The 250155-nt window shown below is 32.0% G+C and overlaps 8 protein-coding genes across 14 annotated transcripts; 6 read left to right on the top strand and 2 right to left on the bottom strand.

Annotated features, from left to right (window-relative positions):
- Positions 1–8814: 8814 nt before the first annotated feature.
- LOC126835656 (peroxidase-like) lies at positions 8815–20344 on the top strand. Its single transcript, XM_050568386.1, has 14 exons — positions 8815–8888; positions 9173–9325; positions 16367–16508; positions 16584–16783; positions 16860–17033; positions 17114–17292; positions 17367–17565; positions 18327–18524; positions 18599–18746; positions 18812–18968; positions 19030–19200; positions 19478–19676; positions 19747–19852; positions 20144–20344. Exons 2-14 carry the CDS (start codon positions 9184–9186, stop codon positions 20208–20210), a joined length of 2082 nt encoding a protein of 693 aa, XP_050424343.1. The 5' UTR covers positions 8815–8888; positions 9173–9183; the 3' UTR covers positions 20211–20344.
- Positions 20345–23813: 3469 nt separating this feature from the next.
- LOC126835452 (ectonucleotide pyrophosphatase/phosphodiesterase family member 5-like) lies at positions 23814–32589 on the top strand. 4 transcript variants are annotated; one of them, XM_050568049.1, is made up of 7 exons: positions 23815–24583; positions 29169–29278; positions 29362–29535; positions 29786–29967; positions 30034–30231; positions 30711–30971; positions 32252–32530. In XM_050568049.1, exons 1-7 carry the CDS (start codon positions 24239–24241, stop codon positions 32293–32295), a joined length of 1314 nt encoding a protein of 437 aa, XP_050424006.1. In that variant the 5' UTR covers positions 23815–24238; the 3' UTR covers positions 32296–32530. The 4 variants fall into 4 exon arrangements, with proteins under 4 accessions (XP_050424008.1, XP_050424006.1, XP_050424007.1 ...); XM_050568050.1 differs by lacking the exon at positions 32252–32530 and adding an exon at positions 32567–32589 and having other exon boundaries at positions 23816–24583; XM_050568048.1 differs by lacking the exon at positions 32252–32530 and having other exon boundaries at positions 23817–24583; positions 30711–31426.
- A 1030-nt stretch (positions 32590–33619) lies between these two features.
- Positions 33620–40168, top strand: LOC126835880 (ectonucleotide pyrophosphatase/phosphodiesterase family member 5-like). Its single transcript, XM_050568735.1, has 8 exons — positions 33620–33887; positions 33940–34385; positions 35644–35753; positions 35837–36010; positions 38366–38547; positions 38614–38811; positions 39743–40003; positions 40050–40168. Exons 2-8 carry the CDS (start codon positions 34041–34043, stop codon positions 40166–40168), a joined length of 1389 nt encoding a protein of 462 aa, XP_050424692.1. The 5' UTR covers positions 33620–33887; positions 33940–34040.
- Positions 40169–44229: 4061 nt separating this feature from the next.
- Positions 44230–45702, bottom strand: LOC126835879 (E3 SUMO-protein ligase ZBED1-like; the record flags this gene model as incomplete). Its single annotated transcript, XM_050568734.1, is given in 1 exon segment — positions 44230–45702. A coding segment is annotated over 1 exon segment (1473 nt), but the record flags the coding sequence as incomplete, so codon positions are not given.
- Positions 45703–84405: 38703 nt separating this feature from the next.
- Positions 84406–126381, top strand: LOC126835142 (forkhead box protein O). 2 transcript variants are annotated; one of them, XM_050567438.1, is made up of 5 exons: positions 84406–85149; positions 120849–121147; positions 121551–121893; positions 121988–122152; positions 124474–126381. In XM_050567438.1, the coding sequence occupies exons 1-5, from the start codon at positions 84739–84741 to the stop codon at positions 124537–124539; spliced, it is 1284 nt and encodes a 427-aa protein (XP_050423395.1). In that variant the 5' UTR covers positions 84406–84738; the 3' UTR covers positions 124540–126381. The 2 variants fall into 2 exon arrangements, with proteins under 2 accessions (XP_050423395.1, XP_050423394.1); XM_050567437.1 differs by having other exon boundaries at positions 84408–85149; positions 121988–122306; positions 124474–126380.
- Positions 126382–130915: 4534 nt separating this feature from the next.
- Positions 130916–201293, top strand: LOC126835912 (uncharacterized). Of its 2 annotated transcripts, none has more exons than XM_050568787.1 (7): positions 130916–131425; positions 158229–158331; positions 192745–192822; positions 196968–197149; positions 199057–199255; positions 200602–200708; positions 200777–201293. In XM_050568787.1, exons 2-7 carry the CDS (start codon positions 158292–158294, stop codon positions 200900–200902), a joined length of 732 nt encoding a protein of 243 aa, XP_050424744.1. In that variant the 5' UTR covers positions 130916–131425; positions 158229–158291; the 3' UTR covers positions 200903–201293. The 2 variants fall into 2 exon arrangements, with proteins under 2 accessions (XP_050424744.1, XP_050424743.1); XM_050568786.1 differs by lacking the exon at positions 130916–131425 and adding an exon at positions 169298–169415 and having other exon boundaries at positions 158258–158331.
- LOC126835911 (uncharacterized) lies at positions 165880–175189 on the bottom strand. 2 transcript variants are annotated; one of them, XM_050568785.1, is made up of 4 exons: positions 175068–175189; positions 167448–167751; positions 167258–167393; positions 165880–166622 (listed from the first exon to the last, which is right to left on the bottom strand). In XM_050568785.1, the coding sequence occupies exons 2-4, from the start codon at positions 167708–167710 to the stop codon at positions 166236–166238; spliced, it is 786 nt and encodes a 261-aa protein (XP_050424742.1). In that variant the 5' UTR covers positions 167711–167751; positions 175068–175189; the 3' UTR covers positions 165880–166235. The 2 variants fall into 2 exon arrangements, with proteins under 2 accessions (XP_050424742.1, XP_050424741.1); XM_050568784.1 differs by having other exon boundaries at positions 167258–167751.
- Positions 201294–207085: 5792 nt separating the features above from the next.
- LOC126835635 (uncharacterized) lies at positions 207086–249853 on the top strand. The gene is made up of 8 exons (XM_050568339.1): positions 207086–207717; positions 236769–237007; positions 242308–242480; positions 242596–242784; positions 242920–243219; positions 243822–244896; positions 245090–245642; positions 248577–249853. The coding sequence occupies exons 1-8, from the start codon at positions 207429–207431 to the stop codon at positions 249449–249451; spliced, it is 3693 nt and encodes a 1230-aa protein (XP_050424296.1). The 5' UTR covers positions 207086–207428; the 3' UTR covers positions 249452–249853.
- The last annotated feature ends 302 nt before the right edge of the window (positions 249854–250155 follow it).

Below are 250155 nucleotides of genomic sequence, written 5' to 3'. Positions count from 1 at the left end.
GAAACCTGAATCTAATTCATTGACAACGAAGCTAGGCAAAGTTATTTTTTTAAGCTGGTTTATGTTCAGTAAATTTTACTTTTGATAAGCTTTCAGTAAAAAGTTAGTTGTACAATTTGTATTATAAAAAACCCCATTTTATTCAAAACATAATATCGCGTGGACCGAGAAATGTGATGGTGGGTTTTACTTTGTCATTAGTCTTATAAATTATTAAGAAAACTACAGATACTCTCTGTAAGCATTAAAAACGTTTTGAAAATGTATGTTTGTCTGTTTGTCCTTTATGCATTAGTACATCATTCATCCGATCACCATGAAACTTTGGAAAGTTGTTGAGGACACTCCCGCAAACCTAACTGGCATAGTCTTTTCGAAAATTCCACCCCTAAGGGTGGTCTCAAACACGAACTTTGTACTTTAAATATTAAATGTAAATAAATAAAATGTTTGTAACTATGGTAACCCAAAATAAACACTTGGTTTGTAACCATGGTAACTACGGTACTCGAGCAAATGGTAGGTGATGATTAAAGGAACAGGCCAATTCTTTGTACCACGATTCTGGGCAAGCTTTTAACTGTGGAACGGGATCTGGGACCGGGACTGGGACCCTTAAGTAATAGGATGACATAATAACCGAAAAAAGTGTCACAAAAACGCCGTCACCCTGTTATCTGATAAGAGATAGAAGATTAGAGATTAGAGATGGAGATGGGGGTGAAAATGGGGGAATGGGAATTATTTTACTCAGCCCTAGCAGACTAAATCTTGGGTAACGCCTAAAATTATTAGGAAAACTACAGATACTCTCTGTAAGCATTAAAAACGTTTTTTAGAGATATTTGTATTGTTTATATATATATATATATATATATATATATATATATATATATATATACAGGGTGATTCTTATATCATGAACCAGTCAATACCGAGTTTAATTAACAATTGAATTTTTTTTATAATGCTTTTATAAAACATGATCTCAATTTTTCACAATTTTTTTTGTTTTTACCCCCCTTCCAACTTAGTTTTTTTGATAGCAACTTTTGAAACTTAAATGGTAACGTATATATTTTCTTAACTTTTTAAATTGAGAATAATGCACTAAAATTTTGACTGGTTGATAACCAGTTTCGAACAACTATTTTTAAAGGTTATAAGAGTTTAGAAGTTAGGATGGGAGGGGAAGTGCGTTTGGGAAATGCGCGCAGATAAAAATAAAAATACACTTCAACTTTCCTCTTGCCCTAAACTTGAAACTTCAATACAATATTTTTACGAATAAGGATATCCTTAACTCTTAAGTATTACCTATACAATAACAAATAAATCCAACACGAGTAGGGAACGCAAACTTAGCGGAACACTATAAACTTCTTCTGTTATTTACGGCCACTGCGCCGTAATCGTATGTTGGGTTGACCCTTTCAGTCGATACTGGGTGAAAATATTGTATTATATTTGTGCCTACTTGGAGCTTTTGGACTATTTGGGCTAATATTTTGGTGTGTTTTATTATTACACTGTTGTTAGGTCTAGTATAGTAATGGCCCAGGAAAGCCAATAAAGAAAATTCACACACCGAAGAAATAGTGAGTGAATAAAAATTAAAGAAATGTAACCGATAGGCATAAAAGGATTTAGGCAGTTAACATTACTTGAGCGATAACTGGTAAAGCAAAAAAAAGATACCTACATTGATAACTATACCGCTATATACTTCTATTTATTAGTATTAGTATTAGTAAATATTCCAATCACATGTCGAAACCTAAGCCAGGAAATTAAATAATAATGAGTCTGCAACTTAGTTACAGTAACAAACATAGTAGTATATAAAAAGTGCGGTTTGCATTGTAAATGTCACCGTGATACACGATGTCAGTCTAAATTCTTTTTTTTGTGATACCTATTTATTAATTTTGAGCATTTAATTATACTATAGCTCGACAATTAATCATTAAGTTTAATTTACAGTGCAATTGTTCTAATTAAAGAAATTAGCATCAATTATAAAAGAAATTTGGAGAACAGTAGAAAGGTATTTCAAAGGATATTAATGTCAGGAGAAGAGTTATCGTAGTGTATGATCTAAAACACATTTTTTTTATGCTATAAAATTATCCAAGCACTATGTGTGTTTGATCAACGCCAAAATCATAGGCTAAAATAGTATTAGTTACATTATATTAGCTCAACATTAATCTAGAAACTCGGATAAAACGTTATAATACTAATTGATTGGTTTTGGACCACGTAAAATGTGTTTGTTTCAACTTAATTTGATTAAAACAGACGTATCAATAGTTTCCTGGTTCAATTTTGCACTCACACCGGTATCATCTCACTTTCTAAAATTAACTGGCAGTTACTATAACTCGAATTAACCGATCTGTTTAAATGTGTCGATGGCAAATGGTACACAAAGTACGGGTGTCATTTCTTTAAAAAAGTAGCTATGCATAACTATAATATACACCTAATAGCCTCCTCCACTCTTGTACAAATATTACAAAAACTAAAGATTTTAATTTTTACTTCCTATGTCACATATAATAAACACATGGAATAATAGATTTATAATACATTTTCAAAAGTTGTTTTCTGTAAAAATAAGAAAAAAATGCCACTAATTTTTATAGTGCTTATGCACCATCGACATATTCCTCATGCTAATATTATTAGCTTTAATTTGATGAATAACCCTGCAAAACTTTGTTGTTCAATTAGTAAAAAATAAAATTACTTTTATTTTGAATGAATTTGATTACATTAGATCTTCTTTTCTTTTTTACCTTCTTACACAATTGTTCATGATTTTCAATTGTCATGTTCTATGTCTTCAAGGCTCCACTTTTTTGTTGTGTTTTTTTTTTACTTACTGACTGTACTAATTTAATAGCCCTGTTCTGCTATCTTGAAGATTGTATTTATTGATGACGTTCAAAATGATAAAAATACTCGAACCATCTGATTTGATTCATAGAAAAAGGGACCTAGGCGTCATTTTTGTCAAAAAGGAATTAATAGCGCAATTTTAGTTTTGAGAGGTATTTCCAACGTTTTGTACAAGAATTGATCCTATGACGATACTCCTGAGCTAGTAAACGGCATTTTGTTATTTCGTTTCATGCGAAAAGGGGCCTTATTCCCGGACTAAAAACTTTTTTTGCAATTCCCGATGTTGTATCTCGTTTACTTTATCTTTGTTTTTTTTTTAATGCCGGCTTTGGCGTCGTTCTATTATGGATTAAAATTAAATTTTAAAATTTTAAAAATGTTCACTTTTATAATTGAAAATGAATGTAGTATTGCAATTATCAAATTATTATTGTAATGATACATAATATTAGTATGATAATAATGTATTAAAATATTTTGCCATGATTTTGAGCGTTTTCTTTATCTCATCTCTGTTCGTTTTTGCAGCAAAGAATCAACTATTATGCTATCCATTTTTTTATACTTTTATCTATAAAATCTAAAGCCAAAAGTAATTACGTTTTCATACACACATTTAAGGTAAAAACTAAAAACAAGTTTTTTAAAAAAAATTGTAAATTCATAAAAAGTTGGAAAGATTTGTAATTTTCTCAAAATGTAATTTTAATGATAAGGTACTTTGTACATTAATAAAACACCAATTCATTTTTTAATTATGATATACTAACAAATCATTATATATATAATATTTAATTATATTAAATGCACATTAAGTTTAGTCATTACACCAAGTTTTCTTGAGAACACAATACTATTTTATTTTTTTATTATGAAGTATTTAATTTCACAATAAACGATAGCGATTATAGCTTGGTATTATACTATACGTTTTCCTCAAGTGTGATATTGTTATTTACATTTGTTCAAGTAGTTCAGTAATACAATTGATGTATTGTGTAATATTATATTATATCCACTCCCCAAGATGAAACTCTTGTAAATCAAGAAGTGCAGCGACAAGGTGAAGCCTTTAGATTAAAAAATATATAATACTAAGTTCTACATATCCATACACTTTGATCGGTTAATACTTGTTTTCTATAGTTTATACACATATTGTATATAAGCGTCAATCTAAGAAGAATTCAAATACGACCTTCGTTCCAGAACACTGATGCAAGTACTAGTTACTTGTTTAGGTTTGCATGAATTAACACATTTTTGTTGATATTTTGAGTTGCCGTTATCAACTTAAATACCTTATACTGATGAAAATGATCGATGATAGTTGATACTACAGTCTGAATGCAATTAAAAAAACTATAGGATGTAGACAATATCAAATGTGTATAGGTCTAAGGCCATTAGACAGGCAATAATTGTGCGTATAATTGTTTTACTAACCAACTATGAAGTTAAACATTAATAATGGTTTTACAAAAAAAAATAGTAGCTTCTAACTTTTTCACGAATAACAATAGCTTCATCCGGTAATCAAATATTCCAACGGGATAGTTAAACTTGATCTTCTTATTGAACAAAGTAGATAAATGATAATAAAGTTAAGTTATTACCAACTATACTATAATATCTATTGAGTAAACCCTTGTGAGCTATGACACTACACTTGGTGTTCACACATGGATTAGAAATAGGAATCGATTCCGGACTTTTAAAAGTGAATATATTAATATTATATCAATACAAATATAAAGACATAAAATAAATTCCACTACTACTTTTTTTTAATATTAAAATGTGACTATTAGTTTTATTTTTTCATGTAGTGAAACAGCCAATCTGTTAATGTACCTACATTGTACCGAAAATTGACTTACGAAATATTTGTTTACCATATTTAAATTATTGAGTTATAGTTTAGCAGTAATTCACGTTTAGAAAAACAGTCGATAACATAGTTTTTAATCCCATTACACTATATTCAGAAATTAAGGCACTCTAATTACAAAAAAACACCTTTCCCCGTGAAATACCTATTGGTCAACGAACGAATTATGTCATGAGATTATTAGGACACCTTATATGTAAACTATTGTGAAAAATACATACTTAGGTGTATATAATTAGGTATATAATATTATGTATTATATAATTATTTTTAATTAAGCGTTTAAAAAATTATATAAAATTAGTGTATATTAATTATTTATTAGTTTACTATTTAATTGATATTTGTTTATTCGAATGATTTGTATTTTTGCTTCGATTCCAAGCGTGGTTTTAGTTTCATACTTTTTATATTTTTATGTCTTTACCCATAATAATTTTTAGTTACCTTACCGGTTTCATCATATATATATATATATAGTTAATGAATAATATATTTTACTCTAAAGTTACTTGTAAGAAGGAAAGTAAAAAATCAAAACATTTTCAGCAATCGCATCAAAGCTAAAAAGTTCAACATTTCCTCTCATCAATTAATTAACCCCTAATTCTTAAAACTTAGTGTTTATCGAAAAAAACTCTGAATAATAACCAACATTTTATTAATATTAAATTTTATAATTTATTTTCAATTGTACAGTTTTAAAATAAATGTTACCTACATTGGAGATTAAATTTATTTTTAAAAAATGACCGTCAAAAATTGAACAATAGTTCAAGTTTTTATTAATTTTTCGAGTTTTTTACTGCCTTAATATATTACTGGAGTTTTAAAATAGTGAGTTAAACATACTGATAAAGAATTAGGTAGGTTAAAAAGGTAGTTGGTAAATTTGTACCTTAATAGATTTTTCTTAATGTGACCCATCAAACTACTATGCATTTTTTAATTTTCTATTTGCTGTGTACTATAGGAATATGAATATTGATAATATTTTGTCAATCTGACCAAATTATTGCATCAGATGATCTCTCTAATTTAAGCAATACACTTTAATTAATTGATGATTATTTTCTTCAATTTCTTAAACAGAAAGCAATCAATTAAATGTATTGTTCACTTTATGTTTTCATTTTTAAGAACGTATACAACAGAATTAGAGGTGTAGTATATATTATATACTTGACAGTTAACTAAAATACCTAGAAAATACCTTTAGTAAAAATACCCAAGTAGCGAATGCATCAGAAAACATTCTCTCTAGGAGCGAGCGGCGAGGGCTTTACACGGGCTGCTTTAACTGTTTTCGAAAAATATCTAAGTATAATGAAGTAGCCAATTTAATCTCACTTATCAATATTTTATAAATGCAACTTCCACAGTATCACCTAAAGATACTAGACAAAATTAACAATCATTTCTTTATGAAAGATTAAAAGGGAAATCGTTATTCAACTATTTTACCGGTTTTTGTTTTTTTTTTAGCCAAGAAGATGTTTTGGTATATGGTAGACGATGAATCCGGTTTTAAATATTTAAATACAAACGATTTTAATCACTGTCAATCTTTTTCCTGGAGGGCTACCTAAATCTGAACAATAAAAACCAATTCGTTAATTAATTATATTAATTTAAAACTATCATTACAATTGCTCATTGTTATTTTAACCGTTAACTGTTGACAATCCACCTGTTGTTATTTGTGGACTGCATGTGGAAGATGCCGAATTAATTAATTATTTTTTTTAATATCGTATTATTGCGCAATCATGAAGAATCTTAGTTTGTTGTACTAAACGTTGTTGCAAAATGATTTTTGTCGTTCAATAAATCTAATCTGTACGTGACCAACACAAAAAATAATTTATCGAACAATAATATATTTTTTTATACGCACGTGTAGTTAATCTAAACAAAAGGCGTCGTTAATCTAAACTCACAAAAAACCACTTTAGGTTTCAACAATTAGGTACTTTTTAACAATGCATTAGGTGCTTATTGGTATTATAGATTGTTCCGTTTGTAAAAATTGTTTTATTACAAATGATTATCATATTACTAGATAACTGCATTGAAGTTATATACTATTAAATACTCAACACTATGGTATATACTATATGTACACCGAGTGATCCGTGTAATGTAAAGCACTCAATGTTTTAGAAATTAATTACAAAAATATTAGTAGTTTTTCAACTGTTTATGCTAATGTACAATTTTATATTCAAGCACATAATATTATATATACAGGATGATAATTTTATCGTGAATCAAATAATGTACTAACCATTTTGACTGGTTGATAACTTATTTTTAAAGTTTTAAGAATTTAAAAATTCGGATAGGAGTGGAAGTACGGTTGGGAAACCCGTGCAGATAAAAATAATACTTAACTCCACCTTTTCTCTTTTCCTAAACTTTAAACTTCAATAACTTCAAAAATAGTTACCCAAAGCTGGTTATCGGCCAGTCAAAATTTTTGTACATTATTCTCAATTTAAAAAGTTAATGAAATATATGCGTTATCATTTAAGTTCTAAAACTTGTTTTAAAAAAAAATAAGTTAGAAGGGGGTAAAAACAAAGAAAAATTGAAATCAAATTGAATAAAAACATTATGAAAATAAGAAATTAAATTTATTAATAAATTCAATGAGCTATTGAGTGGTTCACGATAAAATTATCACCCTGTTATATATAACATTTCAAATTTAATTTAAATGTGCGCTTAAAATAGGAACAAGATAGGAATAATGCACTAAATGTATAAAAGTGGCATAGGTATTAAATAATATAGGTACATTATTAATATTGATTAAACAAGTTTTTAGGGAAAAAATATGTTTAAGGATTTTTTTAATACATTAAGCTTTATAAATTATAGGTCTTATGTCAATACGAGCAGGTTGACGTTACTTTATACGTATATAGCGTCCGTAAATTTTGATAATAATACTATTTGAGTAGTCGGGTCATGCCAGACCGTGAACCGAAAGTAGAATAATGCATACTCTTCTTTAAAGTGATATTTCCAACTGTCGGACATAATATCATATACTCATCACAAGTGGTGGTTGGTAGGTTAACACGCACCATGTTATTATAGTACTTTTATTTTACAGTCGGATGGTTATAAAAATGTTGATTGCGTCACGTACGTTGTATTTTTTTACCATTAATTTTACACAGTCAAATATTACCATTGTAATAACGCCTACATATTATGTCTACGTTAGCTAATTGTTATGTTAAGAAATCTTCTTCGATTTCTCAAATGACAATCGTCAATCTGATGGTTTGAATTATAATAATTAATTATAAATCAGCGAAGTGTAAAACGATAGGTCGTCAAGTATTAATTTTATATTATGTAAACAAAACCCATGATGAAAAATGCAGAATATCTTGCTCAAATCGAAAAGTTGTATTTTATATCATCTCAGAGCCGTGCCGCTGTATTATACTATAGATTAGACTATTGCGTGTGACTTATTTCTAATTACCCACTTAGTACGTTTATATTATGTCGTTAAAACCGTTTTTAAATTAAATCATTGTGAAATTAAAACGCATTCATGTTCTGTAAATACTTGAGACCGGTTTAAATACATCAAATTAAAACGATCGTGCTATTTAGTTAAAGAAATAAAATCGTTTTAAACGTGACTTAGAGTTTCGAATATTTGCTGTCACTTATCAGTTTTTGGTCATTATGAGATCTCTTGGAACAAATGATTCAGTTATGTAGCAAACAAATTATATTTATATCAGTTTACAAATTGTTCACTAAACTGATTTAATGATGTATGGACCTAAAAATTGGGTAATTGAAGAAATTTAACAACTATTTAAATTCAAACTGTTTCAACGTCATTATATAAACGTACTTACTAAAACTACGTATTACGTTATTAATTGTACCCGTTTTTTTTTAGGTTCTGTATAGATAATTTTCTTGCAAACGCTTAAATATGCAATACATACCTATTAATACGCCATGACAATTCTTTAGTAGTAGTTATTTTATTGTCAGTCCTTCACTGCACTCCTGGAAACATTTTTGTTATTTTGACATGATAAAGCTACACAAAGTGAGTTTCCTCGGTTTATGATAGTTTTAAATCAAAGAACTTATTATTTATAAAAAGCCACTCATATTTTGATATTTTTATGTACGTTTTTCTTTATTACTGTATTTATCTCGATGGTGTTTTTTAAATTATGCTTACAAATATGTACATCAAACCGGTGAATTCATTGTACATATTTTAATTATGAATACAACTTTGTTGACTTGAGTGATTTTTTAAAAAAATAATATATATATTAGATCTTCAGTAGGATACTAACAGTAATTTGTGTACTTTCCTTCTAGCGTCACTTCCAATGAAAGGAATGAGAACAACTTCTATATACTATTGTATTGTAATATCACATAAAAAATACAACGATGCAGAAAATCAAACTATTGAATACAATATTAGTTATTTCAATTATAAACTTTCGAAATTGGACGTTAAAGACAAATGTAAGCATAAGATATAATAGAAAATGTTGAATGGCTCTGCAATATTTTTTTAAATACTATGGTCGTTTTAATCAAGTTTCATTACAATGCATTTAATAATATAATTTTTAAATAGCCTGCCTTAAAAATAATTGTCGTTGTAGTCATTTCAACAGCCATTAAATCAACTATTAAATTAATTAAAAATGGTGTTGCGTGGAATTTCATTAACTGTATGTTTATTACAAAAATATTTTATATAATAAAACATACTTTATGATTTTCTAGCAATAATAACTGGATTTTCCAGTGGTTTTCTTAGATTTCTTCGAAATAATTTAAATAGTAAAAATATTAATTAAAAACTACAAATGATCTAATCGGATATTTTAAAATCTCAATAATTATTTCAGACTAAATTTTGAATATTATTGATTTTGTAGCAGCAATTCCACTGTTTAAATAATTACATTATAATTAAATGGGGGTAGAATAATTATAGTGTATAGTATAATTTTAAAATACTAACAATTCACTATTTAAGTTAATTCTTATTATAATTTCTTGCAATTTTAAAACCTTACAACTATTAGATAATTGTTTTTTTTTTTTTCTTATGTCTACATAGTAAAACGTGTTAGCGGCAATCATTTTTTAATATAATATAATGCATTGTGCGTTTAATGCAAAGAAGAAAGTAATAATTACAATTAAATAAATTGCACATATCATAATAAAATAATAGCATACAGAAAAAAATGTTTTTTTTGGTCATTACTGTAGTATGATAGTATGATACAGAATTAGATACTAGTAGCCTGTAGGGAGTGAAAGTAATTAATTTTTAATTTATACATTTTTAAAGTTAACATATTGTTTTACTTTTTATTGTTCACATTATTCTTGGTTTATACGATTGTACTTAGTATATATTTGTCGAATGTTTCCCCTTTTCACAGCCGAATAACAATTAATTAACTGTACACAATACTTAAAAGTATAAAAATAAAAAACTTTAATTGATACAATGTGTGGTATTTAGTTATTATTGAAACATAGTTATGTTAGGTCATTCAGTGAAATTAGAGTGAACATTGATTCCGAAAAACAGTGGTCGTTTGTTTAAGCTATTTATCAAAATTCCGCAAGTGATAAATGGAGTTTAGTGAAAATCAATTTTTTGGAGAGAATGAAAAAATAAATAACATATAATATTTGTTTTTAAAACATTTTGGAATTATTTAAAATGTATGATATACTAATTTGCTTTGATAAATAACGTTTGTCAAGAAGATGTATTGTAAACCTAATTTTCGTACTTAAAACTCTGGTTACTGAAAATACATTTTACTCAGGCTATAAATTTAGAATAAAAACACCTATAATAAAAATGAAAAAAAATAACATCTGTAAAACACTTTTTTTCAAAAATATCCCCAAGAAAAAAAGGTATTACTGTTTTAAGAAGTGAAAACTAACTTTTTTTAACACCAAATATCAGACTAAATAATGATTACATTAAAAAAAATATATATATCTATATATCATCATCTTTTGATTTATTAATACGCATTTTTACTTAAAAATATTACCATAAACCATGTAAAACAAATTCTGAGAAGCTATGTTTAAGGTTAGAAAATTAATGAAAAACGTTGCCAAGGGCGCTGTGGAGATCTGATAATATAATTACATTTTTTATCAGTAGAACTAAGTATTGCCTATTATTATTAAAGAAACATATACATAATAAATACTTGAGGTTCAAAATTATATTTTATCATTGTGTCACAATATTATTACTTAAAAAACTGTAGTTTAATAAGGTTTTCATGGTTTTTTTGGAAAGAAGAAGTAAAATTTTTACTTTCACAATTCCTTTACTTCTCCTCCTTTCACGTGAAAACTAGAATTGATCAATATAAAAGTAGTAATGAAGTCGGTTTAGCAGTTATATTTATCCACTTTTCTTTTTTATTTAGACAATCAAACTACAACCTGTACTTATATAATATTTTGTACAATGAAACACATATTTATGTAAATAGGAGTTTAAATAGGTATCGGTAGTCATTTTACCCCCTCCCCTCATCAGTTTCAAAAATGTTATAAGATCAGTTAAAAACTTTTATAGCTTTTTAAGTTCGTACTAACGTTTGAGAATTAAATCTTTTGAGATATTTTTTTAGCTCCTAAGTGATTGAATGAATACAAATTAAAACTATAAACTAGTGGTCTGTTTCGAATTTATTTGAATGGCCCATTTAATATTGCAGTAAACATGAGATTAAGAAATACTGCATGAACGGTATATCGCTCCAAATACTGGAAATTTAGCTTTCAGTTAAAACTTGAATTAGTTACATACATTACTTTTTCTTCTTCAACAACAAGTTATAAAACGGTTTTTTATATATAATATAAATTAAAAACATTATATAAACTCATAACATGTCGTTAATAAATTTTATAAAGTAATAAATCGCATGTAAATTTAAGCATGAAAATGTTAAAATATTTTCTTAAGATTAATACAAATCTCCTTTCTATTAACGTTTTAATGATTATCCCTTAACCCGAGTCCTATAGTAGTATTACTTGTATAAAACACGAACTATAAATTTAACTAAATAAGTTTCTGGTATTTAATTAACTTACGCATAGGAAATAAACATCAAATATGATAACTCATTATGATATACCATGACATTTAATCATCAACTGCAAAAAAGTTATTAAAAATCAATTGTCTATTAATTTGTATTGATTTGTTTAGAACCTATACATTTTTATCAATTTATCTAGCACCCTCATTATTTATTCATATGGAAATAAATATAAATGTGTAAAATGTACGTTTAGTTGAAGAAGAATACTATTTTGGTATTTGTTAGATTAATTGTTTATACATTTCAAAGTGACTCTTAGATGAGATGACCTTCAAATAAATTCGATGCAACTTAATAACTCTACTTTCTACAATTGATTATAAATATTATAATAAGAAATTAATAATAATAAATATTTATAACCAATGCTACTAATGCTACTATCAAGATGTGACTTAACGTTTGTTAATGGCGTATATTAAATTAAATAACATAAATATATATTTTTTCTTTAGTCTATGTTATATAATTACATCTTAGTGTTTATTATGTTTTTATTTATTAAAAAAACAAATATGAAAAGTCTACACTTCACGTGGCCTAAATTTCGGGTTGATGTCTAACATGACAGCTTTTTTTATGTATTGTATTTAGCCAATGTTTATCACTTTAACGTAATTAGGATCCAAAGCAACAAATTGTTAAAAAACATGGGTAGACATAACGGCATATACTTTTTTTGTACTTTATCCTTCATCTATATATATTTATATATTATTCGTGTCCTTCGTTATTTGCGTCAATAACAGTATATGTTTATATTTTGTACCATATTTTGATGATATTTTTCTTTTTTTGTGCAAAACGCTATATAGTCTATAGATCAATAGAGTTTCGTACTTATTTCTTCGCCTACCAATGTACTTTTATAACTCTGTTGCGTCCTCATCTACCTCGATCGCTTTTCTCCATTTTAGTATATGCTTGCTATATAATTCTTTGTTTATACTTAAGTCAATAAAATATAACATGCAGAAAAAAAGGCACAAGACAAAAAACATCTTGACTTAAATGTTCATTAGTAAAACCCAAAAGTTAAATAAAATCAACCCCAAAGTACAAATATATATGTGAAACATTAAATGATAATATTTGAATTAAACATTCTAGTTAATTAATAAAAATTTTCAAATAAATAAATATTTTTAAAATAAACTATCTAACTTTAATCAATCATCTTTTTATCGTTTTCATTTCGCTGCATTGTTAAATTGATTAACCCTTCTTTCTAATTGCTCTCATTGCTATATTTTTTTCTAGCTTATCTTCCCATGCAATGTTTTTCTTTTGGAAACAACTTTTAAGGTTCATTTTTAATTTTAAGGTAATTCATTTGATAATTATAGTTTACTGTAAATAAGTGAATAAGTTACGAAAATTACATAATAAACACTATGAATCGGTTTCTAATAATTTTTGACTTTTAATCTAGACAAACTAAACAACTTATGGTTATATGTATGTAATAAAATAATATTAAAAACCCTTAACCATACAAATTATATACTCTCCGCGTATACGACGTATTTCGGCAACAATGTTGTCATCTTCAGCGCTAACGACAGACTGAGTCTCAGTTTATTTTTGGCTTTTAATTTTTTTTTTTGTAAGCTCAAGGCGGGCTAAATAAGAATAAAGGAGCTTGTTACCAATGTTAAGTATAACCTAGACAAGCGTCTAGTCTTTTTAAATTGTTGAAAGTCTAGGGTGATTCGTAGAAATTTACTTTATTAGTTTGTCAAAAAAAACCTAATTAATTAGGTTTCCACACTTTTGAACTTTTTCACAGTATAGTTTTAACTCAAAGTATACTATAGAATTCTAAGGCATTACAGATTTTGAAGTTATCAACAATTGCACTTGAGAAATCTTCTATTAATATAACACTAAAATTACGGTCAACTGCATTCACTTGCTCAAAGATAGGTCATAAAAATAAAGTTTTCAAGGTCTCAGATACTAACTGAATCGATAGAACTCTCTTAATCACGTGCTAAGGTTTGTTATACTTAGAATGGCGAAATAAAATAATTACACGCTTAGATAAGTTTAATAAACGCCAGCTAAAGAATCGATTCACATTGAAAGACAAACAACATTCATTGATAAAATAAACATTAACATTTTTGAATCACCAACAAAGTTTATAAAAAACAAAACATTTGCTCAAATATTTAATAAGAGTTGTTTTAAATATTGTGATTAGGCAACTAAATACACTTGCATGCTTAGGACCAATTTTTAAATTGCTTTATTAATTCAATTATTTCTTTAAACTAATAGTTTTATATTTGAATTGTTTAAATCATTTGCATAAAAATATTATAAATTTAACATTTATAACAGTACTCAATTCGTTTAAAATAGCCATTTAATATTACAAATATTCTAACGAAAAAAATAAATACATTTTTTCAACTTGAAAAAAAGATTCCAATGCTAAAATATGACTCTTTAAAATCCTTAATTCTTCTTTATTTCTCCGTGATAAAATTGGTTTTTTAGAAAGTTTTCGAGATTACTTTTATCAGTTTCTTAATGGGTTATAATTTGATAAAAAAATGTACCATGAAATATCAAGAGATGAAACCTATTATCTATTACCTAATGCCTAATACCTATTATCTATTTGAGTGGAACCACTAGTCGATATTTTAAAATTAGTTTTAAGAGTATATATAATAGAGCTGAATTTATAAGTAATTTATTAGAAAACACTTAAAACAATGGGACACCACAACGGTATAATGTTAAATCTAACAGTTATCTTGGCAGTATTTCTCGTTGTTGTACTAGGGCATATAAAGGATAATGCAAATCATGGTAATTATTATTTAATATTTGTATTATATGATCACTAATATCTTTAATTTATAACTAACAAGCGGCTGAATTTTACATAAAGTTAAATATATAAAAACAAATTATTTGCTCATATGCCCAATGTCAATTTTTAACTCAGGGCGCTGGAAAAATTGAGGCTAAACAGACCCCATACCGTCAGTCATCATGTCTTTTTTAGATGTACATACCCTTATTTATCTTAATAATACATTTTATTATATAATACAATAACCCAAATTTTTAAACAAAACATAAGTACCTAAAATTATACTACTTTATATTGTAAATATATTAGATTAGGCAAAAATAATTCTTAATGAACATAAATATTATAAAAAATCATACATAATAATAAAAATAGAAAGAATTTCAATGTGCTACAATTGTAATTTATGACCACTTTTAGCATTTTCTTTTACTATTCTTTTTGACCTGATGTTATTAGATAAGCTTTCTTCTATTTGTATTATAGCCCAGTTAGTAATTCGATCTTACACCATCGAATTACGCAACCAATTTTTTATACTGCGCGTATCAGAGAATAAGCGTTTGCAAGTCGCAGAGCATAATGGTATTGTAAGTGCTACTTTTGTAAGGTTAAACACATTTGGATAAACTTCATGATTCACTTATTGTTTAAGATACTTAAGTATATATTAGTATTTTAAACATTTATACACAACCTAATTTCTTATTTAAGTCTACATTTTTTTTGGGGGGGGGGGGGGTTCTACCTTTAGGAGAATAAGCCGGGTGAGGGGCTAAATTTATAGGTGTAGGAGCTTTTTGTACCTATAAATTGCAGTTATTTTTTACGACTTACTTATTTTAATTAATAGAATGCAATTTCTTTGTTATAATTTGTTTAGCCTTTACATAATAGAACGCATAGCTGAAAACTGACAAAATTACATCATTATCATTTTAAATACCTTTTAAAAACTTTATCCTTACATATATTTTTTCAAATTAACATCATTAAAATAGTGAATATTAAATGCCATCACACATGAATTATTTAAAGAAATAAATTAAAAAACAACTTTAAGGTTTTAAAATTTAACTAAAAAGTACCTAACGATTGACGACTTTAAAAAAAATTAAGTGATCTTTAATGGAAATGTCATGACAGCCGAATATGTGTTAATCGTGGATATTTGTAAAGGGTTAAGATGTAGGTAATCTATTTTGTCAAAAACATTAAATTTGTTAACTAGTTTTTTAATTATTTTGTATCAGCTTATAGGATATGATTTTTAACGTATAATATTTTATTATGAATGTATATTGCCTCTGGTTTTCGAAGAGTTTTAGGTATTTCGGCGGAGAATAATGACTTAAAAATATAGCTCACACGCTTCGCGAGAAGGTTTGAAATTGGTTTTTTTTTTGGTTTTCATGAAGAATAAATTTTCGTTTACATTACTAAAAACAACAAAGAATTGAGTTAAATAAATTTTAAAATAAAAAAAAGAGAAAAACGTTCATTTGAGGTCAATCTAACCCAGTTATTTACGATGAATTGAATTAAATCAAAATGAACTTGTAGCTGCAAGTGCGAGTATAAAGAAGGGTTGCCCATACATGCATCACAAAGAAGTCTACAATAGTCTAAAAAATGTACTATCGAGACCGAAAAAAATGAAGGGTGATGTAAATGAAGACAGTGATCCGAATCCATTGATTATACCGTAAACACATTAAAAAGAACATACCATATTTATGAAATTTCCAAGTGTACTCTATTCAATATTGTTGTTGTTTAGTGCGATTAACTCAACGAATGCTGTTGGATATTTGTCGGAAGAAGAAATAGACATTGCTGACCGATGTTTTTCAATACCCGAATGTAATTCTAGCGCTCATTATAGAACTTACGACGGTTCTTGTAATAATCTTCGATTCCCGACATGGGGACAATCTGGTTTGGCGAACATTCGTATAATCCAAGCCGATTACTCCGACGGTAACTAATTATTCTTTTCAAGCTTGAATTTGTTGAAAGTCTGCTACCTACACATTATAATGACAAATAAATTTAGGTGTAAGTCAACCAAGGAAAGCAAAATCAGGCAATGATATGCCGAATGCTAGAAAAATACGAACAAACATTTTTCAAAATCGGGAATGCTCAATTGTCGACCGTAACCTTTTTATGGTAGAATTAGGTCAAATCATTGCTCATGATACAACACTAGGATTGTTGAAAATTACAGGTATGATTTTATTAATAAATTGCATTTGTAACTTAAACCCAATTAATAATCTATTTTTCATTCGTGTACCATATGTATAGATGACGGAAAAGTTCCCCAATGCTGTACTTCAAATCACTCGATGCCGGAAAACTTACCAAAGGAGTGTATTTCGGTTGAGGTGCCAGACGATGATCCTGTTTTGGAAAGGAGATGCATTAATATCACAAGAAATATGGACACTCGTGATTTAGGTTGTGACATTGCGCCAGTGAGACAAGTAAGAGCACGCATACATGAGGACTAAACATTTACATTAAAACTTTATATAATTTAAAATGATTCCTATTGTAGGTAATTGGTGTTAATAGCTTTATTGATGGATCGGTGATTTACGGTTTGAACGAAGAGCAAGCATATTCATTGAGAGCACATAAAAACGGCAAACTCGCTACACAAGAGGGACCCGAAGGGACCGAATTCTTACCCAATGTCAGAAATCCAGAAGACGTGTGCTTTGAAGCCGACAATGACACCATTTGCTATACTTCTGGTAAATATACTAAATTAAAACAACTAAAAAATGAAAATCAACAAATCACATTTTCATAAATTCTTAAAGTATACTAAAAAATGACGTGTTACGTTTTATTTTAATATAAATATGTTATTGGGCTGGGGGTCATTCTGAAATTGGCGTGGACAAGTTTAGGATTTCGTGTCATCAATATAAAAGTAGATATAAAGATATAGATTTATTTATTTAAAAATAAATATGTGTACCATGGTACTATAAAACACACGTGTACATTTGCGCTTCATATAATGATCGTATAGCAAACTTTATATAAAGGTACCACAGAATAAATTAAATCACAATGGAAACATTGATAATTAAACATGGCAAATTTAGATCGCATTATCTATGACCTGCAGCCATTATCTAATGTAATCAATTTATTATATCTAATATATAAATATATATAATTCATTTATTTCGGACCCACTCAGAAAATGGCTGCCGTTTTTTGTTTACACAATAGCTTTCCATGCTGATATCATTTATTTGGTGTGGGTACCTGGTAGATCGACGACGACAGCGGAACGCGTTTTAACATGGATATTATGTTATTTAGTATCAATATTATAAGATATTTTCTCCGCTTCATGAAAAAACATTGAGTAAGGCATATGTACTACAAGGTCCCGCAAAAACTTATATATGTTTTTTCGCAGAGCTGAGAAAATAACTAGGTTTTTTTCTAATCAAAACATAACATTCTTGAAAGAACTAAAATGAGTGACATTTTTAAGGTGATCTTAGAGTAAACCAACACCCTGACCTAGCGGCTGAGCACATCATTTTGTTGCGTTTGCATAACGCTATTTGCGACGAATTGCTTAAGGTCAATCCCCATTGGGACGACGACAGGACATATCTAGAGGCCAGACGCTTGTTTGGAGCCATATACCAACATGTCATATACAATGAATATCTTCCTTCTCTTTTAGGTAGGCAGTGAAAAACACCTAATTTTACAATAAAAAACATATAAAAATTCTTACAAATCATTCATGCCTACTAGGAAAGGATTTCGTAGTGGCCAACAAACTCTTGCCGGCTAGTGAAGGATTCACCGATGGTTATGACGAATTTTTGAATCCGACGACCATAACGAGTTATCAAGCAGCCGCTTTCAGACTAGGACACACCCTTATACCAGGATACGCAGAGTAATATAGTTAACCTAATTTATTTCAATGGGGATTCACGACAGACATTTAAATTTCGTTTATAGACTTGTGAACAATTCATGGGACACAACGACGACTGTGAGTTTGAGCAGCTCCTACAACCAAGTACTACTGCTTCAAAAACCAGGAATTTATGAGAGTGTCATCAAAGGAATGCTCAAACAACCGGCTCAAGAAGCGGATAGGTTTTTCCAAAAAGAGGTGTTATTTAGCTATTGCAACCTCAAAAAGATGATAAATCATAAATACTTTTGTTAAGTAGATCACCGATGAATTATTCAAAGGCGCTTCTTCAGAAGGCGATGATTTGATAAGCATAGACATACAGCGTGGCAGGGACTACGGAGAACCGTCGTACAACAAATTTCGTCAACTGTGCGGGCTACCCGAGGCAAAAAATTTTAGTGACCTAACCGATACGATACCTCTAAAAGTAATTCGGTCCACTTTTAATACTACAAAAATAAATACCTTCAAATATCTTATGCATGGTTTATTAATATGTCATTGGATATGAAGAAAAATAAATTTAAAAGAAAATCTAGAAGGCCTAATTAAAGATCATCTAGATTGAACTTTACTATTATTCTAAACAAAATTTCAGAACTCACATTCATCATTTTCATTATAATTATAATAAAATCAGTAGAACTCGGCTAATTATTGTAACTGTCTAAACGTACGAAACTAAAAACACCTTTTTTTTTAAGTACGTGAATCTATTACAAGAACTGTACGAAGACGTGGAAGACATAGACTTTTATGTCGGTGGTCTACTGGAAAACAACAGACCCGGAGCCCTCATGGGTCCAACTTTTCAGTGCATAGTCGGAGAAATGTTTTACAGGTGGAAATTTGGAGATAGTTTCTACTACGAATTTAACAATCGACCAGGATCGCTTACTTCAGGTAAATCAAACAACAGTTACATATTGCAGTTTTTTTTAAATGTAAAATTGATTCTTCAACTGAACTACAGATCAACTAAGTCAGATCAGAAAATCCTCACTCGCTCTAGTTTTATGCGTCACGACTCAGGTAGACTCCGTACCACGTGTTACACTTAATAAATATGATGATGGCCAGTAAGTATTACAAGAATATTTATATTTTTGATTATAAATGTAAATTACATTAAAGCTCATACGTTAAATAATTGTATGTTAGTTGTTTAGTGTTTACAGGTATCAAATTTTCATTAACGTTTTTAAACTAGTTACCTTTTTATTAGTTTCGACGTGTTATCTGTGTAATTCACAAATAAAACGCCTTCCTCAAATCTAATACCTAACGTTTTTTTAATACTTACAATTACTGTTACAATATAAATATTAAGTATGTACCTGTACTGATAGTATTTAATTTTGCGATTATAGAAATCCGAGGGTGTCTTGTGATTCAATTCCATTGATTGATTTTTCTCCGTGGAAAGAATATCACTAATAATTATGTTATTAGTTATCACATCACTTATAGTCAGACATAGTCGTAGTGAAAAATATATGTAGCCCCTTTTAGATTGTTAATGTTTCTATAATATTACTCACTTGTCACTCTACAAATATAGCACATTTGAAATACACGTTTTAATAAACTATTATGCTGTACAAATAAGTTTTTCTAAAATTAATATAATATTCATTAATTTACTCTTGTAATATGTGTATGTTTAAGGTTTTTTATTGATGTTGTATACAAAGCAGTAAATGCGTTAGGTAATAAGCCTATTACTATAATATATTATATGCAATACATTAAACTTAAAACGGGAATGGATCATCTAAAAACAATTAATCAATATTTTTTTATTATTAAATGTATTATTTTGTGATCATCTGTGTTTTTATAATTGTAATTAGCCTAATTTTTAGTACGTGATCATAAAACAATTTAATGGTAACTATGAAATTAAGCAAATAAACATGTCTGAATGATTCGTATTTTCTACTGCTCCCAAACGTTGTGTTTGACTGTAAGGTGTTATCTGAAAATAACTTTTAAACTGCAATAAATTTTGCACTTATAAATTAATTTTAATGTTATCTGTTAAATTGGAGTTTAAAAGATTTGTTAAAAAATACATTGGCCCGTTGCAAAATGTTTACAGAGGAAGTCACTTGAATGATGGTAATTTAAGTAATTGAGAAAAATTATCAACATAATCTCTGGCTTAACAATATTTTGTCAAACAGGTTATTTATCAATAAGACATTGTTTCTACTGGGTACTTTGGGAGGTAAAATTATCTAGCAAAAAAATATTACTGCTACTACTACTCATAAGCTTTACAGGCCATAGTGACCCTTGGCTTCCAAAACAATTCCTCTCCACTTATCCTGATCTTTAGCATACCACTTCTCCAATTCTATATACCCGTCTGTTGTAGATCCTTCTTTACTTTATCTATCCATCTACTTCTTGGTCGTCCTTGTCTTCTGATTTTTTTCATTTATGCCAACATTACGCGTTTGGGTATTCTTTTCTCGACCATACTTTCAAAAAAAAAATATTACGAGTAATTTCCAATATTTGTACACAAATATCATGTGTGAAGGTCATCATAGTATATTACTCAATTATTGACAAAATTTCATTTTATATGACACATTTTTCCTTTGCTATCGATATTATACTGAGTAATATGAATATTAATTTTATAAAAATAATTTAATTTCAAAATAAACACTGTAAATAACACTGAATACTATAGGTCTTACAGTTATATAAATAACTATTTATAGTCTAATACCGACATCATATAACCCTCTTCGTCTTCTCTCTGCTTCTAATGCTCTACTAGAGTTACTCTACTCTTCTACTCACCGCTATCGCCAAATCAATTTACTTCTCTCGATTTTGTTCTATATCTCTCCAATTCTGTACTCCTATCCACACATTCACCTTTTTTTCAAAAGGGGCCTGGCAGTCTTTTCCCTTCTGGCTTACCATCCATCAATCCTAGAATTTCGGCATACTCACTTGGCGCATTATAATATAATGTTATATTACCTATGCCCTACCGTTGTATTATCTGGCTTTTTACGATATTATTGACTGTTGCCATATATTCGTTTTTCCGAACAGATAACGTTTTTACCATCCACTAAAATGGTCAAAATAAGAAACCAAATAGTGTTCTATGGAAAATATGGAATTTTACTTTTTTAATTTTTCATTCACAAAATGAACGCTTTGGACTAAACAATTTTTTTGTTTTTCAACACGATGAATAAAAAACCAGCACTTGAAAACCAATTACAATTTAAGAAAAAATTCTTTAAACTGAAATATGGCACTTCAAAATTACTGAATTGATATTTCACGATGTACACTTTTATCAAGATGCAGCCCATTTAAACTGATAAAACTAATACTTTGATAACTTTCTAAAACAGTGTTATCACAAAATATAAAACAAGTATATGTTGGATTTAAGAGTCTTTTGAGAATTTACTTATGGGAAATAGAATTGATGTACCGGGTGATTGGTTAACTATGGACCACTCAATATCTTTGAAGATATTAGACTTTTTTAATTTTTTTTTTTTTTGTACTATTATAGTTATTAGGTGGGACAAATTTAATGTATTTTTCAAAATTTTAACACCATCCCTTATGCGTTAAAACGATATCAACTTTAGATTTTTAAATGGTAACCCCCAATTTTTTTTGATGATCGTGTTTATTTTTTTAAAATTTAATTTTAGGCGTAAAAACTAGCTAAATCAGACAAGTACTATTAAAGTTATAGCTTAGTACTACAATATTATAATATTAGCTTATATGAGATGCTTTTATAAGTTTTACAGCTAAAGAAAAAAATCGTTTATCGCCGGATCTCACGTTTCACAAAATAAGATTGATTAACGATACGGTTGTAGATTAAAGTTAATAGTTGACGGTCGTCGGTCACAATGAAAACGAACCAATAATAAATCTATAATAATATTATATGGCTAATGTCTTCTTATCTGTTTTTTCTGTAGTGTTCCTAGCGGTGCGGTGTACCTGTACGTATTGAATATTAGGCATTAGCTGCTGTTAACAAACAATATTATGAGCCCTAGTAAATAGTTTTTTTTTCAATTTCAACCATAGGTTACCGTGGTCTTATCACGGTCTTATATAGAGTATATACCGTGGTTCTACCAAAACGATTCGTTTCTAGTGTAAATTAATATCAACATAGAACAAATTATTATAAAAATACGACTACTTGAAAACTAATCAAAAAGTTCATTATTCTAATTTTTTAATTATTATGGTTATTTAGCGTCTTGGTTTTTACTTTAAATATTTAGCGTCTTGGTCTTAATAAGTGTTACTTGTACTGGTGTCTTAACTAGTCAAATTATTAATTCTGTTAGTGAAAATATTTTTAAAAAAACTTTAATAAATAACATTCAATTTTTTGTTTTTTTAGTATAATATTGTATTACATACAGTTAATAGATAATATGTACAGAATATATACAGAAATAAACAAAAATCATTTTAGAAATGTATTTTCAAAAGAGGGCTATCAGCTAGGCAAGTTCCAAAATGATCCTAAGAAGTAGAGCCAAAAAGTGATACTCGATTTGGTATTTTCTCTCATATATATATTCGAATATATAACTATGTACACCTGCATATTACATATGTGACAAATGTGACCAATGAACCGATAGTGCGAGATCGACACGAAATTGCCAACGCGAATTTTGGAATGGCCCCAGACTTAAAACATATCTATGTTATTACAATTAAAAAAACATTTAAAGTTGGCAACGTGTATTAGTAAGTAGTAAAGATGTTGCGAAGATAGATACCATTTTTCAACATTAAACGTACGTACTACGTAGCATTGATGTTTATATCGATACCAAACATGTTATTATAATTATTACCGTATCGATTGTTCTGACTTACCGGCACATCACAATATATATATTAATGTGGGTCGCTATTCGAACGGTCACCGCTGCTCTACCTAGAAGCATCTATGTATATTATTCCGTTTCCATGATTCCCACCACACCGCTGTAACCGAACATTGCCGACAACCTCAGCCGGACCTTGGCTCTTACCGTTGCAACTAGTACCTTAACTACTACACGGAGTGTTACACGGCAATCTCGGTTCGTTTCTTAGCGCACACTTCCGCAACGTGTTCACTTGCCACGGTCACTAACAACGGCTACACAGCAGTATAATGTACCATAGTACATGCAATGTACTAATATACCTTCTCATCTGTCGGACCCTTTCGTAAGTAGGAAAATTACATTAGTTGATTAACCGCCTTATTATGCAGTAATTATAGCAGAAGTACAATGACTATCACTCGGTCACTCGTTCGTTTATTTACCGGCTCGGTTTTCGCACAAAACGCATCATATCGTGTGTAATCGATTTCGACATCGTTAATAACCTGATCCGACGATCGATACAATATTTCCATCCAACCGGTGGCCTAGTATAGTCTAAGTATGTTCGTAGCGACCGTCGTTCTGCTGCTGACCGTGGTGGCCACTACGACAAGTCTCTCCAAACACCCTTTGGTTCTGGTAGTGTCGTTCGACGGTTTTCGGCCGGACTACGTGAGTGACAAATGGACTCCGAACTTGGCAAAGCTCAAAGCGACCGGAGCTGTGCCTCCTTATATGCGCAACGTTTTCCCCACCAAGACGTTTGTCAACCACTTCAGCATGGCCACCGGTCTATACCCAGAGGTCCACGGCGTCCTCGACAATTACATGTACGACGAAGAGTACCAATTGATGCATAACACCTACAAGCAATTTCACTACAACGACCGTGTTATTCCAATCTGGGTAACAATGTCTTAAAATTATAACATTAAATACATAAGTGTTTTTTACAATGTTATGTAATATGCCATGTGAAGGGCACAGGGGAAAACGGTAGTAGTCACATTATGAAAATTTTAGAGTATTACATAAGAACAAAAAAAAAAAAACACATTAAATGCTATTCTCATAAAAAATGTATTTATTTAAACATTCTATGGATATAAATAAAAAAATTATTGGCATATATTGAAAAAAAAATTTCATAATTGGACTTGTAATTGTTCTTCTCCTGCGCCCTTCATATACTTTACGTAGAACACATCCGTGTATTTTAACAGTTATAAACTTAAAAATACGTTTATAGTTTAATGAGAATCATTCGTTGTGAAATTATGTTGGTGTCTTGTGTGTGTAGGATATATAAATGTATAGGAAAACCGGAGAAGGAACGGGTGGATATAAAAAATAAAGATATGAAAATGTGTACATTAAATAAAGAAATGGATAGAGATTTGCAGAGAGAGCGAATTTAGCTGGCTATCCCGACTTGTATTAGAAAAAGTGAAGAGTGATTTGTGGGTATTAAGTATATTTGGTACTAAATTGCCAATATAGATTCCGTAATATGCCAATAATTATATTATGTTACATTTGTTGTTTTGTTTTGGTGAATAATTAAAACTTTAGTAGAATTTAATCTAAAGTTTTAGTTTAGTTAATTTAGATTTACATTTTTAGCGTAGTAAAATGTAATATTATTGATATATAATACTTACATTTTATGATCTTTCAAACCTTACAAACATATTCCCAACGATTTAATAGAAACAATTAATTACGAAGGATGCATCTAAATAGATTAAAAAATACTCAACATTTATAAACTTTAAATATATTTTATTTTTTTAAATGTTTCATACAATAAACGTAGAGATTTTATTTTTAGCTTCTGAGTTCAAAAATACGATTAAAATTAAACAAAAAGTAAATTACTAATAAAAATCCTTAAATCATCTTCAATCGACACACTTAGTGGTGATAGAATCATTATACCTATTATGGTAGCAAATTCAGATTTATTATAATTAGAAGTAGTTCGTGTACTACGTAGCAGTTTATAGTACAATTCAACATCGATTTAACTCAGTATTCGTCTCTATTCAATACAAATATATTTCATGTGTAATATAGGAAAAAACAATTGCTTAATTCATATTTATGGTTTAACGTTAAAATCACCCCATTTAACTTGTATTTAAAGTAAAGGTCACATTTTACTTAATAGTGCTGGGAGGTCATTAATTATTCTTTAGTGTTGATTCTCATTTCAGAACAGAAATATACATACATAACTCAATTTATTTTGAAAACAAAAATATAGAATCGGCCTTTTTTCTTCATAAATATGATTTTAAGCTATAACAATTAAAAAATGTTAATCCATTTAGTAGTTATTTTGGTAAGTGGCTTCGTGTGTTACTCATTATTTGTATGAAACTATGTCCTTTTCGTTCATATTGAAAAGTCGTTTTATTTTAATCCAATTAATCCAACAGTACCTATTTACTTTATGATTATTGCTGATTATAACAGTGATGCATTTATCATGTCTACTGCACACGTGTAGTGATTACAAAATTTCAATCAAGTCTCAATGAACAATTTTTAAAATAAATATTTAATAATTTTATCGCTTTTGATCATTTTTTTTTTCAAAACTAGAATTCTGTTCATTCGCATTTTACATAACCCCCAACGCAGCACTTCAGATAACCTATACTAATCACAAAGCTAGAATTCAAAAGGTTACAATTACCAAAACAATTTTTTTTTTCTTTTTTATTATTTATATTACACAATCTATACAATTTTTATGAACAACAAGCGTAAATAATAAAGTAGACAAATATAATTTTGCTTGATTGCTACTTGCTTGATTGGAGAAAACACCCAGTGGTGGTACTCCGACGTGTATGGTTAGTTGCTCCATAAATACATTAGGATCTTAGGAAATCTCTCGGTCAGTTTCGCTTAAGTCTTCTTGTAGGATTTCCAGGGATATTGGGAGAGGATAGATTGGAAATTAGTGGGTTGGTATGATTGAGGAGGCTTCTGTTGAATCTTTTATAGTGTTGTTTTGCCACTTCATTCACCAGGGCCACATGTAAATCTTTATGTAGTGAATCGTTGGATATATATGGAGGGGACAGCGTTGGTGGTGAGCCTCAGGGCTTTTAATTGGAAAATTTATAATTTTTTTTTTGAAAACATTTTAATACAATAATATAGACTAATGTAAAAATATTATACAACTATATAACTTGATAACTCAATAAAACTATAATAAGTATTGCCATCTACATTTTTTAGTATTATAGCTTAGGGTGGAGCTGAGAAAGTATTGTTTTTACAATGATCTGTTATATTTTTTTGTGTCTGAACCCACGGATATCAATTAAACCGCTTAAACGATTTCTTCATGTAGCAATTTTATAGATCAGAAATCTGAAATCGTATTTGAAGGGTACTTTTTGGGAATAAAAATTAAAAAAGGTCACACCTTCGGTCCTTCCCCTTCAAAATAAAGAAAAACACACGAAACATTTTCATATTTTTGAAAAATTCTGTGCTCTATAACGTTTTTAAAAACAGTCGAATTAGTTTAAATTTGCATGGAATATTCTTTAAACATACTATCACTGCCGATAAACGTTGACAAACGGAAAATATATTTTATATAACTTTTTCTATATTTCTTAAGCCAAGTTTTAGGACTTAAGATCTGAAAGTTAGGCTGAAGGTGGATCTAATGTAGGGTTATAACATTTCAAATTTTCTTAAAATTTTGTAGTCAACATTTTTTTTTTTAATAAGGAGGAACCAAAATTGAGGTAAACATTTCACTATGACCGTTATACATTTCTAGGTAGCTATGTGTAAGAATATCAACGTTTAACAGGTATTTGAAAATATTTGCACTATATTATTAAATACGATGTATAACAACGGTAAAAAATTATTATAGACTGACAATCAAGTCTTTACCCTAGTCCCTAATCGTATACTCCCTAATAATCAGAATATAATTTAAAGTACATTACACCTAGCTTATACAATGCGTTTATTGATTTTTGTAATGATACCAACAATCTTTTTTTTTCATCTGCATGTGCATCTTAGAATAACCGGGAGGGAACTATCCAATGGATATTACTTCCTCCTGGCCTCCGATGCCGTTTATTAAAAAAATAATACAATTATTACTTATTTGGTAAACCTTAAATTTCATAGTAAAATTGTTGACCAAAACCTTTTATATAAGAGTTTTGTGTCCTCTAAATCTAAATATCTACTCTAAACGTATATGGCTCATTATTGAAAATATTATATTGCGTATACTTCTAATTTTGCTAGCCTTTGTTAGTCATTTTTAGAAAACCAATTATTTATGAGACACGAATTTATAACAACGGTTAAACTAATTCACCGCCTCCTTTCACAGTTTAGTAGTTATTTGTATTTATAGTTATATTTAGGTATTTATATTAAATACCTAAGCTTGAAAATATTCCGATAAAATTCAACATATGAAAAACCATTAAAAATCAATTATTCATAATTTCGTTTAAAATAACTGTTAATACAATCAGTATAATATTCAATGTATTATTCTACATTAACTTGATTAAAAATTTAAGACACGAAAAAAAATAAAGATAATTTCAAGTACACAATCAAATGTATTATCCTAGACATGTTTTTAATACTCAAAACATACTTTTAAAAGCGTTACAAGAAAAGTCCATTAAACTTGATTGTTTTGATAAGAAATTACAATGAAAAAACTTGAAAACGATGGGTATGAATATCAAATTGCTTTGAGTTATGCATTTACCTTAAGCTGCACTGTAAGGTTTATATCAATTATTTGTATATTGGTAAAAACAAAAAATTAATTACGTACCATTTATTTCAATAATGATATTGGTTTTTTAATCAATCAAAATGTGTTTACTTATAACTGATTATTGTTTTAATGTAAATAAATGTAAATGTTGTTTAGCCATTGGAAGTCATCACTATATGTAAATTTACAGCCAACAGTTATTATTGATATCAAAGGCAAGATTATTAAAACTAATGAAGTAGTACAAAACAAAAACACGAAAATGACCATTTCGTTAAAATTTTTAAAATTCTAAGCAATTACGTTGAATTGGGTCAACCAATGCTCATTAAACAATTAACTGACATCAAACCGTAGACGTTGCATTATATATTTTATAACACGTTTAATAACATTCAAATCGTATTTAACAAGTCACTTCTTGTACTGCACTATTTTTTGCAATCAACGCTAGTAGAAAGTCAGAAAATTATAAAACTTTCCGAGGCCTGTCTTTCAGAAGAAAATACTTTTTTTATCCAAAAAAAAAATGTACTGTAGAACGTTCTGTGTTTGATGTTTTATCCCTCGAGGCTTTAAGTTTGCCACCGTTAGACTAATTTTTTGACGACGATAATATTGGTCGAGTCGAATATAGAATATAAAACTATATTCGTCAAATTTAGAAATTAAATTTAACAGCATACATTTTGGTATTAGACGGAAAACGAATTCAACGGCGACGGACGACACAGCGGTGTAATGATGTGGATCGCTTCAGAATTCGCTTACCAGGGAAAAATGCCTACCCACATCGCCATGTACAACAGGTATTATTGTCTCTTAATATAATATGAATTGTAAAACAAATAACAAATTTGTTTGAAATAACAACACACGCCGTTACTGACAGCACAATGCCATGGACGTCCAGATTGGACCAAATACTTTCTTGGTTTAAAGACGATAAGAAACCCGCCAATTTGGTTTATGCGTACTTCGAACAACCCGATAAAGAGGGTCACATTTCCGGTATACATTCGCCCGAAATCAAAGAACAAATTGTTAGAGTAGACGCGACGGTGAAGTGAGTCAAATGCAATATACTTATTTTATTGCACTCAACAGCACAAACAATTTATTTTAGGTCTTCTCTCGTGTAAATTAAATATAATGCGGGCACAAGCGTTGTTGTTAAAGTCTTACGTGCTGATTTTGTGCGAAACGAAAAAGTAATAACGTTAACCGTTAAATGTGTGCGTCATATTTTAATGATACACAGTCAATGCATGTTCAACACTTCTTTGTACTTATAGCGTGGTTCACTATTGTTTTAGGTATTTAATTGATCTCATAAAAAAAGAAGGACTGGAAACGAAAATCAACCTAATAATTGTCAGCGACCACGGAATGGAATCAGTTGCTTACGACCACTTGATCTATTTGAATAAGTACGTAGACACAACGACTTTCACCAACATCTCGACTGGACCGAACATGTTCATTCACCCGAACCCTAGTAAATTACATCTTTTCAACAAACAAAATAAGAAAAAACCCACTTATGTCAAATTTTGTTGTTTAGATAAATTCCTGGAAGTTTACAAAAACCTGACTGAGATGGCTAATGCTACAGGACAGTTTCATGTTTACACAAAAGAAAATGTATTGACCAGGTGGCACATGAACAACTCGGCCAGACTTGAAGGACTAATTTACTTATTGGCCGAACCAAAATATGCTTTTTCGGATACATACATTGAAAATAACTTCAAAGGAAGAGGTTAGTATAGTCAAAATGGAATGTAATAAAATGAGACTAACCAATTTATAAATAATTATCTATATTGTAGATATCTTATATAGTTATGTGTTTCACATTTTAATTATCTACAAAAAATAGCTAAAACTTAGGACTAGATTATAAATAATTTCATTATAGTTTTTGTATGCGTGTGCGCGGTGTGACGCGTTTTAGTTTCCGTACAGTATCGTTCTCTCGTGAAACAAAGTATAATTGCTTTTTTCAGTTACAAATAAATAACTATTATTAATTACACATTTTTTACCAACTAATAGTGAGGGTATTAAGTATCTAAAATGTATTGGTCTCGTAAAACAGATAAGTTCACCATGCTACTAATTGTGAGATCATATTTTGAAGTTAATAAATGTTATATTTAATATTACTTCTACTCATTTTTTATTTTATTCAACTATCATGTCCTTTTAAGAATAAATGCAAATTTTGTTCATGTTTAGATATATCCAAAGCCGAAGTAGGAGTCCACGGATACGACAATCAAGAATCTTCGATGCATGCCTTTTTTATGGCCCAAGGACCAGCGTTTAAGAAAAATTTTACAGCGACCCCTTTCGATAACGTCGACTTGTTCCCGCTTGTCGCTCACATATTAAACATTAAACAGTTGAGCAATCACGTACCGACCAACGGTACAATTACTAATGTCCAACAGTTATTGTCAGGCAGCCAAGGTGTATCTATATTGTTTTACAATTCAGGTACACTAATTACCGCTGCTATGTTTATACATGGCGTCGTTCAAAGCTTTTAAAAAGGATACAATTTGAAAGCATTTGAAAACGCCACCAATGTCGTGGAGTTCTGTTATCCACGACTGTGAATGCAATACCTTCACACTCTCAACATAATTTAATATTATGTGCGAGCACCTATTTCCTGCACACTATTCATTGAAGTTACCACGTAATATTACTATAAATATAATGTACACGTTTTATATTTCAACGTAATTAATACCCACATTTATTGAATCTTAAAAGTTCTTGTTTTACCTACCATATGTTTGATCTTTTCACAATTAATTTACAATATCGTAACTTATTGTCACATAAGACCGTTCTTAAATGGTAACTTTTTTTTTCAGTTTAAAATATTATAATAAAGAATTTTGTTATTAAAATTAGTTTTTCCAACGTAAAAAAGTTATTTTTTGCTTTTAAAGCTTTGACATATTTAGATTATATTACATTAAATTATACATTATTGTTATTGTATAGCTTATATGAATAATATAGACGACTATAATAATAACGGATTTTTGTAGACATTTTCAGTTAAAAAGAAAACTCAAAACACTAGTATTTTAAAATATATTTTGAATATTAAAATTAATTTTCCACTTACTATTGTGTTAATACATTTTACTGTTTGACGTTTTAAGAGGACGCCAACTTCTGGTCTTGAGAGAACGTGATACCCTTATTTATTAAGGAGTTAGGTATAGGCAATTTTTTGTAAAATGTTAATTGAAACCTTTTACTGAAATGTGTAGTTATTAGTTTAGCAAATAGAACTTTTTTTTGGTAGTTAAATATTTGTTCGTACTATCACAGCCGGGGTTTTAAATACTTTTAGCTTTAATTCAAAGCAGTTATGTGATTGGTTTTACAATGATATAGGTATTTTTGACATCTAAACATAATTACACAGAATGTAATTTATTTAGTCCATGGTTGTTTTAAACCAAAAACTTCTAGAATAAAATCGAAATTTTAAAGGAATATTGTATCATTTTTTAAAATATGTCTTAAACAAAAGTTATTACCATTTTTATTTAAATGGACATTTTTTTTAACATCAAAGTAGATTACTTGAAATATCGAAAAACAAATATGACAGTGCTCCAAAATGTCATCATCTTTCGATTTTATAATTTATGTTTTTGCTTTAAAACCATCATGAACCGAGTGAAACGCATTCTGTTTTCTATGTTTGATGAAATAAATATTTGAAAATACTGTCAATGTTTCTGTTTCAGTCAGACAAAAAAATGTATTATTAAAAAAAAACCATAATTACTAAACCAATACCACTATACAGTTAAAGATTTAAATGAAGATTTAGTAAAATTTCTTATATTAAACTCCTTAATAAATACGGGAGCTGGGAGGATAACCACTTAATATGAAATAAGAAAGTCATCCAATATCACCATACTATTTTACTATAAAATTCAAGTCTTATAAAAATGTGATAATAAACAGGCACAATATAGTAAATTATCACCCAATACAATTATATTATTCTTAAAAGTGATGCTATCTAAATTTTTTGAATCAAAAATGTTTTACAGGAAAATGATATGTGGTTAATAAAGAAATCACTAAAACAACAGACTTAAGGAAACATTGACGGTTACTAATTACTATAAGTAAGAAATACAATTATGCAATTATATGTATTAAGTTTTTATACTAAAGATGACCTATGGCAAATAAATGACATAATAAAATAATATTGACATTTGAATAAAGATTTTATTTATTTGAACACTTATACATGTCATTATGAAAATAAATATTTTATAATTAGAAGTCATTCCATATGTAATAAAATCTAGTATCCTTTTCAGTGGTGTGGTAAAGAGATTTTTAAGAGGCTGTGGCCAATTAATGAACCAGTATAATGTTTTTTTAAGACAATTATTCAAATTTGGCGTCCTCTTAACGGAAAACAATCAAAGCCGAACACACATCACTTTTGCATGCAAATTGCATAATAAAATAGATTGAAGGTAGAATTATCGCCTGGTGACGTTACTTCATATTGTGTGAAAATGCGATCAAAAATGGAGTACCATTACCTATATTACTTTTTTATATTATCTTCGGTCGTCAAAAAGTCTCAATTTCACACAATATGAAGTAACGTCGCCAGCCAATAATTCTACCTTTAAAATTAGAGAAATATTTTATCAGTATTTGGAGCCGAATGACGGCCATCCAACGCCATGTCAAATATCAGGACCACCCTAATATATATATTATATGTACAATGTTCTTGAGCAATGACCGATAATGCCGTTAAACGAAATTGTCTACACGAATTTTGGTATAGACCTAAACCATATCTATGTTATTACAATTAAATGTAAAGTTGGTAACGTATACTAGGAAAAATGTCGCAAAGATAGATACCGATTTCAACAATAAACACACGTAGCATTGATAGATAATCGATACCAAACCAATGTTATTATAATTATTATCGTATCGATTGTTCTGACTTACCGGCACAGCAAAGTATATATATTATTATGTTGCGTTACTCGTACGGTCATCACTGCTCTACCTAGAAACATCTATGTATATTAGAGCGAAAACTGGCCAGTGACCGACGCGACTCTAGCGGCAGTTTCCCGTCAGTGGTTATCATAATGGTGGAAATAAATGGCAGGCGGGTGGCGGTCGGAAAACTGTTCAGTTTAAGAACCCATGCGTCACGGGCGGGATGTGGTGCGGGGGTGGCAGCGCTTACGGGCCAGTTTTCGTGTCGCCGACTATAATACCTTAATTAGGCACTGATCGTTAAGTGCGAACGCGTGAAATATAACACAACCTATCTTGATCGTTTCTAGAATAGCTGACTTATCGACTCATCTGCCGATCCCTTTCGTAAGTCGAAAAATTACATTTGTTACTTGTTTTTAATATGCAGTTATTATAGCGGCCGTTCGTTTATTTACCGGCTCGGTTTTTGTTAATAATCTGAAACCGACACAATTTATCCATCAAACCGGATAACAGGTGGCCTAGTATAGTCTAAGTATGTTCGTAGCGACCGTTATTTTTGTACTGACCGTAGTTGCCACTACGACAAGTCTCTCCAAACACCCTTTGGTTCTGTTAATGTCGTTCGACGGTTTACGGCCGGACTACGTGAGCGAAAATTTGACTCCGAACTTGGCAAAGTTTAGAGCGACCGGAGCTGTGCCACCTTATATGCGCAACGTTTTCCCCACCAAGACGTTCGTCAACCACTTCAGCATAGCCACCGGTCTATACCCAGAGGTCCACGGCGTCCTCGACAACCACATGTACGACGAAGAGTACCACTTGATGCATAACACCTACGAGCAATTTCACTACAACGACCGAGTTGTTCCGATCTGGGTAACAATGGCTTAAAATCATAACATTAGCTACATAGTATGTGTTTAAAAAAAAAATATTTAATATTTACATGTATTATACGTAGAGCCCATCTGCGTGTTTTTACAGTTCTGAACTCACATATACATTTATAGTTTTATGAAATTCGTTCGTCGTGAAATTATGTTGTTGGCTTATGTATGTAGGGTATACAAATCGCAGGCTTTGAAACTAAGGGTTCCATATCGACTTAACACAATTTTTAGAAGAGCATTTTTAAGGTTTGATTAAATTTATTTCATACTTTTACCGAATCGATTTTATGTAATCAAATCCAGAATGTCATAATGTACAATGAGCTATTCATTTTTGTCAATAAAACTATAACTAAAGTTATGAAAAATAAAAAACCAAGAAGTTTCTGTTGAGAAACAAAAAGGTTATCGGGGCCGAACTTTCTGTTAGTGACATTTTAAGATATACAATGTTTAGAACATTTTGATGTAATTCAAATAGTGTTTGTACAATAAATAGAATGTTTGGACTACAAACTTACAAGATAAATGTTTGATATGCGGAAGCCAACAAACCATAATCAAATATTTGCGTTTAATACAAAACTCATACGCCATGAGATACTGACCTAATTTTTATCAAAATTATTTATCGTTATGATACAGTAGCGTAACAAGAAAAGTACTTTAGACTTAATTATTTTTTTTTGAAGAAATTACAATGAAACTAATGAAGTAGTACAAAACAAAAACACGAAAATGACGATTTCGTTTTAATTTTTAAAGTTCTAAGTTCAGTTACGTTGAATTGGATCATTAACTGTAATAATTATTAGACCGATCAAATAGTAATTTAACAGGGTCAACCAATGCTCATTAAACAATTAACTGACATCAAACCGTAGACGTTGCATTATATATTTAACAACAATTCAACGTGTTAATACACGTTAAATGACATTCAAATCGTATTTAACAAGTCACTTCTTGTATTGCATTATTTTTTGCAATCAACGCGAGTAGAAAGTTAGAAAATTATAAAAATGTCCGAGTCTTGTCTTTCAAAAGAAAATACTTTTTTTATCCAAAAAAAAAATGTACTGTAGAACGTTCTGTGTTTGGTGTTTTATGCCTCGAGGCTTTAAGTTTGCCGCCGTTAGACTAATTTTTTGACGACGATAATATTGGTCGAGTCGAATATAGAATATAAAACTATACTCGTCAAATTTGGAAATTAAATTTAACAGCATACATTTTGGTATTAGACGGAAAACGAATTCAACGGCGACGGACGACACAGCGGTGTAATGATGTGGATCGCTTCGGAATTCGCTTACCAGGGAAAAATGCCTACCCACATCGCCATGTACAACAGGTATTATTGTCTCTCAATATAATATGAATTGTAAAACAAATGGCAAATTTGTTTGAAATAACAACACACGCCGTTGCTGACAGGACAATGTCATGGACGTCCAGATTAGACCAAATGCTTTCTTGGTTTAAAGACGATAAGAAACCCGCCAATTTGGTTTATGCGTACTTTGAACAACCCGATAAAGTGGGTCACATTTTCGGTATACATTCGCCCGAAATTAAAGAACAAACTGTTAGAGTAGACGCGACGGTCAAGTAAGTCAAATGCAGTATTACTTATACCCTACAGCGCGAACAATTAGTTATAAGTCCCGTGTAAATTAAACATGTTTCGGTGCACATGTATTGTTGTGAAAGTTTATAAAATTACTATTACTATTTCTACGATATAACTATTTTGTGAAACAAAAAAAGTAGGGCCGGATTTAGGAGAGGAGCACGGGGCCCCCACAAAGTTAAATTAATGAGAGACTTCCACACAAGTATGTTCATTATTTAGGATTATGTTTCGGTGCAAATTTTTAAAATTAATTTTTGGAATAATTTAATAATATTATCGACATTTTTTGTTCTGTGTTTATCAAGTCGAATGTGATTTCGGTATTCGGGTCCTACTGAAAGTTAGACAAGGTTAATGATGGAACCGTAATATTATAGTGCGATAAATTTAGTATACTCACATGAACTTTGTTCTCTGAAAAATTCGATACCGATTTGCTGTCCAAACGTGTTCGTCTAGTTTTTGTCTATTAATTAAATTGTCAGTATTATGCAAATCATAGTTAACTATAATATCGGAAAAACGTAAGTACACGTGCAGGAATAATAATTGAAGATTGTGGTAAAGCTGGTTTATTAGATAAAATAATTTGCTGATTTCCTAAATTTGAAGTACGTTATGATCGCAGTAGTAAAAAACTTATCTTGAGTAACCTCTAACGATTTTTCACTTAAATTGCATAATGTTGCGTCTAAAACATCAGGTTTATGAGTTTTATCTATATTATGTTAGAAAATAAAATGACACCATTTTTCAAACAAATTTAAATACTGATTATAACGCCCACTACCTAAATTCTGGCAAACGTTTTAATGCATCTCCAAAAATAGTTTACTCATTGTTAATAATTCAAATTCAGGTAATAAATTGCCCAAATGATTTAAATAAGTTTATTTTTGAGAACCTCCGATAATAAAATTAACAAATGAGTGTAAATACTGAAGGGTCTGAACTGTGTTCGACAAAAAATAAAGAAGTAGTTTTTATAAAAAAAAAATTGATAACGCAAGGAAAAATTGATTACAATAAGGACTACACCAAAAAATGGATCCACTGTTATAACGGATAAAAAAATTGTTTAATAAGCATAAAGCAAAAGTATTAAGTTTTGAACCAATAATTATCGGTACTGTTGACAAAAAAGAAATTTAAGAAAAATAAACCCAAAATAAAATATATTACCACATCGTCAAGTGTCGCCCTGCGAATTAGTTAAGAAGTGTGTCATTGACCGATGCGATGGGGTTGAAGTTGAATTGGAAGATTTTCTTGATTTAAATTTAATTGGCTCGCCGTGGATTACTTGCTCTGTGATATGACGTTGACTAACCGCTTGTCGAAGTTGGGTTAATTTGAATTTGATGTAAAGTTTAAAAATTGACCAAAATTTAACGAATTTAAATTTGAGATGCCGTTAATCTCAAAAAAAAATATTAGATGTGAAACAATGTTGAAGTTGACGTTGAAAAAGTAGAAGTAGTATACAAGGCAATTTGTATTTTTTACCGGTATTATTTAATAGTAGAACACCAACAAAAATAAAATACTTAACGTTAGGTATGTTCTTGAATAGTTTCCCTAAAATGTAACCAGGTAAAAACTTGATCCGCTGCCATCAATGGTTACCCAAGCTGTGGAAAAAACCGCTACATGTAGGTAAAAAATATAACAACGCTTAGTTAAAAGACTATAGCAACTGCGCTCAACAAACACTGTCCCCATTGCCTTACTCAAGTTCCGTATTTATGCGAGACTTACAATATAAATATAGTAATTTACAGTACAATAATAGATACATGCGCATTACACAAACATCCAACATCCAACCCAGCATCACATATTACACGATGTTATTCTACACACTACATCGTATAAAAATAATATAATATAAAATAATAGTATGAACTTTGGGTTTATTACAAGCACAGAATAGATAAAAGTAGAAGGGTTACTTTCAACGTAAACAAAAAAGTGACGACCATTTTGTTAAGACCTATTTAGTATTGTGTTATACCTATAGACAACTAAAAATAACAATGTATATATATATATATATATATATATATATACATTGTTATTTTTAGAAATATATATATATATAAGTATGTATTACTATAGTAGTATAGCTTTAAGAAGATGGCCACCGCGTGATAAGTATCTTCGTCGTGTTAATTTGTATCAGTGTCCGGAGACTGTTATAACCCTGAATCCGGCCCTGTGAAAGAGTAATACCATTAACCGTTAAATGTGTGCGTCATATTTTAATGATACACAGTCAATGCATGTTCAACACTTCTTTGTACTTATAGCGTGGTTCACTATTGTTTTAGGTATTTAATTGATCTCATAAAAAAAGAAGGACTGGAAACGAAAATCAACTTAATAATTGTCAGCGACCACGGAATGGAATCAGTTGCTTACGACCACTTGATCTATTTGAATAAGTACGTAGACACAACGACTTTCACCAACATCTCGACTGGACCGAACATGTTCATTCACCCGAACCCTAGTAAATTACATCTTTTCAACAAACAAAATAAGAAAAAACCCACTTATGTCAAATTTTGTTGTTTAGATAAATTCCTGGAAGTTTACAAAAACCTGACTGAGATGGCTAATGCTACAGGACAGTTTCATGTTTACACAAAAGAAAATGTATTGACCAGGTGGCACATGAACAACTCGGCCAGACTTGAAGGACTAATTTACTTATTGGCCGAACCAAAATATGCTTTTTCGGATACATACATTGAAAATAACTTTAAAGGAAGAGGTTAGTATAGTCAAAATGGAATGTAACAAAATGAGACTAACCCATTTATAAATATTATCATCTTTAAATATAATATAAATATAATCATCTATATATTAGATAAGTAATTTATGAAGTTTGGTGTTCCACATTTTAATTATCCATCATATATACAAAAAGTAGTTAACATTTAAGACTAGATTTTAAATAATTTCACAAGTGTAACGAGTATTACAATTCTATCCCTCGTCACAGTTTACCATCCGCCTGTCTATACATTATTGGGAGGGTACTTCTGTTGACGGCCGGAAAACTTCGCACAGTTATTGTTCTTTTTTATAGCACCGCTTATATCTATATTTTAAAATCAATGGTATTACGTCGTGGGTATTCTGTATTATAATCGTTATTATCAATTATCACATCATATTATGATAATGCCACTTACCACTGATATGACTATAATAGAATCTGGTAACTAGTTAAACGAATCACAAGTTGTATTTACTTAACAGCGGTCTTTTTTACCAAATTTTTTAGTTAGATCACAAAATTTAAGTAGTTTTAACTAAAAGTTTATATATGAATAATCTTCTTTCATGGGTACAATATTACAAAATCTCGTTGTCGCGGAAGCGACCATACTCTGACTCACGAGAGAAGCGTTCTCTCGTGAAACAAAGTATAATTGCTTTTTTCAGATACAAAATAAACGTTTAACAATGAAGCCATGATGAATATTAATTATACATTGCTTACAAACTAATAGTGTGGGTATTAAGTATCTAAAATGTATTGGTCTCGTAAGACAGATAAGTTCACCATGCTACTAATTGTGAGATCATATTTTGAAGTTAATAAATGTTATATTTAATATTACTTCTACTCATTTTTTATTTTATTCAACTATCATGTCCTTTTAAGAATAAATGCAAATTTTGTTCATGTTTAGATATATCCAAAGCCGAAGTAGGAGTCCACGGATACGACAATCAAGAATCTTCGATGCATGCCTTTTTTATGGCCCAAGGACCAGCGTTTAAGAAAAATTTTACAGCGACCCCTTTCGATAACGTCGACTTGTTCCCGCTTGTCGCTCACATATTAAACATAAAACAGTTGAGCAACCACGTACCGACCAACGGTACAATTACTAATGTCCAACCGTTATTGTCAGGCAGCCAGGATGTATCTATATTGCTTTACAATTTAGGTACACTAGTTACCGCTGCTATGTTTGTACATGGCGTCGTTCGAAGCTTTTAAAAAGGACACAATTTCAAAGCACTTGAAAACGGCACCAATATCCAATGCCATGGAGATCTTCTATTACCCACGACTGTTTATCAATACCTTCATATCTCAACATTTTGATTGAAACTTTTTTTTTTTTTTTCTTTATTAATAATACAAAACAATCTATACAATATATATGTACAATAAGTTTTTTTTTTTTTGTTTTTTTATCTATATTACAAGGCTTGTATATCGTGAGGAGGAAGCCACCCATTGGTAACACCTCTAGATTGAAACTTAAAAATTGTTGTTTTACCTACCATTATGTTTGACCATTTTACAATTAGTTTACAATACCGTAACTTTTTGTCACAAAAGAATGTTCTGATAATATTTTTTCAATAGTTAAATATCATAATAGAGTAATTTGTTATTTAATTTATTTATTTTTTAATGTAAAAAAGTATTTTTTTGCTTTTGTATAGCTTATATGAATATTATAGACGATTATTAGAATAATGGATGTTTTGTAGACATTTTCGGTTAAAAAGAAAACTCAAAACACTAATATTTAAAAATTTATTTTGAATATAAACATTTATTTTCCAATTACTGTTGTATAATACATTTTCCTGTTTGACCTTTTAAAAGGACGGTAACTTTCATACGATGACGTCATATCCCCTAATTATTAAGGAGTTAGGTATAGGCAATTTTTTTTATTATCTTAATTTAAAACTTAAACTGTAGTTAGTAATTAGAACTTTTTTTTGGTTTTTAATTATTAATTTTGTGTACTATCACAGTATCCTTTACACTTAGTTGAACAGAATACGTTTTATTCCATGGTTGTTTTAAAGCAAATACACATATTGTTAAATCGAAAGATAATAATCATATTTTGGAGATAGTGTCATAACCGATTTTAAAAAAGTAAAAAAATGTGACTGTAAATGATAAAAATTAAGCTAAATATTAGGTTTATAAAATAATGGATAAGTCATTGTCTCCAAAATGTTGATATCATTCGATTTTGTGATAGTTGTTTTTGCTCTAAATGAACTATTGACTTAGTAAAATGCATTCTGCTTAAGTATGTTTTAATGATGGAACATTGGGTTTATAACGGCCAATTTATACAACTCATTCGATGATGGTGTTATTGCAAAAACACCTATTATGAAACTAAAAGAGGATGACATTGTAGAGGGAAATTTTTTTTTTAAATGCCATAAACAAAATGTATCACTGTTATTTATTAAAATATATACGGGCATACACCCTTGATTACAGAAATTATAATAGACAATTAAACAGAATTATAAATAAGAATGAACATTTAGCCAATAATTACTCAATATAAACAACATTAAGTAAACATAACTATATTGCTTAATATTTACAATTTATGATTTGAAAATAGAGCTTGAAAAAGAAGGACCACTTTAGCGGAACCCATCATCCGCCTAGTTGGCTATTTAAGCATATAATTGGTGGTGGAATGAGGAACATAAAAAGGAGCAGAAAACCGGGAATAACGTTGAGAAACCTTAAAACATTAAAGGGAGATAAGGACGGAGAAATCTATTTTATTACTTAACAGACTATTTAAGAATGAAATACCCATTGAACGCCTACGCTCAGCCAGGGATGACAGGCTAAGAACGTCTACTACCAGGTCATAGTTGTGCGACTCACTTGGAATGTGTAGCAAATGGCTTGCAAACCGTAAAAACTTTCTCTGAACCCTTTCAAGCTGCATAGAATCAGCAGCAATATGAGGATCCCAAACAACCACACCATATTCCATAATCGGTCGAATAAGCGTATAAAAAAGTGACTTGTTAGACATTCCTAGCCGAAAATCATTGGCCAACCTCATTACAAACTTAAGGGTTTTAACAGCCTTTCAACTAACATTTTCAATATGTGGCCTAGAGTCAAGTTAGAAATCTACTATTAAGTTTAAAACCTTTATCTGAAGACGCAAGATAAGTGATTCTTCGAGGCGGTAGGTGAAAAGTATTAGAGAAAATATCTATTTTATACCTCATTAAGAAACTGGCCGTGGGTTAAGCAATAAAAATAAAAAATAGCGTGGCTCATGAAATTAGGAGTAAAGCAGTTAGACTAATCAAAAAGTAATTAAACACAAAATTATAAAAACAATGCCTTTTCTGCTCCGCATTGAAGCTAATATAACTTCTGTTTACTACTACATCATCGCAGAATACAAACAGAAACAAATTAAATATAAAACAGATTTGTTTGAAATATAAACATAAGAAAGAAGAGCTGGGCTTAAAAACCATTATAATACGTTTACATTTATAAAAAAATTACATAAATCTCAATCATACATCTTTAACACCATAACCAGAAAAAAATTATTTCTTATACTAATAATTATAATAATAATTCTGCGGTCAGAGAAAAAAACAGATAAGTCGAATTTCACAAAAATTTGGCTTATCTGCTAGAATTATTGTGGAATAAAACTGATAACATCTGACTTATTTATGAGCATTATAAGTCAGGTCATACTACTGAAACATAACATCGAATCCGACGTTAAGAAATTAGAACAACATTGAACCGTATTGATACCGTGTAATTATAGTAGAGGATTTAAAATTAAAATGATTGATTATATATATATAGTATATATTTTTTCATTATTTAAGAATATGAATATTTAAATTAATGGCATAATCAAATTAAATTTTGATAATAAACGAGATTTAATGGTAACTAATAAGTAATAACTTTCCTTGGCAACAAACAAAAATCATTATGTTAACATTAAAATCAAGAAAAATACTCAACCAATTCATCTATTTTTGAACTTTAAATATAGCGTACAATATTTTTTTAAAAACTGTCGAATTAGTTCCAAGTATGTATGTAATATTCTTTAAAAATAGTACTATCAATAGATACAGTACGTCGACAAACCAAAAAATATATAAAAACCTCTACCGAGAATTTTTTTTTAAATTTTTTTTTCGAGCGTGGTTTTGGGACTCTGAAAATTAGGCTAAATGTAGATTTAAAGTGTGGCTATAACAATTACACTATCTCAAAAATCTGTTGGTCAATTTTTTTTTTTGTTCAGTAGTTTCTACACTAGCATTTATTAAGGCGCATTGCATAGGCAATTTTTTAAACATATCTTAACATTAATAAACGTGATACTAGTGATGGGAAATATTCGAATATTTGAATATTCGAATATTCGAATAGTTTGGATTTGAATCTCAATAAGGATTCGAATCCTTCGAATATTCAAATAGTAATAATAATTAATTTACAAATAGTTTTTTTCTTAATAAATTTGTTTTATTGATGCCTATATATTTAAATATTATAATTTTATGATGATGTTTTTTGTTTTTCTGTTCAAGAAACACAATAAATATGAATTGATTTGTTCGATGACCATCTCTATTGATCCAAAATCATATTTAATTCGTACTCAGTATTGAGTAAAAAGTTCATATTATGTATAATAAACTTCTTTCCTGTCAAAACTGGGAAAACCCATAAACAAATACGCTAATTTTCCCTCTTTAAAATTCGACACGCATTACCTTTGTATAATACGAGTTATTTTTATGGAACATTTATTAGGCATTTCCTTATTCAAAAATATCCTTAAACGTATCTCCCTACCCACCAGGGTAAAAAAAAAATTGTATGTATAATACTTTTGCAGTACCCTCGCCAATTTACTTAAGTCACATATTAATTGAATGAAATTTAAAAACGCGATCAGATTGTATTGGATAGTTTATAAATTGTAATTCAAAATCCATCAAATACATACATATATTATATTTAATTTATTTAATATTCGATACAAAGTTCTCTAATTTTGTTTAATTTAGAACGACACTAATAATAATATGTTTAATTTAACATACATAATATAATTCATATCCTATAATGTATAGTAAATACAATTAGTGTAACGTTTGTGACAAACCTAGATATCAATCTAAAAAAAATAATACAAATAATTATGTGTACTTGTACTTTGTCCGAAAAATATACCTGTACCTAAGCCAACACAAATTAAACTTAATGATCGTGTGCTTAACTAAATAGTAATATTAATAACCGTTAAATAATATATAATAATAATATACAAGTCAATAACAATAAATCAATTCTGGAGTAAAATTATATTTCTAAATTTCTATTTTGGTATAAAAACACTAAAGCCGAAACATTAGCCGGGTCTAATCTGTTTCGTTTATTCGTTACAATACTGCCAGCAGCCGAAAACACTCTCTCCGAAGAAGCTGAGGATGCTGGTACAGCTAATATTTTTTTTGCCAATTTAGCAACTGTCGGGTAGTTATTTTCATATTCTTTCCACCAATTACAGGGATTTAAATTATAATGGATCTGAGGTTCAGACAAATACCGTGTGAATTCATCCACTGTTTCTTTTTTTTCAAATGATGACCCAAGTAAAGTATCTAAAGCCGTGTAAGTATTTGAATTGTTATCATTTTGATTTTGAGTATTGACCTCAGAGTACTGGACGTCTATTATAGACCGGACTTTATTTTTAATTATATTTTGTATAGAAACGCTTTCGAAGTTTAAATTTGTATAACGGGGATCTAATACACAAGCCATTTGTGCAATAGTTATTGAATAATTTGAGGTATAATCTGCGATACCGAATCTTACAGAGAGATCTTCTACCACTGCATTTTTAAAATGTGTGGCTAAGGCACTATCATTCTCGTTTACCACAAGATGCTTGGAAATTAGGCCATTTATTATTGGCCTTATCAATGATATTGTTACAGTTTTATCTGCACATAACACGGTTGTCGCTAAATGTAACGGTTTTAACAAATTGTATAGTTCATTACAATTATCCCAATCTTCTTCTATAAATTCTAGTTTTTGAGCTTGTTGCCATGTAAAGTATTTACGATCTGCCATTACTGATACGATTGCTGACCGAAGTTCTATAAGTCTTTCTAACATAAACATAGTCGAGTCCCATCTAGTGGGACAACTTTGTATCAAACTTAGTTTTTGTTTTCCTTGTTGCTCTAAAATATTTTCCAATTCGTATGTTCTTTTATAAGAATGCTTAAATGAACTAACAATAGCTGAGGCTCTTTTTACTATTGACGCGGATGTAGATATATCTAAACCTTTTTTTACGGATAATTGAATTGTATGAGCTGCACATGGATTACTCATTATGTGTCTTGAAGATAATAACTGGACTGCATTAGTTATATTAAGAGCATTGTCATGACTGACTCCTGAAACCTTATTTTCTAAACCCCAATCAGATATTAAAGTTTCAATTGATTCTGATAAATTTTCAGATGTATGACTTAGGGTAAGTTCAAAAGTTGAAATATTAAGGAGATGTAATTTCCATTTATCGTCTAAGTAATGGCCAGTGACAGTCATGTATGAATCTATACTTCCAGAGGTCCAGCAGTCTGTACTTTAGCCCACTGACTCGATTGACAACAGTTTAGCTTTAATTGAATCTAATTTCTCTGAATATAATGCTTGTATACGAGTTTGAATTGTTTTCCTACAGGATATCTTGTAATTCGGCTCAATGACATTAATTAATTTTTTTAAGCCCTCATGTTCAACAGTATTTATTGGCAATAAATCTACACATATCATATTACACATTGCCTGTGTAATTAGTTCACAACGGCTTTTCGATACGGGGCGTGTTATAGCAGATGCAGTGACATTAGATACGCGAGCTTTCTTATTTACATGATAATTAGACGTAGAAGTACTGGGATTACTAGGCGAAACTAAAATAGTAGACGATTCATTAGATGTAGTGACCTGTTCTTCAATTAATTCGCTATCGGAATCTAACAAATCGACACTGTCACATCGCCTGAAATGTATATTTTATATATTTGTTTAATGAGTACGGTTGATATGGACTAATCATACACTATTATGCTGTATGATAACATAGTTTTGTTGTAGAAAGGAATGAGTTTAAATGTCACTTTTTGTCAATATTGGTATAATTAATAACTAAACCTACTGGCGTGGTTCTGAATAGGTAAAACACAAAGTGGCAAAATATAGTGTGATTGGGTGCATTCATTATCAATCTATGGTTCCTAATACAGAAGCTAATATTTAAAAGTTTAGAATAAATTAAAAACCAATAATAACCGTCGTATTTTAAAACTATTATAATACTTTCTCGAAGTAGGAAAAGAGAAATATTACAACTTTACTTCTTACTACAAAAATTACAATTATTTACTTATAAGTTTTTATATCAAAACCAATTTTAAAACGCATACAAATTTAAAAGAAATATCCGTTTTTACTAAATTATATGGACAAGGTTGTGTGACCTATCCGTTTTTTATTAAGAAAACAAAAATTGTACCAACTTTCAAAATACAAATTGTATTAACTTGTTTTTAATTGCTTAAATTATGAATAAATAACATGTTATCCTATCAATCGAGATACGAGGAATTAAATTCCTCTTTTGTCAAATTATAATTTGCAATAATTATGTTGACACGGTAGTAAGGGGAGGTTGAAGAAAATATAGAAACGAATCAAAAAGTTAAGGTTTTTATTAACTTTGAAAACAATGTGGAAATATAACAAAAGTGAATGCGCGGAACGGCGGCGGATGACAATCGCGGATCAATGTTAAATTAATAACTGATTATCGGATTGTCTACAGTGGTCATCGCCGCCGTGTTTCGCTGTAAATGACCCCCCACGGACCTCTTCATACACCGACGGCCGGCTCGGGCCGATATAGTAGTTTATCGTTGCCACCTGCAGTGAGACGGTGAACAGTTGATAACACGACCGGGCGCACATTTAATCGCTAATAACGGAAACATGCACTTGCAGGCCGTGTCAAAAGAATCAATAAAGAACTAAAGTTCAAATTATATTCAATATGCACATTTGTTTGCTGTCCAAATTTTTTTGAAATTTTTTATAATTTATTCAGTTTTTAAAATCTAAATTGCGTTTTCACAATTTATATAATTATTAATTTTGTTTAACGTTTTTGTAGAGCCTACAGGCTATTAAAGGTATTTTATGACTGGTCCGATTGTGGGTTCATCACATTATTTTCTATTTAATTTATCATTTTTAATTATAAAAAAGCTTTTTTTTCTTTGAAAAATTAAAAAATTAAAAAATTATCCACCTAATGAAAGATAAATTAATTTTTACTGAGAGAGGTCACTATTGGAAAGAGTTGGGGTGAAAATTATAAACACAGTGTTACGTTTTACTATTTAATAATAACTAATAACATACTAATTAAAATCTAAAAGTATAAAATAAAACTCATTTTGGTTTTGCACTTTTTTTTACACATTTTCTATAGACCAAAATAATGTAAAAATATAAGAGGTCAAGGGGGGTTATTGTAAACAAACGGGGAAAATGTAAATCCTTTATTTTTTAATAAAGTTTTGAACAACTTTTAATGCGGATTTATAATCATGGGATGTTAGTTTACAACACAATTAAATAAAATACTTGTGGAAATAGGTACTACACAAAAAAAAACACTTTCATTTGCTGCATTCGCCTACAATGACCCTCCTTACCAAGTATGAAATTTAGAATACTTTTTCTCTTAATAGTGTTTAATAATAAATTGATACCTTTTATTGAATTCCACAGCATTAACACCATTTTGAGGTTTATGTTTCGCATTGTAATGCTTCCATAAGCAAGTTGTGGACCTCGAATATTTAAGTCTTTCGTCGCATAATAAGCACAAAGTGCTTAGATTTTCTGCATCGCGTTGAAAAACTTTCCAAACTTTACTTGGTGCCATAGCGAACGCCGAAGAGGTAAAGTTGGAAAAGAAAAAGTATTAAAATCTTAACTTGTCATTATATGGTTTGTTATGTCTGATACTAAACCGGTATTATTGTTGATTAAATAGTAATGTGTATTATACAAGGTGATCATTTTATCCTGTTTATGGTTTAAAATGAAATTTTTTTTACAGTGTTTTTATACATTGTGATCACAATTTTTCACAATTTTTTTATTTTTACACCCTTCTTAAAAGTTAGGGTGGGGGTAGATTAAAATAATACTACAAACCACTCCATTATTATCAATTTAAAATGTGAGTGCAATGTATACGGTACCATTTAAGTTTCAAAAGTTGTTATCAAAAAAATCAAGTTGGAAGGGGGTAAAAAAAAAAATGTATATTACATTCTATAAAATCACTATGAAAAAAATAATGTCTTATTAAACCCTATGAGATGTTCAGTGGCTCATGATAAAATAATTACCCTGTAGATAATGCACAATCTGTCTGTTATTATCTAAGACTATAATAAGAAAACTTGTCACTATCGCTGAGCTGCACTCTACAGTACCTACTATTTTTAGTAATAAAAGGTACGATTGCATTTGTTTGTATGTTTAACCTACATACATAACATAATAAAGTTATTATTATAATAAATCTAGTATGTCAATTTATATATTATTCTTCAATTAATTCAAAATCAATAAAAAAAACAACAAAAATGCAGCAATGCAATAAATACTAATTTTGAAATACAAATTAATTTTATCCCTTTAAAATTTTCGGTGCAATATACGTTATTTTTATCATAATGTGTACAACGGAAATAAAGATAATAACTCGTAGAGATCGGGTGTTAATTTAAATGTATACAATTTTTTAACGAGGAAGACTTTGTTAAAAGTGTATTTACCTAAAATCTTCAAGCAATAAATGTGTAGATTCTTTAATACAAACATTATTTTCACCCGGTCAGATCCAGATGGTTAAAAAAAGTAAAAATTGACAACTCAAGATAGCTTAACGAAAAATAAAATATTAGTTAATACCTAACTTGATTTAATGTTTCAAAAATAGTTTTAACTCAGCTCTACTGAATCCAAGTCAATCCAGTCAGTTACGTTTATTTTATTGGAATAGATCGGTCCAGGCTGAGTAGAATTGGACTGATAACATTTTGAAGCGCTACCTTAACACTCTTCTACATCGATCAAAGTAGAAGTTATACTCTAAATAGAAATGTATACAATTTTCAACTATTCGAATCTTTAAAAACTAGCTGTTCGAATCCGAATATTCGAATCCATATAACACTACGTGATACCCCTTATTTATTAAGAAGTTCAGTGTAGGCGATTTTTTGCAAAATATTAAATTGAAGCTTAAACAGTAATGTGTAATAATTAGTTAAAAAAATAGGACTATAATTATCATAATAACTATCCTAAGCTACCAAGTTGGTATATTTTTCGGACTATCTCAGTATCCATGACAGCGATTTTAAATATTTTTTTTATCAGATACGGTGACTGCGTCCAAGAGGGATTTTAGACCAAAAACACCTATATCAAAAGTTGACAAGATTTTTGAGACAATGGCGTATTCTATTTTTCGATAAATCTAATATTTATCATTTTAAGCGGAGTTGAGAGAAGGTATTAGTTTTATAATGATATTTGTTGTTTTGTGTCAGTTTTTTTCCTGTGGACCGATTTACTCGAGTTTGTTTTTCACGTACCTAATTTAGTGCAAATTCTTTATCAATTTACACCATTAAATATTCGATATGTTTTGCGAATATATTATCATTTACACTAATATTAGTAAATAATTTTTGATAATAAAATTCAAGTAATCATATGTAATGATAATACTAAATAGTATAAATAATTAATTACGGGTAATTAAACTCTGAGGTTGCGACGTGTGTTAATTAATATTATATGTATATTTATGAATATTTATTATAATATCTTATTAGCTTGAACATTGCGTTCAAGTACAAAGATCAAGTACGAAACAACAGTTAAACATTTATTTTACAAACATTTAATGTAGTTTATTATTTTAAATACATTACTTTTATTTTGAATAAGATAATTAATCATAATAAAAAACTGATATTATTACCATAATTATAATTTAATTATACTGATTAGATAATTATTATATTAGTTGTCTATCTATGATTTTATGTATTCAGATTTTTATAAAAATCTGAAATCTATTTTTTATAAGGTTGACTTTACGTTTTGGTGAGAACAATGTAATCTTTAAGGTTGTAAAGTTAAACAACAAAATGAAGTAACTTAATTATAAATATTATAGTAGCATAAAAAAAGTATAATTTTAAAGTTATTATACATTAAAATCGAATACAGTAAAAACCAGCGCAATACAAAAAAAAACAGTAAATCACTAAGCACAGTTTAAATGAGTATAGTAAGAATATCATAATGGGGTCCATTATTCACATTTTCGTATTGAAGCATTTTCTTTAATCTTATTTAATTACTACCACTAAACAACTAGCAAAAAATAACTGAATATTACACCTTAACTAATTCTATATTATTTAACATATGATAACAGATTGTTTTAAAATAAGGGTCACGGCTGTAATATTGTAGGCCGTATATAAATTAACATATTCAGTGGTTAGCAAATGCGCTAGACCATCTGGTTCAGAAGCATAAATACAATATGAAATCAATAAGATAACTGTCGGTAACTACCATAAGAATAGATTCCCTCGAAGTTGTAAGATAGCTAACAAAGTAAAAATCAACTACACAATAAAGGTCAGTCAGTAGTTGTAATTCACATTCAAGAAAACGCTTTGATGCGAATCTGTGAACAATGGACCCCATTTTAGTAATTTTTTACTGTTCTTGATTATACTGAATTTGAGATTTAAGAAAGTCGAATACTACCTTGGGTGGCTGTCAATTTATGCAAAATTCAATACATGCTTAAACACGGGTCATAATACAGAAAAAATGTCGATTATTGAAGAAATTGTTACTCTATATTCTTATTTCTAAAGAGGATCTTGAAATTTTGCGATGGATTTTAATTTGAATCTACTATGAAACAAAGGACTGTATCATTAGGTAAAGATATTTAGATATATAACTACGGTTGTCGAATCGCTTACATTTTTTATATAACTGTGCGTATTAGAAAGTATTTATACTACTAGATTGAAGTTCAATTTAACATATAAATGTAGATTATTTGTTGTAATTAAAAAAAAAAGCCAGTACAGTGAGGACGGAGAGGTCACAAGTCCACAGATTTTATTATAACTGAAAGTAATAAAATCACTTTTAAATAAACGCTTCAATGTGAATCTGTGGATAGTATGTTTAAACTAGTTATAGTTATGTGATATTTCAATCCGCGAAAGTTTCAACACATTTATAGTTATAGTGGTTTAGAAGATATCGTGGGACCGGCAATAATGTACTTAAAATTTAATATTTAGTCTTGTAGCAGGGTGGATACGATAAGGGTTGATCGTCTGTCTATAAAAATGTACTGTCATAGTTACCCATATATCGTAATAAACAATATAATGAAAATATTTTCAATACTTGTTAACTGTTGATTCACACACACATAGCAACCAAGAAATGGGTCCAGACACAAAAAATAAAAATAAAAAATAAAAACACATCATTGTAAAAACAACACCTTCTCAGCTCCGCACCGAAGCTAATAATCGGATAATAACCGTAAAAATAATTCAGTATTATAAGCAAATATCACTTACGTTGTAAAACTAATTACCTACTTCTAAGATTAGGTAAGGTTAAGTTACTGCCAATATTTCTTTCATCATCAAAGCTGATACATTTATCTCAAACGGTTTGTACATAGAATACCATTAGCCAACAGTTTTCGTAATTATTGTACATTTTAAGGCGCATACTACATAATTAAATGGGATAATTTAACACATTATTTGTTTTGTACATATTTTTTACTTTTTAAACATTTTTTGTATGCTCAATAGTATGTTTGCTATATTTTAATGTACTTTTTATAATTATTTTTAAATCGCTAATAAAATTACATGTATGTATAATTTAAATCGTCAATCGGCAACAGTAGCAATCCAATGATCGCATCAAAGCTTTTTTATAGTTTAATAGTATCATTTTGTTAAAACTGCTTTATGTATAGTACGGCTTTCATGCAAATTTGTGGATAGCTATTAGATTTTCTATACTGTGCTGATTTATACTGTAGGTACTGCTAAATATATTGAAAATTTCGCACTATCAACCTATTCGCATTGAAAAGTTCGACTTTTAGTAATAAAGAATGGTTTATATATTTATTTATTTATTATTATTAAACGGGCGAGCCCAATTACAATTTATATGTGGAACATAAAATATTTACATAGATAAAGGTGTTTGTGTAGGTACAATAAATTAAGTTATTAAATTACTAATATATAAATTAAAAGTAATAAAAGAATTACAAATAAACATGTCAATGTTGAAATTATTTACATGTTGCATAGATCTAACTAAAGGGGTGTTCTTACCATATGAGGTACGCTGGAATGGCACATAAAAAGTATTAGTTTGTCTATTCGTATGACAAGGAACTAAAAAAGAAATACTTGACAATAGATCCGGACAGTTTATATAACCATTTAAAAGTTTATAAATAAAACAAATGTCATGTTTTACCCTTCTGACCTGAAGAGTATCAATGCGATACTCAATATTCAAATTGATCCCATTATCCTAACTTTTGACAGTGCTTCGTTAATATTATGCTTCGTTCATACAGTACTAACGTTTAACTGTTTCTGGTACCTACATGGTGATCAAAATTTAACTTTACAGTATTTATTCTGTAGAAAAATTATGCTAACCTTAAAAATTAAGCCCAAGTAAAATCTTTCATATATTAAATTATCATATACAGATTTTAGTGTTCAATTAATATGTTTACTTAATTATCTAAAGTATCACTACATTTTGAAGACTAGCAATATATCAATTGTTATCACGCAGGTATTATCAGTTTTGCAATAGTCCTGTACGACGGACTGCCGTTTTTTCTATAAACGAAAAATATAATCGTAAATAAGTATTTTCCTACTATACACTCATTAAAGTTCAGTATCATTAATTTATAAGTCATAAATTATGCCATTATCTAATTAAAATAATCTTTATTACACAACGAACCGTTCACTCTTCTTCGAATATTAATAATAATCCGGAAGTGATCACTTTATGTACAAAACTCGTAAAACCTATAATGGCCTTAACGTATTATCACTTAACCATTGTAAAATATTCTTATTCATTAATACAATTTAAAATAAACGAGCCCGAAATAATCTGTAATAGTGAATCATTTTATTGTTCTAGGACTTATTTCATACTACTACATTATTAGCTTTTTAACAAATGAATAACTTATTTTTTGTTTCTTGTAACAAATTAGATAAAATAAAATACAATTAAATGAAAGATTTATTAACTAAGCCAAAAATGAAGTCAAGGAGACCTAACTATTTCAAATACCATTCGTTCAAAAATTCTATATTTTCATGAATGACATTTCATCAACACGACTGTATAAAAGGGCGTCGCACTGACGATTTTCAGTGGTGAAAACATGTTTACGCTAACTGAAAATAACTCGCTTAATTTTGGTTTTAGAGTAAAAGCACCCATTATAAAATAAAAAGAGAACAATATTCCAGAGGCAAGACGGTTCATTTTTTTAAAAGTTACAGTTATTTAAAAATGTTAAAATAGTCGTTATATCTAAACTATGTATTGAGCGTTATACTTGGAATAATGAAACACCCACCGTGTTACCCTCCGGAATATTGTTCTTTTTTAATTTTATAATAGGTGCTTTTACTCTAAAACTAAAATTAAGCGAGTTATTTTCAGTCTGCTTAAACATGTAGAGATGAAAAAAACATTTTTAAATCGCTTTCATGGATGCTGTGATAGTCCAAAAAAAACTAACTACCACAATAGAGTCCTAGTTATTGAACTAATAATTACACATCACAGTTTAACCTTTAAATTAAGATTTTGTAAAAAATTGCCTATATTATACTTCTTAAAAATGGGCGGTGCGACGCCCTCTTAAATAATATAGAACAATGCAGTGTACAAATAACGGAGAAAGTAAAATGGCGAACAAAAGTTCAAAACTTTTACTCTAATCTTCTACAGTGTAGCAATAAGTACGGTTAATCGTTAACAATAGAATAACTCATAAAACGTTTTTTAGCGATGCATTTTCAATCTTCCTAAATAAAAAATTATAAAAGTAACAGAAATTGTATTATAGGCATTGATTGTATTTGACGTATTAAATTTTACGCTTAAAAAATAATAAAGACACATTTCCTTTGTTCTATTTAAAAAGTATCGTGGTTATTGTTTTAATTATTTTTATTTTTATTTTGCATTAAATCGAGTATTGAACATTGATGCAATTTTCCTTAGTTTCATCATACATTAAAGGTTTTTGTAAGGAGAAAGTTAAATTTTGTTAAATTTTGTTGTAATTCAAAGTATTTTTGATGAAAAATTGTTGAGCTACAGATTGTAGGTTATATTTGACCAAACTCAGCGCAACGGTTAACACCTTAATGTTTTGTATGAAAAAGAAATAATTTTAAAAATAATATTGATAAACCAATAACTTTTCAGCTTTTGATCGAAGCTAAAATTAAATTAGGTTAGCAAACATATTATATTAGGTGCTATTACAGTCGTTTAAAAGTATTAGGTTAAAATTCTTTATAGGTATGCAAATTTAAAATTCATTTTTGGATTTCAAAGGAATGAAATCAGCTTTACAAATTTAATTTAAATATTAATTTATCCGAAACTAGAATAATACCAAAACATTTAAAGTATTGTCATAATCTCATTCAGAAAATAAATTACTCTACACGGTAAAATATATTTTTAGACAATTTATTTAATAGGGAAACCAATATCAAAAACGAATGACATAGATTCACATGGGTGTTTGGACATGCACAAGAAAAAAATCATGTCGTGACAAGGTAGTTCATTTCATAAAATCGCATGAAACCTAGTCCTCATTTTAAGCTTTTAAGTATCAAAGAGACTTTGAAAATAACCTCCATTTCGATATATTAAGAGCCTACCAATTTTAGTTTTCTACCATACGTTTTCCACCAAAAAAATTGTCATTGGTAGTTAAGCCACGAGACCTAATAGTTAATAACATAAAACACTATAACGGTTCATAGTTAAGTTAATACTTAGGTAGAACATACTTTACATACTTATGGTGAAATGCTTGCAGCTTAAATGCACAGTAACAATAAAACTCTCATTAAGTCGGCGGTGGCATACACTGGAAATCAAGCTGCCCTGCAGCGATGCGGGTTCAACGCCTTGGTAAATACAATTTTTCCCGAGTTGCCTGCCAAGTTATGCACACGTAAATCTCAATGTGAATGACCCGTTTCACTACGAGTGCTGTAGTTTATGCAAAAGGGATACAACACACATATATAGATTTTTATTACACATATCTTCCAACCAGAAAGTTTCATTCTCGATAAACACAATTGACAATACAGATTGCGTTGTTATTATTATAATATTACACAGTGTATTTGGTTTTCTCGACATTTGTAGACGAGTGACGACTAACCCATACTTAATAGATACTCATATATAAGGTTTTATTTTCCCCGGCATCTATCAGAAACTACAAAGTGAAACAATTACGCTCATAATGGCCGGCACGTGCGTGATATGTGGTTAACAAAACTCCAAAATTCAAAATGTAATATAGATGAAATAGAAGTTGGATGACCAACAGAGTACGTCATATAATAAAATAATAAATTTGTCATCGTGATTTAATTGGCTTTTTATTATGCTATTTTTCTTTTATTCTCATTTCTACGATTGTGTCTAGGTTCGCCCTCTCGACCAAAATGTATGCAAATTAATCGTATTACCCCGCTGCTGGACTAAATCCATGATTTCGAAAAAACAAAACGATTCATTTTTTACAGCAATATGAAAATTTCCTATTCAAAATTATACATAAGGAACTATGTTAATAACAAAATACACTCTGGAGCTTATATATTATCTGTTCAGTCTATTTGGATTAAACTTCTAGGTCATATGAATTCATGCTACTGACGTAACGAAATTAGTTTTATCTTCGATACGAGGTAAATATTTATCGAAACTGAAATTATCCACTAAATATTTTTATAACGGTTAATGTTCTAAAAATAATGGTTCTATTAAAGAAAAACAATAAATTATCAGCAGAAGGACTTACACTTCTGCTACTAATGTAGCCTGCACATCTGAATTTAAGGAACTACATAAAATTAATACATACATATTATTAAAGTTAGAAATTCTATACGTCTAAAGACCAACACTTATTCTTAATTTTGACAAGTAATTAGAGATTTTCGATAAAGTTATTAAATACTAAATCATAGGACATAGAACTTATTGCATAAACTTTTACAACTATACTCAAAAACGTTTTAACGCTAATCGATGTTGTTAAAATTTAGATAGTTTCATATTTAATATTTTTAGATGGATATATTTTTACGTTAAAGCTGTTTTATTCCTAAAACAAAATCATATCCTGAGATATACTTTCAAGCGAAAAAATGTAGCACCCTCTTTAAGAGAATACCAAATTACCTACCCATTTATTAAGGAGTTAGTTATAGTAGATCTTAATTTGAAGCTTCAACTATATAGTAGAATTATTATAACCGTAATGATTCTTTATTGGTTTTTTTTTGTCAGACTATCACAGTGATTTTTATAGAGAAAATTACAATTTATTTTTGTCTTACTACTTTGCGCGGGACAATCTTACAAGGACAATACTCACAGCAGATTCACTAAAATTATACAATACATAAAAGATCAGTTTATCATTGTCGTAGCCTTTCTTATACTTTTTATCAATATACACATTCATTTTTCATAAACAAATGAAAAATAATTTTAGAAACACTTACTTGAAATTTAAAAATCTTTACTAATGAATAATTTTGGATGGTGTTTAAGTTACCAACTAAATAAAATACCTAGGACATAGCTAAAGTTGTTCTATACATATTTAACAGTTTGGTAAGGCTACTATGATACGTCTCTGCAAGTATGTTTCACGCAATAACGTAGGTACAATTCACGGTATAATAAATATATTTGAACGTTAAATATTTAACACACAACATTAGAATTTTCAATCCTTAAAGCTTGATTAAAAGTCAAAGGTTATAAATTGTAATAAATAACGAAGATACTACATTAACACACTAATGTAGAGTTATCAAACAGTTGTAAATAATGCAATAATGTTTTTTATGCGTGTATCATTCCTAAGCACAAGAGTTTGTGTGACGTCAAATCATTTTGTTAAGAATTAATTACTGAAATAAATTTAACCCTTTTCATTCTTTAATAATTGAAAATATGAATAAATGGGCAATTAATAAATACCATACTAAATTGATTAATTACGATAAAAAACAACATAATTGCTACAATTAAATTAAATTCAAGAATTTATAATCGCTCGATTGCAGTTGGGTATTTTTTATATAAATACAATTATTGTTGGTCTTTCATAACGTTAACTTTAATTATTTTATTGCATCTATTTATAATATGTATGTAAATCACACAAGAGAATCCTGAAAAATAGTATATTTCTACCAACTGAATAATAATTATAGTTCTAATCAAATTGTCATCACCCAATAGTTTTATCAAAAAAAAAGTTCCAATTATCCGAAAGGTATGCAAATAATTATAATAATAAGGAGAACGATAATAAATAATAACGTCTAATGCTACATAAAAAATCACTTTTCCGAGAATTTCCATTATTTTCTTCTTGTAATTCAATTATCTAACAGAACGGTAAGTAACGAACATGGCTGACGATGATGTAACTCGATATCCCCAGAAAAGGATTTTGAAGTTCAGTAATTTACACCGATATCCTACGGCATTTGTATTGTACAACATCAGTAAATAAATATTTATGTCTCGTTCTTCAGGTTTCTAGATACAAGTAATCCGACACACGGCAAACTGTGTAAAACAAATCGATGAATGATATTCATTGCAATTTTTATGGAGCAATATTATAATTACCAATGAATGCTCCTCATACCTCGTACAATGCTAAAGTCTAAAGTATATTATATATTATTAGTAATTAGTTTAAGAGTAAATGTACATTTTAGTAAGATCTAAGAATCATTGGCTCTACTAAAAGGATTTTATTCTACAACAATTAACAAAAAATGCTAACATATATTTATACATGTTTATACAAATTTTATGTAAAATTGTAAGCAAATTCAATCTTAATTTTCATTATTTCAGTTCAATATTTATTTTGTACACGTAATTCATAAAAAAATATGCAGAACTAATATTGGTAGTTTACATAACATGTGCTTTTATGTCTGTTGTAAAGTATAAACTATACAAATAATTTGATTATTTTATTTGTATGGGATTTATATTTTTACTAACGTTGGCTTAAAATCAACATTCCCTTAACACTGTAAAAACTAAAAGTTTGCTCCACTGTTATAAACCAACTGCTTTATTATACATTTAATACTTTATCATTAACCCGGTTTGTTTTTGTTTAAGAACAATGCTTTTACATGTCATTGTTATCTAGTCAAAGTTCAACACGTGTTTTAACAAGCATAAATGGAACAATTTTTGTTTTGTTCTTACTTATCTCTTGATAGTTTGGAGCCCTAAGTGATTACAAATGGCTTAATCCGATCCTGCATAGACTTGAATAATTTGCATGATATGTACATTGTGTATATATTAGAAAGCACATTTAAATTTCGTATCGATAAGTACAGCAAGAAATTGATAACAATTTTAAAAAAAATAACTTTAATTAACTTCAAAGTTATAATAATTAAGTACTATATTAATGATCAATTATTTTGCTCTTAATAACAAAGTATTTGAACCTAATAAGATAAGATTTTAAAACACTAACATCGAGTTTCACAGTGGATTATTATTATCATTTACCATACTTTATTTTAATTATTTACTTTTAACTTACATTAAACACATGTTGTAAATTTTAAATAATTTCTTTGCATGCCTAAGTATTAAATTATTTATTATTTAATAAGTTTAACCACAGAATTTTATAATTTTTAATACTTATTTCATTATGTACAATTAAAACTCTTGAATTTGTACAACAAGTCGTATGTATTATATTTTATTTATATTTAATTATTCAGATTTATTTATATATTGTAATGTGTGTGTGTGATAATGATTATATGTATTTATAATTGTACTACTAAATTTAATTCATTTCTTTTCGCGTATATATATACTTTTAAGTATTTCTTTACAACCGTCAGGTTGATTTAAGCTACAATAGTCCTGACCGCGAGAAGGAAACAAAAAAAAACTCAAAATGTTATTGCACCTATACTCATTAAGCAGACAGAAATCTCCAATTTTTAATGGGTCCTTTGGGTATGAAGCCGCATGGTAAGATATTATTACGCGGTAAGTTTAATGCGTTTAGTATTTATCTATAGAAAGTGTACGATAACAGTAAAATATGTTACTTATATGACGGGAATTGGATAACTTATTAATTGGATTACTATACGGCGATAAGCGATTGTCATTATACTATAATAACTCAAGTGTCTGTTTACATTTTTGATAACAGTCAAATTAGGTGGGTGTGATGGCATATAACAATAATAATTATATCATTATTCCGTACATGAAAAAAACGCGTCCTCAAAATTTGGATTGCGACATAGTGACATACATAATACAAAACTAACGTTTTAAATATTCTAATATATTTTATTAAATTGATTAATTAAAAATATTCAATTAACGCTATCGTAGAAGAGTCGAGACAGTACAATTGAACGAAATTCTTATTAGTGAACTGTATTTCAATACTGATATAAAAAAACAAAACAAAATATTACTTTTTGTAATTATATTAAGAAATATCGCATATTGTGATTTTTGCTAGGGCAAGTGTTTCATCCCCAATGATATTCGCCCATGAGCTAGTTATGTGGCTGGGTGGTAATTATTGTACTTTGTGTTTAGACGATTCACTCGTTTCAATCGGGCACCTGTTGGCCGTCGCCGTAATGACGATTAACGTGTACAGTTGTACATAATTATTAACATTAATTTTTTAAAAATGTTATTATTATTAAACTATTATAATTTATTTATTATTTTCTGCTAGCAGCGATTAAGGCCGGTCCGCGTTTCCGGACACAAACGATAAATTACATAATGTTTATTAGGTAAAGCATACACCCGACGATCAGAGGTCACGCGCTTTTGAGTCGGTCGCGTACCATTCCCGACGCTAATTAACCACACACAGCAAATTATTATTTATTTATTTATTAATTATAAACAACAACACAACGCATTTTCCAAACCCAACGCGCTCTGTTATCAGTTATGCGTATAACAACATCTTCGTCCTTGCTCGGTTTATATTATATTTTTTTTTTTAGTAGAATAAGAATATTGTGAAAAATGTTGTGTACGCGTACACACCATTATAATAATACATATATTATAATGATTAATGATGAGTAAAATGATAAAATATCAAAACAATACTATGGAAAATTGATAACGCGTTCACGTACACACGCAATAATATAGTACACAAATGCTATTGTAGTATTCGTTATTTAGAACAGTAATAAAAAATGGTGTTCTCGTATGTTAACATTTTCGAAAAGTCCTAAAAACGAGCGTCAAACCTGGCCAGAGTAGCTGACATAGGTAAATAATATCAACTAGCTACTCGTTTGTTGTGCGAATCGCACTATTAATATTTCTGCCATGAACGATTTAGAAACAGCCTATACCTTAAACAACTGAACAAAACCATTGGCATGTACAATATGGCAATTGACCAACACTTTTAAATCCTAATAACTCCAATAATAATATTATTCCAAACTGCTGATCGCTCAGTGATTTTTTTTTTTGTAAACAATACTCGTTTTGTTACTTAATTAACTATACGTGAGGCTTTATTGTTTAATATAAATTGATTTATTAATGTACTCAAATCCGACTCGTTGTACAATTGTCAATTTTAAATATCAAAATGTTCTGTCAATACCATTTAATCATAGTTTGTAATTTAAACATTTTCAATTATTATTATTTCAAAGGTTTTATTTATACTAAAAATTATTGTCACGAACAATAATTATTTATAGGAAAATAAACTGATACATTAAATATTTGTTAATTTAAGTTATTTTTATAATATAATGGCATGCTTTAAGCTTTCAATTGGCCAAGGTTGCTACCTTACCATGTTAAACGGCGGTTTTCATAAATTTTAATTTTTAACAGTTTTTTTTTTACATTAACTATAATATCACGTCGTCATTGACACAGTCGCTGTCACCGTTGGTATTACCGTCTACACAGTAAAACATACAATATATTATTATACATGAATTTGCTCTGTGCGTAGGCATTATGAAATATTATAACATATTAGGCATAAATTATAATATTTAATGTAGCAAAATGTGTAATATATTCAGTAAGGTCAATAATATTATAAGGAAATGACAAGAAACGGCAATAAAAAAGGTAATAAAATTATAATATTAATTATCATTGTAGATAACCGCAGATTGTAGATTATCGTAAGACGATGGGGGATTTCATTATAATTATTATAGTTTAGGAAGAATTACAACTCGAGGGCATAGTTTAGGTGTTCTTGCGCACATAATTTTTTATCGTCATTGACCGATCAATTTGTGTGTCAAACGAGAAGGAAAGACTAAAAAGAAGGAACACAATATAAAGTTGTTATTTAAATACATTAATTATAAATGCTTTGTGTGTAATTTATTCCCGAACTTGTGTACGAACGCGTTATAACGACTAACAAGGCCACATTTCAATAGTGAACGGACAAAATATATGAGCGATACTTTAGTAGGCACTGAAATTTTCGTTGATACCCATTACCAGTAATTGTACAGATTTCTAATCTCTTTCTAGTAGTTTTCTGTATTGACACCGAAAAAAACCGATAAAAATTATACATTTAATAAGAGTTTTAAACTACGATAAAGAAAAACAAACCCGGTAATACTAGCTTTAAAAATACAAAGCCATCTTTAAATATGAAAATGAACCATTAAAAAAGAGATTGTAAGTTTTACTTGAAAAGGAAAATTAAAGGATTGTATCTAAAACCATAGCTACTCATAATAGTTATAAGCAAACTTACCACATGAAATAAAGTTTGTGGAAAAAACATTATTATTTTGTCACTAACAACACTTTACTTATAAAGATATATTATTATACACATGATAATATTTTCCCCTATTTTTGAGAATTATTATAACAATAAGAACAATTTAGTTTTAATTGAAACAAATTTAGTTAGCTATTAACTTGTTATTTAATTAATAATTCTTATTTTCAACATAATTAACACATGTTTTTCATTTTCCATAAGCTGTATGCCGTTAAAGCAAACCTATACTTTTTTTATATCAACACATTTTTTAAATTATTATCATAAACCAAAGCATCATTACAATAATAAATTGTTACTAGGTACGATAGATGCAATTGGTTAAGCATAAGCTACTTATTTTATTACCTAAAATGTATAGACACCAGTACTATAATAGTTACCGTTATTACAAATATTATACAATATCATTAAAATTCTCCTCTGGTGCTATGCATTATGGCTTCCAGCCTGTTTAGCGTAAGCACTAATTTTATAACTTTTAACATGTTAAAAACCATTCATTTCACATTAATAAATTATCAAAATGCTATAAAGGTATTATAAAGTTAAAATTTATACAATTAATTAAAATGAATTGGCCGCTTACGCCATGCCAAAGAAACATACCTGTATTCTTATTATTGAGTATACATGAAAAATTAAAAAATGCTGTAAACAACACTATTTTATAATAAAATATTATTCTGGAAATTTAGGCAATAATAATTTATGATTTTTTCTTGTTGAATTTTAATGTTTATAGCGAACAATGTGTCAATATTATACAAGTAGAACCGACCAATGACCTTTGATACCGAAGCTTAATTTTCAATTAAAAAGAAAAACTGTGTACATATTTTTGACCATACTTTGATTCAGTTTGCGGCTACGATTTTTAATATAAATATAAATTTTAATGGCGGATTATCAAAGCCCAAACGAAAAATTGGAAATTAAATCCTCACACACCTAATTTATATATTTTGATTTGTTTGTGTCATGCTAAAATATATGAGGGGTTAAAGCGCAAACCAAAAATTGAATATTAAAGTGGAACACATGTTTATATTGTAATAATAATTGTACGCGCTAGATGAGTTTTTTTGTGAGCACATATACGACTTAAAACTTTACCTAGTCCAAATCCGAATGTAGTACCTACCCGGAAATGAATTCAGCGGTAATATTAAAATATAATATGATACGTTTTGGAATGAGCCAATTATAAATATTATACCTAACTTAAATCGTAGTTAACATTTAGCAAATTCGTAGTAGGAAATAATACATTTATTACGCAAGCATTTCAAATATCCAAACAATTCATATTTACATAAAAAATGTGTCAAATCATTGTGTAAAGTATTATTTAAGTTTTTGAGCCAGAAAATAGACGATCACGATTATACTAATGTTTAAGCTTCGATGCGTAGCTGTGTAGATATTATTTTTACAATTATGTGTATGTAGTTTATTTTTTCGTGTGTCCGGGCCCAACATTTTAAACCGCTTAACAGATTTCTTTTATGTAGCAAGTCTATAGATTAGTAATCGTACATGAAAAGTACTTTTTGGGACTGAAAATGTAAAATGTAACGCTTCCCCTTAACAAAAAATAAAAAATCCGTTCCCGACATACCAAGTAATATTGACAAAGAACTAATATGCAATTTATAAATCATAATAAAATTACTGTGTACCATTTTTTGTACGTAAAATTGATCTAAGATGGAATACTAAAAGATAATTTACTCATTTTGTGGTATTATTTTTAACAGTATAAATTGTAAAATCATAAAGCTGCATACACGGTAAAAACAATTTATAGTTGTATGTATCAAAAAAAGAAATAATAATTAAATTTTTTAAGTGTGCTTCATCAACGTAAACAAAAACAAGTGTTCGACATTTTACACATTTTATTTCTTTTTTAAAATGTATGATTTTTTTTGGGTTTTTCTGAAGAGCAAATGTATGATTATAATGATTTCTTATAGTTTTATTTATTTATAAAAGGAATACTGTATCTGTACAATTGAGTTTTCGAGATATTTTTTCTGTTTTTCAAGCATCTTTTATTATCGGATACTTTTAACTTTTGCTTTAAACTCTTAAATGTTTAATGTACTGTGAAGTATTAAAAATTATTTATAAAAAGAAAGAGTTATAAATAATTTGAACGATTGTTTAATGTGGGTTTATTAGGTATGCCAATATTATTAGTCTTTGATAAGTTATTTAAATATTCCTTAACAAACCTGATTTGTGAGGCGGCCGAATGTACCCGTTACTGTTAAAAAAATTAAACAGTACGAAAATTCTGTATGTATGACGTATTTTTTAACGTGCGAAACAGAAACTCTAATTCCACTAGGTGAAAAAAAAAATTAGGTACCTGTTTCTACAATAATATCGCACGAATGCAAATTTTATTCTTGTTTAAAATATAACGGATATGAATTATGATTATACAACATTCAAACTCTCTAAAACCTTTGTGGACCGTAATAGTGAGTTTCTGTTTCAAACTACTGAATGTTTACGGATAAGATTAAAACCAAAATACTAAGCAAGATTCACGGCACTACCCCTAAATTTTTGCCAAGATATTTTTTTCTTTCAATTATTCAAAATTAAAAATAATCAAATATTGTGAATGAAATAAAATAAAACTAGTGATAAGCAAACTTTTCACATGAAACGAAGGAAAAATATATAGTTGGATCAACTAAAATTATGCTTAATATAGGGACAGAATAAATGTATAGTTTGAATAACTAAATTTATTTTATAAAATATATTTAGTTATTTCCAACTATACTTTCACTGTGGCCCTATATTGACCATAATTTTAGTTGAACCAACTATGTATTTTTCCCGTGTAGTTGATCTATATCAATAGTCCTAGTCCAATAGTCATTAGATAATCACCTGGCCCGGTAGGTCACATATTAGACCAACATCTTGTTACCTTATTAGAAACTAATTCTAGTCAGAATTAGTAGAAACGATTTTTAGTCTTAACGGGGTTATTACTATACATATTTACTTGTTCTTCAGTGAGCCGATTCGTATTTTCTTACATTAAGACGTATGCCCTCTTTGTAATGATCAAAATTAAAAGAGAACTTCTAGTTTGATAGAAAGTCGATTAACTACACAAAAAACCGAAGACATTACAAAAAAAAACCGGGCTCTTCTAACAAATTTTAACGTTTCGCTAGAACGATATACTTAGAATAATGGATTCGAGAAAAAACATATTGAATTTGTCAACTCTGATATCGAGTTTATCGTAATTTTTAACACATCCCACGTATAAATATTTGATTATTATTGGTAAATACTTTTATTGATTTTAATGAACCGGTTATTACATAATTATTTTTACAAGACCGAATAAAGTCCTATTTTTTCGTCTGATGCACTTAACCACGAGACGCATAATGGGAAATAAAACATCCATTATAAACGCTGTGGTGTGTGTATATCAATAATAGAATAACAAAAGCTGTGTAAATGCAGTGTCCAAAATTTAAAATTTAAAATGTTGAATAAAAAAAGTATTTTTTAAATATTTAATATTTTTGAAAACAATTAAAATTATTGTGGATTTTTTTTGGAGAATTTTAGTTAGTTATTTTACTAAGTTAGAAAATATTCAAATTTCATATTTTTTGATAAATTTTAGAGATTTATGAATTTTTTAATTTTAAATAGTACCTTAACTATTTTATTTACTTTTTAAAAAAAGATTAATTTACTAAAAAAGTTGAATGGTTGATAGCTCGATTTGAATAATCATTTTTGTATATACTAAATTAATATATTCCGGCGACGGATTGACGACCCGTCCCGGAAGCGAATTCGTCAAGAAACCATCTCACGATGGCAGCGTTGGGTCTTCATGACCCGTTAAGCTACATGATGATGATGATATTAACATATAGTATTAATGTTTGAAATTTGGAACTGAAGGAATGTGAAGTGTAGTATTTTTTCTTTAAAGAATCACCTTACATAATATATTCATCCTTTGATATACGACATAAGCAGTTCAGAGATATAGTTTGTATCTTCGTAAATTTATTCTGGTAAACCGAAATATTGTCCTTGTTGGTAAGAATACACATAAAAGGCCGAAAAGAAAGAACAATTAAAAACTGATAATTAAATTTAATGGAGTATACAGTATACTCAAAAACGGTGTTTTGATTAGGTCGAGGAGAAAAAACTAAAAGGCATTGCATTTGTTTTTATCATAGTCTCGACTTTGAATTTAATGTGCAACGCAACACGTTTACACACAAAACACCAACATCTACACCATGTTGAATTATTTTATATAAATACTATAATAAGGTACATGCGTATTTGTATGTTTGTATGTTATGTAAATCGTTCCTGCTTTGTTGATATTTTCCTGCGTACAGTCTTATCTTTGCTGTACGCACATACCGACCAAACATGAGTCACACTGTATTATTGTAAAATTCATCTTTATTATTTGCAAGAAATGCTGTAGTATGTGAAACTATGTTTATTTACTGACATGTAATTTTCTGGTCGCATGCTAGCCCAAGTATATTGGTAAACGTCAACCACGAAAAATAATAATATTATGATACTTATAACTTATTAGTAGTTTTAAGTATTCTGTGTATTTGGTTTCGAAAAAGCATTTGACTAAATAGTATTATTATAAATTGGGCTGTGAAGTACAACATTAACAGACAATACCCTGTAAAAACTTGTTAAGTATGATATTTCCGCCCAAGTATTTGTATTATTATGTAATGATACTTTAGCCTTCCAAAAATGATAAATTGTTCGACTAACTTTCAAATGATCCATGTTCTTGTACATTTCAATTGTAATGTAAAACGTAATTTAAATTAATCTTATTATAAATTGTTCATATTATGCACTTACGGTGTTATTTTTAAAATAATTTTGTATAATAATATTTACATAGGTACTAGGTCAATGAAACTAACGCTTTCGAATCGTTATAGTTTTTTTTTAATACTTTTTATCCCCATGACCCGTAAAGTACGTTATTAATACGGTTTTTGCCAGCACACGTGTGTAAAGAAGCTAAAAAATGTTTTAAAATGTGCGTGTGGTTTTATAGCTATGTGCACCGTAGCCAAAAACTCAGCATGTCCCAACTGTCTGCTAGAGAGTATGCTGTGTCTGCGGTCATGTGCTCGTCATGGAATTTATTGAAGAAAAAAAACGCAGACAGAATAATTATTGAAGCAATATTATTATAAGTATTTATTACTGAAATTGACATCATAATGACAATAAATTTTAATTTTTTGTTCAACCAAATATGATTATGTATTGGTTTTGAACTCTTGTCTATCATAATATTATCATCCAATGTTTGATTATTTTGACAGTGTGATATTGTAATCCATTATAAAAACGTATGCTTTAAGCGGTTAGCGTTACGTACACAAATTTTGACCTTTTCGGTGAACAAACATTTTTTTCTCGGTGTTTTTTGTCGACCAGAACGGTTAAGATAAGAATATAAACGATACCCGAGCACGTCGTAAACACACGGGGACCACGGATATGTCCCCTTGCGTCTTCGTTTTTGCGATAATATGTTTAGCGAAAATTATAGATGGGTCAAGGTATCGCCTACAACCGACGAACCCAATGATCGGTATTCTCTTATCGTTAAATACATTATAATATACAACAGCAAACGCGTATACACAGTATTTTAATTTTAAATATAATACTGTTAAAATGAAAAGACATTTAAACAATTGTGTTGTACAGCAATATAAACTACACTACTTGTAATTAGTGCACGACTAAAACCAACAGAAAAATAAAAACGCGAATTATTCCTATATTAAGTATGGGAATATACACAATTGACAACGCAGTAGGGTGGAGAAAAGAAATTTTTTTTTATTTTTGAGACACTCGTAAACTGATTATACACCATTAATTAGTACAAAATTAACGTCGTTATTGACTAATTCTCTTCAATTACAAAGTAACTTTAAATGGAGCTAAAAAAGGCCGAAATCTATTTGAAAAGATTAAACAAGGCTAACTAGAAGATGAATATGTTTTACACTATATGGGCTTAAATGTCTTTGTACTAATCTAATAATCATATCTACAAAAAAGCCTAAATGTAATTATCGTAAATATAATGTACTTATCTACGTCAACAATAACTGATTGATTATTCTGCGCTGTAATTTGGACTTAATATTCAGTTGAAAAGCTACAAGGTAAGAGGTACATCGTACATAGTTGTTTCCAAAATACACTGAAATTATTAGATAAGCACAATTAATTGATTAATATTATGTTAATATTTCATCCGTTTAGTGGTACAGTAATATGAAGTGTTAAATAGTGCAACAAGCATGGCAAATGTATCATACATACAGGGTGATTAGTTTAAGGTAAAACACTCCTTTAGTTACATACCTTACAATATAAGTATTAACATTCACACATTTTTTTTTATGAATCCTCCCTCCTTATCCCTGATAAGGAACCACTGATAACAATTTTCTTATCAATTTTTGACTAGGTAGGACCATTCTCGATTCTTGAGGATCACCAGTTATCTGTTCTGGTGTTCAAGAGTCCTGGAAAAAATAAAATAATAATAAAAGTTTAAATATTATCTATGGGATTATATAAGATACTGTTATTGGTGTGTTTTTAATCAGTGATAAGGGGGAAACGGTATCAGTAACACATTGAAACCCGAGAAACATTGCGATTGAATTCGGTCACAAAGGTCAAAGTCGAACAAGTTTAATTATAATACTGTTTCAATACTGACTCCAACTGACTGACTGAGTTATCATATTTCTTATCAACTAATATCAACTTATTTTTATAATAAATTCTACTATCAATAGAAATAAAAGATCAGTTAATTAATCTACACCAAAAACGTTTGTTTTGAAATACCACACCTGATCACATTCCTAACACTTCACCCAGAAACTACACTAATAATTGGTGTATACTTTTTTTTCAAAACGAAAAAACCTAATTTTTTAAAGCCTCCTTCCTTATCACTTATAAGGAACTACTGATAAAAATCCTCTTATAAATTACTGGTTAGGGAGGATCATCGAGGATGATCCTTACTCAACTTAGTCCTACTTGAGTGTCTTACGCTTAATACTGTATTTACATAAGATTTATATAAAAAAGTTACATCTGAAATGATTAGACACATATTTGTTCACACAATAGAACATATTGTCACAAGAAAAACAATGAAAACAAAAACAAAATCATCCATTTTAATTACCCCAAAAAATTAATCAATAACGTCGTTAATTTTGTACTTAGAATTTTGAATATAAAGAAATAGTTTTTAATGAAAACCGGATAAATGAAATCCTTAAATTTCGTTATGCGATCAGTATTTGTTTATTTAAAAAAATCCTAAAATATGTATAGAACATTATTATTGTACGGTGTTATCAATTTATCAGCGCCTCATTAAGAATTCGAAAATCGATATAATAGCGCCACCCTACAATAGAGAGTATACTCCGAGTAGAACCTCGGTTGGCCGTCTTTGGTTGGATAGTAGACATGTTTTTTTTCACAACTGGTTGACACGTTAACTTTCTCTAAAAAAAAAAAACAAAAATTGAATATATTAATAGCATAAAACACGGTTTGATTGGTCACGATAACCTTGTTCGAAACCGGGAAACCGTGAGTGACGGCCTAGCCCTATTTAACACAATCTATTTTATACCTATGATATAGTTACTTGGTATTGGGTTTGGAGTTTTGGGATTTTATATTATTGAGTAGCTACGGTGGTTAAAAAGTTTCAGAATTCGGTTGTTCACGGGTTAGAATTATAAGTGTACACAAAAAAATGTCTGAGTTGTTTTCAGAAAAAAAAAAAAAATTTTTTGAAAAAACAACTTTAAAATGTGGCTGTTTAGTTAGCCTAAATACAAACTAAAGTCTTGTGTAATGCCAGGCTCAAGGATCTATCAATGATTTAGTGATTAGATAAATAAAACAAATTCGTAATTTTAATAAATGAGTAAATTTAAATAAATCATAAATCTGCCCGCGAATGTAGGTAGGTAAACTACCTAAACCGTATAACCAATGGATAGCCACTAGAACTCTAGCCTTTTTTAAGTATAAAGAATGATTACAGGAAAGCGGAAGTCTAGAAAGATAAGAGAAAATATTATTATAGCCTCTCAAAATCCTGCAACTATATGTTTTACACATATTTAATTTAATTATTAATAAAAAATGTGCTCTATGAAAATAATCAGCCTTGTACACTTCAGAACGTAATAACATATTAAAATACATAAAAGTATATGCACTTTAAAGTAGTATTAACGTTTACATATTTAAAATATTTTTAAAACTACTAACTCGTGTAGTTATTTGTGTTTATTTAATTAATCGAATATGAAACTACAGCTGGTTACTATATTTGTAATTTTATTTTATACAAATTACACAAAGTAAATAATATTTATAATAATTTAAGTATAAGTACAAGATTTTTAGTAGTGTAAGAAGCTTAAGCATTTAATATGATCAAAAATAAATCACACAATATACAGTCTGTAAAATAGTCTTCCTGAAAATAAATTTCAGTGTGATATTAATAACGCAGTAGTTAGTATTATATTATATTATTTTCTCCTTTTTAGCTTAAATACAAAGCTGAAAAGATATTGGTTTTACAATGATATGTTTTTTTAACATTTTTATTATAAAACACAAACAAATTGAAGTAGATTTGGCAAATATATATGTACATATATAATTACTATAGGTGCAGAAAATATTGTGTCATAATTGATAGTCCGTATATTCATACGTTGCAAGAACAGCAAATAAATAAACTTAGGTTTCAGGTACCTTCTTAGTTTTCACATGGAACACAATAAAGCTACTTTGCATAAAGTTGTTTCTAGCATCAAATGTTTAAAATGCATCCCAAAACCCAGAAACTACCCGCCCCCGAATTGTAGTTCCTTCTTGTATGAGACGACATTAACCTATTAAAATTGACAATCATTTAGGTCGATAATAATTTTGTAGGTAATTGTACAAAGGCACTGCACCTTAAAAACATTCTAGTTTATAAATGTACACAAATATACGCTAGAAAAATATACTACAATAGTACACTTAACCTACAACGCTTTAATTGATCGATAATACACTAATATGAAAAACCTTTTATCGTTTCAATCACTTCAAAACGGAAGCATTCAAATGTATAATAATCGACCGAATTCACTGTAGATACCCGTATTCACTAGAACCTAACAAACTGTGTGTATTTGCTACCTGAATTCCGCTAAAGACTACTTAACATCTTTTTTTTTCTACTAAGAGACCATGATAGTAATTTAGTACAACGACAATAGTGTGCTCTGTATTTTACAGATAGTGCAATTTCTTTTATGAGTAGGATGCAAAATGTCTTTTTTTTCTTTCTTTGAATGGGTGTATAATTCACACGGTTTTACGAAAACGCAGACACACAGACAATAAATGACTCACGAATCACTGCGTTGGCGTGTCCATCTGCTAGGGCCTCGCGGTCCTTGCACACCCTTTTCCCGGATTTACTACCCTAAAACCATCTACATTTTACACAAGTACGACAAAACCAGGTGCAAGTACATTATGTTGAAAATGGCCGCACTCCGCAAATGCAAAGGCAACGTGCCGACCATCTGCAGTAGCCGCAATCCATTGGATGTATACTGTGTTGTAATAATAGTAATAGTAATAATAATAATATATTATGTCCGACAACCGCCGATCAGTAATTTATTAATTGGACCGTCGTCATTATCACTCGGCCGATAAGAACACTGATTGGTAATTATAAAATATTATGTGTTGGTAATTATCGCACACAAACATTTACATTCCCATTATTTTGCTCTCTCTCTTTCTCTCTCACTGAATCCATCTCACACTACTTACTAACAAGAACTCGGTCTAAAACACCATGCACAAGTCTCATTGGCTGTTACATAAAGAAATTATGCAAACGTAAGAGCACGTGATTCAGCCAGTAGGTAAATCAAATTTTTGTTCGGTTAGCATAGGCTTAGTTTGGGGAATTGTTTAGTTAAATACATCACAGTCCATGACTAAACTAGTCAACGTTTTGTATTATCATAGTATCTAGCTTGGATTAATATCCAAAGATTAATAAGAAATAAGCATATTTTTATAGTATTAAAAATTCATTTTTATTTTATATTACCTAATAAAATTTAATTATTTCAACACTGTTCACTGCACATTTATATTATGTAATCTAACAAATCATACAAAAAATTGGAAAATACAAAACATACCCTTTAAATAAAGTTTTTCTTTTTAAAAGCAACATTTTTTTAATTGCTAACTTCTTTTGTATCAAGCTGCCTAAAATAACTAGGAAAACATATATTCTGTAATGGAAAGGCCAAAACTGTTTTGTTTACACAAGTTAGATTCCTCATGTTTGAAAAACATATACAATAGAATCAGTGTTGTTAAAGTTTATCTTTTTATTTATAACAAAAAAATACACTACCTTTGTATGTTTAAAACTATAAAAGCCACTGTTTTTTTTTTATAAAAACACATATTTGAAAGGTCTGTTCTAAGCATGTCAATCCTTCACATAACTATTTTTTTATAAATAATAGAAAATCTGTCACCAACTTTTTCGTCCAACAAAAATTACTAAAACTAGTAGTATATTATAAACACGTAAGGGGTTTTACGAAAATGTTAAATTGATATTTTACTTATCATAGCGTTACATCGAATTAATTATTGATTTTTTTTCTGTTGGTCGGAAAAAATAAACACAGTTTTATAAAATATAATTTAGTTTAAAAAACAACATTGCTGGTTCAAAAAAAAGAGTAACGCATAAAAGGTGAAGGACAGACACTGTTTTACCTTGGTGAAATATTTTATAATTGTGTATACATGACATATGAGGCAAGGCGTTACTGTACATGATCGAATTTGACATAATGTATAATGCAAAAGCGCTCGGCATCAGTAAAATCCCTTTATTTAAACCGAACGTACATCGTATGCATGATAAGAGCATATTTTGGCGTGAGGACGTGTATAGCATAATATGTTTGTGATATATATTGACTAAATAATATATACAACGTTATGTGTACCATTCATATGTATAATATATATTTTTCGATTAATGTATACATTCAACACTCAAAGTAACAAAAAATATAATTATAAATATTGTAACCGACACTGTAACTTGCACTATACAGATAGTACATCGTTCACCTGCACTATACGGTGTGTTTAATACATCATAATGTTATTCATTCAACGTATAGCTATTTGACTGAGCCGAGGGAAATAACCATATTAAAATTCAAAGTAAATCCGGTTTGCAAGACATATGAACGTACAGTATTCAGTATTAGTGAGCTCCTAATACTTCACGTTCGCTGGTTTAAGGTTGATAATTAATGATAATTATAACGTACGGTCTAAAACGATTTCAAGTTTCAAAACCCTATCTTAAAGTCGTTTTTTTGTAACTTATTTTTAAACATATTACATTGCAACCTAGATATAATTTTACTAGTGCGTTTTTCGTTAAAACGCATATATTACATTCACGGTTCGATTACCAAGTTTGAATAATTACTACAAGGTTTGTCTAAGTATATGCACTTAAATAATGAGGGTATAGGATGATCTGCGTCTGCACATAAAAAAAACATAAAAACTGTGGCGTATACTTTTAAATGTGTAAAACTAATAATTTTACAAAAACTGATATTTCATCAACCAACACATACAGTGACACAATTTTGATTTAATAATAGAATAACGAAAATGGATTACCGTTTAGATTTCAGAAGAAACTCGATAACATTAATCCCTTAGGAGAACGCAACACCATTTATCAGTCACATCCTTTATTAAGGAGCAAAATAAAAACATATCTCAAGAGATGCATTTTCTGAGGGACTGAGAATTAGGAGCCTACCGTATAAAGTACAAAGTACAGCTATCTACAATTCAATGGTTAAACTGTATTAATTGAATTAATTAAACTGTACAAATTTGCCGATGTTTTAAAATTGAAGACTCTCGTATCGCTGGAGACTTCTCTTTTTCCCTTAATGTGGTCCCTAGATGTCAAAACTAATTATAACTGTTTTTTTCCAACTCGCAACTACTTGTAACCGGCATTTTTAAATGTATTTCTTTTTGATCATTAAAATATGTAAACGCTACATAATATTATGTACCTATACATACTGTATTTTCATAGCATATTTACAATAAAATAAAAATGAATGCATGTCTGTCTGTTTGTCTGTTTGTCTGACCTTTATGTAATAGTACACCATTCATCCGACCGCCATAAAACTTTGGGAAGTTGTTGAGTACACTCCCGCGAAGGTTTTTGGCATAGTACTTTTTGAAAATTCCACCCCTAATGGTGGCCTCAAACACGAATTTTGTACTTAAAATACGAAATATTTTTCCAAAATAAACATTTGATTTGTAACCATGGTAACCACGGTATTCGAGCGAATGGTAGGTGATGATTAAATGAACAGGCCAAATCTAAGTACCACGATGGGGACGCTTTACATGATTGGAAATGGGACCCTTGAGTAAGAGGGACCCATAATCAATATAATGTAATGTAAAAAAGCCGAGACGGGGTATGCTATAGCTTTACAATATACAGCCTAGAGTACTGGCTTTTTTTAATGTTATTTGTAATTATTTTACTCAGCCCTGGCAAACTAAATCCCGGGCAACGTCGGGACAGCTTGTTTATAATACAATTGAATATCAATTTACATAATTATAAAAAAATGCCTGCGTTTACTAAAATTACATGTAATATACTATTTGTTCGTTACTATTATTCGCTTACTTTCATATTCAATTACTTACCGCTTTTTTATACTTACTAGGTCCTAAAAATATAGATAATTTTGAAAATATTTATTCTTATAAAGAATTCTAATCAGAAAACCCCAGTTAAATTTAAATTTTATTCTTCTCATATTTTTTCTTCTCCATGCGACATTTTTCATAAATGTTAGATAATTTCACTGAAAGTGGTACATTTTTGTCCATTTAGTGTGTATTCAGGTCAACAAAATTTGTCAATCAAAATAACTAATATGCTTCAAAGTTCAATAACAAAAGTAAAAAAATAAATTAATAGGCATTTCTATCCTATTCTGAATTTTGATCTTCAAAGTGATAAGAAATATGATATTTTTTATTAATAAAGATCAGTTATTTCAATAGATATGAAATTTACCACTTTTCATAAAATTTCCCATTGCAGTAATAATACCCATTGGTAGACACTTATAAAATTCATTCCTATTCTTGTGAAAATAATTATGAAATTTACTGGACGAATTTTCGTATTGATTTCCAAACACTGTATCATACAAATTATAATAATTATGAATAAACAATGAATATAAAGTTAAATTATAGTTCAATAAAATAAAATTAAGATATTTACTTCATAAAATATACGTTGGTTTATAAACACCTAACACTAATATAAACAGAATTTTCGAAATAAGAAATTTAAATAGTAAATCATATAATTATAAAAGTTTTAAAATATGGTTTAACACGCAAAAATGTATGAGCTCACACAGTTTTTATTACTCAATGTTATTCGGTATCTAATAGCATTAGCATTAATAAAGAAAACGGCAAATTCGAAATTGAACTACTTACATGTTTAGTAATTATTGTACTGTTTGTCAATAATATTGATTTTATTTATTATTTTGATAATGGTCTTCCACTGAAAACAAATTTGCTTGCATCTAAAAAAAATCGGTTGTATAAGTGACAAACACTTTTATATAGTTGACCCTATGTCCATACCTAATATTATGTTAAGCTAATTAAATTAAACTTGACTAACTAAATTTTCAGTCGACAATAGTATTTATTAATTAATCTCAACTATACAATTTTGGTTGTCACTTTTTTTAAGCCTTAAGTGTTATATGTATTATATGTTACTATATTATATATTTTATTTATTAAAGTCTATCGACGAACAATGCTTTTGTTTAAATAGCTCTATGAGGGAGTAAAAACATTATCGTCAGTCGCGATTAGCATCTAGTTTATACTAACAGTAAAATAGTTAAAATAGTACATTATAATTTTTCTCAGCTGCAACCGTTTCAAAAAACTGATAAGTAAACTTTCAACTTATCAACAAATAGAAACAGGTTTTACCTAAACCAAAACTTTAAAAAAAAACTAAATTCAAATTACTAAAGATATGGGTTTGTTGTATAACAAATTTTAATATCAAATAATAAATATTTTAACTTTGTTTAGTTTACAAATAAATCTGTAGCACTAATCATGAGTTTTAGCTTTGGCCCTTTTTTTTATGTTGAGTGATAAAGGTCAACCGCCAAGTACTTAGTCAAATAATGGAAATTAGACCTAGATAATAATATTTTTCAACGTTAATAGTTAATTTAAGTTATTATACTTTCAAATTTCAACTATATCAAAATAAAAATACGTTTTAGTAGTCGACTCACAAAATATTTTAACATTGAAGTGATACTTTTAAGGAAAAAAAATTAGACTACGTGATATAAAATATTTAGTTTACCATCTCTCAAAATCAGCTCACTTAATAAGGAATTTCGCACTTTTCGTTACCCTTAAACCAAAAAGCATTTTAAAACCTTTATTCCAAATCAATTAATTAAGACCTATAGCCGAGTCTCTCAATTATCGTACGTTATTAAATATGTTAACAGAGACCGAAACAACACTATCCTTCGATTCATAAATTCTTTCAGCCTTGATAACTTGTAAAATACTAGAACGTTAATGCAGGTACAAATGAAGGATTCCGTTCGTCTGTAATAATTATTGTTGTCGCTTTTTATTCCAAATAGCGCCAAGAAAACGGCGTATCTCTAAGCGCGAGAGTCTGTGGTCAAAATATAATAATATTATGCGTTATCTTCGGATGAAGTTATTTATAAGAATAGGATATTATTATTACATAATATTGTACACACCGAAAACAGTACGGCCAGCTAATGGTCGCGACCACATAACAAGTGTTAAACATTTCAATTGTGTCGGCGTTAAAATATTTCTCGAGGTCAAACGTTTCCGAGTATCTTAGCCGTGAGCGCTTACAATTTGTAAAGAATAGCAAATAATAATCATATGCTTGTATGTTATACGTCAAGTGTCGACTGTCTTTTGGCTCGTTTTTGTCCGGTGCATAGTAGCAGTGCTATAACGTATAAAATATTACATATTTGTGTAATATCTGTTTTTTATTCGACGATTCAACCGATCGTGTTCGGGTAATGCATCTGACGATCACAGCAAAGCTGTTATATTTAACTCAGCAGATTTTTGTAGTAATAATATTATTATGTTGACCAGTCGTTGCCGATCGGGTTTGCAACAATAGCTGTAGCCGATTAACTGCACACGACGATGAACCTAACCCAACGACGTCACGAACCGAAACGCTCCTTCTCGTGTGCCTGTCGAATTCGCCTGCAGTAATTCTGGTCGCTATTTAAGTCCACGTCTGCTACAAACCGCACTCGGGTATAATCATTGGGATTATACCCATCGAACTTTGTCTTCTAATTTATGTATTAGAAATATTATTATCATTATTATTACACAGGCGGAACGGTCGAGTTGCTCTCGAGGTCTTCCACTAAGACTGTCCAACTTACACCGTACACGTTCACACACCCAATCCGTAGAAACCATCATCAAATTTGACATACCAAGAAAAAAAAAATAATACCAGTTTTAGAAGCAAGAAGAAAATAAAATGAATTCCACTTCAGAGAACAACTTTTACTCGGTGGTGCGCGAACGGCCGATGGCGAAAAAAAACTGCAAATAGGTACATGACATCCAAACGCATGCAGCACATATACTAGTACACCGTGAAATTGAATTATGCATAGTAATATTATAATCAATGGTAATACTATCTTCGAGATTGCAATGCGTTTCTTCGTAGCATCAACGAATCAAGATAGATTTGAATCTCGGTCGGACGCGGTCATAACCGGTCAAATGCAATTTACATTTTAGGGGGGGGGGAACTGATCAATAATCTCAATTTTTCTAAAATTAGACTTAAGACCTCTTACCGAAGATTAATTTTTATTTTCAATTCTCGATAAATTTAATGTTTCAAAAACAAATTACTTTATTCAAAAGTTTGATGACTAAATACAAAGCAATGTATAGAACCAAAACTATAATTCCTTATCTGTGTAATGTCTTTATGTTGTAGTTCATCTGCAGTTAGGGTTTTTATCTATATTATTTGCAAGCATATATGACTATATGTCATATAGTATATCTATACGCGGTTTTAGCATTTTTTTTTTTAAGAACCACGTACGACATTGGTACACATTTAAGAACAAAGTTAAGATTCTTACATCCGTATGTAAATAATAAATACATGCTGGTGTTATTCATACTACCTATATATACTATTCTCATTTTATAGCATTTTGCAGCTGTACCGTGAATAATACCTACAGCGCGCTATTGTACTATTTAAAATATTTGCAGCCCTTATTTTTTTTGTTCATGCATTCGTTGAAGAATCATTTTTCAAATATTTTAAAAATCGCGGCAAATGATTTGATTTGAACCATTTTCGAAAATAATCCGCTTGGTGCGTGACGATCACCGCCACTTTTCGTGTCATGAACTATAGTGTAAAATATAATACAGCGAACAAGTGCACACCGCAACAATTATTTTAAGCAGCGTTCGAATGCAACGCAAACCACATATGTCGGCACAAGAACACATGGTTTACTCTACAATTAGTTTCCACAGATAACAATTTACATACACTAATTTTTTTACCGTTTTTAAATATGTTAAGATTACATTGTCCATTCAAAATTAAAACATCGCGTTTTCATAATCACGTGCCTATTTAAAATAGTAGATTCAAAAAAAATAAAGGAGTAAATCCGATAAAAGCCATTTAATATACTTATTCATATCACATAATATGAGTTTTATTAGCTGAGGAAAATGTTGGTTATTATAAATATATACTCATAGTATAAATGTTTTTTTTTTAATGTGAATATTAAAAGTTTAATAAAAACATCGAACCTAAATACTTTGTTTTATAAATGCCTTAAAAATGAAAAAAAAAATTAAACCTCATCTATAGGAATGTAGATCAAGGTTGTTTTGTTTTAAATCAAACCTTTAAGTCATAATACTAAAATAACGATACAAGATCGTTATTTGTTCATACTTGCTGCGTTAGGCAAATAAAGACAACATACTATACAATGACGCCTTTGTAACAATACTTTTTGAAATTACTTAGAGATAGCCGATTTTTGTCTTATGATATACCTAAAATGGTACATCCCGGTTATGGGTCACAAATTTAATTTTAAACTTTTAAAATTGTATCACTAAATACCCTCAGTGGTCATAAAGCTATATTACTTTAGAATTGTACGTATAGTCCAAATTTTATAACATAATAATTATATTTACTTCAAAAAATGTAATTAGAAAAGTCAACATTTAGAATTGTCATTTATAATATTTCTTCTAATAAAGAATCCCCCGGAGACAATGGAATAGGTCGGTTTAAAGTTGAAAACGGGAAGAAGTAAGGAAAGGGAAAAACAATAGCACTAGATGTAGTACCAGTAGATGATTGTATAGAGTATATATTATATTCCAGCATGGAAAATATTAGAAAAGAGTAGAGAATGATTTCTTTAGTATACATGATCAAAGGCAAAGATAATTTGCAAGTGTATGGAAACTATCGCGAAAGAGAGTGTATTAGTTATTACATTTCAAAAACATTATTTGTGATAAAAAAATGTACACTTAATGCAATTGTTTACAGTGACGCCTAACATGAAAATAGTATACTCAAAATTTAAGTAATTTTTGCCTTAGTTGGCCAATTTGTTAGCATGCAAATTAAATCATACCGCTGCAATGAGCATATCATAGTGTATATTTAAGTCATATTATTGTTTGTGCGCCGAAGTCCTACAAAGCGGTAGCGCTCGACTCGGAAACTTATTAAATGAGACAACATTTTACCAGTTAAGTAGCGTTGCGAAACATTCCACTGTTCGCTACTAGAAAGAACACGCTTTACAATTAATATGCATCGACCATGAGCGGTTGAACATTAATGCATATAAATACACTACACATAAATATATAATGTGTATGTATGAATAAATAATGTATACCTATACGTTCAGTGAAACAGTATAATAATATTAGCTCGAATAAACTATTATCATCTCCTGGGTCTAATGTTTTGCAACTGCAGTACATATATATATATTGTTAACAATAAGAATATGATAATAAATTGTTATTAAATAGGCTCTCGTACACGACGTGGAAACTCGCAACTGGCCATACTAGGAGACGAGACACGTGTAACAACTGCATTGTGACGTTTTAAATATTGTTTTATCTTATCCGAATAGTTTGCAAAACTAGGTACGACAATAATTACACTACAAATTACATAGACCGTTATCTTGTTCAGATTTCTTCGGATTTACAGATTATAATCGGTGGCCTGTGCGTGGGACCGAAGAATCATATTCGGTTTTAACTTTGGCCGTACACACGCCACGTTTTTGCGTAGTTGATATCATTACCGGAGGAATGCTCATTAAAATTGCATAAATTCATACTAATGTAAATGATCACAAGTCGCATTAAAAACGCGGTTGACTTGATAGTAATAAATAACAATTAATTAATAGTATTTAAGAGAGTATCTATAGCCCCCATATTTATCAAGAACCCATTCAGTATCGTGATCCCAGAGCCTAACGCTTTACTTTTTTTTTTTATGTAGTTCAGAATTCACGTTAAATTCGACTGAATTATTATTATTCATTATTATCATAAATTATTTTTGATTTTTAGATAATAATTATTTTAAAAACAATAATTCGAATATTATATACCTATACTAACATATTTAATTTATAAAAATAGAATGTTTTTACCTAACAAGTAACCTAACATTGCACGTTGCAATGATGTTGGATTAAACAAGCAAGTAACGATAACGCAGCTTGCCGGTAGTAAGTAAGTGGTAAGTAATGGCCTAATGCTTTAGTTTAGGAAGCGTGTACGGAGGGACAAGCTACCGCCTACCATACAATTTTTCGTAACTCAATCCGAACCCCACTAAATAATACCAATTTTGCTCTAGGAAACGCTGAATTTTAAACTTAAAACCAGCATCCCTTCTCGTTTTTGTACTAATTCAAGCACTGGTGGTAAAGTGTATTAAAATAGGTTTAAAAGTGTCTGAATCAGAACACCTTAAATAGTAAAATAATATAAACTTAAATAATTACAATATTATAAAAGGTGGCACATTGAGAATTGAGATGTAAAACACGATTAATTTAATTCATTAAAAAATATCTATAAAATAATTATAATAACAAATTCTTTAGATACTTTAATTTTTTGTACTATTTAAAAAAATATATATATAATCGTCAAAATAACTGTATTATATAATATTTATATGTCCACAATTTCAAGGTTATATTCTTTAGAAGAGATGCATTTAAAACCTCGTTTTGTGGGAAACACCTAAATACATGAATTTTACATTTCTCAATATGCTTATTTTCCAGTATAATAACCGTGGCAGTATAACCAGTATTTCTTCTATAAAAAAGTTCTCGTGTATATTTAAATATCTTTTTCAATGTATAATTTCTTCGTTATTGTTTCGGGCTGCCGTGTGATGTAATAAAATCATTGTAAAGGTAAAAAAATAATTAAAGATATATCAATGATTTTGATATGGTATTAAATCTAACATATTTCGGCTTAATATATATATATATATATTGCAGACAAAAATGTGCGTGTAAATAATATATAAACGACAATAATTATAATATTATAAGACCAACAATAGCGTAATCTTATCCATTAGAATTTAGATACAATAATATCTCCCATGATAAAAATATAATCTTAAACGTTATGGATTTTTCAACAAAAATTACCTACCATTAGTATTTACATTTTTGTGGACGTTATACATTACAACAGCTGTTGGCTGCTCGTTGTTCCCAAATTAAATAGTATTATTTTGTATTTTTATGTTATTGTAATTTGAAATGTCTATGCAGTTTGACCACATTGTGTTATGTAAATCATCTTGTAATTAGTGTGTAAACCGATAACGTCACTAGTACCGTAGATTACACGAAGAAGCGTATACCTAATGAGAGTATCCAAATTAGTTATTATCTGGAAAATGTTATAAAATTCTAAGAACCTGTGGTATCAACCGTTTCCTATCACATGTCAAGGGGGGGAAATGTTATCAGAATTACATTAGTTACCAATTTGTTTGTATAATTTTATACTCTTCTGAAATTATTACTTTTGTAAAGTTTTATTTTGTTACGAGTCTCGTAATGGTAAAAAAAAAAATTATATTATACTGTTATTTATAATTAAAAAGTATAAAGGAACATTTCCGATTTGATTGTACATTTTGTTTCGGGCATTGGTAATGAAAACAAAAAAATTGTTCACACTTGTAAAACGAAAAAGTTTTTACGTTCTGGTTAGTAAAATTATGACAGGTACTTTTGTGATAATATATTAATAGATAATAAAAATAATGTAATCGGTATAATATAATTTGCATACAATAAAATGTGATAGCGGTACATACAAGTTGTTTGAAACGTTCACGGCATAATCATGAATATATTTTATACTTTGTACATTCATTCTACTTGTTTTAAGTCAATAGTCCGAAAACGATGTACTGTGGAGCATTGCCTTTGACATATTTTCTTCTCGTCCGTTTAATGTACCCTAGAAAGAGACTAAAATCTTAAACTGTGTTATATAATTTTAATCGAGGATTGCACATCCTCGATTTAAAATTAACGATTACATCTTTCCATAAGTTTGTGGTACGTTTTCAATTGGGACTCAAGTCTCAACCGGTCATAATATTAAACAAGTTTACCTTTTTGGTTTTTTAACTAAGACACACGACTTATAATCTGCACTTGGTGATTGCCCGTAAATGAAAATGGGGTTAAACGAAATGTTGTGTAATTGTCCAATCGAATAATGATCGGGGGGGGGGGAAGACCCAAGGGGTGCGCTGTGCTTTGTTTCGGCCGCATCCGTGTCTACAGTTATCAGCAGCGTTTCGTATGCGGGGAGCAAAAACATTGCACTGTACGTTTTAGTAGATAATTTTGTACACCGATGTATATTACAAATCCTAACCGCCCGATGTGGCAGATGCGGCGGTCGCGATGATCATAGCGTTGCGCCGGAGAGGGAATAACGCATGCCGATATGATTAACTATCTCCCCTCCCGGCTCCCTGAACGGCCGCAGTCGTTCAAGGCCTAATCGACTATTACGATGTACGATGTATAAAAATACTCGAATTACTCAAAACAGTTAAGTCACAGAACAGTCACGTGGGTTTGAGACGTTTTTCGGCCAAAACCGCATACAATCAAACTCACCCGGAACGACGCGCCATCCCTTTGGCTTGCCGCGCCGGCCGGTTTAAATTATTCTAAAACTACGCAAGCCAAACCGCTGTCGAAAAACCAGAAATGAGTAGCCCATCGCACTCGGCCACCGAGCGTAACGTTCCGGTCGGCGACGCCGGCTTCTACGAATATTGACATATTAATAATAATAACAATAACAATCCTATAATAATAATAACAACAACAATAACATCGCGGACACGACGTTACATTATCCTCGGTTACGCGTTCGACCGTCGGGAAGGTCATGGTTATTCGACGATACGGTATTTAACGGAACGCTGCGCCGGGTAATTTTGCGTCGCAAACCACGGCACACTGTCGGCCGCGGCTGGCACGGGCACTGCGTCGAGGTCGTCCTCCACATATATACGTACAATGCTGCGTAGTGTCGTCCTCATGACTTTTACCCCGCGCGCGCACGCCGTCACAGTGCCACCACCCCGTCGACACCCACCGCCGCCACCGTCGTCCACTCAGTCCCGACTGAGTCCGCCGCCAACGTCGGTTTAGTTCAGTTGCGGCGCAATTAGTGTGCACTCGTGACGCGCACCCGTTGAAAGTGTACGTTTGTAGTGTGTATGTATTATTATGTACGGCTTTCGTTCGTTATACCGGCTCGGTGATTCCACTGTAATATTATAATTATTGTAATTATCGATATTGACAAATTTCTTTTCCATTTCGGTTTTTCGCCTCTCGTCCCGCGTGAATTTTTTTTTTCCTCGCTGTTGTTATTAAATTGTTTGTTTTTTTTTTCTTTTAAACCACCCGATTGACTGTTACGCGCCGGCTTTTTTTCACACGTCCACCACGATGGATTACGGTTTGGAGCCGCTGCAGAGGGCTCGGTCTAACACGTGGCCGCTGCCCAGACCGGACGCCGAAGACGGCGTGGGAGCCCAGTTGCCGGAGGATAGCCCGCCGTCGCAGCTGTTGCCGCCAAATTCGTTGTCGCTGGACGTCGGCGGGCCGGCCGGCGCCGCCGCGCTACAGCCGCCACAACAACCGCACCAGTCGCTGGTAGCCGGACCGGCGGGCGCCGCTAAGAAAACGTCTAGTCGACGGAACGCGTGGGGCAACCAGTCGTACGCGGATCTCATCACACAAGCCATCAGCTCGGTGCCAGAGCAGCGACTCACCCTGTCGCAGATCTACGAGTGGATGGTGCAGAACGTGCCTTACTTCAAGGACAAAGGGGACAGCAACAGCTCGGCCGGATGGAAGGTGAGCTTTTTTGTATATTATTTTCTTTTATTATCACCGTCTTCGTAGATGGTACTGTGGCCAGCACACCACCACGTGTTTTAATGTTTGCGACCACTCAGTTTTGTCTTATGTCCTCCCCCCCCTTCCCTCGGAGCTCCTTATTTCTTGCATGACGTTTAATCTCGTTTACGGCAAACTAAAAACCGTCGTAATTGGCAAACCAACTCCATTGTGTAATAACAATAATTTGACGAACAACAAGCACCTTAAAATTATAATAACATGTTATGAGTCAGTCGTTGATATACGGCCTATGTACCAACTTGTGCGAATTGTGTATTAATGAATTCACGTCGGACCCCCTAGATGAAAATGGTAGCCTTCCTAGCCGAATCAATTTGTGTATACAGAATGTTTCATTCGACGAACAACACTGAAAACGTTTCTTCAACATCGGATTTTCGTCCTCGGGATGATTTTATCTGCGTTGCATTCCTTGCCGCTCTAATTTTTTTTTTGTCACATTCAAAATGTTTAAGGGTGTATGTCTGGCAAAACCAATTGTCTTTTTAAACTGAGATAGCGGTCGCTTGTTATGTTGTTGTATTATACTGATAAGGTTACCCAAAGATACTATGTTACAGTTTTTCGCCAACCACCGTTTGATAAACAATGATTGTGAAATATGTTCATAATTCCTCTTTTATTTTTTTCGTGTGTTAAATGGTGTTTTTTAAACGGTATAGGTATGCTCTTATCGAGTCCGAGAATGTTCTTTTGAATATGTTAACTGATTAATTACAAGTTTTGGACCATTAAACTCACGTGTTATAAGTTGCATTTCATTAAGTTCAAGCGGCAGCAGTCGTTCAGTTGTGTGATGCGCGCTGATAAAAATAATAACATATTCCAGTGTTCCCCTCTTAAACTTTAATATGCCGAGTTAACTGCTGGTTATCAACCGTCGGCCGTTATTATTTCCAGTAATTCGTTCTCGTTTTAATAGGCTTATACAATAATAATATATAGGTTATCGTTGTATCTTCCAAAGTCCTCTGGCACACAAATAGATATATTAAAACATTAGGAGCTGCGCTCGGCGACAAAGATTTTGTTAACGTCGTTTTTCAAAATCGGGGCGAGTTCCGTGGAAAGGAGCGGGGGGGGGGGGGGCAGCATAGAAATTTGAATAAAAACCGATTTTTGCCGGTCTATTGGGAGAGCTCGTTGGTTGGTGACCTCCACTATTACGCGTGTACCACGCGTAGAGGTCACGAATCGCTTTGATCAGATTCACGTTGTTTATTAAGCGCCGCACATATTATTATTATTATTATTATTATTATTGATGCTAATTTATGGCGACTACCGCGATCGGTCGATGTACATAACATAATATTATATATATTTGACGGTGCCCAAGAAATAAAAGGGGGGGGGCGAGGAGGAAGAGGTGAATATCGTCGTGGTGTATGGAAGGGGCGCACATGATATATTTTGTCGCCGCCTGCGCCGGTGTACAACAAAATAATATGATAATAACGTTACACTGTTGTTGCTTAAGTATGACAACGGTGGAAACTGAAAAACGCACGAGTCGGACAACGTGATAGTTTAGCGACGACGCCGCCGGCCAGCGTTGAATTCGATTGGGTATCGATTGCGATTGTGTTTGTATTATTTGCTACCGATGGCGGTAATGACGTTGTCGCGTCGCGAGCTTGTGTGTTATTATAACAATAATTATAATTAACATTGTATAGGTATATATAAAAAAAAAAAATAATAATAATAAAAAAAAACTTTGTGGAGTCGGTGGCGGCGGTGGGGAAACGCACCATATCTCCGGTACAAAGTGTACGGCTGATAAGAAGTCATTATAACGGTGCACGACGGTTATTGGGCGTTTTAATTAACCATCGTGGTAACTTTGCAAGAGTTATTAATAATAATTATTATTATTCCACGGAAATTATACTTGAAAAAAACCCGCGATAATCGTATCCGATAAGACGGCGCAAAGGGTGAACGGGTCATCTCTTCGAGAAGTATCGTCATCGCTAAAATCATTGACGGTCAGCGGCGTTAACCGTACCGTAGTCGGTCGCTCTCTTCTACCGTCGTAAATCCGCAATAATAATAACACTGAATACAACAATCAGAATAAACAATGATAACAAAACAGTGGGCAATATTCTCGTAGGACAATCGGTGTATTTGTATAATGCAGTATGAGTATTTTTTCATATGTACATATATAAACAGTGATAGTATTTGTCCTCCGAAAATAAGTGTCCGGGGCCTGGTAATAACCAAAAAAAAAACTTATAATAGCCGATATATAATTATGCATGTATCTTAATATTATGCAAAATAATCTTGAAGACCGACGCGAAACGCGGATCCCGACAAGAACATTGTGGTTCGTCGATTCCTCCTATTCGTTCGGCGAGCGACGCCGTCTCTATCATAATACCGTAAACATTGTGCGCACTCCTTCAAGTAGTGGTTTGTTTTATTTAAAAGGCTCAAAGTACGAGGAATCGGGGCTGGAGGAGTGACGAAGAAGAAGAATGCGGTGTTACGCCACCGTCTCCAATCGTGTATTGACATAAGCGCTAGCACTCTACTCGCCGATCAATTGTTATAAACGTTATAATCGATTCGATCGTTTCGACCTATTAAAAATTGATTATTATATATTGTGTAGCGAGCGATAAAGTTGATTTTGTTATTGAGCGACAACGAAAGACACTGGGCGGGGACGAGAGGAGTGAAAATTAATAATATTATAAAATATACTATATTCCACGGAAGTTCTAATGCGTTAATCGCAATGCGGTTTTATCACAGAATAAATGAAATCAGAATGGAAAGCCATTATGTAAACAAAAACCGGCAGCCATATTCTGCGTGGTCCGAAATAAATTAATTATACATATTTAATATATATATTAGATATAAATATAATAATTAAACAACCACTGAGAAAATGGCCGAAGGTCATAGAAAATGCGTCCTATTTTTTTCATGTTTTATTATGTTATTATCAATGTTTCCATTCTTATTTCATTTGTTTTGTGGTATTGTCTCGTTTTTAACGATAAACATAACATATTATGATACAGAATGACTTTCTGATTGTGAGAAATGCAGTGATAGGTAGCACTTGTCGCACGCGTTTGGTCAATCATATTGATATTTTGATCTGTCCAAGTGTCGAGTCGAATAATAATTGTATTTTTTGACAGACGGCCGTGTGTCTTTAAAAAACATATCTATATGCCATGGGCAACCCGCATTTCGCATACCTCCGCGGCCAATGGTATCAATGTTGCGTTGCCAAACACTGGGCAATCCATCGGTCGTTTTAACAATATCGGCTGTGTTTGAAAGCGCGCGATGACACCACGGCAGATGACCTTAAAACGTGATGTGATGCTCGACCGGCGGCCGAGGAGACAGATAGAGCGTATCGATTTTCTGTACAATTTATCATAACCTTACAAGGTTATTGCAATATACTATTATAATAATATTATAACACTGGTGGTAGGTACACATTTACGGTGGCGTAGAAGTATCATTTAGTCGTTTTGCCCGAAAATCTGACCTCACGACAAATAACTCTGCGGTTCGATTAAACTACACAAATGCAAGAAATAAGGGGGAGGGGGAACTTTCGGCCGGACCCTCGACTTAAAGACCGTTTTCGTCAACACAGTAGCACAATATTATATTTACTACGAGCAAAGACACTACACGGCGGTACAGAAGACACTAAGAAGACAGGTCAGTAAACGAGAAACGTTCGTCGACGACGTCGGGGAATCCGGTTTCTCATAAAAGAGAAACGTGGTGGTGTACGTTGGTAGGTCGCGAGTACCAGAGAACCGACGATGTAATAATCATTTATCGGTAGCGTGGACTGGCTACTACTCTGGTGCAGCTGTAGTCTATAAATAAAATTATAAATGCTCGCCATTTTCACCCGCCTCCTTGTGTCAACGGTTTTAGCGACTTAAACCCGACCCAAAGGTAAACGAGATATTACTACTAGCGTCAAACGTGTGTGTTGAACGCAGCTAATTACCGTCGTGTAATTAGACCGGGCGGCACGTAAAAATTCAATCTCCTCCGTTTAATGGTTTTTTTTTCTAAAAACATAATAATTTGTGATGTACACATTATATTGCGTTCAAGGTTACCGGCGTTATTGTGCGTTTTTAATGGACGGTCACGTACCTATTAAAACGTCGTCACCACCGTCCCTCGGCTGTCAGTCAAACATCTCGTGCGACGGCACTTTGGATCACACTTCGACGTGACAAACTTTCAACTATGTCAACATAATAACAATATTATTATTATTATATTAAAACGTTATTATTATTATTTAAGTGTTTTTAAAGCCGCGCGTTAATACCATTATCGCGGTGTACAAGTATATTTATGCTCGACCGTTATTTGCGCAACTCGATTAAGACATAATATATTGTTGAAATTATATTTGAATTAATACTATATTGTGCTGCTATACATACAATAGTATATTACAATATTGCTGTGAGATTAGCGACCGTGCTAATTGCGCAACACCATAATAAGCGATTGTTGAGCTATCTCTATGTATCTATATATTTTTGGCGTCGGGACAATTTTTTTTTGTTCACGCCTAAACACGTTTTCCTTAAAAATCTTACATTTTTTTTTTCAACTAAAGATAACCTATATTATTATTGTTATTTAAAACATTATTATCATCATCATTGTTAAACACAACCCGAATACATAAAGATTATTATAGACTATATAATGTTATTAATTAAAATTATATACACGAAAACAATCGTTGTACGCATTTAATTAATTATAATACATGCTCTAATCGACGTTGTAAATTGCTTCTCCGTGCGTCAGCTGTAATTCACCGCAAGTTCATCTCGGCCCCGGCTTAAACACTGTCCATCACCCAATTCCAATTTAGAATTTAAATTAAAAAAATTCATGTTTCAACATCGTAATATAACATGACGTATATAATATATTATTATTCATAAGGTGGTCTAAATTAATGTTCTCGAATTAAAGAGAGTTAATCGTTCGGATTGATAAGTTTTAAGGTTTCTTGATTTTGAGTGTTCACTGTAGTCAAATAACACCAACATAGCCCGCGTAACAAAAACAAAACATCAAACCAATGACCGGGTTGTTGTTATTACAATTTTTTTATTGACAAAAGTACTACCAAAATCTCAAATAGCAATCAAAGCATACGACTTGCGTTAGCAAGACATTTATTGGAATGCCCAATACTACCAATGAGAGGAGAGATCGTGGATTTTATAGGACAACAATTAAAGGACAATGCAATCAAAATTGCTGATTTCTGGGAGAAGAAGGGAATTTAAAACTCTACCACTGACCGACACGAGAAGAAGAAGCGACGCAAAGATAATTGAGGCCTGTCGTTGGATGTGGCAGCGCACGTGCACCTGCATCCGAGTTTATACATTTTATACATATATATGTCTATAGATAGAGGTTTACATGTGAGTACCATTTACTACTGCTACTACGATGACTACAATATTAACGGTATAGGTCGGAGCCGGAGAGGGGTCCGGTCGTTTCGCGGGCTTTTTCTCGCACTTATGTATAGACGCGCATAAACCGTGTTCCGGCCGTTACGATGGCGCCTAATGCAGTGTATACCCATAAAATAGACTGCATATTATGTAGTTCAATGTACAAGCCTTCAAGTTTATTATTTTCTTTGGGCTTTTATTTTTTTGGCAATTCGAAAAATATCAAATAGAAAAATGTATAATCATCAGTGCACGTGAAACCCTGTGGTGCGGTTACAGAATAGACGAAAACAGAAGGGTCACTTTCAATGTAAATAAAAAAGTGACGGCCATTTTGTGACTACCTATTTATAGTATTATATTATATTATATTTATACACAACAAATAATAATAATAATGTAATGTCTAGATATAACATTATAGCGGTGTAGTCTTAAGAAGATGGCCGCCGCGTTTTTATGTGATAATTATCTTCCCCGTGTTGATTTTTATCAGTGTCCGGGGCCTGGTGCGGTGTCCAGGGTTGGCTAAGTTGTTACTGCGTCCGTTCGCATCCGTGTACCGAAATTAGAAAAAAACATATGAATCCCTCAGATCTGCCGGTCATCTGTTATCGTTTATGTTGCAATGAGATAGTACATCCGGATCCGAATGACCGGATAGGTTTACCTCGAGTCGCGCCGTTGCATATATACGTCACCATTGACGTCAAACGTCGTTTTCGAGACTTCGAACTCTCCGGAGCGCCACCGTCGAGGACGCCTGGTCTCCGACGTCCACGTACCTATGTATATTTTTGTTTGAAAACAATTTATACGTATACATATGTACCGTTCGGATCTAGTAGGTCAAAAAAGTGCGTGTGTGTAAACAAGATGCCGCGGTTGACCGAACTCAATGTTATAATATTGGCAGCAGTCGAATCGTAAAATGTTTGATCGGATAATCGAGTGGAAAGAAGGCGGACAGACTTCAGATATTAAACCGTTGTGTACGGTTACCTCGACGGGGGTGTATGCGTCATTTGGGTTTTACCGTAGTAGTACTGGACCGGATTTGGAGACGATCACATGGATCGCAAGGGAAAATGTGTAACGGGATAGCGACATTTTACGCGAGTTGATGATGAAAGTGAGACGACCGGGGGGCCAAAGTGACTACCCAAGGAGGAAAGGGGGCAGGAAAAAACTACCGGTCTTGGCGCCATTCGCGAAGCAATCGATAAAGGATCGCCGTCGTCACTACCGCCTTGTTGCCGTCGCGTTGTCCCTTCCTCGCCGGTGGATAATAATAAATAATATTATGTAGGCCGCGCCGTTCTACCCACGCCGCCTGTAGAACCCCCCACAAATGATTTTATTGTACGTCATCGTCGTGTCCCTCTAATGATAATATTGTATAAAGTTATATATGTTTCGGAAGTCATTTTTCGTGTGTATCATAAGTAGAACGCACCGAAATTCAAATGGTACCCAATGGCTGGCCATTTTCATTTGGCAGTTTTCTCAACGTTACTATTTTTACAATCGCTGAACATTTTATTAAACCTTATTAAGGGGATTCGGAACCGGCCGTTTTTTCAGTCAAAACGCATCATTTTTTGTCCATCGCACAGGCCGAATCAGTAGTCCGATAAGTAATTTGAATTCGTCATGAAGTTAACTTGAGATCCCACGAGGCACTTTTTTCGATTTTGAATTTTAACCATTTATAAATTTAATTTTAAAATTTGAAATTTTATAAAATGTTCAAACGTTTCTTAATTATAGTAAGAAAAATATATCAAAAAAGTACCTCGCATAATCCCGAATAAACTTCATAACGAATTCAACTCTGTTTTCAGATTACTAATCGGATCACTGGTTTGACCTGTGCGATGGACAAAAAATATTCTAATATATTAACTAAAATGTCTTTTACTCATAGACAATATGATTTAAATTTAAAATAATACCATAAAGCTTACACAAATTAACCGGTAAATTAATTGACATGGTCGAAATTTATTAAAAACACTTTTCTTAAATATTGCCTTTACAAAACTCCTTAAAAATGGTCGGTATCGAAGCCCATCAAGTATTCACGCTATTAATCCCCCCACCATTTGACAGGTTCGCTAAGAACTTTAAACTCCGCTGAAAACGGCGATGACGTACAGATTTTTCAAAATAAACTTATTTACTATTTGTAATAGTATAGTTAATTTTATATGAAAGAATAATAATTAAAGCTAAAACAGTTATGCGTGTTTGTTAGTTTAGTCATGACGATCCTTAATTGGGAATTAATTATTTTATCAGACCATCACGTTGCGCTCTTGGCAACGTTTTTTCTAACTTACTCGTAATACGTTTCGCTCGATCTATGATGGTGTTCGAGTAAAAATATCTATTATTAAAATAAAAGATGATAAGAATTTTTGAATGGATGACCTCTCCTTGTATTACATTTCTTGTTAATTAATTAGCTTATTTACTTGATATTGGAAAAATAACATTTTTTACTATTTTAAATAATAGTAACTTTTTTTTCTAGAAAAAATGTTGAAAAAAACTTTAAGCCTTATGGAAAGTCAGTGAATCATGGATGTGTGCCTTTAGTCCTGCACAATACACACTAATCCATTTTCCATTATTGTCGAGTATGTATTGTGCTTTTCAACATGAGCAATACCGGTGATCCATATTATGTAAGACACTCGTTTTCTTGGAAAATAATTACAAATTTGTAGTTTTTCTTTTTAAAAACATTTCTTTTATGGTATTTTACAATATTGAAAATGCGCGTCTTACGTTAAACGGTTCGCGTGGTTTATCAGACCTTTACGCTTCTGTTGGAAACGTTTGCTTAGTTAATTTTTTTGCCTTTAAGGATAGTTGACTTGAGAGCAAAGTTACTGTCGGTGTTCTATTAATTTTAAACATCGCACGGAATAAGTAATTTGTTTTATAAATAGGGACTTTTAGTAAGTTTACATTTTTACATTGGTGTACAGCGTGATCGCTTTTTTTGAGTGGGTCTTCTTGGCGGAACAAGCGGTTAGATTGTTAATGTTATCTGACCTTAAATGGCCGAGAGAAGTAACTAGGAAGAAGACAATGTAAAATAATATATTTCATTATATATAATATATATATATTTTACCTACTACTACTACTACTACGACTACTACTACGACGTTTCGTGTGTAATAATAATGACGTTAAGCACGGACAAGGCCACGACAACCAACACAGTCAATTGTAGCGTACTTAAACGAGCGTGCGCATGTGTGTGTGTCATGTATATATATTCAAATTAAGGACGTCGGGAAGATCTCGAATACACCGTTGAAACGCCCATGTGTAATATTAGCGTCGTGCACTATGTTCTATTGCTATGTGTGTATACCTATGCGAACCAGGCTTTACAATAATAATGATTAAAGATATAAAAAAAACTTGAAATTGGTTTAACCTTCGTTTTGGGTTTTTACTTTTTTTTAAACTGTACCTATCAGACCCATACGCACTCTATTACTATTATGATTTTCGTTGTTTACGTGCTAAGTAAATTTTCATCGATATTCGTACAGTCCAAATTTATTATTGTATGTTTCTCCAGTAGGTTGTCGAATGTTAATTAAAAAAAATATATAAAACAGTGGAAGCAATGAGGTGTGTGAGCTGGAGAGGAGCGACGGAGATAGAAATGTTAGATTTTGTTTTCGCCAAGGACACCTTCTGGCATTTTGGAATAGATTTAGTGTTGATACATTCGTGGTCGATTTTATTATACTCACTACCGCTACGACTAATAAAATACATACGAATTATAACAACAATAATATTGCAATTTACAAACAAGTATGGTAATAAAATATTATCGTTTTACATATAATAATATTTAATTTATTTCTATTGAGAGGTTCACAGTTTATATTATTACATTGTGTTAAAAAAGGTTAATACTTTAATTCGACGGTATTTGAAAGTCCAAAACAAAATGCAATTATTATTATAATATTATATACTGCTGATTTCATCGTTAAAACGAATGTAACATTTAATATATGGTTCAGGGTTAACGGCAATTCAATAATTATGTCGATTGATAATATAATTATTGTTTTCTCGACGTTATCTCTATAATCTTAATATGCACAATAGTCAATAGTATATCTCTTACGGAGAACAAATGCCGGACACAGCGAATGGCAGGCGGTGGTTGGTATGACGTCAGCACTCATACAAGTTCAAAGGTTTCGAAATGCGTTCACCTTCGCCGTCAGCTATTGTCGAAGAAAGCAAATGGCTCCACCGACGGACCGACTCTTTTCTCGGACAGTATAAATTTTAATCTTTCGTACGAATTTACGAATTTACCTATTGGTCATTTTACGGCTTGTTCGAGAGCCTTAAACCAAAAACACTAGTAGATGGATTAACATAATATGATACACTCGTGGTATGGATTGTGATAGTGATTTATGATTATGATATGGTTTATGTGTCCCACAAACGACAGGGTTACAGCTCACAGCTATCTTAATCACGGAATAAATGTTATAATACAAACATTAAATTATTTATTCGACCAAAATACGAGGAAGTTTGGCAGCCGTGGATAGAATTTGTTAATTTTATAAAAATTTTACTATTCGATTAGGTTTTGTAAGTTAGCGAATATTAGTTGTTATACGTTTGTGAAAATAATTTTAAAAAAAACAATAATATTCTTCGTTTTGACTGAGTAACGCTACTGCAGCGGCCATCTTTGCGAGAACTTTGCACTTTTACGACTACATATGTAACCCTATGACCAATACTTATGTTAATATATTATGTACCATAGATTAAACTTAATTTATTTGTGTCTGGTGGATTTGTATGTAAAACGCATCACAAATGGTTCAAAACCAATTTAATATCATAATATACCTGATAAAAACTGCGCAAAAAACATGCTATAAATGTATTTATTTTTCAACGTGGTGTTTGGAGTTGAAAGTGTATTATTGGCCAAAGCAAAATTTATTTCTTTAAAAATTATAATTGGTTCGCTTTTTAGGGTTTCCGGAGCCGTTTATAAATATAATTGATATTTATTACAATCGGTTTGATATGTTACCCCCTATTGACGTTTTATTGTAGTTTTATTTCAGCGGTATAAATATTATTATTATTTTTTTTTATTATTATTATTATTAATCAATACTCGTATTTATTTGTAATAAATATATTATTTAAATTAAAATGACAATTTTATATCTCGGAACAAGCTACATTAATTAATTTTTAAAGAGATTATTTATAAACTCAATTTGATTTAACTAACGACGTTTTAAGAAATTAATGGGACATTTTGTTAATCGCGTTCCTGTAGTTATAAATTATTTAAATATATATTTATGCAAATACAACCATTTTGTTTTAAGCATGCGCAACAACGAAGGGTTCGGATCGAGTTTCCCGATACAAATAGATTTCATTTGTTCTGGAAAAACTAACTCGAGTCGACCAAAATGTATTTTAAACTTTTTTAACGTGTAAAAGTGCTGTCATAAAAATGTGTGTTTTTTAGATGTTGAATAAAACGTAATTATTGCATATTATATATTTGAGCTTAGAGAACGAAAGTGAATAAAATGATTTATCGTCTCCTAATCATTTGACAAATGCTTTTTACCTGACTAGATACACCCTTGGAAAGTTTTCGCACGCACATGTATAATAATAATCGTCGGTATATAAACATTATAGAAAATTGTAGAACCTAACCTAACTCGGCATCAATGGAAGCGTTCGTACAATAGTTTTTTAGATGTTTTACAGGTGTGTTTGTATACATAACGTGATTGCCACAGCGTGCACGCGCCAATTGTTTGTACTGTAACGGCACCACTCGATTTCCTGACAAATCTAATAGAGCGTTCGCCCTCTACCGCGTCGGTGTCTTGTATTGCCAGAGTATATTGTGTTGACATTTGAAATTTATGTGTAAATGGCGAAATAACGTATCGCGAAACGTAGGTATGCGAGAAGTGAAAATTCTTGTTCTCGTACTAAAAAAAACAAACAAACAGAATATACTAAATATATGATACGTCCCAAAAGTGCCGCGATAAAATAAATTCTTACCGCCCGAATTTCTAGCTAGGATGAAGAGGAAAGAGGCGACCTGAAGTGATAAAATTTTCGAAATCACAAAATTGGTGTGGCCTCTGAAGCGTCGAGCGAATTAGAATAAGTACGAAACTTAAAAACAATATAACCGTGTAACCATTTAGATTTTTAGTAGAATTCAATCGGGCTATATCCTAACTTAAACATAACAGAAATTGGGTTCACCGGTCCTCGGCCTAGGAGCTTTTAAACATTGTACACGGGCTTGCTGTAGCCTATGGGCGATGTGGTTAAGTGTTGCTTTTTTATAGACTCAACTCTCAAGTCTGTAGAGGGTCATGCACGTGCACCGGGATACCGAAGACTCGAAGGACGAAGTACCATGGACTCTACACCCTCTGGCAGTTGCAACGACGTTTTCCAACAGCTTCTTCGTCGTGGGTTTTCTAAATTAATTTTCTTTTGCTCGATAACCGAAGCCAACTAAGACATATATATATATATATATTTAATGTTTATGCATACAACCAGAAAATTAATTGTCGACTCAGCATTTACATACCGACGCAGTTTGTTATCTACCATACACTTCGCGGCTATTAAAGACCACTTGTGTTGTGTAATTAAGTTCGGCAGCATGCCGTTCGCAATAATAGTACGGCGAATGCTCCCAACGTTTGTACCATTAAACGCATTCCCTCCAATAAAAAATTATTATCGCCGAGTTTGGGCATCGTCGTGTAACGATTGACAAGCGTATATTATACACATTATAAATGTATCGTTGGTGGCGCGTGCGGCCGTTCAATTATAATAACGGAACTTGCATTTTCTATTTTCATGTCGTTTGTAATAGTCTCGTTTCATATCTATGTATATACATAGTGCTGGGTATACACTCGAACTGGACCCAACTAAATGAATTACTGCGCCTAACCAAATAAGTTCAGTGGTTCAAAAAATATGTGTTTTATTTTAAAACGCTTACATTATCAAGGCGTTATTTAAATTCATTAATAACGAATTAAAAACAAATAACATTTATTTAACTTTAATTTTGAATAGAAAAGTAAGGGTTGCCATTTGAAAATCAAAAGTTTGGGCGCAATGCATGTAAATAACTCAATTACTAACTCGAGTATATATTATTTTTTAGCTACTTGCTATTTTGGGCGTAGCTCGTGTGCGCCGTTTGTCATAATTTTGCTTTTAAATTCGGCTTACAAAAAATCACGGTAGTAAATTCAATTTCTTATTTCCACCCCTCTTTTCTCAAGGACGCCGAAGGCGGTTCTGTGTGTCACACGTTGGTGGCGAATGTGGTTTTTGGCTCGGATCACCCGATATTATATGCTCGTATCATCCTTGACGATTCAAACGGTTTTTTTTAAAAACAAATTTTTGTTCAGTATTATTATCGCCGCGTGGGTAGAATTGTCTCCACGCCAGTGGCATATTATTTTTATTTTTTTTTTTTGCTCAACGAAAACTCGACCTGGTCGATTTTGCGTATCGTTCGGACAAATAATGTAATGTATATTATTTCCAATGACGTCATCCGTATAGTTAAGTCGCAATGTCGGGGATTAAATGACGAAATGCGATCGCCGCGCGCGCTATGATCTATAAGAGAAAAGTGGTCTTTGATCGGCACTCGGTGGAGGGGCATCGTGAGAGCAGTACATAATATTGGCGCCATCAACGTCGTTGTCCTCTCTAGCGTCGGCAAAACACGTGCGTCACGAACGCTCGATCGTTTTACACGGATGCGCAAATGTTTACGACGGTGATCTTCTAGCTTGTATGCATTTTAATTATCCGGTAAAAACCATAATATTATAATTATTACTGTAATAATAATATGGGCGAAGGCCCAGAACGCGCGTCCTGCGGTTGCCTGCCTGCCGCCCCCACGTGGCGACCGACAACAGTATATTATTATACCGCGTGGTATAATTAAGTGGACACCGTGTCGTCGCCGGCACATCTCCTTGACCACATTTAAGCTGCCAACGTTCTCACTTTCCAGAAGTTACGACTAGGGGGGCAAAAGCTACGGTGGCGGTGGCAACGAGTTGGCCTCCTCGCATGGGATTCAAGTGTATATTCTTTATATAAAAAAAGAACTCCACAACGCCCAATACAGCTATCACTTAATTTGAATTTGATTTATTCCACATAAATTATCTAATATCTGTCAAATATCGTATTATATACGACCGTCCCGGATAAACCACCGCAGACTCTCATAAAATCCAATCATACAACTGTTCAGGTATTTGTGTATTAATACATGGCGAGACGCGCGGACGAGGTCGACTTGTCGCCAACGGTTTATCATCGTTGTGTTACAAATCGGCGGCAGTAATAACCGATTTTGATGTACCAAATAAAAAAGTGCTCTTAAATGTCGTAGTCATTCCGTTGGACTCTGTCCACGTTTTATTTTCTGAGACCCACATATAGAACAGCTACAGTTTCCTAGGGATTTTCCGCCAGATTTGACAGCGCGTGGCAGCAGCTAGAAAAAATGAATGTAATTTCGAAATCCATTCATTCGCTTTTCAATAGTATCTACTAGATAGTTTTCCTACTACTAATATTCTATTGGTTTCGTTCGGTCATTGTGATTATTGTTTGGTACTTAGAGCGAGGATAGAATAAGTTTTTCAATGAAATCCCTTTAATATTGGTTGTGGTGAAAATCAAATATAACCTTGAAAACCATAACTCAGGCTCAGTCTGTCGTTAGCGCTGAAGATGACAACATTGTTGCTGAAATACGTCGTGTACGCGGAGTGTCTTATTTTATGGTTAAGGGCGTTTTAAATATTATTTTATTATATATAACCATCAGTTGCTTAAGTTTTTTCTAGACTTGAAAACCGAGTAAAATTACTAAAACTGTTTTAATTAAATAACTGATTAAAAAATAAACGTTTCGCTGACCTAACCAAAGCAGTGACCGCTCCGACCTCATTGCTAATTCCCCGTGTTAACTTTTATTGCGGTATACATTACATGTATTCCTTGTATAGTACCGGAATAAACCGTACTACACACCAACGATCATGCTTACAAGACTTGCCTATTCCAATCGCTTTTTTTTTGTCTACGTTGAATGTTTCTTACCTGCGCGATAACGTTTAGCCTATGTTGTTTTAATATTATCTGTTATATTTAATTTGCAATACTCAAACAAACCGCCGTATAATAATATTTTTGTTCAAGGAGAATGGATACCGATTATTTCGGTCTCTGTCTACCTATCTCACACGCAACATAAGAATTTAGATGTAATTGTCCATCATACCGATCGATATTCGATCTACTGATGCAGAACCGTTTGGCAAAAAAAAAATGCAAAAATACATTTTTTAAGCATTGTATACAATATTATATATATATATGTAAACTCGTCGAATTGGTACAAACACTTGAGGATTAATAAAGTATATAAAATGTATTTAAATGGATTGCAAATATTATGTAAAATGTGCTGCTGAATAAAAAAATATATTTTAATAGTTTCACAAGAAAAGTTTTCATAGTTAAATTTGAATCCTATCAACATAAATATAAGTAACATACTCTCAATACTTAGGTATAAAGTGTTCAATATAATTTTATACATTTTAATTTATAGATATAATACTTATAACTACTACTCGTCATCGGGTTTTTCGTGGATTTTGATGCCCATCTGTGATTGTGAAAACGAGTTGTAACTGATATTGTCATGGGCGTATTTGTAACTCTTAATTGCATGTTTTATTTTTCACGTAGAGTATACAAAAACGAGATATTGACTAATATAAACTCGATTTTAAAAGCACCGAGGTGTAATATTTGCCTAAGGCAAAATGTCCATACATTTTGAAACTAGGTTTTTATCATGTTTTCCTGTTCACTCGACTTAACATGTTTGAACGGTAAAATTAAAAATGCGGTCAGCGTGTATGCGATGCGATCGATTGGGTAAAATCATAAAGCTCCTGTCCATACTAACAATAGTGGCAAGTAAGTTTATTGCGTTGCAATATGTTGCTTCCCGTTTGTTTCCGTGTTTCGATAAAAAGCGAAACGTGTGGCAACTAATGAAAGTTGCCTCGGTGTGGACTTAAGGCTTAAGATATTTTATATACCATATTATTATCATAGCGGACATGGCAATAATTGCATTCACTGTTCCGAAGCTTGGAACATTTGCGCACGCGAAAGCGAACAATGTGTCGTGTATAAACAGTGGAAAGTAAAACTCATCTGGTCTGGGTCAACCCCTATGTGCGTAGTAGGACACGTCACAGATCCAGCCCCCTCGTGAGCCACCACCGAGTCGCAGTAACAGGTGTGTAACAGCAAGTGGCGCCCTCTCCGCGCTCCTTGTTTGTTGCTGTTGCCGGTCAACAGAGCCACGTGCAGGGGTTCTCAGACGCCGGTACGTCGTCGCCCGGTGACCTCGGCGGGTCCGACAAATTGCGCCGCACTTCCTTCGCGCATTCCACTTTGACGCCAACGGGATAGTTCTTTTTTTTTTGGCTCCGGCCCCAACCAGGCAGCGCGCACCGGACGTTTCCGGCGACTGACGACGGGCTTCGACGAGCAAAGCAACAACCGTGGTCGTTGTGTGGACGGCGGGTTACCGAGGCTGGTAACCGAGGTGTTCGCCTGGCCAACGCGAATTTTCCGTTTTACAATATCGAGTGTCGTTGGTTGCCAAATCGTTTACGGGTTTCATTCCCCCCCTCCCCCTATTCACGAGCAGGACCAACGTACACACCACGGAACCACCTACCTTGGTTTTGCGTTAAATCAGTGGAAAAAAAAAAAAATTTAAAACTTTGTAGCGGTTTAATATTAGAGTAGGTGTGCGCGGCTTATGATAATTATTATATTTTGACGTTTGTCAGAATAAATAAAAACAAAACGGCCGCCACGTGCGTCCCCTGAACACGCCGCCGGCCGTACGAGCGTGGGATTGCGAAATACTTTCTTTGTCAAATCGTATTGTGCCAAATGACAAGCGTTAAATTAACCGTTGAAGATACCCAGTCCATCAGTGCACACGCATAGCAGAGTCGGCAAAATTAGTATTTTAATCATTTATTTTCCTTAAATCTCAATCGAGAACGTTGTGTTTTGTTTAAGCGTTTAACAAGTGGTTTGCGTGTATTTTCGAAAAAAAATTGAACAAATAAAAACAGTTTGACGAGGTTTGGTAAAAAAAAACTAGACCCACTCCCGACTCCGTTGATGGTGGTTGGACATTTTTTTTTTGTATTCTCCAACGACGTTGTTATGAATAGAACGTGAACGATGACAACAAAACGGTTCAGGCACATCACCTGGGCTACGGTTTAAAACGGTATTTTGCTATTTGCCGCCCGCAGAGAAAGAATATACCGCGCACTATTAGGCCGGTCCACACTAGGGCAACATTCATGGCATTTGTCACACGTTTCGCTTTTTTACCGAACGGAAGCAACACGTTGTAACGCCGAATGTTGCCATACGTCACCTTTAGTGTGTTTGAATATCTAAAACTTTGATGAATCTTTGTAAATATAACGACCGTGTCTGTGTTGTGAGTAATAATTTCTAAAGAACGCAATCGCTTTACGTTGTATAGTTACGTTCAATATATCATTATTGAGCACACAAATCATTATTATAAACTGAAAAATTAATACTATATTATCAAAGATACGGCGAATGTGTTGCGTTAATATTGTTCGGATTGATACTTTTTAAAAAAGTTACATTTAACCGATACAGATAAACTGAAAGACTCGTTTCTAATCCGTTCTACTGTAAAAAGGTATTGTACTGAGAAAGTATAATATCATAGTAGAATCCATACAGTCGTCTTATTAAATCTTCATCCGTGGGGATGTCATAGTGTGAGTTTTCATCGAAAAATTCAAAAAATAATTCCCAATAATGATAAGCAGCGGTCAGAAAGATTGTAAATTGTTATTCTGTGAACATGAGGGGTTAAACACATTAAAACAATAGTAATAATATTAATATTACAAAATTCATGACCAAAGCCAGCGGAACCTTCTTTTTTTGTGTCTGCTATTTTTAATTTTTCTCACGGTTGTTCACACTTGGACGATAGGCGGTTTGATGGTATCAACCATTTTCATGGAGTGAGTATTATTAGACGAAGGCGACCGGGTTGTTGTAGCGCTTGGCGTCCAGTACATAACATACAGTCGCTCATAATATGAAACCCATTTTTAAAAAAAAAAATAATTATCAACGACGCTGGGAATTTAAATAGCTCTACTATAATGAGTATGTAGCGTTTATTTTGTAATATCCAAGGTCAAATCATAGTTAGTATTTTTAGATTTATCATTATGAATAGTATTGTTATATTGACCTAGCTCCAGAAAAATACTATTCGGATTTGGCCACTTTTGGTATATTTTACCGAGCGTGTTTCGAATGACTCGTTAGTTTTGGTTAATAAAATATTACTTGTACTTTGATGATTAGGATTAAAACCAGTTTTGTACCAATATTACTGTGTTATTACTGACAATAATATTAATAATATTGTTGTATCATAATATTGTATTATGATTCATTGATGGCGGTGGCAACAATGAACCTGCTGTGTTAGCAGTGGGCCTGTCGGACTACCGCAAAAGTTTTAAATCGCGCACCTAAGTAGATATTCGTGTAAGCAGGAGGTAAACGTGCTGTAGACAAAATACTATTATATGTTTTTGACCGTGCGCCGCGTACCGTGAAAATAATAACAAAAAATATTTACGTTTCAATTTTTTTTCTCAATGAAAATATTATGAACGAACGGGTTCTCTACTACTTGCACTGCACTACTATCGCTACTATATGTATAAATATATGTATATACTTAACGACGTTGCTATGTAGTAAAAAATATCGTTGCGCGAACGCCGCTGTATTTGGGTACATGTGCGCTATTACTATTGTGTTATTTTTATTTAATCTGATGGGAATACCGTTGGGGTCGTATCGTCGTTAGAGAGTACCCACAAATTACGGGTGTATAATACGTTTTAATTTAACGCAATAATTATAATGCTTAGTATTATGTAGCGGTCTTCTAACATTTTTGTGCCAGCCTATAAATACACACATAGTAAGTTCCCAGTGCAAAGCATATCTTATTTTATTTCTCAATATACCACCAGACGTGTTATCCACTTAAAATTTCATGGAATTAATCAGTTATTGTATTTTGATTGTCTTTTTATACAACGTAGTCTCAAATTTTCACACAATTACATCTTTAACCCCCTCCCCAAATACATTTTATGTGGTATAATACCTTGCGTACAATAATAATAACAATTATTTAATACCATCATTTTCAAATGCCAAAAAAAAAAATCAACGTGCCGCCACAATCAAATATTTAAATTATTAGTCTTGAATTTTAATGGTAACTAAAAATTCCTCTTTTTTTTTTTTTGATTTGTGTTACAATTCTTTTACGTAGGCGGTTGATACAATGTTTGATTTTTCGCAAATCAAATTCACCGACGTTTTATAATAAAAGCAAGTGCGCACGTTTTGCCCAAATGGAACATATTTTTATTAATTTTTATTGTGAAAAATACTTTAAGGTTAATATACATATTAGGTCGTAATTTATTTCCCGGCAACGTTAAAACGTGTGTTAAAGCTCAATTCGGCGGGGTTCACATTCTGAACAATTTTTTTGTAGCTTCAATTAAAGTTCAGAAATTATTTTTTTTTCTTGGTCTGTTTTTGAAACAGTTTTTGACACGACTTATAAGGTAGATGGATCGGATAAATAAAAAATGTGTATTATAATAAAATAAAAAACGGGTCGTTTATGTGGTGAAGCCCTGGGGGGTTTTGTCTTCCCGGAACTTTTATTTCACCGTTAAAGACGTAAAAACTGGTGTTTTGGAAATTGCGGTAGCAAAAAAAAAAAAAATACACGCGCCGCCAATTAATTACAATATTATATTCAAAATAATTACATTTTTGGAAACCGGTTTTTTTTTTATTGAAATATTATTTTTTTTTTAACTTATGTATTATAGTAATAACAACAAAAACAACAACAACAACAACAACAATAATAATAATAATAATAATAATACCGCGATAATTGTTTTTTAAATTAATTTTAATAAACTAAACGGCATTCCACATGAGAGACGGAATATATATTACGAATAATTATATTACTGCATACAATGCTTGTTTGTAAATTCGCATAAATGTGTAGCGAATTTATTTTAAGCTCCGGCAATTCGGTCGTTGCTATATTTTTCTTCTGAAAACGATGACTAATCTTTTATTATTATTTTACTTGCAGCATTAAGCTGTTATAAAACCTACTGTTTACTTTTCTGTTTTCATATTTTTTTTTCTTTTTATATTAAAATCTCATTCGGCGCTATATTAAAGTACTATAACTAAATATTTCGTGCATAGTGCTGGGTAACGACAAGTGTGGACGGTGTGCGCCGTATGCGCAAAACGACCGTATCTACAAGTAAAATATTTGCTCAAAGTATGATGTATTCTTCTATATTTAAAATATAGTTTCGGTTCTGTAATGATTATTATTTTAACAGCGATAGCGCACTTTTATACAGCGTATGACGTGTGTATGCGGCAGTCAGCAATGTGTGCGCTATACCTAACTACAAACAACTCGGATCGATTATTATTAATAATAAATAAAAAAAACAGCCTTTTGCTCTTCGACGAGAATATCGGCTTTTGCTTTGTATTCGCCTCCGAAATAATATTATATCTTAACGCTATTGGGGGGGGGGGGGGAAGTTAGTCGGAAAACAAAATTAATCTTGCCTTTGAGGTGCATTTTCTCGTTGGTAAACATCCTGTAACGTTGAAAAAACAAGTAATTTTGTACAAAGCAAGAAATTCTGTAAAATTTCTAGTGAAGTTTTAACGGCATTGATTTTCCCTTCCCCTTCCCTTGTGCTCCGTGATCTTTAGCCCGTTGTTGCGTGTTGAATTGAAATAATTATTCATTCGAATAATTGTTTTATTCGATTAATATTTTGCACAACACTGCGCGTTAAACGTCGGCGCAACTTTTTTTACACCAAATCGTAGAGTAATATTAAAAAGCGGGTTCTTTCTGTTAATACCTAGGAATTATTATATTGCTGGTTCGTGTTGATCTCGTTTCTAGATGCTTTTTTTTAGGAAATATTAGCATCGAGTTCCTCATCCGTACCACCAAGACTCTGATAAGTAGTTGAATAATAATTATTTTTTATAAATCGCTCGCCTATTCCTACTTTATCGACTTTGTGTTTTTCAAGGTTTCGTTATTTATTTATTTTTTATTCCGCAATATATGTATTGATGATAACCGTGTTTGACCACAGTTGTGTTTGAAGATAGACGATTATCTATCGGCTCGGATTTTTTTTTTTAATAAGTAGGTCCCCATCACAATCGTAATAATATTATTATCATTATTACAATAATAATTATAATTTTACGTAATATCGTTAATATAATATTATGTGTACCAAAGCCACGGTCGGAGTGGAGGATCACATTCTTGCTTATTAATGCTTTATATGCAGCATGTTATAAACTCGGCTTTAATAATTTAATTCTTTAACGTTCGGGCTTCGGGGTGTACTATGGACTATTATTGAAGCAGAGAGATCGCGTTATGATATTTGTATAATCTTGTGCATACATTATACATTTTTATTAGTTTCCTGTGTGTGCGAGACTGACCGTAGATTGGCCAGTAGGCCATTGGTGCGGTCTTAAAATAGCCGTGAACAATGTTAAATCGCTTACGTCTCCATTCAAAAATAGTATTTTTCGGTCGTGGGCGCCGTTGTCTTTGTGTTTCTGGGGCAAAGTAGACCTATCTGCTGACCGGACATCCCCTCTGGATTTAATGTGTATTGCTGCACACAAGCAACAAGAATATCCATAATATAATTACCGACTATTTTTCAGTAGAGCAATAATAGAATGTATCTCGAGCACGCAAATAGACTGAACACCGACTATTATAATAATAACAATATTTTTTATAGTTTCGTTATGTGTGACGAGCGCGTGGGAGGTGTTTCGTATCTTTATTTTTTTTAAATTAAATTTAGTGACTGAGAAATTATTTTTTTTGTATGGTATCTAAAGAAATCTATTCGAGTTTGTCTCCGTCCAATTAATTAGTCTGTTTTTGTGTAGAAAAATGCCCCGCCTATTTCCAAACTTCCTATTTAACGTATTTATTCTCGATTGATGCCCATCATGGACATCGACTGCTGTCACTGCAGATTACTAGTTACATGGTTCACTGGCTTTGTATTTTTCGCTTCGCACGTTACACAATTTTCTGTGGTGTGAACCTAAATTTGAACATTTTCTATTGGTTACATAACCTAGTATAAGTCATTAGACATTACTGTAGTATAGCATAGTTTTAGCGCAGTAGTATTGCGACTAATAGACGGCCTACTTGGAATATTAAATTCGGAAAAATTACCTTGAATTTGTAATTTTTACTTGTCAGTTTGGCTCTAGCATCGCAGAGTAAAATTAATGAAACGGTTATTATGGTTAAAAAAAAACAAGTTTTTTTACACACTAAAACGTTCATAATTTTAAACAGCTATAATAAATACTTATCATTCGACGTTAATTGTTTGTTTATTTTTCGTTGTACTCCGTATACCTACCATCGGTTATGCCGGGACTTTGAGCCTCCAATGTTAAGTAAATATCGTCTGTTACACAAGCTCTTATGACATAACAATAATAAAAATAATACTAATATTAAAAACGGTCGTTGTTTTTTCAGTTTGAAAATTAATTAATATAATATTTTAGTGTTCGTATTTTTTTTTCTTCAAATGAATGAATTTATTACAAACAACGTTTTGGTAAATGTCAATAAAAAAAAAAAAATATGTTTGGTTTTTTTTTTTATACGTTAAAAAAACACGCAAAAATTATTTACACGCATTTTAGTCATAAGTTTCGAAAATATTTCTTTTTTCTTAAATTTTATCGTTTTAGGCAGCTGCAAAAAGTACACCGTTCTGCGGACTATATTTTTAGAAATCCCATGCATGCACATTTGACAGCAGCGGCGTTATTGTGTTGGAATTCACCACGATATATTATACATTGCGGCTTTCCGGTTAGGTTTACAAAAGTTATGTGTACAGATTTGTATGCGTACACCCATCCGTTCGTGTATGCACGATCACCGTTTTCGTGTCCTATATAATCCTTTATTAAAATTCGCAAAACCTCTAAACGCGAGTAATGGTTAACCCCCCCCCCACCCACCCCTTCCCACCCTCGGCTCGCATCTTCCCCTATATGGCTTATTTGTAGTAATTGTATGGCCGCCCGCGGTTGTTGCGCAGTTGGTAAATAATATTATTATGTCAAAATAAAATACTGCGAATAAATACATAAATAATACCGCTAAACAATAAATCGAATAAAGCGGCTGCCAGTGTTTTGCCTCGACTGTTGGCCAATGCGGGTTTTTGATAAGAGATAAAAATATGCATATTTTTCTCATAATAATAATAATAATAATACAAACGCTTTCGAAACATTCCTTGATAACGGCGCGGCTGCTGCCATAACGATATTTGTTCCTAGTAACTCGTTAGTTTGTACTGACACTGGCCTACATTATTTTTATTAAATAAACACACACTTGTGTGTGTGTTTATATATACATACATTTTTACGTTACTCTCCCCCCAAAACACTGTTCACGCTTGTATGTATAAATCTATATTCAGTTGCACTAACATATTAATAATTAATAAGTAGCGCATTTGTATGAAATTTATAGATAGAAACAAAATACATGAATATATATTATAGTTGAAAAAAAAACATTTTATTTTTCAAAAAAGGCGGCGGTTCAAAATTTGTTAATGCGCTAGGATGGAAAGGAGTTCTATACGTCATGTATAATCATAGCTGAGTACCTCACCGCGTGTATAGGTGGAGGTACTTTATTATATATATATATGCATATAACCATGTGACCGGCTAGAAGCCGAGTATAATAATAATAATAATATGTAAAAAGAAGAAAACGTTCGGTGCGCGCTTCGACCCGAAACTGGTCCGGCTGGTTTTTTGTGGCGCCGTCTCTGTTAACTGGACTTTCCTAAAACATATCTCCAGGCAAGGACGAGTAGTCGCATAATATTATTATAGGTAGATATACGTGTGTGTGTATAAAAGTGTAAAAAATGTGTTCGAATGGTACATTGCTATGGCGAAACGGCGTTTGCTTTCTCGATCCGGGAAAATGTTTAGCCGGTGCGAAAAGAAAAAACCAAAAAATAAAGACCTATCTCCAACCTCAGACGTGGCTGTTGCGGCCCCACCTTTAAATCCGTACAAGAACACACCTCTCATCACTTTCCTGTTTTTTTTCCATCGTCATCACCACCGTCGCTGTTCATTATCCCATCCCGCGATGACCTAAATCGATAAAATACCGCAAAGTTACACACACTGGCATATCGTTATGTTTATATATCCGTTTGGAAATGTTTTCCCGCGTTTCGAAACTTGACGACGGAATCGATTCGATATTGTTATTAAGCGAACGGACACGGTTTTCCAAAAAAATAGTATAGGTTTTGTTACCTATCATTCCTGTGGTATTGTATGATACGACAAATTTTCCATAAAAAGGTAGGTAATCATATTTTCTGTAAATTATTCACATCAACAATGTTTGACAGACGTCCTGCCATTTCCATCGTCTTTTTGCAAGGTAAACATTTTTATTTCTGGACGCAACTCGACGGTAAAACAATTGTTTACCGACATTCCTTGTATTGAACTACTAAAATTAAATATGTTCTTCCGATTATTAAAATTCTATGTAATATGTCTTATCTACAATTCCCAAATTGTATTTATTTACCTTTATTGTCGGTCTTAAATTTTAGTTTTCTTGAGACACTGTGTTTTTCATAAATTAATCATCGACTCAGCTGTATTTAGAACGACATTACAGACTACAGTACACCACTATGCGTTTTTACGTTTCTGTTCGAGCTAAATGTTCATTGAACACTGAACTCTTTTATAAATATTGTATAATGTCAATTTTGACGGATTTATTTGTGTATGATAAATATTGGGATATGACGGACGCCGCAGAAACTTTGAAATATATTTTTAGGAGGTTTGTTGCACAAAAACACTTACGGTGTACCCCAATCGTCCTGGATACATTATGGTATTGGCCCAATCCTACTGCACACGGTAAGTGCGCGAGCCTCGTCTGGTTTTATTATTATTATTTTTTTTTTATGATCATAAATTATAAGTATTATTATTTTACTTGCGCACAAAACCATTCGTCCGATGGCGCTTGTGGTTTTATGTTGGTCCGCAATGACGATATAAATAATAACGATATAATAATAACAAAATACGTGGCGAATAAGCGCGAAATAAAATATTTTTAAGACGGTCAAAGACCTCGGTTTACTCTTGTAGCCGCGCACGAGTAGAAGAAGGACGATGAGGTTGGCTTGTGTGTGTGTGTGCGCGCGCGCGCCGTATTACTTCTTTTATTATTATTATTTTTTTGTTCATCGGGATTACCTTGCCGCGGGCTACACACACAAACCGCCTACAACAGGTATGCACGGAGCACATTACCTACCATCGGCTTCTCCCGTGCTAATAATAACAGATACGGTAAACCAACGAGCTCAGTACTACGTAGTACGTATATACAGTGTATATACAATAACCAGATTTAAATATATATATACGCACTACATTCGAATTAAGAAATTCATATATTTTTCGACCGATTTATGTTTACTGTGTGTGTATATATAAATAAGTATATCATCTAATTTCGATTCCGTCGCCGGACTAAAGTTAAGCATCAGCAGCCAGCCTTAACCGGTTTCCACATCCTTGTAGTGTGCAGTGAATACTCGAAGCACACATACATATATATATATATATATATATATATATATCGTAAAAGTATAAATAATTGTGTCGGTTGTCGTGATCAGAGAGGAGTGAGAGTTAAGTAGTAGAAATAAAAACGGCTGTTGCTGAATAGGTTTTTTTAATTTTGATTTGAAATGACCCGTCCGTCCCCTTTTTTACATTCTTACTGCATGTACAATTTAGCTTGAGCTGATAAATAAAGCAACCGGAGAGAGATGTGAAATGATTTCCGAGAACGCGAATCAATCGGTTTTTGCTGAATAAATTTGATGAAACGTAGGCCGCAAAGCGAAGAGCTAGTTATTTTCCGGTGTAACAGTTTAATATTGTGATTTATCGTTATACCAATTAATTCATTTTTAAAGATTCTTATATATACAAGTATTCGAATATTTTCTAAAACTAATATCAATATAGCGCCGAGTGTTCAGTAAATCGCATTAACATTGACGGTTGCCTCAGACTTTGTGTAATGTCATAAGCACCTTAATATTATTATAACATTATAGTGTAAATATATCAGTTAAGAAATGACAATTTAAAGAACCTTTAAGCGTTCGTGTGGTTAAAAGCCCTTTTAAAAATTTATGAAAGCATCTTAATGACTAGCTCTCATATTGTTATTTTGTCACGTATATTTAACATGTTATTAAATTTGTAAATGTCCTAAGTGTTTCGGTTGTTTTTTTCTTCCGTTGAATTTTTAGCTTATACATCAGTTTTATAGATTATCATTTACCCTAATCAGTTGAAAATAAGAAATTTGTTATTTCTTAAAAAATAATTGTAATTTACATTTTTTTATAAATATTTGTGATATTTTATAGTATTAACAAATTACTAGTTACCAAGTATTTATTACTAACAGTGTTTACTTTTTTTTTTAATTTTATAGAGCTCTACTACGTATCAACTTTTTAAATTAACTAACTTATTAAATTAACAATTTGTACAACTGGTTTTTGATCAGTCAACATATTCAGCAAATTATTTCTATTTTTAGAGGAGTTAATAAAATATTATAGATGTGTACCATTTAAATTTTAAAAGTTGATAGGGGTCTAAAAAATAATAAAAAACGGTAAATGTTTGATGTCAAACATTGTCTAATCACATAGGGTGAGGAAGGTATTTTCGTAGCATAAGCAATTTCGTGATATAGTTTGTTGATCGTATCGCGTAATTCCCTATTAGAAAATTGTCTTGAAAATCACACTGATTCTTAAAACACAGTTATTTTAACAATCAGTGTGATTTTCAAGACAATTTTTTAATAGGGAATTACGCGATACGATCAACAAACTATATCACGAAATTGCTTATGCCACGAAAATACCTTCCTTCACCCTACATAAAAAACGTGGAATTTTACCGAGATAATCTTTTGAATATTTCGTTTAACATTTTAAAATATAATTTAAAGTAAAATATCTACAAAAAAAAAACTACAAATTTTTAATAACGTTCAAAGAAACTTCAGCATCTTACGTTAAATTAATCATCCCATATATTTATATGTAACTTGCAATATGACGGACGTTAGATATTTTTTTAACGTTTTCACAATAATATTGCCGACCGCGCCCGTTGTCAGATCGTGAGCTATGCGTTTAAAATTCACGGACATTCTTGGCACAAAAAGGGTTCGTGTGCTATTTGGGGATGGCAGGCGGCGTACATATTGTGTGGGGGTTATCCCTTTTTGAAAAATTCTCTTCATATTTCCTTCCAAAACAGCCGGTTCCCAGGGTCGGGTACCCACGTCGCCGGACAATAGCCCTTATGATTAACCCGCGGGGGCGATGGCAGCTGCTGTAGTAGTGTTGCAAAAGGATTTAAAAACCCAGAAAGGAAACCAGTGGGTCTTCATTTAACCGGAACGATGCGAAAAAAAGGGCCTGTCACTGTCCAATGGGAAATTATGGAGAACGCATGTGTGAAAGTCCTGGTGCCCGTCTATGATTTATAATAAATACATAAATTTAATTTAAACGATGGAAGCGGCAGCCTCAAAGGATACATCAGATGCGATGGAAAGGATTTCTGCTCTCATCCATTAAAAACTTATCTGACTTTTGTATAGTACCGATCGACTAACAATCATGGACATTACTGGCGGATTATCGGTGGGGTTTCAATGAACACTGCCCAAAATCTAATTAACGTTGGTCTTCCGTCGTAGTGTGTTTAAAACAATCCGTTATACATTTATCTAATCCTATTTTGACAATGTCAAAATTTTTCAATTCATTTTTTGTAAATGACTTTAGCGTTTAGACGCTCGGTTTTGTGCAAGTCCTTATCGCCGCCCTCTTTTTTGCTACACTCTCCAGATTCGATACCGTTTCGTTTTTTCATGTACATAAAATACTCGATACGTTTGTTTGTGCCTATGTATACGAAACGTGGTCCCGGCGACTGTTATCTATACGGATAGGCGCACTTGAACAATTCGACCACGCCCGTGGATGCGATGTGTGGTGTACCGGTTGCAAAGCCAAAAGCGAGATCGCCATGGAAACCGAATTGATCGGCTAACCTCAATTTACCTCAATTTATAATAGAAACTCGTCAAATCGTGCACGAAAACGACACGTCACATGGTTCGAGGTCGTCTAATTGCGTCCGTTATAGATTCCTATAGAGGATACGTCCGTGTGCGTCTTAATTAACCGAGATGGACTCCAGAGAGACGACTCGTGCGTACGCCCAAGTGTGTAATATTTAGATAATATTCAAAAGTACATTGTACACCCGGCCCGGCTATCTCCTCCGGAGCTGTCGATTTGGATTTCGCGTGCGTGCGTGGCTGCTTTCAATATTCGTATCACTAATATTATTATGATAATTATAAATACTAGATATATTGACATGCGAATACCGCAATTATTATTTATTATACATATTCTACGCGATGATAGATGGGGGAAAAAAAGGGAAGTGGGGCTGAAAAAAATATTAAATTATTTTAGCGCCAGCGTTTGCGTGACGAGAAACTCGCGCCTTCGTACATTAGCATTCATATTAATGTGTGTGTGTGTGTGTGAGTACTCGCCACCGATTATTACCATACAGAATATTATTATACATATGTATATTATTAAAATGACAGCTTGTGTGCGCATAAAAAAAAAGTAGTGGTGGACGCCGAAGGTCCCCGAAGGACGACCGGTTTGCCCCGTATACTTGTCATTTTCCTACAGGCAGCGCGACCGGCGCGACAGTCAACATTGTTCGTTGGCAGTTTCTTGCCTCGTGGATTACTCATTTAAAATATTATATATTATAATCCTCGTATGTTAAACATAGTACTGCGGTGGATTAATTATTGTAAATCGTAGACAATGCCCGTGTACAATACGCCGCTCCTTTTGATTTTTTTTTACCGCCATATTAAATCCAGAAATGTAGGCATTCCGTCCTTACTGAATAGTGTTGCCAATAATAATGTTAATTATCGGTACGTTTAATCGGCGGTACTCTACAACAATGGCTAGAGATACGATTTCACGTTTCGATATTGTATAGGAGAGGAAGCGTAGGCGGCGGATCCGCCCGCACTCGCCTAACCAAGCGAATCGTTTCTTCACATCTATGTGCGCGCGTGTAATAATAAGTACACGAAGAGATAGATGGGAATGCGGATATTGTGTTATTATGGTGACGTAGGCAAAACTATTTCCATCGCCGCCGTCGGTAGGTAGGGGTTTTACATTTTTATTAATTACTCGCAGCTATTACATTATTATTAATAACCGTGTTAATACTCCATGGGCCGTTTTACGTTTTGAACATAACACATTTGTAAACGTCTTCCGCTAAAGCTTTTGAAAATACTTAATTATGTTTTCGTCATGGCCGAGAAAAATGAGCCCTTAAGCCTGCGGCGGTGGTCGCTCGCTCGATACAGGAAAACGATGGAGCAAACTGAACAGATTCTCTGTTCTATAATTGTGTACACCATCGGTCAATCGTGCGCTGTCGTCTTATACATAACCAGAACCTCCATATTATAGACTACTTACATATAACCCGAAACACAGGCGGGACGAAGAGGAGAATGTTTTCGTGTAGTTTCGAGACTTAAATGCAAAATAAAACCGCTGTCAAATTACGGGCACGTAACTCAAAAACGAATTCTACCTACTGTAGAAATTAAATCACGAGAAACCCAACAAAATATAGGGGCTATGCTACGGTAATAAAACAAAAAAAAAACCTGTCAAGATGAAAAGATACGTTCGACTGGTACATAAAAAATAGTGCGATCTTCTGGATTTTTGAGCTAGAAAGCCGAAATTGTCAACATAATTTATTTAGTTCCACCAACTTCATAAACTGTACAAATTACAGACGAATCTCCATCAGAGTTAAACCCAATCACTCGATCATCACCAAGCTTTTATGAGTTCATCTAGACAACCAAACAAACACATACTAGTACATTTTTAGGAAAAAATTCTAGTCCGCCTTGTCGCTATGGACATAAATAGACGAACAGAATGCCCCGTTGTTTTATTTTTGATAAGAATATACATATTATATTGGTCTAATTCCCATCCCTAAGTACAAAAAACAAATTCTCCAGGGAATCGCAGCAATTTGAAATTGACCAACGTTTTTCGATTTGGACGCGATCAAACTATAAAAAATATTATAATAATACGTCTAAACTCTAAATAAACTACGATTTCGATTTAATACAATTTGCAATAATGTTAGTGTGTGTGTGTGTGTGTATTTTTTCCTGTAAGTATGTGCAAAAAGTGCGGCGCAATACTAATCACTAGGATTTGCCAACTGATTAGTCGTTGCGTCATTGGACGGGCGCGGTGGTTTTGGTGGCCTCTTCAAGGTCTCCCTCGTTGTATACAATAATAACGCGTACTATAATAGTAACGTGGTGTAAGCTTGTGTCAAACCGCGTTCGCTGAGAACACGTCAACGCTTCCATTATTCGGTATACCGCGGATTACACATATAAACACACACACACACACATATATATATTTGTGCACTTGTATTTGATCGTATATGAAAAACTATATAAACGGTTGTCGAGTACACCGTGTGCGCTGCGGCCTTTTAAAGCACGACCTAAAAAAATGCTGCTGCAAAAATGAAAATCTATGGAAACATGTGTAGAGTGTTCATCGTCATTTTGTATGAAATTTAACATGCACGCTCCATAATAATAATGTCAACTCTTTATTTCACAAATCTATCCTACCGTAGAGCCAGGCGCCGATTGAAATATGTAAATGAATAGGGTGGACGAACACGGTTGTATGGGGTTTTATATTCTAAGAACTAGAATCATTTTAATCGTTTGATTATCTTCACGGAATAATAGTTATAAAGTTGGATCATCTGTATTATTATTTTTAATATAGCGACATAGTAGTTAGAAAAACTAATTAAATAGTTGGCCTGACTGTTTATTTATGTGTTCCAACTTTACATTTTATCGTGTCCCATTTTTAACTACATATTTTTATCCGCACTTAATGATAAAGTATGCTTGTAAAATAAAACCAATCAAAATAATAGAGATTAGTCAATGAACGGGTCTCGTCCGGAACCCAGATAAGTTCACTGAATCAAAAATAATTTGTAAAATAAATAATAAGAATATATAACTAATGTTATTTCATATAATATTTATCCATATAAAAAATGCGGGTTGTACATTTTTGAGTCACTACAATTTTAGTTTTAGTCAAATTTACCTATTTAATTAACACATTTTTTATTTATTATTTGATAAATAGTATTAGCATTAAATTTATCGATATATACTTAAATTAATAAAAATTCACAATTAATTGTATCTGTGCAAAACAACAAGCGGTTACCAGGATTTTAGTAATTGGTTTAATTTGTTGAAATTAACAACGTTTTTATATTTAAATTGATAAATTCTTTATTTGGAGTTTGCTGATGAAAGTGTTAATAAACAAGAGTGATACTGTTGGATTTACTTGAAGGATTTGGTTCATTGTTTATTGCCTTGCGGTTAATGTTGTGAGTGTGCACAAGCATAATATACAAGGAAGTAGTACTGGATACATGTTTCGTGTATTACAATTATTGCGTACAACATATAAGGTTTTCGGCTTGCCTCATCAACGGTGCTTGCTGCTGATTAGTCGTTTATAAGGTTTTTTTTCTCTGCTCTCCTGCAATATCGTTTCAATGACTTAATTCAACCGACTACATTACATTGTGCAGCGTCTATTGTTTGGCTGAAGTAGTATAATTACATTTAGTGTACACATTTAATACTACCGCACGGAAAATGCAAATACCCCGCGATGTGTATGACATTTTTTTATTCATTCTCAACACGGAAGTAACATTTCGGCGGTAAAACACGACATCGTTACTCTTGTAATAAAACACGTGAGAATAATTACCTGCTGAGTATTATTTTATCTGTTCAAATGTTTCATTTATTGTCGCGTTCAGTTAACTCCCTTCGTAAATCGCCTTGTTGGTCAAAACGACATCACTATATCAAAATTAAAGCTAAAACTAAAAACAATTAAATTATTATATTTTTAATTAAATTTAATAAATGTATTAACAAATAATTGAGGTGACTAACGACGGGTTAATAACCGGTGGTGTCATAATATTTAATAGGTAATAGTATTTTCCATCGAACCCTGTGCATTTGCTATTGTGTTTCTTTCTGTTCCACAATAATTATGTTGTACCATTACCAACGGTTACACCATTTACCATACGTCATGATTCATGAAGCTTTGGGTAGATTTTTTTACTTTAAAAATCGCTAAACGCGTTGTAGAATGATATAAAACATGCCGATCTCTGTGTAATCTATGAATAACAGGAGGACTACGCTACCGGATGTTTGTTTCTACCGATTTAACGATACGCGTCCAAAAGATTATTATTGTTTGTTTTTTTTAATATAATATAATTTATAATTTTCAAAATAAATAAACAAAAATTCCTCGACCAAAATACTTATAGAGAGCGAAAAAAGGAATAACAAAATCGCAGTACCGCTTCTCTGCGCACTTGGCAATACGTATTAAACTACTTATATTTTATATTTGCCAAACGAACCATGCCGTGGTGCCGTATATAGACGAGATAGGTGCCTAATACATATGTATACATCGTGCTGATAATATTAATATGATTAAATATTAATCGATACCCGATGGGGATTTATCGATCCGATTCGTTAGCGTGCAAGTAGAAATTAACTTTATCTAATTCGACGATGATCGCATACAGGCAACCAGTTATGCTAAATAAAGAAATCTTATATTATTAAATGCACTTAAATAAAAGATGGCCGGTTCTCCTAATGCAAATAAAATGCAGATACAATATTCCACACCGCGTATCGATTTCATAGAATGCAGCCGTCTTTCTTTTTTAATACGATTCAAAGATTTCAATTAAATTAGAGAAGTTTTTAATTTCAATATCAAAGCGGCTTTTTTTTAGAAAAATAGAACACTTTTCACTGCCGTTCGACAGTAATGTATTGAGCAACATGTCTATCCGTCGTGTGCCTAACTACTAGCTACTTTCGCTTATAATTGTATTGTATCCGCTTATTTCTGAATCTGCCGGGCTGAGACGGACTGCGGGTGTTGATCTAGTACATTTTATACTGACGTGAAACAAAACAAAAAGTTTTTCAGTAACAGAATATTATTATGGGTTATATAAGTTGGACTAATACTATTATTATTAATTAGTTCCTAAACGCGCGTACGACTTCCCAATGTCGAACATAATGATTAATTTTGGCAATTTTTTTTCAAGTCATAATAGTTAATCCTTTTGCTGCGGATGACTAAAAAGGTACATGACCCGGTTTCGCTAGAACTAGTTAATTGTAATTGAATGGCTTACAAATTTGGAATCTCGCCGTGATACTTAATATTATTATTATTATTATTATTGTTGTTGTAGCTCTTGTCTGTCATTCCTACGATCATTATGCATCGCGCTACAGATCAGATGGCCTCTCAGCTGTCTAGCGTCCTAAAAAAACTTCTATCGTTATTTACCTATTAACAATGTTAATAATTAGAAGATAGACGGACGTTCCATTTTTAAACGTTAGTTTGTGATCCTAAATCCGTCGTTGATTGACCTATCTCGGGTTTATCGTATGCCACAGAGGTCGGCACCGAATGCGACGAATAATTAAGTATTATACAGTCAAATGGCAACATATTAATGTTGGAAAGCAGTCCAACCGATGCACCTTAACGCAGAGCGTAGATCTTTCACTTAACCCTCGTTAGAAGTCGACTCAGACTAATGCACTATTGCGCGTTATATTCCATTTACCCGTTAAATTCCGCATCCGCTTTTTATCTCTGAACTCGTGTTTGGACATCTACATCTCACGAAATCAGCTTCGCATCGAAGCTAAAATTGACAATATTACTATATTATAGTATGTTTGTAATCAACTGAGATTAGTCCGTATACAGTACAATAACATTTTTGTGTGCATCGTTTTTTAATCGGAGTTCACCGTTCAACATGTGTATACAGGGTGATTCTTTTATCACGAACCAGTCAATATCTCACTGGGTTTAATTAATAATTAACATTTTTTTTCTTTATATTGTTTTTATACAATGTGATCTCAATTTTGTTTGTTTTTAGCCCCCTCCCAACTTAGATTTATTGATAGCAACTTTTGAAAATTAAATGGTAACGTATATATTGTATTACCTTTTTAAATAGAGAATAATGTATTACACATTTTGACTGGTCGATAACCAATTTCAGATAACTATTTTTGAAGTTATAAGAGTTTAAAAACTAGGATGGGAGGGGAAGTGGAGTGTAGTATTATTTTTATCTGCGCGCATTTCCCAACCACACAAAATTGAGATCGCATTATATAAAAACAATATGAAAAAAAAAATGTTAATTATTAATTAAACCCAGTGAGATATTGACTGGTTCGTGATAAAAGAATTACCCTGTATAGATGTGTGCGTAACTTTTTTTTTTTTGTAAATATGCCCGTCCTTTGGAGTGTGTTAAAGAGCAGGGCAAACAGTTATTGACAGGAGTTCTCGTTGTCAACAATTCGTGTGTGTGTCTAACATTTTAGTACAAATCTTTTGATCGTGTATTGATAAGAAACAAGTGTAACGTATAAACAGCGTGCATCGTAGTTAATATATATGTATGAAACAAAAAAACCTATACTGGCGCCGGCCGCCAGAATTGGTGTGATGTATTTGCTCGTTAAATACAATGATGTTCCCTTAAATTTCGTATACGGTATACCGCTGCGGTGCTTTGTATACGGCTGATTGTAGGATCACGTTCAAGGTTTACCTTGGTTTAAGCCATCAATTTTGTTATAACTTATGATAATCTCCAGGCCAAATACTCTCATACGCCTGGACTTCTCCGAAATTACGCCGTATAGAACACAAAGTTAACCTACAAAAAAAAAATGTATATATATATTTATTTCTAAAAAAATCAGTTGACTGTTAGCGCGTCTCTTTAATAAAACGCATATTTATCTCCTCGCCTACGTGTGTGAAGTTAGCCCCCCCTCCACATTATCAAAATCAATCCAAACCAATTGTAAGTAATTGTAACCACGTTATAAAAATGTGTAACTTCTTACTTTCCGAGAAAAACGCAAATTTAAAAACTTACCCCAGCCCCTCCCTATTTTGTCCAAATAGTTCTCGGCTTGTTTTTTTTCTCTATAGTTTATATCATAATAGCGTAGAGCCGAATTTTACAGTGATCGTGCTATCGATCAGTGCGTTATAGTAACGATAATAATAATAATATTATTATTATTGTTGTGCTAAACGATCATTAAAAAAGTGTGTAGGCCGTTTGTATGTAAATAATTTATATTTAATGACACTCAAGCTCGTGCGCGCACTTAAACACTTGTAAAAATAATGACCCAAACGGCCTACCGTTGTAAATGCGCCACGAGTAATGTTTATTAACAACCTACATGTAATCTGTTTACAGAACTCTATACGTCACAATCTGTCGTTGCACAGCCGTTTCGAGAAGATCCAAAACGAGGGCACGGGCAAGTCTTCTTGGTGGCAGATCAACCACAACGCCAGCAAAACGACCGGGAAGTCAAGGCGTCGTGCCACTTCCATGGAAACGCCCAAGTTTGAAAAAAGACGCGGTCGCGTCAAGAAGGTCGTGGAAGCCATCAGAAACGGTTTACACCCGGAGAACACGCCTAGTCCTAGTTCTTCCGTCTCAGAAAATTCAGACATGATACCCGTGTCACCACTAAGGGGATTTCAGTTCAGGTCAGTAGTTTTCGAAAACTAAACGAAAAATCGGTCCGATTTTAGGATTCCACTATTATAACTTTTAATTCATTATTTCGAATTTCCGCACAAAGGTTACATACAAACTATTCGCATGACATTAATGCGATTACTGGTTGGGATACTATAACGATATCATTATTACGTTGACAAATAGTTTACATTGTTGATGCGCCCATTCGATCCAGTTACATCCATCATTTGAGTATATATTCCTCGGAAAGTCTATGATGACCTCGAGACAAAGGGATTAGAAATTGGTAGCGTTTGACGATAATCTTCGAAAGGGGTCTAATTATTCTGTTAAATATCTTGTGTGTGTAATTAGCATTTATATATATATATATATATATATGTGTATATTTGTATTTTTCAAATACAGTCCAGACTTCAGAGGACGAGCGTCGTCTAACGCTTCTTCCACCGGCCGATTGTCGCCGATATTCAGCGAACAGCTAAGTACAGCCGATTACGGCCTCGACTCTGTAGCGGAACAGGGCCAAGCCGACCAGCTGGCCGGCACGTTAGCGCAGACCGTCCGTCTGTCACAGCCCCTGCAACCATTGGAAAGCTACAGAGACGTGTTCTTGGACAACCGTCCGCCCCCTCCACCCTATAGCAGTCTACCGTTCCAGTCTTGTCCCATACACGGTTACCAAGGATGTTCGTGCTTCAACTTGAATCAACTCAACTCGGAAAACAACACGACTCCATACATCAAACAGGTAAACCATAGCGACCGTTAACCGCCTACCGCGGACGGTTCGATACTAAGTACCTAGATACTAATATTGTGACCCCTGGTTGTTGGGTTTATAGGAGGACTACAGCGATTACATCGATAATCAGCCGGACGACAACATGCCGGCAACGGTGGTCGGGCAGATCATGGGCACGTCGCATTTGTCACTCGACGACCTCAGCATAAACTTGGACAAGTTCACCCCGGTGGAATGTAATGTGGACGAGGTGCTTAACCACGAGGTCAGCTTGGGTGGTTGCTTAGACTTCAACAACTTTAATCCGCCCGCCCAACCGCAACCGACCGTGGCTACGACGCAAACACTGGCGTCCGTCAGCCACGATCAGTCTCCGTTCACCTCTGGTCATCATTGGGTACATTGAACGTGTCTAGTAGGTTCGTGTCTCATTTGTGGTCAATACTAAATTTTCCTGTCCGTTTTACGACTACCCCTCTCCCTTGTTTTTCTCTCCGACTTAGCTAGGTTGTCGATTTTTGCCTATAAACTGGTTGGATGAGTTAAATGACACTTACGTCTTCTTCTATTCTTGATCGAACGTAGATGCATTTTACATAAATAATGTTATCCGTATTAAAATGATTTGACATCTCGGTTTATCGAGTGACTTTTGTTTTGATAGTTATAACCATTGATTTGTTTTATAATTTTAATCAAAGATATAATATTTTATACGGTTTATGGCCCGCCTCTTTCTAATAGTTAACATGAATAAACCAAACGCCCTACAAACTGAAAATGGAGAACACAACTGCGGGTGGGTCGCCTTTTTTCACAAATTGTCAAACCCGGAACGAAGTAATTCATCTAGACTTCGGATTATGTTTTCATACGTTTGAGACACTTCCGGGGATGTTGACTTTATGTATGCGAGATCGTTTGTAACCCAATAGTCGGCTTTATGCGGGGGTATCAGTAATTTCGTTTAATAGACCCGTCGATGCTGCAGCTGTCTGCTTAGGGTACACCCACTAAAATCGCGTTGCTTCGAACCTCCGGACAAGTGGCAACGACTACGCGCAAGTTGTCAAATTTACACATAGCATCACCCGTGATACAACCATAACGTGTCGTAAGTCATGTGTCAATAAAAATTAATTCATATCATTACTAGTTTAATTAATTTGTGTAGTGCCCCCTCTAGGCCGGACGCAAAAAAAATCATAACACCTGTTCTCGTTACAGACGCACTCCGGTTTTTCTTAATAATATTTTTACTTGTTTTAATTACATAAGTTAAATTTGTTGTGTGCTTTTCTCGATTTTGAAGGAGAAGATATTTGAACTATTTGAATATTTGGTCCAATAAAAATAGCTTTCAAGTACGATGAAAATACCGTGGTCCAAAATCAAACAAAAATAACCTATTTCCGAGCGTTACCCGTAATGGCGCAGGCAAAAAACGTGTGTTTTGGTAGAAAATGATATTATAATTTTTTCGTTATAATTTTGATGTCGACGATGTTGAAAGAATCAAATACATTATGTTATTAACGTCGGGGTCGGTACAGGGTTCACCGGGCGATCGCAGTCAGAGGCGTGCTCATGACGTACCTCTGGCGTTTTTCACATGGTTTCAATAATTGTTGCTATTAGTATAAACAATATTTCAATCGCTATCGGAGCGGTTACGATGATAAGAACGACCATTAACGGCTAAGAAGTAGCTGTACTCCTTCCTTCGACCTCTCTCGGTCAGTCGGTCGTCGTGTCCACGACGTGTGCACGGTGTATTTTTTTCCCTACCCATTTGCTTTTAATAGTAATACACCGATATTACACATTATGATATATTGAAATACGACTTCGGAGAATGCCGAATGAACATCACGCTTAGGCGCTCGTCTAATCTCTTATAATACCTCCGATAATAATCGTTTTCTCTGGTTGCATCGCCGTTATCACGCTTTCTATTGGCACCGCTAATGATCAACGGAATTCTCTCTCAGTCCTGTGACGACCGTGTGTATGTATTTGTCGCAGTTGTGACTTGTCTTGCCCTCCAGCGCGACGGCTCTGTATATTATTATTATTATTATTATGCACTCTAGCCAACCCATATGTGAAATTACTCCGAGTGACACACATACACGGCTTTTGCAAACAGCTTTCCCACAAACCGAGACGTTTACTTACCACCGTGTTTTGAAATGTCCACGTGCCGTTGGTATTTTTGGTCAGTTACACTGTTACACCTCTCTCCCTCCTTTTTCCCTGTCTCTATCTCTCTCTTTCTCTGTTCGTCCGATTATGACGCAAAAAGTATAAATCCTATGTTTTGCTTTCTTAAAGCGAAAAATTATTTTATATCACGTTTTCGACAGTAACAGTAGTTTCGCCTCAGGCTCCTGCATTATTAATGTTATCGTTATCCTCGATACAATCACACGGTCACGGAGTACCTAGTTGTTATCAGACCGGTGTTTAAAATTAAACAAAAAGTACTTTATTTAAAAAAAAAGGGATTTGGCGGAATACATTGTTTTTCTTTTAGCGCTATAAGTAATTAATTGATTATGATCGTGTTTTTACTTTTGATTTCAGTTCAATCGCAACGAGATTATCCGCCATAATATAAGATATTCACAGGGAGACGGCTCGGGTCTATGAAAAACTATGGTTCTTAGCATCGTGTCTCCCAATTAATTAGTTTAAAAAAAATTATGTGTATATTATATATATATATATATTTACACAAAATATTGTTATTAGTTTGTTGCCGTTATATTCACAGTGTAATTTATAAAAAGGAAAATACGTTGAAATACTAAACAAGTCTTAAATACGCTATACATTTATAGTTATACGTTAAGTTTGACTTTGTGTTCGTTTTTTAACTATTTTATACATCCTACTGTACACTTTAGTTATGCTAAATTTAATAATATATTATATATGTATATATCATATTGTATGAGTGTAATATGATTTTGTTAACATAGTCTAATATTTGTTGTAGTTTTAAAGCATATTGTAACCACTGAATATCATGTTGTTATTTAGATATTTTATATAATTATTGTTATACTTGTACAAGTATACATTAAAAGTGTTTTTCAAATCAGCTGGCTATTGGCGCTCAAGTAATGCCACGTGGTAGCTGTAATAATAAAAAAAATAATAATTTACTCATTGTAGCGTGTAAGTTTGGATTGTTTGTAAATACGTTTGCTCGGCCACAAACAACAGTTTAGTCTTAAATATGAATAACACACGTATTACATACACCTTTTTACTTTTCACATTCATTTTTAATACGATTGATGATTTTTGTATACACGTTTTTAATCTGATTTTCATTTGTATATAATATTTATGTATAATATAATTATTGTAAAATAAGCTTTGCTTATACAACCTTTATAATGTAAAAAACATGTTTACATTTGTTTATCAATTGTGCATTAGTAACATGCTTTTTAGACAAAACTATAATAAATTAATGTGTCCCGTTATAAAATGTTAAATACAATTTTGTGCCATACATGTACACACTTTTAATTTTTTTTTTACAAATACAAATAATACAAATAGTAGACTACTTTTTTTTCATAACACTGTAAGTCTTTTTAATAGTTCTACAGCTGTTATTAAAAGAGATTGTACACAAATGAAACGTGCATAACAATGTTTTTTTTGTCTTTGAAATGAATATGCCAGTGCCTTATGATCTCAAAAAGATATACCTCTAAAGCAAACGTTATTTACGTAATTATTTTATATTGTGTACTTTACAAATACATTTATAATGTGTTTTGGGAAAGGGTGATCAGTGTAAAGAAAAACTTATGTATGTAACTGATTCAACAAGGGCTAGTGGCATTGTCTAAACAAGATCACCCTGAATAATATGTGTATATGTACGTATAAATAAAACTAAATCAATACTTAATTGATATTTACATATTGTATTTGATATACAAAAGGTTAATGGATGTGTAAAAATATATTATTATTATTATTATTATTATAACTGTCTTTTTGTAAATACAACGACGAGAGTGTAGACATTTTGTTTGTTTGTTTTTTTTTTTGCACAATTGTTATCCGTTTCAAGCTCAATATGTATAAACAATTTTAGTGTGCTTAAAAAAATGTGATAAGTTTAATTTCGGGAGAATTATATTTGTACAAGGTATATAGTTGAAATGGAAGAATGTATTTTTTTTTTAACGCTAATGAAAGTGATAAATAGAATAATTTTGTTTTAGCTATTCTATTATTAAACTAAATGAAATGATATTGTCAACATTTTATAAGATCAATAATATTATTATTATTATTTGTTATGTTGTGTCTATTAAAAATAATTAACGACAAACCGTAAAGAGATTAATTAAACTTTTGGAAACGTGTAATATTATTACTGTTGTTGCTTCATTTTAAAACGTGTCAATTTAAAACGGATTATTTATTGTTACGAATTTGTGGATAATTTAATTAGCTGATATTTATTTGTTTTTTTTTTGTCATTTCGTAATATATTTAATTATTGTAATAGTGTAAATTTGAATGATTAATAAAGTAAACTGCCTTTGTGATTAAAAAAAATCTGTATGAATTTTATTATTTAAACTTGTTTATTAATAAATATCACTTGTTTTGATTTTTCGGAAAAACACGCCCACGGTTGTGTTTTACATGAAAAATCTTTATTTAGTTTACAAGCAAATAGTTTTTAAGCTAAATAATAATGTGTAAGCCTGTTGACCAATTAAATCAAGATGGAGTCTTGTACAAGTTAACAGTTGCCTGTAAATTTGTATAAGTAATTATTTTGTTTTAGTAAAAGCTTAAATGGTTTTAATATATTTTAGAGTATTGGTACTCTTTGTAACAAAATAAAAAGATATTCGGCACCTTATGTTTACATGAATTTTGCATTATGTGGCTACTGGTGTTTTTTTATAAGAATTATATAGAAACCTATTGTTTTGTCATTTTATTTACATCTAATACTTCTTTAAATAAAAAAAGTTTCTTTAAATCTCTGTTTGGTCGATTTTGAACAAATAGAATAGGTATTACAAAACAATACTTTTAGTTAACAAATATTTAACTACAATATGATTTTATATTGAATGTTTAAAAACTATATATTACCTATATAAGTATATAAGCTTAAAAAAAAACAATGTCACTATAATATGATAGATTTAACAAGTTCATACATAGTTATGAATGCATAACAATTATTTTGGCATCGACCAAGCTACAGCAACGCTCATTTTTTATTTATGTGATTTTTAAATGTTTATTTAAAAAAGGTATTTCGGTGACTATTAAATAAATTATTACCTAATATTTAAACTTCACCATGCTGATTTAATACGATATTGTACAACCAATCACGAATTTTCTGATAAAACCTTTTCTCTTCTAAATCCCGTTTTTAGTAATACGATATCTCCCTACACCCACAATAAGGGCGTATAGGTATTATTCCCCTCAAAATTAAAAATTTGACATTGGTAGGCGATTAGTATAAATTTATTTATTTACTATATAATTTTTAAGCTATTCAATTTATACTCAATTTATATTTAGGAATATTTGTTGCAAGTAACAAAATATAGACAGAAATTAGAAGTTATCTAAAATATGCAATGACTAGTAAGGCTTTTATACTTTTGTGCATTAAAATTGATAAGGCGTAAAGGAAATTTCCAATAGCCAAAGTATCATCTATTAATGTGATTACTAATGTATAGTTAATGTTTCAAATCTGTCTAGTAGGTATTATCTATTTCTAATTATATTTGTTGTTAAGAGGGCGTCGCACCGCCCATTTCTAAGGAGTAAAGTATAGGCAATTATTTACAAAATCTTAATTTAAAGGTTAAACTGTAATGTGTAATTATTAATTCAATAACTAGGACTTTATTTTGGTAGTTACCTTATTTTTTGGATTATCACAGCATCCTTAAAAACGATTTAAAAATGTTTTTTCATCTTAACTTGTTTAAGCAGACTGAAAATAATTGGCTTAATTTTGGTTTTAGTGTAAAATCACCCATTATAAAATTAAAAGAAAACATTATTCCGGAGGGCAACACGGTGCGTGTTTTTCATTATTCCAAGTATAACGCTCAATACATAGTTTAGAAATAATGACTATTTTAACATTTTTAAATGACTGTAACTTTTCAAAAAATGAATTTTTTTTAAAAAACGCACCGTCTTGCCCCCCGGAATATTGTTTTCTTTTAATTTTATAATGGGTGCTTTTACTCTAAAACCAAAATTAAGCGAGTTATTTTTAGTCTGCTTAAACATGTTTTTACCACTGAGAATGGTGGTGCGACGCCCTTTTAAATGTAAGAAGTATGATACATTTTTTTTTGTTGATGATTCCCAGTGTTATTACTGATGATTTAGACTTGTCTAAAATTACATTTATTTTTTGACCGTAAGAATGGCAACAAATTCAACTGCAACAAGCCACTACAAAATGTGACTTTCACAAAGTTCAAGTTGTTACTTGGCACTACCGAAAATGGCATGAACACCAATGGTGTTACACCATTGTTGGTGGAATATTTTTGGACACTTACGCGGTGGACATGTCGCTTAATATTACGCCGAACATAGTAATTTACGATCCTCTCTTGTTAATATATTTATATAGTATTATGTGTATGTGTAATGCATATAATATATATAAATTACCAATGTCTATAATGTTAAGTATTCTAAATTTTAAACACAATTTCCTCGAAATTCCTTTTTCCATACACGATAGAAAGAAATGTATTTCAACTTATTATTGTTGATATTTTATTTTAGTTTCTTACTAACTCTTCTAGATCAACCTAAAAAACAAAAATATATACAAAATTAAGTTTTGTTTGTAACAATTTAACTTTCTTTGATTTTTATAAATTTCAAGAGTCATAGTTTAATTCAAAATGTATTACAAATTACATGATTATTATAAAACAAATTTTTAAATAGGAAACATAGAACCAGCAATTCTTCCAACGGGAAGTGCATTAAGGACTTTAAAGTGTCGCCTAAGATTGGAAAATAAAAGAAATTCAGAAATATTTGACTGCATCAGAAATAATGAAAACCAAAGAAGATTTTAAAGGATGTTATAAACGTTATGGGTGATTTTTTTTTGCATTATCACATTGGTCATCAAACACATTTATATCGAAGTTATTACCATCATAATGAGCATTCACGATTAATTATTAACGCTGCTAGCAGTATTGTAAACAATTAAAACAATTGTAACAATAAAAAAACAACACGTTATACTTTTATATGAAGCGTTGTAAAAATACAAAGCTTTACATTAACTAATATACTTAGTGAACAGCACAGCAACGTAACAATTTTTTATTGGCTTTCAAAGTGGGTTAGTAATGAATAATGATGTTCCTCGACCAAAAGAAAATATTTGAGATCAGTCATTGGCGTTATTATCCACAGTCCACAATAATATAATGCTTCATATAATATTCGTCCCTTCAGGAATATATAAATGTTTTTGCTAGTTTGATATTAGAATATCTTTTTTTTTTTATTTATATTGACTTCCAAAATGTTTTGTAAGGATTAATGTCCTTAAACAGGTACTTCAACAGGTTTTATAGACTTTGAAGAAAATTTCAATGAAATTATAGCTACAGCAGAGACTGAAGACGAAGATCGTGAAATAATTGAGAGTAAATTTCAATTTCAATTACACGGACTAGATAATTACGATAATCTTTTTCTGTAATGGGCACAAGAGATATTTGAGAAAAGTAAACAGACGTTGCACGGAGGAGCTGGAATTAATCCAATGTATTTGCCCACTTTAGTTCTTCTTATTATTAAATGTGTTAAACTTCGCCATATTGGCCTAGATCAATTACCTTAATATTAGTATCATTGATCTAGACCAATATGGCGAAGTTTAACACATTTAATAATAAGAATTTGAATACACTTATCCTAACCTAATTATAAACTAATTGTGTTTGCATTGCAATTTTTATAAGACACATAACACATTTGTATACTATTGTATGTTTGTGGTAACTAATTTTATTCGATTTTAACATTATTCTTTTCGGTTGTTTAGAAAATTAATGCACTTTTAAGTTTGTACATTATTTCTACCCATACTTAAAATGTCCATTACAGAGCAAAGGATTATTAAAATATAATGTTATAGTATATTATGATAAAGGTTTAAATAAAATCTTTTTTATATTAAATGATAAAACATTTTATTTCGTGTATTTTAACTAAAAAATATTTTTTTAATATTTTGTCATGGTCTCATAGGGTAAGTTTATAATTTATAATTTGTTGGTGAATACTCATCTTCATGGTGTTTATTTGCAACATGATCACATACGTGAAATGGGGATGGACCTTGCAGACTATGATTATACTTAATATCATATACAATTATTTATAGGGACAATTATTATAATAATTGACAGTTGTTTATAACATTCGAAAAATGTTGCTGTATTTTAATATCAAATGTTTTTGGAAACATAAAAAAAAAATCGTTTGTTTTTTCCCGTTAGTGGACTAGAAAATGTGGTCTTATTTGCACTCATGTTGAGTCAAGTTAGACATGCGTCTAGTAACTAGTTTACCAAAAAAAAACGGAAACTTGTCGCTTTCTATTTTTTTTAATATATATAAAACGTAGTGCCTACATAACTAAGCAGTAAGTTAGTAGTAATATTATTATTATTTATATGAATGCTATGATATTTTCGAGGCAAGTCGGCGATGGTAGCGGATAGTGTGGGGAGCTACCTACCGGCAGTTACGGGTCGTTCGCCTTCGTATGGTGGCTCACCCTATTGACACAACTTTAACGCGTTTCCGCCGCCGGTCTCGCGGAAACCAAAAAGGGTCGGTAGTAATCCCAGTCGGCCAGCAGCATTTTAGCAGTAGAACACAACCGGTAGCGTTGGTGCAGTTATAGTTTTTTGATTTGATTTTTTTTTCGTTTTTTTTTTTTAATTTCCGATTTTTATCAATCTCCAAACGCATACCGGCGAATACTCGTACCCAATCGCACACACTATAACGCCCAACATTACTAATTGATATTTATATACTTGGAGTATAATAATAATAAGTAATCGTTATATTATATATACTCGTTAACTTAACTATATTATAAAAATATTTATACATATAAATTTATAAATTTATTTTTATTAAATACATGTATTAATTACGCGGTAATTTGCAAAATAGTTGTTTTTCATTTAGTGTTTTTAGTCGTTTTATTTTTTCTAATATTTGTTTTAGTCTTGATAACCGTATAGTATAACCGCAATTCCAAAAAATATTAAACTCGTTCGCGTTCGTTTGTTTATGTATCTTTAAACATATTAAAATATAGCGTTATATAACCATCTAAGCCACATCGTGCTACAGTAGTTTTTAGTTTCGATATTAGTGTGGTTCGTTAATCAACCCAGATTGTTAAAAAAAACCTGCCAGAGAAGCGGAAAAACCAAAAGCCATTGACGTAAGTAATTGTGTAGAGTAGTAACTTAGTTTTTGAATAGGTTTCAGTTGGAGTGTATAATATAAACCGTAGATAATATATCGTTGGTAATTAGAGCTTCCTGTTCCCATTGCACTTACCGTTAAGAGGATGCCAAACCACCCGTAATTTATCTGTTGAAAATGGTTTCGCGCGGGACAAACTTACAGAGATAGTATTCATTTAGCCTTGTCACAATGTTAAATTATGTAGAGAAGAACTTTATCTATGTCGTAGCGCTTTTTTTTCGATAACTTAAACAAAATCCAATATGTTAACTTATAAAAATTCATTTTTTTCACGTGTCTATTAAAAATTAACGAGTATTCATTGGGGAAAAAAAACGTTACTACAAAGATAATGATATCTACTATATTGTGTTGTACAAATTTGATAAATCTATTGTGAATATTGCCCTCATAAATTTGTACTGCGTAAATTTTGCGCAATTTAAAATTAAAAAAAAAAAAAAAATTGTAATTTTTCCTATAGAGATTACTTGGGATGGTCTGACACAAAAATAACAAACAGTTAGGCTCGTCATAAACGTTTTAATAAGAATACACTATAATTAAAGTTCTAAATAATATTTTGCAAACAATTGCCTATACAAAAGGTCTTTATAAATGGTTGATTAGCGTCCTCTTTAATGGAATGCGAAGAGACTGCGAACAACGTGTACCGATAGAAAAATATTGTTATAGAACTGGAATATATAATATTAAACAATCGATTAAACAAAATAATAATAGGCAACGTTATAGGCCAAACGTACTCGCAGCCCAGGGGCGCGTTGTGACTTGTGCGACGCACAAAAGTTACCTATGTTTATATTCATCGTGTGCCACCATTGGGGTCTTTTCAAAGAGTAGTTTCAAACACCCGGCAAATTTCGCTATACTCGCTGTTAATAATTTGGTATCACTATCGTCTATCACATTATTATAATATAATCATAGATACTACTACTGTGATGGCTTTGCCGTCATCTTTGCAGCCAAAACAGTATATTATTGTTATACATGCGAACGGCCGGAAATTGAAAAGTCGAGTAGGTATGAAAACGTTTTGGCAACGAGTCGATACTTTTAAAGTGGTTGGAAAAATAAAATTTAACGATTCACTAACCCCTAAACGTGCTATTTAATGTGGAACCTGATATATAATAATATTATTATTATTATGTGCTTATTTTCTATGTGCTATATTATGGGCAATTAACTTAGTACCAGAGCCTTGCGACGTTTGAAAATGTATAATGCTATATATGTATATATATAAGTATATATTTGCACGTTTTTAATAACTCATTTTCCCAAACAAGTACGTTTATGATATTTGTGCATTATGCCGTAGATATTGTAATTTTCCAAAACTAAATTGCTATTGTTATCTCTAAAACAATAATGCGTTTTTGTTGTTGTGGATATTATATACACGTCGTTTGAAAAGTTGTAGACTAGATTAATCTTGTTTATACCAACCGCACAAATGAAACGGCGTATTGATAATTATAAGAAATATTGGCTTTTTATAAAACAGTGTGTTTCATTATGTTCGAACAGTTATTATACTACAGTAGATATTAAAAATTGTTGTCATGCTAATGTTATACATTATTACAAAAATTAAAAAAAAAAAAAAGAATTAATAGTGGCTGGTATCACGATAGTCAGTCAATCCTTCCTTAGAGGAGCAGGATCCTATAATGACATAACAATTAAAACATGACATTGCACTAATCCAAAAATATATGAAAAAGAAATATTCAGAATAAACTATGAAGCTAGTTTAGCATTATGTTAGATTAAAATATATTGGAATAAACAAAAATACACATTCATAGCGGAGCTAAAAAGTTGTTGGTTTTACAATGATGTGTGTGTTTCTTTTAATTCAGCTCTAAGCTCGGTATAAAAAACGTAGACGTCAGTTGGAAGCAAGAGCGAATCCAAAATGAAGATGTGGGACAAGCAAAAAAAAATATGTAAACGTGATGTCATGTGTAAACGTCAAGGCTTTTCTTTTGATGTCAAATCTTTGTAGTTACAACGGTACGGCACCGAGTATAACGGCACTAGATTTAAAGGAAACGTTATTGTTTCCTAGCTCTCATATATTTGGTCATTCCTTATACAATCGAGTGGTTTAAATCATGTAAAAAATTTATTTTTTGTTTGCTATATGTTTTGCACACAAGTTATTCATTAATAAAGTAACAAAATGCATGCTAACGAATGTTGACTTTGTAAAATTATAAAATAACGAAATTCCCTTTTGCTCACTCAGAGAATAAACTTGAAATGCGTGTTGATTTTTGTTTGTTTTATGAAAATATATACTGATAGAGTCAGTTTTTGTGTAATAAGTAATTCATAATATTAGTCGACTATAAAAACTCGTATCTACACAAACTATCTATCAGTCTTCGGTAAAAAATATAACAGGTCGGGTGTTTTTTCAATTAACTGGACGTGACAGAATGAGGCTGTTATCGTTTTGGAAAACATAACCGTGTTTTGATGGATGATCCACAGTGTCGCATGCTTTTGATGTCGGGCTTTGCACAACAAAATTAAGGAAAAAGAAAAAGGTTGAACTTCACTTTTCAAAAAAAAAAAAGTTTATACGCTTTCCTTACAGGTGAAAGAGCTTTATAAATACTTACTTTTTTTTATTTTACAACTCGCTTGTGAACGACTTGTGTGTAGGTTATCGACACCCAGATAACGTTATGTTTAAATCAAAGTCAAGCGTCTTTTTTTAATTGAAAAATTATCTTAAAATCCCCAATTACTATTCGGTATGCGTTATACAAGGCTTACAACGACGTTTAAGATATAGAACTCCACTAGAAACACAACAAATTTAGAGTTGTTATTGTTATTATTGTTGCTCAGTCAACTTGATCGAAAAGTGAATTCTTATCCATAACCCGTGATACCGATCATTGTCATATGTTTCGACCCAATATCGTTTTTAGAAGGGTTATGCGGCGTAAAAAGACGTCAAAACAATTAAGAAGCGCACATCTCGTCAGACGTTTGATGGTATGTCTTGGTTAGAGGAGGAGGAATATATTTATCGTAAGTTGCTCACTTTCGAAAAAAATTTTACTGTGCTGCAAAAAGTTGTTTTTGTACAACTTAACAAGGGTGTATGAAGTTTTCACCCTCGAAATGTTGTCTACGAGTGACTTAAAGAGCCTACACCGCTTAATCCTAACACCTTTATAGGATTTGTACGTAGTCGTGACCTCTAAATCTTGCAGACCCGCATCACTTGCTAACGATACCTCGTTAACATGCCCTTACTATTGTTTAATTCATTACACACTCAACAGGAGAACTAATTATCAATAATTTCTACAAATTAATTATAAACAAATAATTTGTTAGTTATGACGAAAGTGAGATTAACAACTATTATCGGCAGACTAGTTAACAAAGAGTGTAACTCCAAAAAAATTAATTTTCAGTATGTTACACCATTTGAAAGAAAAAAAATGTATGCGTCGGCTGGTGTAATAACGAAAATATTGTGTGGTGTTTTTCTTTCATGAAATATGTGTAAGTAAATTGAATAAATTTAACGTTTTTTCTTAGTGAAAAATTTGGTATTTTGGAGTTACGCCCTTTCCTAACTATTTTTTTGTACTTAAAACCCATTCAATATAGTATTATTATAGTTCAATTTAGTCATTATATCAGTAGAACCATGGTATCAAGCAAATACATATTTTCTAAAAACGAAAATTAAACACACTGTCAACTGTTGTTTAGAAACAGGCGAAACAGATGTAACACAATGACACCTTAAAGTGGAATAATGGGTTTTAATATTCGCTTATGCTATATAGTTAATGCTTTGGAGGTCTTAATATCAGGTAGAAGAAAAATTAAACATTAATAATTATTAATCATCTATTATAATTGATAATAACCTGTTAACTATGTTAAACATTTTAAATTGGTTAATTTTTTAACAGTTATTAATTAATTTTTAACACACGGTTTTTAATCAATCTACGATTTGTGCAGTTTAACATAATATTATAAATTGACATAAAAAAAGATTATACAAATAAAAAACCAGAGAAAACCGAGAAATAATATTTGTTTTTATTGTATTTATTATAATATAATCGGTACATTTAATTTTGACTATACATTTGTTTATAAGAGTGTTCTTTTAAAATATATTGGGATCAAGCAATTTAATAGTTTATTCATTATTAAATTGTGTTGCATTACATTATAGAATCAGTAATATTTTATGATGTAGAACATATTTCATAACTAATTCTAAACTGGAAAGAAAACTGTATATCTTTGTTTTTATTCTTAAAGTGTTTTGAAACTCATGAAACTTTGGACAATATTATTATTTATTAGGAAATTCTCGAGAACTTGAGTGTATAAGTAGAGAAAGTTTTAGTATAGTATATAGTTTCGTATTATGTTGTATTTGATAAAAACTAGGCCTTTTTTCTAGTTACTAGTCTAATCATTGAACATTCGCCATTCTCACACCGTACAGAGTAAAAGAAATAAAAAACTTAGCTAACTTGTTTAAATTTGTTGGTGTCCTTCCGTGACGTTCTGGAAATCGCTGTGATTTTTCGTATGGCATTTAGTGAGTACTTGTTGATAAGACTAGTCGTTAGCTGTTGAATTCGTGTCGTTAGTATGCTTTACAATTGTCTGATGTATGACCAACAACACTGCAGTACGAGCAAACATTGATAGTGTACACATGATGTATACGCATTCGAATTAAAAAATTCTCCATTTTACATCGCGGCATTCTTTATATTAAAAGTATTTGCGCATCATGACATATTTAAGTTCAGTTAAGAGGAAATCGGCCATTACGCCACGGCTAGACAATTGCGCGAACAGCTGCCGCGTGGGGTCAACCGTTTCGTAATGTCATTTATCTTGCGGTGCAGGCGCACGGGCTTACTATGGTCATCTCCCTGCCTCTCCTCGTACCTCTATTTCTCTGCCCGGCTTTCAACCGGGTAATGTCTTCTCTCGGTTGATTCCGGGGCTAATCCTTTGAGGGCCCTAACAAATAGTATTGAGTAATAATAACGTCAAGATGTATTTGTAAAAGGGGCTTATCTTCTGAACGTGGTGGTAAAAAAAAAAAAAAAGGACCAAGATCATCGGTCAATGTGTATGATTCTTTTTTTTCGGTTGTCGGGCTTTTTGAATAATAATCACGATTGTTTTACACCATCCGTCTGTCGTTATCCAGACAATGACAACATAATATTAATACTAATATGGCATCTAGGCGAATACTCATACAGCATACTAATATTGTTACAATAATTACTATTGACCGGTCTAATTGAGTTGAATTTCGCTAGTGAATCCAACTAGAACGGACATCACTGACATGGGGTATATGTGTGAGCAATCTAAAAGCACCGCGGCTCGACCCGGAGTCAGTGGCGGTGGCGGAGTGGGTTCCAGTGACATCGATTTTCCGCGGCAGCTCGCTCTCTTTCTCCCGTCGCCCTGCTGGTTTTCCTTGCCCGGCGAGTTGGCCGCACGGCAAAGGTTCGGTTTGCTAATATGCGTACGAGGTGTGAACTGGGATTTAGACCGTAATGGGGACATGAGGGGTGTTCTATCAGATTTCGACGACTGCTGATTCAGCTTGACACGGTGCACTTACGTACAATTATACACACCACTGTTATTGTTGGACCCAAGTTAGAATTGCATTGAGCCGGACGGTAATAAAGCCGTCAACGTTGCGATATTCTCATCATTGCGAGTGTGTCTAAATCATAGTGCCCAAACGAACCGATCGAAGCTTTGAATATTATGAAGATTGTTGTTTTCAATAACTACATTGATATTATTATGTTCATAAAACGTATGTGAATACTGTTAGGTCGGGTGCAACAAGAGCTGTGCCGTGTTATCATGTACTTGCTAGTAATGCCTGTTGGCCGGTGAATTTGCTCTGTTGAGTTTATCAAAAAAAGTCTGCTAAATTTGGTTGGTGTCAATTAAAAAACGATTGGGATGCCGGTTGGCTTACTAAAATTGCTCTATTGAGCTTATCAAACTCTAAAATTAAATAATAATTCTTATAATGAAACAAAAAAACTCACAGACACTGGATCTGCATCCTGACCAGTCTGCAACTCTGATCAGAAAAAACAAACATTAAAGTAATACACACAATTATTATCATAACAATACTGACAACTGATAAATTAAAATGAAAACATGAGATCACAACCCTTTGTTTAACAACACTTTAAGAATAGACAAAATAATTTATGAATTTTAACAACCTTTTTTAACTTTTCTGTAAGAACTCACCATCAACATTATTAAAATATATCCACAAAAACTAACAATAACAACAGCTGGGCGGCCAAGGAAGAGGTACAACAGGTGTAGCGACCAAGCGGCTGCGGCAAACATTGTCTCCCAAGTACCATCATTCATTGATAACCGCGAGGCTGATAACAACGCGGGTACTGTGGGTATTAGTCAGGACGCTACAAATAGAAAAATCATACATATTATATTCATTATTGTTTCAAACATATTCACCGACATTCCTTTTCGAGTGACCAACAACTAAGATAAAACTATATATCATGTATTGTGTGCTAATATATTATAATGATTCGGCATAACTCATAAAACATACTTGGATTTTTAAATAATTCCGTCATAATTGACTGTTTTTATTTTTTTGAAAATCTTGAGAGTAAGTGGGCAAATGTAAATTTAGAGTTTTTTAAATTTTCGTTTTGTTCTGACGAATTTCGCTTTTATTTTTAATTTATTGTATTTTATCGCTAAAAACCTCACAGGTTGGGAAATTAAACACTCCAGTTGATGGATGCGTTGCGTTTTTCCAAGACGGCCATCGCTTGTTTTTTAAATGTTTTTTTCACAGTTTCAACGTTATACATTGTTTATTTATACACGTATAGAGAATTACGGCTCGAGATTAAAATACCAGGAAAAAAAAACAAACAGCGAACCATTTTTCATCGCATTCGTTCCCGCGTCTTTGGCGTTATTTTTATTTATTGTTTTTTTTTTAAACATTTCACAAACCAGATGATACCTACACGCGCTATCCTGCTGTATCCTGCGGATTGCGCCGGCAAATTAAAATACATAGTGGAAATTCATACTTGTGCCGGTAAAACAACAGAAACTCCGACATTGCGTTAGTCTCTTTATGTTGGAGTTTTTCAATATTATTTTGTGGTAAATTTTTACGGCGGTGGCATACACCGGAGGCACTTAAATCCGACTTAATTAGATATATTGATCGCGCCGAACTTGTTGTTCTGTTCTTTTTCCTAATACTACAATACAGCAGCACACACACATACACATATTATACCTTCCGCTTTATACCTTGTTTGTGTCTTATATTGACCACGGTACTACACTAAGAAACGTTTTCAGTATGGGATAGATCATTAAGATCGTGTACAGTCGTCGATCGGGACTATTACTTAACCATATCATTTTAGATAACTATTTATTGTTTCACTATTCATACAGCCGTAGCATTTTTACTGAGTTTTATTTTCTCTCTTTACAATATACCTTTATTTACTCTTACCCTTACTCTTTACAGTGTATAATTTTTTTCTTCAACTTCTTCCATATAAATGTGATTGGTCAACCAATTATATTTTTTAAATATCTGCTATTTTTCGATCCATTTTCCATTATCTTTACCTATATATATTAAGTTCTCTTACCCGTTTTACTATGTCATTATTTTTTCTCCACCTTTCATAATATATTATTAAACTATTCAATCTTTTCTCTCACATTTTTCCTGATATTTACACAGCTTCTAACCTACCTCTTTTATACTTATTTTTTCTAATTTTCGGGACCATTCATAAGCTACATTTCATGTATTTTTTAGCTCTGTTTTATTTTCCAAAGTCAGTCAAATTATTGCAGTCAGTCTTTGTTCTACGTTTTTATTTTTATCCACATTATTCTGATCTATAAAAAATTGTTGCTGTTACAATCTTTCTATAAACCCTGATAACAGTTTTTCTGGTTGGTATCCTTTTATCATGTAGAATAAATGAAAAGTCCGGTGCAAAATCAACCGGATATGTCTATATTATGGAATTATTTAGGACGGCCAAAAGAAAATCCACTATCCCATTTATTACTATTATCGGAGAAAAATTGGTTTTGTAATATCTTTGTAGGTAATAACTAATAGTCCGATTTTACTGATTGATGCACGAAAATGTAAAATAATTTTGATAAAAAGTAGACATACCGGTTTTTTCACCGGAACCTTCAAATGATACCTTCAATCCATTTTATCTTTCTAAATTTCTATTTAATCTATGTGCTAAAAATAGCATATAAATTGACAAACAACCGAAGCGACATCCAAATCTAAACTGACTACATAGTACCATATAGCGCCGTATATGCAAATTCAAAATTGTAATATACATATTAGTATGTATAATGTTTACCTATACTGTGATAACCACTACGGTATGAGCCAAGAGGAATATATTATTGTTAAATATGTTAATATTATATTTGATCCCGATAATTTAGAATGAATAATTTATATAACACACTCAACAAAGCTAAATGCGTTTGATATTATTCAAAAAACTTTAGTAGCTTTACGATTGGGCAGCGTATGAATATGGTAATTATAATATTAGTATGAGATTGAACTATTGAATTCAGATTTTTATTAATTTATAATATATAATTATGGTTATTTAAAGTTTCATACTTGGTTTTTAATATAAATAAATGCGTCATTCCATTATAAAATATAAATATTATACATTGTTACTATAATCGTCTGTTTTCAAAAATTAAACGGCAAATTGTATAGTTTTTTACGGTAATTGCAAAGAAAACTTCTTTAAAAATGTAAGATAGATAAAATGAAAATTTTGTTACTATATGCTTACTATATTAAATAACACAAATAGTAAAAGTGAAAACTAAATTTTAGTGTTCCTATGTTTTTTGTGATGTACTTGAGGTCGTTAAAAATAAAGTGGTATAACCGTATAAGTAATTATTTTTTTAATGTTGGTTTATGTGTAAATGACCAAAAATTTATTAAAATTTTCTATCATTTTAAAAATTATTTAAATAAATTTACTTAAAGTAGGCTCAATGAAATGCGTTAATAACTTGCTTGTCGCTGCAAAAATTGAAAGAATAAGTTTACCAACTACTAACTAATGTTTTTTTTTTGTATACTTATTTTATTGATACTGTATTTGTATTTATTTGATAATTGGCTAGGTTAGGCAACTTTCGGACAGTCAGATTTCAACAAAGGTTGTGTCTCTCTTCATTAGTATTAATGATAACTAATAGGTACTCATTTCCCGATTTGTTTATACGAGGCTCGACAACAATAAAGCAGACAAGCTGAAGACTTACTAGCGAGAAACGTACATTTCAATGGATTTTAAAAAGTTTTATGGCTGTGCTTTGCTATGTACCTACATTGAATTCACACTTTGAACTTTTTGTAGGTAAACTGTCGTAGAATGAAGAAATGTGCTAAAATATACATACATATTTAAAACCCGAATTTTGAAATGAACTAAAAATGTATTAATAAATCAACGATTGTTTAGAGATTTATATTAAATAACCACCAACCGTCTTGTAGAACTTTTAATGAAGTCTCACATTTAACACATATGGTATAAATATATATTTCATTTTGACTGTCGTCAGGAAATCGCTATGTTGGATATAAAAGACATGTTTCGTTATATCAAAGAATATCCGGCGTTGAACATAACTATATGTAACTAAAAAAGCACTATACAATTTTAAATGATCAAAATATCATGTTTTATTAAGAATATCTTTAATATGTATTCCATATCTTTTTATAAGTGACCTATTAATAGAAATTCAAATATAATATTATACATAACATAAATCCGATTATATTAGTGATCGAATCGTGTACGAGACTTCGAGTTAATTTGACAGCGTCTCTCTGCTGTCTATAGGCGTGGTTCATATAGATAGTTTTATTAAGCTGTTTTAAGTGTGTTATACATGTGATCTGTAACTGAAGACAGAATTTATGATGTAACGCTTTCCTATTTGTGATGAGGTACTGTGTTTAACAAGATAATTTAATAACTTAAGTTTTTTTCCACCTCCTAATAAGTTATGAGTTATTTTGCTTAGGTACCTACTGCTCCAAATTCGTACACTCGTGTTTTTTTAGTGAGAATGCAGCTTTTCTGGGTCATGACGAAAAAATGTAGGCAAACGTGTTTTCAAAAATAAGTTAGTGTCAAAAACCTTTAAACTTGTTGAACTCCGTGGACAAGAAAACAAAGTCAACAGGAGCGCAATGGGGGAATAAAAAGAGACCGTAAGATGATAGGACTGCAACAATTCGTTGGAAATATTACATTGGGCGTAACTTGTTTGTGCATTTGTTGCTCCTCACTCCATGGTAGTGCTCAGACAGCAGAAATATCGTCAAACTTTTTTCTTTCTCACTGGCATTCACCATTCTGTGGCCCGAGTGGTCATTATAACGAAAAATAAAACTACATGTATGAAATTTGGAAAAATCACCACACCAGAGAATGCTCAAAAGACAAAGCAAGTCCTGCCGAATATGATTTATGTGACAGCTATCACATTGCCAATTTCAAGGGCTGTCTTATTTACCAGTTTTTTCTAAATAGAAAAAAAACCGGCTAGCATTCTTCACGCTTATAATATAATGCTAATATCTTTCAATCTTCGTCCCAACCCAATCCTGAAACATACGCTAACGCTATGATTTCTTCTTCTTTCTCTCCAATATCCTATCCCAACACATTTCCGATTTCAAAGCAATTATTAACTCACACCAATTAACATACACTCCTCTCTCTAAAATGTAATCTACATAGTTTCTTTTTTTCTTTCCTTCCTCTATATAATTTTATTTATTTTAATTTTGTATTTAATTGTATTAACTTAATTTAATTCATATCATTAATGTATTATACTTTATGCATAGTAGTTGTGTTTTTATTTGTAAAATTGTTTAAGCGAATGCTAAAAAAAAAAAAAAATAAAATCCGGTTTTGCTCAAAGAAAAATTAATAACTACAAAGAGTTATATCTGATAAAAATATTATTTCCTACTGAAGTCTGGAGGTACGCCAATTCACTATCGCCGTAAATCGTAATACTATTTGATAATATAATTATATACCTTAGTTTTTATCTTTTATACGTTTTTGTATAAGTTGTATGAATGGCATACTCCATAATCGTTTTACTTTGATCCTGTATTTGAAATCCTACTTCAAAAAACAACAGATAGCCGACTTTTTTCAATACATTTAGCGAGTAATACAATTACTAACCCCGTCTATAGTAGATTATCTATTTTAACATTTTCAAGCTGTTAAATAAAAAAAAAATACAAACAAATATGATAAAAGAGATATTGTATTAAATAAAAAACAGTACAACTACATTATAATGCAATACATTTTATTTAGATATTTCGAAAAGGTAATTTATAATTTTTAAAACAGCAATTGAAATCTTGCATATGTTCGTACAAAAATACTGAATTATAAAAATGTCTTCCTCGCGGAACCACTGTAAAACACATCATCGCTTCTCTGATCGTGGCTCTTAGTCGAAACTACTTCATTTTAAAACAGATGTCAAGTTGAATTACGTAGGAGTTGATAACTCGACTGGGAATGACAAGGAGAACTATGTCGGTATATATGTTATATGGCTGTGTAGACTGCTGTATCACTAATACATTAATCTTTTCTACTACAAACTTGTGTACGGGGAAAAGTTATCTTGTGTTTGTTTCCTTTTTAAAAGGAGTTCGTTCAATTCCCCGTTCATTCAAAAAGAAATAAAAGCTTGTTACAGTTCCTTCATACTCGTATCTTATTAAAAGAAGGAACTCATTCTAGATCCAGTTCCTCAAAAAAAAAGTCTTTCTTCTTTTCTTTTTTTTTATTGAACTAAGTTCTTTGAAAAGTTACAGTTTTTAAATAATTACTTTATATTAATAAGGTTAGGTAAAAACTATATTATCTGATTTGCTTACAAGAGGTTTTTAAAAAGTGATGACTGAGCAAGTATCAAAGAGGTTCTCTACTAACGACTTACAAGTTGAAATTAAATAGATATTGAAAACATATATAATATAAAGAATTAAAAATTGATACATTTGAATTATTATTATAAAGAAAAAATGGTTAGTACCATCATACCAGTGGTCGCTACTTGTGGAGAATACAGCTAACAGCCATCACGTTAGTCCAATAAAAATATCTCTAACAATATAACATTTACCTTATTGTACCACGAATATTATTTATGTATAAAACAGCAGTTTCTTCAATCTTCCTCAGAAAAAAAATAGTATAAATATTTTAATAATCGTACATTATGTAATAATTCTCTTCGCATAATGTCATAATAATATATGATTAATGCTTTCATAAGTGATAGTACTATTAAATACAAAACAGATTAAACGGATTTTATTCCAGAAGGACAAACTTAATTTGTTATGGGATCTCACCAAGCGAACAGTTATTCAATTATATTATTAAGAAATCAATGACTAATTGGCCAACTACTATTTATCCAGCACATGATAATCAAGAAGTTAAAATAATGTCGTTAAGGCCTGGTTAGAATAGTTGTAGCAGAAAATATGTTCTTGGTTTGTAAGTATAATACTGTGATGAATACAGCTGAGTAAAACAAAATTTGCACACCACGTACTTTTTTTAAACTTGATATTACAAAATATAGTTTTATACAAATCGATTAATTTCGTTTTCTTCCTGCTATAACATAGATTTGTCAGACGATTTACAATAATATATTCTTGTATAGTACATAATGTGTTACATTCAAAAATTAATTAAATAAAATTCGGAGGTATTACTTTTAAACTGAGGTTGTAATACGATATTGTGAAGACTGCTATTAAACTATTAATACATATTAAAGTGGTTTTAACTGCACTAAAATTAAATGTATTAATCTTAATAAGAAACTTTTCGACAACGGTTTTTATTGGGTAGGGAAAACGAGTTCATTTATATTGTACTTACATTATTGGTTAAATTTTTCAACACAGGTAAAATCATCTGCAGGGTATAATAATTCTTAATTATAATGCAATAAAAAAAGTCGTAAAGGGCGGATAGATACTTGTTGAACGAGAAAACTTTATAGTTTATTATAGTAAAAAAACCAACAATAGGTAAAATTATATGTAATATTATGTCGATTAATCTCCTTTATTGTTGCCCCGCCTTAGTCGAAGTTAGCACATTGTTTTTTTTTTTTTGTACGTTTTCCCTATCTCGGTTAGTTTCTTTTCCGTACATCGCCTTTATCCAAACTGCCGTTATTTCTTATGGTCGTTGACGTTAAAAAACGAAGACGAAGACGGCTTTACCAGGGCGAATTTCATTAACGCTTTAAATGTCGTCGGTGTCATTTCGCCGTTTATCACCTCTTTGTTGTCCAAAAAAGTTGTGTACTCTTGTAAAAGTACACAAACGTCTAAACAAAGCTAACTGTATTATGATATAACTAGTGTTTAATGTTGTTGCAGTTTGTATTTACTCGATCTCTTGGTAATATTTTTGTCTGAGACTAATATTTGTACACAGCGAGGACAACGCTCGAGACGATATCAATCATATTATTCATTATGTCGGCGTAGCGGGTGGCGTTGAAGGTTTTCAAAAACATGATAAATTATTATACTATATTTTTTTTAAACGTGTATTAATCTTTTCAATTATAGTCTACTTTAATACACAGTATAAATGCAAACTATAATACAGTAATTAAAATAACAGAATAGTCCAATATACATTGTTTTCTTTTTTTGGGAGTATTCTAATGGGGGTGTTACAACTTACAATGAATGGTTAACTTAGTTTAAGGGAATTAAAATACCACGTGACATAAATTTATTAAATAATCGCGTTCTCTAATTGTTAAGTTCCTGATCAAAAATTTAGAAAACGAGACTGTAGTATTCAGGTATTTTGGCTCTTAAATATCATCTATAACAACAAGCGAAATAAATCAGACTGGACTCGTTTTATGGTGATGTTATGAAAACTCGTAGGCTTTGTGATTTAGGAATATTGGCCGTAGATGTATTGTGGAATGACTTGAGCATCGGTGACAAACACCGATTAAAATCAATTAAAATTTAAGAAGAAATATAGACAAATTAAAGTTTTGACGTATAGCTGTTAGTTTTAAGATAAAGTTGATTTTTACTTCAGTATTTTTTATCACTTTTAGCTGTAATCCGCACGCCGCGCTGTACTGATTTATTTAATAAAAATACTTTTTCATTTTGTCGACCAGAAATTATGGCCGGCATCTAAAAAATACCATAATGCGAATAATTTTATTACATTTTTCAAGGAAATATCAAAAAAATGCAATAAATACAAATTAAAATATTTGTGAAATATTTATTAGTATTATTTGTTCACCAATCGATACTACAAATAGTTTATTTTGTTATTTACTTACATTTAATATTTTTACAAAAAAAAATTTGTTATTATAAAGCCTCGTAAGCTAACATATCATGTCATTGCCTATTGGTTACATATTGTCCAAACCATTTTTTAATAGGTTTATTTCTTATAGTACATTTTAAATGCTTGTGATTTCGTACATAGGTTTAAACGTAACATAATTTAATAAATCAATTATACCGTAAAAATCCTTATAATAATAGCGAATAAAAGTACTTTTTTCTTTGATAACTGATTTGTATTATTGATCTTGTTAATATTTAAATTTAAAATAAACAGTATTTACAAATACGTGAAACAGTTCAATTTAGAGTGCACATCAGTAACTTTTGCTCTTATAGTACGATTAACATTATAACAAAACATAATGATAATAATTGGTTTGAGCTAGATACTAGAGTGACACGGTTATATATTAAAATAATCCAATACGAACGCTTTGACCAATAACGACAAAGAAGTAGACACGTTGGCAATTTTTTTTTTATTTATTAAAAACTTATTATGTTCATTAAACCCCAAGAAAAAGGCTGAGAAAATCGAAAAATAAATATTTGTGACTCGTGCCGTAACTGGGCTTGTGTGTTCGTGGGGCGATGGCGGAGGCAATAAGAAACGTCTGTGTAACTACTATACACTTAAGTACAAGTACCCTGTTATAATATTGTTCTCGGGGGGTCGTTAAATTATTCCAATGGGCGACGGTGAAATTAATTCCGCCCCTAGGACGATTTTTTTAGCGCACTTTCCCGTAAGCGGTGCTATTTATAAGCAACAGCGTACAGTCCAAAACATTTAGACGCCTCACCACCATATTATAAAATGTACATCGTGATCCGTGTATCGCGTTACTGAACTAATAATCACGAATAGTTAACATTTTTAAATATACGAAATTTGTTTTGCACCCTTAACACTAACCTTTAGAAAGTGCGAAAATAAAAAAAAAAATACAAAACCAAACTCCTTTTCGGTTTTTTATTTTCGGAATGCCTAAAATCAATAGACAAACGATAGGTTTATAATAAAACGAGTATTATATTCCACGCGGCCAAAACCATTTGCGGTTGGCCGCGGTTCTGTAATTCGGAACGTAGAAAAAGGTTTTGCATTTTAAACGTTGTGGTTGCTGCTGCTGCTGCTGTTTAAAACCTTTAGAGGCGATCGATAGCGGTTTTTTCTTTATTTTCCCGACACAGACATAAACAAAACTAATAATAATAATATTAACGACAATACAAGTTTGTGTTAGTTTTAAGAATTGGATTTAAATTTAATATGTTAAAATGAACAAAATAATGTGTTTGCTTAATGTAGAGGCAACTGCCGCAAACTATTTTTAAGCTTATATGTATAAACCAAAAACTGTAATATTAGTGTACCGCCGACATTTAGAATGTTCATTCCGGTGTCTGCTATAGTCACTTTCAATTAACTCGAATACACGGAACTTGACACTAATTATTAAATTATAATCACCAATTTAATTAACACCCAACAGAAATGTTTTTCTTAAGTAATTATTTTATTATTAAATATTTTCCTCTTCGCCAATTTGTTAGATTTTAGTATGAAAGTAAAGCACTATAATATAATAAAACGGGTTCTTTTAACACCAGTTTTCTCATAAAATAATTGCATTTTTGTAGTTTTTCTTATTGTAAACATATTTGTTTATGCTATAGTACAATATTGGACAATATTTAAATTTTTTTCTTATTTAGTATTTTCTAGAGCTTTATCAATTTTGGAAACATAAATGATAACGTTTATATTTAATTGAATTTTTGAATTAAGAATAGTTTGCTGAACATTTTGACTAGCTCTGAACAAACAGTTTTAAACCAAAATAACTTAATTACTATTTGTTCAAAACTGGTAATCAGATATTTAATTATTTGATTCTGTTTATAATTTTTTTGCTTTAAGAAAGTCAACCAAAATATTTATACGGATACTTTAACCAATTTACACAAGATTTTTTGCTAATCAAACGTTATTTCTTAGATTTTTTTTTAAATAATAAAGGTAAACACATAATTTCTTCTAGGCCCTAGGGAAATTATACTGCGTAAAACAAAAATTTATAGAAAAACTTCTTAGCAATAATTAATTTGCTTTAAAAGAGAACTATTAATAGCGCAAAATAGACATGATGAGAAAGCCGTCTTGATCATTAATTTTGTTTGGTAACCTAGCTAACAGAGTTTTGTTTAAAAAAACACTTTAGTTTCCCAGTTTAACGGTGAGCAACAGAATTTCCACCGCAGTACTTATCTCGATTTTTCAGGCGCATTAAAGTTTTAATATATGTTATCAATTGTCATACGTATTATTGTCGTTGCTTAAAAGTTTTCAAAAATTAATTTCGATTCTGCGGTTGTAAAATATTTTCATTGACCTCGGGAATAAGCTTACTTTGTAAATAATTATTGTATCATATTACATTAAATATTTATACTGCTATTTATAACACTTTTAATAAAACAGCAAAAAACATTAAGTTGACGGACAATTTAAATAAAATGTATGTATTATTGTTTAAAACTAACTAAAACGAACGTGGTATTAAAATAATATTATTTTAGTTCTTCCTATTGTCTTATTGTACAAATGGAATTATAAATAAATAAAAATGTACCTTTATGCATTTTGAAGTAACTGTATAATTAATAATGGTATGAATATGTGATGGCTAATTTGTTTAATACATATCAATAAAAATGTTGTTATCTCATCGCAAATCAATACAGTACAGAAGAAAAGTTAAGACAATTAGCTAAGGAAAAAGTAAAAAACTAGAATAGTAACCAAGTACTGTAACAGCTTACACAGTCTAAATGAGAACATTATAAATCAATACAACCTAAATCTAGTAAAACATAAACCAAACCAGTACAAACCAGTAGAGTACGCTTTGAGTTAGAACTATTTGTGGCCCGAAAAATGTTTTTAAAATGTTTATTCGTGTTTTTTAAACATACATTATATACTTTGTTAAAATTATCATTTATCCTGCATTTTATCTAAAAATATAGAATTACATTAGTTTGAACCAGATAGTAGAATTTTAAATTATTATGCGCAGCTGTTACTATTTTGACAAGTGAACTTTGGATTATACTTCAATATAAGACACAATAGTTAGAGACACATAGATAGAACGTATTGCAGGTATTAATTTGATGAAGTCTTGGCGCGTAGTTCATTTTAGAATGAAGGCTTCAAAATAATCGATAATTGGACACAGCGGCTCGTTAGCTGGTAGAAAAATGTACTGTTGATAAAACTTTGTGCCTCACAACTTTTCGAACACCACCGTCTACCCTGCTGCTCAATAACATATACTGGACGTTAAATAGAGTTTACAAACAGTAGTTTAGAGACCAAAACATTAATTCTAGTGGCGTGCGTGTGTGTGTTTATTGGGAACTTCAGACGCGTATAAATGATACACAGTTTCCTGTGCGCCTCGGAATTCCCATATACCCTATCATATGGCACCGGTATACCGGATTATAATAATATTGTGTACATGAGGCGTTATCATCACGTTAACCGGCCACGCTTTCTATGCTTGTATATATGAGCTCTTCAAATGTTTGGATACACCATAAAGCATATTTACTTAGAGCAACTCTTTCAAGTCTTTTCCTGAACGATAATTGTGCATTATATTATAATTATCAAGAATTTTTGATGGAGATTAAATTGAATTAAATATCATACACGCCGGTCAGGTTCAGTCAGCAGTAGGGCTAAAAGTTATTTTTTTTCCACGTGAAGGTACACAACTTTACTGTGTCATTTTCTACCTTCTGTATTAATATTTGATCGTTTTCTTTCACTTATACTGTATCGTTGTGTGTGTGCCTCTCAAGATTTACGATGTAATTTGGCGCCGTTAAAACCTTTGGCGTTGGTGCTGTTGCTGGCGAAGGCGGTGAAGGGTGTCCTTATACGAAGTACTATGTGTGTTTGCGTCCGGTTTCGGTCATATATTATATATGTATATGGACTGTGTGTACGTGTGTGCATGGATAAGTATTTCACCGAAGAGTAGTGGGAAAATTGAGGACGCGAAAAAGGGCAACAAAAGTGGTCAACCGGTAACCGCCAAGTACAAGAATAAACGTGGTAGGGTCTTTTATAGGTTCGCTTTAAGTTTTTCTGTGGTATATATTACTTACAGGCGGTATAAAATTCTTTACTTTATTAAAGAATATACTGCCTCTATACTTTATTTCACCTAGTTTTTGTGAGTTAAGAAATAGATTAGAGAACATGGCAATTACTCGTATCATTTTGGGGACGGCATGCACTGGAGTATAAACGTGAACGATCGATTTCCAAACCTTAGAGAGCACAACCTTTATTAAGGAAAACAATTACTTGCAATTTACTGCAGTAAATTGTTTGAATTAGTATTAATTGTTTTTTTTAAAGACCTTTTATGACAAAATTTAATAGTTTAATTTAACATAATGTTCAACTATATTACATTTTTAAAAATACGTATATTGAAAAGCTAAAAATTCGTTTATTTTGACATCTAATTACTGTCAAAAAAAAAATTAAAATATTTCAGCTGCCTTACGAGATATTTTAATTATTTAGGAAAAAACCTCGAACATTCTGTTTATTGTATAAACTGAATAAAAAAGGACTAGGAAAAATTCAACTATGTTGTTAAAAAAACAATAGCAATAGTCTTTATACGGACGACATGATAATATAGTCACAAATAAACGCGTACCGTGACGAATGACGGGCGGCAGAGTAAAACGATTTTCTTGTCTGAAATATATTACGTAGACACACCATAAACCTGCATAATATTATATTCTATCAATTATGAAATAAAGTTAAGGGTATTAAAAGCGGTCTGTTTTTTTGACGTGTTAGACCATAAAGTCTGATTGAAAGTAAAATGACTCATAGAATAAATTATATAAATTAGAATAATACTTTGAAGCTTATACAAATTAATCGGAAAATTAATGGTCGACATTTATTAAAAACTACTTTTTTCCTCAAATATTGCCTATATAAAAGTCCTTAAGAACCGCCCGCTTCCAATCCCCTTAAGTGGTTTATCTTGTTGGCCAGCGTTGTTGACATGAATTAGAGAGAGAGAGAGAGAGAGTAAGAAATGCCCTACATTGTTTAGTATCTACGACCCTTTTAACGAATTTGTTTCACATAGAACACTCTCGCACTGGCCAACCGTAATAAATTATTAACAACGGTAGTTTTAATATTAGGGTTTTATGTAATTAACACGCTAGCTTTTTAGGTATACCTGCAATGTTTGTTACCAAAAAAAATATTGTTGTAAAAAATGTGCACTTTCTGTAGAAAGTTTATTTAATTTACGACTCATAAAAATGAGGCCCGGCAACGCCATTGGAGTCTTGTACATTGTAATTGTAGCTAAGACCAACTCAAAATTCAATTTAAATGAGTTTTATGTTTAGGTAATATTAAAATATAATATTTATTTAAAAATGTTAAATGATTAAAATTAAACTTGTTGGCTTTGATACTTTTTTATTCTTAATTTAATATGTGCATTGTTCATTATTAAAATTTAACTAAACGTCTATTCTAGCCGCTTTTATGTAATTACCATTAATTAAACTCTTTTTGGTCGGTATGATAATTGTTAATTAAATTATGAACTACACTCCGATTCTTTCCTCGACAAGAATTATTATTAATATCTGTTAGGATTGCTTTAAATGAATAAATTAACCGAATAATAACACCCGTTTTACAAAATCATACATTTTTGTTCCCTCTACCATGTCAACTTTGCAAATGTCAAAAAATTACAATGTTACGTATATTTCACCTTAGTAGACAGCGAGTTTCTCTTTTTCCGGCTTAAACACCAAATAAAACGGCAAAAACTTGTATCTGTGAACCCGAACAATATCTTTAAGCGTACAAGACGTTTGTGATAATTATGATTTTTGGAACCTCGTCTTATATTCGTAATGGCATTTGAATGCAAGAACCATTCGCATATTTTTACGGCTACTTTAACAGTGTCCATTTGTTTTTCGACGATTTCCAGACAAGGATTTTTACCACAGGTTTACTCTACTGACAAAATCCGAGGTTAATTATTATCGTCCGCTAGATAAAGGCCGACCACGTCTTCCATAGCGTATTGGACATCAGGAATAGATCATTGTCTCGGCCATTAATCGCCGAGGATATAACACGTTGCGCATTGTCCGAATAGGCCTCCATTGTACAGCCACGACGAATATTAATCGTGCTGGGAGCTCGGGCTTAACCTAAAAGAAGACGAGTTTGATTGAGCGGCTCCGGAAAGCCCAATAATAATAATAATAATTATTATTATTGTCACTGCTGCGCCGCCGCTGAAAGCTATAAGGGTCGATCAATTAACCGAGAGCGATCGCATCGTTTGCTTACATTATATTTGAATGCCGACAGATCCTTAAAATTTGAATACTTACAATTAGTATAACAAAAAAGAAAATAGGAAACGCCAAAAGACATTATTAGTTAAGTAAATAACTTTAAACTATATAAGAAATAATTCAAACTGGTAATCGATTACTCGAAATTTTTAGTAAGTAATTCTTAATTAAAAAGGAAAGTACCGTTTAGATTTTAAAAGTTGATAGATCTCGAAAAATACTTAAATATAAAACATTTTGAATACTGCCTTATATTTTGAAATACCATAAACAAAAATGTTTTCAAAAAGAAAAAGAAAAAAATGTTTATAGGACGTTAAAATCACCCGGTATATACATATTTTAATATATATATTATATTGAGCTGTTGCTGGTGACCTACGAGGGTAAGGGGGAGGTAAAGTAGTAGAGGCACACGAATTTAAACTTTTTTAATTACAAAAACAAACCCGTCATCGTAGTTTCTTCTGGTGCGGCGTTTTAAATGCGAAAATAATTGGAAAAACGGCAGTATAATAGGGGAGAGAAAAAGCAGCGTTAAAGAATCTTGTCGGATTCCGTTTTAGAGCTACACCTCGCTTAAACTTGAGGTTCAGTTTTGTCGAACTACACCACGTTGAACCGCTGTAAAAAATAACATGTTAGCACGGTGATCGTTAGATTTATAGATTTATATCAAAAAAGGCTAATACATTTAGATCACTCTATTTGTACGGCCAAAGTTGAATATTTGAAAAATAATCAGATATCCTTTGTTTGTCAGTTAATAAAAGTATACCAGCAACTTCGATTAAGAAAATGAAAAACAGTACAGCTTTGGTTTAACCCAAAAGTTTCCGTCCCACGTACATACGTTCTTATGCATTGTCATAATTTATTTCTGTAGAGGACGCCGGTGTAAAAACCATTCGATAGCGTAAGGATACCTATGTGTGGTCGTAATATTATTATTATTATATAAGGCCGTTATTTTATATGATATGGTTCGCCCAACAATCTTGCGTACATGACACACACACACATCAAGTGTCGGTCTTCAGCTGCTGTATACAGTTTCCCGTACACGTACCTCTCTATTGTTCCTGTAACGGCGCTGTATTGATATTCAAAACGTTGGCTAATGTCCGATTAGTGTCGTGAAACAGGTGAAAACTTACCGTCGCCAAGTATGCGATGCCCTAGCACGTTATTGCATTATGCGATTTGTATGTAGACGGCCTCGGTGTTCTCGTATTGTATCGATTCTGTGTAAGTATAGTTCGATTTCTCGTGTTGACTACCAGCAGTTAAATTGCTCGTCGTATCTATCCGTTCGTGCGTTTCGCACACGCGGCGTTTGTGCTTTAGAATTATTAATATTATTAGCATACTATCCTGACGCTTTACATATGGCATAGGTGAATTGCGGGTACCCATCGTCCCAAATGCGGTAATTGCACTTCATATGAATGTTATCGTCTCGACGATAAAACACTGGATACAATAATTACTTACAACCAATAAGCTCATGATTTTGTACCGACCCGGGAAGCTAATGAGTCTTTTCAACTCGTCAGCTATCCCGTCGTCGCGTCCTCTGCTTTAAGTAGCGTCGCGAAAACGATCACGACCGTGGTTGTGGTTTAGTGTATGAGAAAACCACGTTGAGCTTAGAGGATGCAAAAAATTGCAATAAAACAGAACAATGGCGAGTTGCATATAATCTAACGGGGCTGGTAAGACGTCGTGGTGGTTGTTCGAGGACGCGTGAGATTTTTCGGTGACCGGAAAACTTCGAAAAGCTACAACATATAAATGCACAACAATAACATGAGTACGTGATCGGAATGCACCACCGACCTTTTATCCTTTGCCACCCCGTCGATTTCTCATTTCCCATGGGTGGCGGCGGCGGTGACGGTTGACATATCCTAAGGGTCGTTGTGTTCCCTTCTCCTTATCCAGTATAAATACATATTATTATTAGGTATATATACAGTATCGTGTACCGCGTATGTTCAATAAAAAATAATCGATATTAATAAAACGTTGTTAACGCGACAATATTTTACTGTCGGGGAACGCGATGCTACTGTAAAAAAAAAAAGGTCGTCTTCGCTGAATTCCAGGAAAGTAGATTCTAGCGGCGCTGGGTCGTTTACACGATAAATAAAATATTTATGTATTTTTTGTTATTCTTATATTGCATCCCATAGTAAGGTTAGATACACATTATGGGCCAAAATATTATGATGTTATTTTGTAGCTGCCATGTCATGGCTTTTTGAACATCTAAGAGATAGTTCACTTGTAACATTCCGGTTCCGACATGGGACATGGGACGAATATTTGAAATATTTGACTTGAAAACGTTTGAGTCGCTAGCTCGAAATCTTCCTTTTCGCCAATGCAATGTAATTTTTAAACGACAGATCACCGCATTTTTTTTTTTCATGTTTTAACGTGTAGCTTTCAAAGGCTTTAAACGCAAGACGGTCGCGTACAAAGAGCGTTGACAATGTCGGAGTAAGAACATACTTTTTTGCGATTATTTCCAAACTATCCTTGCGCTGCAGTTGACAGAATAATAGTGCCAACAAAAGCACTAAGCTCCATTGAATATTCGATAATGCTTTTAAAAAAATTGCTTGGCCCTCATATTACGCACGATTATATAACATAATATATTTTTTGCTGTACGGAAATGCACATATACTTGTGTACACGCCCTTTAATGATAAATAAACGGGAAAACGCCGCTATATGTTGCAAAGGGGTTTTTAGACGAATCGTAGAAATCTCTCACCTTTCAGTTTTTAGCGGCAAAAGGAAATAAATAAATAATGACACCGACCAATAAGACGGCCGTAAGGGTGGTCGTCCTATCTCATATGGTTTGTATTAATTTGTTAAAAACTACTAAAACCTAAACTTTCGAAAACGTTTAGAAAAAAATGTAGTCGATAGATCAAAGTACGCTTGAGCATAGATAACATTTTGTGAATTCAGTACTATCACAGCCTCAACAGTATTCCTCTCAACATATTTGACTAAATTTCAGAATGATTTTAAAATTCTAAAACATAGAACAGAGTTTTTGCATCAAGTATCAATCAACGTTCTTATTTATATCTCATCTTCCTTTGTTAAACATAATTTTCATAACTATTTTATTTCTAGTTGGCTTAGTACTAAAACATTTCGCTTTTCTTAAAAGCCGATGATCACAAAACATAATTTATGTTAAAACGCTTATTCAATAGACATAATCCATTTTTGTTTCACTGAATATGCACGTTGTATTGTAATAGTAAATTTTTGCTTTAAACCTGTCAGTTTATTGTTTTTTTTTACTCGGTTAACATCATTTATCATGTTCCTCACCTGTATTCAAATTTAGCGGTTTAAACCTGTTGTCACTGCTGCTGGCGACCCGATGTGTATCTTTTAAAAATATACTGGAATTTCATAGCTAAATGGTGACCGATGTAGCTATGGTTACTACCATGTACGTTGGTTAATGTTATATAATTGCATTAATGGGACATCTCAGTCGTCAATAACACAGTCTTTAATATGCATTTTCAAGTCTTAATTAGTGTGCTCAGGTACTGAAAATTGCTGACTAATTTATAATAAATGTCTATATGTATGAATTTATTATCGAAAATATATTTAATAATGATTGTATGTATTACTCTTTGTTTTTGTATTTGTTTAGTATTTGTATTACTATATTTATACTATGAAAAAAGATCATCAATAAATCTAGATTATGAAGATGGTATTGTACAAATTTCAGATATTCAATTCCTTAATTAGTTTTTTGAAATATAATTTATTAAAAGTTAGCCAGACATAATTTATCACAAAACAATATCGGTGTTGAAAGAAAACGACGCGACGACAAATTAATTTTATTAATTCACATTTTACTATAGATGTTATCTTTTATGAAAACATTTGTTTGTTTAGCAACACCAAGTCTTCAAAGACAGCAATCAATTAGCTAATTATAACGCATTTCTTATGATTTTTAACATTAACCTAATTTTATAGAAATTATGCCGTACAACTATGAATTTTTTTTTCTACTTAAATTATTTTTTTTTATTATCATTATATTTTCCTTCTATAGCTATATTAATTAGACCTTACTTATTTAACAGTTAAAAGTTTATATATATATGTATATGTAATAATCTTTAAATCAACATGAAAAACAATTTTATACCTAATACATAAATAAGTTTGTTTGTATAAGATTTGTAACAAAATTGATATCATCTTTTCCGCGCCCTCTATTCTTTCTTTTTAACGTTTTTATAAAATATTCAACTATCATATTCTGATTGTGGTCGTGACGTGTGTCAACGGCGTGAACATTTTTTTAACCACGCAGGAAACTTTGAGATCGGTTTTTTTGTGCACACCTTTTAACGGGCCCTTCAGATATTATAATGTCACTATAAATCAAGAGAAAATGTCCGCACGCTAATTTATATACATAACTCTGGTTGTTGACACTTGTTGAACCAAACACTTTCCACGCGAAAATACATTAATAATCAAACGCGCTATTAACGAAGACACCTCTTGGATAATTGGATCAAACGCAAAGGTTAGCGTATAAGTATCGCAAATAAATAAGCGATTTACCAGTAGACCGGTCTAAGTGTTAAACTCTTAATTGCTAATTTAGCTTTTAGATGTTTTATTGATTTATACGCTCAGTAATTTAATTAAACCAAATAGCTTTACATATTTCTGCAAGTTTTGTCAGTTAAGTCAGTCGCAGACAGGCTACTAAGTTTTTACGTCACAAAATTCCGCTCTATATAACCGCAACATAAAACCTCTGTGGACATAGTTATTCCGGTTATTTAAACATAACCGGCTTTGCACAGACAACTCCGGCTTACTCAACTAAAACGTTTAGTTTATGTAAGAGCACGCGCTATGTCGACTTGAGCGGCAGTTTGACATTCCGTAGGGGTTTTGCGCACATAGTAATAGCTTTAAGTTGTCCTTGTGAACGTTTTGGAAAAGTTTTCAAAGACCCCCGAAACCATTAGTCGACATGGCAAGAATGTCGTCTGGTATTTGAATTTCTTTTTAAAATTAATATCGCAACTGAATAAAGTTTAAACAAACTGAGTCGAAGCTCAGCTCAGGGTCTGAATGGTTGAAGGGATTACGAGTGATATATTTTGACTGTAGTAAAATTACTCGAGGCGCCTATGTCAGCGAAAAATTATCTTCAAAGTGCTGGGACTTGTTCATCGGTCAAATCAAAGGCCAACTAACTCTGCAAAAAACTGTGTATGGTTAGGTGGTAGCTGAGCTTATCATCGAACATAGCTACACACACTTGAATGTAACCGCTTTATTTACGGTCATTGCCATCCTAACCTAACCTAATTTCACCACGTCGTCTAAAATAAATTAAGGTTCCAAACTGACATTAAAATTCGACTTTTACTAAAACAACAAAAACATTAGAGTTTTATAAAAAAAAAAAATTATGTTATCCTTAGTAAACCCTGTTGTGTTGACTTAATCGATTACAAAGTTCTTATATCGATATAATGACATCAATAACGGTTAGAGGCTTATTAAAACGCATATTATCTTTGTGGGCAAATTGTGGGTTAATTTAAGTTTTGATTATAGTTCTACAGAAGCGATGACTAAAATAAACTCCGTATTATGGTTAAATTGACGTTTTGACAATATTTTGTTTCAGATTAATTTCGACGGCCTGTGGTAGAGTAAACAAGTCAAGATTAATCGTTCACGGGAAAGGGCTATGGGCAAAGCTGACAAAAAGCCCACAGCTCAAAACAGCAGTAAGTAATCAAAAGCGTGGTGTGCTAGAACTAACGTAGGTAGTTATTTTTGGAAAATGTATGCGTTTTATCATTTTCTAGTAGGTGTTTTTTTGCTTTTGATCGCTTTATATCGTTTGTATGTACGTATAATAACATTATCATGACGTCAGAATCAACATCGGTCTTGGAACGCAACCTAAAATCATAACACACAAATTCTATACGTCTTGCTGAGGTTTGATGAAAAAATATTACCAGCAGAATGTTTGTAAAAAAATTTGAAGTAATTTCATGTAAAATATTAAAAAAGATTTTATTGAAATACATTTGTGCTTTTCAAATTTGATTTTCCGCTAAAAACATGATCTAAAAGCACTTGCTAATATTAAATATTTGTATGGAAAAAATTAAAGCAAAACACTTGTAGTTGTATAGTATAGAATAAAATAATAAAATATGTCAAACATTCATACAACTATAAATATTATTTATATTAATATAATATTAAACAAACCCTTAATCACAAATAAAAGTAGGTGATACACTTAAGCGTTCACGCGTATTTCGGTAACCATGCTGTCATCAGAGTTTACAACAGACTGAGACCGATTACGGGCAAACAACCTCCCTTTACAGCAACATCGTACCGAAAGTAATGACACATCGTTAACATGTGTTTTTACAAATTTAAGAAAAATGTTTCATAATGAACTTTAATAATTGATAACAGCTGGGACTTAAGACGTCTACGGCTTGTTGGCGAATGACGATGATGATTTTCGGTATGACGGTGCTGTCAAAAGAGATTGTTTGCCTTCTAATCGGTCTCGGTTTGATGTGAGCCTTGATGATGATAGCATTGCTACCGAAATGTGTGTAATCGCTAAAATGTAATATTGTTTCTAATTTAAGGTTTTTTTAATATTATATTAGTATAAATTCTTTATTTCGTCGTGATCCATTATTCGTAAGTCACTCTAAACCCTCGAGTTCAAATAGAAAAAAAAATACATACATAATAAAATACATATATGGTCAATGACTTAGAATGTAACCCAACAAAACCACTTCGTTAGCTTGGTGTAAAAATAGCTGGTAAAAAAAAAGTATAGTGTTTTAGCGTGGCCTTAAACAATGTGTATGGTATAGAAAAAAGTAAAACCCATAATTTAATATAAATAATATCACCGTTACCCATAAATAAAATCGTTGTAAATACTTGTATTAACAAGTAGCATTATACAGAGTAATTAACTTATCGTGAACCAGACAATATCTCACTGGGTTTAATAAGACATTTTTCCTTTACATAGTGTTTTTATGCATTATGATTTCTATTTTTTACTATTTTGTCTTTTTGTTTTTACCCCCTCCCAACTTACTTTTTTTGATAGAAACTTTTGAAACTTAAATGGTAACGTACACATTTCAATAACTTTTTAAATTGAGAATAATGTACTAAAAATGTTGACTGGTCGATAACCAGTTTTGGATACTTATTTTTGAAGTTATTGATTTTCAAGTTTAGGGCAGGAGGAAAGGTGAAGTGTAGTATTGTTTTTGTCTGCGCGCATTTCTCAACCACACTTCCGCTCCCATCCGGAATGACATGAATAATTCTAAATTCACTGATTAATATAGAATAAATCACTCTATTATATATGTATATACCCGAATGAAATTATCTGAATCGGAAAATTCAACGGACAACAGATATCAGTCGTTAGGCCACTTACAGCTAAACATAAAACAGAAGTGCTGGTGACTGACTATTTTTACTTGTAGCTATTAAAATATTTAATTAATCAAATGTTTCAATAAAAACTTCAGAACTACACAACTTCCCCAAATTACTTACATCTTATATAATCAACTATGTCTAGCAATTCGCTGCCCCAGACATAAGGCATTCATAAGGTAAAATGTACACGGAATAATATAATACATTATATATACACAAGGCATCCGCAGCGCAGCCAAAGTCATCAATGCCCCGACTAATGGGGCTGCACAAATATTGGTGGTGGTATTATGGAATTAGGAAAAAACAGCCCGTCTAAATAACTCTTCTTTACCTTTTGGTATTGTCATAATTCGTATAAATGTAGAAGTTGCACAATATTTCAGTTATTTTGACATATATTTATTATTATTCGGTTCAATGGTATGTTAGCTAAAGAACTGCGTTGAAAAGAACGAAATTTGCAAATATATATTACTACTAATATTATGTGTTATAATTAATATTTATGTATCTTAAATCTAAGTAAGGTAGTAAAAACTAGTGTAAAATGATCTAATTAGCAAATACATCTTTGTTTGCTGCGATCAAGTCATACTATCGTTATGATCTTTAGGGTTTCTTTCTTCGTCAATTCTTTGTATTTAATTTTTACGTATAACGTCATATGAACGTAAAAAAATGTATTTGTTTTTAGAACTTTTAAACATTTTATATTTATTTGTTCATAAGACTTATTTATTCATTGAGCTTAAATTTACGAGTTAAATCATTTTTTTTTTTAAATTACAATTAAGACTATAAAAATTATCTTTTGTTTTACAAAATATATAAATTTTTATATACTTATACTTTTTCGGAACATTTATTTTTAAACAGATCCATGGAACTTTTATAATAAGTTTTACTAAAAAAAATGTGTTAGGACATATGTCTTCTTATGTAGAAGTTTTTGTTATAAATAAAATAATAGTTTCACTAAAAACGTTTTATTTATTTATTATTTATTAGTGTTTAAATTAGTTTTTAAAACTATTTGAACAATTTTGCATTTTTATGAATTATCATCACACAACTCCTCACCGTTTGGCGAATTAAGGGTACTAAGACTTTTAGGTATAATGTTTGGTCGATTGAAGAGTATAAAAGATTTGTAGTAAAACTTTAACTGTTTTGTTTAAGCTCTTTTTATAATTTATGTTGGTAAACGAATTTTTGGACTGGTTTGGGCTGCAGAACAATTTTATTTTGGACCGAATTAAATTAAGCTGTAGTAGGGGAATATTTTGTTTTAATTTATTCTGTACATAGTAGTAATTGCATCGGGTAGGTTAGGGTTTTAGGATATTATTGCTAAAGCATACAGTCAATTAAGCACTATAATATTTCTCTAACCAAAAGCTTCCGGGCTAACCACCGCCACTACTTGTATCGCAACATCGACAATCAGCTATTATGGACATTATAATAGCTTACATTTTTTGATACGTCTAAAGGTTCTTTTATGATACCAATATATATTGTCTAATACATTTGGTTGCTGAATCTTAGACAGCTTGGAAGGCGTTTTAGACGGTCAAAACCCTAAACTCTCCAAGCACCTCACTTACAACTCTGTGGTTTAGCTTATAGTTGAAACTATACAATTTGATATACTTGACATTACAGATGCCCTGGTCAGGAGAAAGGATATTTTATCCACAATGTTTCAATTTCAAAAAAAATTGCTTTAATGCAGTTACCCGTAGCTGTTCATTGAGTTTTTTTTACTATAACTTTATTAACTGTTATAACTGTTATAGGTAACACGACTTACCAGTTACCCTACACCTATTATTTTGTTATTGATAAAAATCGATATGGTTTATAGAAATGTATTTTACAAACTAAATAAACGCTTTGAATTTCACAAGTTTAATATTCATTCCACCAATGGCACGTGTGAAATAACAAGGCACGCAATAATAATAACCTGAATAATTTAAAGCGACGCTGAGATTCAATGAAAAGTACATTTTCCGGCACAGTGATTTTTCAGTTCGTTTTAAAGTATTATAGGAGAAACGTTCGCTTGTTAAGTCCCTCGCTATAAGAGCTTTTTCGATGTATCCGCTTCGTGTGTTAATTTATATTCATATATTCCAAAACGAAAACTAAATGACTCTATGCATATTTATATGTATGATATCGATGGCGTAGATAAAAAGAAATATTTTTTTACAATTTTGTTATTAGTTTTAAAAGACTATGTATTACTTTGTGGCTAGTCGTATTTGCTTCAAATGTAAAAAATACAAAATGGTACGGAAATTTTAAATCATGCTTTTAGCGTGTTTACATAAATAGAGAAGAGCTTTCCTACAGTTAAGGTAATGAGATTAGCCGGTATGTAATGAACAAATTTTTTATTCATTATCTTCTATGGAAACAGTCTTTTTCTAAGTCTGAATTGTTGAACGTATACATTTTTCTTGAGTTGTTTCAAGATAATTCTGAATCATTAGTGTCAATTTTAAATGCATCTTTAGTTTTTAAAACTCGAAATGAAGGGGTAAAAAGGCAATTGCGGAATTACTATAAATGCTATTTTGTACTTTACGCGTTCAGCACGGAGGTTTGTCTACACAAAACAGTGTTGTTCAACTGCTCATACAGACTTAACCAGTCGTAAATTTTAATACAGCACAGCTCTGTAAATGCGTACACCGTGTACATATTTTATATAAAAAATAAGATTATAGTTATAACATGTGTGGCGGCGTCAAGGCTTAAAGTATTTCGGTTGTCCTCTGCGAGAATAACCGCTAAACCTCGTTCCAGGATTTGTATTGTAATTCGTTAATCATACACCGTCTTTATATATAATAATATCGGGATCATTAAATATTACCGGCAACTTATTATTAACTGCCATTTCACTGTATTATATTATAGTCACGCACGAATGTATATGAAGTCAGTCCCCACTCTCGAGAACTAGAAATAGGTCTTATAATTAATAGAAAATTGAAAGATTTTCTTATACAGAATAAGTTGTAGGGGTTATATTTTTCAAATTAAAACTTTTACAACTGAACTTTTTTTTGACTTAAAAGCACACTTTTGAAAGTGCTCTCGTCGATGTCTTTCATCGGTGTAAAAAAAACCATTCGTCCGTTTTGTACAACTGTGTGTCTGTGTGTGTGTTATTGTCGAGCTATCAACTCCGGTATAAGTATCCCGTGGCGAATTGGCAAGATCTGAAGCACTTAGCAAGCGCCGTGTTATGTTAATACTATCTGCGTTCCCATCCCAGTCATTTTCTACTCCGTTGGCAACACCAAGTTATAACTGACTGTAAATGCTCCGTTTGCTCTCACGCGTACAACGCATACACGACGGCTCTAGGCGCATCGATTTTACATCGTGTACCAAAAGGGTAATTTTTCGCCACAAAACGATTCCGGCCCTTGTTTTCTTATATCCTGGCGACTATGTACTATATACACACACACACACACACACCCACAGCGGTAGTCTGCGGCTATATAGATAAAGCAAAACGACCGGGAAGACGATGGAAACGGGCGGGGTGCTCTTGATTAAATTTTCCGACGCGTTGGTGGTTAGCGGGTCGGAAAACGGGTTGAAAAATTGAAACAGGAAATTGCCATTGGTCGTGTTTGCCGCTTGTTATCCCCCCTCCCATACCCTTTCCTCTGTTATTCGCATATCTCATCGCAGCCGAGGGATTTTCTTCTTTTCCCGGTAGCCCGAGCGTGTGCATGCTTTCTTCCGTTTCGCGGCGCATCGATTTGTCGAGTTATCGTATCCACGGCTGGTTTGCGTTTACCCTCACAACACCAAAATAATTATTATGTATTTTCAACTCGACGCCTCTTCCGTATTTCCTTTCCCCCTTTCCACTCTATTGCATACGGAAAAAAACCAAACCGGCGTGTACAGTCTACTCGTGCGTTAATTTACATAAACCAGTAAACTCGTATAATACATAAACTCGTACATTAACCAGTATTAACTTTTTGGGTTAATATTTCTGGTGACACGTGAGAGGACTTCGGGTCATACAAAGTCTTCTACGGAATGGAGACGTACACGCATTCTCTCGAACAAGCTTTGGAAATTAACACACACGTGAAATGACAATTAACGCAAATAAAAAGACCACGTTTTCCAACTTAAAAGCCCGTATTCGATCTATGCTATAGATTTACTGGCTATACTGTTACATTATTAGGTTACAGTGAAAGACTATTTGAGTTTGTTATGTAATAAACTAATGGTAATGTAAAGTTCCGTCCATTATCATTTGTTTTGGCATTCGTATGGTATTCGCCAAAGATGTGTGGAAATTCAATTTCATTGGTTTTTCTAGTCCTTTGACTCATTTACAACATACAATGCCATAGTGTACCTTTATCAAGACACCACTTTAGACGTTTCTAGAGTATTATAGTATTTGTTTTTTGGGGTCGTATACGTGGCAACTGCCAAATATGTGCTAAAATACTTTGCAGACATTTTACACAGTACTGTTGGCGAAAAATACAAGTCAGAAAAACTGCGTCGGTCGAAAACTAATAGCTAACACTCACCTTGTGATAGATTGCATATGGTCAAAACTACAATTGTTCAATGAAAATAGTATCACACATCAAATTGCTAACAATATACTACTTAGATGAATTAGCACAACTAACGTCCTTTAAAGAGAAGTTTAAATAATTGTTGTTAATTTAAAAAAAAGTCGGTGTACATGAACTGAGTTTATTTAGCCGGTAGCTCAAATACTTACACGAACTGCGCCAAAAAGGGTATTTGTATTATAATTGTGTTATTAAAACAATTATCAAGGTCTCTCAAACTACGGACGCATCTCGTGTGCACCGTAAAAACGCCCTGTTGTCTGTAGTCAAACTTATTTTTTTGCAGTATGTAATATGTTATGGTTTAGATTAGGTCTTTTGGATTATTTTCGACGGTTTTCCCTTTAAGGGAATTTATAAAATGTTGACGATTTATAACTTTTACACTAAGATGTTCGCAATTATGATTAAAATAACTATAATTTATTATATACTGTAATTAGTTTTAAAAAACGATAAACATATTTTTACTGTACACCGCCATCTCCTAGCGCAATTTTTTAAACATTTTTGTTACCGAAATTTAAACCTATCATTGAAGTTTTGACTCTGGCTAAACAATAAAGAACTCTCTATAGACTATACCAATAGCTTACAATAATCAAAATCGTAAGTTTTAACCGAACAAGCGTTTAACACTTCGAATAAAACAAATAAAATATTTTTAAACAACTGAATTTTTTTATGTGGGCGCAATTCGTGTGTAGGTTAACTACATGTAAATATATTAACCTATCTCTGCTTATAACAATTGGGTACACTTCTTTCAGTTGATAAAAAGGGAGCCCAGACAAAGAAAATTTTCGGGATTTGAATTTAGAGTTTATAAACGTTTTCCAATTTTTTCAGGTTACTCATTTTTTTAACAAAGTTTTGAATCCGTTTAGACTCTGCTTTTTAGAATAATTTAAAATCCATTACTCACTTCATCTGTTTTGTCATACTCTCTAACCATAGTTTTTGTATTTGCTTTGTTAATTTTACTAGGTAAAAATAATATACAAATCTAGCTAAAGAAATGCAAAAAAATACTGACCACCCCATTGTTTTTATACTAACTCACGTGATATTTAATTTACGCAAAGTTGATTTTACATACATTTATATTTTACTTGTTAAAGATAAGCATTAACATAGATAATAATCGATCATTACTTAAAAATTAATAGTATGGTAAACAATTGCAAGATTTTTTTATATGGTATTTTCTACAATCTACATCTAAATTACCTAGTAATGTTTAAGATAAGTTAGATATCGGTAAATTCGAATATATCGTTACTCATTAGTAAAATACGTTACGCTTTTCATTTTCAACATTTTTGGAGAAGTCATCCGGACACATTACTGTAGTAATAAGATTTATAATTTTTTTTTTTTTTTAATAGATAAAAAGAATATATACGTTTTATTTATAAACTTACGAGGTTAATAAAAAACAAATTCGCGAAAAGATGGTTCTAGCTAGACAATCCTTGGTAGAATTTTTCTTCTTCGTTCTTCGTTAGCCTTGTTCCAGAGGAATGGCCAAGGAGTTAAGCGGCCGCGGGTGTCGTGCTGGTGGTGACGGAAGCCGTGCCTTCGGGTGACGTCAAGTCCACTGGCATGTTGTCAGATGCCGCGGGTGCGTCGGCCGGTGGCGAGGGCGATGCTGCCGTGGTGCGGTTGGTTGACGTGATAGGTCCGTAGTATTTGGTCGCTTCGTCCATCGCCACTTTGATGATAGCCGGCACGCAAGGGTTGGTGTCCCAGAAGGCGCTACTGCAGCCCAACACGTCGAAGCAAGTGAACTTCACCGGCATATTGGCAGGCACACAGCACGACAAAATCGCCCAAACGCACCGCGATGGTTCCTTACCGTTGTTTGCGCCGCCAGCGATCACTTCCACTTCTTCCGCATCGTCGTCTGGGTTTCCGGCTTCCTGTAAAAATACAGTATAATTCTCAGTTGATAGTCACAGACCGACTGTGACGACACTGCGGCAAATCTCCTTGTACATTTCGGGCAATCAAAAGACGTGGTCGACCGACAAATTAATGTAAACGTGTCAAAGGTTTTCCGTATCGTCCCTTTATCGCGAAAATCGTTAAATCTATCCTAAGAGCCGAGCTCCGAAAGTGTTTCAAACGAACAATACATCCCAAATAAATTATTTTTTTCAAAAAGAACGACCGACCGCGAGGAACGTTTAAACGTCGGTACACTACTCACATTATTTGTAAAGAGATTGTCTTCGTTTGATGAACGCGTTTTAAAGGCGATCAGCCAAGAGTAAATCGTTACGACACGTTGAAACAGATAGCCGTTAAACATAATATGATTAAAGCGTGCATTTTAAAATAGGATTATCCAGACTCGTGGCCGAGCCGTGGAGCGTGCGGTTAGATATTTAATGTGTACAGACTTTCGCCGTTTTTGCATTACCTTGGATGTAACTCGTGGACAATAATATTAAAAACTCTTAATATTTTTCGACTAACTTTTATATAAAATTTAGTGTTAGACAGCGTCGAACGTGCTCGCATATTGCATAAGGGTTTACACGAATAGTCTTACTTCGTCGTCGTCGTCGCCGCCACCTTCGGGATCATTTTCAGTGGACGTTCCGTTCGTAGCCGTGCAGTTAGCCGGAGAAGATTTCATAACGATCACTAGCACGTCGTTAGGTCTCCTCGGTCTTGGCGAATGAAACCTATTGGGTATAAAGTAATAAGGAATCACCCATGACTGATACTGCAACTCGTACCTAGGTCGCGGGGCTGGTCCAAAATAACCGGCGGGGCTCGCTGGGACGTTTGGCGCTGGTCGCGGCTGACCGATTAGATTGCTCGAAAGCTCAGGGTTCAGGATAATGAAAGGGTTCTGTTGAGGTTGCTCGATGCCATTGTGGAAGAGTCTGGCGAAACCGGTTCGAAGTTCATTGCTGAATCCCGTAGTCGATATACCAGAATCAGTTCGAACAGGATCCAATAGCAAGACAGTTAACGTGGCTAAAAGCCGATGCCACATTGTTACAGTGGACACGTTTTCTTTTTATTTTGCCAAAATTCCTGCAAAGATACAGAATTTCACTATTGTTCAATATAGTATAATTTAGATAACTTTTTAAAAAGATTTTGATCCCACATAAGTGTCCATAAGTGACATTAATTCCCACTTTTTACTTTTCTTCGTGTGCCATCCTTTCTTTTCGTCCCCTCCATTAACTTAAACATAATTTTTTTTTAATAACCGACCAATAAATCATTCTAAACTAACATATCCTAAGTCCTAACCTTTCAAAATAACCGTATAACCTGTAAAATTAAATTAGAAATACAATATCGAGATACAGTTGTTGAGTGTAAGGTTAAATTCCAACTTGCCCACCAGAGTAGGTATATTTATCGGTATACATGTTTAATGTATATATTTTATAAATCGTATTAATGTTATCTGTGTTGTGCAGTGTTTGAATTGAGGGGGGGGGGCTGAATACGCCAACTATTTTTTATAACTCAGGGGTAAAAAAACACCAAGTACACTAATTTATTTAAGTAAAACGCCCCCTACTCTTATTTTTCCAATTCGAGCACTGTTGTTGTGTTATTGGTAAGTCTTCCGTATAAATGGATTCGTAGACATTTGTCTATTGGTATTAATCTAGTCAAAAAACAAAACCATAACACTTCAACATTAATTTTAACACTTAAGGTCTACTAGGTGAAGAAAATCAAATAAAATATATTGTATATAATTGTCTTGTTTGTGTTACTGTATACACAAGTAGTTCACACATTTTGAATCCAATGATTTCCATAGTAAGGGGGGGGGGTAAAGGAAGGGGATAGGTTAGTGTATTGCCACAAGTTGACACAATGAACGTTATTTATCTACATAAAAGTTGTATGTGAAATTCATCTCATCAAACGCTTAAAATACCAAATAATATTTTTCAATGTTTCGGTTCTCTGTGTATTCACGATAGGATATATGATAAATTATTTAATCTGTAGTAAGTATTGAGTATTATTTCTACAATTCAGCTAAAAGGATTTTAAAAATAAGTCTAGTTTGGAAAAATGTATTATATGTTCATGTTCCACGTGTTTATTGAAAATTATTTCAAACGAGGGGAGTTCTTAGGGTACTTTATGAAAAACGGCAGACAAACCGTTTGTAATTTGTCTGAAACCTTTTCTCCAAATAAAATTAAATGAACGGCAGTTAAGTCTACTGGTGCTATTATTCACCCAAAGCCGTTTACAGACGTTTAATTTTCCGAATTAATATAATATACCGAGGTCGTAGTCACAGGGTATTATTTTTTTATTATCAAATAGGCATAATACACAAAATGTACCTATTATCTAATAGCTTTTTCTATATAAAAATTACGTTGTATTTGTGTTATGAGTTTCAAAGTTACTCATTTACAAAGTACATCGTAATGAAATGTATAATAACAAACGATATTTATTTTTTGATAATGATTTTAAAATAAATGTCTTCTTTCTATATTTATAAATTAGAATGTATTTTAGAGATGCCTACACAGCAACACTATTAATGTGCTGTTTTGTTTAATATATATTTGTGTGTTTTTTTATGCCAAAGTTCCGCGGAGTTGAAGGAATCGCCAATTCGATCCAAAAAAAAACTTTAAGTTTATATAATATGGAATCCTCAACAATACTCCAGTTGCATTATCTACTTTTCAGAATTAGAAGACTAGGTACGTGATCGTATTATGCTCAACAATTTCTTCCTTTTCTTTTTAATTTTTTACTATTACATTTTTTCTACTATTTTCTTTGTTATTAGGGATGTCAAACACAGACGTCTTAAAGTTCTATTGCTGTTCTTATAATTTTCTTATTATTATTTGTATTATTATGACCACTGTTATTATTGTTGCCGGTTGGTGTACAGCTATCGCACATATAATATTATGACTATATAAATTATTGTTTTGTTATAAGTGATGCGATACGCCAGTTTGACGGCTTTTATTCGCTTCAGCCACTCTTATTTGTTATTATTATTATTATTATTATTATCATCATAATTTATTTATCTAATATTACTGTAACGGCTAGTATAAATTGCTGTATGACGTATTAATCAAATTGTAACGCTTGAGCGCTAAAACAAAACGCATCCAATAACCATTTCGTAGTAGCTCAAAAAACAAACAAGAATAACAAAATATGAAATGCACGATAAAGCTCCGCGATACAAATGTAATATAATGTTATTACGAAATAATCATTATTCTAGTTTATTTCAACACAAATACACTGTCCTGGACCAATAAGTGAGGATTACGGTTCATCTGCTTTTCACCTCTACCTTGTTGATATGAACATAGTGGCGGAGACAATAAATTAAGTCATCCTCATCCTTGCATGTAACTTTAGCGTTTATCAAAATACAAGTCACAGTTTGTGATTTTTAGCTAAAAATATGATAAATCATGGCTTCTGTTGTTACAGCCGGTTATTTTTCTTTCGAATGACGCTTGTAATATTATTTTGTTTCCAGCAAAGCTAGTAAATATTTGTATAATAATATAATTTGGCTCGCTATACTCCGTAATGTATGCTATGCATGTGCGTTACACTGCTTCCCGTATTGAAAACTCACAAACAAACAAACGCGTTACACTTACGGTTGATTAACAAAATGTATTATTTATAATTATTAATAGACAATAATTCCTTTGTGATCGATTTATATGCTGCGGAAACGGAACTGCGATCACGAGCGATTTTCATCCGGCAGACGACCTTTATGTACGTCAGACCGTTGACCGTTAGTTTATTGTATTTTTTTCTACACAATTACTTTAAATAATGTCGTACCTACATATTTTTGAATTTGCAACGCGGTCAGGGTTTGATTCGTTTCGACGCATCTTTTATGAAATCGAGGTTAATTTCGTATACATTAACGGGTAGACGTATGTGTGTGTGTGTGTATGTGTGTATGTGTGTTTATTGCATGACGAAGTCCTTGCAAGGACTCCTTGTGAACACGTTTCACGAGCAAAACCGTGAAAATGACAAAATCCGTTTAAACACACACACACACATATTCCTGTGTCGTCCTTGAGAAGAGGGGGCAATTAATTGTGTTTATAGGTTTTTTTTTTACGTAAGAGACTTAAAAACGCTGAATAAAAAAGATAAATACTTTAGACAGCTCATACTCGACTCAAACATTTTTTGGGTCAACTGGTACTTGTTGGAAAAACAAAGATAGACACCTATAATAATCTATTGCTCAAAGATAAATAGATGTTCATTGGAAGAAAGATACACGATAAGTCTAACTATAATTATTTTAACGACGAACAAATTGAAGTACCTACATATTATTTTAAATTTCTAGTAGCGTATATTTACACTTGAGAAGCAACCTTCGCGTTACTTTAATAGGGTCGGTTTAAACATTGTACAATATAGAATATCGTTATTTACTGAGTAGCAGCTAAATAATCATAGAACTTTGCCATCGTAAATCTAAATTGAGCCGGTAAAGTTTGACGGGTCATTTTATCGAATCCCTTTCAGACTTAAAAGTAAAAATGTAGCATCTCTTTGGCTCAACAAGTCTGTCGCAGAGCGGCAGGGGCAAATCAGAACTAGTGAAACCCGAACGCTGTTGTTTTTGGCTAAGCGCCACGACCAAGTCTATTTGATGTCATAATAATAACAATAACAATTGGATAATCAAATACAAATTTTTATACATAATATTACACTTATGACTTCAGCCGAACGGTCGCAAATAGAATATCAAAGGAAGCGGTTGGCCGTCTGGGTTTAGCCGCACTATTCAACTCAGTTGCCCATTAATAAAAATCACTGACCAGAATTATTTGCAACGGGGCAGCAGTTTACTATTGCTGGCTGTTTTCCAACTCGTCGGGTACGTTATAAAAAACGGTATTAACGGAACGATTTGACTTTAAGCGGGCGAAAGAGAGAAATGCCATTGGACACTTTATTATTATTTATTAAATTATTAATTTAATACTACCGAGTATAACAACAATCAATAAAAACTCGTACTAATACAAGAATAAAAAATATAGTTTTCATTTTTTTTTTTTTCATTTTTAGTATTTATGTGTTTGATAGCTTGGTAATAATTGCATAATGCATTCCGGGAGTGGAGCCACTGGATAATTAATAGGATTTCTACCGCACGGCCACTGCTTCACATCATGCACACACACTCCCGCCGAGTACGCAGGGAAGTTTGTGGTTATCCGGGAGCAATTACCGGCAGGCAAAATGCGTTTCGGATCCGGTCAGATTATTTATTGCCCATGGTGGTGGGTCAAAGGTGTCAGAGTACGTACGGCTTATATATGTATAGCCAGATAGAGTACAGCCGCGTTCTCTCTCGCTCTTTTCGTTCATGTCCAGAAAAATGAAAATAAATAACAATATTAAAACGAAACAAAAATACAAGAGTAATTTACGATCAGCCATGGACCAACAGGCACGCGTGAACCGGTAGAGGATTGAGGGGAAGGGAGCAGGTTGGTAAAATTGCTAAAACTCGGCCCAGCACACATAAAATCGCTTTCAGGCCATCATATAAGTTTTGACGGTTCACTTGAGCAACGTTATGATTTTTAAAAACATGGAATTATCGGAATTACTTAAACGAGTCCGAAACTTTAACTTTGATGACCGTACCAAGGGTTTATATTATTATAATTTTTTTATCTTACATGACACCATAAATCCGCAACAATAAAGCTGCTGGCTCTTATATATTTTGTATCGTATCATTTGTATAGGTATTTAGAAAATAATATTTAACTAACGTCGTTCGAAGGTGCAGCAAAGTAAACGATTTACAATGTTTACAGTTTCTATAAAACTCCTGTAGGATTTTAAATGATTTTTCTAACAAACGTGTCTCAATACATATAGATCTAGACTCTAGTGATAGATGCGGCTAGATTTAGCGTTGTCCGACTATAAATTCTCTGCTGTTTGAAAATCCGATAAGAATACTTTTTTTTTTAGTTTTGTTCGAAGATTATTTTGACTTACAGTTTCATTAAACATCATAATAATAATTAATAAATGTTCATTAATGGTACGATCAAATGTTGATAAATGATTGTTGTGATAAATGGAACGAGCAATTCACCGATTCGGTTTACAATAACATTCTATTGTGCATATTACTAGCCGAACAAAAAAGCCTACACATAGGATTAGTGAAAGCGATTGAAAGAGCTCAACTTGCGGGCAGTATTCGATACGATTTTTAGATGAAAAAATATGCAGTACAGCTAATCGTTAATGAATTATACGTTTGCGGGTGATTATTAATTAACGCTTTGTCCAAGTACTTAATTTCGATAAAAAAACTAAATAAAAATTAAATTCATTGTCATTACGTCATCAGCCGACTTTACCTTCAATTATATATTATTATACTCCGCAACAACTAATTACACGCTAGTTGATGGTATTTTTGTATTCGCTTACTTATGCTACGGTTTTAATACTTCAAGCATTGTCATGCTTGAGCTCAAAAACCATATTGTATTAATTAACAGCTACATCGAGCCCGCCATCTGCATTCGATTTTAACCGGCAATGGTATATTTTCTACACAAGTGTATGAGCAATTTGTAAAAAAAACTAGTATATAAAAAAGGCAGTACAGTGTGGTCGGGGCATTATGGAGTCGGAGAATATTAGGGCCGAGGAGATCAAAGATCTACAGGAATTATTAAGACTGAAAGTGATAAAACACTATCAAATAAAAGCTTCGATGCGAATCTGTAGATGATAGAATACAAATATCGATAAAAGCATTGTAATGACAGTATTGTGGTTAAAAATGTATTTTTAATATTTGGGTGGTACGATTAGGGTCGATCAGTCTATATTAATTTGTTGCCGTTGTTACCTGTAATTAACAATACAATGAAAATATTTTTCAAATATATTCCAAACAAATATGGACCAGACTCAACTATTAAAAAAAAATGAAAGCGCTTCTTAATTATATAAGGGTATTTTATTCGATTTTGAAGGAGAAGGGTTAATTATTTAAATTTTTGGTCAAGACACAAAAAAAAAGTAAAATTTTAAACATATTAAAAAGCAATACTTTCTCAGCCCCGCATCAAATCTAATAAATAAATTAAGACACTTTAAACGCGAATAAAAAAGTTGTGTATTATCATTAAAGAAATAGTTAAATCTTACCCATCTTACATTTTTCAGAATTTTTTATTTGGAATAGTCGTATGGTCGTACAAACAGGGAAAATGTAAACGCAATTTTTTAAAAATGACTCGAAAATTTTTTATTAGAAATTTTCAACAATATGATGTTAATGTGAGTAATGAAAATGTAAGTAAAATAAAAAGCAAAAATGATTTTTTTTCCTATTACAAAAATTGTAGCCATTTGTTTGCAGTTAGCTTATCTGACCCTAATTATCATTGTAATAAATATAAATTTCAACTAATCATAATGTACGTTACGCATTAGTTAAACAAAGGGTATTAAAATCAAATATTTATGTACATACTTTCATTGTTGTAAATTTAGACACTATTACCAGTAAACATTTAAGACAAGCCGAGTTGTTTAACAAAATATGTCAAAAGTATATCGTATTACGATGTCAGTGCACGTTTATCCCTTGAGAATGACATGATTCGATAACGCGATACTAATGTACTTTTAAAAGTGCTTTCGAAAAACGTTAAATAATTGAAAATATTTGGCATCCGCTTAATCTCTTTTAATACAACGATTTATCTGATAATAACTGCACACCAGGCGTGTTTTTATATAGTTATTTGATTAGCACACTATAGGGATATATTCACTTTCACGCATTCCACAGTACTTATTACTAAAAAAAAAAAAATGAAATAATAATATAATCTTGTTGTATAATTTGTTTCTAGAGGAGAAGTAATAATATACATATAAAACGGAAAGGTGAAGCATGTAAAGTCTAAAACTTTTATACCTAATATAAAACTAAAGGGTTACCAATCAAAATAATATAAGAAGATAAAACATAAAATAATTACTTTATTTTGTAATTAAATATTTGCAATTTGAGAGCCCAAGGGGATATAAATACTGATTATATTATTATTAAAGCAATGTAAAGACATTTATCGAATGTTTTGTTCAAAATTATTAGGCAAATCGTATTTATTGTTTATGCAGCACCTACTAGTAAAATTCTACTCACTACCGTTTTTAAACCCTTATTAAAAAAAAAAAACTTTGAAGTTGATTAAGTTGATAACAATACATTGTATTATTAACTTAAAACTAGAAGTAGATACTTATTTTCTTTATAAAAGGTAAAAATGACTTACTCTAGACTTCAGTAGTATCTATTGTCGGACAATATTGAGTTATGTCTGAGTATCAATCACTTTAAACTCGGAATCCGTACTGACCGTTGGGAACACGGTGAGTGACGGCGGCGATCCGGCGCACCTATTGCGTCCCAGTGCAGTTGCCGATCGCCGTCGCCGCCGCCCTTGAATGTCTGCAACAGACCATGCACCGTGGTAAATCGGGTCTTCGAGTTTCCGGGGGACGACTATACCTATCGTCGGTAAAAAAAAAATACAATATATATTTAAACACAATAAAATAGCAATAGAATTAATCCACACCGCGAAAAATGTCCAAATCACGGTAGGGTGACAAACTCCGCAAACGTGTACAACGGGATTACGGTCGGACGGTATCGCATGACCAATAATCGGAGCGACCGGAGGTCATCTCCAATGAACGATGATGATGTACAGGTATATTATTATAGTTATTATTATCTATTTGGCACTTTCGTTTTCGCCAATGTCGGTTTGCTTGTTCTCCACTCGTTTTCAGACGCCTAATCGCATTAGCCGGTGTGAAACAGTTGTTGTGGGAAGGTCACCCGTCTGATTTCGTTCCCAGTACTTGTCGTTCTGAGGGAGGTACTTGATGTTGACAACGCTAGTTGTATTCTCTTTAAGAATTCAAATGAGATTAATTTCAAAGTATCAAATACGAGAAATCTAACTGACGCGTAGCTCGAGTACCTACCCATTTGCTTCGTTAAACGAATTTAAATATTCATCGATTTTTGAGCCGCACCACACTCTCGGCAATTTCGGCCTTGTTGCGGTTTTCTCATGAGATTGAGTGCACGTACGCGGGTTGTGGTTTGTTCAGATAAGACCGTCCTGTATGAACTGTCATCGTTTTTGGTGTCTCCGGCTACTGCGCCTTTTTTGTTTATAAGCAAACCCGCGGCCCTCTTCAGTTAAATTAAAATAAAACACATTTGCTCAAACCTAAAATACCTGGTTTGTTTTAAAAAGTAAACGCCCCAATATAGGTCACACCATGTAAATCTGTTCATAATCGTCGTCTTACAGTAGTTGTTATCGGAGTTCAATTATTATTATTTACCCTACGGTCCGTCGCGTCGTCCTTGGCTGATCAACTGTCTGAAAATAATAGCTAATGAGACTTGATCACTTGAGAATGTGAATCTATCCACACATTGAAAAATAAAACCCAATTTATTATAAATAAAAATAAAAATAATTTTGTCATTTGAACTTTAAACTCGTTAAGCCCACATCAGAATACATTTTTTAACTTCATTCGTCATAATAGTACAATTAACATTAAACCATCGTTGTAATTATCCTGTTTCAAATTTTAAGTAGTCTAGTTTTAGGTTAACTAATTTTTGTATAGAATATCGTGTTTTTCCATTAAATATTTTGTTTGTTAATCAACAAATTTTTATTTTAACTGTTCGGCATGGTAAACTGATAAAGTGTAAACCTTAAATCGCAATCACTTATAATCGCTATACAATCTTGTACCATTGAGTTATAACTACCTAGGATATTAGGGGAAAATTTGTCCATCTTATCGTTGAAAATTCATACCGAAATGAAAAGAATTCAAGTACAATACAATAGATATGAAAAATTATAACTTGTGGGCATTAAAACTACTACCTAGCTTGATATAGTTATTTATAGAATTATTTTATATACTCTGTGAGTAAAATACTGCTTAAAGCAAAATGGTATTCGTCGAAAGCAAAAGAGGGTTTAACTCTTTCTTGATCACTTAAAGAATTACATAATCTAATTTATGGTAATATTTAACAATGGTATGAATATTAATGTGTACTCAAACCACTATATAAGCACTTTGTATTAAAAGCTGAAATGGTCTTACGACCTAATTTGAATTTCGGTGTTTATAATCTGACGACGGTATTAAATAGCTGTATATTTAAACTTCAATGAACTTCGTCTTAATAATTTATGCATTTTAAAATATATTCTCTATGTATAGAAAAAAAGATAGAGATAGGTAGCGATTGTAGTTAATTTTACTGTTCGGCTAACAACAAAAAGAGACATAATATAATATTTATTTGTTATTTAAGAATTTTAAACAAACCTAACAGTTACATTTTAACGAGTAAATTAATGTTGTGTTCAGGTTTGTTCCATGTCTTTTCAATTCAAGGGAAATCCCAAACTAAATCTTTTTTTAACAATGTTGCACCCGCGGAAGCATGTGGGAGGCGTAAGTCGATTTTCTTATATGTCTATGAGTACAACAGATTACCCATAGTTACTACCGATACCAAGGATCTATGATCCGGGCTGAAAGTTTAAAGATACCTTTTATCTCGGATTTGGGTTTGTCAGGTAAAAATTATGCTATCAAAAGCTCCAGATAGGATTAGGATACGGGCCCCATTATCATCATTAAATCGGGTCCAAAAACAATGTCAGTATTATAAAAAAAAAAATTACAATAAGAACAATACATTTTTAATTATTCTCTCTAAAACAGTTTCGACCAAAGCGAGTATAGTGCATTAAAAGGAACAAGAAGCTGGTGGATATTTTAATTATTAAAATAAAAAAACTCGCCCACAGATTTTATCATGTATTATACCGGAAAATGTTAAACATAACATACATGATCGATATTGTCGGTCAGCCGCTGCCGCGGAGTTTAGCGTTTTGGTTATAATAATAATAATATTGTGGTAGTATATATTAATTACTGTTCATGACTCAATAGTTATTGAAAAATTACAGTTTATAGAGTGCGCAACTCTTATTGCAACGGTTACAACACTAGCCTCGCATTACTTAATTTTAGTATATTATAGTTATTACACCGAATCCTCATCTAAAAATCGGGTTAATAATATAGGCGTATAATAACAATAATAACAAAAAATATTGTTATTATTGTAGTGCCAATAAAAAAACTGTAACAGCATGGTCTATGGACTGTTCTTTAGACAAAATAACGATTTTCAGTTGCCGGGACAAAGCTAAAAACCTCGCTATTACTAGGACAAACGAATAATCCACTTAAGTCACGTTAAATCCAAACACAAAAATATTGCTATCGTCGACCGATAATTTTATCAATATACTACAACATATTATAATCTATACCCATTTCATAGATGTATTTATAAATGTCATTACAGAATCATAACACATTACTACGTACAGCTCTCAACAATAGGCAATACAATTACAATTGTCAATAGTTGGTCATAAGGTTATCAAAATTTCGTGTTACAGTGGATATGTTGATCATGACAGTCGGCAGGCTCTATTTGTATGATAAACGATTGAGAGAAGCAAATTGTATTTAATGAATGTCACATTTTGGAATTAATAGAATAGGTTAAAAGAAATTGATCTCCAGTAATTATTTCAGTATTTGAAAAGTTATTTATTCCAATTTAATATTTATTCCAATTTAATATTAATTCCATACAAATATTGCTTCTTCAATTTTTTTTATGACATCAGGGTTGGCGATTGTAAACAAAAAGGATTTAATTTTGTTTTAGTTAGTTAGTGGGTGGTCCCAAGTAGTGTCCATGCACTCAGACCTGTAGGTCCATTGTGCACACCCTCTCGCCTAAGTCCTATTTCTCGTAGCCTTAACGCGTACATCCTACTTAGTTTAATAACTTAGTGCGTTGAATAAACCAGAGTCCTATGTAAATCTTAATATTTCCTTTACTCCGGTATCTTTGATTTCCTCCTTTCCAAGAAAAGATTTTCCGAAGGTAATTTGCCTTAGAGTAGCTAGGGAGTTACAATCACACAAGATATGGTGCGTCGTTTCCTCCTCTTCTCCACATTTTCTGTATATTGGTGATTCTGTGATTCCCATGTTGTACAGATGCTTGAGTAAATGCCAGTGGCCTGTTAAAAGTCCAACCAGCAAGCTCATTGTTCTTCTACCAGGATGCTTGATGATCATCTTTGATTGTCTAGGTACCACCAGGTATCTCCATATTATCCTGTGTTCTTCCCTATTCCAGTTTTTCGGTATTGCTTTCAGAGCTTGCTCTGATAGTCCTACCACTGGTTCGGGACCCATATAGGGTGTCTCAGCTCCTTTCCTAGCTAGGAAATCAGCTTGTTCATTCCCAACAAAAAGGATTAATATAAAATAAGTATTTTCACGGATTTAATTATATTAATAAACAATAATTTGTCTTTTCTAATTTTAAAATGCACATTATACAACTTATTTGGGGAATGCCGTGTATTAAACATGTTTGGACATTTTCATTTAATAAAATCAACTTTTTATACTTTATTCATTTATAATTGTAAAACTTCCCTTAACCAAACTATATTATTGTATACTATACAAAAACTTTACATGTTAAGCTATAAAATTAAGTTTCTTAGTTAATTTAATCACGTACAGAGAAATTAAGAACAACAATATCGCTAGAGTTTTAAGTTATTAAATTACTTTCTTTTGGGTTTTTCATAATATTATATAAATATTCTATACGAATATGTTATTAACAGCACCAGATAAAATAAAACATAGTCTAAGGCGATATAATATTAGAATTAGCTAACAATTGTAAATATCTGGTAAACAAGATAACAATTAATGGAAAAAATAAGTAGGATAGCGCAAGTAAAACAACATTTAATTAAAAACAAACACCTTTTCTCCGCAAAAGTAATAAGTTTGGACATTATGAGAGCACTTATACAAAGTTTTTTGTATAGCGTGGCTTTGTACGAAGTTGAAATCTGGACAATACTTAATGCCGAGAAAGCCAAAATTGAAGCCTTTGAAATATGGTACTAAAACGAGTGCCGAGAATTTCATAGACACAAAAAGTAAGGAATAAAGAAGTTCTCAAGTGGATGAATACACAGAAGTCAATGTGAAACACGCTTAGAGAGATTAGAAAGAAGTGGACTTAGATAATGGATAAAGTAATAATCGTATTCTGTATATAATTGTAAACAAATGTTTAAAATATTTTCCTTCATGTGGAATTTAAAAAAATACCAAATTGACCTTTTTTGTCTATTTTAAATATTTTACTTTAAAAAAAATCTACTCTGATATTATATTTAGAGAACTAGATACCATCGATATTATCTTAAGTACATTATATTTTATTTCTAAGTCCGGTGAGCCACACAGGACAAACGGAATAAAGTTTCGGGCAAATATTATCAGATATAACTCGTTAATTAGAAAACAAAATTTCCAAAATTATTATGTTTTCAAGAATAAGTCAATCATTTTATAAATTACAAAAAAAGTTGTACTACAAATTTTTTTGCCTGTGTTATTCTCTCTAAAACATGTGACAATTTAATTTGTTCCACAGAAGTGACAGAACATAATATTACCTCATCTTTACAGTAATAAATCCAATACTACTTATTATAATACATCACTACTTATTGCAGCCATATATGACATAATATATTAACACGTACGTATTTTGTGTAGTTGTGTAATAAAACTTTATAACGACCAACACTCCGAAAGAAATACTGTGACAGACAGTGAGATAATAAAATAAATATCGAAGTGTTCAATTTGCATTCAGTTACCGCGGTAGGTTAATTATTAATAGTATAGGACGTAAGTATACATTATTGGCTTAACGGTAACCTGATTTGAGAGAAGTTTATCATACATAAAAAATATACTTACTCAGTTTGATAGAATGTCTATAGGGAATCGGGCGTGTGAGTTTTAAACGGATTTCATTAGGTTCATTCGTTTCACTTAATAATTTTCTCCAGAACCAAGTTTGTATTATTACTACTATTATTAAACATTATTTTTGGCCATTTTTCCGACCATAAATAATAATTTTTCTACATTTTACACGGTATTATTGCCTGACCATGTCACACTATATCAGGTATGCTGCGAGGTAGATTATTTTTAATTTACTGCTTCCAAATTTTTCACACAGCTAATAATGTTGAAAATATTAAGTATACTCGTACATCAAATGTCTGAAAATAAGATTTACATATACTATAAAATATATACGTACACTAACTTGTTCTTTAAATTTAATTACATGAAGAAGATACCGCACATGCAGTTTTTTCAAGCAAAAAGAAGGGTCGACATTCTGTAAGATAAACACTGATAGATACCCGTGGTAATCATAATTGAAGTATTGTACTTTTTATATAAAATTAGTATTCAACATTAGGGTATAATATTATGTTTTTGCATATTAACAGAACGAAAATAGTAGAGTTCGGACATTAAGCGTGGACAGGTTCAAACCAAAATATAATAAAGTCTATAGATACATTAAGCCGTCCCAGTAATTTAGTGGGGAATTTCATCATAGTCAGGATTTTTTTTAAGCGGACATACCTATACTAATTTCTAAATGAATTATTGTAAACATATCATGTCTAACACTAATGAAACTGACTCTCTATTGTAAGTGTTAATGTCTACTATTTAATTGTTGTCTAGCCAGTTATTTGAAAGCAAAATTCGTTAATATCTTAGCGTACTATGTTTAGTTAATGCCGGTTTTTGTCTGTCTTCACTTTGTATGCCACGCGAAAACTTAGGGTGTGTACTAAAGAGTGAGCACGAAAATAAAATAGAAATGCCTTTAGGTAAAAAAAGAAAGGAAGAAGACGAAAAAAGTTGCATCGTAGTATTGACTTTTCCCTCTACCCCGCTGAGCAACACTTGTTGCCCGCAACTCGGCTTTACCTCGCCTGAGCTCTCATTTGATCGTCACTATACAGACTGTATACGTGAGTTTATAGCGTTGGCTTGTCTCTCCGAGTCTTTTTTTAACGTTGCCGGCCAGTATTCTGTTCGCTTATCGATTCACTCATAAAAAACTACAAAATAATGTAATTTCCCGTTATATTCCAATCCGCCAAAGCGTTTTAAATCACAATGTCGGCAAACTAACCACGCATTCGCATAATTGACAGATATCGAGAATATAAAAACGTTTCTAAGCCAAAATGTACACTATTTATTATAACTACAACAAATTTCGATTAAAATAATTAATATTATGACATGGTTCCAATGAGTTTAACTCATTTTGGGAAAAAAAGTCAATTAAAACCATTACATTGTACAGTTAAGTTATGCCTTTTAAAACACTATAAACGTTTCGTTTCGGCAACAATATTTTATATTGTCCTCGTAGCTTGTGTTAAAAAACGTTTAAAAATGTTTTAAGTTCAAAATTAGTTAAGCTATCAGAATATTATACTATTCATCATTAGAATCAAAATTTGTGTTTTTATATTATAACACATATTGTATATTTTGCCTGGGAAATATTTTCAACCTCTGCGTATTATTAGGTATATTATTATTTACTGTGAGACATCGGCGTGATTTTTTGTGATAATGGTCCACATAGACGTTTCGCCTTCGATGCCGCCGCACTCAGTCATTATAATTCATTGCACGTTATTAGGAATGTTTCAGTTTGATTATGTTTGTTTGAACAACCTAATAATAAAATTAATATGTACAAATATTTATTGTGTACGCAGCGTTTATAATAAAGGTAACCGTGTAAAATCGAAAGTTATTACCTCATCTAATGCATCGATTCTTTTCACAAACGTTAAAAGTCGACCTCCTTTGGCCGCAGCGGAATTTTACTTTTCATACAATACATACTTTTCCGTAATCGATTATAAGCGATGACGGTATTTTTACTTTTAGCAGTACGCAATTTTTAATGCTAATAAAAATAATTACAACAAACTTCACTGTTATAATAACTCCTAAAATCTATCTAACAATGATGTGGACAGCATTATCAAAGTTTTAGGATTAAAATCACAGTGATATAATTTTGGGTGCAATAAAGGTTCTTATAAAAATATACACAAGTCGTTTACCAAGAAGTTTCTCTTAAAGTAAACCGAACAAAGTCACATCGCTAGTTTATTGTTTTTATCATACTACTACTCAGGAACTATCGAAATCTCTGAATTAAGTTTGATTTATAAAAGCTGTAAAATTTAAACTAAAAATTTTGATTTCAATATTTTTTCAGTCTTTCTGAGATAGATATTTTGCGATGGCCCCCAGTCAGTTCTCCGAATAATTTTTTACCTCTTAAATTTGTCAATAAATGTTATTAGTTTATTATATGGGTCAGATTTCCACGAACCCGCACACGCCCACACACATATTGCAGTGGGTCGTTAACCTCGACAGTATATCCACGTATGGCTAGTTGTACAGCGGACGACCGTTGTACCGAAACCAAAGATTTAATGTTTGTAATTATTTTTCAAAAAAAAAAACAACAAGTAGAGTGCGTCAACCTGTGTCGTTGACCTACAATCCGGGTTTCTCATGAAAACTTTCAAGCTCGTGGCGTTTATTACAGCGTCTCTTATGGTTCATTATTCAAAGTGTAGTGCGGCCAAGTTGTATAAATTACTTTTCAGTAAAGTCGTGTACATACTACATAAGCTATTGCCGGGATCAGGTCTACATGAATTATGTACGTCATCACTGGCAATTGTTTCACCACGAGGGCTTCTACCTGTAAATCGTAGCACCTAACCGTCCTGCAATGTTTCACATTAGATAACTTGATTAAATACCGGGGTATAATAAAATATGTACTATTTAAATGTTTTAGAATGTGTAATCACAAAAGCAATAAATTTAAATTAAAAATTAAAATAAATGTTTTAGAGCTTAGACGATATTGTGCGCCTGAATAGCACATTATATAGTGTACATCATTAGACGAAATCCGTACATCGTTATTAATATTATTATAATGAATCATCGATAGTCATCGAGAACAACTAAAATCTATAATATTAGAAGTTGGTGGAAAAGGTAATGGGAATATAATATTCTTTCAGTGGCACAACATTAATCGACACAGTGACAATCAATTAAATTAGATAAAACACAGAGGCAATATTTTTTTATAAAGGATAAATCCCATTAAATTTCAAAACTGAACATTATAGAGATCTTATTTTAGGCGAACGCTTTTGCCAGTTTTTCTTTTATAGTTTCATCAAAACAAATATTATAAGTTTAGAGTACACCAATTAATTTAGGCTTACCCGCTTTGTTTTCAACCATAAAGGAAAACTGGGTCTCGCTCATGTCAGCAACTTTCTAAGGCAAGAGCTCTTGTTTTATGATGTATAAAGTAAAGAAATGCTTAATTAAAAAGCGATAACCATATAACTTAATTGTGTATAATTTTACTCTACATCCATTTCGAGACTCAAATACATGACACATTTACACTTTGTATTTATGACAAGAAACTTTCTTTACTATGTTTTCTTAAACTCGGTTTTATTTTTTTGAGTTATTTGCAATTAAACAATACGTCTGGTCTTATGTTTTCGGTAGTGGTAATTGTATATTTTGAATGAAATAATTTTTACCTTTCTGATACTTAATTTCTATCTTGTAAGTTTTACTGGTATAATAAAAAAGCTGTTCTTGTATTATTCTTATCTTGTTACTTTAACTGATCGACACATCTATAAAAATAAAAATAGAAAATGCAGATAATTATACAAAAACCAAGTCACCCAAAAAATATTATAATGTTTCTGTATTTATAAAAACTTGATTAGAAACCGTCTATAAGTTCATCAATTATTTGTAATTTTGAAAATATTACTGACACTAAATACATAACAACATAAAAATAATTTCAATAATAACTATTAATATTAGTTATATTAATAGGTTTATTGTTTTAGTTATTGGATTATTGATTTAAGTAATCGCATAAATCAAACCAGAAGGCGTTTGATACAAAGAACAGCATATAACCTTATTTCTGTAACAGGTAGAATAAAAAAACTCAAGGGTGATAACTTTAATGTTAAAAGTTAGAAAATCTGATGGAAATTAGTCTGCTTACTGCTACCCGTGTCCTAATTACCTTGTATATGATACTTACGTTGTTAGAGAGTTTCACTTTCATATCAAATGCATATCAGCTTGAAAACTTTAAGGATAATGTAGCACTGCAGGTGTCTTGCGTCATCTGTTGCGTTTGTTGTTCTGGGTCATAGTAGTTTTTTTTATACATGAGCTTCTTTTTATGAACATTGATACATTTTTGATACGGTTAGTACTACTAATATAGTAGGCACTGACCGTTTGTGTGATCTATCTTATTTTTTTCATAATAAGTTTTGCTGGAAGGATTAAATTTAAGTGGTCTCGGGTGATTATCCTATACGTCTTTACCATTTATCGACGACACGTTTAGTTTACTATTTGTACTAAAATTTAAGAGTACACTGAAGTAATTACCTATATACATTTTATATAATTGAATATTCAATACACTCATACAAAGCCAATTATTAGTTTGATGGAACAGTATTAGTAATAATTGATATTACTCTTAAATATATGCGTTTTGTCATAACGAACGTGAAAATGATTATCAAAACGCATTATTTTTATCGATTTTAGATCACAATCAGTATTTCCATAGCTACACATTCCAAACAATCCATATTTAAGTGTTTTGATATTTTTTGTATAGATAGTAAAAATAGGTACTCGGCAAAGCGGTGTATTAAAGATATTATTTGAAAAAAAATAAAAATTATATGCATAAATAAAAACTGTCATGTTTTATAATCACAGATTTGATATAAAAAGTATATACATAATGAAAATGTATTAACCGTTTGTCCGCATTCGAAGTGAGTTTCTGATTGAGTTAGGGTTTTGAAATAGTTCTCTGAACTAAGAGTTTTTCAAATCACGTTGTCTCTTAAACCGCACCCTGAACCTCAGGCTACCGGATGGCTTTCCGTACCCTCTTTTTGTGCACTTCCGACTGTCTACGATGAACACTTTTCCGACATGCTTGCCATCAAATGGCTGACAACTCGCCAAATAATTGCAGTTTCTCTCACTAGTATAATAATGTTTATTTAAACGACTAAAAAATAAGACATCTATTTTTCTGTATCTACAAAACATTAGTTTAAAGTGTTTAAAAGAAGCTTACACATTTAAAGATATTGTCTTTGATTTGACCGTCGCCAAATTATATAAGCTCATAGTACCGTACAATAATAGATGACATTAAAAAAAAAATGTTTCTTGTCGATTTCACAATTCTACGATTTTTTCTTTTATAATTTGACATATTTCGCGCATTTGCTGTCCGAGAACCGCCATCGGTCGTTAGGGTTACTGGATTGAATAATATCTTTTAAAATTTAGATCACTGCAGATAGCATTCAAACTAGATTTAGCCTATTTGATTCCAATTAATACGTCGTAGAATTTTCATGAAATTCGTACCGTTATTGAACTAACTGTCGGCGACACTCACTAATACATTTTTTTTTTGATAAATAATAGATAATAGAGCATATTAAGAAAAAATATATCGAGGCTTATCCATTCAGTCTTAGGATGTGTCCAAAGTTGTTTTGCATTGAAAGCAATTGAAACGCTAAGCGTCATTAATGCATGAAAAAACAAAGATCTTTACCATAACAATTTAATGAGATTTGACATTGTAAACTACAAAATAAAAAATAAAATATTTATTTTACTTTAGAACTCCACTAATACCGCTCTCGTTTATTTTAATTTGTATTACGGTTTCCTAAAACTATACAAAATTGTTTAACAACCGAACAAGGTTTAATTCTTTTTTTCTTATACTGCCGGTATAGAATTGGAACAAGCCAAATTAGTTACATAAACCGGGAAACGTTCACCACTACAAAGAAAAAGCGTTAACGGTTAGACCTCGTTCTTTAACTTTAATATTGCATTTAAGTTGACTCAGTTTTTCAATTAATAGTTCCATTTGGGCATTACAAAAATATGAAACCATGTAAATTTCAAACACGAGTGAACCGTGGCAAAGTGGGGATTTTGGGTGGCTTCAAATTGCAATAAATACTACATAATGAAACGAACAAAACATTATTTTAGGTAAAGTATAAATTATATGGTATGTTTTTCAGCTAGCCATATGTATAAACATAAAACGGTATTTTATTCCACTAATAGTATTATAAAAAATAAGTATTTTACTATAAAAAAAAAAAAAACTTGATTGTATAAATTATTTTTTTCTTTTGCATGATTATAAAATTATTTTATTACGCTATAACTGCATAGTACGCACTACGCACTAATATTATTACAAAAAATAATTTTAAAACCTAACAATAAAAGCGGTCGTTCAAGTATATTAAATAATAATATTGCGTACGATGTACATCAGTGCGTGTTACGCTTAAGGACGAATTATGCAACATGTTAATAAATAGTAAATAGTACATAATAATTTATAAATTTAAAAAAAACGTATATATTCTACTTCTTTTTAGTAAAACGTTATAATAATAATTAATAATTTTGTATAACGCTATAACGATTAACGAGCTTCTACAGTGCAAAATAATCAATCATTTGTTATGCATTATCTTTATCCTTATAAGAATTGAAGTATTACTGACCTACTATAAATTATCATCTTCTTAGAAATAATGAACTTAAATATAGTTTGGGGAATAAATTATAGTACTTACCAGCGAAAAAATATATAAAAACACGTTGTAACAACGAACATTAAAATTATTTAATACATTTCATTTTGAAATCACAATTCTATAATATAAAAATGTAGACTTGCCAAACAATAAAAAAATATGGTTTTTAAAATAAATAAAGAACACTATTCTCTCCAGATTTAAAAATCCATTATTTTCTCAAGCAATCCTCTTGCGTTAGCATAATAATTACTTGGAACGAAATGTACAGCGTGTTTGGAATTTTTATTGTGTTTTTACTTAGCGGTTTTCTTTAGTCAAAATCGGAGCTCGATAGATTAAACTAGGAATGTATGAATAAATCTTCTACAGTGTATGAATAAATCTCGCTGTTAACTTTAATGAGATTTAGACCGTAGCTACTACGTTTGTATAAGCCGGTTGCATCCAAAACTAATCTGTTTCTGGTATCTGCCTTATATCGATGTTAACCCGTCGCAGCTATTTGTACAAGTTCTTTTACGAAGCTCGAGATTTGAAGCGGATTATTATAGAAATAGAAAACACGTACTAGAAAGATAGTACGATACTAAATACCAAAATTATTAGTTAATAATTTTGGTATCTAGTATCTGTTATTGTTTGTTGCCCACAGAATCATAAATTACTGCGAAAACGGGTGGACATAAATGAATTTTCCTAATTCCAACAAAACAAAACAAAAAATCCTTTTAATATATAATAATTGTTCGCCCCGTTTATTATACCTACGACGACTGGTGCTTTTTAAGCCTGTACAATACACTGGCAGGAAACATCATCACATAGTCTGTCATATAGTGGCTCGGCGTTAACCCATAACAATAAGCAATAGTAATAATAATACTCACAGTTATTTCTATGTCTAAATCATTAACGCTATTTGGGTGTGCAGGGGTAGAAAACTCAGGGATCGAGGGGTGTAAAACAGTGGCTTCCGGGCATATCGAGCGTCACGCAAATCGCATAATCGCGACACGCCCGACCGGCGCCTCCACAGCCTTTCAGCTTTATTATGGAAAGTACATTTCGTTCTCAAACCAGCTACACCATCCCCTCCTTCCTTTTGTCGTCATATTTTCGTAGTGCCTCGACACCGCAAAAGGGTGTCTTTATCATAATTCTACGGCTCCGAATCAGCTTTTTATTTCAAGTATATACGCGACAGTACGGCTGCATATATTTATTATTTTTACATAATCATAATAATATTATATTATATGCATAATGTATATATATTCACACCTTTAACACACGACGTAGAGTGAACATTCATTTGCTCGAGTTCTATGTATAATAAGAATATATTATATTATTTTAGTTTCCATCCATTTTCTTATGTTGGAATTTAAAAAATCCAAAATAATCGCAATAAAAAGGATAAAATAATATATACATACACGCATTTGTACATACATATTTCGAAGAAATTGGAATTAGCCATTTGCATTCATATTGCCAAAATATTAGTTAGGACTCCTGGTATTCAGGAATGAAAAATTTCTCAAAAATACCCTATAGTTGAGCAACAGTTGTTCTGCAGGTTACTTAACTAGGCTGATCATTTTCGGATGTATTCATGTTATCATAAGTTAGCTGACGTTCCGAATTCCATTGCAGGATCCGTCCTCAGAGAAATATTAACCGTTCCACTGTCGCGTCTATATAGGCTACTTTTTTTATTTCCCTTTTCCACTACATCTCATGGGAAAATCCAATCCAACTCCTCATATTATTTGGACAAGGATTTTATGAACAGTTCATATATTATAGCAATAAGGCCAAGAGAAGAATCCTAGTTGATTCAATAAGACTTTAAACGGGGATCTCAGTATGAGTTCCTACTGGGAGTTCCCTTTTATGGGGAAATAGTACCACAGGTGATTTTTGAAAATTATAATTTAATTGTATATACTTTTTTTCATTTTTTCTCCTTATCCCATACAAATCTCTATCTATCGATATTTCTTTATTCCCTCAACACACTTCTGTATTATGTTTATTTATATCATCCACCCTTTTATTCTTCTGTCTACCTAAACCTCTAAGGTTTATCCCTTTACGGTGATCTCTATAACTTGTGTTACTTTCTCTTTTTTTAACGTGCCCAAATCATGACAGTATATTTTTTTCTCTTACCTTTTTCTTATTAGTTACAATAGAATTACCCTAAACAATTTAGAATAAACCATTGGCCTTTCTTCTTACAGTAGTTTATCTAAAAATAAGAACAACTTTAATTATGGTAACCGTTAGGACTTATCTCCTAGTTCTTAGCTAAGTTCAAAAGTTTGACAAAGATATTTATTTTATTTATTTATTTTCTCAGTCTGTCGTTAGCGCTGAAGATGACAACATTGTTGCCGAAGTACGTCGTATAAGCGGAGAGTATATAATTTTTATGGTTAAAGGTTTTTATTATTATTTTATTACATATAACCATAAGTTGCTTAAGTTGTTTTATATTTATTTTAGATTAACTTTTCACTAAATATTTTTATTACGTCTTAGAGTCAGCCAGTAAATTAAATTAAAAATATACTATTTTATTACTACAATTTTTTTAACACACCAACGATCAAACGTAGTGATAATACTATAATTTCAGGTTTAATATTATAAAAATACTGTTGTTTTTAATTTAAAAAAATCATGTTCACAAATATAAATAGTAAACTTCTAAAATGTAATTAAAAACTTATAAGAGTATATAAATAAGTACGATTTTTATCCATCAGATTCACTATTGGTTGCAGACTAGATAGACAGATATTGGGGGCCTAAATAATTTATTCAACTCCAGTAAGCCGCTTGTAAAAGTTTTATTTCTGACAACCGATAAATATGATCCTATGCAATGCGAGAAATCGGAATAAGTAGGTCACTAAATAATGAACTTTCAACAGAGATTAACCACTCTTTAGTCAGTCGGATTTTAAATTGTTATCTTGGTCATTCTATCTTCGAAACAAGGAAGAAACAAATCTATTAGCAAGCGCTTACTGCTGTTTAAAAAAATTAATTTTGTGTTTATGTATGAATGTATAATTAAAATGTATGTAATAAATCTAAATACCTTATTTTTTTGATTGATTTTATTACTTTCATATGCATGGCTACCTCCTAAGTCCAAAACAACTGTTGTCGCCCGAATTGATTGTACTAACTCATCAGTCTTTACACGTTGCTGACATTATGTTATTGTTTTGTTTTAATAGCACAACACTAAATATCAGAATTCATTAGATATTTAAATTTAGACCAAAGTAAATTTATTGGTGGTTTAATTCGTCTTTTCAAAATCCGTATGATAAAAATATTTTGTTTAATGGCAGTAGAAAACCAAATAAAAGAACATAATTACCAACTGCTATTGTTTTTATTTTTATATTTTGGCATTCATTTTTAATATTTTAAATGTCAAACTCAGATGCTATACAATGAAATCGTGTGTCAACACATTTAATTAATTAACGAAGGATTTAACGCTATGGGTATTTATAACCATTATTTTTTAATTTAGAAAACATTAAAAAAAATAATGCAATAAGAAAATAATAAGGTTGTAAAAAAAATTAGTTATGATAAACTAGACGTGAAATCTACTTCGAAGACTTGTAGAAATTGTTATATTCTTATTTATTTATCTACTTGACACAAAACCTTTTTCTTGGATGTAGTTTTTGAGTTTACGAAAACATTATTATTCTATCATGCTTGGATGTGGTTATACAACTTTTGTAGAAAACTCTACTCGTATTGTATGACAATGCACAATAAACAAAAAAACCAGCACAAAGAGGCATGGAGTGGACAGACCATATTGGGATGCGGGAGATCTCAGGTTTTAGGTATTATTATAACTGGTTGTAATAAAATTAATTTCAAATAAACGCTTCGATGGTAATCTGCAGATGATGAAAATGCAAATATCGATAAAAGCTATAATGTGCTTAATATAATATTATTTTGAGTTATAGAGTGGATACAGTTTTGTGATTGATCGTCTGTCTATATTAATTTGTTGCCGTTGTTACCCGTAATTAACAATATAGTGAAAATATTTTTTAATTGACTGTTGATTCACACATAACCACCTAGAAATGTCCTACTGTAAAAGTTTTATTTCCCCCCTTTTTGTGGGGTTTCCCTAAGTAAATACTTTTTTAGGGAAAATCATAATTGTACTGAAAGTGAGATAAGGCGGCAGTGTATCAACAATTAACGCATGATCGTCGGTTCGAATCTTAACCACTACCAACTTTCTGGGGGAGAAATAGCCACCTTTTAATTTTAGGCCAATTTAAGTATTTTTAAAGCGATTATTATCTGTAGACTTGCTACATGAAAAAAACAATATAGCAGTTTAGAAAATTCGTTGTTCCAAACACAAAAAAAAAATAAAAAAATAAAAACACATTATTGTAAAAGCAATACCTTCCAGCTTATCGGGGTAGCTAATAAATACAATGCATTTACTTTTTATTTGTTTGAAAAGTAAATTCGTCCATAACAATCATTCAAAATTTAAATGAAATAAGTTTCGCATAAATATAATATTTTAGTAACATGTTAAGGGAAAGCGTAACAGTGTAATTATAATTACTTTATGAGTTATTTATAATTATATTACTTTCTTAAATATATAAATTATCCATGAAAACTTTAACCAGTTAATAATATAATGTTATTACTTAAATACTACTTTATACTATGCATACAAATGTATTTAGTTAAGTTATTATGCGTGCACGGATGGAGGCAAGAGGTTTTGCTTTTCGCTTAATACATTTTGCAATCATTAGCAGCTGATTCGCTTGTACAGTTTAAACATTCATACATTTATACATACATTTTTTATTATAATTAATGTTACTTTTTTTAGATAGACAAAATATTTCCAACAAATTTGTAATTCCAGTTAATAGAACCTGTTACATATCGTGATAGGTATTTTTAGAAATTAAATACTTGGAAATGTAATTAGTGTATCTTTGTCTTTCAAATAGTTATTTAGGCACATAGAACAATGTTCCTGACAGTTATTACAGCAGATTGATAATTTACTCGATGTATGCTGAATTGCAATAATTATACTAATTTTACCGATGCATTGTTTCAGCTGGCTCGAATATCGTTGGCAAGTTTACACAGAGCGTAAGACGAATAGTCCAAGATGTCAAGGACGAAGGCACAGCTAGTAAGTTATAGCCAAAATTACTATTAAAATAACTAACATACAATTATAAAAACATGCAATTTAATAATGCCGTACAATATAATATTGCGAAAGTGCAATTAAACAATAATGTATTTTTAAAGATTGTTAAAAATATTATTGTCATTATTATTACGTCTTGCAACTTTAAAAGTCGCATGGTTATAAAATATGTCAGATATTAAACTGTTTTAAATATTACCATGCTATTGCAGTTGATTTATATTGGAGTGGTCGTTATTTTCGACTTCGTGTATAAGCACTGATAATAATTAATTCCAAATTTATAAAATTAACCATAATTTTAGTTGGTCCAACAATGTATTTTTTCCATGTATCTTTATAGCGACCTATTTGTATAAATAACAACGCCACTGAAACAGTGAGGTACTTAACACTAGGCTCACGAAAGACAGGTCAATTTATTACTAAACACAGGTGCAGGGTATACACAATATTGAGCTTTATATTATATTAAATATTAATACAAACTTTACGCAATGTATATTAAAACTATGGTAAAAGTGCGTAGTTCTAAGATATGTACGACTAACGAGTTTTTTTGAACTAAATGGTTTTAAATTTGGGTATCATAAAATGTAAAAATAATATCATGCAATGTTGGATATACTCATGCAAAAGAGTTTTAAAGCTAGATGCTGAACAAAATATAGTTTATGCAACCTTACACATTTATAATAAGGTTGCGCCTACACAGTTTAAAAGACAAACATGATCGACACTGAATTTTTTAAAGGTGGCATTATATATACAACTTCAGATATTAATCCAATGCAAAAAGATTAAATTATTCATATGATTAAAATTTTTAAAAATTAATATTTTTATACAATTTATGTATTTATTAAAATTATATTTTGGTCTTTATAACTGATAGTGAATATTTGCATGGTGTTAGTGACCATTTCTAGACTTTTTTTGCTGGACTCAACTAAACTACTAAATCATTTGGGACGCGAGTAGTATACAGCTAATTTGAGATATCCTATACCATACTGTACTAGTATTTAACATATACAAATTATTTAATTAAGTTTTACCTTAATATTTTCTAATTAGAAAATCTTAAAATTATTATTCATTTTAGTCAATAAATTGTATCATTTCTTAAAGCACTGGGATATCCTTATACAAACATTAAATAAATGCATGTAAATTGAATTTTTTTCACCATGCCTTATAAAATTAATTTATATTGAACCATATAAAATACAAAAGGCTTATAAATAATTTATTATTTATACATTTTTAATTTTCTTATACTTGAAAAATCACTTTATTTTACCATAATATCAATTTTTAGCTTTTTTATATTCATTTTTATCATCATTCTTCACTTCTAAATTTGTTTGTGTTTTGCATATTATTTTCAGTTGTACCAAATAGCAAAAAATATTTTATAAACATGTTTTACATGTTTGCGTAAACCGATAAACGGAGGTAAATTCACAAAACACATTTTTATACGTTAATGTTAATGTAGATTATACGATTACGTAGATAACATTTTAAGAAAAAAATTATAATCTTAATATTGTTATTTTACACAATCACGTTATTACTAGTTGTTACGTGTTGTAGTCAGTTGAGTAGACAAGCTATAATATAATCTTGTCTCTAAAGCTTACAATAGCTATTTTTATGTAAATATATTTTAATAAAATCAATTAATTAATTAATCATACTCTATAATCATCGTTTCATCATAATTAGGTTTTATTAAAAACCTGTATAATAACTAAAAACCGTATTGCTTTTATTGATTAATATTTGCACTATATATTTTAATCGATACGAAATATTTATATCATAATGAATATAAATTAAAATAATCTGTTATTCGTGATAATATATCATCCTAAGGTAACATTTAATATTTGTATGGTATAGATTATGAAAAAGTAAACCCTGGACCAGTCAAACATTGTTAAACTGAATAAAAATAATTTTAATATTCAATAGTATTTAACCTTATTTTATATCATCGCATTTTTTAACTTAAGATTTTATTTATTTATTTTGTATGTGTACTGGGTAGCAATAAACTCGTATATTATTCTAATTTTATAAGCTGCTATGGACATAATAGAACGTAGATTTGTGTTGCTAGAGAGAGATAAAGGGAAAAAATAATTTTCAATGAAAACTGAACAATGTACAATAAAATCGAATTTTAATCGTGTTCATAGAACGCATACAAAATTAAGAAGTTGGTTGAACGGCCAATTGATAATATGTTAATATTATTATTACTTTTAGTATAGTATTGTCTGACAAGAAAATCGATACCATCTACTTCGCAGTAGCCATTACTTTTGTGTGTATAGCCAGACTGGTACTTTTATAGGTCTCTAAAGTTTGTATTGGAGAACGATATCATCAAAGTGTACGGGGCTCTGAATAGGCAAAATAGATGCGTTTCAGCATGCGAGACGCCGAGAAGTATCACCAATCGCTTCGTATTGAGCGTTATTGTAGTTCTGTGAATCCAGTAAAACATTTTTTGCTTTTAGCGAGAACGACTTGTATAGCTATGTATATTTTTTTACAACCAGTAAATATAACAGTCTACGATATTTTGTATCACTTCAATTTTTTATTCGTGTCATTTTTGTATATTATTAAGTTAAAATATAAATAAACATGAATTTGTTATTCTAGGACTTTTGCAAACAAGTAAAGTTGTTAAATTTTGAAATTTATGTACCACATTAAAATTTTTTGGTTGAGAAATTAGGTTTTTTAGTTATTGTTTCAGATAGTGTTGAGTGTTACTAATAACATAATAATTTATTGAAACAAAGTCATTATGATTTCATAATGACTGTAAGCATTTTATAATTTATCATATAATTTTAAACATGAAAATATGGTTGATATGGTTACCTAAAGATAAAAATGTTTTAATTGCCCTATACTTTTTTAATTAATTCATATAACTTTACTGGGTATCCTACGACGTTTTGACCCATATAATATTTTCTAGGTAAATTTATTTTTGTAAACTCTGTTTTGTATATATAATTTATTACACTATGAACTAAAAACTGTTTATTTATGATAATAGTTATTTTATTATAATATTAGATATTTAAAAAAATAAAATATTTAAATTATGGCTGTAATTCCGTTACATAAAATGAATTAATGTTGTCCGTATTCTTAACGTTTTTAAATCTGTGTACACAAATTATTTTAATGCAAAATAATACACATTTTATTCAATATTCTGTACATAAATAAGATTAACGAGTACCTATTCCTACTGTGTGGTATCATTTTATTTGTTCACTTTTGTTTACGACTTGGCGATGGCTGAAAAAATATAAAATGTATGACTTTTCGTATAATTTATTAGCCCATCAGTCTTGGTATATTACGGCCTATTCTTTACTCATCTCTTTCCTCTTCAAATACCGATCAGAAAATTCACACCTAATCAATTAATATTATAGGTACTATTAGCATTCTACTAATAACAGATAATTATAGTGGCAAAACAAAAAAAATAAAATGTGATTAATTTAATGCCGTAGTAGAATAATATTTCACAATAGCTTACTTATTGTTTCCAATCATAATTTTAACTTATTAAGTGTATTCTCGATACTTATATTATAATAACTAAAATATTTAACGAACCCGTAGTGCACATTAGCACTACACAATTCATTTGAAAAATACCAGAGTATTCCTATAACTCAACTACAATCTAAAAAATGTATCAAGTTATAGATCATTTATATTTTATATACTATTAAAAGCAATTTGCAAATCGCTTTATTACAACGGTGACCTAAATCAAAATTATAAGTTACCAGCACAATTCAAACCTAAACATTCTAATGACCATTCCACTTTAGTTCTATTCCATACAATTAACAATAAGCAAGGTCTTACATCGTTAACTATTATTATTATTGTTTTATACATTTTAGTAAGTGTATATATAAACATAACGAAACGAACGCTTGTTCATGTCGTTGAAAGACTAATTATTAACGAACTAAAAGATTGCGGCGAGATAAGAGCTATTATATATAGTTTTTCAACCAGGGTTACTTGACAATACAATAAAGATGTAATGTATTATTGTTCCGTTTTAGGTGGTCAAACAAAAGAAGAGGTCATAGAAACGAATGAAAGATTGAGAGCCGTGAGAATCCGGTTAGAAGAGTCGTACGACACGGCCAAAAAGTCACTCATTACGCTAATGACTAAGTACACTGAAAGCAAGACAACACGAAATGTCTTCCAAAGGTACAATCTCCTCAAGGCCATGATTAAGGTAAGAATTTAGTGGGTTGATAATATATTTTTTCAGTTGTTTCACACTTGAAAGCAATGTTATAACCGAACAAAAAAAGCTATTCGATCACAGCAACACTAACATAGTAAGAAGAACAGTAAAAGTTTATCATTTTTGAAAATTATTATTATGAAGAGTTAAAACTAGAAAATACTTAATTAACCTTGTAATTTTGAGATAAATTATTCATTTACCGTTTTCTGTAGACTGTCTACAGCCTTACATGTCACTTACAACAACGCACATTATTTTTTTTGTGCCCATCGCTTCACTCTTTGTATTAATCGCACTTTTGTCATTTTCTTTATTTAAATTGTAATATAACGCACATAAATCATTAGATTATCTCTGTGGATAGGGGAGAAAGAATTCTTCCATGGGCCTCACACCTGTCGCAAAAGGCGACTAAAGTGACGTTGAGCTTAACGTAAAGTGGCCTTCCACGGGACCACTTCTCTTGCGACATATGTACCTTCCCCGGCCCGCAATTAGCGCCTAGCGCTACTAGTCGGTCGGTGGTCGTAGGGGACCTCCTTCGATGAGAGCCACAAAAGCCAATGTACGCCCGTATAAATCATTAGTTATTAGTTAACATTAAGTACGTTACACTCATTACCTACGTATTACTGTGTATTATGCAAAGTATTGCATAAGACGTAGGATTACCTACATCTTTACTACTTGTGTTTTATTAATACCCGATTTGCACTCATAATTGTATTATTATTTTATTGACACCACAATACATTGATGTAATAATTATTACATAATTTATATACAGATATAAAATGATAAATATCACCTGTCCACGACACTTGCGATGTTAGCAGTTCAACTATAAAGAATACTTTTCCATAACATTTCACACATTCATTAGTTTCTAATTTAAATATTAGTTTTCTTTATTTTAAAAATGTATAAAATAAGACCCACTAAGATGCATTTTTAAAAATAACCGATTTATGATTAAATTGTTTATCGTTGTTCCATTAACGTACTGCATAGTTTATGCCATGCACCCTCCGGCGACCGAACTGGCATAAAGTTAGCTATAGCCCTCCCGGTCAAATACGCCATTCGAATATTTTTTTTTTTTTATAGTTTATAGTGTCCTAATGTACTTTTTATTTAAAAAGTATTAGAGTATATTAATAATTTTAAAGACTATATTTAAAATATTATGCAGTTTTAATAAAAGCAAGGTCTAAAAGTTAAGTGTTCTATTTTTTAAGTTATGTTTTTTATAACCACGTGCAAATAACATAGGTAATTTTTTGATACAACCGACATGGCACTAGGGGATATAGAAATGTTTGTAATTATATTCAACACTCTTGTTCCTGTGCATCCAACCAAAAAATTAAATTGTCGTTTCGCGAAATATGACAGACTTATTCGTATGTATTCCGAGTAAGATATTTTACTATTATTGTTTTACCACTTCAACAAGTAAACGAGTGTTGCATGAATAATAGGGTACCTGCGGCTGTCGTTCTCAATAATAAAAATATTTTAAATCGACTTCTTCGTTAAACACATAGCTTTGTTTTGGATATTTTTATGACCGCAATTGCTGGAATGTGGTACCTGCGTGATGTCGTAAAAGCGAGTGAAATTGTATTTATTTCGTTGTTATCAACCAGTTTAAGTCATTATATTTATAACACGGCACTTAACTGAATACACGTCGGCTTGCAATATTGTTCAAAACGTTTCCGACAAAAAAATATTAGAAGCAAAAACAAGAAACCTAAAATTATCTCTTTGTCGCTGGGGAACCCTTTGAATATTATGTACTCCAGCGGGATCGGCCTCTCATCCGTACATTTGTATACATTTAACAGCTATAACAACTTACTTACGATAGTTTTTTTCTGCCCGAACAGGAAGTCATCCGGCTGGAGACGCAGTACTGGACATTGGTGGAAATACCCAAACAGGAGAAGCAGGAGACGGTACCATCGTTTGTTTTACGTGCTTGTGGCATCGTGGAGAAGACACAAAAATCCGGCGATGGCGTCAAGTCAGCGACAAAACTAGCCGAGGAGGAAGAGAAAAAGCGGGAACGAATTGACAGATTGGCTGGTGAGTACATTAATTCATGATCTTTGATACCTTATATTCTCCTAATAGGTCCTGTCATGTCGTTATAGTAGGACTTACTTAGTAGGTATAAAACATTCTGCAACCTTTGTTTTAAGTTATTCTGTATACGATTTCCGTTGGACATTAGACAAAATGTATTATGTATTAACTAGAAATTACCTTAAAATCCGAGCATCTATTAAATATTTTTTTTGTATGACGTGTACATTATGTAAAGAGCTAAAATATGTTTTCTATACAACTAACGGTCAAACAAATGTTCAAAATTAAATGCTATTTAAAAAAGTAATATATAAATACTACATCTTTTGTTTGAAAATTATACTACAAACGCGTTCCGTTTTTTACGAGTTAAGTCAGTGTTAGTGTGTTTAAACCGGTTAGCGAATAAGTTTTTATCTGTTTTTTGGACTGACTAAACCGCAAACACTGAAACTTCTTGTACCATTCTACAGTGTTTTCAAATAGTTTCTAAATAAGTATTAAAATGAGATTTGTGATCACCAACGTTTACTGCTTTCGCTGCGCATGCATATAACAATCTTATATAAAGATACATTTTGTACAATGTATATTTTGGATAAAGTTAGTTAAAACAACTATTTTTAAAGGCATACATTCTGTAGGTGCAACTATCCTACTTTTACCGTAGCCTGTAAGTGAACAAAGTAAGACTTTATTTTTAATCTTTAATACCAAGATAAGTCTTTAAAAAAAAACTCAATGTATAAGCATTTGTATTCTAGTCCAGGCACAAGCCATTAGAAAAAAAATATTTAAATGTTAAAACAATTATTTTTAAATAACTTTATTCTATAATATATTTTATTTATGTTTGAAAATTAATATTTTATTTTTAATAAATATTTAAATAAAAATATTTTTATAACAATAGCTTTTAATATTTGGAAACAATAGAAGCAGCCTACGTAGGGCCATCGCTGTCCCCGCTCTTTAGGATGAGGTTGCCTGACGGATTTGCTATCAAGGATGGATGTCAGTCTGTAGTTGGATAGGACACGGCGGCTTCTTTTTATACTAGACGGTTTCCCATCCAGTATAAACGCACTGCCGCCTTATCCCCCAAGCCACACGTCCTTCTGATATTTATTTAAATAATTTAACAATTACTATATTTATAATACTTTCATCCGAACCTTAACATTCTTTAAATAAAATATTAATATTTTTAAATATTGCTGTGTGGAATACCACGTGTGCTGTATGTTTTTATTTTTTATTTTTATTAAGACTCGATAGATTATTATTAACATTGTATGTTGCCATTATTGTCCATTATTTTAAATGGTTTTTTACATCCGCAGATATGACTACTGCCCAAATCGAAGCCGAAAATACTCAACTGACAAACGACCTCTACAGACTGTTAAAGAAGTACACGGGTTTGAGAAATCTGATCAGAGAATTAAAGGTAATAAAAAAAAGGTCCTGTAATCCGATAAAAGATGATGCCCATTTCATTTTAATTTTTATTTCCAGATGGAATATGTCAACTCGAAAGTGTATCCGATATTTCCGCGCTACAACATATTGAAAGACTTAATAAAGGACATCATGCATCATCCGGAGTACATGGAAGTTTGTCACGAAGTCGACCCCGTATAATGGACAATGCCGCAGGATAAGATACGTCTTCTCTTTTTTCTCCTTATACGTATTTTCTCCATATATTAATTTCATCTTGTATACATTTTCCGCGAATCGTGTGTATACAATCTTTTTTCGAATTTATTTCATAAAGGACAAGTAAAAAAACCATCGTTTAAATGTGGTTTCAAAAATGATCGTCAATGATTTAGTGCCAAGACTCCAGACAAAGAACCCTTATTATAATATCGCTCTAAATGGTGTCATAAAAAATAAATATTTACACATAAGTACAAGTAAAGAGAAATCTTAAATTAGCTTAGCAATAATTCAGATATCACTTTTAAAACTAACACATTTCATAAAAATATCATGTTCGTACACGCAATAAAGAAATGACATCATATAATCTATGTGTTCGTTTAAATTATCGCAATATAAAAACGAGACTATGACTAATTCAATATTGATTATGTCTTATAAACGCTTGAAATTACACAATAAAAAGTATTATAATTATGCTAACGGACAAGAAAGTGATTAGTTCGAAGAGGATAAAAAAACTAAACTAGATTTATTTTTATTTTATTTATTCTTTAATTATTCTCCAATAAATTAATGGACACATTATATAACTAACCGACGTATATTATTAGTATTATAATTTTGTATCGACCCAATGAAGTATTTAGTATAATATAATGTATATTATCTCCCTAACTCACCAGATCAGTCTTTACTGATACTGACATAAATACTTAGCTATCATATATTTTGTTAGCGGCCAAAAAACTGAAAATTCGTTCGTGGCTCTTTGTGTTAAATTGTTTTAAGTATAAATGGAAATATTAAAGTCAGCTTTATTTTAGTTAGCCGCATATATTATGTTCATTTGTTCACAAATGCTCTTTCTCACATTTCTTTATTGACGACGAAAAATGATATCAATAATATTGGAAGAATTTATTTGGAAAGAATTTAAATTTTATTTTTTGAATCGTAATACTTATTTTTAACAACTCTAATTGTTATAACACGTTTGAATTGTCCAGCTTGTAAATATTTTTGAGAACATTAATTAATCAGCTTAAAATAAAGTAGTTTAATTCTATATCATAAAATATCTCTTTTAAACTTTCTTTTATGCAAATATCATGATAATAACTATATACTTAAGTTATTATGTTCGGCATTTGAACTGATTATATAACATAATATTTTATTATAACGCTTCAGACTTTTAAAGTAGACTACAAATACAGCATTAAAAGATATTTAAAAATAATAACACACTATATATAAAAAAATACGTCTTAAGTCTTTCTTAAAAGTTCTAAAAACTTTTTAAGTTTTAATTAATAGTATAAATCTATAAGTAAAAATTAAATATAAAACATCTACTGCCATTAAAAACAAATAATATACAATTTTTCATAATTTGCGAAATCAACGTAAACGTGTTGACTTGAAAAACAAAACCAATCACCAAACCTGTTTAATACTGTGTATTATTAAGATAATATTTATTTAAATACATTATTTGAATTATCCAATTTATCATATATTGCATAATTACTAGTACTATGACCTATTACGCAGTCGAGTCACTCGCATTTAAATGCATTTTTCTAAAATGCATGCTAACTTCAATTTTAATTAAATCTTTTGTTATATATAATTATAATAGTTGTATTTAGTTTCAATCTATATGGCATACAGTATTCCATAAAAAAAATACTAGGAGCTAATATTTTTCAAACGTTTAAAATGACTTACCACTTTTACTTAATAAGATATTTGATAGAAAAATGTATTTCAGATTTTCTATCTAGGATATTATGATAATAACAATAAAACTATAAAGTACTATTAAGCTTACCAAAAGCAAAAAATGTGTTTGACAAAAATAAAAATATCCAACTTTGGAATTATTTACTATTGTTAATATTTTGTTTTACTATATTATATTATTACATTAATTATAGTCGAATGATGGCGTGTATCTGTATTAAAAAGGCACACGTTCGTCGATATTGTTCATTAATCATATTGATAGTAAAATACGGCTTGATCGTATTGATGTACTTGGTGTTAACCAGAGCAAATTTAGTGATATAAAACGGCATTTTTTTACGTTTAAGTAAGAAAAAACCCGTTTTTTAGACGACCCTTTCACTCTCATTAGTTTCAAAACTCTTTTTTTTATCAGCCTACTTAGAAGAATTAGAAATAAATCATGCAATTGACTATAAAGCTTACAGATAAGCAGTGTTATACACAAGAACGGCGAACGGTTTCTTTGAGGGATTCGAGCTTTCAATAATGGGTACCTTCGTCATAGTTTATGGACAGGCGGATGGTAAACTATAAAATCGGTCGCGGTGCTTGTGTACAACACCGTTTATCATCTAAGTACACAAAACAATATTATAATGATCTAGTTAGTGATGGTACGAACTTTAGTCGTAAAGATAATAATTACATAAGCGTTTAGCATAATATTATTATTATAATAATTATGATAACATATTTATATTGTTTCTCCTTCGACATTATATTGTTGATAATTATAATAGTATTGTACTGTTACGTTTTTTCTTTTAATATTTATTATATTATACAATTATTAATACTATTATTATTATTATATGATTATAAATTATACAAAAATATATTGACTAAATTAATATTATTAATTATTGTCTTGTATTTTAAGCAAATCTACATTAAACTTCATAATGAATATTCAGACTACGTGTTGTTTATTTTCTTGCAAATGCAAATCGATAACACTCATATCACATTTTTAAATGTATTATTTATTTTAGGAAAAACTTAAGCAAGTTTTTGTGGTTATATATAATAAAGAAATGAAATGTAAATAACTCTAAAGAACTTAATATTAGGGAGGCAATAGAATTGTTAAAAAATATGAACAATTTGTTAAACTGGGACTTGAGTCCATTACAAAACATTTTATTTAAAATTCATAAAAGCATGTGTTCATTTCTGGTAAGATGACGCTATATTTAAGGTATATAATGAGACGTTTGTCCGTAACCAGTCCCGGTCTGTTGTGAGCTCTGATGGTAACATTTTGGCCAAAATGTACGCTAGTGTATTTTTTTTGTGGTTAAGGTATATTTAAATATTTTAATTAAAGGTAATTATAACTAACTTATGTTATCAAGAAATATTGTCAGATTAACATTCAAACCCAAACGACGTTTACATAGATGTTAGTTCAGCGCCGGATAGGGAGGGTACCGGCCCACCAAGTTTTAGTATTTATACCGGCCCTATAAGCATGTATGGAGCCAAACGTTTGGGGGCAAGACAATTTTATTTAATGGTAAGTCTAATTTTTACCGGTATGTAAACATTTTACAAATATTATGGGGGACTATTCAAGGTTTTTTTCGGGGGAGGGGGGAGTAAAAAAAATTAAATAAATAGATAGGTACTAAATATTTTTTTTAGTAAGTTATCTAACTTTATTGGTTTCTCAGAAAATAATTTCTTCAAAGGCCCAAGAATCTCATAAAAAATTCTTCTTAACATTACTGAGTAAAAAAAAAATTCGATTTACACAACTATAATGCAAACATTACTTACTTTATACATTTTAATATTTTTTGACTTTATCGATAATACAGTTATTATCCAAAGACATGAGAATATCTTTCTCTACGGACATTAATAGAAATGTTTCAAGTTTTGACCAAGATAAACAGTTTCTAAGGCGATTTAATATATATTTTAATTTAGAAAAAGTTGTTTCGCGTCTTACTTGTGTACACAACAAAGTTAAAACAAATTTATGCATAAGGTATACTTAACTATAAGCAGAAGAATGTAATTTATACTTATATAATATTTTATAACAACAAGCTATACAATTTTGACAAGCCTTTTTACCAATACATTTTGTTGATGTTGATGTATCTTGTTCTTAATTTTTTTCATCACTTTCATCATCATTATATTCAATGGTGGCATTCATTTGTTTAAGTTTTGGCTATTTGCTGATGAAATCTTATATATGAAGAACTAACTGTTAGTTCTTCTGACCAAAACCGTAGAGTAAAAAACAATTGTCTTTTGCACACTCTCTTTTTCTAGACAGGATTCAACGCTATATTTTCTAAAAAAGTTAAATTTATCAAAATACTACTTCATATTATTATAACCGCTTCTACAAACATTTTTCAACAAATTTTGTTTTTATTGTAAATTTAATCGCATCTTTTTCAATTTAAAGTAAATGACAAACGTTAGTTATAGTTGTATATAAGAGTTACAATAATAAGAATTTGAAAAATAAAATAATAAAAGATTAACCTTTCAAAAATATTTTATTAATTTCATAATTTTTAAATTATTTAAAAAAACACTTCAACTTACAGAATCTAAATTTCTGTCTTTTCAAAAAGCTAAGAAAATATTTTCTATCTCAATTTTGGAACGTTGTATTAAGAAAGCGAGGAGCATATTTTTTAGAAAATCGTTATTAATGTACTATGATGGTCGAATAAAAAGTAACTACCAATTTTTACTCAATACTATCCTAATACAAATATAAAACTAGTTTAGCTAAAAGGTAAATTTTCAACAAAAAAAAATGTCTTATATCAAACGTCTTAAAAAGTAGTATGTGTTGTATCTTAGAGTAAATAAAAGATTTCATTATAAAAGCAATATATTGTGTAATTTTGTAATCTTCCTTATTGCATACAAATTATAATAAATTAGTTTTACATTTTGTCTAAATCACATGATATATTTTTGTTATTACTACGTACCTATTCAGGTTTAACTACTTAAAATTAACTAACATATCTATACTGATATACAGAATAAACGTGAGTGTAGAAATTTAAGCCTTGAACTCTCTATAATAGGCATCCAATGTACATGATGTACAATTTTTTTTCAAAATGAAAACAATTATAATATTTTACAAAGTTTTAATGTGATTAAATATACGTTAAATTTATTAACGAATTTAAAGTAGTCATTTTATATATTTATTAAATATATTATATTATGTAAAATAAAATGTTACTTTTATATTAATTAAAGAAACGTATGGTTAGATAATTTAATTATTGCAATTATCAATTTAAAACAAATATATTAAAAATTAAATAGTGTAAATAGTATTACACTATGGACAAAGTTAAAAATGGTTTCTATATTATAAATATATTATTTTTAAAAAATGAATAGGTATTATAACATTTAGGAAAATTGAATACCTACAAATAAAAGTGGTCTTTTTCCACATTATTGTTTGTACTTTTTCAGTAACAAGTGAATACGTTAATTTGTATTGACATTTTCCGAATCTAACGTATGATTCAATTATTTTCTATAAAACATTTTATGTTTTTTATTAGATTAAGTGGTGACATCAAAGGGTGCATTATGAAAACGGATGTAACTATTAATAATAATTTTTAAGTGGCTATTTTTGAGTATCCTCTACTTTAATAAAGCTACAACATCTAGTTCTTTGATTTTTCCAGTTAATGGAAACAAAGAAATGGCTATAACTATATAAGTGGATTTGCTAACAAAAAGTAAGAGTTTAGTTGAATAGTAGGACTATTTCAGTACAAAACAATTTTTACGTACTGTACCTTTACTGTTTCAAAATACTTTAAGACAACCGTTAATATTATGAACAGATAATTGTATTATATTGAATCAAGTGTTTTATGTATAGGTAAAGCAATTAAAATAGTTACTCAACTGACATATTTTTTTTTGTAATATCAATTTTTCAATCCATTTTTTTCCAAAAATTTGTTATTTCCTTATGCGTTTTTATCTAATATTTAGGTATTTATTTTAGTCGCTCTATTGATCTAGTATTAACCTTAGGGCTTAAAATTAGTCAGTTTTAGGGGATTTCGCTAGGCTAACAATGTAGCTCGGACGTATTAAACCGTGTGCGGTGAACAAGTCGGGGCATTCATACTTCTACAATAGGTACCCCGTACCTACCGTATATTCAGGTAGTTGTTACTTGTACCTACCTACCTATACAATAATAATGATGAGAGCTGATGTTGTGGTTTGGCATACCGCTGTCGATGGCCAAAGGTTGGTCAACCTGCTAGTCCGTTGAACGGCCGGTTTCCTTTTGAAAAACACCGGCGGCGGCGACCATGCCGACAATTCACCACCGCCGTCCGCCAGTGTGTAACCGGCCGGCTGCCGAATACGTCGTGCCGTACCGTGTGTGCTCACGTTTGTGCGGTGTTAGCTATTTGTATATGTATAATATTTTCTTAATTTTTTTCTTTCTTTAAAAATACGCTTTTGGTCGTGTGTTGTGTTTTGCGATAACATCTGATCTGATAACTGTTGTTGTTGTCGTCGCCGTGATGTCCAGCGCTGGTGGTTTTATCGCGGTGCCGCCTCCGCCAAAGTGATATCCCGTTCGTTACCGGTTTTCTGTGTTTTTTTTTTTTAAAATTTAGTTTTTATTAATTTTATTTTTTCTTTGTTTTCGCTGGTCTTTTTATTGGTTTTTATCATGCCGTTTGTTCAACGCATCGTCGAGCCCGTTCGTCTGAGCCGGGTCAAGCTTCACGACGACAACGGAGCGCCGACAGTGGACGATCGTGAGTTGGACGCCGTAACCAACTTTGCACTGGCCAACACCCTCAGACAAATGGCGTCTGTGGCCACGCTGGCCGACGAAGTGTTCCGAGACCTCCGTGGCCAGTTGTTGGACGTGGCCACTAGATCGACCAATCTCAAGTGCCGGGTGCAAGCCCTCGGAGACTTGGTCGCCCGGGTCGACCCCAAAACCGTAACTGTCCGTGAGTATCTATACTTGACCCATTTTTTGAGTATTAGCTCATCGCTTTTTGCTTTAGGTATAAAATGTATATATTTTTTTAATTTGTCATATATAATCTCTAATAAGTAATAATTAGTACTATATTATACTGTCTCTGTCTCTGTCTCTGTCTGTGGCCAGATCATTTCAGGTATTTTCAAAATGTAAACTTAGCCCTACCCTTCCCTGCATCCTTATAGAAAATTTAAACGTAAATTATCACCTACCTAGTATCGTTAATTGTAATTTTAACGCTTTTACATTTACAAATATATACTTAAATAGTTTTTGCTTTAAACTGATATTTGCCCGAAATGGTAGGAAGTATGTAAAAAACGTATCACGGAAATCGCACCTATAGATGTGATTCAACTATTCAAGTATACTTGCTTATTACTTTATTATGTAATCGTTAATGAAAATAGTTACTGTTTCCTGCGGGAACGTTTTTTTTATGATGCGCGACTTACGGTTTTTACCCTTAGGGGTTTCGACGAGGCATGTGACTAGTTATTGCGCCCCATATGGTACACATTACATGGGATCTACAACATAATAGAGTAGACGCTCTCACGCCGATGGCGTGAAGTCGTTATAATTATTGTTATTAAGAGCCAACGCGTTTTTTCTTTGTTTCATTGGAGTCCAAACCGTAGAAAATAAACATTCTCTATATTTTGTCTCTAATAGTTGTTACCAAAAATTGGATTCAAATGTTAAATCGTTAAATATAAGTGATATTATAATTATGATCAATGGTCAATGGTCACGTGGCATTATTCAACTTTTTTACTTTTTGTTATTGATATTTTTACACCGAGTTATTAATCCTTTTGTGAAAAATCGCGAGAAAATGCGGTAAATCCTAATTTGTAAGGCACCATGGCACCGTTAAGTATGACCATAACGTAACATTGACAGTTTTTCTGATTATTCACGGGCGCTGTGATTTCGCTTAATTTTTGTTCTATAGATAATCATTACAAAATAGTAAACCATTATTTATATGGCTTATTGCATGTGCCATTTGCTCGCACTTCGAGAATAACACATTTAAAACTGCAATAACAATAATAATAATAGTAAGTATATAAAGACACGCACAGTACATAAATGTATTAACATGATTACAATGATAATGACAATCAATTAGTACTAGAGAGAATACAAATTATAAATTAATCGACGCGAGACCGGTCACGGCGAGTATAGTTTCTGTTTTCGCACTGCGCCGTGCAATTTTAAGACCTGACGACGGTTAAACGATATCCAACTCTTTTTTTTTTCAAACAAACACTCACAGTACTTTTCATAGTCGTATGTATGTATATCATATTATTTTTTATTGTACTATAACTGCAGAACTACAGGTTTATGAGCGGCAACCGACAGCGTGCAGCTGGTGTCGAATATTAAAAAACAGCAGGACCGTTCGACTATAAAACGGGGTCGACTGTTAAAAAAAAAACCGGATCTTAGCGTACAGGGTGCATTACACCCTTCGGTGCTACGCTTTAACGGACAAAACCAACGGATGGACGATACAAGCTGAATTGATAATTAAGCGAATCTGTAACAGGATTGTCATAGGAGCAAACGACGACCGCAGGGTAGTGTGGGTTTCGTGTTTTTAATATTTAATATTGAGTTTATTATAGTATAGTAAAAAAAACGAAACGTCCAGTACTTTAATTTAGTTTGTTTGAGACCGCCGTTGTAAGCATTGATGTACTTATCTCGGAAAACACTGATTACTAACGAATGTAGATAATTGTAATAACTTTAGAGCAATCATAGTTGCATACAGCGACATTGTCGTGCAAGGCGATGATGCGAGATAGTATTATGATTTTTAGAATAACGTTTGTTCATACAACTAGTTCCAAATGAGTATGGCTACTATGGAAGATAATATAAACCCGGTTATCCGCATTCGACTTACAACACCATTTCGTTAGACATAACGCGCGTGTCTAATAGTAAACCGATAAATTACCGTCTCCCGCCCCCTTTTCCGCCTATCCAGACTGAGGAGTAAAAGACACATCTGCGTTAATTAAATACACGCTCGGATTGCATACCGTATAGTATATTATCTAATTTTTATATGTACCGCTGACCGTGCAGGGTCTCGCGTGGCGTAGGCGATAGTATCGAAACGTCACATTAAAAAAAACATATTGTCGCATTACGACATGTAAAATTACTTTTAATTAAGTTTTCTGTTTGCTTCTTAGGTAGTGCACAATTTATAAAATGAAAATAATTATATTATGTAATAAATTGGTATATAAACATTCGATCGACTGTTGATTGCAAAAGGACTTCTTGACTGTAATAATTGTCATTAAACTTGTTGGCGACTGCTTTTTTGTTTTCTTATTTTTAAAATCTACCCAAACTAGTAATTTACAACTTGATTCATTATGGATAATACGCTCATTTTCACTTAAAACAATTGCAATTTTGAAGTTTTTCTTTTCGGAAGCGAAGTAGCTTATGTTATTTTACAATAAAAGAAAATATTCAATTTTGTATCTTACTTAATATTTTTTAGAGCTTTATCAACTTTTGAGACTTAAATAGTATAGTACATACTACATATGCATGATTACATTTTTATATTAAGAATAATTTGCTGTAAATTTTGACTGGTCGGGAACTAGTTTTGAATAAATAGTTTTAGCTACTAAATTAAAAAAAATAGGACAGGAGGTAGAGTGCAGTTGAGTAATGCGCTCAGATAAAAAGAGCTCTACACTCCACCCTTCCTCCCGTCCTAAATTTTAAACGTAAATAATTTTAAAAGTAGTTATCCAAAACTGGTTATCGAGCAGTCAAATGTTCAGCAAATTATTCTTTATTTATAAAGTTAATTAAATATACACGTTTCCATTTAAGTTTCAAAAGTGGATAGAGCTCTGGAAAATACTAAAAAAGGAAGTTAATCTTAAGTAATTTGTTAATATTATAAAATAAATAAAACAAAAATGTTTTTAAAAAGAAAAACTACAAAATTGTAATTATTTGAATAGAAAATTAGTGCCTTATCCTTAATGAATTATCCTGTATCTCAACGCTTCCGGTATTTTGTTTTATTGAATACTATACTCGGAGAAAGGATCGTAAGGTTGACGACCGACGTGTATATATTTACTATTTCACAAGAACATAATATGCAATAGGTATATTATACCTAGGTAAGTATTGTTATATTGGCCGTTAGGGTCATCCATATTGTTATGATGGCACTTTTAAAATAGTTTGGTCTGTACACGCGGCGTTGTACTATTGTTCTTTGATTTGCAAACCGATGTTTGAGTGAAAGTCTCCAACAAAAAATAAATGGGTCAGAATTGCCTGTTGGTCGTAAAGGTCACGTTTTAACTGTTGTTCGCCTCAAATATAAAAGCTCATTACACACAGACCAGGCGCGCATTGTTCATAGCTGAAGTATGCGTTAATGTATACATAGAAAGGGGTATGATTCTTAAACTTTAAACTGCTTAAGTGTCTGTAGCCGAAATAAATAAACGCGTGGTTATGTTAAACGTTCGGTCGTTTTCGTCGTAGAAAAAAGGGTCTATCATTGCAGCAACAGCAGCGGCGGGTCTTTAAAACCATATTTTCCATCTGTCAGGCAGAAGATAGCAAACTGGATGGGCTGACAGCCGTCTGGAAAACTTAAACCTTCGGAACGTAACGCATATTCGGCATTTTTGTCTCTAAAACTAAAAGCAAATTATTTACTAGATTGTCACCGTACGCAATAAACTAAATAAACATATAATATCGATAAAAGCACTTACCTCCTCTATGTAACGAGAAAAAAAAACGACGGTAATTTTAATTTGAATGTGCTTGTATTACAAGTAAAACCAGATCGGTATCTCGGACGGTTTGGGAATTTCAAGCTACCACGACCGTCTAAACATATTTAATCTAAAAACCATTATAAAAATATTCTCCGTCATTAGTGGTCGCCGCCGCTGTTTTAAAGGTTTCAACTGTTTTTCCTTTATCGTCCGTTAACCCGGAGGAGATACTTACGAGTAAGCCATGTCGTGTAGACAACATATACCTAATACGTTCCAAAACTAATCGCTTCTTCCGTCAGTACTCGTTGTCGACGTCGACCGTCGGTTAAAAAAATCATCTCGAAGGACTGCGGTACTTATTTACATTTTATGCCCCGGCGTAGGTACCCAAAGTACACAGTTGTAATAATAATAATAATCATATAGACTTGATAAGTTCGTGAGTGTTTGTGTGTGGGCAGCGATCGTCATTTCCTCTCCTGACTGCTCCGCATGATTACATGTACATATATATATATATATAAATTAATAGAACCGTCGTTTCCACGTGATCGTCAGTAGAAGCCATACCCGAACGATGCTGGGAAACCATAGGCGAACCGCACCCGGGTGAGTTTTAGTATATTTTAATATATTGTAATAATCGACGTGTGAATGTACATGTACATATCGCATACGCAAGTACAGCGAGGGCCGTTGGTAAAAAAAAAATGATTGGGTTTCAAAACCAATTCTCCGGTAAAACAATGTCGTGTTTCCCCTGTTAGCGCTCTGCGTAAACAATACCGTATACATAATATGGTGAATATATATAAATATATGGTTATAGAGACGTCCGTTTGTGGAAACCTTTGCGAGCACCAACACCAGTATACATGTCTTTGTAGACATGCGGTGTACAACGTGTTTTGTGTTAACAACGGGGGAATTAGTAAAAGATACTCATATAGTACGTTTAACAGTGTAACTATTGTTATTTGATTCCAAAAATAAAAAAGACCGGCCACCGTATGCAAATTGAAGCGAAAATTTTAGTCGAATTCAGTATGGGCTAAACGAGAAACCTTATACAATAACGGTTAACCAAAACGATAGTATTAAAAACATTTAACGTATTTGTAAAGTGGTTCGTTTAAAATTCGAAAATAAAGTATGGCAGTTGGGTTCCTTTTAACCAAGCTAGGTTTAAAGCGATTAGTATGCGATCTAAAGTATATAAAAGCCTATGCACCGCAGTTATACGCCGCAATAAAATAAAAACCAAGGGGACATTTTGTTAATATAGTATCTACTTTTTTTATAAAGCTTGAAAAACACCATCGTTGAGCACGTTCATCGTGGATTGCAACAAAATGGCTTTTTATTTGTTTCCACTACGTTAGGTAACCACGACAACCGGAAATTAATCAAACAAAAAATTGTTCCGTATCATAGTTGCTGTTACTACAATATGTTGTAAATATGCATGTGCAGTTATAGTCTGAGTTTGTAATATGTTGTGTTTAAAATATAAATGACCTCAGGTTCTTCCAGATGATGAGCTAACGTTGTCGTTAAGAATCGGCGTTAATAAGGTGTTAGGGAATAAATAGTGCAACTAGATTGTCTTAAGAATGAAATAATAACATAAAAAAACTTTATTTCGCGCCTCGGCCGGCTGAATAAATATTGAATTTAAAACCGAAACACGACATTAAAAATCGACATCTGTGTTCCGTTTAGAGAGCCGTCGAGCGTTCCACGGTTCATTAGTAACCCGCACCCGCAGTACAAACAATATAGGGATATATAGTAACAAAAAAATATATATTGTTATAAAACAAATATATATATATATATATAGGTTTACTCGTATAAAATAGCGTTCATTCATTAACACTGACCTCGGCGCTGAGGCCGCGAACATCATCATTACTATAAATTTACTTAAAAGAATTTATAATATTATTTTTTCTTGCTCACACGGCTATCACGCACGATATTAGGCATGCCTGGGATGATCGACGGAAGCCACTAAATAAAGTCACTATAATACCGAATTGGTTGTATAATCATGATGGTGTGTAATTTAACTGATGCGACTGTAATCGTGTAAAAAATTAAACAAAAATTGTATTGTATAATTGTCTTTTTTAACCACTATACACTTATTGCGCGTTTAGAATTGTTAAGAACCACAGTTTAACCGTCGTTTCTTCCTCCTCTTTTTGAGCTATAGTTTTTGTATGCCCACGCCACCCGTCGACCGGTCGCCCGCGAAGCCGTTAAAATATCGTTATTACCGTGTGCGGGGGTGACCGGAGCGGTTAGCGCCGCCACCAGACAGGTTCTTCTCTAGTCTTACAGCACACCACACTTAAATATTCGGTTTGGTGGGCTCTTAATCGTAAACATTCCACGGTCAAAGAAAACATTAAAATAACCGCCGTCGAGTGGAATTAAAATTTTACCGCGAAAAAAATCCGTATTATTCATATCTCAGTCGCTCTTTCATGATATTCGAGACCCGGCCGTTAAGTCTGTTTTATTATACTATACAGAGAGGTACCGCTGACGTCGGTTCTTGTATGCACTCTCTGGTGTATTATTCTCTCTCATCACGACGTTGCCAAACCGTCAAGGATGACCGCATTCAATTCTCCTAGAGTAGTGTGTACACTGGTAATTGAAATGCATTATATATATATATATATTATGATTATTATATATGCATGTTTTACCTGACCGGTATAACGTACGAAACAGTCGTTTTTGTTTATACAAAACTCGTCCAAATTCGTTTTTACATTATTATTTATATTTTATAATAATTATCATAATCAATAAAACGACATTTGCAAACACTGGTTGTGGTCATCATAAAATATTTAAAATTATATTACTTTACTAATATCATTATACATTATACGTGGATTAACGCCGGATAAAGTCGTTCAAGTCTCTTTGCGTACCACACAAATTGGCAACCCGGCATGCAGTAAATGGATAACTTAAGTAGTAGAAATTCGAATTATTCACACTGCAAGTTAGCCAGCCAAGCAATATATATTTTTTTAGTACTGTCAAATTGGAGAAACGCGTAGAAACGAGCTATAATCCCTCGTTTTTTTGTGTTTAAAAATATGTAATACATTTAATTGTCTATAAAAATATACGATGTAGGAATACATTAACTCCGGCCACGACAGGTTTTCTTTTTAAATAGTTCGTCTTGTTATAATCCATAGCAGTAACTTATTATTTTACTGCGAGCAAACAATGCGATGTGTGTATAATGTATAGTATGGTTCGTTCAACGACTAGTAGATCCCGACGTGGTATGTCGTTTCGGAGAAAACAATATCGTAAAATTAAAAAAGGGGGAAAAAGCAAAGCCTACAGACTATCCTGGTATTAGCGTTTTTTTTTTAAGTAATAAAAATATTAATAATGGAAATAATGACCGGTTTACTACATATTTCCGACGATCTTTACTACTTCAAACGACCATTGTGTAACAATTATGGTGTGTTATATAATATAATTTTCTAACTCTATTTTGTGAGAAATACAGTTATTAAAGGTTACTCGAGATAAACCAATATAGGTGGTAATTAATAAAAGCCCGTTGCGAAAATTGCCGATAACGATGAGTCCGGCGAACGGCTATTGGTCTGGCGGCGCCTTTGAGATACCTTACAAGTTATTACACTAAAATGCTAGATAACGAGGACGACAGTTATATGTTTAGTAGTGCCCAAAAGCAATAATAATAACTAATAATTATTATTAATAGGTCGCAACTGACAGACAAAACGGACCGGTCGAGTTCAAAGATTGGACGTGCTTTCCGCTTTAACGGTTATGCGGCGTTTCGATGAACTCGTTTGATTATGATTTATTAAAATTTATTATGGACAACAAAATATTATTATCGTTTTAAAAAATGGTATAATGTGCCTACTGCTTAAAATTCAGGTCGTTCCCCAAAAGAAAAAAAATTATTTTCGTTTATTTTTCTTTAAACAAATCTCGTGGACTGCAAAACAAATAGTGCGGCGAGCTAAAGTCGATTACTATGACGTGCTCAGTGTAGCAACAAGCGCCGGCTTTATACGACCTTACAATATGTAGTATCGAATGATACTATATATGTGTATATATAATATATATCTATGTTGTTATAAAAAACCGATTCGTCCGTTTGAAATAAAATACTAGCAGCGGTAACCTTTAAGTTTCAAATGTCTCGTTTTTAACTCTCCCATCGTATTAAAAAATACTTAAGCCAATAAAAGTACCTACTTAATCTCGAGCGATTACCCGCCGTTTAACGTAATATGGGTGCGCACTGTGCAAACAATCACATACTTGTAGCAAGGATTGAAAACTTTTTCTAAAATTGCAGATCATTCTTTTATATATTAGTTAATGGTATTATTTCTTCTTCCCCACATCTCAAGCATATTCCTTTCAATGTAACCCAATATAATTACCGCTCATTACCAACATTTCGTATTAAAACGCACCACACGAACTATGACTAAATTTACACAAGGTAATACATTCAAATTGGATTTTTTCTTTTATAGTCTTATAGTCTACCTGTTGTAAACATCCTATATTAAGTACCTAGGTATCCATAAAATATCTGATAAATTTATATAGAATATTTAAATACATTTAATTTTGTGTCCTTCGTATTTATTTTAAATAGTTTAATATAATGTATTTGATAGCCTTTAATTGCAATTTGTTACTATTATTTTTGTTATATGTATTCTTGGTATTGTAAATAATTTTTATTATTTTTTCTTGTAACTTTTAGAAATAAACACTATCAACTCTAATTTGGCGTTAATTTAAAATAAATAAAATAATAAAACTAAGAGAACGTTAACGGCCGGGAATTTTTTACTTGAACTGTGATCAAGTTCAGCTGATGACAGTAACTATAGTAATAAATATTTGATAATGTTAACGCAATTTATTGAAATAGTTAAACAACTGTAACAGTTGATAATCATGGTGCTTAAAACCATTATAATAAATAAGATTAAAATCAACATTTTTATACCAATTAGGTAACGCTTTTATAATTTATTTTCAACCTTGCATTTTAGACGATGAAGAATTTTTTTAGGCAACTTTATTAGTATTCTAAAATATTATGGTGTACCTACCTATATATAAGTACTCAACATAAAATAAAGAATATTATACTAAAAGAAAAACATGTGCTATTAATGTTGGGCCACACACTAACATTAAAAAAAAAATTGTATTCTCATGGCTCGTGCTTGTCTCGGTGTACCTACATAATATACTGTTGTGCTTCGGTGTACAGAGGATACGAAGGCTATAATAAAATAATATAGCTCTCAGGTCGCGTCAGGGGTTTCTAAAACCGGAATTCACTACACGCGAAACAAACGGTTGGTTAATTTTTCCAATCGCCGTCTCTTAATAGCTGCTATTATTTAATTATGTACTAAAATATCCGTGCATCGTCAACCCTAATGTTCCTCAATGCGAATACTCTTATTCTCTTAAGACAAACGCATAAAAACGAATAGCCTTACGTCCTTTGCGTCGTTACGCGCGTTTTTTTAACGCCGCATTAAAATAATATTGTATTAATACTATACATCAGCTATTTATATGTAAATAATAAGTCAAAGTTTGCAAATGTATCCATCACATCGCATGCGAATGCACGGTCTAACCCAGATTTCGATTGATGTCGATCTGACCGGCATAAGTAATACCTAACTATTTCCGTAGTATACTTAACATGCGGTTTATATGTATGTATGATTTTCAGTCGAGTATCCTCGCGGTCGTTTCCGGTAAACGCTTTCTTCTCGATACGTTTTATTTTCGAGTGCACTCCACCACCCCCTTGTACGCGCCTGTATACACTGTAAAATACATCATGTAGGTACCACTACTACGCGTTGGGCTCTCGACGTCTTTAACCACGCGAGCTCGGGGTCTGAGAGGAGTCACCGCTTCCGTTTTCGAGATGATCCCTAGACAAAACGCACAGCTGTAACAGTACACCCGGATAGCATCTTCCTGTCGCGAGCAAGCCCCGACACAGAATTGTGAAACGAATTTAATTTTACACACATAAATAATACAGCATAATGTAACACTTCGGTATATGCACGACGTGCTAGTAAAAATACTATAGAAATTAACTTCCACTCCCCATTGTGCAGGAGAATAGTTAGTGTATACCTTGCATACTATCCGCCTTTACAAAAACAGTATAACCCGCAAAAGTATGTGCGCTCGTTAAAATCACTAAACATACTATGTACATTTATAGCATATAATATTATGTATAATGTAAGTATAAGCGACCGGTGCGGTTTATCAGAGAATAAAAAAGATAATCAATGTTCCGCGTAAATCACAACATCGCCTGTAGTGAAAACGTGCAGTTATGTTAAGTCACATTTATACAGTTCATTATAGATGATAAATTTGGACAATTTTTTTTTAATTAACAGTGTAAACACGAGATGAGCAAAGTTAGGTCGGATTCATTTTTAAACTTTTCGGATGATTCGTGAAAAATGACAATCGAGAGTGAACAATGTAAACACGAATTTGTGTAAAATCATCATTATATAACTCTATTAGCAGACATTTGGTTAGTTCCACGAACTTGTTGCAGTTCTAGGAGACCTTAATAGTGCGACGTATTATACAACGCGTGTTTGGCGGTTTCAGCAAAAACGCTACGTTTATTTACGATTTTAATGTTCACTGGATTTCGTTTACTCTTCGAGACGTGTTAAAATAGGTCTTCTTAGTCCATACTGTTTTTTTTTTTTTTGTTTAGTTTTTAAATACTAATATTATACATAGTTTAATCTCTGAAAATAAGCGTTTGACGCGTTCAGTCTAGTTTATACGGTACAAGACACTATGTCAACGTGACGTTTTTTATTTCAAGAAATTTAATAACATATTTTCCCTTCAATGCCCACTCATAACGTTTACCTAGTGCTGGTGTATTATTTCAAACACACTTGTCATCGTACAAATTGTTATTTGTTAAAATACACAGTCGTTTTTATTATTAATGTAGTTACTACAAAATCTGTTAATTTAACCTGAAATTTTAACTGTACATCTTGTTTGTTTTAATCTTAACTGTATACTTCACGATGAATATTTAATGTTTTTTTTTTTTTTTTTGAAGTGGCTATACGCGTTATATTTACTAATAACCATTATTTTATAATACGGTACCGTAAGATTATCACGAGAGCGCAACGTATATAAATTAATTGAACTAAAGTAAACACTTCGTCGTGCGATTGAATGTTTATACAGAAAATCGGAACATAACAACATAAAAAAAACGATGAGTTTATTGTATACATACTTTAATGGGGCGTTTGGAGGCGGGTTGTATTATGGGCTCAATCAAGAATGAAGATATAAAAACGGTTGTCAGTTGTACGAGAGGCAATGCCGAAGTCCCCCAACTAATGTTACTCACGAGTCCTTCAAAAAACGGGCCAAAAAATGTAGAAAGACAAAGGGCTGGTAGAAATGTATAAATAGCGGAAAAAAAAAGAACTAGGACCCTAATTCGGGGAATGGGGATGGGACAAACATGTTTATTTTTGACAATAATTTACGATATAGGTTCATCGTTTGATTAAAACTCGAATGAAGCGCTACCCTATAGTCTCGCATCTGTTTCTAAAATTATCGTTCTAATTATTTAAAAAAAAAATGTTTGCGTTTTACAATGAAACATAATAATAATACCTATAATTCAACAATATTACGGGGAGTGATAACGTCGGTTGACAAATATTAGGTATTGCTTTTTACTTAGAAATAAAAAAAAATCGCCGATGCTAAATGCAAAATACGTCTCATAATAGTTGCATTTTTGTTTGGGGGGGTTGAATTTCAAATTTGTCATCCGCGTTTGGCCGAAGGTGTGATAAAGGTCCTCTTTGCGTACTGTGCTCAGGTAACGTCTGTGTTCCGAAGCCCCGGCGCCGTAGTCGTTTTGGGAATCCGTTGTACAATACTCGTCCGGAAACTGGTTTCTTTAGTTTCATATGCGCTTTGGTCATAACAATATATTATCGTGCCTATATATTTTATATGTGTACAGTATTTATAGAGAATGCCGTGCGCGCACACACATAATACGTTCCTTCACGGGTTGCTTGCTATCCAGGTAGGTCTGGCCTGGTCAACGACGAGCTCTACTTACCTTGAGAATTTCTAACCCGGCCGCCGCAAACGACCGGCATTGTGTTGTGCGTTTCTTTGACTCGCGTAGGCGTCAATTCCTCATATAGGCCGCCGCGGGCAAACGCCGTGGCTTAGCTCCATGTAGAGTCCCGTGGTGCAGTCGCACACCTGTTAGGGGAAACGCGGACTACTTCCACAGGTGAATAACCATCAAAAGATGATTCCTCGTACTCGGTACACGTGCAATGTTTGTACGAGCTCGGATCTAGCGTTGCTCTTCCTGACAGCTATTTGTGTGTATAAGACGTGTGCATGCGTCCCGGACGTATCTGATTTTTTTTTTTTGAAAAACTAAAAACACCACTTAACACAACCGCGAGCGCCGTTCGTATGGGAAAAGATTTCGATGATATTGTCTGGATGTATGGGATTTTAAAGACGACAAAACAAATACAATAATTGACTGTCATTTCGACTCTGCAACACTGTGTATCTCGTAACGTGTGCATATCGATTCCACGCCGTACAACTGACACGCGATGGTTTTACATTATTCACGCGGTCGTCTTTGGATCGACGGTTCCAAATTTCCCCGGAGTCGCTTGAAAGTGTCAGGCCGTACAATAAGCCCAACGCCGTTTTAGAATTTTTTTGGAAAACATTTGGCATCTAACGCGAAAACGTTACAAGACAGACGTACAGTATGTTACAGTCAATATAATATCAATGGTGTTTTGTAAAAAGGCCGTATACCACAAAATATCGAAAAATTAGTTAAATAATACTAAATATAATTTACACATGTTCAACAATTATAATGATAAGTTTTATCATATTATCAGCATGTCTATTATAATATGAAGGTACGTCCGAGAGTTTTCAGCGGCATCTTTTTTTAAAAACACAATTTTGTTCCCCCTGAACAATTTGAATTCAATTTTTATGTGTTATACGCTCTTTTTACAAAACACCATCGATATATTATGTATTAAATAAAATAAAACCCGTCTATGGTATATTGTATTATAATTTTAACGTCTTGTGCTAAATTATAGAAACAAATTAAATTTTACCTATGACCTGTTATAAAAATGTATGTTATGGAAAATAGAATAATTGTGTTGCTGTTATTGTTGTATATGTGTATGTTGTATATGTTGTATTCATATTTTTTTGTTCGCATCGTGACGGCGGTCACACGGAGTGCTCGAGATAGACATCTTGGATTCCGGCTCATTGGCGGTTTCATTTCTCAGAAACGACAGTGTATGTATGTATTGAATTTCGACGATTCAGTATTATTTTCCAACGAGAGTTCTAAACATCATAGTCTCATAATATAATCAAGAACAGTGTTACCAAGAACGTGCGACATTATGATTGATACAATATGAGTTTTGTCGAAATAAATGATTTTTTTTAAATAAAATTACAAATTACATGTACTGTCTTGTTATTTATTTCTTACATATATTTGTTTACAGAAAACTAAATTAATTGTTGTGCTTTTCTAGAAACTCAAGTGTCAAATTTAAAAATATTAAACCTGTTGTTGAATTATAATTTAAACTTAATTAAATTCATTATGTCATGGTACACACTGGTAATTTAGTTGTTGGACGCTCAAGTTAATACAATAAATTAATAACCATGGGGTTGGGGTATTGATTCTTGATTCTATGACACTTAGCACTTTGACTCCGCTCAAGTCCCTGCAGTATTTTTTTAAATGAATGTAAGATACAAAGATAACACTGTCGTTTGTCTAATGACATGTATAATGTGTGATATTAACCGCTTTTCAAGCCTGTTATGACGATAGTCAATTGTAATGGTTTGTAGGAAGTACTATATGACCCAAGTCGATTGACGATTTATAGGCGTACCCCAAAAGAAAAAGTACGCAGTTTTCCTTTCCGGTCGCCACGTGTGGTGTTTCTCGGACACGTATCGTGTAACGACATTCACAAATAGAAAACCCATTGACAATAAAAATAAAATGGTATCGTTATATTATCACACTATTAACAATACAGTCGTCGTATTTAAGACCAACAGGGAACGACCGCGTATCAGCAACACCTGCATTTCATCCGCAATACGCAAAAACCTCATAAGAGCTCACAACTACTAACCCGCCGTGGATTCTCGTTCATAGTATAGTAAATACACGAACATTGAATAAATTTATCAATGACCCTGCGGGACATGACAACCGAAAATAATACAATCTGGGCTTCTTTCCAGAGAAGTAGTAAATCAAAACGTTTTTATATATCATTCTAGGGTGGAATGTGCCTAAATTTAACTTGCTTTTTCAACGACAAAAAAAGTACTAACATAAAAACGCGTCAAAAACATGTCATTTGTTTATACTTTATCTACATGTGTACATTATATATATATAAATATATATTTTTTTTTGTTTAATTACAAAAATTAAAATAAGTATACGTCTTATTTTCGCGTTACGAATCAGCTATAGCTTACATGATCTTTAAAAATGCGTTTACTATGAAACTATGACAATATGTTTATTATTTAACTAATCAACTCATACGTGACACGACTGATATTTATTATAGCTGATGTTTCTAGTAACAATATTTTTTTTATTGAACTCACCATCTTTCCTATATTTACGGATGGCACAAGGGGACTCGGGTCCATTCGAATAAAAGCTGTGAATGTGTATGCATTCGGACGGGCTGCCGCGGCTCAAAATGAGTTTGCACAAACCATTGTGTACGCTCGGTATTTTATTGTTATTACTTCCGAATTGATTTGCGCTTTTGATGACAATATAATAATGCGAGAGACTACATGGGTGTGATGGAAATCGACAGTTATATACCGTTGCCGATGTTGTCAATGCCCGGCGATTGGTCACGTTCCACAGTTTTGTTTGGCACACGTTCGGTATGCGTACCGCGCTTTCAGAATAAGTGTAGTGCAATTAAAGTATATTATGTATGTATTGTATAACGACATTTCCGCCAAAATCCTAGTTTTTACGATCGGGTAGGGTCTGCATCCGGTAGACCAACCCGAACGATTAAATTTGTCCCTCGGTGGAAATTAGATTAACAGATAAAACAAAATTATATTTTGTATGAAATAATTGTACTAGCTTGATGTAAGTTAGACGTTAATATACCGTTATTAAATGGAAATCTAATCGACCTCGCCATATGTTTGTGTGTGTATGCCAAACACTCCTCGCTATTCATCACCGATCGCTGCGTTTGTGGTGTCCTACTCTAACACATGGCATCAAAAATCGGTACTGTACCCAGGTGACGTGCACGCACCTATCAAGGGGGATTTATAATAGGATATAGCTGCTGTTTTGGTGCACAACCCCAGTGCCAAAAGAACAATAACCCGTAACGATCGTACCGAGATTCGTAAAAATAGAGTTTGGGGGAATAACACTTGTATCGAACGATATTTTATTGAAGGGGGAGGGGCCGAGATAATTCGTGATGTGAATATTATTAAGGGTTTATTGTGTGTATATGTTTTTTTCGAGTGTCCAGGATATGTGATACAGGCGCGTACCGCATAGTGTACAACAACATATCTTAGTCTGTGCCTGATCATACATTCGAGTGGCGCAAAATGTATAAATCGTCAGTCGTGACCCCCCTTCCCCCGACCGATACTCATGAACACTACACTAAACACGTAATATTATTCCGAAAAAGGAGCCACATGCTCCAAAAATCGACTTCGGTTTATATTTAAATAGGTTCGGCTAAATCCAAATGTAATAATATGTATCCTCTGGAATATATTAACCTTGATTTCAAAATTTGATTTTTAACGTGTTCATCTTAAGTGTAAATTTTATGGCAAGCCTTGTAAGAAAAGAGGGATAATGAAGGCAGCATAAATTAAGGGAGACCGACCCAATAATAATGGTAAAGCAAAGGAACTATTGTCGCGAAGAAGTGGCAAAAAGCGGTTGCCTTAAGACCTAGAGTACGTCTTATACGTTTTGCACAGCACTTTATATACCTAATACTGCAGTGATGACATCGATCCATGCCTATCGTGGTTGACATATTTTGCTCTATGGTTTATTAGTTTTTATTTGTTGAACGAGTTTCGATTGGGCAGCTGCAATTGGTTTTTTTATGTACGTATAAACACTCGTTAGGTGTTTATTGTAATAAAGAGAACATACGCCGTACCTCCGAATTATCTGTTTCCTATTTTACTATCCGAAGGCGTTTACCGTTTCTGAAAGCCGTCGATTGTCACCGGATTCATTTTGGTTGTATAATATAAATTAAATACTACTTAAACGTCGTATTAGAATAATACGCACAATATGTTCGGTATTATATCCAAACTATACAGTACACTCAATGTATTATATAGTTCAATGAAAACCGACATCCTAGCCGTATAGCACGTGCCGTATACCGTACTTGTGTTGTGTCGGCCATCTGTCCCGTCTCATATTTTTTTTATCCCATGCTGCCGTATGTCGGTCGGTATATGTGCCTGATCCGTCTTTTAGTAGTGTAACACTTAAATTAATGTATTAGAACTGTATTGGTGTACTTACACGGTATGCGTACGAAACTAACAAAAATCAATTTTGACGCCTTAATCTTATTGCTGTGCGCCTATAAACCGTTCAGAAATCTCATTTGTAAGTCACATTAATTAAACGTGTGGTTTTTCCAAATTTGATTATGGGTTAATATACCGCGTTTAACCAGACGTTGGTCAATTTTTAGACCGCAGTAGCCGCTATCGGCACTTGCATAGATCTATAGTAGTTTTCAGACTGTATCATTGAAAACATTGTTAATGTTTGAGGAAATAAAGCGAGTTTTATCTTTTTATGTAATTAGAAACAAAAAAAAACTTGCTCAGACGGTCGTGGAACCGGCTTATACACACCGTCATCTATGCTGTACAATATAAATAGTATGTATAAATTCCGTAGAATTATTTGTTCCAACTCCTAGGGACTAGAGTTATGTATCCTCGTAATGTCCTTCATAGCTTGAAAATTATAGTACTTTAGTTGTGTGCGTTGTGTTTTACTTCTCTGTTAATTTGTAGTTTATATTTAGATACACGAAAAAACGAAAAGGTGTTTACAACGCGCACCGGTGGTCGACCAAGGATGGCGCCGCCACAAACTGCCGATTTGCTGTGAAATCCAATAACTTTTTCTTGACTAAATAATTATTTATTCTGCATTGTAAACACCTGGAGAAATATACGCGGATATACAACAATATAGTTGGTTATACATCTGTAGACTCACAAGGCTCAACCGTCCGAAACCGTATTATGGTGCCGTGAGCGCCACATCGACGACGACGGTGGAAAATTGCGCTTCGGACGTTAACGCGTGACGCCGTCTGAGAACATTATAGCCTATAATTTATAGGCGGCTCGTAATGTTCCGACGAAATTAAATAATAATAACATGAAAAAACATAGTCGTCCTTGAAGTGTCTGCTATTGTAATACTATTATTACGCTATTTCTGTTCGCGGATTCGTCGAAATCATATTGGAAATTAGGACAATGCACGTCTATTGTACTGATATGATAGCGCTCTTTTAGTCGTCCAGACCTTTGGAATAGTTGAACAGTTAATTTGAAGAAAAAAAATGTTTAACTTTTACATTTTTCACACTCGTTGTTTAACTTAAAAAAAAAATACAGAATTATAATTCGATTGGATATGTCACTACAAATGTATTAGTAAGGATTAGAAATAACTGATGTTCGAACAACTGTTGAAACTGCACTGTAGACCACATCTTTTGACAAAATTTGATATGATTATTTCATCATAAAAACTTGATTTCTTTGTACTACCAAGCGCCATCAGGCTTGAACATTACGTTTAAAGCAACTCTTGCTATAGAAACAGCAGAACAAACGAAACACGTGTACATTATATATGATGATAACACAACCCTTTATGTACCGCCGCCGCCGTGTTGCTGTCACTCTGCTATTGCTGCAGTTTCTAGTTTCGACGTACGTTGGATATATTTTTAATTTTCGTCACTCACCTAGCAATACAATATATTAATAGTACAGTAGCGAGTACGGAGTGCTCACATAAAACAGTGTAAAGAAATCAACCACAAGATACACGATAGGTAATGAGTGGTCAGCATTAATATATTATACGAGTAGGTTAACCTCACGGTCCGCAACTTGGCTGAGCGGGCGTTAAATTAATATACAAGTTTGTGATTTAAAAAAAAATTATGAATATTATTATTATTTGTTAATTACTGAGAGTATTATTTTATTATGATATTTACCCGTTAGTCGAGTATTCCCCTGTGATTTCACTGATCATTGTTGTCAAAGCCTTCATTATTAACATGGTTTACGCAAATGAAGCGCATCGCATTTGTAGTTCCGGTTTTAATGTTATTTTGCCAATTAGTTGCAGGCAATAATGATTATTTCGTTGTGATTTTTAGCGCGATTAATGCGATTGTGGACATGCCTTGATGTGTTCTACATACACCTACCTACCCTCGCACATAGCACCGCCGGATTTATTGTGTTAATTTGTTATACTCAGTTTCTGGCGAATGTGCACTGAAATCCGGCACCCCGGATTGATTCGTTTCGCCTCGCTTTGTAATCAGTAATCACGGTCGTTTAATTTGCCAGTTTCCACTTTTATGTTAAGTGTTGGCATTTCTCGATACCTGACAATAGCAACATGAAATTAACGAAAATGCGTCATGGCAAAGAAGCCACGTGTATACTACGGACTGCGGTAGTCGACGACCACAATTTATAATAACAGTTGAAAATTACTGGGTCGTTTTTCAAAATAAAAAAACTAGACGTGTTTTAAACGAAGGGTTACTTTCAAAGTTCTCCAGAAGTAACCATAAAGTAGTAGTTCTATTGTTTGTTTTGATCAAATCCGAATTATACACATAATATTGTGCAATGATCTGCATTAAAATATAAAAAATATATAACGCTGAACTGAGGACAACAAGGTTTCAAACAAACACAGTGCAAGCTCAGACTATCATTAAAACCGTTGAACGTATTATAATAGATTTTTTAATAATATAAAATCTGCGGTAAATCATAAAAAAATAATCTGAACGTATGGATCTGTTGATAATACTGGAATACTGTAAGCAAGAAGTCGCCTTTTGTTATTGTTTACATTTTCTCCATAAAACCTATAAAATACAAAACTTATTGGTATTGTAGGCATGATCAGTCGGCTAAAGATAATTTACTAACGTTTACAAAGTCTATAGTTATTATACAATATAGTTTTATATTGTCACACCTTTCTTTTTTTAATAGTTATTTCTCACAACGGACAATTTAAAAAATAATGTTTCTGTGTTAGACGAAATTTTGGTATTGTTAGATGCTTCGGAGTTTGGAATTAAAAAATAATTATGTGGGATTACAGCTATAGAGCCGGAACTTAAAAAACAAGTTGAATGGATGGTAGTGATTGAACTCCGACATGACTATTCATTCTCACGTAGAAAAATATTTTTAGTTTTTTTTTTTTAACTAATGTCTAATATAATCTAAGTATAATATATTATTGTATACAAATACTATATTAAAACTAATTATTCAGTATGCATTTTAAGAATGTCGGTTCATTGTTTTTATTGGTTTTTGACATCAAGAGTTGGTAAGAAATATGATTGATATAAATTCCAAAAGTTATTGCTATAGTTTAGGTCTACTATTAAGCATGAAGACAAATAATAATAAATATTATACCGGGCGACTATCTTATTAGTTTCTGGAATGAGTATCACTTTAATATAGAATATAAGCGCGTACACTGTCTACATACAGTAGCTGGTGTGCTTATGTAAAACACAAGGATCCCATATGGAAGTGCTAGACACGCGGAGAGTAGAATGGTTTTGTTTATAAGGGGAAACCTTATGTCAAGAACTAGATTTTTGGTTAAACACAAGTACTTTTACATAACGACCCGAATACTTTAAAAATCAAAAGTCTTATACGCCTAAGAACGCATCGTGTTTCTCTGGTGTTTTTTTTTTACCTACATAGCCCGTTGTGTGTGGTGTGTGAATGTGTAGTTAACGTTTTATTAGGCGGCGGCGGAACTGACGTAATTCCATAGCGGCATTCTCCGGTCTTTGTAATGCGTGTGGGCGCGTTAGTTTTCTTTCTTTTCTATATATTATTATATTGTACTCGGGAATTCGGAAAGAGTACGAAGACCACAACGGATGTCCTTGGACCGTACACGACCAACCCTCGGAAATTTCTCTCGCCTATGCCGTGATTTATTTTTCGACGGCCCGTCTCCACGATAAAGCTACAAACGAGATATTAATCGCGGCCCGTATTACAAGAATACAAGAATACAATTCCAGTCGATGACGGTGCGCGAATTACACCATGACGTGTGTTCAATTAAAACATCTGACCGCCGACCTCCGTGGGTGTCAATTAATTAGCCATCCATCTTCATCCCCACGACAAGGCATGCGTTTGGCCCCGGCATAAGTCGTCCTGGTACGGACAATTTGTTTACTGTCATTCGACTCAAAACAAAACGTTCGTGCTATTAAGCATATATTGTTTGTAATAATAATTATATCTAAGATATTGGAAATCGCTGGTATCTAATCCGGATGGAAGAGTCAATAGACCTCGTCGTCGCCACGAATCCTGACTCGAGTAGATTTATTATTATTGTCTGCTGGTAACGGAGCTGTTGCCCTCAAAGGGAAGAGGTAAAGAAGGCAGTACGTCGCAGTGTGGAAGTCAAAAGAATAAAAATCTCGTTTAATTGGTTCCGTGTACGATGAGTAGATACGGCGACGGCAGCGAGTTCGTTATGTTGGACCTATCGCGCCGTATGTTAGATCCGGCGTTCAAGTAGTATACAATATTATATACTATAGTATAGTAATGTATAAAGGGCGGACAGCGAATGTACTACAAGTCTGTACGGTCTTCGGTATGTGATGTTCTGGTATTGAAAAGCGACGGCGGCCGTAGCAGGGCAGAGAGCCACAACAAACCAATGGAAATCACGTTTTTTTCTTTCATTCCCATCTCTTGATAGACGAGAAACTATTCTCTATCTCTCTCTATCTCTCAGCTTCTTTATTACGAGATAAACCGCTACACTGGTGTATTGTCCTCGTCACTAAATAATAATATGTTGTTATTATTATTATTATTATACACAAGTCACAAGAGCCGCACACAACGCTGCAGATGCTAGCGTTTTATTATTCCTATTGTAAACATGAACGGTGGCGTCTGTCGGTTTTGCGCTCGCGGTACCAAACTTTTAAATTAGTCGGTCGACGACACGAACGAAACCTCGAAACGCCATACGAAATTAATTTTTGAGTTAACAATAACTATTAACCCGCCCACTCGAACGTAGTTTAACGTGTTAACAATTAACCGTTGAATTGTGTATATTTTTATTATATTGTTTTTAGGCTACTGTCTGGTCAACGCTGTACAAAATTATCGTCATTATATTGTTTAATATCGTCATATTCGTCATTAAGCGACAGGCAAGGCACGACTACAAGTTCTCAACACGGTATTCCTGTATTATTTGATGGTGACCTATTGTGCAGTATATTACATAACATTCGTACCTTGGAAATCGCGGTTTTTTAATTTTAGTTAGAAATATACCCGTAACTGGTACAGTGTGGTGCCACATAACACTCATTTTTTTATCATATCTATCTAAACTGATTTTGAAATCTCCTAAAACAAAATAAAGGTTTACCAAATAATTTTATTTTATTTACTGTTAACTACGTACTGAATAACTAAATTTTTATACATTTAAAATATAACGACAAACAAAAACAATAAAAAAGTAGTATATTTCCCCTAGGATTTATTTGGAAACATCGGGTAATTACTCGGGCATGTGTTGACAATACTTAATGACAGAATATATTTATTAAGCTGCTAATCATTATAATATATTGTACACTAGGTATATGCTGTACGTTTGACTTTAAAATATTTATTTCTCCGGAATAAATAGCTTGAATAACGAAACGCATTAATAACTTAGTACAGTTTCCTTTTTTTCTTTCTGTATTTTGGGCTTTGTTTGTCAGCTTTATTAATCAGCGCACGTGTACTCGTATATACTGTATACTGTCCATGTTCTTAAAGCCCATGACGATTATAGGAGATTTATGTTGGTAAATAAATAGTATTTACATTTGATTTTTAAAACGGTCAAGTGTCACCAAATACGACCGAGATAGTTCTGTGGTGATTCCGGAGGCACTGAGGCGACTAATTTAAGACGTTATTTTTGGAATCGTTCGTTCTAACATCAGAGATTTACCCGGGGGTGAAATCGAGTGATAGTTTCACTACTTATGTATGTGTTACTCGAATATCGCATTTGAGTCGCGGCGTAAACCTTGGTATTCAATTAGTCTTGAAAACCCCTCGCGCCCCGTCGCCTAACACTGTAGAGACCAGAAATTTATGGTTATTGCTTTTCAAACCGCCGGTTTCGTAAGCCCTTGGTCCTTTTCCTCTGAATGACTGTTCTTAATACACGTCATAAGAGCATCGCGGTCGAGATATACCTTCAAGATTAAATTTTAAGACCATGCAGTTCATCTATATTATATTATACATATTATGCACACACACACACATACGTACTAACTCCCAAAATATGAACAAACGCATTAATAGCAAATCGCATTTAGCACCACATCTTGGGGGTATACTGTTACTCCTAGAGAATTTGGAACGTCTTAAAGACTCTAATTTATTCTTGTTTTAAGCTTTCCAATATATTAATCTAAAATTAACGTGAGCTTTTCTCAATGTAAATTGCGCATCAAGTTTATAAATTCAGCGACACGACAATGGCGCGAAATTGATTTTTAAAAAAGCGTAGTGCTCACGACTGTGTTTATGTACACATTGTAAACAGCAATCCCATTTAACCCGGGTAAATTGATGCACATTTTATTGCACAAGGATTACGATATAACGTCTATGAAGCTGTCATTAGATTGAGAAAGTTGTGTTAATATGTAAAGTATCTGCAAAAAAATTAGATTAGTTAAATTCTTACTTAGTTACAACAAAAATGTACAACCCGTTGCAGATAATTTTATGATTCGGCAATATATATTATGTAGGTACAGGTTTTTTGTATAATTCTAAGATCTGTAATAATGAGTAAATTTATCCATACCATTTATGAGGTATTCATACCATTTCTAATTCCATCTTACGGAAACCTACTGATGACACATAAAAAACACTTCGTTAGTTCTGTGTAAATAGTTGCTAAGTAAAAAAAGCAGAAATGTTTTAATATAAGCCTTAAAAGATGTGATAAAATATTTGAAGTGAGGAAATATTATAATGTAATCTAAACAATATTAACCACCGTTGCCAACAAATAAAATCTGTGTAAATATTACTCTGTGTAGGAATTATCAAAATTTTCATGTAAAAATTCAAATTTAGTTTACTTGGCCAAAAGTTTAAGTCGGTTTTTCTGCTTTGGTTTCCATACTTCCGACCTAGTAAACTACATATTATAATACTATTTATGTATTTACACAGATTTGATTTGTTGATAATGGTGTAAATTATTTAGTACTCGCGATAGAATCTACCGCTGAGCTGATTTTTCATGTGAGTATTTTATTGGGCAAATAATTAGAAAAGGTTTCCCCTTCAAAATCGTGAAAATCACAAAAAATGTACATATTTTTCAACTTACAAATACGTCGCTCTATAGCTATTTTAAAAGTATTCGAATTAATTCGAAATTTGTATAGAATATTCATAAAATAAAGTACTATCGATAAACGTTAACAACCCATAATAATATCATAAGCTCTTTCCCCTAGAAGGGGGTGGGAACTTTTTCTTTATTTCTCTTAAGATTTAAAAATTAAACTGAAAGTAGATCAAGAATTAGGCTGTAGCCTATATTAAATATATTTATATATTTATAAATCTATTTAGTTATATAAACGATTTTTTTAAAAATCTGTAGGCAAACTTATTTTTATATAAATATTGTGCATTGAGCGTTGTACATTTCTAGATTTCTATGCGTGAGTGAATCAACAGACAACAGACAGGTATTTGAAAATATTTTTATTATACCTATTTATATAATTTTAAAATATCTATCTAACGTTCCACTAATGTGACTGGGGGATATTTGTATTTTTTCATTTGTGAATCTATGTACAACGTCCTGGTACAACTGTCAGTTGACATGAACCGTGACGCTTTGAATTTAAATTATCATTTTGAAACTTATAGTTTCACGATTTTAGCTATTTATTATTTTCGTTTAACTATTTGAGTTCTTATGCATATTACATTACAGCCCTACAGTTAAATAGATTGATTTATATTATAAAAATGTCTGATTTATTAAATAAAGAAGTGGTTAAATATGACCACGGAAAGAATATTTACCGTTTGGAAATATACTCATTGTTTTAATAATATTTTTATAAATAGAAGCTATTTTTTTCATGATTTAATAATTAATATTAAAATAATATTCTCTAAATTATAAGTATAGAGGAAACAATAAATAAGTGAACTTGTTATTACAATAACGTTGACACATACTTCGTGGCGAGGCTATCATTATAGCACTTCAAACAATACCCAAACCCATAAGCCTTAATTATAAGCTACAACAGTATTAAACGAGGAAACTGCTAGAAAAAAAGTACCCTGCAGTATATAATTATTTTTAATTTATTATCTGAAATGGTCGATGTAAAATTATTTCTGTAGAATTCCTACCAGAAGCGATTCCGATGGTTTTATTGGTAAACATACTATAATAACTGTCAGGGAACATGCAATTTAGCATTTTTTTATCGCGGTATATATATATATATATATATATACGTATTTTTTCCCTAAATGTTACCTATAATGACATTTTGCGTTTACGTATCCGTACGTTCAGTTGGAAGTCTGTTGTAGCTTTATAGGAAAAGGACTTTTATTTTCAAAAAACGAATTGAAATTCGAAATTATACAAATCGATAAAGCAATTAACAGGTGATTTCTACTACTCAATCCAGTTTGTTTTTATGCAATTTTTTTTTAATAGATACACGTATACAAACACTACGTTTGTACCGTTTCAAATATTAATTTAAAAACTAAAAAATAAATACTAAGTCTTCCTTATCGCTCTACAGCCGCCTACAGTCCCTAAAACTATTACTCTGTCACCGACAAATACGACGAATCTATGACGGCGCGTTTGATGTTTTTCGTTCCAACTAAATACATGCACTTAAAACAAAAACTCATTATATGAAAAAAAAAACAAAGCAGTGACAAAAAATTATTTTGTGTTCTTCTTTGAAGTAACTCTACTTGAATACAATAATTATTTTTAATAATCCTGCGTGAGTAAAACAAGATATACATATTTTTGGCTATATCATCCGATGTACATACGAGTATAGCTTGTAATTATACATGGTCTGTGCGTCACGAACTCCACAATAATTCTGATGATGATTAACTATTGAGCAGGCGTCTGATTTAGATCATGCCGATTTAAATTAACTTAATCTCCCTTGTTGTGTCTGTTTTTTGGTGCCAACCATAAATATAATATTTTGCTGGACATTTCTAACATGCAAAAATATACTATTGGTTTGGCTCTTGTTTTTATCTTGAAGCGATCGAACGAGGTCAATATCAAAAATAGCTTTTTTTATTTTGTTTTCATTTTACCGAGCTCGCCAGCTTACACACGTTTCCCTCTAGATTCCATACAACCCATACACTTGAACATTTAAAATCATATTTTCAGGGTTAGGCGGTACAGTGTGAACAGATCGAATCGGCGACTTAACAGGTCCGACCGCCGCTGTTTAATACCATTACAATAGAGGTATACGGCAACTAACTTACATAATATTTATTATTTTATTAGCTCGATGTGGTGACATTCCCACGGTGGTTTATCTCGATAAAAGAACTGCCGGCTCTCCGTGAGACATATTTTCGAAATCGCATCACGTTCTCGAATAAAAAAGCAGCTGTCTTTCTCTCTCTCTATCTCGCTCTTTCTCCGTTCCAGTCTGCAGTATCTCTATTCGCCTGCATCTGTGTGTAACCCGTACTTCTGTAATGCTTCTCGTGCATATATGTCTGTATGAACTAGCCACTACCGAGATTGTTAAACGTTCGCCGTTAGTACACGAGACAACCACCTTAGCAGTCGGCAACCGAAGACCGGTCCCGTTCAAGCACCGGTGAACACATTTTATAGACGCGACGGTTAGCCGTGCCTTATATAGACACAATGTCCGTTTTACTAGCAGTCGAGCGGAGTTCACCGAACCGTAAAACTGCCACCGTCGCCTCCGGGCTTAAGTATGCTTAAGTCATACGACGACGTACGGTCGATCACGGTAGAGGAAGAGATAAACCGCGATGACGGATGAATCAATCGATCAAGACGGTCAGTCTTAACCAAAAAACAGTTGTCGGCTAACAGGATCTGACCGGAAAAGAAAAATTAATACTTGAGGCAACGACAATAATGAATACCATTATAATATAATATTATGTATTCGTCCAACACTGTCATCTCATGTTTGCAGTGTTGGGTCTTCAAGGAATGTTAAGCTACAAAAACATGATGATGATGATGATAATATGTTGTCAGAGAACAAGACTTCCGATAGCTCAACACCGTTGTGTCAATATAATAATATTAGTTATACGGTTATGTGCGGGCGCGTCGTCAAGTGTTTGGACTCTGGCCAGATGTTAGTCGTTGCGACGGTGAAAACTTTTTTTTTTATTAATTTGTAAAACACGCGACACCTGCCACCTGCAAATAGCAGTAACGTTGTAACGTAGACTAAATGCATCGTAAATGCCTACTGTTGTTATAACTGTATAATATATTTAATACATGCGAGTAGCTCGTGGGCGTATTTATGGAGGGAGGGGGATATGGGGGTTTTCAGGCAGCAATACACCAATACACAAGACATCGAAAGAAAAGTGACCCCCAAAGAGCTATTCTTATTAGAAAGTTAACGGGACATTCCAAAAACTTTGCTTTTATGTAAACGTGTTCTAGTGGCATTCGACTACACGATCGATCCTCTTATTGTTTAAAAAAATAATAAATTGTAGTTGTTCAACATTGATACTTAGCTAAAGAAGATACATGACTAAAATAATGTATTTATGACCAATTTTTATTTTAGGCTGAAGAAATCGGAATGTTTATTGTACGATGTTATTTATAACATTATTATATAATATGTTTCATCTAGTTAAAAAGTAAAAAAAAACATATATATATATATATATATATATATATTAATATATTATAATATAGTAATTATTTTGTTTATTATTCAATAAATGATTTTATATGAGCTTTTAGAGAAACTTGAAATCTTAAGTACTAATTATTTTTCAAAAATATTTACTTAACGTTAGATTGTAATTTTAGACTCAATGATACATTCGTGCAGATGGGTAGTAGATACTATAGCTAAAAGCATTGAGTATAGATTGAATAATGTTTACTTAATGCTAAAAGCAATACTTGCAACACATTGATATTAAGCTATCGCGACGATTTCAATTATAGTATACAATAGTGTTGCGCTTTAACTGGAAATAATTACCAAGTGTCACGGTTAAATATATTTGTAATTGGTACTGTATAACAACTATATTATATACAAACCGTATCATGCGTACGACCAATTATAATTATTAAGCCCGTGTAACATGTACACACAGGTATATTGTACAGTCATAATAATTAACTTATTCGATTTTTGTCAAATGACTCGTCAAAACTGTTTTTTTAAGGTTGTTATAAATCCTGTTTTGTTGGTAGTTATTCTTTACAGTTAACTTAAATCTTGTTACGCTCCCATAAATATTATTACAGATTACTGAAGAAGTTTAAATTATCACAATAGATATTGTCTATTGTGTTTATTTTGCCTTTTTAAAAACTATCATTTCTTCTTCTTAAAAAAAAATTGAATTCTTTTAAATTTTTACATGAGTGGTGAGCACGTAGAACTGAATGTTATTTTTAACATATTGTATAGAATTGATGTTGTGGAATACGAGTATATAGTGTACTTAACATATAATAGGTATTAAAATCAAACGATAATCTTAGATTTCTCCTCGTACGATTTTTTTTAATATCCGTAACCGATACTCGGCCTAGATTTGATGTAGTTCCCGTGCCGGTATCGAGGAGATTAAATGTCATGCTCAAGAGTTGCGTGCAAATTCAACGCCATTATGTAAGTGCTATCGTACAACGTTCATTCGCGGAGAGGTCAGGACCGTTTAAGGGAAGCGGGTTATGTGTATGCAAAAAGCGTTAAAGCTTTCACTGGAATGACATAGTGACTCGCAAGCCGGCTAGAAAGGGAAACCTAGTAAAAATTATCCGCTTGAACGTACGTAACACGGTTGTGCAAACAAAAGGGACGGCAGTTGATTGTAAAAAGTGTACAAAAAACAAAATTATCAAAATAAAATGCTTTTTTGTCCGTTGATGAAAACAGAATAACAAGTCGACAGCCTTAGATGGGACACATAATATACTTGTGAAATGATTACCAACGTGACTCTGTACAGCGTTTTTTTCCCATAATGCTCGTAATTATTATTGAAATTAAATGTATAATATCCGACGTATAATCCGTTTTGAAAACTTACGATTTGCATAACAAGTATCAATTGATTCCGTGAGAGCATTGCAATATCGTCTGCGGCCTCGGTAGAGAAACGTATTTAGTTGCTCAAATATTGAAATAAATTCCGCGCTTACTGCAAACTGTTAAATGATAGTCACACACAACCGTGTGTTGTGTATATAATTTGACTATAATATTTTACTCTGCAGGAAACATCTATCGATAACCTTGGCGTGTGTTTTTCGTTACAGCCGAAAGTGATCTCACGGCGTTCAGTTTGAGGACTGACAACTTCAAGAGCAAACAGCCGGAAACCAAGAACTTGCTGTCGGCCGACAACAGACCCGCTTGGGTAAAGAGACTGTACGATCAAGCCGGCGTGCCCAGTAAAGTATACGAATACAAACACCAGTTCCACAGGGCCGAGACCAGAAGGAGGAAGCGTTCGTTGGACGACAGTTGTCTGCACAACGACATCGAGCTCAGAAAGGTATGTATACTAAACGGTGTGTACGATAGCAGTGTATCGTGTGGAAAACAGCGTGAGATAGTTTCCATTATGTTTTATATAGAAGCCACAAAAGTTTAAAAAAATATCCGAGTAAAGTTTTTAAACCGAAACCTGCGGCCGTAAACAAAAATCGTTTCAAATGCGGATGATTATTTGATAAGATTCTATTTGAAATAATGTTATATCGTATTCCAATTGGCATAATTAAACGCGTTAACGGTTAATTGCAAATTAGATTTACGGTCATTCGTTATTGGACGCCTTATTAATTAGGCCACTTTTAAGTATACCATTAAGTCAATTAAAAATTAATTCGATTTTCAAGCGCTGGACTTTTTTACTGCGACAAATGCAACGTCAAGTGTATAATATAATATAAAAGTATCAATCAATTTTGGCTTGCTGTGGTTATAAACTGTGACGGCTGATAGATATTATTGGTGTACTCTGATGGATATAATTAAATATTGAAAACCGATGAAGTAAAATAAACATTTTTGTTGTTGGCAAAAGTAAAATAAAATGAACGTTTGACGTTATAATTTAGTCGGCAGCTCGAATGTCAATTGTTAATAATAATTAATATATATTGTTCTAGGATTTCACTCGATCAGAGGCTAGCGTTCGTGACTTTTTGTCGTTTCCTTTCTAAAAAGACAATAATATAATGAACTACAAAATGTTCGACACGTTTCGTTAGCCTGCCTATTATTATTGTATATTACTTTGTAGGTATCCAAAATTCTTTATTTTGTAGAAAAACACTACAGTGAACACGGTATTATTCCATTTAACGTTTTCTCGTATTATGTTATTGTACAATACAATAAAGTTACCGAATATTTACGTTTTTTAGTATTTCCTAGAGAAACCATAGTCAACATTTTCAGCAAATTCTTCTTCTTTTAACAAGTATTTTAATTCTTATACACGTTTTTATTTAAGTTTCAAAAGTCGATAACAGTAAAATAATGTCCTACGTTTAATGGATTATACGGTGTATATGTATATTAATGTTGCCATTTTTAGACCTATATATTTAATCCAGAGTGAGCACGCGCTCGTGTGTGTTAAGAGCTATTTGACACTGCCGCTTCGACGAATCAAAATATTAGCCGTACTCTGCGGTTTGTCTTTTATAAAAGACGCTCTAATCTCGCCGAGACGCGTGCTGGGACGCAAACGGGTTTTTTGGGGATCCGCTAGTACGAATTTGGTATTTCAAACACGAACTCAGAAGAATTAATTCGGAAAACAACCCTGGCGCTTTTTCGCCTCTCACCCTCCCGCGGGTTTTATTAATTCCGGACCGGCCGATAATAATAATATTGCCATGTTATTGTGACGGGGCCAAACATTTGGCGCCGGTCGGGTTGCGTCTTCCACCCCCTCTCCGCCGTTTGCGTAAAAGCTGTCGAACTTGAACCGCATTAATAATTTTTTTTGTTCCGGTCGCGAATACAGTATTGTATAACAACTCGACCGACGTCCGTTTGAGTAGGACTCCACGTTTGAAAATTAAATCCCGTCTCTATGAAAATAATAAAAGAAATTGTAGGAGGATGAATTAATAAAACCGGACGCGCAACAGGTGTGCCGAACTTGCACCCCGCCAGCTGCTGCTGCTGCTGCTGTGCATAGTGCTGCAGTATAGTAATAATAATTATTGTAACTGACGACTCCCATGCACGGCTAATAATAATACATAACTTTAAATTCGCATTTGAATTGTTAAAAATAAAAAAATATACGCGGCCGAGGCGTTTTTTATTCGCACGAACGCTACTACTAATTCTCTAATTTCTTTTTAGCCCTCGCACTTATTTATCCGTTAGTCATTTTGTTTTTTAACCGTCTCTGACACCGCCTTAAGCCGAGCGTACGAAAATAGAGAATTAAACAGTCAAGACATCAGTGTGTGTGTATTTATAAATTAGCAGTTTTGCCGTCAGCTATGTTCCCTGAAATAATCTAATGACCTAATTGTTTAGCGAGCGAGTAAAAAACATTTTTTTAAACGTTCTACAATAAGTCCAGGGTAACCATATATTTTTTTAAACAGAACAAACATTTTTTTTCTTCATTTAAATGCCTTTTTTTGTTTAGGAAAACCATTGTTCTCCAGACCCATTTCATTGGTACGCCTAATATATTTTTAAACGTTTTTTCTTATAATTACTTTGTTTTAATTAATACTTATGTTTAAACATTGCTATTCAAATTTGTTCTTAATATTTTTACGATATGTCAACCCAGATTATGAGTCATATGGCAGTACTTCTTATTAATAATAATCACATTAAAAAAAAATATTCATAACACGCAACGTGTATATATGTTTTTTCTTAAATTGCATCATGTTCTTCAAATCAAACTTTTTAAATATACATCATATTTATATTTGTATATATTAATCTTTAACCACTGCTTATAGGCTATAGCACTTATAGAATCCAAATCTGGCTCCCTTTGGCTTTAAATGTACCTTATTTTACTATGCAATATTAATGTTTTCTAAACGCCTCGTATTGTTTTTCTACTTTAAGAGTTGGCTCACGGCTTACAATAATTGTCGAGATGCTAAAACAGAAATATAAAAAACACAACTTATAATATAATTATCACTGCTAAACAATAATATCTATTTGTGTTCTTAACTGACCTATATTATTATATGCACGCTTGTTGTGTATTATAATACGCAACTTGTGTACAGTCTAGTCCTAAATGTTTCCTAATCACATAAGCATATTATTTTTGTATAAACAATATGACACTTATGGAAGTCTTGTAATGCAAAAACCCTGAATTGGAAAATAATGTAAACACTATTTATCGTGAATTATATACCAACTATTGTAGGGTTCGTATAACTGTATAGCGTTAAACAACTTTTTTGACCTATATACATTTCTTACAGAACTGTACTTTTAATTTAGCTTCAAATGTGGTACAATTAAATTATAAATAAGCTATAGATGTACATGTAGTCAGCGAACTTATGTGGTATTCTTATTGAATGACGTTATAAACTTATTGTACAAACCAACTAAATACGTTGATGATATTCATTATAATATTACCTAATGCTAAAACGTGCAATTCACTAAAATTGTCTATACTTATTTAAACATTGATTGCCAACAAAGTTAAGCGAAAAAAAAACAACGGTACCATCTACAACTTTGCATGAACATATTAAAATATGTTTGAAGCTAATTCCGTGCTTCATAAAAATTAAAACACTAAAAATTGTTTCGACATAGAATTTTTTTAATGTATGTAAATTTATTGGTTGTATTTTTATTAATTATGTTTTTTCTTCTTATAGTTGCTATATTGTTGAGTAAATTTTAAGTATGTTATGCTGTATAACTGTTAATCTATAATTATGAATAATTACTATAAATTCGGTCAAACTATTATTAACAACCTAATTTTGAAAAATCGTATGCTAAATAATTATATTTTAGTATTAAATTCTTTGTTTTGCTAATTTAATTATTCTGACTATTAAAATATAGTAAAAAACGGATTATAGTCCATTCATAATATTACATACTAAATAAACAGCTACGATAGCTCTACTTTTTTTTATGGTTAAAATTATTTCTAAATACTTATACTTTAATGTACCTATTATTCTTATTTAGTCGAAATGGGTATGACCGTTTTCCTATTCGTATAAACATGTGAATAGAAAATATAACAACACTATTAAATTCTCCAATATACAAAAATATCTCCAATATCAAAAAGTCAAACTGATATACTATTAAGTATTAATGATTTTACGGTACATATATCGTATGTACACTTGCAAGTATTTTGTTTTGTTTTCATAGCGTATGAGTACTCCTTAAAAGAAAGTTTTATTAATCTTTTATAATATAACATAATATCTGAAAATAATACAAATAAAAAAGTATAATAAAACGAAATGCATTTAAGGTGAAAAGGTTTATTGATGTACACTTGAATATTACTGTAATAGTATGGTTTATAGTGCGAGGCGATCCGTGTAGATAATAACATCTTGAATCGAACCGGTCAAGGTTTCGGCGTTCTTGTCGGTGAAAAAAACAATAAATTCGATTTGGACGCCACTCGTCCAAGGCGTTGAATTTAGTGTTTTAATGTCGCGGTACCTATAAACCACCAATTATTCTCAGTCGTATCTATATTTTACCATCATAATACGGCAGAAAGCAATACATTACAGAAGAAACATAAATTACTTTAAACATTAAGCTAACAATACTCGTCACGATTAAATAGTAATATAAGTTCACTATACTTAATACGAGCCGACCACAAATATTATTTAATAACGTAGGTTAATAAATTAAGTACATTTTTTAAAAACATGTTTACTCAAACGTGCACTTTTATTATCATTTTTTTTTTTACTAGTGATTTTACTATTATGATTTTTTAACTATTATTTTTTTTTTTTTTAACTCATATAATTTTATTTAAAATTATAAAACATTAAGTTCTGGCCATCGGATTCTAGCTAACACAATCAGAATTTAGTAAAACAAATTTTTTTTTTTAAATACTGCCCGTATTTTTTCTTAATAAATTACTAGTATCAAGGCCAACATGCAGTAATAAACTACATACTATATTATGTATATTAACGATAAAAACTTAAAATATGTCATTGAAAATTATCCAAGATATGACAACGTACAATAAAAATTGACATTTATTTTTATTTTCAAACACAGAATTATTGTAATTTGTTTTATAAAGATCTTTAGAAACATCTATAAGTATGTATTAAATAAGTTTATCTGAGGAAACGAATCAAAAAAAGTTCTCATATCCACTTTCCAAACATATGTAGTACGCAAAATATTATGATTTAAGGATTTAATGTTTGATGTGAAACACAAATATTTCGAACCCCCGTCGACACTTCGACCATAATACTGACATTCGGGTCACTGTTTGCGCTATGTTGAAGATGATTCACCACACTACATAATAAATATTCCGTATTCTCCTTGTCGGTTATTACTGTACTATCGAATGAATCGGTAGCAAGTTGTACGACAGTCCGTGTACATGAAACTTACCGTGTTTGTTTATATATACTATATTGTTATAACAATGGTATGATGCGAACAGCGGTAACGCATTGGAAACAATTGGGCTGGCGGATGTTATTTATCGTGGCACAATACAATCTAACTTAATGACCCGCGGGGGACACCCGGGAATGTTGGGCCAAACAATTATATCTAAATTTCAACTGTAATTAAACTTTGCAGCCCGCGGCGTTGACCAACCTTCGGCCGTGGACGTCTGAAGAAGTGCTCGGCGATATCACCGTGGCTCCTGATTGTTCGTCGCGAATTCCCAGAGATCCAAGTCCGTCGTACACTGATCAAGTGGATCATAAGCTACCGTCGCCGGAAGAACAACAACACGTGGTGGCACTCAAGTAAGTGGTCTTCACAAAATGCCATCATGCTTTATACTCTGTAATACAAACACTGAGTGTCAACATACACCGTGTGGTAACAGCCCGTCTGATCTCATTGACTTCATACGTTTAGATTCCCTCCGCAAATCGTGGAAGTCGACATTTCCGGCAGGAGTTTCAACCGCATGAGTGCGCTCAGGAGATCCTTGCAAAACGTCGAGTACGAGACGTCGGTTAGGAGGAGAAAGAGCAGAAGACCCCGAGGGAAGAGAAGAAACACTATTGCCGGTACCGATCAAAAAGAGCTCGAGGCGGTTATTGGGTAAGTAATTACGTTGTTATTAATATTATAACTTTATTGGCCCTAGGGTGTACTGTATAACAATATAATTATTATTGTTGTTGCTGATCAAATCACCTTTATAACTAGTTATAATTGACTTTGCGTTTGTTGCAGATCGTTGTCGGACAGTAACAAAGATTCGGACGACGTCGTGTCCAGCAGCACGACCGTTGTGGTGACCGAAAAGAAATCAAATCTGGACTTGCTAAAAGACTGGGGAAGGACTAGGCTGAAGCAGTTTAAGAGTATCGAATCATCGGCCGGCCTGGCCGCCGTCAAACTAAGAGAAAAGGGCAAGGTAGGCCTGGCGAGAAGGAAATGGGACAGTAAAGACGAGCCCGTGCATTCTTCGTCGGGCAATTGGTCCGCTAGCTCGGAGAGCGGACAGTCTACGTCCACTAGTCACGTACCAAGGTAACCGACGAATTCAATTATTATATTATGATTTTGGAAGATTAATTCCGTGTCGACGGGCAATGTGGGAAAAGTGTGAGAACGAGAGTTCTTATAAATAACGAAAGAGCATCGGTGATCGTGCTGCGAAGACACGGCCGACATGATCCAGAAATTCCACTGGTATAATATACTTTTTGTGGTTTGCAGTATAATAAATTCACATCAATTTCATTTTTAATCGTTTTCGCCAACGGGTCCGTATTTAAAAGCGAACAATTTTATAATACGTATCGGGAAAAGATAATATTCTATGTTTTTCGTTATAATATTATCTTATTCGCGGGAAGACTCTTAAATTATATAGTAACGTGAGACGAAACGCGTATTGGAGTTTAGATTCAATATGAATATTGAATATACTTTAATGCGTAGATATTAATAGGTTTAAGTATAATACGTAAAATATCTACAAAAAGCAAGTACAAAAAAGAAACACAATTAGGTATATGTATATTTTTACTCGTCTGAACAGATTAGAAATAATATTACCGTATTGGCAATCGTGTAAGATATTGTACACAAAACGTAAACATTTTTTTCTTATTATTTTTTTGTTTCAGATCAAGCGTTAGCAGTTGTAGCGGTAGTACTAAGCCGAATTATCATGGCGGTAGTTCGGTTACCAGCGACGAGGGGGAAACCGGTTCCACGTATTCGTGCGACACCGAGGGCTATTACACATCGTTCCACGTGGACAGCGGTCTCAAGACGTTGCGCGAAGAAGATCCGCCCCTGCAGCCCATGTCGGCTTTGCACACCACGTCCGCTTTAAGTCCGAGTTTCCAGTCGTCTTCGGCCGAGAGCGAGTACGACGTTTTCGGCAGGGGCAGCACGTCGACCACGGCCAGCTCGGCCGGAACCGTTTGCACGTCTCTGATGGTGTCGCCGCCGAACGTGCCTGAGCGGGGTGGAAGCAAGCTGTCCGACCCGTACGGGGGATCGCTGCCGGACCGGAATCTGCACGCCGGATGTCCGCCGAAAGACTCGATTTACGACAAGTCCAAGACGGCGCCGTCGCGGTTGACAAAAGAAAACGTGACCAGGTACAAGGAGGAACGGCTGATGATCGACGTCAAACCTCGACCGAACGTGGAGAACTGCGGCGATTCGCCGGACAGCGGTCACAACACTTGCAGCTCGCCTGTGGACTCCATCACCAACCCATCGGTGGACCTGGAGATGTCCGAGTGTTCCGACCTGGAGGGCATCGACCGCGTGGAGAGGCTCAGGGTGAAGACCACCATCAACACTAGTCGCATACCATCCATGTGTGTCATCACGCCTCCCATCAGCGACGACGAGGTCAGTCTAAAGACTCTGCGACAGACCGGGGTGGAAGACTACGACGAGTACGTGACGCTGGCCCACGTTATGCCAGAGTTAGCCGCCACGGTCCGACCGGTGCAAGTCGTCAACGACTTTGTGCACATGAACGAACTGCCCGCTGGTTCGCTTGAACGAAAAAAAATGGGAGCCAGGGTGACGTTGAACGCCGAAGGCAAAGTGATATACACGTCGGACAGTCTGAAAAGGAGGAAAAAGATACACACGACCAACACGTTTGAACCCGGACCGTGCGTGAGTACCAACGTCGAACTGCAATTGCCGGGCATCAAGAAAAACGTCATTTCACAGGTAAGCGCATTAAATAAAAAAAAAACACATTATACGATCGAAGAGTCGGGCTACGAGTCGGAAGCATTTATGACGTCATATTCTTAAAGTCGTTAATCGAAATAGAGTGCCCAGTATCGGCCGATTTCTGTATTATTTTCCTAATTAATGTGTGTTACGTTTAATTAGTAATTATCCGTTGTCATGTTTTCAGGCCATACCGCGGTCTCCTTTGAACATTAGACCGGTCGCCAAGCAAATCTTCCCCGTTCAGAAAACCGCCACTATCTCAAAAACCCACAGTGGCGCTCCTCAAAACCCGCAGCCCAGCAAGCCCGTCAACGCCGGTCCCATCGTCAACCCGCAACTCAAGCCACTGGTGCCCATATCGTTGTCGTGCTCGCCCGGTCAACGGCGTTCTAGGACGTCCGCGCCACCGGTGACGGCCGCCACCGTTAACCACATGATGACCCGTCAGTCGTCCCGCGTTGTATTGCCGGACAGTTGCCGGGATCCAAACAGCGGTAAACCCGTGTCGCCACTGATATCGCCGACCCGGCGCAGTCTGTCGCCCAAGGAAGTGGTGAAAGGCGCGTACGTCCGTATGCAGGACCCGACCGACTGCTTGGAGACGAGCCTGGACGAAATCAAATCGGTTATCAAGCGCAGCGACAGCTATAGGCAAGCCAACTCCGACAGCCCGAGGCCGGCAAAGTCGCCGAACATGTTGATGGCACTGCAAAAGGCTCGCAGCGAGAACGCTCAAGGTAATGACTTTGCCAACAGAACGGATATCTGGTAACCGTAAACTTTTCACCACACATAAAATCACTCTCACACACAGCACTTTTTTTGTTTTCACCTTTTGTACCGCACCGTATTCAACCGTTATGTACATAATAATTATACACCGTTTGTAACGCTATTCAGTTTTTGTACTACCTACTTACCGTATGTTCGTAAGTGTAGGATTTGTATTTAGTGTATTTTGTATTTTTCTACGCACTTGGAACAACGGGTTTTCCAACGTAACCAAAAAAGTATTATGTTAATATAGTAATATGAAAATTGTGCGTGTCCTGCTGGCCGATTATGGTGTAACAATCATTTTTCACACTTTCTCTATTCAACGGGGTTGGTGTTTAACAATATATATATACATGATTATAATCGATTAATACTATCATGTGAATAACAATAGAATTGTTTGAAACTTAATTAATCTAAATTCGCAACGAAAACGAATTAATAATGTTCCTAATCATTTTTTTTTTTTACTAATTTACTGTTTTTGGTGTGATATTGCATGATGTTTTGGGTTTAATATATCGCACACGAATATAGTCTATAAGTACATGTATATAATACCCGAATAATTATTAAATGATTTTAAGGAGATTTATGCGCAGTTCTCATGAGCTATCAAAATCAACAACTTCCTAATAAAACCGTTGAAATAATTTTTTCCTCAATCCGTTTTTATCTGTTGCCCCTAATACCTATATTAAAAAAAACTATTCTAAATTTAGTTTAAAAAAAAAAGAAGTTTTCATTGTTTTTCCTTTGCGTATCGTTTTTCCCACCAAATTTCTATTGTTAACTACAATTTATTTTGTAAACCAAGATGTAATTACAATATTGGCCGTGTAATATTTCCCAGAAAACGCTGTATTGCGGTCGAGCCTTAACGCTATTGTTTTGTCAACGATCATTATTAGCTGCTGTAGCCTGAATTGTTTAATCAGGTGTGCAGAAACCGGGATTCGTTATAATTTTATTTTGTTTTAAACACCGAATCAGTTGCTTTTAGCTCTTTGCTAAAAAAAAAAAATCAGCCATAACGTTTTTGCATTTATCTACGTTAAGCAGATAGTACCGTTCCCTCGACTGGCTCGAGGAAGATAACGAGTGCTTCACCAACGCCAATTTACATAACAATATCATAATAGTTGTTGTATTTTTTTTCCAAAGTAATACCAATTCTGTCTTCTTAGGAAATTTATCGCGACCCCGACCTTATTTTTCAAAACCGGACTCAATTTACAACTACTGACCAATTATTCATGGTATTTTTTTTATTTTTTATATTTGTGCAGGACTGAGCCTATCAAATCGTTAGGTTCTTCTAAAATGCAACAGTCATCAATGTAAATAAACATTAAACAGTATTAGGTATTCTAAAACATGCGCAAATAATATTATTATTATTACCAACTAATAATAATTGTAGAAACGTAGACAAATTTTATAATTTAATAATTATTGTGTTTAATTTGGGTTTTTTTTTGTAAATTTGTGTATGAATTTATTATTTTATTATGTTTTACACAAGTGTTGAAAATGATAGCAAATAGTTTTGTTTTATTATTGTTTTGTTTTGTATTTTTACACGATACGGTCGTGATATAATAATCTCGAGTGCAATATAGACATAATAACTATGACAGACATAGTATTATAATAGTAGACTGCATATTATTATTATTTAGAAATAGAATAGTATATAATGTAAATACATATTTTAGATTTTTGCATGGACTATTTTTACTAATTAAACGAATTTTATTTGTCTTGTTACACGATATTGTATATACTTTATTTATTGAACATTTTGTTGTGATTTATTGCCTTAACCGTGTTTAATATTATAGTATGATATAATCTCCAGATATATGGACTTCACACACAGCTAATGGTTTAGTATTTTTTGTTAGTATTGTTGTTTTACAACTTTCGTTACCTATTATATCACTCGCCATTATTTATTATTTTTTGTTCACTTTTGTTTAGCGCTTTACTGATCACAAATTATCGCTTTGGTAAAATATTTATACTTGCATATTATATATTTATAATATATATTTTTTGTATTCGTATTATCACGTACACACTGTATGGTAGCTTTATTACCGGTAATAGAAGATTAAAACAATTAACACGACTAGTTCATTAACGGCTGAAGGTAAGATTAACCTATTTAAAAATGATAATATTATAAAAATACAATCAAATTTGGAAATTGACGCTTTATCGAATAACAACAGAGTACATGGAACACTACATAATTACAAATTTCTCCTATCACCTTATATCATGTACATAACAACAAAACAAATTTTATTTAATTATAGAAAGATCTTTTTAACGATTTTGACCCGTCTTAAGCGGCGCCTACACGTTAAAAAATATTGATTTACTATAATTGTGTCGATGTATTGAATAAACGAAACTGTATTGGAATTATAATGCGCAATCCTTTATTATCTATTCTAAACCATCAATAATATTGATCAATATTTCACATTGACAATAATATTGTTCGTGTAATGACTATATTGAAGGATTTATCAAAATATCAAATAAAGTAAAAAAACTTGTATTTTTATTGAAGCGCTGTCAATTATAATATTAAGAATTACTGTCAATATTATTGAACAGTGTCATCGCCAAATACAATTTCACAGCGCATCAATAAAAATTAATCAATATACATATTGGTCAATGTTTCAGTACAGTCAATCATGATCAATATTATTGATGTTTATGGGTCATAGTTCATACCCATAATATTTTGCATAAGCTCTATTGTAGCGTCAATGTCCAAATTTTTATTGTGTTGACCAACCAACAACCTTTTAATGAATATATGTTTCGTAAACCGTTTTGGTTGTATATTATCATAATTATAATTTTTTCTGTAGGAAGCTGCACCGGAACGCCGACCAAAAACATTAATAACAATCGTAACAATGATAGTTCTGAGGTGGATAACAGCAACGTTTCTGCGTCGACGCCCGTAAAAGCGCATGGCACGCCCAACCGGATCGACATGAGCAGCGCCAACCTGTCGCCGATCCAACGGAGTCCAGCGGGTTGTTACGGTCGGCCATCGCCCGTTAGCCTGTCCACTAACAACAGCAAACGGTCACCTCCGCCGTCCGCGGTCACCGTACGTCCGGCGTCCGGTCGTTCCGCGATGGACTTGTACGCTGCCATACACGAGTCGAAGAAACGGTTACTGGGCGTTTATCAACCCGTGCCTGCGACGGCGGTGGAACGGCACCCGACGCAGGCATCGCCACCCGGCCCCGTCGCGGCAGAAATCAGGCGGCCCGCAGAGCGGCAGTCGGACCGCGTGCACCGTCGAGACAACAATCCGTCGACGGCACGGTACGACTTCAAGCGGTTGCTGTTGCACGCCAACATGTCGGGCGGTCGTCGAAACGGTGGCCAGTCGGCCGTCACTAGGCTGCAACAGCCACCGCCACAACCACAGCCGACGAACAGAACTAGCGTTGTCGAAAGCGGCAGTCGGTTGCTGAGGTCTGCGCCGCCTCAACCGAGATTGCTACAAACGACCGGTAGGGCCGGAAGAGCACAGGCGTCGTGGAACAAGTCGAACGTGCTCTCTTCGACAATACAGGAAGATTGTCGCGAAGATGAGGACGGCTACGGCTCGGGTGTGCCTAAATCCACTGCACTCGTCAAGCAAACCCTTAGGGGTTTTGCCGACAAAAACAATTGTTGTGCAGCCGTCGTGCCTACCGTCGTCTCCACTTTAGAAACAGCGCTTTGATATCATCTAAGGTCGTTTAATATTAAATCAACATCGTGAATATTATTATTGTAATGTTCCTCTCGGAGAATACCATTATTATTGTTTCATCGGTTGTCACATGTTATAATATTATTATAGTGTACATTTATAATTTATTTTTCTCATCGAGACAATAATATTATTATCATATTCAAGTACCTATTTCACATTGTTAAATAGCTATTTATTTATATATTTAGTTAAAGGTAAATTTTAAAAACTATCTTATGATCGGAATTGACTAAGCGGTTTTGCTATTTATTTTTTTTCTTATTGGACCGCAATTTTCTGTTTATATATAATAATAAAACGTTTTTGTAATTATTTTATAAAATATTATAATTATATAATTACGTTCATGATAAAAAGAAGATATTCTAAATTATTGTAGTATAAAGCTAAACGCAGCATTTTTAATATACGAATAAACTATTATATTTATCGTGCGTCTAGTCTCAATGTATAAAATATATTTATTATTGTATCTACATTATAAAAAAATAAAACACCAACCCTAATGTCAAAACTTTTATACTTGGTTTTGTTAATGATAGATAGAACATAAATATATTATCTCACTAGCGAATAATGATATACCTGCAAATAGATGTTAAGTTTCTGTTAATATCTTTGTTTAAAACTTCAAATCGCTTTTCTCAAAACTAAAAATTTTTTGTTGTGGT

Source organism: Adelges cooleyi, unplaced genomic scaffold (genome assembly GCF_023614345.1).
Source record: "Adelges cooleyi isolate 19-005CV unplaced genomic scaffold, UGA_ACOO_1.1 ACOO_flye_CR_arks_rails_tigmint_CR_PRNA_23, whole genome shotgun sequence".
Taxonomy (NCBI): domain Eukaryota; kingdom Metazoa; phylum Arthropoda; class Insecta; order Hemiptera; family Adelgidae; genus Adelges; species Adelges cooleyi.
The sequence above is the reverse complement of the archived record's forward strand: the minus strand, read 5'-3'. Positions and strand labels throughout refer to the sequence as shown.

What these genes read in the sequence shown, in the direction of transcription:
- LOC126835142 (XM_050567437.1), top strand. Translation starts at nt 84,739, where the DNA reads ATGGATTACGGTTTGGAGCCGCTGCAGAGGGCTCGGTCTAACACGTGG. An exon ending in ACAGCTCGGCCGGATGGAAG is followed by an intron (nt 85,150 to 120,848) that starts GTGAGCTTTTTT and finishes ATCTGTTTACAG; the next exon opens with AACTCTATACGTCACAATCT. An exon ending in CGACTCCATACATCAAACAG is followed by an intron (nt 121,894 to 121,987) that starts GTAAACCATAGC and finishes TTGGGTTTATAG; the next exon opens with GAGGACTACAGCGATTACAT.
- LOC126835452 (XM_050568048.1), top strand. Translation starts at nt 24,239, where the DNA reads ATGTTCGTAGCGACCGTCGTTCTGCTGCTGACCGTGGTGGCCACTACG. An exon ending in CACATCGCCATGTACAACAG is followed by an intron (nt 29,279 to 29,361) that starts GTATTATTGTCT and finishes CGTTACTGACAG; the next exon opens with CACAATGCCATGGACGTCCA. An exon ending in AGAGTAGACGCGACGGTGAA is followed by an intron (nt 29,536 to 29,785) that starts GTGAGTCAAATG and finishes CTATTGTTTTAG; the next exon opens with GTATTTAATTGATCTCATAA.
- LOC126835635 (XM_050568339.1), top strand. Translation starts at nt 207,429, where the DNA reads ATGCCGTTTGTTCAACGCATCGTCGAGCCCGTTCGTCTGAGCCGGGTC. An exon ending in CCCCAAAACCGTAACTGTCC is followed by an intron (nt 207,718 to 236,768) that starts GTGAGTATCTAT and finishes TTTTCGTTACAG; the next exon opens with CCGAAAGTGATCTCACGGCG. An exon ending in AGAAAAACGTCATTTCACAG is followed by an intron (nt 244,897 to 245,089) that starts GTAAGCGCATTA and finishes TCATGTTTTCAG; the next exon opens with GCCATACCGCGGTCTCCTTT.
- LOC126835912 (XM_050568786.1), top strand. Translation starts at nt 169,358, where the DNA reads ATGGAATCCTCAACAATACTCCAGTTGCATTATCTACTTTTCAGAATT. An exon ending in TCCTCAAGGCCATGATTAAG is followed by an intron (nt 197,150 to 199,056) that starts GTAAGAATTTAG and finishes CTGCCCGAACAG; the next exon opens with GAAGTCATCCGGCTGGAGAC. An exon ending in ATCTGATCAGAGAATTAAAG is followed by an intron (nt 200,709 to 200,776) that starts GTAATAAAAAAA and finishes TTTTATTTCCAG; the next exon opens with ATGGAATATGTCAACTCGAA.
- LOC126835656 (XM_050568386.1), top strand. Translation starts at nt 9,184, where the DNA reads ATGAAAGGAATGAGAACAACTTCTATATACTATTGTATTGTAATATCA. An exon ending in CCGAATCCATTGATTATACC is followed by an intron (nt 16,509 to 16,583) that starts GTAAACACATTA and finishes GTTGTTGTTTAG; the next exon opens with TGCGATTAACTCAACGAATG. An exon ending in CACCATTTGCTATACTTCTG is followed by an intron (nt 17,566 to 18,326) that starts GTAAATATACTA and finishes GACATTTTTAAG; the next exon opens with GTGATCTTAGAGTAAACCAA.
- LOC126835880 (XM_050568735.1), top strand. Translation starts at nt 34,041, where the DNA reads ATGTTCGTAGCGACCGTTATTTTTGTACTGACCGTAGTTGCCACTACG. An exon ending in ACCGAGTTGTTCCGATCTGG is followed by an intron (nt 34,386 to 35,643) that starts GTAACAATGGCT and finishes TTTTGGTATTAG; the next exon opens with ACGGAAAACGAATTCAACGG. An exon ending in AGAGTAGACGCGACGGTCAA is followed by an intron (nt 36,011 to 38,365) that starts GTAAGTCAAATG and finishes CTATTGTTTTAG; the next exon opens with GTATTTAATTGATCTCATAA.
- LOC126835911 (XM_050568784.1), bottom strand. Translation starts at nt 167,710, where the DNA reads ATGTGGCATCGGCTTTTAGCCACGTTAACTGTCTTGCTATTGGATCCT. An exon ending in GCGGCGACGACGACGACGAA is followed by an intron (nt 166,623 to 167,257) that starts GTAAGACTATTC and finishes GTATTTTTACAG; the next exon opens with GAAGCCGGAAACCCAGACGA.